The sequence below is a fragment of the Lemur catta genome, chromosome 3, assembly GCF_020740605.2.
Source record: "Lemur catta isolate mLemCat1 chromosome 3, mLemCat1.pri, whole genome shotgun sequence".
Lineage (NCBI taxonomy): Eukaryota > Metazoa > Chordata > Mammalia > Primates > Lemuridae > Lemur > Lemur catta.
The window spans coordinates 85,473,762-85,743,649 of NC_059130.1; the positions used below are offsets into that span (position 1 = coordinate 85,473,762).

The 269,888-nt window shown below is 51.0% G+C and overlaps 7 protein-coding genes and 2 non-coding genes across 14 annotated transcripts; 5 read left to right on the top strand and 4 right to left on the bottom strand.

Moving 5' to 3' along the window:
• The first annotated feature begins 1,876 nt into the window (after nucleotides 1-1,876).
• Nucleotides 1,877-21,165, top strand: TTC22 (tetratricopeptide repeat domain 22). The gene is made up of 7 exons (XM_045547936.1): nucleotides 1,877-2,578; nucleotides 15,535-15,590; nucleotides 15,793-15,908; nucleotides 16,642-16,760; nucleotides 17,563-17,724; nucleotides 18,662-18,814; nucleotides 19,378-21,165. The coding sequence occupies exons 1-7, from the start codon at nucleotides 2,012-2,014 to the stop codon at nucleotides 20,026-20,028; spliced, it is 1,824 nt and encodes a 607-aa protein (XP_045403892.1). The 5' UTR covers nucleotides 1,877-2,011; the 3' UTR covers nucleotides 20,029-21,165.
• A 12,815-nt stretch (nucleotides 21,166-33,980) lies between these two features.
• On the top strand, nucleotides 33,981-40,547 carry PARS2 (prolyl-tRNA synthetase 2, mitochondrial). The gene is made up of 2 exons (XM_045547939.1): nucleotides 33,981-34,044; nucleotides 38,330-40,547. The coding sequence occupies exon 2, from the start codon at nucleotides 38,359-38,361 to the stop codon at nucleotides 39,784-39,786; it is 1,428 nt and encodes a 475-aa protein (XP_045403895.1). The 5' UTR covers nucleotides 33,981-34,044; nucleotides 38,330-38,358; the 3' UTR covers nucleotides 39,787-40,547.
• On the top strand, nucleotides 34,012-61,531 carry LOC123635613 (40S ribosomal protein S4, X isoform-like). The gene is made up of 3 exons (XM_045547943.1): nucleotides 34,012-34,044; nucleotides 46,534-46,606; nucleotides 60,669-61,531. Exon 3 carries the CDS (start codon nucleotides 60,676-60,678, stop codon nucleotides 61,195-61,197), a length of 522 nt encoding a protein of 173 aa, XP_045403899.1. The 5' UTR covers nucleotides 34,012-34,044; nucleotides 46,534-46,606; nucleotides 60,669-60,675; the 3' UTR covers nucleotides 61,198-61,531.
• On the bottom strand, nucleotides 49,611-70,645 carry TTC4 (tetratricopeptide repeat domain 4). 3 transcript variants are annotated; one of them, XM_045547940.1, is made up of 10 exons: nucleotides 70,429-70,645; nucleotides 69,711-69,828; nucleotides 68,505-68,666; nucleotides 65,065-65,142; nucleotides 63,301-63,425; nucleotides 58,333-58,419; nucleotides 55,552-55,766; nucleotides 54,274-54,355; nucleotides 51,345-51,427; nucleotides 49,611-50,781 (listed from the first exon to the last, which is right to left on the bottom strand). In XM_045547940.1, exons 1-10 carry the CDS (start codon nucleotides 70,537-70,539, stop codon nucleotides 50,679-50,681), a joined length of 1,164 nt encoding a protein of 387 aa, XP_045403896.1. In that variant the 5' UTR covers nucleotides 70,540-70,645; the 3' UTR covers nucleotides 49,611-50,678. The 3 variants fall into 3 exon arrangements, with proteins under 3 accessions (XP_045403896.1, XP_045403897.1, XP_045403898.1); XM_045547941.1 differs by lacking the exon at nucleotides 68,505-68,666; XM_045547942.1 differs by lacking the exon at nucleotides 54,274-54,355 and having other exon boundaries at nucleotides 50,678-50,781.
• Nucleotides 70,646-75,182: 4,537 nt separating this feature from the next.
• MROH7 (maestro heat like repeat family member 7) lies at nucleotides 75,183-124,680 on the bottom strand. Its single transcript, XM_045547938.1, has 24 exons — nucleotides 124,516-124,680; nucleotides 116,836-116,874; nucleotides 114,703-115,987; nucleotides 106,039-106,112; nucleotides 103,315-103,398; nucleotides 101,998-102,077; nucleotides 101,571-101,700; nucleotides 99,663-99,758; nucleotides 99,067-99,171; nucleotides 98,721-98,856; nucleotides 95,482-95,594; nucleotides 94,942-95,118; nucleotides 94,360-94,514; nucleotides 91,942-92,080; nucleotides 88,945-89,129; nucleotides 87,753-87,890; nucleotides 85,387-85,501; nucleotides 83,129-83,269; nucleotides 81,590-81,769; nucleotides 81,147-81,302; nucleotides 80,726-80,848; nucleotides 78,573-78,675; nucleotides 76,018-76,080; nucleotides 75,183-75,498 (listed from the first exon to the last, which is right to left on the bottom strand). Exons 3-24 carry the CDS (start codon nucleotides 115,910-115,912, stop codon nucleotides 75,254-75,256), a joined length of 3,948 nt encoding a protein of 1,315 aa, XP_045403894.1. The 5' UTR covers nucleotides 115,913-115,987; nucleotides 116,836-116,874; nucleotides 124,516-124,680; the 3' UTR covers nucleotides 75,183-75,253.
• On the top strand, nucleotides 110,163-110,269 carry LOC123636165. Its single transcript, XR_006734373.1, has one exon. It is a non-coding gene; the product is annotated as a U6 spliceosomal RNA (small nuclear RNA).
• Nucleotides 124,681-124,911: 231 nt separating the features above from the next.
• Nucleotides 124,912-124,973, bottom strand: LOC123636227. The gene has a single exon (XR_006734423.1). It is a non-coding gene; the product is annotated as a U7 small nuclear RNA (small nuclear RNA).
• Nucleotides 124,974-131,474: 6,501 nt separating this feature from the next.
• Nucleotides 131,475-145,609, top strand: FAM151A (family with sequence similarity 151 member A). Its single transcript, XM_045547949.1, has 8 exons — nucleotides 131,475-131,645; nucleotides 133,079-133,222; nucleotides 139,611-139,763; nucleotides 140,446-140,605; nucleotides 142,417-142,641; nucleotides 143,421-143,560; nucleotides 144,239-144,382; nucleotides 144,845-145,609. The coding sequence occupies exons 1-8, from the start codon at nucleotides 131,528-131,530 to the stop codon at nucleotides 145,516-145,518; spliced, it is 1,758 nt and encodes a 585-aa protein (XP_045403905.1). The 5' UTR covers nucleotides 131,475-131,527; the 3' UTR covers nucleotides 145,519-145,609.
• Nucleotides 141,555-190,911, bottom strand: ACOT11 (acyl-CoA thioesterase 11). 4 transcript variants are annotated; one of them, XM_045547948.1, is made up of 17 exons: nucleotides 166,146-172,042; nucleotides 165,954-166,042; nucleotides 165,602-165,809; nucleotides 164,579-164,648; nucleotides 159,876-159,936; nucleotides 158,788-158,886; nucleotides 158,163-158,298; nucleotides 155,597-155,753; nucleotides 154,297-154,416; nucleotides 152,734-152,878; nucleotides 151,477-151,532; nucleotides 150,602-150,668; nucleotides 150,181-150,264; nucleotides 149,406-149,539; nucleotides 147,102-147,233; nucleotides 146,706-146,832; nucleotides 141,555-145,830 (listed from the first exon to the last, which is right to left on the bottom strand). In XM_045547948.1, the coding sequence occupies exons 3-17, from the start codon at nucleotides 165,738-165,740 to the stop codon at nucleotides 145,675-145,677; spliced, it is 1,683 nt and encodes a 560-aa protein (XP_045403904.1). In that variant the 5' UTR covers nucleotides 165,741-165,809; nucleotides 165,954-166,042; nucleotides 166,146-172,042; the 3' UTR covers nucleotides 141,555-145,674. The 4 variants fall into 4 exon arrangements, with proteins under 4 accessions (XP_045403904.1, XP_045403901.1, XP_045403902.1 ...); XM_045547945.1 differs by lacking the exons at nucleotides 165,954-166,042; nucleotides 166,146-172,042 and adding an exon at nucleotides 190,595-190,911; XM_045547946.1 differs by lacking the exon at nucleotides 165,954-166,042.
• Nucleotides 190,912-269,888: the final 78,977 nt, after the last annotated feature.

The following is a 269,888-nucleotide window of genomic DNA, read 5'->3' on the forward strand; positions in this document are numbered from 1 at the left end:
GTAGGTGTGTACACTATGGAGTCCTGTGCATGGGGGAGGCCCTTCGGCCAGCTCAGGTATTCTCAGGGCAGCCGGACCTGCCTGCAGTGGCATTCTTCGCTTCTGGCCTGAGCCGCTTGGCTCCAGGATTCTTGGAGGAGTGACCAGAGGAACTAAGCCAAGGCACTGGGCCGGGAGTCCTTGCTGCCAGGCAGGCCGGAACAGGCCAGGTGAGCCAGCTCTGCAGCCGGGCAGCCTGCCCTGGTCAACCCAAAGATTCCCCGGCACGGCAGCATCCTGCTCATAGCAACTCACTCGTTTCCTCTTGTAGGTGCCGCTGTAGCCCCCCTTCCACTCCCATGGTACATAAGACAAAAACTCAGGCTCAGACAGGGAAAATAACTTGCCCTGGTCACATCTAGTGAGGCATAGGGTCATACAGCAGATATGGGACTTGTAATGACACTTTGAGAGCTTGCTGGCTGTAAGAGTGTCTAACCCATCCAGACTCTGGAGCCATCTGTTATGTCAGTGGAGTCAAGTCAAGCTTCTCAGCCAGGATTCAGGCCTCTGTGATAGGGCCACGGCCGCTGCTTTTCAGCCTTCATCTGCCATCTCTGCCCTACGCTCTGTGAGCTCCAGCCGCATGGGGCTGCTCTGCCCCTAGGACACACCCTGCACTGGTGAACCTCTGGCCTTTTCATACCTTTCCTGCTGCTGATATACCCTCCACACCTACTTTCTCCACCCAACTGCTACTCATCTTCTCAGAGTCAGAGCAAAAGCCAAACCCACACGCTAGGATGGCTATTATCAAAATAAATAAATAACACGTATTGGTGAGGATGTGGAAAAATTAGAACCTTCGTGCATTGCTGGTGGGAAAGTAAAATGGTCCAGTTGCCATGGAAAACAATATGGCAGTTCCTCAAAGAATGTTGTTTTAATTTACCTTTTTATTGCTAAAGTCAAATATTTTCCCAAGTTTATTAATTGGCTCGATTTCTTCTTTTGAAAGTGCTGGTCTATTTTTCAAGAGGAAGCAACAGAGGAGCCCAGACGGAGGTGGACAAGGAGTGAGAGAGACTCCAAAATGCAGACCTGCTCCGCGGCCCAGGCATGGGAGGACCAGCAGCCCCCAAGGCAGGAGTGCAGTGGCCCAGCAGCCAGGCTGGGGGGCAGGGGCACTCCAGTCTGGGAGGAACAGCGGCCAGAGCAAGGACAGGGAGCACAGGCAGAGTGTGCAGGATGGGAACCAAGGGGGAGGAGTGGGACTGACATTTACCCAGAGCTGCCACCTGTCAGGTTTACCTGTGATACCTTCCTGTCCCTGGGAGAAGGATTGTCATCCTCATGTCACAGATGACAGATCATACATTACTAGGATTGGAGAAATGGGACAAGAGCCAGCGCATGGAGCCCATAGTCTTTCCACAGGGAGGTGGCAGGCTCCATTCAGAGGAAGAGCCCTGAAGAACTGCCGCAAGGACAGGACAGCAGTGAGGACGGGACAAGGGCAGGAGTGAGGGTGGCTTCTGCAGCTGGGAGGGTCAGTTCTGACTCAGAGAGCTCTGGCAGAGACGGCAGAGCACCGCCCATGGAGAAATGGCCTGGGCTTCAGCAAACTGGGGTTCCAGGCCTACTTGGGCACGCCCCCTTCTGTGACTCGGGCAAATCCTTTTCCTCCTCTGAGCCTCAGTTTCCTCGTCAACTGAGCAGAGAGTAAAATCCGCCTTTTGCCTGGCACCGGGGTTTGCGCGCCCTGAATTTGGCAATGCACCTGTTTTTCTGGCACACCTGGTTGTGCAATGTCAGCGTCTAAAAGCCGCTGAGCAGCGAAAGCGGAAACACCCACAGGGCGCTCCCCGGTCCACCCACCGGCGGGAGCCCGGCGGACTGGGAGGCGGCCGCGCCCTGGGCCTCTGCGCGCTGGCCCTCGCCTCCCGCGCCGGGCTCGCTCGGGGGGCGCCCCCGTCCACTCCCCTCCGCAGCCTCGGGGACAAGGGCGAGGCAAGCGAGCAGCGGGGCGGCCATGGCGGAGCTGGAGGCCGCGGCCGACGACCTGGACGCCCTCATTGACGCCCTGGACTACCTCCCGGGCCACTTCCACCTGGAGATGCAGCTGAACTTCGAGCCGCGCTCGCCCGCCCCGCTGCGCGCCCGGGACCTGAAGCTGCAGCGGGAGGGCCTTCTGCAGGAGCTCGAGCTGGCGGCTGCCCCTCAGCGCCCCGCCGTGCGTCACCTCCTGGGCGCCTTCGCCTTCTACCTGGAGGAGCTGGACGAAGCCCGCGAGCGCTTCCTCGAGGTGGCCCGCGAGGACCCTGGCAACCTCAACGCCTGGGCCAATCTGGCGCACGTCTACGGGCGGCTGGGCCAGGAGGAAGACGAGGAGGCGTGCGCCGCGCGGCTGGCCGACCTCATGGGTCTGGCCGCGGAGCCCGAGGCTGCCGGGGACCCCCAGCTCCGCGCCGCGCGCTGCCTGGCCGAGCAGGGCTACGCGCACGGCTTCGACGTGGGCTGCGCCAGCCCGGAGGAGCGCGCGCAGGTGCTGGCGGCTGGCATCGCGCTCTACGACAAGGCGCTGGGCTACGGGCAGCAGGTGGGTGACCCCCGCCCCTCTCCCTCACCGCTGGGAGGGCTGTGATCACGGTCCCTTCTATCTGCAGAGCCCCCTGCACCCCTGACTCTCCCTCGGTCTTGGTCCTCCGAGGTACCTTCACTGTGTACATCCCCCTCCCGTCCCAGACCGACCTGTAGCTTTTCTCTCCTGGGCTGGACCCTCTTCCTAGCCGGCTGCCTTCCTATTTCTCTCTTTTGCCACCACCGAAAACCCAAGCAGGCACATTTGCCCCTCTTACCTTGCTCCTGCCAGCAAGTGCCTATGCCTGTGCACACCCACCTAAGTAAAAGGCACAATCAGGCATCCCCCCAGAAGCTTGGGCAGCATTCCTACCTCCTCTCTCCCCCTCCCTCGTCCCCACCCATTCGCATCCCAAATCTTGTCCACTCCACTTCCTCCTCTCTCTCAGGTCCATCCACTCCTCTCCAGCCTTCTTCTGCCAGCCCAGCCTCCATAATTCCTACCTGCACCAGTGTGGCTGCCGCCATCCTCCCTGGGTCCCTGTCCCCCAGCTTGACCCAGCGGCTTCATCCTCCACTCTGTGGCCAGTGCGGTGGTGCTCCATCTTGCTGGCTGCCCCAGCTGCTCACAACCCCCCAGGGACTCCCCCTGCCCTGCAGATAAATTCTAGGCTCCTTGGTGGGCATACCTCTCAGCCCTTCCTCTGCCATGTTCCCCCTTCCAAGCCAGGCTTTTGCCACAATCTACTTCCCCTTATTCCCTGGCAGGCCAGGTCTCCTTCAGCTCACCTGTCCCTTTCTCAGCCTCTGCCTGGGGTGTCCTTCTGCTCCGCCTTTGCCTGGAAGGTTCCCGTCAGTCTCAGGTTTGTCTCAGACATCCCCTCCTCTAGGAAGCCTCCACTAACTCCCCTAGCCTGGGTGGGATGCCTCCTCTGGGGTCCCATAGCACCGCTCACACTGTCCGTTTACAGTTCTGTCTCTCCAGCTCAACTTAAGGTCTTTGAGAGTAGGGACAATGCCTATCTGGTTTACTACTGTAAGCCCAATACCTGGCACAGTGCCTAGAACACAGTGGCACTCAATAAGTGTATCTCAAATGGATATATGTGCAGCATAGGGCCTGGCACTAAATAGACAAATACTAGGCGTATTAGTTATCTATTGCTGCATAACAGATACCCCCAGAATTTGGCTGTTTAAAACAATAAGCACAGCTTTTGCGGGTCAGGAATCTGAGCGTGGTTTAGCTCAGTGCCTCTGGGCTGTGGTCTCATCTGAAGGCTTACCTGACTGGGGGAGGATCTGCTTCCAAGCTCACTCCCATGGCTGTTGCGGGATTCGGTTCCTCACTGGCTGCCGGCCAGAGGCCTCCCTCTTTTCCTTGCCACATGGACATTTCACCACTTTTGCTATATTCTGTTTGCTAGAAGCAAGTCACAAGGTCCAGCCCACACTCAAAGAAAGGGCATTACACAAGGACACGAATACCTGGAGTGGGGCACTCTGGGGCCATGTCAGAGGCTGCCTGCCACACTGGGCAGTGGATGACAGACAAATGAGGTGGAGGGCATTATCCTCTTTTACAGAAGAGGAGACCACAGTTCAGAGGGGTACCATGACTCTTCCATGAAGACACAGTACAGACAAGGTTGAGCTGATAATAATGATGATGTTTTATAACGGTTTAGATGTGTGGTATTTAAATAAAACAAGCCTTCACACATGGGTAACACAGCTCCATCCCCGAAACTTCTGCATACCCCTCAGTGCCTTTTCCACCAAAGCTCATGGCTTCGTAAGAGGAAGTGTGGGGGTCACGATCTCAGAAGTACAGGTTGAAAGGCATGGACTTGACTTGTGGACGGCACGCAGTAGAGCTTGAGAGAGTACACTCTGGGCCAGGTGGTCCAGGTCCAACTGCCACCCCCCATGCTCTCTCACCTCGATTCAGTGCTTGGCATATCTAAGCTTCCTTTACCTCTCTGTAAAATGGGGATAGGAATACCGTGTATGTCACAGCCTTCTTCATTGGCAGAATGGATAATCCCTCATTTGGTTGACATCATAATTAAGAGTTAATATTTGTTTCTTTGTTTTTTTTCGAGACAGAGTCTCACTCTGTTGCCCGGCCTAAAGTGCCATGGTATCAGCCTAGCTCACAGCAACCTCAAACTCCTGGGCTTAAGGGATCCTCCTGCCTGAGCCTCCCAAGTAGCTGGGACTACAGGCATGCGCCACCATGCCCGGCTAATTTTTTCTATATATATTTTTAGTTGGCCAGATAATTTCTTTCTATTTTTAGTAGAGACGGGGGTCTCACTCTTGCTCAGGCTGGTCTCGAACTCCTGACCTTGAGCAATCCTCCCGCCTCGGCCTCCCAGAGTGCTAGGATTGCAGGTGTGAGCCACCGTGCCCAGCAGGTGTTTTAAATCCTGAGCCTGTGTCCCTGAATGCCAGGTTGCACTCAGTGGAAGGTGCAGCCAGCATTGTATGTGTTGAGTGTGGTCACAGCAGCAGGTCACGACAGCAGAGTGGGGCCTGGAAAGCCTTGAGCTAGAATCCAGGAAGCCCAGGTTCTTGTCTCAGTAGCAACACTGCCCACAATGAGGCCTTCTCCTCCCTGGGCTGCAGTTTCCCCATCTGTGAAATGGGCATAGGAAGCAGGGACTGAATGGTCTCTGAGGTCCTTTCCTGCTCTCAAGGGGACATTCACTGGGGAAGGCTTCCTGGAGGAGGTGAGCAGTTGAGCAGGGAGGCACAGATTAGGGTAACTATCAGAGGCTGGCTCCTCCCTCCCTGCCACCAGTCAACACGGCTACAGCAGGGACTTCCCAGTGAGTGAACATCCAGATGAGAGAGTATTAAGCACGGTGCCCAGTGCCCCAGAGTGGGAGCCAACTGCTTCAGGGGGACATGGCTGCCAAGCTCTGGCTGTGTCCTGGGGCCTGGCCCAGCGGCTACGCCTCAGTTTGCACAGGGCAGCTGTGGTCAGCCCCACACACAAATGCCAGGAGAGAGTGGGGGATTTGCAGTCCCCACTTACCATCTAGATAAAACCATGCCTGTAAAGTACCTGGCACAGAGTAGGTGCTCAAGAAATAGTTGCAGTCAGGATGGCAACGATGATGATTTCATTGTAGTCAGGAGGGTAGGGTTTGAGCACCCAGCTCTGTTATTTTGCTGTGTGGCTTTGGGCAAGTCACTTGTCATCTCTGGCCAGAGTGTCTGCTTCATAAACATCCGTCAGTAGTGATCTCTGCCTCAGGCTTACTGTGATTATCCAACTGAATTATGGGTAAAAGTGCCCATAAACTGCTAAATTCTGGGCATGTCTGAGAGGCATTTACTGAGCATATTAACATTTATGGAGCACCTACTGTGTGCCGAGCCCTGTCTTTAAGAAGTCCTTGTCTTGAACAAGGGAAGAAGCAAACATTTGTTCCCTCACTAACTAGTCTTACCAGAGTCCTCCTCTGGGAGTGGGAAACAGAGGGACAAATCAGAGATGTGTCTACAACTGGCTGAGGTCGCAGGCATTCATCACAGGCCTGTGTCATGTAATAGTCATTTCTAAGTACTGTACACCCAGAGATCACACTTTCTGAACCAAAATCAGAGCCCCAGATGCTGACAAGGGAGTGTACTTTTGGGACTTGGGCACTAAATGTTGGTGTCAGCAGTGACCTGGAAAGTCCTGGTCCTATGATGGAGTGGCAGTGACTAAGTCAGAGAGGGACAGCTCCCCTTCAGCAGGAGAGACTGGGGGAGGCTCCGGAAGAGGCAGGAGTGCCCTGGCAGGAATGAGGTGAGGGCACGCCCAGTGGGTGTGGTGTGTGCAAAGGCCCTGTGGTGGAACCTGCAGAGTATGGGGCTTCAGTGACAGCTGAACTGGAGCAGGGGTAAGGCCTGGAAGGAGGGAAGCCCAAAGCTCGTGGGAAAGAGCACATGATGGCCCTAAAGAGCTGCTCATACGATCTCTGCAATCAGTTCCACCTTCCTCTTGCACCACATTTCCTCTTGTCTTGAGCCTCACACCCCAGCCACTCTAAACTACTCGCAGTTCTCCAGACATGCTGTGCTCATTCACGCCTCCCTAGGTAGGTGCTGTTCCCTCTGCCTAGAAAGCAAACCCCACCCACCAAAACCAGCTGCAACAGCACCTCCTCCTCGAGCCCTTCCATTCGTACAACTGCACACAGTAATGTCAAAGCCTGCCTGCCCTAGGCACCCTCCAGACTTCATCTTAGTCCTCACAAGACAAGAACCCTTCGATGCCAATTTACAGATGTGAGAACTGAGGCAGAGCAAGGCTAAGTAATTTGACCCAGGTCGCAAAGCTAGTAAGTGGCAGCTGGATCCACTCCACTTCGCCTGACTGCAAAGCCATTGCTCTTTCTGGACAGGTCAGAGAAGTAGCGGGTGGTAAGTGTCATGCAGATGGCTGGCGGGGTGGTGGGGAGAGACCCTTGCAGGCAGCCTCCTGGAAATCTAAGGTGCTGTCCAACGAAAGGGGATGGGTGGGCTGCCATGTGCCAGGAGACGGGGGAGGATGAAGGGAGAGGGCAAAGTCAGATCGGGCTGGGGAAGCAGGAGCTGGGACCCCCAGCTGAGAGGGTCGCCACCCATGGGAGCACAGCTGTGGGTGGGCAGCAGTGGTCTGAGCCAGCCTGCGCAGCAGCAAGAAATTTTCCATCCTGCTGGTGCAGGGACTGTCCCAGGTGGGGAAGAGCCCCTGGGGCTCGAAGGATAAAGAGCTGCTGAGGAACCACAAACAGCTGCTCGGCTAACCTAAATTGCAAAAGAAAACATCGTAAAAGTTAATAATTCAGCCCATGATCTAAAAATCGGCAGAGTGTGTGTGTGTGAGTATGCGAGTCTCTGTGACTTCCTTTCTGTGCACTTCATTCCCTCCCATTTCTCTTTCTCAAATTACAAAAAATATGAAGAGGCAGATTGCTCTTCTCATTCCTGCCCTCCTCCCCTCACCCCTACATATGTGTGTATGGGTTTGTGGTGGCAAATCTCAAGGTCTGGTGGGTACTAAGAGCATAAGCTTTGGATTTATTTTTATTTTTTTTATTTTTTTTATTTATATGCTCCTTCCTTCCCACCTAGGATAAGCTTTGGATTTAGACCAGGTTAAAATGCTGCCTCCATCACCAAGGGGCTGCAGGCAGGTCACTTGACTCCACTGAGCCTCAGTCTCCTCATCTGTAAAATGGGATCTAACATCAATCTCACAGGCGTGCTGTGAGGACTGAGAGAACATGAACAGTGCCAGGCTGGTGGCGTGTTAGGTCGTGCCCAGTCCTGCTCCCTGCCCACCCTGGTCCCGCTTATCTGCCAGCGATTTCTGTCTTGCCCCCTAGAGGGTGAGCCCTCTGTCCTGGGCCTCTCTCTGTCTCCTCCCACCACCCACCCCCAGGATCTGCCATAGGGCTGAACACCAAAGAGGAGTTTGAGATAGTTGTTCAAATTTAATGTAGTTGAATAATTAAATTTTAAGTCTTAAAATTCCTATTGTCTTTTAAAATGAGGCAACTTGAACTTGTATTGCTCTAAAAAAAAAAAAAACCCAGTCCCAAGCCAACTCAGTTATTTAATTTTCTTCTCCTTATCCCCAAATAATTGTCATCTTAACACACGCATGCACATGCACACACATGTACACTCACACACATGCACACATGCAGGTCTCTCACCCCTGCTCATGGCCCAGGCCAGACCCTGGGTGATGACCAGAGCCACCCCTGCAATGGTGTCTGGGGACGAGGCACACCTTCATTAGTGCATCTGGCTTTTATTCAAGCCTCACAGACATGCTGCCAGTTGGAATTAAAGTCCTCCTTGCACATGGGGCACAGCAGGCTCAGGGAGGAGAAGGGACTTGCCCAGGCTGACCCAGGGCACACGGGGCTGTCTGGATATCACTGGCCAGCTGGGGCGGGTGGGGAGGGAGGAGGTGCTGGCAGACCAGCCTCACAAACAAAGGTGGGGGCATTCCAGTCCGTCCCTGCACCCAGCTAGTGGGGACCTGGCGGGAAGAGCCAAGAGGGCGCTGTCGGTCAGCAACCCCAGGGTCCCTGGCATGCACACACACACACACACACACACACGACTCTCTAGTGCTCAGTGGTTTGATTTGGTTCAGCTAGAAGAGGAGGTGGGTGGAGCTGGATGGTGAGCCAGGCACTGTGCGTATATGTGCGTTTCACAAATTATTTCATTTGATCCTCACAGAAATGCTGTGAAATCCAAACTGTTATTAACCTCATTCTACAGATGAGCACACTGAGGTTCAGAGAAGTGTAGTGACTTGCCCAAGGGCACACAGCTGTGAGTGGCTGGCAGGAAGTGAACTCAGGTCTGTGGGACATCAAAGCCCAGGCTGGGGGACAGCTTTCCTGAGGCTCTGGCTCCAGCCTTCTGTGGCCTTGGGCCACGCACCTTTGCGTGTCAGTACCTTCTGAGTCTGCTGCTGGCTTCTCTCCCCACTTACCTGGCAAGTTTGAGAGCTGGGTCTCCCCCTCCTCATAGACACAGAACCCCAAAGCCAAAGCTGCTTTTAGCATTGTCTGGCCCAAGCACCTCTTCCAGGAGAAAAGACGATTACGTTAAGGGTGCAGCACAGCACAGACCCCAGGAGGAGCTGAGAAGGTTCAGGCATCACTGTTACTACTACAGAGGGCAAGAGACTTCTGCAGACCCACACAGCCGCCACCACTGCTAGACCAGACCAGAAAGGGGGTGGCCCTTTCACTTGGGACAATGAATAAAGAAGTGGCTCAATGCAGTCCAGCAAGTCTGGGAACCAGTGCAGAGCAAAACTGACCCACAGAGCCAGCGTTTGCACAACAGCCCCGGGACCAGAAAGGAGGTGGGAGGCAATAAGGGAGCTGCAGTTGATCTGCTCAAAGCTTAAAATTCAGGGAACCAAGACAGGGCCGAATATTTACTTCCATAGCATAGCGCCCAGCCCCCAAATTCCCTCTGCTTGGTCACATTTACCACCCTGGCCAACATGCTTGTGATGCAGACTGGACCAGTGGCCTCTCTGGACCCCTGGGGGAGTGAGGGGAACCCCAGTCCTAGCCCTCTGTTTACTCCCCATGCCCGCCAAGGCAGGAGCATGGAGCATCGCCCCCCCGCAGCTGGGTGTGGGGAGGAGAAACCCCCTCCCCTGCCTGTCTTGTGCCCCCACAGGTGGCAGGCCAGGGCCAGCCGGGGCAGGGCAGGGCTCGGGGGGCAGGAGCAGAGAGACTATTCTGTGCTGTCACAGAGGACTTTCCAGTTGTGCAGGAAGGACGTATTCCTGAGGCCTGCCACCTTGTGACTTTCCTTTCTGCAGTGTCAGCCTTCACAGGGCTGGCGTGATGAGGTGGGAAGAACAGAGTCATTGGAGGCAGGCAGATCTGAACTTGAATCCTGGCACTTCCGCCCTGGGCTGTGGGGCTGGGCCGGTGGCCTTTTTCTTAGTCTCTGTTTCCTTGTCTGTAAAAGGGAGAGGACGTGATATACCTTCCAAGGCTGCCGTGAGCAGCCCGTGCCTCGATGCACTGAGTGACACTAGAGAAAAGTTCACTCTCTTTCCTGTCATTCCTCCTCTCCTGAAAGAGAATTACTCAGCTCTCAGGAACTAACTGCAACACAGAGGACAGCTTGTCATCCCGGGCGAAGTCCAAACTGCAAGGCAAATATTTTCCTTATGAACCAGCAAGGTCTCTGTATAGCCTATTCAGTTGCACATAGATTTGTAAGCCATTGGTATAGTAAAAGATCTTCTGTTGAAATCCCTTAAAATAGCCAAGCTCCCCATCATTTCCTTCTTTCGGGTCTCCCTTTTGAAGTAAATGGACTGCTCAAGATCCATCGTCGTACCCACCCGAGTTAACACCTACCTGCTCCTGTGGTGGCTCATCCGAACTCTAGTTCCTGCAGGTTCTGCCAGGTCACCGACTTTGTTGGTGACCCACCCAGCTATATGACCTTGGATCTTCAAGCTGCCCTGAGGATCACAACTTCTGATCCTTTTACTCACTTAAAAAGAGATGCAGCTGCTAGCCGGTTTTTATTCCATTCTCCATAGTGTGGTACCGCGCTAGCCTAGTACAATGGCTCTCCAACTTCAGCATGCTTTAGAGGGCTGTCAAAACAGGTTGCTGGGCCCCCATGCCCAGAGTTTTAGATTTAGTGGGTCAAGAATTTTCATTTCTATCCAATTCCCAGGTGATGCAGACGCTGCTGGCCTGGGGGCCACACTTCGAGGACCACTGGTCTAGGGTTGTTGGATGCAGGGACTCTGGATCTAAGCTGCTGGTTCCCAGCCCTACTGTCTTCTATCTGTGCCACTCTGGGCATAGTATCTAACCACTCTGTGCCACAGTTGCCTCATCTGTAACCAGGAGAATAATAGTCCATACCTTGTAGGTAACCCTGGAGCGAGTTGAATGGGTTAACACATACAAATGAAGGGCCTGGTACCTAGTAAGTGCTCAATAAAAGTTGCTATTATTAAGTATAGCAAAAAGAGCACTGCCTCTGGGTTTCCGTCCAGGCTTTCACACTGTGACTTTGAGGACCTCTCTTGCCTCCGTTTTCCCAACTGTATGAAGGGGATAATGATGCCCCCTTCACGTCCACGCAGGATCTTTGGAGGATCAGATGGAATCTGTGTGCAGGCACTTTGTAAATGGTACACACTGTATAAACACTAGCCCCCTGCAGCCAGATGTTATGGGAAAACAAGAACCTGAAGTCAGAAAGACCTGGCCTGAAATATGAGCTTAAGGAGGTGAGTCTCTGCATCTTTCAGCCTCCGTTTCCCCATTTCTAAAATGAGGAAAATAGGAGCTGGGGCCTCAGAGAGCTGGGAAATGTTCTGAGAAGCCCTCTCCTGAGGTCTGTCCCTCTGTCTCCCCTTCAGCCAGGGCCAGGGCCTGTGGGTTTACCTTGGGGCCAGCCACGCCCAGTTCCCTCCCATGAACCTGCCACAGAACAGCAGCCTAACGTAAGCCCCTCCAGCTCAAAGCCTGGACTCACATGCCGGCCGGCCCCTCTCCTAGACCACAGAATTCCCAGCTCATGAGACTGTGCTGAGGATTAAACAAGAGAAAGAGGGGATGCCCTGCCCAGAGCCCACCCCAGGCAGGTCCTCGGTAAATACTCCTCTTCTGGCAGAAGTCCTTTGAACCTCCTCCCAGGCTGCCTCCAAACAACTGGCCTCTGGGAGTCATAAACTCCGTAACTGAATTCCTTGCAGCGTAAGAGGTTTCACAGCAACTTTATTCTCCAGGAGAGAGCTGGAACGGCCCCCCTTCTCCAGGAGGGGAGGGGACAGTCAGAGGCCTGTTTAATTTAATTTAACGCTCTGTGGCTTGCCAGGTTGCCCCTGGTAACAGCTCTGGCTGCTGCTTCAGTTACAACCAGAAGGATTTTTAAAGAGACAGCCCACTTTAAGGCCAGAATTGCACAGCAGAGTGAGCAGCCAACGCTGCTTCGTCACAGGGATGAAGGAAAGCCCAGCGCAATGAGGCCTCGGACTAGATCTGGGTCTCATTAGCTCCATTCCCTATCCACTGACCCTGTCTGCAACCCCACAGTCCCTCTTGCAAATGTCACTCTCAGGTGGGATCTGATGAGGGACTAGGTTTGGGATTTGTCACACAGATGTCACTCAGCTAGCTACTTTTTTGAAAATCAATTTTAGTCTTCAAAGTTGAGGAGAGTTAACCCTTAGGAGTTGCCCCTGCAATTCAGGCATACTGCCACCAGGTGGTGGCGTTGCTCGCTTAGTGAAAACCATAACCAGGCTCTTGAATTACTCAAGAATATTGAATGATGTGCAGAGTGGTGGTGAAACCACTGGGTTTTAAGCCCTGATGCTAACTAGCGTGGAACCCTAAGTCATTTCACCTCTCTGGACTCAGTGTCTTCAGGTCCATAATAAGAAGGTTGATCAAGATAACTGAGTGTCATGAACAAGGCTTGGGGCTAGGACCACGAAGGCATGACAGAGAGTACAGCTCTGCCGTGTACTAACTGTGTGGTTTGAACACATAATTTAATTTCTTGCAGCCTGAACTCCAAATAGGAGAGTCGCTATGAACCAGGGCAAGCCCTGAGGACAACACATTACTCTCTAACACTGGGGACCTGTGGAGGGAGGACAGGTCCCTGTGCCTAGGACCCCACAGGGGACCTGAGGTCCTGGGAGCATGGCAGGGAGTGGGGAGCAAGTGTGGCAGGATGCCTCTCGACAACAGGGCCACTGAAACAGGCCACAGGGGACAAAGCAGCCTCCTAGAGAACCCTACCCGCCCTCAGCTCTAACCCAATCCAGGAGAAAGGGAACGTTTACTCTAGGCTGGGCACTGCCCTCACAGCTCCTGGAAGGCCCAAATTATTACCCTCCTTTGCAGACACGGACATAGCCTCCAAGGAGTAACTCAGCCCCCAGGGCCACCCACGTCACACGGCCAGGCCTGCTGGACACCGGAGCCTCTGCTCCTTGCACTACAACCCCTGAGACCACGACCCCTGCTCTCGCTTGTGGCTACACCCCCATTCAGGAGCACGGAAGGGAGAGCAGGTTCTCTCTCCCCCACCATGACTCAGTGTAGCCAGCCACAAAGCAGGCATGGGGCCAGAGGCCATGGGGTCACCCGTCCAAGAGCCAGGGAGCCTGAGGCACCCCATGCTTTGGTCCTTCCCACGGTCAGGCTCTGACATTATGTCAAAGTCTCTAGCCAGCTTGGCCCACAGTGGGTTAATCCGAGTCCGCTTCGCCCTCCCCAGGTTCTGTATTAGTAAAGCAGATAAGGGTCTCCAGCCTCCTATCCCCACCTTTTTCTTTAGGAAAAGTGTTCCCCACTTCTCAGGGATGCCCTTTAACCCTGGGGGCCTTCCACTCTCCTCTCCAGACAATCTATTCCCAGCTAGAGCCCCAATATACACATTCCCACCTAAGTAACAGGATTACCCTTCAAGGTCATGTGAATATAAAAACACACATTGGACCTTGGCACTCCCCAGCTCTAACCCCTTCTGTGGCTCCCCACTGCCCAGCAGGTGAGCTCTAAATCCTGAGCCTGGCACTTGGGGTTGGGCAGGGGGAACTCCTGATGTGCCCCTTTCCACCGACCCCTTTCCACCGGGTTCCAGCCCTCAGGGCTGCATGCAGATTCCGACACCCCTGCTGGCTCATCTCTGAGCTTGTGCACGTGTCCTGCCCTCCCAGAATGCTTTTCTCACTGCATCCACCTGGGTGAGTCCTACTTGTCCTGGAGGACCCTGCTCCGGCTCCTCCTCTGGGAAGCCTGAGGGATACTCCCGGGTTGTGCAGGATGCCTCCTCTGGGCTCCCACAGCCCTGGCGTTCCTTCTACTCTAACTGTGTCTTTGGGGCTGGCTGCCAGAGGGGGAGCCCCTAAAGGTGGGACCTGCCTTTCCTCTCCTGTCCTCATTGCCCAGCCTGGGGCCACACAGAGAAGATGCTCGGGGAACGCTGACTGAGAAATGCAATTACTGGGGCCTCCTCTGGGTGATCTTGCTGGGGAGCCCCTGTCCCCATGGGCAGTCACACCACTCTGTGGGATCTGGCTCAGGAAGTCTGTCCCCTCCCCTCCTCCCTCCCAGTTCATCCCAGGCCGCCTCAGAGCAGCCGCAGCCTAACTTGCCAGTGTGCTCCCCCCACACACGTCGCCGCGTGCCCACCAGCTGCCCATTCCGGCACGCCTCTGGGATCCCCCCTCTGAACTGCCACCGCTGATTCAAAACCCTCCTTAAATCCACATCCTCCGGCTGCGAGTGGCCTGTCCATGTGCCGCACTTGGTCTGCGTCCCTCTCACGGCCTCCATCAGACTTGGCCTCGCACCGTAGCCACTGGCAGCCTGGCACGGCCAAGGGAGCACGGGCTCTGGAGCCTGACAAAAGGAGACCAATGGCAGCTCTGACACCCACAAGCCGTGTGACCCTGGGCAAGTCACTTTACCTCTCTGAGCTTCCATATGTTCCTCTGTACAACGAGGATAACACCTACCTCGCAGGTTTGTTGTGAGATGGAGAAGATGGGTGTCAGGGTCTCGGCAGCCAAGTCCCACTACTCATGCCTGGGTCTGTGTCCCCGGCCAGGCTGTGAGCCCCTTGGATCAGGGTGCAGGTCCCATTCAGTGCCACATCCCCAGGGCACCCAGCACAGGGCCGCACACCATAGGTGCTTAGAACTCATTCACCCCAGCTGCTGGGGGTGGGGTGGAGGGATGATGGGTCCCGGCCGAGGCGGCCACGGTGGGGGTGGGGGCTGCAAAAGGAGCCTCCCAGCAGCCCAGCAGGAGGCGAGTGCAGGAGGAGGGCTGCAGCCTGAGGCAGAGCTGCTGACACGCACTGGGGGTTTTATTGGTTTTCATTAAAATTCCTTCCCGAGGCTGGAGCAACTACTCCCATAAATAACAGCATAAATATTTTATCTGGTGCCCAAGTCAGTCCAAATGCACTGCAAGGGTGACAAGAATAATAATGGGATGACAGTTCAGGGGGTCCTGGGCTTCAGCTGGGCTGGACTCACCTAATGAACCCAAAGGGCTTCCTCGGGAAGGGGGAGGCCGAGGGAAGGCACCCAAGGGAGAAGGGGGTGGGCAGTGGAGGAGAGAGAAGGGGGCGGTGGAGTGTGGGGCCGGGGGCCCTAGGGAGGGCAGGGGAGGACAAGCGCTCCACACCTGCCCTGTGACAGGCACCTCACTGGGGGCATTCACACAGCTCATCTCCTCAAAGCCTCTGTGGTCAGAGAAGTGAAATCACTTGCCCAAGGCCACCCAGCCAGTGACTGGCAGAGCCGGGACTGTAATCAAGGGTGTTTAAGGACAAAGCCTTTCCCACCGTGCTTGCTGCCTCTTGGGGCTCAGGGAAAGTGTGGGAACTTATGAACAATGTCGCAAGTGCCTCAGTGACGGCAGCATGCGCCGTCCTCTGCTTCCCTAGATCCCGGTGGAGGAGAAGAGGGGCTGGTACTTCACCATGGCAACGCTCTTCATCAGGTCAGCCGAGGGGCTTGGGGGCGCGGGATTGGGGGGAGAGGTGTGGCCTGGCACCCAGGCAGGAGGGTGAGGGCAGAGGGGGTTGAGCCCATCTCATGGCCAGGCTTCCCAAGGCCCCCTCCCTGCCATGGGCCTGGGCAGGGCTCACAGCACACTGGGGACAGCTGGGAGGGGGTGCCAACCAGCCACTTCTCGGCCACAGGCTAGATGGCATCTTCCTGGAGTTGGGCAGCGAGGAGCAGAAGAGGCTGCCCGCCTTCAACCGCACACTGGCCCTGCTCCGGCAAGTGCTCAAGTCCTCGGACCCTCAGCACCGAGGTAGGGGCCAGAGGATGGGTGGGGCGGTGGCCTCTGCCCACTCTCCCTGCACCCCCCTAGCCCCACCTGCCTGTGGCATTGTCCCCACCTCTGGCACTGTCTCCCTCGCCCTGTCTCATACACTCATTTGTTCACCTCAAGAGGCCCACACTTGCAGTCATGATGACATAAAGAGAAAAAGAAAGTAAAAAAAGAAAAGACTAATAATGAAAAAGAAGCCCACACACCTTGCCCATGTGAACACACCATTTACGAATGACTACAGTGGTGAGTTTCCAGGTCTGCAACTCATGACCTGGGGGGTGGGAGATAGACAGTTTTCCCCTATTTCCACCTACCGCCCCCATTTTATGGTTAGGGGGATGAAGGGTCTGTTGGAGAGGAGTCCAATCACTTTCTCTCAGAGCCAGATGGCAAGGACAGGGACTAAGCCACCAGAGCTGGTGAAGAGTTGACATCAGGAGAGAGCTATGCGCCTGAAATGAGGCCTGAGGTGACATGTTAAACACGGGGAATAAGCACCAAAATGTGCTCACTCACCCCTCACACGTCCCCTCTCTCCATCTTTGTTTCCTTCTGTCTCTGGGTTGCCCTCAGTGATTGCATGCCACTGTCCCTTCCTCTGTCTTCGTGGGGCTGACACCTTGAGTGGGGCTGCCCCCTCCCTCCTGGTGGCTCCCCTTTCTCTCCCCCCTGCTGCTTGCTAGACACCCTCTCCACCTGTCACCCCCAGCGCTGGCCTGGTGCTATCTTGGGATGCTGCTGGAGAGGAAGGACACCTTCTCCACCACCCCGATGGGTGTCCATGACTGCGGGTACTCAGGGACCGACCCTCTGGACTGCTTTGGCAAGGTACGTGCCCCAGCCACACCCACTCTCCAAGCTGGGAAGGAGCCCAGTCCCCCAGCCTCTCCTCCCAGAACCCACCATCTCTGGGTACTGTCCCCCACCATATCCCCCCACCCACCCCAGGAATTACACTTACTCCAGACCTTTCTCTCCATCCTCTCTTCATTCAAAACAAAAGTGCTCCCTGGTCACCGTTCCCCTTTGCCAAAGGCTAAGACCTTCTCCACACCCAACCTGGCCCAAGCCCACTTCTCCAGCCTTGAAAGAGACCTTGAGACTTTTCCCCGTGAGGCCTTTGTTCACAGCATTCCTTCTGCAGGGAGTTCCCTCCCTCCCCATCCAATGGCACAGTGGAAAGAGGATGGCTTTCGCTGTGCCCGCAGGCCCTGTGACCCTAAAGCAAGTCACATAGAACTGGCTGCAGTCAGTAACAACAGAGGGCTTAAGAGCCGTGGCCCAGATAGAAACCCTGTACCTTGTAAGGATGAGGGAGGTGGAGGCTGACTCTGGCCCTTCCTCTCACCTGCCCCAGGAAGAGAGGGAGCACACACGGGGAAGGAGGGGTTTGCCGGGGCACTGCAAGTTTTGCCGGACATGACCGGGGACCATGGCTCTCAGGAGTTGAGTGCCAGTGGGTTGTGCCCCAAAGCATTGGGTTCCATGATATGACTGAACCCGCAGATGGATGTGGGTAGCTATGGGGAATAGAGCACTGTGGTGACATGGCCTTGTCCAAAGCCGGGCTTCCTGTGGGTCTGGCTAACAAACGGAGACCGGTTTGCTCTTACCCTCCTCCCTTACCTAGGCCATCGAGATTGCCAAGGACCAACTTCCCATCCTGAATCGCCTGGCCAAAATCTTCCACTTCCTAGGAAAGCAGGATATGGCCATTGGAACCTGTAACATGGCCCTGGATGTCCTACGAGATCCAGAGCTCAACTGGCAGGCCTACTGCACAAGGGCCAAGGTGGGTCTTGACGAATAATTGTTGAATGAATGAAGAATGAATGAACTAAGCACCTACCACGTGCTAGGTCCTGGCTAGAATCTCAGTCATCATGGTAATTCCCCAAAGAAAATATTAGTGTCCTAATTTTTCAAATGTAAAAAATGATGTTCACAGAGGTTGTGCAACCTCCTCCAGGTCACGTGGCTAATAGTGGGGAGGACTGGAATTCAAACCCTAGCCCAGCTGACTCCAAAACCAGAGATTCGTTCCCCCTGCCCCACCATGGTGCTGATAACTGGAGCCCTGCGCATGGCCATAAACACTAATACCTCCAACAACGAACCCCTCCCCCTTACTTCCTCCTGAACCTCTAGAATTTCTACATGCTCCAAGTGTGGGGAAAGCAAGGGCCTGGAATCATCTGTAATTTGATGCTTGTCAGTTGGGGCTACCTGCCATTCTTCCCAAACTGCTTGTTGACATAGATACTCACAAAATCGGTGCTGCCATCTGTCTAAAATAACCCTCCCCAATCACTTCTATCCTGTCGCCCTGTTTATTTTGTCACATGCCATGGTCCTGTTTACTTGTTGTTTGTGATTGCCTCCCCTACTAGAATGTAGGGCAGGGACCTCATCTATCTTGTCACCATGGCAGCTCCTGGGCACTCAATACATATTTGTTGAATGAATGAGTGAATGAATGAGGGGCTCTTACTTCATCCAACCCCCTCATTGCACAGACAGGGGAACTAAAGCCCAGAAAGGGGGAGTGGCTAGCCCAGGTTGGTACAGCACTAGGACCAAGGACCCAAGGGTCCCAGCTTTAGGGGCTTTCTGCTGCACCACAGCGCTTCCCTGGTTGGTGCTGAGAAAGACTGGCTTTATTTAGGGCAGAAAGGAGGACAGAGGTCCTTGCTTGGATCATCTTCCCAAAGCTGACTCTGTGTTGGCAGATCCACATCAGAGCCTACCTGCACGACCTGGAGCGGGCCAAGATGGGGCTCGGGGGCATGCCTGACAGGAACCACCTAGCCTGCGCCAAGGCTGACCTTGAGGAAGTGGTCAGGGTGTGCCCAGGCCTCAAGACCTACCTGGACATCGGCCAGGTAAGGCAGCCTCCTGGCTCGGTCAGTCAATGGCTTACCAAAAACCTCTTTACTCCCTGCCAGGCTGGGCCTGGGCCCTGGGGACACAGAGAGGACTAAGGCATCCCCCCTCCTTCCAATACTGGTAGCCACCTCCGCCGGTAGCCACCTCCGCCAGTCATGGTGAGGATTAAATGAGATGACGTGTGTACAGTGTTTAGAACAGGACCTGGCTCTTTCTAGGCACTCAGGACCTGTGAACCATCATTCTTTATCTAGAAGATACCTACTTTCTATCTGTGCTCAGGGAATGATTACCAAGAGGTGACAATATCATCATTTTACATGAGAAAACTGAGGCCCAGAGATTGATTCACTCAAGGTTATCTGGCTAAGTGTGGAAGGGCTGGAACTGGAATCCAAGCACTCTCTTTTTCTAAGGGGACAGGGATAAAATGTAATTAATAATTGTCGACGGAGGGAGGGTGGGAATGAATGGAATTTTTTAAAAAGCAAGCGTGGGGAGGGAATGACGGGGAGCAGCGGCCGCGGGGGAGGAGCTCACCCCGCCGCGCCCACCCCAGGTCTACTACTACATGGGCGTGGACGCGGTGCAGGAGCTGCTGGCGGTGGACGAGGCGGCGCTGAACCAGGCGCTGGTGTTCCTGGCCAAGGCGGGCGAGTCGGAGCTGGGCGCCACGCTGCCCGAGCTGCAGCTGCTGCGCGGCAAGTGCCTGCGCATCAAGGGCGAGGAGGCCAACGCGGCCGCCTGCTTCAAGCGCGCCGTGGAGCTGGACGACGCGGGCTCCAGCCACACCGAGGGCTTCGGCTGCCTGCTCGAGGCGCTGCTGGCGCAGTGGAGCCAGGCGCAGCTGAGCGACGGCGAGCTGGGCCGCGAGGTGGACGCCTGGCTGCGCCGCGCACAGGACAAGTACCCGGCGGCGCGCCTGCGCCAGGAGCTGCAGCGCGTGTGGCGCGGCCACACGGACGAGGTGCTCGGGTTGGCCCGGGCCTTGGTGGCCCAGGGACGGCCCGCACTGGTGCGGCTGCTCTTCGAGACCATGGAGGGCGTGGGCGAGGGCGCAGGCGCGCCCCGGGCCGCCGGGCGCTGTCCGTGTGAGGCGCGCGCGCCCAGGCCCGAGGCCTCCAGCGGCAGCGACCGCGCCGAGACCCCGCCCCGCCCACAGCTGATTGGACCAGGTCTGCACGCCTGCGACGGGCCCGCCCTGCCATAGGCTGGCGGGAGTGCGGGGCCAATCAGATCCTCTGTGGGGAATTGTGACTGCCGGAACGTTGAGACTCCGGGGCCGTTGGAAGCGCCCGCCGGGGCAGATGGGCCTGGTTCCGGAGAGCCGCGGGGACTGGGCGCAGAGGGGAGAGGTCCCTGGGAAACTGCCAATTAAAGGGCAGAATTTTGAAAACAGGCAGAAAATAAGACGTCTGCGAGTCTCCTGAGAGAAACAGAAGAGAGCAGCCTCCGTTGTGGCGGTGTTCTGGTCCCCTGCTCAGTCCCTCCCGTGAGCCACACTCTGTCCTTACAATAAAGCCCCCTTTTCCGAAGCCGACTGGAGTGGGTCTCGGGTCCTGCAGCCACAAAAGCCCTGGCTAGAGCAGAGGGCCAGGCCACACAGCGAGTGAGTTACTGGCAGGGCCCTAGCCTAAGCCTGGGAGCTCGGGGCTTCTCCTGCCTCTCCGCCTGTCGTCCAGCAGGCCTCCTCCTCGGTGCAAAAGGCCTCCTAAACTCCCCCAAAACAGAGCCCACCAACAGAACCTTTACTTGACTTCCCTGTTCTTAGGGGAACCTAGGGGCCCTACCTATTAGGAAGTCCCACCTGCCCCCAATCTTGAACAGTCTACAAGAGAATGAAGAAAATCTTGGAATTTTACACTCTAGGCATTGGTCAAAGACTTAGACTCTGATTGCCACCAGATCTTGAAATGGCAGGGCACACAAGAGCTAATTTAACCCAAAATTCCAGATTAAGTTCTTGCCAGACTGCAGGAATGCTGGTTGTACACAGTTGCAACAGTAAGCTTTCCATAATGGTTTGTAAGACCCTTTGCATATTTCCCTTTCTTTGAAGAGTTATACTCACTGTTTTGCTCGTACTCCTGGTGCTCAGACATTACGAGGGACAGGCCAGCACCCTTGCGTTGCATCTCACCTATCCACTGACGGTGGAGGACAGACTGAAATGCAGTGCCTTACAGATCACAGACTCCAGCCCCCTCGTTGTGCAGGTGGGAAAACTGAAAGCCATAGAAGGGAAGTGGCTTGCCAAAAGCCACGCTTGCTATCCTACCTACTCTGTACCTCAAACACTGTCACCATTTTTCATGTTTGGAAAAATACTAATAAACCGAACACCAGTAAAGTATGAAGTGTTTATGTGTTAAAGGTTGATGTGTCACTTGTTACATGGGGCACTCTGATTTCCACTGGGACAGTGCTTTAACACTAATGGTGGCATTCCAGGTACCTGTGAAATCTGGGTAGTGAGGCCACCCTAAGGCCCCTGAATCCCATCTCATGGCTCTTCCTGGCTCACCACTTTGGGAGGTGACATTCTCTCCCTTCCTCCTTCTCTCACCTCCATTGCAACAGAGGCCAGGAGGTGACTCAACGGCAGGCTGTACACACAGCCCTGTCCATTTCTCCCCACCTACCCCACCCATTCTCCACCCAAGACTGTGACCTGTGACCTTCCCTAGGATGGGAACCCCTCTCTTTCTTCTTCCCTAAAGAGACAAACTGAACATAAGGCAGTTTGCTGGCAAAACTTAGAAGCTGGGGAAGTTTGTCTTTTTCCTCAGGCTCCTCGGTTGGTTTGTTTCCTTCCTTGCCTTTCTTGTCCCCAAAGTCATGCATTTCGCCCTCCATTACCTCCCCCTCCTGTCATAACCTTTTCAATAAACTCCCTTTCCAATAATGTCATTCACACTAATCGTGTAAATGGTTAGCAGACACCCACTAGAGCTTTACTCAGGGGTATCTGCATATTAACAAAAAGCCAAAAAGAGATAGGAAAGCCCATTTCCCAGAATGCCTACTATGTGCTGGGCACTGCTCAGCAGTCCTGAAGCCTGGGTGCTATTAGTAGAATCCTCATTTCACAGATGAGGAAAATGAGACACAGAACGAGGTTGCAGATATGTGCAGAGTCAGGATTTGAACCAGGCTGGAGTGTTCTTGCTGCCTCCTGGAACACAGTCCTTAGGAATGGTGTCATCTTCTGTCTGGAGCTGGGCCTCCCTGGAGCCCTGTGAGCTCCAACTTTACCCCCATATCTGCTCCCCAACTGCCTTCCCTCTGTGCCTTTGGGCATCCTATTCCTCCCCGGGCCTTTTTCCTGTTATTTCTACTCAAGCGCTCAGCTCAAGGCTCCTCCTCCAGGAAGTCTTGCCAGATCCTCCTACCTCTCATTAATCACCTTCTTTTACTCACGGAGAGCTCGCAGGGCATTTTGTCTCACTGCATTACATTTAATTCCTTCCCTTGGATCACAGTTATGTCTGTATTCTGTTGCCCCCACTCCACTCTGGGTTCTTCATAGCAGGAACCACATCTGACTCAGCCCCCCATGGCCCTGCACTGAGTTTGGAACACAAGACAGGCTTAGTTTTGGTTATGAAACTGAGTAAACTCACAACAGTGATGTAGCACCTCAGCCCAAACAGGTGACGACTCCATACCAGGTCCCAAGGACCCTTGAGGTCTGGAGCTCAGCCAGAAAACATGGTCTTTCTTTCTACCTCCTATCCAGATTTATGCCAATTCCCCAATTCTGCAATTGGGAAACTGTAGCCCAAAGAGCAGGATTTCTCCAAGGTCAAGCTCATACTTCCAGACTCATGGTCCAGTGCTCTCTGCCCATTTAAGGATATCTGCTTATCAAGTTCACTTCTGTCAGATCCAGGAGCACCACAGGTCTTCCATTCATTCACTCAATAAATATTTACCAAGTACTGGCCAAGTGCCAAACATAGAGCTAAGCTCTGGGGCTACAGTGGGGAACAAACAGACCCTGTCCTTGTCCTCAGGGAGCTCATGGTCTAGACTATGCAGAACAGGTTATGCCAGGCCCTATGGGCCACAGTGGGGACTTCGGAAGACTTATAGGAAGGTACTGAAGGTTTTAGCTGGCAGAGCTGACTATCCCTGTCCCTCCACACCAACCATACTCATCCTGGGTTAGTGGCCTTTACACAACCCAGTGGAGAAGAGAGCATGGCTATCCCTGGTCCTTGGAACCTGGTCCTTGGCCGCCCCTCTTCAGCAAGCCACTGCTAAGGCTAAGCCTGGCAGTCCCCTGGGACTGTGGCTCCAGCTAGTAGGGGGAGACAAACGGAGGGGTGATCTTTAATTACAGCTTTGAGCCCTGTGGGACACCCCTGCCACTGGGCAGCTGGGAGAACAACTGCCATGCAGCAGAAGCAGCGGGAGATCCTCGGGGGAGCTCTGCAGAGTGAAAGCCGTAATGACCCCATAATCAGAGTAATGAAGATGAATCACACCTTGTGCTGCCTGCCCACCCCTTCTTCTGTGTCTCCCAGCCACCACCAGGCAGTCAGAAACTCCTGTTTAGATAGCATGAGCAAGGCAGGTTAAAGATCATGAAAATGGGTATAATTTCTCAGTTATAGGTTTCTAGAATCTCAGAGTTGGAAAGAACCTTAGTCATCACCTCTTCCAGCCTCCCCATCTAGAGCAGAACTCCTCTGGACAGTGAGTACTCTGAAAGGAAGGTCTAAACACTTGCATGCCTCTGGCAGACAGATAGCTCACTACCTCATGAAGGAATCAATCCGTTTTTCAACAGATCTAAGTCTTCTGAGTTTGTCCTATTGAGTTGAAATCTTCTGTTCCATAATTTCTTTCCTTGATTCAAGTTCACCTTCTGGGGCCATACAGAACAGACCCTTGTATGCAGAGTGACCTTGAACAAGTTACTTTCGTCTGGCCCTTGTTCTTTCTTTATGTTATGGCACCCATGACAGTGTTTGAGCTGATCAGAGGGTGGCTGGCTACTCTGCCAGCAGCCAGGCTGAGCTCTGACATGGCCACCCAGCCTGGAGCCCACACAGAGTGGGTGCTGGCAGCTGCAGGCAGAACAGAACAGGCCTTCTTCCCATGCCTAATCAGACCCCAAGGGAGCACCCTGTGTGGATGATGGTGGCTGGATGCCAAATGAAGTGAAATATCTCCTTTTCTCAGGCTGTTAACTTTTTTTCTTGTTTAAGGAAGGGGAGGATAATGCCATTTAGCACTTTACAACTCAGCAGTAAAATGAGCAGATGGAAACAGATCCCTGGCATTGTGGGCATGCTTCCAGCAAGAAACGCTCCCCTGCTTCCCCAGCTCCTGGGGCTGAAGTCACTGGCTGGGCTTGCTGATGGGGTTAGAAACACAGAGGCTCCCTTCTCCTCCCCCAGCTCCAGGCTGCACCCCGGCTGTACACCTGCCCTCACTCCCACCTCTTTGCCTCTGCTCACCCTCATCCACCTACCTGGAGCACCTTTCCTGCCTCCCAGGTCTGATTGGAATGCAACCTCCCTAGTTTTTAGATGAGGAGAAAAGGAAGGGGATGTTCTTGATAAGAGGGTGGCCCCAGAAGGACAATTTGACTGAACAGGGAAGCCTCCACAGGGAGGTCATACAAAAATCAATGTCATCATCATCACTATCAAAGTTCATTACTGAGAATTTCCATGGCCAATCGCTGTGTGTGTGTTTCACATGCCTTGCCCCATTTAATCCTCACAAGCCCATAAGTTTATGCATCAGCATCATTCCCACTTTACAGATGAGGAAACTGAGTCTCAAACAGATTAAGTAAATTTTCTGAGGTCCCTTCACACTGTATTGAATGGCAGGTAGGCCTTTAGTACTATTGAATAGCTAGTTAACTATTTGGGGTTTAGATTACTTTCTCTTCTATTGCATCTGCTGCTCTATAAACTGAACACATAAAATTTGGATGGATTTTTCATGTTTATGTTTCCAAACCAGTCAATAGCTCTGCAGTGAGACTCGTTCTATTTTGGCATGTAAATTGTTTCATTAAACTGCAGCTCCTCTGTGAATTTTATTTGTCACCCACAAAATAAAACAAACAAAAGAACTCCTACTGTGGGGGAGATCTATTGTTTCATCTGCCCAGTGCCCCTGCATGCTGGGAGTAGCAGTCCCTGCTTGGTGGGCTACTCATTGTTCCTCCCCTATGAGTGGTGGTGGAGGTTGCCAATCAAGATACCCCGCCTCTGACCTCAAGAGCACCCATGTGACCCAAGTTGGGCCAATCAGAGTCCTTCCCAGAGATTTTTCCAGCTAGGCACAAGGGAAAGAAAATTCTTGCTGCCTCTATGCTAGCACAGCTATTAGTCACTGTCCCAGTTGGGATTAGGCTTAGCTGTGAGCATCAAAGACCTGACAAACAATGTCTTAAACAGGATGGAGGTTTATCCTGCAAGCCCAGCCCATATCCCCTCTGCCCTCACCCACCAGATACGTGCCCTTCATCCTGCCACAAGCATCTGCCACTGTCAACCTGAGGGCTCCCTCTCAGCCCAAACACATGGCAGACTAGGTAGGCCATGGCCCTGGGAGCAGCCTTCAACCAACAGTCAGTGGATATTGGAGAATAAATGCCCCAGACTCCTAAGTCCTTGGAAGTAGGACAATTCTGAAGCAGTTATGCACTGTCTTCCAGAGGTTTCCAGAGGGCTTGAGACCCAGCTACCTACAGCAGAAACCTGTTCATTATCACACCCTGTGTTTGCTTCCCTCCCTTCCTTGTCTTACTTTCCCAGTCCTCTACCAGTGCTTCTGGATCACTGCTAAATACACTGCTCGCCCTTGAATCCTCCACTCAGGGTCTGCTTCTGGAGGAAGCAGCTTTACTGTACACTGCGATATTAATAGTTAATCTCATGTGTCAACATAGCTTGACCACTGCTATGGTTTGAATGTATGGGTCCCTCCAAAATTCACATGGTAGAACTTAAACCCAAGGGGTTGGTAATAAGAGGTGGGGCCTTTTGGGACATGATTAGGTCATGAAGGCTCTGCCTTGAGGAATGGATTAGTGCCCTGATAAAAGAGGCTTCAGAGAGCTGCCTGGCCTTTTTGCCCTTCCATCTCTTCTGCCATGTGAGGACACAGTGTTCACCCCTTTTTGTCTCCTTCCACCATGGGAGGATGCAGCAAGAAGCTTCCATCTTGGAAGCAGAGAGCAGCCCTCGCCAGACACCAAATGCTGGTGACTTGATCTTGGACTTCCCAGCCTCCAGAACTGTAAGAAATAAATTTCAGTTTTTTATAAATTACCCAGTCTTGGGTATTTTGTTATAGCAGCACAGACTAAGACAGCCACAGTGCCCAGATATTTGGTCAAACATTATTCTGGATGTTTCTGTCACTTCAAGTAAAACAGATTGCCTTCCCTAATGTGGGTGCGTGGGCCTCATCTACCCAGTTGAAGGCCTGGATAGAACAAAGACTGACCTCCCCTTGGCAAGAGGGAATTTGAACTTGAACTGCAACATTGGCTCTTCCCTGGGTCTCCAGACTGCTGGCCCCCGCTGTGAATTTTGGACTTGCCAGCCTCCATAATCAAATGAGCCAATTGCTTAAAATAAATCTTTCTCTCTATTTATATGTATGCACACATCCTATTGGTTCTGTTTCTCTAGGGAACTCTAATACAGACATACTTGAAGTCCTCCCTCATTCCAAGAGGAGGAATCCACCACTTCAAAACTCCCACAGCACTTTCCTTATACCTCTAATACAATACGTCATAGCCCATCTTGTCATATTTATTAAGTGTATAATAGGAAGGAATATGTATTTATTGAGCACAGCTGTGTACTAGGCACTGTACCAGGTGTCTTGTGCTCATTCATTTGTTTATTCACAATTAATTCATTCAATAAATATTTGTTGAATGTTTACAATGCGCCCGGCAATGATCTAGGCCAGGGGTTGGCAAACTATGGCCCACAGGCCACATTCCAGCCACTGCCTGGTTTTCTTCAATAAAGTTCTATTGGAACACAGCCATGCTTATCTGTTACATATTTCTATGGCTGCTTTCATGCTGCAACAGAGACTATATGGCCTGCAAAGCCTAAAATATTTACTGTCTGGGCCTTTATAGAAAAAGTTTGGTGACCCCAGTCTAGACACTAGGATGCTATAGTTAATGAAACAAACAAAAATCTCTACCCTCATGGAGCTTACATTCTACTGAGGCTGGGGGTGGGGTAGAGAATGGAATGGAACAAAGCAAAAAGGAGGAGAGACATCTATTATGTTAAATGGTGATAAATGCTGCGTAGAAAAATAAAGCAAGAGGGAGTATCAGGAGTGCTGGGGGTAGGGGTGGGTTACAGTGAAAAATAGGGCATTAGGTCAAGTGCAGTGGCTCATGCCTATAATCTCAGCACTTTGGGAAGCTGAGGAGGGAAGATCACTTGAGCCCAGGAGTTCAAGACCAGCCTGGGCAACATAGAGAGACTCTCATCTCTAAAAAGATAAAATTAGCCAGTGTGGTGGCATGTGCCCATAGTCCTAGCTACTTGGGAGGCTGAGGTGGGAGAATTGCTTGAGCCCAGGAGTTCCAGGCTGCAGTGAGCTATGATTGGGCCACTGCACTCCAGCCCGGGGGACAGAGTGAGACCCTGTCCAAAACAAAAAGACATCAGGAAGTGTTCTGGCTTCAAAGGTGACATTCCAGTAAAGACCTGAAGAAGGTGAAGGAGTGAGCCGTGTGTGGGCCCGGGGCGGGGGGGGGGCGGTGATATGCTGCCAGGTAAAGGAACAACAGATGCAAGGGCCACACTGGAGTATTAACAATGGTTCCTACTATATTGACCACTATGTTCCAGGTGCCCTTCAAGTGCATGCTTTACATACACAGTTGCACTTAATTACTTAAAAGTTGTTATCTCATTACACAATCTTACAAAAGAAACATCTAAATATATTTCTATCACTAATATTTATACAATACTCTCGGTTTACAAGGTTTTGTAATCTTGTTTGCGTGATCGTCACAGCATTTCTACTGACCCCATTGTAGAGTAGCCAAAGGCCAGAAAGGTCTAGTCACTTGCATAGATGCTGAAGCCGGAAAGCGAGCGCAGGTGTGTCTGGAACTGGACGAGTGCTCCTCTCCAAGCCACTAGCTTTCGAGGCATGGACTCCACCTCGTTTAACTTTTTTTCGTCACCCTCACTCACACCTAACCCCAACCCTGCCCCAAAGAGGAAAGGTGAAGTTTTGTTGGAAGGAACTCCCGTCATCCTTCCAGCTGAGAGAGACCAGGCAAACTGCTGGAATCACCCCAGAACACAGACGTTCGATTTTCGCCTTTGTCCTGGAGCAGCCACACTGTGCCCAGACTTCTGGCTGTGCCCCCTGCTGTGCAGAGCTAACCCAAAGAAGTGCTCAAAAAGATGTTGGTGGTTAACAGATTAACTATGGTTGTTTTTGCTTTGTTGCATTTTAAGCAGGGCATTCTTATGAATTAATGGAATTATTTAGAAATACATTAATTCAGCAAATATGTATTGATATTCACTGTGCCCAAAACACATCTAGCAGGGCCAGAGGTAAACACGACATGGGTTCTCCCCTCTGGGAGCTTGCAGTCTAGTGGGGATGAAGAGAACTTTTTGTTTGTGCTACATGACTCACGTGTGCCAGCCAGGGGCACTGTCATTAACATTAATAATAATAATGACAGGAAACATAGAACCCTATGCGCCAGGGGCTGTGCTAAGCCCGTGACCTAGTCTAACTCATTTCATCTTCGTCATAAGTCCATGACAAAGATGTCACTCCTGTTTTAGGGGCAAGGCACGTGAGGCCCAGGGAGGCTGAGTATCTCCCCCAAGAGCATGTGGCAAGTGGGTAATAAGGTACGAATTTGCACTCAGGTCTGTTTGCCTTGTCACATGTACACACACAACTGTGACACACTTCAGAGAGCGAGCAGGTCAGAGGAGAGACTCAGATGAAATTCTAAGGGGTGTCAGGAGAGGGAGAGTCCCTGCCAGTAGGGCTTCAGGGAAGGGCTCCTGAGGGGGTGCCACTGAGCTGAATAGCGGCCTCCGGGCAGAGGGGCGGAGCCAAGGGTGGCTGTTCACACAACCTGGGCTGTGGGTCAAGATGCGCTTGCTGCAGGCAAGTTGCTGTTGGAAGCTGCGAGTGCGGGCGTCAGGCTGTGCACCCGACAGACCCGGGTAGGACCCCTTTCTTCCCTTTTACTAGTGGCGTTGACCGCGGGCAAGCTAACCAACCTTTCTAAACCTTCGTTGCCTCATCTGTAAAATGAACATAACAGTGATATTTCTACCACTTGGAGTTTCTGTAAGGATTTAATCAGACAAGTGTAAAGTGTTTAATATTGCCCCTGGCACACAGCAAGGGTTCTACAGATGTTAACGATGATCATGACAACAATGATGATGCTGATATTGGTGGCCACATTCTTTAATTCTGAGGAATTATGATAAAAACAGGGTCACACCCTCCCAGCCCCCTTCTGGTCTCCAATCGTCTAGACTCAGGCACTGCACAAATGGACAAGTTTTGTTCTTTGGGTCCAAGGAGCAAGGCCCTGAAGACTAGCGGGGATTCACATCCTACATGGTGGTGAGCGTGGGGAGCCCCTCAGAACCAGAGGCAGCAGCAGTCGCGCGATGGTTCTCTCCTTATGATGGGCGAGGGGAGCCGTGGGGTCCCCAGAATCAGCCTGGGGGAGAAAGAAAGTGAACACGGGTTGGAGGATGGGTGGATGCCTTCAAGAACATCTCTCATTGACCTCCATAACACCCCCGCATGGTGCTGTTAGGGTTGCTGGCTCACTGATGACGAGACAGTAAGGAACTTGCCAAGGCCACACAGCTGGGCAGAGTCCAAGTCAAGCCCTCCCCGGCCACAAAGCCAGCCTCTCCGCTCTAGTGCAGTCTGTGCTGGCCACGCTGGGCTAAGGGTACAGGGGTGGGCTCAGGAGTACATGAGGTGGACTGGCTCCGGACAAGTGTCTCTGGAATCTGTCCCTTCTTCTCCCACCCACCACCCCAGTCTGGGCTGTGATAGGAGACTCCCTTCTGGCCTTCTCCCCGTCCTCCTCCTCTGCTCTGAGCTCACATCTCAGGTGGAGAAACACAGTTGACAACGACCTCTCCTGGTGTGAAACCTTCCCATTGCCCATAGGCCTGCTTCTCACACCGGGCAGTGTCCCCGCAGGGTGGCGGTCCCCAACCTTTTTGGCACCAGGGATCATTTTCATGGAAGACAATTATTCTAGGGACCAGCAAGAGAAGGGATGGTTTCGGGATGATCCAAGCGCATTACATTTATTATCACTTTATTTCTATTATTATTACATTGTCATATATAATGAAATAATTATACAAGTCACTCTAGGTTGGGGACCCCTAGCCTAGGGGACTTCATCTTCCTGGAGTGCTGATGATGCTCAATTCCAGAGTATGACAAATGCATGCTGTGGAGCGGAATGCAAAGTGCCCAGGGGAGGAGTTTGTGTGTGTTGTAGGGGGCAGACGGGAGTATCATTTTTCATAGGAAAAGTTTCAGTGGCCTGGAAGATGAAGACAAACTTACAACCTGGTCCAGAAGGCCCTGCCATATCTGGCTCCCCATGCCTCTCCAGTTGTGTGTCCATGACACCTGGGTGTGCTCTGTGCTCCAGCCAGGACGATCTTTTAGCTTTCTTTCTTACAATCAGTAGCAATTCGTTGACCCCCTGACAAGAATGTCTTTCCACCCCTGCTTCCCCTTGGGAAGATCCTTCTTATTCTTTAAGGCCCAATTCCAAGTCCCCTTCTCCAAGAAGCCCTCCCTGAACCCATCTCATGGCTGGATTCCGTCCCCTCCCCTTTGTAATGCTGTTCCCTCAGCACCTTGCTCTTCCCTTTCCACAGCTTCTTGCCACAGGGCTCTGTGCTCACCGCTTTGAGAGGCAGCCTCTCCAGGAAGCTATGAGCTCATGAGGTCAAGGAGTTCATCATTAACTCTGCCTTCATTTGTTCATTCAACACACACTCAAGTTCCTCTTGGTGCCAAGCAATTGGCTCTGGATGCAGGGATGACTCAACGTATCCTCAGAGGAGCTTACGCTCTGTGGGGGAGACAAGCCGTCCATTCATTGATTGATTGGCATATGAAAACAACAAACAGAGGCTGAGGTGGGAGGATAGCTTGATTCCAAGGGTTTGGAGACCAGCATCGGCAACATAGCAAAACTTCATCTCTACAGAAACAAAAATAGAAAAATTAGCCAGGCGTCATGGTGCCCATGTATAGTTCTAGCCATTTGGGAGGCTGAGGTGGGAGGATTACTTGAGTCCCAGAGTTCGAGGCTGCAGTGAGCTATGATCATGCCACTCCAGCCTGGGTGACAGAGTAAGACCCTGTCTCTAAAAAATTAAATTAAATAAAATAATTAAATTAAATTTAAAAACAACAAACAAAAAAGCAAAACCCTTTGCTGAGCCCCAGCACTGGGCCAGGCCCTCTGTTTAGAGCTAACGATACACAAAAGAGCAAGACCTGTGCCTGCCCTCAAGGGGATCTTGGCCTGGCCAGCAGCCAGTGGCAACTACTGAGTGCATGGCGTGTCCCCAGGGCTGTGGGGCACCAAGGCAAATGTGAAGTCCTTTTCTTCCTTTTTTTTTCTTTTTGATAACAAACTAATAAATAAGTGAATCAATGAATTTTTTCTTTGTGGGGTCTTTTTTGAGGGGTCGTGGGGTTTTAACCATGAATGAGCTCTGTACATCAAGTCACCCAACAAATCACTGATCAATTGATTGATTGAAATGTCACGAAGGAAGTTGCTAGCAGTGACAGGCCTAGATTCTGGGTCTCCCCTACCCTGGAGTCTCACCACCCCGGGCTTCCTCAGTGTGGAGCAAATCTACTCTGCCTGTGGCCATCTTGACCAAGCTTTGCAGCAGCTCCCGGCTGCAGAGCCTCCTGCAGACTCACAGTAAAATGCAGCATTCTTGGCCGGCCTCCCAAGGGGATCGTGAGCATTAATTAGTTACCATTGGTAAAGTGCTCTGAAGATGGGGGGGTGTATAAACACAGCAAGTCATTAGGCCTCTCCACACCACTATGCCTTACAGCCTGGGGACTACTAATTGAGAAATAATTAACACCTCAGGGTGCAGAGGACAGCTGCCTGGCTTTCCCAGGATTGGATGAGATGTAATAGCGTGCACAGGGAACAGGGAGAAATAAAAGACTACTTTGGATATGCAGATCCTGAGAAATTCTGAAGATTATGTTCTTCTTGCCCCCAAAGAGGGAGAGTGGGGAATATGACCCCAGTAAAACCTCTGGGACTGCACTCCTTGGGGAAGTATCCTACCACAGTGCTGGACTGTAGAGGCCAAATGAGGCTCTTGAGACAAAAGAGCTCAGGTCCACCCCAGCTCTTCCTGGCCTCCCAGCTTGGGGTGGGAGGGGGAGATTCAGTTGTGTGCTCCAGCTGAGCCCCGTTTTCCTCAACTGTAAGACCCAGACAATAACATGTATCTAACCTTCCCGCACCCCTGGAGGAGAGTCTAGTGCCTTTCCTCCAGGCCAGCAGATCCGACCCAGGCTGCCCATCAGGATCTTCTGGGGAACTATAAAATACTGGTGCCTGGGCCCACCCCAGATTGGCAACCAGCATCTGGGGGCAGGGAATGGGGGTGGTGCATACTGTTTCCACTGCAGTCCAGGTTTAGAAGCACTGCTGTGGCCTGTGTGTCAAGCACTGTTAGGAGCTGTGAGAAATAAAGATGTAAACCTTATCACGCCCCATGCTTCCCTCACACTGGCTCATCCTTTCCTGATCTGTGCCTTTGAGTGTCCTGGTCCCTCTGCCTAGACGTTCCACTCCACTCCCACTGCCATTCTTGTCCTGGCAAACCTCACTCATCTTTCAGGCTCGGCTCAAAGGTCAGCTTCTTGGTGAAGCCCTCCTGCATGCTGCCACAGGGCTTTGCTCAGCCCCCATCACACCACTGATCCCACAGTGCTGTTCCTGGAAGATCCTGGTGGGCTGAGAGCTTCTTGGGGCCAGTATCAGAATCACTAGTGTCTTGCATTGGGTCTAGCACATTTTAGGCACTCAATGGATTGTAGTTGTTATTAGGTAGAGTTATATGACACAGAGTTCCTACCTCAGGACACTGGCACTTGTTGTTCTGTGTGTGTGGAACATTCTTCCCCCAGATATCTGCCAGGCTCTTTCTCTTGCCTCCTCAGATATTTGCTAAAATGTCACCTTCTCAGTGAAGCTTTCCCTGATCATCCTATTTTAAATTGCAAACACTTGACCCCCCTTCTTCTCCTTCCCTAGTTAATTTTTTCTCTGTAGCATTTAACATCATCTGATTGATGGATCCTGTCTTTATTTAAAATTTTGATGTTTTGTTCAACATGGATTTTTGCATTAATTTTGGTTTTCTCAATTAATTGCATTAAAATATCATTTATCTTGATAACTGAGTTCTTTCTCCCCATCACCCCACTTAAGTTTCACTGTATTGGTTTATTGACTGTTCCCTCTTTTTAGAATGTAAGCTACACTGAATGCAGGGAATGTTGTCTGTTTTGTTCACTTCGCTATCCCCAGTGTCTACCACAGTGACTCACGCGCAGTAGCTGCTCAAAAATTTTGTAAATGAAAGTTTGAATTCGTGTCTTTACGACTACCTTGGGCATTGGAATAAAGGTGACTTTCTCCAACTATTTCACAAATTTTAAAGTTATTGACATTGAAAGCCTGTAAAATCATAGAGTGGAGTAGAAACTACATTGCCCCGTGTGTTGTCATGGTTACACGGTCGCCAGCTGTCCTCCTATTCCGGAGAGTGCGCAGGGCCGGGCAGTGGGCGGGAACACTAGGCTCAAATCCTAGGAGGTCGGGTTTTTTTGGCCATAGAGTTACACCTCCCCAATTCCTAGAGAGCACTTCCGGAATGGTGATTTACTCACTTCTGCCCAGGCCAATCTATGATCTTGAGGGAAGCCGGGTTCTCGCTCTTGGGCTAAACTTCCGGAAAACCTCTAGGGCTCGCCTAGAGATGGGTGGGGCCAGAGCGCCCGCCCCGCCCCCGGGAGCGCGGCTTTGCGATTGGCGAGGAAGACAGGAGGCGGGGCTTGGCGCAGGCGCGCTGCCCACAGCACGGCGGTCTTGGGGTGGCGTTGGCTGGGACAGCAGTTGGTGAGCGTGGGTGACAGCGAGGGCTGAGGGACGGGCGGGGGTGACGCAGTGAAGCGACGACCCGGTTCTGGGCGCGGAGACCTAGGACCCTGGTATCCGTTTTCCCACGTGCGTCCTGTCCGTGAACTGGGGCGGGCTCACGGTCACAAACTATTGGATAGTGCCCGTCTCCTAGTCTCAGTTTGTGAAACTTCCTAGTCTACTTCGGGTCGGCGTGAGGCACGTGTTCCTAGAAGGGCCAGCCCTGGAAAGGCCCTCGGGATGACCTGGTGGCCGAGCCAGCCTTCCCTTTAAGTACAGGAAAACGGAGGCCCCGAGAGCGGAGTGATTGGACCAGGGTCACCCAGCGAGTGAAGGCCGAGCCAGTTCTCAGAACTAGGTCTGGGGCTCCATTGCTGTTTTATACAGCACGGCCCGTCGTGGAAACTAAGTGGGATTTGGAGGCGGGGACCCTGCCTTCCAGGTGTGACCCTGCGCTCATTTGCTGGGTTACTTGATACAAGTGACTTCACATCCTCCCTCATCTATGAGTTGGGCATAATGATGATGACACACACTTAATGGCACTTACTATGTACCAGATACTGTTGTAAACGCTTTGTGTACGGTTTTCCTGATTGGATTTGAGGGCAATTATGAGTCAAATAATCAAAAAGGCCTGGGCTGGAAGGGCTGACAGCGTCCCCACAGAGTGGGTGCTCAAAACGTCTGCTGAGTGAGTGAATGACTCAGAAGCTGTTTGCCAGAGTCTGAAATGCTGCACATGTTAGTTACTGTATTGCTTTCAAGGTATTGTCTGTGGATAACTTTGAAAATTTGAAATAATTTTAAATTCTTTTGTAAGCTGAGGGGTCCGAGGATAGAGGCACACGTTGGTGGGGAGGGCTTAAAGCTCTTATTTAAATTATCCAGGTAATTATATCATTGCATCCATTTTCTTTGCTCTTTATTAATGTATTTTGTCAACAAACAGTAATAGTCTAAATATTAGGCATTGTGCTAGACCTTGAAATCTAAAAATGTCGAAAACCTCACAAACTCAGTTTATTGGAGGAATAGGACATGAAACATCAATTCACTCCCAGTGTCTGGGACACAACACTTTATCAAAAACATTTTTGGGCCGGGCACGGTGGCTCACGCCTATAATCCTAGCACTCTGGGAGGCCAAGGTTGGCGGATTGTTTGAGCTCAGGAGTTCGAGACCAGCCTGAGCAAGAGCGAGACCCTGTCTCTACTAAAAACAGAAAGAAATTATGTGGACAGCTAAAAATATATATAGAAAAGTTAGCCGGGCATGGTGGTGCATGCCTGTAGTCCCAGCTACTCGGGAGGCTGAGGCAGGAGGATCGCTTGAGCCCAGGAGTTTGAGGTTGCTGTGAGCTAGGCTGATGCCATGGCACTCTAGCCCAGGCAACAGAGCAAGACTCTGTCTCAAAAAAAAAAAAAAAAAAAAAAGTTTTTGGTAGAAGGAGGTGACTTTCTTTCTTAGAAAGGGTTGGAGAAACCTTTTAGGAATAAGTGAACCTTGAATGATGAGTTAGAGTTGCTGGGGGTTGGGAGAGGTTAGCCTGTTCCAGGAATGATGAGCAGTTTGGACCATATTAGGGGTGTGGTAGGATAAGAAGCTGCAAAAGGTTTGTTGGGGTCAAAATATGAAGAGCTTTGGTGCCATTCTGGGAAAATTGATGGGGAGCCAGCTGTTAATGGATTGTAAGCAGGGGAGTGATTGGGTCAGCTATCATTTTAGCTGTAATATGGAGACTGGACTGCCAAGAGTTAAGAATCATTCAGTTCATTCATTGATAGAACATATATTGAGTGTCCACTGTGTCAGGCGCTGTCCTGATGCTGCAGATACAACTTGGAACAAAACAGACATAGCTATTGCCGTCACAGTGTTTAGGAGCTAAGTGAGCGCAGGTGCATAGCTAGGCTCTGGCTTCTGGGGTTTTCCCAGTGTGATCCCTGGACCAGCAGCATCACCGGCACCTGGGAACTTGTTAGAAAGACAAGTTCTCTGCCCACACCCCAGGCTTACTGATTCAGAAACTCTGGGGCTGGGGCCCTGCAATCAGAGTTTTAACAAGGGCTCCAGTGATTCTGATGCTCTATTAAATTTCAGAACCACTGGGCTACTGTAATGTAGCAAGTGGTATTGGAGGGCTAACCCAAAATTGAGGTAGTAAGGGCCAGAAAGTTGTGAGTGGAGTTGAGAGAAATCTTGGAGACAGACTCATTTCTTTCAGGAGGAGTCAAGGATGAAGGGGTTTCTGGCTTGCGCTGCCAGCCTAAGGTCAAACCACAAGTAAGTGACGCAGCCAGGGTGAATCCACATGTGCCTTGCCTCCATGAAGCCACACTAGGGTTCTGTGGCAGTGCCTCCCAACCCTTCAGTGTTTGTACAGTGCACAGGGGACATGGATGAGGCTGCTTGAGGCTGGAGGGGACCCACTGGAGGACCTGAGGCTGGAGGTAACCTGCTAGGGGATCCCAGCTCCCCGGAACTGAGAGGAATCAGTAACCCACTCTCAGCATACTGTCAGGGAGCTCCGCTCTATAGACTGCTGAAAAGTAGAGGTGCTCTCTGACATTGGCAATATTAGTCAGGAACCTTAAAAGAGTTTATATCCTTTGACTCAATAATTCCATTTCTGAGAATCACTCCCAAATATGTACCAAAAAAAAAAGGATTCTGTTAATCATAGTTTATGTATAAGAGAAAAAACTGACAATGCTGGTGGTAGGAGAATCATTTTTTTATGTAGTCAAACAATGGGATGTTGTACTGCCATTAGAAATGTGTGAATATTTTGTAAAGTCATAGACAAACGTGCTTGCCTATGAGCAGTGTCTAGTGAGCCCCTGCCATGTGTGAGGATACGGTGGTGAGCAAGCTAAGAGCTGAGTGTATGGGGGAAGACAGGTGCCAAACGAGCAGCAACCCCACAGGGACTGGTGTTTGACAGGGGATGAGTGGGCTGTGCAGGAGAAGCCAGTCTTTTGGGGTTTGGGGAGTGGGACAAGGAAGTCTTCCTAGAGAATAGGATGGTAACCCTGAGGCTCAAAGGATGGGCAGATGTTTGTACACAAAGGGGAGAGAGGTGTTTTATGCAGAGGGGACAGTGTGTTTAAGACCCAGCATGGCACAGGTGGATCCAGGAGAGGTGGTGAGACAAGCCTGAGGGGGCCAGCTGTGCACGCCCTGAAGGTCAAAAACTTAGACCTTACTCTAAGGGTGGCAGGAGGCTGTTGAAAGCCAGAAAAGTTCTTACCGTCTGTGCATTGGAAGGCTCCCCTGTGGCTGCAGCATGGAGAATGGACTGATGGAGGACAGGAATGGAAATGGGAGACCAGTGAGGAGGCTGTTGCAATAGCCCAGATGAGAGAGGATGGTGGCCTGGACCTGGGCGGAGGCTGTGGAGAGAAGAGGGAAAGATTGGACAGCAAGTGAAGAGGTGGGAATGACAGGGCCAAGAAGGCTGGTGACTGTGGGGCATAGAGAGGCCGAAGTAGATGATCCCAGGTTTCTGGTTTGGGCAGAGGGCAGCTTGTGGGCCATTCAGAGCGGCAGGCAGTGCTGGGGGGGAGTGGGTTTAGGGGAGGATGCTGAGTTCAGTCTGGAGGGTGGAGTAGAAGTACCTGTATGGTGTGCTCTCCAGGAGGCTAATGAGTGTGTAGGTGTGACGCTCAGGAGATGAGACACATATGGAGTAGCAGTGCTGACTTAGGGTCCTCAGCACTGGTGTGCAAAGGACAGGGCTTGCAAAAGAGACAGGGGATGGGAGCATAATGGCAGCAGCATTTGGGCCGAGTGATTATAGTTGATTTTCTTTTTGAGCTCATAGTATGTGCCAGCTGCTGTTCTAAGAACTTTTCATTACTCTTCTAAATTCCCAAATAAACCTGCATGGTAGGTCCTGTTTTACCATCGTATGATGAAGAAACTGAGCACTGAGGGGTTAAAGCCCATGTGCCTGGCTACACAGGGTGCAGCCAGTCGGAAGCCGCTGGAATCCAGGCTGCCTGAGTCCAGAGCCTGTGCGATCCCTACACGGTGGTGTGATGCTGTTATGTTTTTATAATCAGGAAAATATTGATTTCTTTAAAACAGAAGTAAGAGGTAGAAGAAGTAGTGCTTTGATCTGCTAGGATATTACAAATGGAAAGATTTGTATCTGCAGAATCAGTGACTGCCTTAGAAGTTTGTTGGAGATTGTGCTGGCCACTTTATAGTGTCAGCACACAGTTCACGCTCATTGCCACACAACGCTTCTTTCTCCAGGTGCACGTGCTTCCCTGTGCCAGGGTATCATGGAAGGGCTGCTGACCAGATGCAGAGCATTGCCCACCCTGGCCACTTGCAGCTGCCAACTCTCTGGGTATGTCCCTCGCAGGCTTCACCACTGTGCCCCAGGGAGAAGGCAGCACTTGGTGCTGTCCCGTGTATTCCAGCCACAGAACCTTCGGGAAGACCAGGTGCTCTCCCTGGAGGGCAAAGCTAGCGATCTGACCTGCAAGAGCCAGCGGCTGATGCTGCAGGTGGGCCTGATCCACCCCGCGAGCCCTGGCTGTTACCACCTCCTGCCTTATACCGTCCGTGCCATGGAGAAGCTTGTGCGGGTGATAGACCAGGAGATGCAGGCCATTGGGGGGCAGAAAGTCAACATGCCCAGCCTCAGCCCGGCAGAGCTCTGGCGAGCCACCAGCCGCTGGGACTTGATGGGCAAAGAGCTGCTAAGACTTACAGACAGACATGGCAAGGAATACTGCTTAGGACCAACTCACGAGGAAGTTATTACAGCCCTGGTCGCCTCCCAGAAGACACTCTCGTACAAGCAGCTTCCGTTCCTGCTGTACCAAGTGACGAGGAAGTTTCGAGATGAGCCCAGGCCCCGCTTCGGTCTTCTCCGTGGCCGAGAGTTTTACATGAAGGACATGTACACCTTCGACTCCTCCCCAGAGGCCGCCCGGCAGACCTACAGCCTGGTGTGCGACGCCTACTGCAACCTGTTTGACAGGCTGGGGCTGCGATTTATCAAGGTCCAGGCAGACGTGGGCAGCATCGGGGGCACGATGTCTCACGAGTTCCAGCTCCCAGTGGATGTTGGAGAGGACCGGCTTGCCATCTGTCCCAACTGCAGCTTCTCGGCCAACATAGAGACACTAGACTTGTCACAGAGAAACTGCCCTGCTTGCCAGGGCCCACTGACTGAAACCAAAGGCATTGAGGTGGGGCACACATTTTACCTGGGTACCAAGTACTCTTCCATTTTCAACGCCCAGTTCACCAACATCCAGGGCAAACCATCCCTGGCTGAAATGGGGTGCTATGGCCTGGGTGTGACACGGATCTTGGCTGCTGCCATTGAAGTCCTCTCTACAGAAGACTGCATCCGCTGGCCCCGCCTCTTGGCCCCTTACCAAGTCTGCCTCATTCCCCCTAAGAAGGGCAGTAAGGAGGAGGCGGCTGCCGAGCTCACAGGGCACCTGTACGACCACATCACAGAGGCGGTGCCTCAGCTTTGTGGGGAGGTGCTGCTGGACGACAGGACCCATCTGACCATTGGAAACAGGCTGAAAGACGCCAACAAGTTTGGCTACCCCTTCGTGATCATCGCTGGCAAGAGGGCCCTGGAGGACCCTGCACATTTTGAGGTTTGGTGTCAGAACACTGGTGAGGTGGTCTTCCTCACAAAAGAAGGAGTTGTGGAGTTACTGACCCAAGTGCAGACTGTCTAAATACCCACCAGGCCACTCGCACCCCATCTCACAGCCTTGCTGTCATTCTAACACTCACTTGCCTTCACTGCTTTCCCGGGCGGCTCTCTCCAGAAACAGGGCAGCTCATGGGAAGTGCGACCATGTTGGAGAAACCAACTCTTACCCAGTCATTTGTTCAAATGATTTATATTTAAAGTTATTAACTTGATCCCTTTCCCTGGATGATCATGCCACCATATACCATTCCTTCTGTATTCCCTTGTAGAAGCTTCTATTAGGAGACGGAGAGACAAGAAAGAGTGCCAAGTTCTAGTCTTGGCCCTTGGGTGATTGCTTCCCTTCTCTCAGCTGAGTCTCCCATGTGCAGGCTGACCATGGGCCTCTTGCTGCATTTGGTCCAGAGAACAAGCCCACCAGCCCTGCTCCACTGAGCAGTTGGGCCAAGAGTGTGGGGAAAAGAATCTGGAGCTTTGACTGCCACCAACTCACTGGTGACTTGGACACTTCCCTTCCCCTGCTGGGACCTCAGTTTCCCCGTCTGTGATATGAGACAATGGAACTAGGTCTGTAAAGTCCATGTAGGTGTTCCTGCATGGTTCCGCGAGAGGTTCGTGACAGGCAGATCTGGTTCCTCTGACCCTCCAGAGTCTAAGTTTCCTGGAAAATCAGTGTAATTAGCTGATGGCCCAAAACTACCTCCAGAGACCTGGCCCTATTGAGGTGGCTTGAGCACTGAGATCATGTTCTACTGATTGAATAAAGTTTAACTTTTGGAATGAGCCTCGCATGTTCATGTGAAACAATGATAACATCTGCCATTTTAACAGTACAATGGCTTCTTATACCTCTTCTTTCTTTTTCTACTGATTCCACATTCAAAAAAAAAAAAAAAATGGGTGGTTGGGAAAATATGGTTTCTTCCCACAGTATCAGGAGCAGCAGCCTTCAACCACCATGGTGACCTTGTCCTAGGTGCAGAGTTGGATCCTGGAGCCACAACAGGGGGTGACTTTAAGAGCTGGTCTCTGCCTGAATTCTGTGGAAAACAGGAGGCTGACTTGAGCTACCACAGCATTGCCACCTACTTGCATTGCTCCTGCACTTTAGATTAGGAACATAACCAGGTCTTCCATCCTTGGCCCCCTACGGTCTCTACGTGTCCAAGTCTGACAAAAATCTGTCAAGGCCAAGCTCAAAGCTACTACCTCCTGAAAACCTACCTGACAGCTCCTAGACATGATTTTTCTTCTGCCTCCCACGGCACCGATCGCGTCCTTATTCTCTGTGTACCCAGCTCATTCTGCGGTGGTCCAGCCTCTTGTGCCGGGGGCCTGAGTTGATTTCTAGTGCACTGCAGTTCTTGTCTTGGCCAGCGGTTCTGCCTGCTAAGCAGCCTCCTGGCAGCTAGTTACTGCGGCTGCTGTTAGGCCAGAGTAACCCCAGCCCCAAGCGCACGTCTCTGGTTTCCTAACGAAGGCATATGCTGAGCTCTAATGTCCGCCCCACCGTTGCAGCTCTGGGCTCAGGATTCCTCTGGAATACTTTAGATTTCCAGGCCAGGAGATGAGGATTCTGAGAGCAAACCTAGAACGGCTAGATTACAAGGCAGGGGGTCTTACCTTTCCTGCACACTGGAATCACCTGGGCCCCACCCAGGGGGTCTGGTGACAGTGTGGGCTGTGGCCTGGGCAGTGGGAAGTTTAAAAACTCCCCAGCTGGTTCTGATGTGCAGTCAGACTCGACTGAGAGCCCATGGTGTAAGGGCCACCTCCTCGGGGCCCACTTTGTAGTGCATTTCTTTGAGTTATTTCAGTTGTGCATTTCAGACTGATGCAGACTCTGCTTTTAAGGGTCTGGTCATTTATTTGTTGAGGGCCTGCCTTGTGCCACTGTGCTGTGAGGTACTTTTATATACTGTTTCCAGGCCTTACAATTGTGCAGGGTAGGTGTTGTTATTCTCATTTTACAGATGAGGAAAGCTGAGGCTCTGTTTAAGCGACTCACTGTGGGATGCATGGCTATTAATGATCACAGCTAGAATCCGGGCACTAGCCAAAAACTATGCCCTTCCCACTATACTGCTTGGCCTCTGCCTACGCAAAAGTGATTTCAATAAATAAAACTATTATTGTTTATATCTATCTAATCAAATTGGCCTAAAGTATGTTAGAAATTAGAATTCATGCAAATGGAAGCTTTACATAATTTTTAAACTTTAAATTTGTGCTCCATGAGCTTGCTGATTTGTGGAAGCCTAGCCTAAAAGAAACACTTTTAAAAACCAGATTCCAGAGGTGGCCAATGAATTTTAAACTCTTCCTACATGTGTGAGTCCTAGAATGATTTGAGGATGATGTGGAATCCTGGAACTTTAGAATGGAGGAGAACTTGGAGCAAGCCTTTCCAGCCCTTGGTTCACAGATGAGAAGCAGATCTGGAGCAGGAATGAACCTGCCACATGTCATCTGACTAGCAAAATGCCTGAGGACAGGCCAGATGCCACATCCCCTCTGGTTGATCCCGTCGAAGAGCAGACTGGCTAGGTCCACCTATGAGCCACAAAGCCTCCTAGGTTTGCTGAAACAGGGACCCATCCTCTGTATTTTACAATAGGAAGATAAGCACGGGAAACACAGAGTTGTCCAAGGCCAGGCTGAAGGAAACCTAGTGTCCTGATCGCTGTGCCAGTGTTTCTTCCAGTAGCCAGGGGCGATGTGATTTGGTGGAAAGATCAGAGCCTTGAAGAGACATAATCGTAGATTCCCTTCGTAGCGGGGATGTGACCTCAGACAAACTACTTGCCCTTTGTAAAAGGTCTCAGATCTTCATTGGTAAGACACTCATTTGGCCAGTGGCATCCACCTTGTCGAGTGGTTTGGGGGTTGACAGAGCTCACTTGTGTGAAATGCTTAACCCTTAGACTGCACTTGAGAAACATTTCCCTAACACCAAGCGACTTAGGAAATCCCCCGACTGGGAGCTCAGGTTCTGCTGTTAACTTTGTTATCTAAAGACCTGGATCTTGTTTTCTTGATATGATGCTTTACAACTTTCCTGGGAAATGCTGTGAGCGAGAATTAGGTAACACCTGCAGAATGGTTTCATCTCCTTAGAGGAAAGACAAGTACTCAAACTGCGTACCTTACTCTCTCATTTCTGAACTGCCAGTTTTACCTCTTGCCATAAATTGATGAAATGGGGATGCTGGCAAAATAGCAGGTACAGGCTGTATTATCATTGCTCATTCCTTGGGGAGATCTAGAAGCAACTGGCTGGAAAATATTTAACAGAATTAATACTTGGGGACAAAGGCTGGTGCATAACAAAACCATCGTGCAAATCAAGCTTAGAATGTAAATCAAGGGCTCCATTAATATTCTGTGTTTTAATGGAAGAAACACCTGCTGGGCTATCAATAAAGGAGCTTCACAGAAAGCTGTTGAAATTGTCATTTCCTTAACTACTTGAGTGCCAGGGCTCTTCAGAGTTCCCACAATGCATTTCTTTACCAAGATGCCAGAATGCTTTTTAGAATGGATTGTTCTGCATCCAAGGACATGTGAGGCTTTGTTCTAGAATTAGGAAAAGGGCGGAGCATGGTGGCTCCCACCTGTAATCCTAGCACTTTGGAAGGCCCAGGCAGGAGGATTGCTTGGGCTCAGGAGTTCAAGACCAGCCTGAGCAACAGCAGACCCAATCTCTACAAAAAATAGAAAAATTAGCCAGGTGTGGCAGGCTGAGGCAGTAGGATTGCCTGAGCCCAGAAGTTTGATGTTGCAGTGAGTTATGATGATGCTACTGTACTCTAGCCTGGGCAACAGAGTGAGACTGTCTCAAAATATATATAGAGAGAGTGTTAGGAAAAGGGTTTTTAAGTTTTCTTATAATGTGAAAAATGGGAAAATATTTTAATGATGTTATTGCAAACATAAGTAGTGTTTGAAAAAATCAAGGTATTTCACTTAGTTTAAAATAATGACTTATAGTGACTCAGACTAGAGACTCTGGAGTCAGACTGCCTGGGACACTTACTAGCTCCGTGACCCTGTGCAAGACGCTTCTTCAGACTCTCTGCACTTCAGCTTCCTTATCTGTAAAATGGGGACAACAGTGCCTGGCTTATAGCAGGTGCTTGATAAGTGGCAGCTGCCCTTACATTAAGTGATACTTTGCACAAGGTAGGAGGGTGGGTGGTGCACTACGGGCCAGCAGAATGGGGTGGTACCCGTAGGCTTCCCAGGTTCGTTTCAGGCACCATGCTGGTGTAGGGATGGTGTCCATTCCTGTTAAGCCAACAACTCTCAAGGCTGCTAATGAGCTCCCATGGTTAAAGCTTAATTGCACTTAGCTAATTGAAACTGTGCAGGGCCAGGAGAGTGAGAAGCCACTTGCCAGTTCATGGTAACTGGGGACGCTTGTTTGCCAGGGCAGAACTTGCTGCCGAGGCTCCCCGAGAAAGCATGTATGTTGACAGGAGCCACACTGGCCAGGTGTTGAGTGCTGTGGGGATTTGGCTGTGGGCTCTGGCAGGAGTTTCTGCAGACAGTGGATTCCTGTGCCCAGGCGGACAGGTTGGGAACATTGCATGACACAGTGAGTGCTAAGACTTTACTATTAGCTTGGTGTGAGCGAGGCAAGGGCAGCTGGGTCTATTGCAAACCCCCTGAAGGCAGGGCCCAGTCTTGTTAATATTGGCATCTTCCGAAGGGCTCAGAAGAGTCCTGAATTCAAGTTCTGGCTCTGCTCTTCACTAACTAGCTGATGTTGAGCAAGGTACTTAACCTCTCTGTGCCACTTTTCCTATAAGGAAAGTGATGCTATAAAACACCTGCCTCCTAGAGGTGTCGGGAGGAGTGAGCCCAGCCACATAAAGCACCTGGAATGCTGCCTGGCATAGCCTAAGTGCTCAGGAGGGGGTGGCTGTTGTGACTGAGCCAGGCTCGCATTCCATGCGCACTACCCCTAGAATGTGCCCTTTCAAGGCTCCTTGCCTTTGCTTGAAGGCTCTTCCACCCTACCCCACCCTCAAATTCCTTCTTCAACTTCATAGCTCAAGTACATCACATGTGGTGGCTTCCACCCTGATCTGTTCAGAATTAATCACTCCTCTCTCTATGCCATCAGCCAGTAGTCATTTGCTGTGCACCTACTATGTGCTGAGCAGGGACAGTTCGAGCCCCTGGCAGTACAAAAATGCAGGGTTCCTGGGCCCTGACTCAGTTTACAGAGAAGTAGGAGAACCATCAAGTAAACAATTACAATGCAGTGTGGTGAGAGCAGTGATGGCACTGGGGCCATGTGGGCCATGCAGGAGAAGAAGCCAGGGAGGGCTTCCTGGAGGAGGCAGCAGGACTTGATTGAAGGCTAGGTGTTACTACTGAAGGGAGGAACAGTGGGAGGGGAGGGGAGGAACAAGTGGAAGGAAGAGTAGCACAGGCAGAGGGGATACATGTGCAAAGGCCCAAAGCTACGAGAGCATGGCAAGGTTGGGGGATGGAAAATAACAGTATCATAGGCTGAACACTTACTAGGAGACAAGCTCTATTCCAAGTGCGTCACATAGATCAACTTATTTAATTCTCACAGCACCTGCATGAGGTAGGTGCTGTTACCCTGCTTGTGTTGCAGATGAGGAAACTGAGGCACAGAGAGCCTACGCAAAGTGCCCAGCGCCTCCAGCTAGTGAGCTGTGGGGCCGGGATTGAAGCGCAGGCAGCCTGGCTCTAGAGCCGATACTCTCAGCGCCTGCACGCTCCTGCTGAACCGTTCCAGTGTGGTCAGGCTAAGGAGCTCCAAGAGCACTGATGAGGGGAGGGGGAGCCACTGAGGGCTCCAGGCAGGGACAAGGCTAGACTTGCTTGTGTGGCTGTATTTCTCTTCACTGGAGCAGTTCCCAGCCCAGGGTCAGACTTACCACATACACTCCATGTGACCTTGAAGGCAGAGGCTGCCTGATGCACTTCAGCCTTGATGCCCTGCCTGTGGTAGGCGCCCCATAAATGTTTGTAAAGCACATGGAGTAGGGAACAGAGGAGGAAGGTGGGCTCTGGAGCGAGGTGCGTGGCTTCGCATCCCGGCTCCGACACTCGCTCGTGGTGTGACTGTGTGCCTCCATCGCCTCTTTATAAAATTGGGATCACAGACCTGAGCGCACTTTCTCAGCGCAGGAACCCGACTGTCACGTGCAGTTGCAGCACCTCGACTGCCCTGGGCCACTCTCCGGCCAGTGGGGCTCGCAAGCCCGTGCCCACTCCACTATCCTGGCCACCAAAAAGGATGGACATTAGAGGCCAGAGAAGGCAGAGCCCATGGGCTGGGGAGGCTAAGAACCTTCCTGGAGGAGACGTGAGGTGGAACTGTTGGGCTCCAGGTTGGGAATGCTGCTGCCGATGCTTACGTGCAGCAGTGGGGGCCTGGGAACAGGACGCTGGTTCACTTTGTTCTTCCATTCGCTAGTCCCTTTGTTCGTTCATCTATTGGTCTTCTCAGTGCACTCATCAGCACTTACAGTCACGGAGCTCACGTGTGAGGCGCTGGGCACTCAGGTGAATTCCTAACTGGCCCCTCACCTGCTGGAAGGGGAGGCAGACACCTGCACGCCCAGGTGCCACACACTCAGTATCACAGGGGCTAGGACAGATGTCTGGAGGGTGAGGATGGGGGGGTGTGCACACATATCAGGGAGGGGCCAGCCCTACTAGCAGGCCAGGAAAACTCCAGCGAAGGCCCTTTGAACTTCTCCTAAAATAGGTAGTTTTTTGGCAGGTGGACCAGGCAGGGGAAGGACATTCCAAGTAGCGGGAACTGGAACAAAGGCATGGAAATATGAAGCAATCCGGTATGTCGGGGTAACTCTAACCAGATTGGTGTGGGCAGTGGGAAAGAGGAAGCCAGGAGAGGCCAGCCAAGGGTTGGGCAGAGCCAGGGTGTGTGGGTGGGCTGCATCAGGGCAGAGGCAGCCCCTTACCCCATTGGTTGAGGATTCAGCTCTGGGCCTTGCTCGGGCCCTTAATGCAGCAGGAGTTGGCTTGGATGCGCAGAGAGATTGCTGATGGCAGGTACCATGCCCATGGACAGGGAGCCTACAGACCTCATCAAGACCCTGCATCTGGCCTTCCTCGCCACCTTCTGGGGCATGCAGATCTGGGTGACATTTATTTGAGGTGTGTCTCATGGAAGGGACTTGTCCAGCCCACGACTTTGGCTGGGTTCCTAGGATTGAGCACCTACTTACTGTGTGCCAGGTATCAGGCTAAGGCACTGAACATACTGCAACTCAGGGAAGCATCACAGCACTCCCCAATTTCCCACATCTGGTAATATTTTTGCCCAAATTTATAGATGATCAAATTGGGGCTCAGAGTGGTTAAGTGACTTGCACACAGCCTTTATGTAGCAGAGCCAGAATTCAAACTAGTATCTGTTGGATATCAAGAACCATGCTGTCTGTAGGCTAGAGCACTACCTCTCTGGTAGGGCTTATGCTATATGCTGTTTTAAAAGAATGATAAGCTCTTATAAGGATGCAGTACTTTCTAGTATATTATTCCCATTTTTTTAGATGGAAAAACTGACTCAGGGAGGGCAGGGACTAGCTAGGATCAGGTAGCTCCTGGGTAGTGGCCTTAATGGCAGGTCCTGGACCTCCTGCTTTCTATCCAGGACTCTCTCTAAAACAGGCAGGGCCCTTCTCAGTCTGGCTATACCTCTGGGACCCAGGATTTTGGGAAATGATTCCTGAGGGTTGAGTCCACTCATGGAGAGGCCCACCATGCATGGGGTCATAGAGCCATGGCAGCTCCTCATCTGGGGACAAGTTGAGGGAGAATCATCCTAGGCAAAGAGTTGTCCCATAGAATGCCCATAACATTTACTGAGCACCTACTATGTGCCAGGCACTAATTTAATCTTCAAAACAGTCCTCTAAGTAGATATTATTATTCAACCTCCTTATAGGTAAGGAAGCTGGGGCAAAGGTGGTTAAGAAACTTGCTCAGAGTCACACAGCTATAAAATGGCAGAACTGGGCTTTGAACCCTGGCACACTCGAGAATTCATGCCCTTATAACCATTACATTCCCACTGCCTTGGAGTGTCAGTATCCATAGACCTTGGATGTAGATGGGCCTTGGGCCCCCAGTCACTGCTAGCTGTTGACGCTGCACCCAACCAGTCCTACGGGCTGTGATGGGCAGCAGCTTCATCCAGAGCAGCCTCTTCTACTTCCACACTGGCGCTGCTTTTGGTCATGTGACACCGATGGAGCTCCTTAAGGAGGAAGAGACCACCCAGGTATGCAAGCCATTTGCCCTCCCAGCCCCACCCCGACTGGCTACCAGGCATAGCTTAGGAAAACCTCTCTGGGCATCCCACTCCCTGATCAAAACACATCCATGGCTGCGTGGTGGGGTGGGGGTGCAGTGGTGCACAGAAGGAAGTCCAAACACCTGGGCCCAATGACCAAGGGAGGCTGTTCACCTCCTGCCACTGTCCCATCTCTTCACCACTCACTAGTCATCACACATGGCAGTGAGGCACCTACCATTCTCTGTGCACATGCTCTGTGCCTGCCTCCAAGGGGAAGTGGGTGTACAGGCATCAGAGGCCTGGCCCTCAGGGAGCTCACAGTCTGGTGGGGCAAAGGGGGCAAAAGTCCTGCAAGTGGGTGATGTGTGGGGCAAACACGAGGATGTGGGGAACCACACCTGGGGAGGGCAGAGGGTCAGGAAAGTCCCCCCGCCCCCCACTCCATCAGGATCAGGCACTCCCACCTCTGCTCAGCCAGATCATGTGGCTTGAGTCTCCTTTGCCCCCTCATTCCATCCTGGTCGGTTTCCACGTCACTCCCCCTGACGGCCTGGGAGCTGAAGGGCAGGGCCCCAGGTAGGACCTGACCCAGGGCCAGCCTCAGTGAAGCTCGTGGCTGCATGACACAAGCAAACAGGTCTCCTAGCCTGCCTGCTGTGGCCAGAAATGTCCAAATAACCTCCAAAATAGCGGGTGGGGATACACTTCTAGCTCGAGAATTAGAGTGCCCTCAGCATCCTATGGACAGGAGGTAGGTGTCCTGGGTTACGGGTGTCATAAACAGGGCAAGGAAGCCATCTTACGGGATTGTGCCCTGTAGACATCTGGCAACGCTTTCACATGCAGTCTTGGGTTGGTGCTCTCAGCTGCCTCCTGATGGAGGAAAGAAAGCAGCGTGTCAGCATCGTTTACTGAGTGCAGCTACCTTATTAACCTCATTTTGTAGAAGATTCGGAGGCTCGGAGGGGTTAAGGAACTTGCCCAAGGCACCACAAGGTGGGAAAATAGATGCTGGCTGAGGACCAGCCTGCCAGGACTCTTGGCCTGCGGGGTGCTGAGGATGGTCATGAATGACTGTTCTCAGGTGCATGTACTTTTCAGCGTACAAGTGCTCACACCCAGCACCTCATCTCAGTCTCAGTGTCTGGAAAGGGAGCTGGGTGACCTTCGTTAATCACAGCTGAGTACGAAGGCACACTGGGGCCTGCTTTGCCCTATGACAGTGAGGTGGCTGGCAGTGGCTGCTACAGGGAACTCCGGAGGGCCTGCTGGGGTTGTTGCTAACCATATGTTAGGCCCCTTACGCAATGTTCTGAGTTCTTACAAAGACAAATGGGCAGTCTCTAGCTGGACAGTGAGAGAGAATGGCCTAAGTGCAGCCAAAACCAAACTTAGGAAGGAGGCTGAACTTCAGCTTCCTGGCCACAAGCCACAGGCAGGGACCTGCGCCTGGAAGGAAGGCTGTAAATACTCCACAGCCAATTTCCCTTCAAAACCAATGAAGCACACGACACAAAACCCCAAATTAGTCCATCTTAAGGACAGCAGCTGGTTTTAGTTTAATAATGTATTAGGCAGCTCTGCTATGGTAACAAACAACTCCCAAATCTCAGGGCTCACAACAGCAAACATTTCTTTCTCGTTCATGTGACACTCAATGGCTGCAGGCCAGCTGCTTTGGCTCTTGCCATTTTGGCACCCAGGCTAAGGAACAGCTCCCATGTGGGATATGTGTTCTCAAGGCAGCGGGCACAGCATGACCCTACCACACAATGGCTCTGCAAGCGTCTGCCTGGACATGGTGTGGGTCATGTCTGTTCACATCCCTTTGCATGGGGAGAAGGGAAGTACACTCGGGGTGGGCACTGCAAGAAGTCACACAACTATGGGTAAGGATATATAAAATCCTCTGGAGGCGGGGGGACAAATAACTGTAGACAAAAATACAATGACCCAACATACAAAAAGATTTTCCAGTTTAAAAGACACAAAATCCTAAAATGTGAAAACTGCAGAGGAATTCACAGGCCACGGTCCAATTGTCCATACTGCAAAGATCAGGAAAATTGGCAACCTTTTTTTTTTTTAGAAAGAGATGCAGTCTTGCTATGTCCCCCAGGCTGGCCTTGAACTCCAGGGCTCAAGCGATCCTTCCCCCTCAGCCTCCTGAGTAGCTAGGACTACAGGTGTGCATCACCCTGCCTAGCAAAATTGGCAAACTTTGTAGGGATACCAAGGATCTCAGTCTGTACAGTCTTTATAAATGCAGAACAAAATCTCTAACTCTACAACGTTCAGAACCGTGTCACTGGATTCTGAGTCAGTCTCCACAAGCAGCGAGTCTCACAGGTCAGCTGCTGTGGTTAACTGCAGCAGACAGTCCCTTCAGAGATGGAGTCCAAGGACGTCATGACCAAGGCGACTGAAGCGAGTGAAGACCAGTTGGAGCACAGTACTTGGGCCAGAAAGGCTGCAGGAAGGACTATCCCCAGGTGACAGAAATAAAGTGCTGGACTTGAGGAATGTGTCCAGCTGATTCAGGCATGCTCATTCCCAGGAGAGGGAGCAGACCTAGGGGGCCTGGCACCCACAGCCTGGCTCAGTCACTTTATCTGGTGCACCTTTCTCTCCCGGAGATAATTCTTCCAAAAGGGAGAGGATCCTACACAGACCAAAAACGTTGGTGTCAAGGCTTTGATAAAGTACCTGCCGTGAACACAACAATAAAAAGGTGGTTAATTAAATTATAACCTTAATCGTCCATGGACCTTCCTAACATTCAAGGTGAGCCTTTTTGGATGTGAGTCAACGCTAAAATGTAAGTTTAACACAGTTATTTGGTTGTTTATAAATCTGACAAATTGGCATGACATTCTCACCCTTACAATCTAGCCACAACCTTTAGGCCAGTCCTCCAGCATCGTGCAATGTCTGTGGCAAACATGAAATAAAACTACAAAACATGCTTTCATTCACTCAGTCAACATTCAGTGAGTGCCTATAGGAAGCCCCACTCACGTCCCCCAGTCTAGGGGTGTTGTGGCTGCAATGTAATGGGTGTCATCAGACTGCAACTTTTCTGGCCAATGGCTCAGTTTAATGGGCCAGGCCAGTCTCCATGGTTGCTGTCTCACATAGCTCTGTGCACAAGGTAGAAGGGAGGGGAGTGTAAGGCAATTGAATAGCGGTGGAATGAGAACCTGGCTGTACTCCTGGAACCGTGCCTAAGCATCTTGCCCAGTCTACTTGGCCCCATGAAGGTGACTCACCTAGGGTGCTGCAGTACTTGCAGCAGGGTGCTCTTGGGAGGCACCCGGTATAGTTCTGCCCTGTCCTCATCCTCAAAGTAGACCTGCAAGGTGAACAGAGGGGCAAGAGTCAGAGACAAAGGCAGCACTAGGCATATTGAGGCCAAGCCCAGAGAAAAGTTAAAGAGATGGCAACTGTTACTGGCTGAATGCTTCCTTTATACAATTGTAGGGCTGGTGCTTTGCAGTCAGTCCTCCCCATGACACCATGGGAAAGATTATCATCCGTTCCAGTTTCCAAAGACAGAACCAAGGCTCAGAGAAGGGAAACAACTTGCCAACATTCCCCAGTGAGTAAACAGAGGAGGCAAGACTCAAGCGCAGGCCTATGTATCCTTCCCTTCCCTACCAATTCAGTCCTAGAGCCATCAGGTGTCGGGGGAGAAAGCCATGGCGGCCCAGAGCAGGGCAAGAGCCTGAGCAGGGTGAGAACAAAGACTGTGCAAGGTGTCAAAGCCCAAGCAGGGCGAGGACAACTTCTGCACAGGAGGCTGCCAGGGGTGTCAGAGCTGGGCCAGTAGAGAAAGGCACCCCTGCTGGGGCCAGCCAACCTGAGCAGGCGGAGAAGGGCTTCCTTGTGAGATGCCATCCAGGGTGGGGTATCAGAGCCCTACCAGGGTGAGGAGGGTGTCTCTGCATGGGAATAGCCAATAAGGGTGTCACAGCCCAGCTAGGGTGAGGAAGGCAACTACTCATGGCAGGGGGTGGCCTGTTGTGGGGAGTCAGAATCCAAGCGGGATGAGCAGGATGACTGATGTTCATGTAGAGTGACTGAGCAGCGCAGGATGTCAGAGTCTGTGTAGGATGAGCAAGGCACACACGCTGGGGCAGCAGCCTAATGTAGGAAGTTAACAGTCCAAGTAGGGTGAGGAAGGTTCCACATGGGAGAGAGGCCCGTAGTGATGGCAGGAAGGGAAAGATCAAACAAGTACATATATTAATAACAAAGTCATTATTATAAATATAGGCAGTAAATAAACCTGTGATATTGGATTAGAATTGGAGATACCAGTGAGCCCTCATGTTTTTATACACACACACACTCTCTCCCTAGCTATGAGGCACTAAGAAGGCATTGAAGCAATAAGCCTGCCCCCCAGCTCCTCTAGTATTAATCAACATACCCACGGCACAGAGATCTTGGCTTCTAAATATCATTCTTCACTAAAAAGAACCAGGGGACAGGTCTCACAGTGGCTCATGCCTGTAATCCCAGCACTTTGCGAGGCTGAGGCGGGAGGATCGTTTAAGGCCAGGAGTTTGAGACTAGCCTGGGCAACATAGTGAGACCCTGTTTCTACAAAAAAATTTTTTAAGAATTAGCCAGGCATGGTGGCATGTGCCTGTATCATTAGCTACTCAGGAGGCTGAGGCAGGAGGACAGCTTGAGCCGGGAGTTAGAGGCTGCAGTGAGCTATGATTGTACCACTGCACTTTAGCCTGAGCAACAGAGTAAGACCTTGTCTTAAAAAGAGAAACAAAACAAAACAAAACAAAAAACAAAACAGGGCTCCTTGGAAAAAATAGCTGATTCCAGAGCTGGGGCAAGGAAAGCACAATTTGAACCTATAACACATTTGTGCCAGAAAACAAGTGCTTAAAAAAATAGAGAAAGTCAAAAGGACACAGAAACAAATTTGAAAGGATTCTTACTGGCCAAATCTGGGACAATCTGAGCATAAAATAATCATAGTAATAGATTATAACTCATTGAATAAAACAGGAAGCCATAAATCAACTGATATAAACAAATATGTGGAAGCTTTGATGAGCAATGGGATATTTACATCATTCAAAGTACTTCCCTATAAAATACTTATTAATCATAAAAGGGAAAGAGTGACTGTACAGTAGAGAAGGCTAGAAGACCACACCTCAATCAGGTGATCAGAATGGACATTATCAGTAATGGGACAAGTGGAAATCATGTATCGCCTGATACAATGCAAGGAGAATACAGTATCACTTCTGTGATATTCCAGCCAAATACACATAATCCAAATCTAGTCATGAGGAAACATGAGACAAACCCACACTGACAGACATTCCACAAAATAAGTGGTCTGTCATCTTCAAAGGTGTTAAGATCAGGAAAGTTGAGCAAAGGTTGAGGAACTCTTCCATGCTGAAGGAGACTAAAGGGACATGATCACTAAATACGTGAGATTCTGAACAGGATCCTTTTGCTATAAAGAATTTGGGAAACCTGAATGGAGTTTGAGGATTAGATGGTAGTACATCAATGTCAATTTCCTGACTTTGATGGCTGTATTGGGATTATAAAGAAAAACATCCTTGTGTAGGACACAATGTAGTGTGTAAGAGAAGTATTCAGGGGCAATGGGGGACATCAGTTGGCATTTTACTCTCAAATGATTAGAAGATAAATTCTTTACACTGTAAATTGTTGATTTTTTTTAAAAAAAAAAATCCCAGTAGAACATTATTCAGCTTCAGAAAGGAAGGAAGTTCTGAAACATGCTACAATATTATGAATCTTGAAGACACTCTGCTAAGTGAAATAAGCTACACACAAAAGCACACATACTGTGGGATTCCACTTGTATGAGGTACTTAGTCACATTCAGAGATAAAAAGTAGAATGGTGAGTTGGAGTAGGGAGAGGGGAGGAAGGGGAGGTATTGTTTAATGAGCACAGAGTTTCAGTTTGGGATGATGACAAAGCTTTGGAGATGGCTGGTGGTGATGGTCACATAACAATGTGAATGTACTTGATGCCACTGAATTGTACACTTAAAAATAGTTAAAATGGTAAATTTTATGTAATATATATTTTACCAAAATTTTCTTTAAAAAATAAAGCAGTCAATCCCCCCAACCTGCCCTCCAAAAAATATCCCATAGAGGAACAAAACAGAACTTCTCTTACCTCCAAATCATTAGGGCAGTATTTTTGCTCTAAGTCCCAAGAGGGTGTTTCACCAAACATCACCATTAGATGATCAATAAACCTAAGGATGTAACATGTACTTGCTGGGTATCAATAACTCATGATCTGTTTTCCTACATCAGTCCCCAGAGATAACAAGAATGCAAAACACATGAAATGCAAGCTTAACCCACATTGACAGCAATGCACAAAATGTGTATGTGTATCACTTGTCCTATTATGACATAATTTTAATAGACATCCTCTACTAATTTATTTATCTTTGTTAGGCATTATCTAGTTACCAGAATTTAGCTAGCTATGCACAATTTGGTTTTTTAAAAGTGAATTTATTTTGGTATTTGATACTGAGTCACCTACAGTTAAGCAGCTGTCACCTTCCTATCCAAATATACCAGGATAATTCCTTCTGTTATTGGGAAATGGTCTGTAATTTACACAGATGAGACATTATTTTCTTTAAATGGACTCAGGCTTAAAAACACTTCTTACATTTAGCCACATTCTAAGCATTAGCCCTATGAAATCAAAAGTTAAATTTGTTAGTTGTATTTTTCTAATATGTACTTAAATTATTATGTATGTACTACCTAAAATGATTTCATATTTCACTGGTGATATGTGCTACTTTTTGGCAAACAATAACTATGTGGTGTTACACTTACTAACTCAGTCAGTATGAAGGTGAGACTTGTGTCTGTCGTTGCAAACCTCGTCAGTAAAGGTTCAGTCAACTACAACAGCGGTCCCCAACCTTTTTGGCACCAGGAACCAGTTTCATGGAAGATAATTTTTTCCACAGACAGGTGGGAAGAACAGGCAGGAGCGGGGGAAGCAGAGCTCAGGCAGCGATGCATGGCCCTGTTTTCCTAACAGACCACAGACTGGTACCAGGCCACAGCCCAGGGGTTGGGGACTGCAGAGCTACAGGATAGAGAGGTTGTATCAAACCAGATTGTATGAAACCCTCTAAACCAGGGGTCCCCAACCTATGGTGAGTTGTATAATTATTTCACAATGTAATAATAATAGAAATAAAGTGCACGATAAATGTAACGCACTTGAATCATCCTGAAACCACCCCCCATTTCTCTAGTCTGTGGAAAAATTCTCTTCCATTAAAACGGTCCCTGGTGCCAAAAAGGCTGGGGACCGCTGCTCTAAACTATCTCTTCCCTCCTCAACCAAAAATCCACTTGTCCCTGCTGTTGTGGCAGCACGCAAGCAGCAGTAGAGGGGTCTTGGGCAAGTAAGTACCTGGAGTCCTCATGAAAAGCAGAGATGAAGTCTGACTGGGCATACTCCGGGTACAGGAAGAGCACAGGCCAGCTCAGCCTGCCCTGGTCATCTAGACTCAGCCTGGCTCCGTAGGGGTTTTCAGAGCTGAGTCCATCCAAGAAAAGCTCAGCTAGACCTTCTGAGGCTGAATCTTCATCCTCACAGGCAGCTTGAGAGAGCCTGATGTTCCTAGCCTGGGTTAAAGACAGGAACACACAAACACAAAAACCTTACTGTGTGGAGGATGCAAACCCATTTCACTGAAAAATAAGGAAACCATAACCATGTGAGCTCCCTGAAGGCCAGCTCCACACAGGGTTCATCTTCATTATCCCTGAGGCCTGGCACACAGTAGGCACCACTTGTTTAACTCATCTTCACCTGGCATCTACCATGTGCTGATCCCTATGTCACAGATATGAGCTAGACATGGTTCCCTGAGCTCGAGCTTCTGCTCATGGTCCAGTGGGGAGACAGCTATGAAAATAATTATAACATAAGAAGTGGAGCTGTGGAAATGCAGAAATGGAATAATTAATTCAGTCTGGAGGCTAGAGGTGACTAAGTAATGCTAGGAGGCCTTGAACAATACTTTGAATGGCACAGAAGTTGGGGTTGGGGCAGTTAGGAGGGTGGAACAACATTCTACCTCGAGGAATAGCATGTGTAAAAGCACAGAAAAGATCAAGAGTGTGACCTGCTGCACAAAAATGTCAAATGTTTCAGTTTAGCTGGGACATGGAATACTAGAAATAATGCTTATTGACTTAATCTTTACTGTCTCATAGAAATGAAGATAAATCAAGGGTCTGAACAGTAAGTAGGGTCACCTCTTACATGTATGCAGGGGTTCCTAAGGCTAGCACATGAGGGGAAATTACATGCAACCAAAACTACCTTTGATGATACCCTCTAAATCAGGGTTGGCAAACTTTTTCTTTTTTCTTTTTCACGACAGAGTCTCGCTCTGTCTCCCAGGCTGGAGTGCAGTGGTCCGATCACAAAAAATTTAAAAAAAATTAGCTATGCATGGTGGCACGTACCTGTAGTCTCAGCTACTCAAGAGTCTGAGGCAAAAGGACTGTTTGAGCCCAGGAGTTCAAGGCTACAGTGAGGTATGATCATGCCATAGCCTGGGTAACAGAGCGAGACTCTGTCTCAGAAAAAAAAAAAAAAAAAAATGCAGGAAAGACAGGAAAGGGGAGGTAAGATGTTGTTATAGTTAGAAAAGCAACATCCTAAAAACTCAGACTTTCTCAAGATGCAGTGTAACACAGCGGTTACGAGCAAGGACCTGGATCTGACACACATTAGCTGTGTAAGGTTTCCTCACCTTTCTGAGACTATTTTATTATCTAGTAAAATAGTAGCAAGAAGACCTACATCAGGCCGGGCACAGTGGCTCACGCCTGTAATCCTAGCACCCTGGGAGGCCGAGGCGGACAGATCCTTTGAGCTCAGGAGTTCGAGACCAGCCTGAGCAAGAGCGAGACTCCATCTCTACTAAAAAACAGAAAGAAATTAGCTGGGCAACTAAAAATATATAGAAAAAATTACCCAGGCATGGTGGCACATGCCTGTAGTCCCAGCTACTTGGGAGTCTGAGGTAGGAGGATCGCTTGAGCCCAGGAGTTTGAGGTTGATGTGAGCTAGGCTGACACCACGGCACCCTAGCCCGAACAACAGAGTGAAACTCTGTCTCAAAAAAACAAAAACAAAAAAAAGACCTACATCAGAAGGCTACTGTGAAGATTAAATGAGATAATGCTTAACCCAGAGCAAGTATTTAGTACAGTAATCCCTCCTTAGCCATGGTTTAGCTTTCCACAGTTTCAGTTACCAGTGGTCAACCGTGGTCTGAAAATATCAAATGGAAAATTCCAGAAATAAACAGTAAGTCTTAAATTGTGCACCGTTCCGAGTAGCATGATGATATCTCGTGCTGTCTGCTCCATCCCACCCAGGATATGAGTCAGCTGTTCTCCAGCACATCCACACTGTAGATACTACTGCTAAGTGACCGCCCATTAGTCACTTAATGGCCATCTCAGTTATCAGATCAACTATTGCTGTATCACAGTGCTTATGTCAAGTAACCCTTATTTTGCTTAATAATGGCCCAAAGCACAATAGTAGTGATGTTGGCAATTTGGATGTGCCAGACAGAAACCTCAAAGTGCTTGCTCTAAGTGAAAAGATCTAAGTTATCGACTTAATAAGAAAAGAAAAAAATCACATGCTGAGGTTGCTAAGATCTACGGTAAGAATGAATCTTCCATCCATGAAACTGTGAAGAAGGAAAAAGAAACTCATGCTACTTTGCTGTTGCAACTCAAACTGCAAAAGTTTCACTGCACAAGTTATGGACACAGCACATGATAAGTGCTTAGGTAAGATGGAAAAGGCATTAAACTTGTGGATGGAAGACAGGAAGAGAAACATGTTGTGTTTGATGGCAATCAGGTTTGGTACTATCCGAGGTTTCAGGTATCCACTGGGGGTCTTGGAAAGTATGTCCCTTGGATAAGGGGGATTACTGTATATGTTACAGAGACCAATACAAGCACACAGTGGGAGAGCTAACGGAACTCAGGGGGCTCTGACTCCAGAGCCTGGGCTCCTTTATCACACTGCTTTACCGAAGTAGAAAGAAAATGAACAAATTCAGTTAGGGAAAGCATCCCAGGAGAGGTTCCTAACAGACTCCACAGGATTAGTGGATTTAGCAGGACACTAAGAACCTAAGGTTTGAAAACTCACCTTAACAGCCTGGAGTAAAGCCTCATTTTGATTCTGCTCCTTCTTCTCTTTCAACTTTGCTTTCCTCACATCCCTTTGTTCAGTTCGCTAAAAATGAAATTCAGATATATCAGCTCTAGAGAACTGGCTTCCTCTTCTATTACCCCACCCTGCTCTGAATTACTCTCTCTGGTCTCTATCTACCCCATGCTTCTATGTCAAGGGATAGTAGTGGCCAGATTCAGTTCAATAAACATTTACAAAGCACATGTGGAGGTGTCAGGTTCAGCGGCAGCAGAAATTTAAAATCTAGTTCTTATACTCAAGGAGTCCGGTCTACTGAGGGGCTGAGGGATATAGACAAATGAAGAGCCAAGTACAATAGGTGTGTTATATCATGTTACTCTGGTGGTATGAACTGAGTGCTATGAAACACAGCAGATGGAGTGATTGACACTGGCCCACTGAGGAGGTGGACTTAGATAGACACGGAAGATTCCAGCAGATAAATGAGAAAAGGCATTCTCTGTAGAAGTACTGACAACTGGGCAGATAAGTACCCTACGGAAAATTTCAACTTGCCTGGTGTGGCTGGAGTATAGGATAACACACTGGAAAAGCCCAGGGCAAGAATTTATCAGAGGCTCTGCCTTTTGCACAATTATAATCCATGAGAGCAAAGTACCAATAGCGTACTCAATCTGGTAGAAATATAATTTAGATTTCTTTTTCTTGCTAATCTACCTCAAACCACTTGATCCTGCTTTTACCCTCAGGATTGAGGATTAACAGGAGTCAGCAAACATTTTCTGTAAAGGGCCAGAAAGTAAATATTTTAGGCTTTGCAGACCATGTGTGGTCTCTGTTGCATATTATCTGGTTTTGTTTATAACCCTTTAAAAAATGCGATAAACAAGGCCAGGCATGGTGGCTCACACCTGTAATCCCAGAACTTTATGACACTGAAAGAGGAGGAACACTTGAGATCAGAAGCTTGGGACCAGCCTGGGCAACACAGCAAGACCCTGTCATGGTGGCATGTACCTATAGTCCCAGCTACTCAGGAGGCTAAGGTGGGAGGATCGCTTGAGTCCAGGAATTCAAGGTTACGGTGAGCTATGATACTGCCACTCTACTCCAACCTGGGCAACAGAGCAAGACCTGTCTCTTTAAAAAAAAAATGTGAAAAATGTTCCTTAACTCACTATAAAAGCAGGCTACAGACTAGATTTGGCCTGTGGGTCAGTTTGCTGACTCCTGCTCTAAAATACAGCACCAACCATCCCCCAGCTTCTCTACAAGGGCTAACACAGATCCAGTCTACCAAAGGACAGCTGCGAAAATCCTTTCTGCCATCAAGAAGTTAGATCCTACTTTCAAGTGTGTCTCTTGAAATGATACCACAAAGATTATGGTCAACTCTGCCTTCACTGTTGAGCTAGACCAGACCACAGTGTCTGGTCCACATTAGAAAATGATTAAGATGGATGATTAAGAAGAATGACTTGAATACTGTCCCAGGTTGTTTTTACTCTGATTCACAGAATGCAGCTTCATGCTGTCTTACCTGAAATTTGGGATCTCAGCAGACCACATAATGTGGGATGTCTGCCAATTCAGAGGAACCCTGAACTGTTGGGTTTCCTTTTTTTAAATCAACTTTACTGAAGTATAATTTACAGATTTTAAGTGTACAGTTTGACAAGTTTTGACAAATGTATACACCTAGGTGCCCAACACTCTAATCAAGGTAGAGAATCTTTCCACCCTTAGAAACTTCCTTCATCAGCCAGGCACGGTGGTTCACGCCTGTAATCCTAGCACTCTGGGAGGCTGACGCGGGAAGATCACTCAAGGTCAGGAGTTCGAGACCAGCCTGAGCAAGAGCGAGACCCCGTCTCCACTAAAAATAGAAAGAAATTATCCAGACAACTAAAAATATATGTAGAAAAAATTAGCCGGGCATGGTGGTGCATGCCTGTAGTCCCAGCTACTTGGGAGGCTGAGGCAGAAGGATTGCTTAAGCCCAGGAGTTTGAGGTTGCTGTGAGCTAGGCTGATGCCATGGCACTCTAGTCAGGGCAACAGAGCAAGACTCCGTCTCAAAAAAAAAAAAAAAAAAGAACCTTCCTTCATGCCTCTTTACAGTCAATCTCATACAAAAACATAAAAAATTAGCCAGGTGCCATGGTGTGTGCCTACAGTCCCAGCTATTCAGGAGGCTGAGGTGGGAGGATCACTTGAGCCTAAGAGTTGGAGGCTGCAGTGAACTATAATCAAGCCACTGTACTCCAGTCTGGATGACAGAGCAAGATCCTATTGCCATTAAAAAAATGTCTATACTCTTTCCGTTCCTAGCGCAGCTATGGCCCGCAGTCCCAAGAAACATCTGAAGCATGTGGCAGCTCCAAAGCATGGGATGCTGGATGAATTGACCGGTATGTTTGCTTCTCATCCATCCACTGGTCCCCACAAGCTGAGAGAGTGTCTCCCACTCATCATTTTCCTAAGAAACAGGCTTCAGTATGCCCTGACAGGAGATGAAGTGAAGAAGATCTGCATGCAGCGGTTCATTAAGATTGATGGCAAGGTCCGAACTGATATAACCTATCCTGCTGGGTTTATGGATGTCATCAGCACTGACAAGACTGGAGAGAATTTCCATCTGATTTATGACACCAAGGGTCGCTTTGCTGTTCATCGTATCACACCTGAAGAGGCCAAGTACAAGCTGTGCAAAGTGAGGAAAATCTTCGTGGGCACAAAAGGAATCCCTCATCTGGTGACCCATGATGCTCGCACCATCCGCTATCCTGATCCACTCATCAAAGTGAATACCATTCAGATTGATTTGGAGACTGGCAAGATTACTGATTTCATCAAGTAAGTTGACACTAGTAACATGTGTATGGTGACTGGAGGTGCTAACCTGGGAAGAATTGGTGTAATCACCAACAGAAAAAGACATCCTGGGTCTTTTGATGTGGTTCACGTGAAAGATGCCAATGGCAACAGCTTTGCCACTAGGCTCTCCAACATTTTTGTTATTGGCAAAGGCAACAAACCATGGATTTCTCTTCCCCGAGGGAAAGGTATCCGCCTCACCATTGCTGAAGAGAGGGATAAGAGACTGGCAGCCAAACAGAGCAGTGGCTGAAATGGTCTCTAGGTGACATGTTAAAAGGGTGTTTGTACTTAATAAAAGATTAAGTGATAAAAAAGTCTATAATATATAATTGATTTTCTTATACTGATATTGTATCCTACAAGCTTGCTGAGCTTGTTTATTACTTCCAATAGTTGTTTAGAGGATCCCTCAAGATTTTCTATATGCAAGGTCACATCATCTATAAATAGTTTTACTTCTCTTTCATGTTTTGAAGGATAGGTTTGCTGGGTACAGAATTCTTGGATGACAAGTCTTTTTCTTTCAGAATTTTAAATATGTCACTTCATTACCTTTTGGCTTTCATGGTTTCCAATGAGAAATCAGCTGTTAGTTTTATTGAGGATCTTTTATATATGAAGAATCATTTTCCTCTTACTGCTTTTAAGATTTTCTTTTTTCTTTTTGTCTTTGAACAGTTAATGATATGTCTAGGTGTAGACTGCTTTAAGTTTATTCTACTTGCAGTCTGTCAAACTTCTTGCATGTATAGATTACTGTTTTTCATCAAACTTTGGGAGTTTTTGGTCATTATTTCTTCAAATATTCTTTTGCCCCTTTCTCTCCTCCTTCATTATGCCTTACTTTGTATGCATGATAGCATCCTATAAGCCTCTCTTCATTCATCTTTCTTTATTCTTTTTTCATTCTGTTTCTCAGACTGGATTATCTCAACTGATCTATCTTCAAGTTTATTCATTCTTTTTTCTGTCTGCTCAGATCTGCTGTTGAGCCCCGCTAGTGAATTGTTCATTTCAGCTATTGTATTTTTCAACTAGAGAACTTCTATTAGGTTCTTTTTAACAATTTCTCTTTATTGATATTCTCTATGTGGTGAGACTTTGTCCTTATACTTTCTTTTAGAGTTCTTTAGATACTCTTTCCTTTCATTCTTAGAACATATTTAAATTAGCTCGTTTAAAGCTTCACCTAGTAAGTCATCCCATGTCTGGGCTTTCTCAAGGGCAGTTTCTATTGCCCCACCTGCTTTTGTATGGGCCATATTTTCTTGTTCTTTTGCATGTCTTGTGGTTTTTTTTGTTGAAAACTAGATACTATAAAGAATGTGGCAACTCTAGAAATCAGATTCTCTTCCTTCTCCAGGGTTTGTTGGAGTTTTTTGTTGTTTTTTGGTTTTTTTTTTGAGACAGAGTCTCACTCCATTGCCCTGAGTAGAGTGCTGTGGTGTCATCCTAGCTCACTGCAACCTCAAACTCCTGGGCTCAAGTGATTCTCCTGCCTAAGCCTCCCGAGTAGCTGGGAGTACAGGCAAACATCACAATGCCTGGCTAATTTTTGTATTTTTAACAGAGATGGGGTCTTGCTCTTGCTCAGGCTGGTTTTGAACTCCTGAGCTGAAGTGATCCTCCTGCCTCAGCCTCCCAGAGTGCTAGGATTACAGGCATGAGCCACCATGCCCAGCCAAGAAACAAAGTTTTTTTTTTTTTGAGACAGAGTTTCACTCTGTCACTTAGGCTAGAGTGCTGTGGCGTCAGCCTAGCTCACAGCAACCTCAAACTCCTAGGCTCAAGCAATCCTGCCTCAGCCTCCCGAGTAGCTGGGACTACAGGCATGCGCCACCATGCCTGGCTAATTTTTTCTATATATTTTTAGTTGTCCAGCTAATTTCTTTCTATTTTTAGTAGAGATGGGGTCTTGCTCTTGCTCAGGCCAGTCTCGAACTCAAACGATCCACCCATCTCGGCCTCCCAGAAAAGAAACAAATTTTAAAGAAAAAATTTAGGATGACCTGAGAGACATAATCTGGAAAATGATAATTAATGCTAATTAGCAAATGCCAATTAGCTGCTGACTTTCACAAACCTTCAGCTTGTCTGCTTTAGCCCTCACTTCCAGAAGCTTCTTCTCTTTGGCATCTATTTGCAGCCCCTCATCGCACCAGTTCACAGCCTCAGCAAAGTGTTTCAGTTCCAGATGGCATAAGGCACCTGCAGAACTCAGAACCCTTAAGATCCAAGAAAAACATGCATGGAAAGAACTTATCTTGAGCAGGACCTCCCACACCCACCAGCTGCCAGCCAGCACCCTGACGAGAACACGGAAGATAATGCCCCTTACACTACGGTCCCCAGACAAGGAAGAATATTTTTTGTATGCTAGATCAGAAAGACCCCTAGGTCCCATTCAGCTCAAAAATCCTATGCCTCCCTGGCATTAAGGACTCTTAAAGTAGGGACGGCTACAGCCTAGTGGCAAAGAGGACAAGCTTTGGAATCAGATCTGGCATGGAAATCTGTCTATGTCATTTACCAGCCAGACCTTAGACAAAGGACCAAGTGTCTCTGAGCTTCAGGTTCCTCATCTGTAAATAGGAAGAATAAAGCCCATCTCAGATGATTTTTAAAATAGAGACAGAAAGAATATGCCTCAGCCACTTACCAACGTAGTGGCAAGACCAAAGACATTAGGTCTCTCCTAATTTTGTTCTTTATGGCTACCAGTTTAAGCTGCCTCTCCTTCCTAGTAAGAATTTTTTTAGGCCAGGTATGGTAGCTCATGCGTGTAGTCCCAGCTTCTTAGGAGGCTAAGGCAAGAAGACTGCCTAATAAGCCCAGGAGTTCAATGCTGCAGTGAGCTATGATCATGCCACTGCAATCCAGCCTGGGCAACAGCATGAGACCTTGTCCTTAAATTTAAAATTAATTAATTAATTAATTTTAAAAATGTACTCAGGTTCATTTTTCTCCAGTTACCCTCTTTAGGCTTTCCACAGAATTGTAAAATATCAGAATAGTAAGGGCTTAGATATCAACAGAACCTAACCCCATCTTCCAGAGATGAGTAAAATGATACTCAGAGTGGGTGTCTTACCAAGATTACATTGTAAAGCAAAACTAACAATTGGATCAACGATTATACAATTCCAACCTGAGGCTAATTCCACAGGACTACACTCAATTTATCTGCCAATCTTTGTTCAATAACTTCTTTCCCTACAGCTGAGGGATGTGGGTCTACTTACTACCCCTAACCGTGAACATCTAAAGAGGCATAACGTCAATAAAGCATTTTAAGCAGGTCCATGGGGATGTAGGGAAGATTAATATGTGATGAATAAATTAAAGTTTGCAAAGCACCTACGAGATTCTCAAAGAAAAGGTGAAGTATAAAAGTAATAAAAGCACTATTATTACATGGAAAGGTCAGACTACAAGAGAAAAAATCTGTGAACATCTCAGCATCAGAGTTACCAGCAAAGGTCCCACAACTTATCTTTTAATTAACATTAGCATGACATTTAAAGATTTCACCTTTCAATCAGCTAATTTGGAAAAAAAAATTAGAATGTGGCTTTTGGAACTGCTTTGTTTTAATTAATTTAAAATGAGGAGTTTCAATTTCTCTATGAATTCTTAAAATATAAACAGATCATTCTTTGGGTTATTCTTTTAAAAGTGGCATGTTGCTGTTGATAAGGAATAAGAACTTAATATCAAGATTTCAAAAATAAGGTGACTTCATTAGTATCCCAGCACCTTAATATCAAAGCTTTAAATGTCAATTTTTGGTGCAGTGAGTAATCGCTTTCCCATAATGACAATCATAGTGTAGTTCTACAAGACTTACCTCTTACTATTGCTTTGAGGTGGCAGGGTTTTAGCTTTCTGGCAGCTGTCACATCGTTGAGAGCAGAACGAAAATTGCCTAACAAAACACCATTTAGTAAAAGAGAGAACAAGTTTTGAGATCAAAATGTTTGCAAAATTTTGTGTGTAGTGAAAAAAACACCCTTGAATAATCCTGGAGAAATATAAATCAGAGCAACTGTTTTTAGAAAAATATATTAATAGTTGTGTTCATCAGGAGCCTTAGAAATGTTTATTAAGGCAAACCATACAGGAACTATAAAGGCTAGTAAGCACATGAAAAGATGTTCAATACCACTCATGATTAGGAAATTAAAATTAACATGAAATTGCTAAAAATTAAAGACAGATAATATCCAGTATTGGTGAAGATATGGAAAAAGAGCACATGGGGTAAATCAGAGAGCAACTTAGCATGCACTTTTTTTTTTTTTTGAAACAGTCTCATTCTGTTGCCAGGGTTAGAGTGCAGTGGTGTCATAATAGCTCACTGCAACCTTAAACTCCTGGGCTCAAGCAATGCTCCTGCCTCAGCCTATAGGTGTAAGCCACCACACCCAGCTAATTTTTCTATTTTTTGTAGAGATGAAGTCTCACTCAGGCTGGTCTTGAACTCCTGACCTCAAGTGATCCTCCTGCCTTGGCCTCCCAAAGTGCTAGGATTACTGGCATTAGCCACCACACCCGGCCTGTACATACACTTTGACCCAATAGGAAATTATCCTTAAATATCTGTATAAATGTGCAAGGATAAATGCAAAAGCATGTTAACTGTAGCATTACTTTTAATTGTGAAAAGCTGGAAATAATCCAAATATCCTCAATTTAGTAATGATTAAATACATTAAGATAAATCCATACTATTGAATACTATGCAGTCATTAAAAAGAATGAGATAGATCTGCCTGTAAGAAATATGGTAGGATGTCTGTGCTATATTGTTTTAGTTATTCCATGTGTATACTATGAGCCTATTTTTGTAAAACAAAAAAACCAAATATACAGAAACACACATACACAGATATATATTTGTAAATGCATTTAAAAAAAGGTATGCAATCACACACACACACCAGTTATCTAAACTAGGAGGACATGAGGGAGACATTTGCTTTCTGGTTTATACTGTAAGTATTACTTAATGGTTTAGTATTTACCTTCTATAATTCTAGCCTAGGGGTTGGCAAAATTTTTCCCTAAAGGGCCAGACAAATATTTTAGGTTTTGCAGGCCATGTGTATTCTACCACACATTCTTGTTTTATTACTTTACAATGGTTTAAAAATGTAAGATAAGAAACATTTTTAGTTCATGCCAAGCTGTGGGGTGGGGGGGCAGGAGATGCAGATATGGCCTGTGAGGCACTTTGCCAATACTGCTTTGGCCTAAATAATCATCAAAGTTATTGGAAAATTTTTATAACTTTGTTCATTTTTGCATTATTTTAAAAATCTAAAAGCAGACTATATATATTCCATAATAGAATAATAAAGCAAATAGTGTAAACAGTGTTATGTCCATATGATGTAACTTTATGTAGCTACTAAAATAGTAACCAGAAATAATTTTTAATTAAAGGTAAAATTGTTTGTTATAAAATTAATTGAGGCTGGTGTGGTGGCTCATGCCTATAATCCCAGCACTTTGGGAGGCCAAGGTGGGAACACTGCTTGAGGCCAGGAATTTGAGACCAGCCTGGGCCTCAAATGAGACCCCCCATCTCTACAAAAAATAAAAAAGAAATTAGCCGGACATGGTGGCGTACATCTGTAGTTCTAGGTGCTACTCAGGAGGCTGAGGCTGGAGGATCGCTTGAGCCCAGGAGTTTGAGGCTCCAATGAGCTGTGATTGCACCACTGCACTCCAGCCTTGGTGACAGAGCAAGACCCTATCTCTATTAAATAAAAATTAAAGTAAAACGAAGTGAAAAAACTGAATACAAAACTGGAAGAACTGCAGCATCTCAACTATAAGGAAAATAAATGTATATAAAAGAGATCCAACTTCTGGTTAAAGGAGATAGACTGAACACATACATTTAACTCAAATCCCGCCCCCACCCCACCAAAAGACATAAACCCAAAGAGACAAAGAGAATGAGAAGAACACAGAATACATTTTAAAAACTAGAAGGAAAACAAAGGGACAAGAACTAACTGACATATCAGGCCTGAGAAAATACAATTCTAAGCCAGCAGAGGGAAAGCCCAAAAGCTACTAAGGTATCCTACAGTAACTATGAAGGACTTAAGACTCAGGACTCAGAATTGGATGGCAACAGGTACCTCTGGAAGTAGGGGCGGGAGCGAGTGCGGGTTAAGGTGATTTGACATTCTACTTAAGAAGCAATCAGATTCCCACATTCCCTACCCCTCTGCTGTGGCAGAGACCCGTTTCTTTCCCATAGACTGGAGGTTTATTCTATGCAGACAATAAAACAATACATCTCTGGATGGAGATCTCCATGCATATTGGTAATTCAGCAAAGGAAATACTAAATATTGAGCCCTTAGCCCTTTCCCCTACTTCGTTCCCAAAGCACCAGCAGCCAGAATTTCCAAAAAGAGAAAACAGAGTAAGAAGAAAGAAGAAAAATATTAATTCAAGAAAATTTCCTGGAAACATTAGTTCCCAGACTGAAAAGGTCCATTGAATATTCAACACACAGGACCATACCAAGGCATGATGTTATGAAATTTCAGCACACCTGCCCTTCAAAAATGCCAAAGTCACTCCCAGGTCCTCTCTAAACTGTGTGATAAGAAACACAGGTCTAACATGTCACCAGCAATAATACCACTCAAATAATCAGCACTTCCCAAAGTCACATCTGTGGAACAGCCCTGCATGATGTTAGTGTTAACTGAAGAGGAAGCTGAAAAAACTTGAGAAACCCAGGGTAAGATTCTTTGTTGTAGGTTACCTCTGCAAATCTCCAACAAAGAAGCAGCATTTTCTAAACTTCCTTATCCAAGAAATATTTTTTACTTCAAGAGTCCGGCAGAATACTCTCCAAGAAATTCTCCCTTAGATTAACACAGTTTTTCTCACCCAAATATCTCTATGGCCTTAATCCTTCTAGCATTATTGAAAAGAGGATAATAGGCTAGAAAAAACATTTTCTGATAGAGAAGCATTTGGGCTCAAAAATCTCAGATTCTACTGACTCATACATCAAATACCTTACTAGAGTGACTAAGTCACATTTTTGGTTCAGAAGGTAATAATTACACAACCTTTCATGTTTCCCTTTTTACCAAGTCTACCTGAAAGATCAGAGTTCAATTAGAGTAAACTATCCTTAGTCTAGGATTCTGGGATAAACAGCCCTCTGATACTGTCAAATCCTCCACCAGCCATCACACTGGCTTTTATCAAAAGTTAATTCTTTAGAAAGCACTTAATAATGAAGTACATTACCCAGATAGTACTGTGCTGCTGCCCGGTTGGTATAAAGGACAGCATTCAAATCAGGATCTGCACATTTCTTCTTTAATCCTTCAGTGTAAGAAATCACAGCTTTTTTATAGTCTTTTTCTTTAAAGTAATCATTGCCCTCATCTTTATAGGTCTTGGCTTGTTCTGCAAAGAAGAGAAATAATCACTATTTCCTACTTTTTAAAAGGCTCATTAAAAATAGATTCTGAGGCCAGGCGTGGTGGCTCATCCCTGTAATCCGAGCATTCTGGGAGGCCTAGGTGGTGGGAGGATTGCTTGAGCTCGGGAGTTCAAGATCAGCCTAAGCAAGAGCGAGACCCCATCTCTACTAAAAATAGAAAAAATTAGCCAGGCAGGTGGCAAGTGCCTGTAGTCCCAGCTACTCAGTAGGCTGAGGCAGGAGGATCTCTTGAGCTCAGGAGTTTGAGGTTGATGTGAGCTAGGCTGACACCAGGGCACTCTAGCCTGGGCAACAGAGCAAGACTCTGTCTCAAAAAGATTCTAAATCATGCAATGTTATATATGATAAACCAAAGAAAGAAACCAATAGGGAAAGAAAACTAAAAATTAATGCTATGATAAAAATAGGTATCAACATGGAGAAACAAAGTCATGCTAATTCCAAATACCTTATGAGGGAGATTACTAAGTGCTTACAAAAATAAGAAGTGTAAAGGAAAAAAGTATACCTATCCTAGCTCTTGAAGAAAGGACTTTTTTTGTTTTAATTACTGAAGAACAGGGAGGAGAATTACACTTCTGCTTTTGCTTATGTTGTTTCATTCTCTGGAGTGCAAATTTCCCTCATCACTCTAGTAAGAGCCTCCAAAGTTGTTAAGATTCAGCTCAAATGTCGAAATCTGTTATGAGCTCACTCCTGCCCCTTAAGAATTCCAACAGCACACACTACAGCTATAGTATACAGCTACATGTTGGCACTTATCACACGTCGTCTTTATTCTTTGGGGCAATTTGGCTTTTCACTGGAGCCTGACCTTTGAAGGCAGGAAATGTCCTATTCACCCCTGTATCCCCAATGCCTAGCATTTAGTAGGTATTCAAAGAAGTATGTATGGAATAAATAGTGACAAGTTAGCTCAGGCTAACTACTTCTTGTATCAATCAGAACCTTTCAGACTCATGCTTTATCTCAACTCAACTGTGATACAAAAATGTTAGGGAAGATACCTTCTGGAGATCGCTCCTCATCAAAAATAATTGACTGGAGGCACGCCAAGTCAGGATTCTCCTTGGGATCAATTTCTGATGGTGCTTTCTTCATAAACAGGGGAACCTTTTCGAATTCCTGGAGATTATTAAGAGAATGAACTACATGAATAAGATTTTCTATTGAGCAGATCCAATGCCACGGCTCATTATCAAAGTTTTCTTACTCATCATGACTTGCAAATTATCATGATTGGCTGTACCCATCCTGGCCTCAGTTGCTCTTCTGTAAAATGAGAGTGTAGGATAACGCTCTCTAATGATTCCTTCAGTTCTCACATGCTACAAGAGCGGTGGTAATTACCATTAATCAAGCACCCTTACATTCCTGGCATTTTACCCACCATCTTATTTCATGTTTGCCACTCGTTTGCCTACAAGATTGATTCTACAGTTAGGGTAATTTTACAGACGAGGAAACGGGCTCAGAGAAGTGACCCGTATCAGAGCCAGTAAGTGGTGGAGCCTCAGGTACAGCTCTAAAACCTAGACTCTTAAACGTTCCCATAGCTTAAAAAGCCCCTCAAAACCTAAAGGCCAATTTTTAATAGTCAACTAGCAACCACTCATCCGCTGGCAGCGCCAGGGATCTGAGGGTGAGAGAGGCGCCTCAAGCCGGGGAACCTCCGAAGTCCGGACGACGCCCCCACACACGTGCTGAGCCCCCGGGACCGCCCACCTCCTCCCACTGATTCTCGTGGAAGCCGCCGCTGTAAGGCTGGCTCCGGAACTTTTCCAGGAACGAGTCCATGGCGTCGTCCGAAGCAACGTCCGGCTCAGACCGCTCCATAGCTGCCGCCGGCCCTCCTGTCCGGGTCCCGGCGCAGTGAACAGAGCGGCTCTTTCCGGCGGCGCGAGCGTCCTTCCCTCGGTCTTCCGTGCTGCTCCCGCCCGCGCGCCTCGGGTTCCGCCGGCCTGGGGGCGTGGCCGGCAGACCCCACCCTTCCCCGGACAAGCACCGCCCCCCGCCCCGCCCCGCCCTAGACGGCACTTGGCGGAGCCTCAGCCCCGCCCGCCCCGAATGCTTTTGGAGTAGTGGATAAACCCAAACCCCACAAAACGCACGCTTCGTTCCCTCATTTGTTAGCTCGTCAACACATACTAAGCTCCTCTGTGTTCCTGGCCTGGCCTAGTCTCCGTGTACACGATGGTGGACAAAGCAGATAAAATCCAGGCCCTTTAGGAGTTGCTAAGGTGGTGGGAGAGAGACACTGAACAGATGAGATACAAGAGTTTGTAAGGTCGTAGCAAGAGCTGTCGGGGACAGTTTTAAACAGGGTGGGCAGGCTTCCAAGCACAAAGGCAAGAGGCCTGGGAGGGAATGCTCTTCCCCAGACGGGGACCAGGCAGGACGAGCCCCGAGGCGGGAGCAGGGCCATGCTGTGGGGCAGTGAGGGCGCCAGTGTGGCTGGCCAGGTGAGAGGAAGGGGGCGAATAGATGACAAGGTGGGAGGGATAAAGGGGCTGTGGTTGTGAGGACTTGGCTTTTCCTCAGAGTGGGATGGGCCTTTTGGAGAGTTTTGAGGAAAGAAATGACTGATGTGACCCCTATTTCTGAACATAGCCACCTCAGTAACCCCCGTGGCTGCGCTGGAAACAGGGTCTCCAGTCCAGGTGCAGCAGGCTCGGTCACCCAGCCACTGTGGCTTCCTGCAGCCACCCTACTCCCCAGCAAAAGGCTGCAGGACCCCGCACCAGTGCTACAGCCTTGGGGAGCTCCTAGCCTGGTCTAGAACAAACAGCAGACAGGAAGCAGACTGATCTAAACCTGAGTTGGGTCACAGGTCTGCTCAGTGGAGGCACAGAGGGGCGGGATTCAGAAAGATTCCACATAGAAGGTGATGCAGAGCTGAGAGCAGAGCTGAGGAGGGTCTCTGCAGATGGAAGCTGGGCATTTTAGGCAGGGGGGCCCATGTGCAGAGGCATGGAGGTGTGCACCAACCTGTTGTGCTGGGTACTGTAAGAGTTAAGAGGTGTGGCCAGCAAGATGTGGGGGAGCCAGAAGGCCTGCCTGCCCCATTGGCCTTTATCTTGCTGAGGACAGGAGCCACTGAAATGACCTAAGGGGAGGGAAGCTAGGAGCACCTTTGTCTTCGGAAGGCCTGCCTGGGCTGCCAGGTGAAGGATTGATGGGGGTCAGGGGGGCTGCTGGTGAGAGACCAAAGAAGAAGAGAGCTGGAGCCCAGCACTGGAGCTGGCAGCTTGGTCATTTTTTGATATGGGGATGAGGGAGACTGCAGGGCTAAGAATGATGCGTGAGGGACCTTGAGCCTTCGAGTGCCAGGACTCTGTCTTCTCCCTTCTGATTCTCCCACTCCCAGCAGAACTCCTGGTCCAGGTGCTCCCTTCCCTCCAAATTCAAACCTCCATTTCCACACTTCGTCTTCCAGCCCTGCTTCCCTTCCTTATTCTCCTGTTCATTATCTTTCCCTTTCTTCAGTGCAGAGCCTACAGAGTCCTTCTGCTTCCATTTTTTTCCATTTGAATCCTTTAAGAACATTGTGAGGTACAAACCCATTTTGGGGGTAACAACAAAGAACTGACTAGCTCAGTGCTCTGTGAACCTTGCAACTCAAGATTACTTAGGGACCTTGGCCAATAACTGAGCCAATCAGCCTCTGCTGTGCTCCAAGGCACCCAGACCTGGAATACAGCAGTTGTCATTTGCCAGGGCCACCCCAGACCTGGGCTCCGGCCAATGAAAGCAGCAGTGTCTCTGGCTGGAAAGGGCTTGGGCATGGGCATCAGGAGACCTTTGGGACCCGCATTTCCCTGGGATCCCTTGTGTGCCCTTGGGCAAGGCCATCCCTCTTTAAGCTCTGTCCTTATCTGTAGAATGTGGGCAAGAAAACCAGTCTGCCTTCCCCATAATCCACAGGGCTTCGGTGAGACTCAAAGGAGGCAATATTTGTGAGCATTCTTGGTAATGGGAAGGGTTGTGCAAATGGAACACCCCTATTTCTTGATCTCAGTCAGGCCCAGAATCCCCGAGGCCTTGGTTTACCACTTTTTGGATTGTATGGTCAATTTCATGGGTTCTTCATCCCCAGCAGGATCTTAAAGTAGGTGCTTCTGAGGCTTGTGTCTCTTCCCACCCTACACACTCTCCCAGGGGAGTCCCACCCCACCCACTGTATGCAGATGAATACCAAATCCGTCTCCCTCTCAGACCGCTCTCCTGAGTCCCGTCCCAGTGCAGGCTGCAGCTCTCAACACCACAGACTTCGTGGTTCATAAACAACACACATTTATTTCTCACAGAAATGTGGAGGCTGGGACATCCAGGATCAGGGCCTGGCAGATTCAGTGTCTGGTAAGCCTGCTTCCTGGTCATAGATGCCGTCTTTTCACTGTGTCCTCACATGGTGGAAGGGGTGAGGGAGCTCTCTAGAGTCTCTCTTATAAGAGCACTAAACCTATTCCCTAATCCCTAATCTCTCTCAAAGGCCCCACCTCCCACACCATCACCCTGGGGGTTAGGATTTCAACAAATGAATTTTGGGGGATGCAAACATTCAGACCATCGCAGCAGCCAACCACATGTCTGTCTCCACTACCTTGTCGCACAGTCCCTCAAGCTCACCATGTCCAGACTGAACTCCTCCCCTGCACCCCAGACCTGCTCCTGGTCCTGGGCTCACCACTCAATGTGGGGCGCATTAGCTCAGTCATCCATCCAGCAACCTGGGTGCCATCCTCAACACTTCCCTCTCCCTCCTCCAACCTGTCGACCGCGAGGTTCTGAAATTCCCCTTCCTCACTCTCCCGCAGGTCTCTATTCTACACTGCACAGCCTGGCCACCATTCCCTCGGCACTGTCTGGCCAGGTCTCCCCGTTTGTGCTCCTGTGCACCCACCACCCAGCCCTTTCGCCCCACTGCAGAGTGAGCTATCTGCTGCTTCCCTTTCCATTTCTTCCATTCTGTACCCCAGAGCCCTCCTTGCCCCCCACCCTACTCAGCCATTCTAGTGTGTTTTAATGTGTCTTTTCAGTTTGTAAGTGTTCTTGCAAAATGTGGATGCTTTTGTGCATACTATATACTTTTTTCACTCAGCACTGGGTTTTGGGTCCCACGTGTGGTGCTGCATGTACCCCCTTCTCTAACCGCTGCACAGGACTCCACAGCAACATTCTCTCCCCGGGGATGGACGCCCAGGCTGCCTCCTCTTCCCAACCCTGCAAAGAGCAGCAATAGACTTCCTCATCCATCTCTCTGTATGGATCCATGGAAGATTCCCCCGAGATGTGAGCCCATGAGTGGAACTGCTGGCTCATGGGTATGCATAAACTTAATATGACAGAGTAGTGACAGATTCCTGTCCAGAATAGCTGCACCAATCTACTGTCCCAACAGCAGTGCCTGGGGGTTCCTGTATCCCCATGAGGAGGGAGCTTTCTAAAGCAGACATCTGCCTACATCTCTCCCCTGCTTAGCACCCTTCCCGCCTCTAGACTCCATTGCACGACGACATATCTGCAGTTGGTCCTTGGTCACCTGTGCCCTGTTCCCTTCCATACACTCTCACCATGTGGTCATCTTTCCAAATCCCCTGGGGGGGGTCTCTTCTCTAGGAAGCCTCCTCTGACACCCCAAACCCCAGCTGGCCATGTACTTCCTCTGGACTCCGCAGCCCACATGCTGGCCTGCTGTGCTGTTGATGTCTTTATATGCTTCTGATACTTCCTTTCGGCCGAAGTTCCTCAACCTTGGCACTTTTGACAATTTAGGATGGATAATTCTTTGTTGTGGGGGCTGTCGTCTGTATTGTAGGGTGTTGAGCAGTACCACTGGCCTCTACCTGTTAGATGATAATAACACACCCTCCCCCAAGTTGCAACAACCAGAAAGGCCTCCAGACATTTTTTAAATATTCCCTGGGGGTCAAAATCACCCCTGGTTGAGAACCACTGCATCCAGCTATGAACTGCTCAGAGTCTGGGGCTGGGTCTCATTCATGTGTGTATCCCCGGCACCCAGAGCAGGCCTGGTCTAAATTAGGTGCTCAGTAACTATTGCTAGAATCAGTGGTGGCCAATGACTGGGCAAAGTCCCAAGGGTGGGACTCAGAGATCAGTGTTCAGCATATGCATGACGTTGTGGGCAGGGGCGTGGGGAGGGTGTCTCTTCTTTCCCTCTCCTTTCCTTCCCCCGAGGGCCCCCCAGATCATCATTTCCTTTTGTTCTTGTAATGTGGGGAGGGGAAACTGAAACGTCCAGCAGACTTACTGTGTGGCCTTGGGCAAGCCATTTCACCTCTCTGAGCCTGTTACCCCATTTATGCAATGTGGACAAAACAGCCTGTGTGCATCAGTAAATGTTGACTGAGTCAACAAATGAAGGCCATGCTCCTCTCACAGCTTGTTGCGCAGAGTGACGGCTGCTCCAGAGCCCAGGGCACCTCCCATGAGGAAAAGCTCAGGGTGGAGAGCTGAGCCACATGGCATTTATAGTGAGCATAGCTGGGGCTTAGCCACCCTGAGGATGGCTGGGGGCTCGGGGACATCACTGCTTCAAGGACATCTTCCAGGAGCCCAGTGCCTGCATGATCCAGGAACGCCGCTGGTGGGAGGTGGGCAGGTGCTCACAGCTGGGGCTCCAGCAGTGTGTGGCAGCCGGGTCGCACACCCACGGGTCCCCGTGTGGCAGCGGCCAGGAGTTCCGCCAGCAGCTGGCCAGGATGTGGTCCTGGGCCTGGGCTGCATAGATGCACACTGATGCTTCTGGGTCGTGTCTCAAGTTTTCCAGAGCTGGGTCATAGGGCAGGGAGAGGCCACGTGTTAAGACCAGGTCCCCATGTGGGTCTCAAATCTCATCCTTCCTTCCCACCTCCATGCCTTGCTTTAGGCACCCTCTGCTCAGAATCCCCTCACCTCCCTTCCTCCCAGCCCTTCCAGTTGTTCACATCTTTCAAAGCCTGAATCAAAACTGCCTCCTCCAAGAAGCTTTCTTGAACTCCTCCAGCCTCCTTCAATGCTTCCTTCAGCTCCCCAGTTACAAAATGAATCTTCCCCCTGACTTAAGAGTCTGAACTACTTGCCCTGAACTAGATTTTGGTCTCATTTTCTTAATGAGCTTGTAAGTTCTCCCAGGGTGGGGCTGTGAGTTCTGGGTTCCTAATACTGTTCACCCTGGATAAAGACGAGCACAACTGAACCGAGTTGAAAATCCCTGCCTTGGACACACCCCTTCCCTGTCCCTGTCACCCACTGTGATCCTACTCATTCTTCATAACCCCTGAAATCTCACTAGCCCAGCGCATGACTTACCAGCTTTCACTTCGTCCAGACGATCCTCTGTCATTATGCTCTCCATGCAGGGGACCAGGGACCCTTGAGCATAATCCAAGAGTTGAGTGCATCCTTCTCCTGAATCTGACCCCACTACATCCCACTCTGGGACCAGACCTCCTCAGAGAAGCTGTCCCCACCGTCCTCCAGCCCCATAAATGAGGACACAAAGGGAGAACTTCATTTGGACTCTGGGGCAGATTCCCCAAGAGGGGCCCTGGGAGAGATGGCTGGTCCAGTGGGCGGAGATGTCCCCAAGATGGGGGCAGGATCTGGGTTACAGCTGACTCTGCCAGTACAGCCCTAGGCTAGCCTCTTATGCAGGCTTGGCCTTAGTTTCCTCATCTGTGACACGGGGAAGTGCTCCCTCTGCTGCCCACCTCTGCAGGGAGTTTGAGCAGCAATAACATGCAGGACCCGGAGCACCTTGCACCTGTCAGGCACGGCTGTAGTGGGGCCCCTGGAGAGGCCGAGACTCAGCTGTGCTGGGTCAAGATTCTGTTCCCAGTGACTCCTCGGCAACATTACTCGGTCCTCCCCTGCTCCCCACCCGTGCCAGGCTCACGTGGTACCTGCAGGTCCTTGAATAGGCTAGACCTCTCAGAAGGCCTTTCCCTCGCTTCTTTACCTGGCTAATTCCTTTCTGTCCTTGAATAGTCAATTTAACAAGGGCTCCCTCAGGAAGTCCTTCCTGCCCCTGCCCCCAAGCTAGGTTAGGTGCTTCTCTGGGTTCCCAGAGCATCTGAGAGCTTTTCTCTGTATATACTGTGTTGTATTTTACTTGTGACTTATGAGTCTTCATCTCCTGCCAGACCAGAAGTTTCTTCACCTTAGATCCACTGGGGGATGAGAGGGGGAGGGACAGCCTCTGAGGACCCTAAAGTCACATGCAAAATTGTATGCATTTCTGAACCCTAGGGAAAGTGTTCACAACCATCTTCAGAATTCTCCCAGAAGGCTCATAACCCAAAAGGGGTTAGGAGTCACTGCACTGTGCTGGGAGCCGTCTACAGGCAGATCCCGGCTCCACTCAGCTTCATTTCCCCAGCACAGACCCCAGCACAGAGAAGATTCCTGGGTGCTAAACACTAATGATTTTAGAGGTGATCAATTTGTAGCAAGATTTAAAGAAATCAACATGTAGGGAATAGATGTCACTCCATGTGAGAAGCTGCTCCCCACATTCTGAGGGGTGCCCCCCATCCTGGGAGGTGCTCTTCTGTCCCCACATGGGCCATGCCAACAGCCACAGCCTCCACCCCACCCCCACCTGTACCCCCTCCTGAAGGGTTCTTTGTTTTTCCAGCCGAAGCATCATGCCTGACACCGAGTAGGGGATCAAACCACTGGATAGGCAGATGGGTTACTGAATGGATGAAAAACAGCAGATGCATCGGGGAAAGGTACTAAAAGAGGGCGAGGCACGGTGGCTCACGCCTGTAATCCTAGTACTCTGGGAGGCTGAGGCGGGTGGATCACTCGAGGTCAGGAGTTCAAGACCAGCCTGAGCAAGAGTGAGACCCCATCTCTACTAAAAATAGAAAGAAATGATATGGCCAACTAAAAATATATATATATAGAAAAAAAATTAGCCGGGCATGGTGGCACATCCCTGTAGTCCCAGCTACTCAGGAGGCTGAGGCAGTAGGATCGCTTGAAGCCCAGGAGTTTGAGGTTGCTGTGAGCTAGGCTGACGCCATGGCACTCACTCTAGCCCAGGCAACAGAGTGAGACTCTGTCTCAAAAAAAAAAAAAAAGAAAGGTACTAAAAGAACCGTCACCTTACAAATGGTATCATCTCCAAGCCTCTTTACAAGGTTTCCTGGTCTTTGGTGAAGGATATGTGGTCATTTGGGGAGAGGTGAGTGGCTGGGAGGAGACGGGCCCAGCATGCTGTCAGAAGGCTCTTGTGGGGGGATTCTGGGCAGTGGGGAATCTGCTACGTGTTCTTTTCCAGAAAGGCAGAGGTTGGAATTGTGGGGAATAGAATGCAGGTGACTAACGTTGAGCGCCTTCACGTGCCAGGCCTCACCTTTCAAAAAACATTCTCATCCAGTCTGTGAAATAGAAGTTGGTTCCCATCTTACAGATGAGGAGACTGAGGCTCAGTGGGAATAAATGACCCAGTTGGGATCGCACACAGATAAGATCATGGAGCTGAGATTCTGCGTGACTCTTTCTACTGTGCTGCATGGCCCCTCCTGCCACGGTCGGCAGGGGATTTGCCCAGGCTCCTGCTGGGCTTGGGCTCAGGCTGTACTCGAGTGGGGAGCAGCAGTTCTGCTGCGCACGGTTGCCAAGGTCATGCCCTGCAAAGACTTCAGGCTGAATCCAGCCTGTGGCCCACTTCCTAAGCCATGATCTTAGAGTGGGGAAGAACATTCCAATTTGCACCATGGCTGTCTGCTGGCCACGTCTTGCACCCAAGGGGAGGCATCCACCCAGGTGCTGGAAGGGCTGGCAGCCTGGGAGGCAGCAAAATGGAGAGCAAGCAGAGCCCTGGCAGCAGGACTAGTTGTGCTAGGGCAGGTTACCTATGAACATGACCGAGGACTTCCGGAGGGAGGCCCGTGGGTTCTTGGCGTACTCCAGGCTCTGGCTGAGGAATGTGAAGGCATGGTCTCGGTAGGTGTTCACCTGGGACAGAGAGAAAACCCCAAAGTGCCAGGCCCTCAAAGGGACTAATTACCCATCCATCCCTCTCGAAGCTAGGAATGGTGACCCTGGCCCCTGCCTCCTAAACATCTCTGCTAACCTCTACAGCTCCCCTAGGAGAAGGGGCAGCTTTACTCAGAGTCCCCAGCACCCTGAACAGGGCCTGGCTTGGAGCAGGTGCCCAAAAAGTGTTAGATGAATGAGTGAACAAATGAATGAATAGGTCACTAACTCCTTCTTAAAGCTAAGGTCAACCTTCATATGAGCAGAGCTTTTGACATCATAGAGAGCAAAGAAGAAACCGAGAAACCAGAGGGGTCTAATACAGAGATCACAGGCTGATGGCCACAAGTCTCAGTAACCTGCAGATCAGTGACCAGCACAGTGTTTTAAAGAAGCTAAATTGATTGCTAATCAGTCTTATAAAAATGTAGGATTCTAGCTTTTCTTGGGAAAGCAGAGGACCTGCCACAAGGGGCCTGCATGTTGAGCTGGAGTTCTCCACTCCAGCCTTCAGCGGGGCCTGGGCTCTTGCAATTGCTTGGGCCCCGGTGTTTCCATGTCACTCATGATTATCTGCCCAGTCACTGGCCACTGTAGGCATCTGAGTCAGCCACTGCCCAAACACTGACTCCTGACCTCTGTTCCCCTCTGTAAAGTGATGATAACAATATCAGACCCTGGATTGCAGAGGCTTTGAGCATTACTGCTAACAGTGTCAATCCTGTAACAATCTGCTGCTCTGTGTATTTATGTTAGATTGGTGTGCGGGGTGCTGGACACCCCACCCACATCTCCCTTCATATGGAAGGATTTATTCCCCCAGCTCTGGCCCAAGGTGGAGTCCCTTCCTGGGGTGGCAGGCAACCAGTGACAGATGGACACAGGGGTGTAAAGACCTGACCCCAGCCCCATTTGGCAGAGACCTCTGCTGAAGGTACGCTGTGGCTTGACTTCCGTCTGCCACTCCTCTCCCACCCTCCCTTCCACAGGAGTCGAGGACAAGGGTGCTCCCCTGTAGGTCTCCTGAGAGATGATCCCACCCTGCCATGGCACTGGGGAAGGTATTATATTGATAGATTGGGACTAGATGGTAAAGCTTCCCAAATGCCATGTGCAGGGCTGGGCTGCACCCTGCAGTGGGGTGATTCACAGTGTGTGTGGCTCAGTCCTGCCTCACCGTGTTCACAGGTATCACCTAGAAAGGGGGTTCTGTGGCCAAATAAGTTTGGGAAACCATGAAGCAAACAACCATGAACACGTTTCCTCAGCACAGAACATCTCAGAGCCTTTAACGTGCTGATGTCACTGCAAATCTCCAAGAGGAAAATGACAATGCAGTATTTCCCAAACTTACTTGTTTTGGAACTTTCTCCCCCATGGGGCACATCTCGTGAGACTGATGTCACAGGGAGTTCACCCTGGGGATTGACATTATAGAAAAGGGAGCCAATGGAGCCCTTTAGGCAGGAACATAATATAGACAGACTCGTGTTTTAACAAGACCACTCTGGTGGCCTGGCTGGGGAATGGGTTGGAAGGGATGAGGTTAAAGGCTGGAGACCACTTGGGTGGCTGGACCGATGGCTCAACTGAGGGAAGTCCATGCACTGAATTAAGGGCAATGACAGTGGGGATGTGGCGGGAAAAAACAGACTCAGATATTTGGGATATTCAATAGTGCTCAGATATGGAGAGTGAGGGAGATGAGGAGTGCTGGAAGATTCTAGGTTTCTTCTTTGGGGATCTAGAGGGACAGAGAACTAAAAAGGAAGGCCGTAAGTTCAAAAGAGACATACTGAGCCCAAAGAGCCTGTGGCTCGTCAGGGCAAGTGTCCAGTAAGCCACAGGGAACAGGAGAGGTGGGCAGAGAAGTCAGAGATGGAGATGAACATCCGGAGCCAACAGCTTGCAGGCGGTCATGGAAACTGTCAGGCAGGATGCTGGTGTAAAAGGAAGGGAGAGAGAAGGACGGAACTCCCCACCTCCCACGCACGTGTAGGGAACCACTGTGGTCTCCAGGAGCACTCACAAGGAACTTGCAAATTTTGGCCACTGTCTGCTGCTGGCTGTCCCAGGGCTTCCGGCTGTAAGCTCTTTTCGGCAACTCCCAAGCCATGAAGCAAGAACATTGGAACAGGGTCTTCACACATATCTGGGGACCAACAGGAAGACAGTTATCAGAGCTGTGGAATTCCAGGACAGCCAGAACATATTCCAGAAAAAAAAATTGTGTGAAAACTGGATTTTGAAAAATTGGTGTATATTGAAAGCATACAAGTGATGTTGGCTGTTTTAAGGAGGAGTCGGGACCTGGTGCCTTTGGAAAACAGCGGTGGCCAGACACGGGTAACTGCCCCTGAGGGCCGATTGCCAATCTGGCGTGCTTCCTGTAAAGGCAGGTGCAGCTGCAGCGCCCGAGGGGAGGGCAGAGGGTCCAGTGCCACACGTACCTGGCCCACCTTGGCGTTGCCCTCCTGCATGGTCAGCAGCAGTGGCACCAGGGTGCTGACCAGCTGCTCCTCCATGGCCTTGGTGCGTGGGGACCGAAGCTTCTGGACCACCTTCCCGTACAGGCTGATGGAGGAGGAGCGCACGTCCTCTCGTGACTGGGGAAAACCAGAGGCTCAGGGGGGCTCCCTGCTCCGGAAGCCCACCCAGTGGGGCAGATGTGGGGCCAGCGCTCCCCTCACTCCAGCCTAGGTCTGGAGCTTTCTCCACCCTTCCCAGCCAGGGGCCCTCTAACCTAAAAGTAGCCTTAGTGGCAAGTAGAAAAATCCCTCCTCTGCTGGGACAAGTAAAAAAAATATGCCCTCTCTTTGTGGACCAGTTGCAATAAGATAACCCTCTGTGGGGAGGTGGGATCCCTTCCCCCGACACTCTGTGGATTCCTCACGTCACTGAAGTGCGGCAGCAGGACCTGCAGAATCTCCAGGTAGACCGAGCTGTCCACCAACTTCCGGTCCTGCCCCTTGAAGATGGTCTTGAGGTTGTGGAGCGCTTCCACCACCAGCATCCCGTCCAGGCCCTGCAGACCCTTCACCATGGACGGCAGGAGGGTCTGCACCTTGGCCATCTGCGGGGCAGGAGCATTTGGGATGGGGGCTCCACCCCGGGTTAGCAAGTTGGAAGCCCCGCCTCTGATTCACTGAAATGAACCTGGTGCCAATCCCCACTCCCAGGCCTCTGCTTATCCATCCCCCTGCCTAAATGCCCTCCGCTGAGCTCTCGCTGCTCTCTGAAGCCCTCTTTGGCTTCATTGGCTCCTTCCTGCCCTAGAGCCCTGAGGCCCTTTGCTGTCCACCCCCTTCCTTGGCATGACAACCCCGCGTTGTTAGTTAGCTTTCTGAGTCTACATCCTGCCCTCTATCCCAGCTATATCATGAGCTGCAACAGTGCCTGGGAGAGAAAAGAAAGCCTTTTTTGAAACGCTAATGAAGGACCAGGCACGGGTGGCTCATGCCTGTAATCCTAGCACTCTGGGAGGCCAAGGCAGGAGCATCACTTGAGGTCAGGAGTTCAAGACCAGCCTAAGCAAGAGTCTCTATTAAAAATAGAAAAAATTGGGGCTGGGCGCGGTGGCTCACACCTGTAATCCTAGCCCTCTGGGAGGCCGAGGCGGGTGGATCGCTCGAGGTCAGGAGTTCGAGACCAGCCTGAGCAAGACCCCGTCTCTACTAAAAACAGAAACAAATTATCTGGCCAACTAAAATATACATATAGAAAAAAATTAGCCGGGCATGGTGGCACATGCCTGTAGTCCCAGCTACTGGGGAGGCTGAGGCAGTAGGATCGCTTAAGCCCAGGAGTCTGAGGTTGCTGTGAGCTAGGCTGACGCCATGGCACTCACTCTAGCCTGGGCAACAAAGTGAGACTGTGTCTCAAAAAAAAAAAAAAAAATAGAAAAAATTAGCAAAGCAACTAAAAATAGAAACAAAAATTAGCCAGGCATGCTGGCAAGCACCTGTAGTCCCAGCTACTCAGGAGGCTGAGGCAGGAGGATCCCATGTGCCCAGAAGTCTGAAGTTGCTGTGAGCTAGGCTGACCCCATGGCACTCTAGCCTGGGGAAGAGTGCGAGACTCTGTATCAAAAACAAAATAAAAATTTAAAAAATAAAATGCTAATGATGCATCAACAATCTGGGCCTCAGTTTCCTAATCTATAAAATCGGAATAATCACTGCCACTCTCTGCCCCTCCTATGCACACCGCCTTTAAGGTCATCATGAAAAACGTGGATTAGGAACTATTCACAAAGAATAAGACATAGAGAGAATATTAAGGGATACCCATTTTACAGATAGGGCAACTGAGGCTGGGACAGAACTGGTTGCTGATTCCAGCTGCCAGCACCTGAGAGCCTGTGATGGCCAAGCTGCGTCCTTCCTCCAGCCCAGGGCCGGCTGGGCCAGGCTTTCCTCTGCCCTCCACTCACCTTCTCAGTCCTGCGGGCCAGGATGCCCAAGCCTCGGATGGACAGCACCTTCATGATGGGGTCGCGGTGGTCCAGGCCTTCCACCATCCGCCCCAGAGAGTACTCCTCGGGGATCCGGCGCACCTGCTCCATCTGGAGGAGCTGAGGGAACAAACGGTAATCACGGCCCGGGCGAGGGGGCAGGCAGCCCTGCTGTCCCACGCACTGGGAGTGCGCGTTGAGTAACCAGGCTCAGCCTCTGCCCAGAGTTCAGACTTGGAAAACCAACAGTGTGACGTCCATCGGCACCTCCTGGCAAAGCTGAGCAGGTCACGCGCCAGCTCCGAGCCCCTGTAGCTCCCCGTGGCCCTTCCCATCTGGCCCCTGCTCGCTTCTAGGGCCTCACTCCCAGCCGAGGGCCCACCCTCCAGCCACAATCTTACCACTAGCCGGCCAGCTTCTAGCCAAGCTGCCCAGCGTCCCCTGAACTACCCCCGCTCCCTCGTCCCCTCTGTGCTAGCAGGACGGCCTTCTGCTGAGACACCCACCTCCACTCGGACCCCATCACCTGGCAGCCCCTTGAAGCTATGCTTGACATTGCCCCGGCCTAGCCTAGGCTGACTGCCTCCTTCTCTGAGCCCCAGCGTGTCCTGCCACCCCCGTCCAACTGGGGGCTTCCTTGAGGACAAAATCTGAGCTATTTCTCCTTGTGTCCCTGTCACCCAAGGAACGTGAACTCTGGTGTGGAGTGTGTGCTTAGGGCACACTTGATTGAGTTCAGGTCCAACATGAAATTCGTCTCCTTTCCTCCTTAAGAGTGCCTGTCCCACTGTGTTCCCCATCGCAGGGCTCGTACCACCAGCCCCCCATTGTCCAGGCCAAGACTGGGCATCACCCTCACCTCCTCTCCCTCCTGCCCTCCTGGCCTTCAGCAGCCAGGAGGTCTTCAGTTCCTGCTGCATCATCCTCCTAAACATGTGTCCCCTCCACACCCTTGCCTAACTGCCACCACTGAGCCCATGTGTCTTTCCGACAGGAGGAAAGAGCTGGGGAGAGGCAGAGCTGGAGGAGGGGGCAGGGAAGGAGGGGCTCCCCCCATCCGCACCACCCAGACTCAGGCCAGCTCTGCACCAGGCCCTGGGCTAGGCACTCAGGACACAGAAGGGAGTAATGAGAGTCACACCAGCAGTACAACTGGCTCCAGAGAGCACAGCCTGTGTGCCAGGCACTGTTCTGAGGGCTTTGTGGGAATTCATTCCATCCTCATTGAAACTCTGAGGTGGGCAATTCATTCTTCCCATATTACAGGTGAAGACACTGAGGCACAAGCAGGTTAAGTGACTTGCCCAAGGTCACACAGCTCCCTTGAGGAGTCTCTTGCCATTGGCAGAAGCAAAGACACACACAATCACCACATAGAGGGCTGCAGGGAGCCAGGGAGGGACATCTGAGCTACATCAAAATGTCACAGCCAACGTAGTGGGGCTGACTCTGGCCAGGATGGGCACCTCTTCTGGGGAGGTAGAAGAAGACTGAACTTGGGTGAAGACTCTTGTTTCAGAGAGGGAGGGCCATTGCTCAGGGCCCTAGGGGAGCTCTGAGGACAAGTTAAACCTAGAGACCCTGTCCTAGGATTAGTGGGAGGATGAAGTTAATCAATATGTGTAAAGCTCTTAGAACATGCCTGGAAGACAGTAGGTGCTCAGTAAATACCAGCTGGCATTACTGCTGAGCCGCCCCCTTCTGGTCTGTCTCCAGCAACCTCTCCTGACTCGATGCTCCCCAGCACCTGCTCCCTCACACTCAGCTTAGATGTCTCTCCCTCCAGGAAGCCCTCCCTGGTGCCTCGCTCCTCAAATCTCCTGTACTCTCGCCACAGCCTGGACTTCCCACCATAGCACAAGTCTCTCTATGGTACCCCCTGTGTTATAATTTGTCTCCCCTGCTACACCAAGAAATCCTTGAGGGCAGGGTGGAGTCAAATGCGTATTAATGCATATTTGTATCTCTGGAGGCTGACCCACGGAGGGGCTCATCAAGAGCTGGTGGCTGCCCAGGACACTCGGGGCACTCGCAGAGCCCAGGAAAAGTGGAGCGTGGTGGGGGGTGGAGAGAGGCGGAGAAAAGGGAAGGAGGCCTATGAAGCTTTGTAGTCAAGAGAAATCACGCTCAGGGAAAGGCCTTGTAAATCATAAGGGACTGTTTGCACAGAAGAAATGACCAGGATGTGAACAGAGGCATGAGGAGCCCCCACCCCGTGCCCGGGTGCCCGCTGGTACCTCCACGAAGAAGGCGGTGGCGGTGATCTTGTGCTTCTCGTCGCCGCGCTCCAGCAGCGGGATGAGCAGGTAGAGGACGCGGCACAGCTCCTGGCAGGAGTAGTGCACCATGGCCCTGCGGGAGGGGAGGCGGATCCCCTCAGCCACCTGCAGGCTGGAGGCTTTGCCTGACCCTGGAAACCCTGGGCAAGCCAGGGTCACCTGGGTCATCCTGCATTCCCAGGATTTCCCACCTGAGGGGGATCTTAGAAGCCATTTTAACTGTTTGGTTTTACAGATGGGGAAACTGAGTCCCAGAATGGGAAAGCAACATGCCTGAGGGCACAGAGCAAGTCAGTATGGGAGACAACCTGAGGACCCCTGACTGCACAGGACCATGTCACGAGGAAGAGACAGGAAGGAGAGGATGTGAGGGCCACTCACAGTGTGCCAGGCAGCAGCCGGACACTTTCACATGTCACCTCATTCAATCTCACCGTTACCTTCAAGGCAGGTTACTGTTATGATCCCCATTTCACAGATGAGGAAACAGAGGCTCCAAGGGTGCCCTGCCCAAGGTCAGAGAGCTGGACAATGGCAGAGATGGAGCCTCAACCAAGGGCTCCCCATTCCAGCTGCCTTGCTCATTCCGCCAAGCCAGCAGTTCTCAAAGTGTCTGTCTCCACCCCCCCAGCCATGCCAGCATCCCCTGGGAACCTGTCAGAAGTGCACCATCCCAGACCCGCTGAAGCAGGAACTCGGGGCAGGGGAAGGGGGGGGGGTGCAGGCCCTGTAGGTGATTCTGATGCACATCTGAGGACCACTGCACTATGCCGCATGAATCAGTGAATCCAGCAAAGCGTGGCAGGGATGCAGGAGTCTGGAATGAGACAGCCTGGGTTCAAATCCTGGCCCCAGCACTAGCTGTGTGACTTGTGGCAAGTCACTTAACTTCTCTGGGCCTCAGTTTCCTTGTATATAACACTGGGCTAACAGTAGTGCTGTTTCATTGGTCATAGTGAGGATTAAATGGGATCATCCTTATAATATCTCTTGGCATAGTGCCTAGAGCATAGTAAGTGCTCAATAAATGTGGTTGGGGGCCAGGCGCAGGGGCTCACGCCTGTCATCCCATCATTTTGAGAGGCTGAGGTGGGAGGATTGCTTGAGGCCAGGAGTTTGAGACCAGCCTAGGCAACACAGGGAGACCCTGTCTCTCCAAAAAATAAAAATTAGTGGGGCATGGTCGTGCATCCCTGTAGTCCCAGCTACTTGGGAGGCTGAGAGGAGAGGATAGCTTGAGCCCAGGAGTTCAAGGTTACAGTGAGCTATGATGGGATCACTGCACTTCAGCACGGGCAACAGAGTGACACCCTGTCTCTAAATATATATATTTATGTATTTATATTTAATAATATATAAATATATTTATATATAATGTATAATTAAATTAAATATATGTTATATAATTAAATTAAAAATAGAGAGAAAGAGAAAGAAAGAAAGAAGGAAAGAAAGGAAGGGAGGAAGGGAGGAAGAAAGGAAGGAAAGAAAGAAAGAAATGCAGTTGTATCCTAAGAACCCTGGGGAGGGTGCGTCCTGGCACTCAGGGTCTAGGGCTAAGAAGCAGGCTCTCCTGCAAAAGTCACATCAGTGATCTCTAGGTGCCCCCCCCCACCGCAGCGGAGGCTGTGTGTGGTCAAGGGAAGAGCTCTGGGCTGGGTCAGCAGGTCATTTCCCAGCTCTGCCACTTCCTGCCTGTATGACCTCGGGTTCCTCTCTGGACTTCAGCATGCTCCTATGCAAAATATGTATTAATATTAATAATCCCTGCCCCCCCCCCAGTGACTGTAATGACAGTCACAGCTCTGTGTTGAGCTCTTACCATGTGCCAAGGGCGGCTCCAAGCACTTTATTGAATCCTTACCCCAGCCCTCAGCGCTGGGTCTTACTATTGTTCCCATGCCACTGAGGGAGGAAGGACCCAGAGGGAAGTAACTTGTCCCGGGTCACTCTGCCGGGAAGTAGCAAGCTGGGGTTCAGATGCAGGCGCACAATCCCCAACGCCACACTCCCAAGAGCTCGGTTACACTGCCGCTTCTGTGTTAGCGTGGAACTGCATTCATAGTGCCATAAGGGAAGGTGCTTTGTAAATAACCTAAGTGCCACACAATTGCCAAGAACCGTCACAACCAAAGTTACCCTGAAGAGTGAGCACCAGCTTTCACATCTGTGTTGGCGACCTGCCGAGGAAGACAACACCTCCCAGTGTAGGGAAGAGGTCACAGGCTGAGCAACGGGGCTTGCCCAGAGGCAGGTGCAAACCCAAGTCTGTCTGAAGATCCTGAGGTCCCTACCCCCCAACCCCCGGCGTCCCAGGGCCTCACCTTGCCAGGAGGGACACTCCTCGGTGGTGGTTCTCCGCCTGTCCCATGAGCTCCCAGCCATCCTGGTCCTCCACAAAGGTGGCCTCGTAAGAGCAGCCCATCTTCAGCAGCAGGGTTTTCACCACCTTCACCACCCAGCTGCAGAGACAAGGCAGCTGAAACCCCACGGCCACCCGGGCAGGCCTCTCCCACCGCCAGCAAACTAAAACTACAACAAAATTCCATTTTTCAACTCGCAGGCTGGCAAAGATAAAAATGTTTTATAATACATTGTGTTGGCAAGGATGTGGGGAAATAGATGCTCTCACACACTACTGGTGGCAGTGCCCTCTGCAGGAGGCAGTTTGGCAAATTGGACGCTGTAGGAGCCACTCCCTTTTACCTTTCATCACTCAATGGTCAAGCACTTTCCCACCACATAGTCCTGTGCCACCTTAACATTTAAATGCAGAAGCCCTTTTGCTATGCTCATCCTACTTGCAGGAATTCATCCTCTATATAAATCACATGTGTGCGTAAAGACATATAAACAAACTCACTGCAGCATTGTTTGTAATTGCAAAGGGCTGGGATGAACCTAAATCAGGAAGAGCATGGTTAAATAAATTATGGAACACCGGAATTCTATACACAGGGATACTATGCGGTTGTTAAAAATAATGAGACAGCTGTCTACGTAATGATCTCCAAGATAGAGTATGTGATAAAAGCAAAAAAGAGAGTGTGTGAGGCATGCTACCATTGGAGTGAAAATAGAGAATATGAGCAAATGTGCTTGTCCTTGCATGTTTGTGGCTACCTCTGGAAGGGCGTGGCAGAGTCTGGCTGTCTTTGGGGAAGGTAACAGGGCAGGGTAGGAAAGCAGATTGCATGTTAATAATTAACAATTTTTAAAAATGGTTGGGCCTTGGATACACACCTAATACAAATAATATCTCTAGGGAGGGAAGGAGAAAAATTAAATAGCGAGATCCTGGGGGAGGGCTGATTCTCTCCCGCGATCCAGCGCTACACAGTCTGACGCACAGAGCAGAGGCTCCAAAATAGCTGCTGAGCAAACTGTTGGCTCTGATAACAGTGTGCCTTTCTCCTCTAGTCCCAGAACTAATTGCTCTGATTGATAGGGCCCCTTGCTGGATCACCCCCACCCCTCACTGCCAGGGACAGCATGGCCAAGAGGGATAGAACATACCGCACAGGTATGAAGGGCTCTTCGTCCTTCTTGGCGTCCTTGCAAGGAGCCACGCGGCCAGGCAGGCTGAGGCCGATGTGGTAATGGACCTGAATGAGCAGGGCCAGGAGCAGCTGCGGGTAGATGCGCCTCACGCGGCCCACGCAGCTGTTGACGGACAGGAGCTCGCACAGGCCGCTGGCTGCCTGGGGGGCAGAGGGCAGACGGTGAGATGTCCCGCCCGTCTCCCCAGCACTCCCAACGGGGGCCCCAGACTGCTCCTTTGCTCTTCTCTAGCCCAGATCCTCACTTCCCACCCCAGGCCCCTGGCTCCCTGGGGAGGCCCTGCTCCAGAACAATGACAACTGTCTGCCCTGTGGGTTTGGCCCAGCACACTGAGCTTTATGCAATCCGGGAAGAATCAAGCCGAAGGATCCCTTCCCACCATTTTGCAAGTGAGGAGACAGACTGAGAGCGGGGAAGCCACTTGCCCAAGGTCACCCTGCCCCTTGGGGGCAATGCTGGACCTTGAACCCAGGCTTTCAGATGCCAACCATCACGTCTTCTGCCTCTTCCTCATTCACAGTGTAGGCACACGGAATGGGAGGGGGCACCAGGCTGGCGTCTTCACCCTGGGCCATTAAACTACTCCCCTCCCCATGTGGCCAGCCTTAAGCAGGAGCCTGGCTCAAGTCCCAGCTCTGCCCCAAGGGGCTGGGTGTCCTGGGGCAACTTCTCCACCTGCCCATCCAGCTCTGGCGCTGGCATGGGCCCACCCTCACGCTTGGCCCACCAAGTCCTCTCTAAGCAGCAAGTGGGTGATGGGGGGTGAGGGGGCTCACAGGACCCGGTGACTCGTCTGGCTCCACCACTCCCTGGTCTCTCTTTGGGCCTCCAATTCCTCTTCTGAAAAGTGGGGTTACGATCCTGGCCCAGCCAGCCCCACAGGAGTGCAGAGATTGAATGAGAGCGTGGAGGGAGAATGCTTTATGAATAAACGGCCACAGCTGTGCCACTAAGGCCGCACGCAGCTGGCCAGGAGGAAAGCCTTTAACTGCGAAGTGAAAGAAACCCTGGCACCTTCCCCTGGAGGGAAGTGACCTAACGTGGGCTGGATGAGAACAAACAGCAGTTAACTCTCGTACTTTACAGCTCAGGAAGCCCTTCCACATACACTATCTCCCTCTTCTCAGCAGGCAGGATAAACAAAGCGGGAGTTATTACTACCCATTTTACAGATCTAAATACCAAGGGAGAGAGGGGAAGTGATTGACCATTGTTACATAGTGAGGCAGTGGCAGAGCTAAGACGAGCCTCTTGGACTCAAAGCCCTCGTACTTTCCCGTAGCCCAAACCTAGTGATTGCATTCAAAGAACACAGTCTGTGGTGTGGAGAAAAACCTCTGGTGATGTGCTATCAGCTCTGCTCTCGGCTCTGACCTGCTGATCATCAGCACATAGGATAAAAATGAGTCCAGGCTGTGTCCGTGCTAAACTACGCATGCTGAACAAGGAGCACAGCTGAGCGACTGAAGAACACACTCACACGCAGGATTGAAGAGGTGGATGAATGCCCACGTCGGGGAAGGCATGAGTGCTAAGGGCTTATGCACAGAACTGAGTGCTGGAGGACAGAGACAGAGAGGCACAGTAGGGAAGCACAGGATTGGGAGGCGGAAGATCCAGGTTTGAGTCCTGGCGCCGCCACTCGCTAGCTGTGTGACCTGGGGTAAGACGGGGAATGTCTCTAAGCAGCATCCTCTGTACATGGGATAACATTACACGACTCATTCCTCCAGCCACTATATCTCTGTTTATTTACTTCCCTCCACCAGAATGTCTTGTTGCCGAATCCCCAGAACGTATGAGTATGCCTCGCACATAGTAGGTGCTCAATAAATATTTGCTGAATAAATAAATCAGTCTAACAAAATTTTTTGAGTGCCTATTGTATGCCAGGTGTGTGCTAGATGTTGGAGATATGGTGAACAGAGCAGGACAGTCTCCGTGCATCTCACTGATGAGCCCAATGATCCCCCACACTACTGGCAAACCATCACTGGGGTAAACTCTTCCAAGACAAAGTATGCGAAGCAAAGTATACTATGCCCAGATTTGACCTGGTGAGGGAAATCAGGGAGGGCTTCTCTGAGGAAGTGATGCTTGAGTTGAAAGCTGAGGGATGGATAGAAGTTAGCTTAGTGGAAAGCATTTTAGGTAGAAGGAACAGCATGTGCAAAGGCCCTGTGACAAGATAGCACAGATGTGTGAAGTTCTGACAAAGACCGGAAAGGCTGGAACACGGCAGGCAAGTGGACGATGGCATGTGGTGAGGCTGGCAAGGGGAGCAGGGCCCTGCAGCACAGGCAGGAGCACTGTGTCACCCCTGTGGGCAATGGGAGGCCATTGAGGAGGCCGAGAAGAGGAGCTGTGCATGTCCCAGAGATTTTTTTGGCTGCAGTACAGATCGGAGGGGCAAGAGGACACAGGGCGGCGAGCAGGAGTGTTACCCAGCTGGCGTGGACCAGGCTGGGGGTGACAGAGGCAGAGAGAAATCCAGGTCTCCCGCACAGCCAGCTCCCTGAGTCAAAGCTGCCTTTTCCTTCCCAGGGCCAAGCTCTGAGCCTGGCAGCAAGAAGTGCTTAAACATTTTGTGTCACTTGAATGAATGAATATTGTCATCTCATTTATCTGTCACAGCTGCCACATGAGGCAGGTATTATTATTTCCATTTACACATGTAGAGACTGAGCCCCACATAGGTGAAGGGACTTGCCCAGGTCACAAAATAGTAACGCAGCAAAACCATTAATCTAGGATTTACACTAAGTTCCGTGAGTCCGAGTTGCTCTGTTTCCACTGTCCCAGGCTGTGCACTCGCCACAGGTAGCCCTGCTGTCACTGTGCAGTGCAGCACAGAGCCGGAGACTCGCCCGAGGCCACACAGCTAGTGGGCAGCCCACGCATGGGAGGAAGCGAGGACGGATGGCAGTGGGGGCGGGCGCGCTGGGTCCTCACCGCTAGGGGCACAGTGGAGGCCCGGCCTTTCCTGGTGACAGGCTTCTCCTTCAGGCTGGTCAGGAGCAGGTCCAGGAGGTCTCGGACATCACAGCTGGGCTTGCGCAGTATCAGCTGCCTCCACATCTCTGCTCCGTTGCTGGAGGTTAGGGGTGGGGAGGATTGGTGGTGGCCAGGGCAATGGGGCCCACCCCAGATGCTTGCCGGAGGGGGAAGGTAAGACGCCAGTGCAGTGGCATCCATGGGCACACCAGCAAGGAATAGTCCAAAAACACTCCCCAAGAGGCCGGGCTAACAGGGATTAAAACCCTCTTCCTCAGGTATCCTGCCAGGTGCTTTACATACAATACATTACTTCTGCAAATATCAACTGGGCATCTGCTGTACACCTGGACTAGGTAAATCTCTGGGGTACAGATGTGAACAATTCAACACATTTAAGATCACTGAATTCTCACAATGACCCTCAAGGTGGGCGCTGTTGTCCCCTTTTTACAGATGCAGAACTGAGGCCCAGAGAAATGAAATCAACAGTCCAAGATGACACAGCTAATGAGCTGCACGTGGCCAGGTCTGATGTCTCCAGAGCCTGTTCTCGTTCCTCTAGCCAAGAAGCAAGAATTGAGACAGTTGAGCCCTTGGGGGCTAGGATCTCGCACTTGGCACATACTGTCAGAGGGCACCGCTCCTGTCCCTTAGAAAACAGTGCACCAGGCAGGGAAAAGCATCCGTGCCAGGCCAAACGCCAGCTCGCAGCCACTTCTACCGTGGGACGTTGAGAGCACTGACAGCATGTTAAAGGGTTAACAGAACCTTTCCCCCTTCTTTGGGAGCTTTTGGACCTTCCATTCACTTTCTAGCTCTGTTCCCGTGGAAACCTGATAAAGATAGTACGTTAACTATGTTTCTAGGCAACATTACTTATGGTAAAAATGACCTGATGGGTAAATTGCATCTGGACTGGGAAGAACTATAAATTAACTATGAGAACTGATAGGGACGCTGTAGCATTCAGCTTCCCAGGCTGTAGTGACCCTTGTAACTGGGCTTGTCCCTGTGGGAACCCTGGAAGTGAAGCTGATAGAGTGATTGCAAGCAATGCTGATCCCTGCGCCATTTAAGTCAGGGCAGCACCTGCCCCCACCCTGTGGGTCTCCTCTCCTCTCACCTGAGCTTTTACCCGGGAGGCCCAAGAGACCAGCTCCTAGACTCGGGGCCAAGATCAGGGTATGGAAAGTGAAGCACCCAGGGCGCAGGGTTTAAGGAGGCCCTCACTCTCGGGCTATGTGAGTGCAGACTCGACACCTGAGGGCATCTCCTTAAATGTCGTGCCTGTCTGGCCTGCCGCAGGGGCTGCTGCAAGGACTCCTGCAAAGAGGAGCTCCGGACACCCCCCTGTCCTGGATCCTGAGTGACTCTGATGGCAAGTGTGGCCCCTTGCAGTCCTGTGAGTCTGACTGCTTAGTAGACCCAAGAAGAAACCCCCCTGGTGGGCAGTGCAGACAGAAAGGGCTTAATTCTTGCAGCTGGGAAGATGGGATGTTGTCAGCTGGGCCCTCACCATCCCGTCTGATGTTGGTTTCTATGGATGACACCAGCTGTCCTTATTAGAGCACACCCCCTCTGCACAGCTCTGCACAATTCTCTCACATGTTCACTCAGACAACCCTCCTAAGGTGTGCACCACCCACTGCCTGTTTCATTCATTCAAAGCAGGCGGGGGAGCATTTTCTGGGCTGGGAGGCTGAGGCCAGCCAGACTGACCTCTCTTGCCCACGAGCTCACCATCTGGCCACAGTCCCCTCTGCCCATCCGACCATGAGCCCCTGAAGGCAGTGAGCGGGGAGCATCCTCCTACACGGGGCAGGCCCGAGCAGGCACTCAGCACGGCTGGCTGCGTTACTGTGTCACCACCACTTATCTGGGGGGGCATTGCACGGCTCATTTCCTCCTTCTGCCTATGAGGGAAAACCAAAGCCCAGAGAGGGCAAGGGGGCTACCCAAGACCACACAGCAGCCGGAGGCAGAGACAGGACCGATACTCAGGCCCCCTTTATATGGCATCACTAAAGAGCTCTGGGCTTGGAGTCAGACAGACCGGAGTTTCGGTCCTTGTTCTGTTGCTCACTCAGTCAGTACCTCAGGCAAGAAACTTTCCCTGAGTCTCAGTTTCCTCATCTGCAGAATGGACTTTTGTGAGAACGAGAGAATACATTATTGCTCAGCACTGACACCCAGCAGTGGTGGAAGTGCTTAGTGGTCATCATAAGTGACACAGATCACACAGATCACGGAAGAGGGGCCTTCTGGGAGGGCAACAGCTTCTCTGGGCAGAAGTGGGGGTGGGGTCCCAGCTCGGGATGGGGGCTGCTTCAACTCTCTGAGGTGTAGTGGCTGGGAACCCCCCTCACTCGGTACCTGTCCAGCGGGAGGGGGCACATAAGCAGGGCCACCACGACCTCGGTCATGAAGGAGCTGGCCAGGAGGGAGATGGGCAGCAGGGCCACCTCTCGGGCCCGTGGCTCCTGGATGTGGCTCAGCTGCATGTAGATGCCCTGCAAGATCTCGGGGATCTGGGACACAGCCGGGGCAGCCATGAGCAGGCGATGGCCCAGTGGAGAAGCCAAGGGAGGCGTGGGGGAGCGGGAAGATGGGAGGAGGAAGGGAGTGGGACAGGCTGGAGGACAGGGGAGAGGAAGGGAGGGAGTGCAGGGGAGCAAGGCGAGAGAGGGAGAGGCCAGCAGAGTGCCTGCTCCTCCCCGGGAGGGAGTCAGCTTCTCTTTGCCACTGCCCACCCCCACCCCCCACCAGGTCAGGTGGGCTCTCAGGGGTGGCAAGAGAGGAAGCCCGCAAGGTGGGCGCACCTAGAACTCAGCCACCACCACCACCTCTGCCTTGCCTCAGGGTTGGGGGGTCCCGGCAAGCTGTGCCCAGTGACCAACAGCCCTGGGGGGCCCCGGGCCCCAGTGACAGCCCAGCCCTGCCCCCAAGAGGCCTTACCACCTCCAGTGCCCTGTGGCGGTACCACTCTAGCACCGAGCTGAGAGTGACCTCCGAGGCCAGCTGCATGATCTCCCTGGAATCCTTTCCTGGAGCCTCTGAGCCGCCTTTCAGCCCTTCCAGGGCTGCCAGCAGCAGGTCCTTTACCTGCTGGGGCCCCAGGAAGTCTCCAAATTCCTGAAACAAAGGGGCAGAGACCATGACACTGAGCCAGTAGGAGCCTCACACAGAGGCACACACACTGCCTGACTCCCACATGCAGAGGCTGGCAGGGGGGCCACGTTGGGGCAACATGGTCCCTACACCCAGAACTGGGTGACATGCATCAGGGAGAAGGAAGTCATGGCCAGTGCTTTGGCACAAACCAGAGGAGGAGGAGCACTCAGGATAGGCTGGTGTGACCACGGAACCTTCCTGCAAAGGGGCCTTGAGCCAGCTTGGAAAGCTAGAAGGGAGGAGAAGGCTTTTGGGGGTAGATGGCACTGCCCCTTGTCCCCTCCCCGGCCCCTGGAAGGCCCTGGGCTGAGGGGCAGCGGTCACCGCAATCACACGCAGGATGTTCTGGCAGGGGCTGACGGGGTTGTAGGGCCCCAGGAAACGCTTGTTGCTCTCATACAGCTCCTTCTTGTTGGTCTCTTCCTGATCTCTGGCTCCTGCAAGAAGAGAACGTTCCCAGGGAGGCCTGACCACCCTATTTTTTAAAAACTTTTTGTTAAACATAGATGTAGGAAGTAGCCAAATCATAAGTAACCAGCTTGATACATGTTCACATAGTGAACATACCCACGTAGCCAGCACCAGATCAAGAAGCGGAACCTGATCGGCACCAGGAACCCCTCCATGTGCCCCTTTCAGGCACCACCCTCCCCAACCCCCGGTAGCCACTATTCTGATTTCTAACCCCCCGGATAGATTTCCTTGCTTTTGAGCTTTACATAAATGGACACACACACACTGTGTTATCCTTTGTATCTGGTGCCTTTCAGGTAACATGACGTGGATGAGGGTCACCCACACAGTTGCATATAGCATTAGTTCTCTCATTCATTCTCAGTGCTGTGTAATTTTCCATGGTATGAATATACTACAATTATTTGTTTACTTTTGATGGACATTTGGGTTGTTGCCAGCTACTAAGCATTGTGCCGGCCGGGCGCAGTGGCTCATGCCTGTAATCCTAGCACTTTAGGAGGCTGAGGCAGGAGGATTGCTTGAGCTCAGGAGTTCGAGACCAGCCTGAGCAAAAGCAAGACCTCGTCTCTACTAAAAATAGAAAAATTAGCCGGGCGTCGTGGTGTGCGCCTGTAGTCCCAGCTACTCGGGAGGCTGAGGCAGGAGGATTGCTTGAGCCCAGGAGTTTGAGGTTGCCGTGAACTAGGCTGACGCCACGGCACTCTACTTAGGGTAAGGGAGTGAGACTCTGTCTCAAAAAGCATCATGCGGCTATGAACATTTGGTGATTATAACCACACATTTGCTAGGTTTATACTGAGAAGGGGAATTGCCGGGTCACAGGGTAAGGGGAGGTTCAGCTTCAGGAGATACCGCCAAGCGGATTCCACAATGGAGAGCCAGTTATGCCACCAGCCGTGCGTGAGCACTCCCGCTGCTCCACACCAGCTCGTGCCAGCACCTGGCATTGTCTGTCTGTTTCACTTTGGCCATTCTGGTGAGTGTGTGGCAATACCTCTTTTAAATTGCAATCCTCCTACTCTGGCAGTCCCAACCCTCTCCTACTTATTTTCCTAAGTACTTATCATCATCTGACTTGCTATATGTATCACTTGTTTGTTTTTGTTCATTGTCTACCTCCTGACAAGAAGAAAGGAATCTCACCAAGGGAGGATTATTTACCTAATCTCTTTTCTCCACTGCTAGGTCCCCCTAGCCTAGAATGGGGCCTAGCACATAGTGGCTCTGTGCTTTCTGTTGAAGGAAACGCATTTCAGGCACACCTCCTGAGCCCTTCCTGGGGCCTGGCCTCAGTCCTACCTGGATCTCCTCAAGATACGCAAGACATGGGCTCAAGAGGGTGTCAGTGAGGCAGAGTGATCCCACGGACCGAGTGTGTATGCTGTTGTGAAAGGAAGGAGCTTGAGACCTGCAGTCAGGCAGGCCCGGGTTTGCACCCTAGCTGTGCTGTTTCCCAGAGTTGCAGAGCCCGGACAAGCCACTTGGCTCCTTGAGACCAGAATCTGAGACTGTGGGTTCAGCCTCGGGTCACCAGGCAAAATGCGGGATACCCGATTAAATTCAAATTTTATTTTATTTATCTTATTATTATTATTATTATTATTTTGAGATGAAGTCTTTGTCATCTGGGCTAGAGTGCCGTGGTGTCAGCCCAGCTCACGGCAACCTCAAACTCCTGGGCTCAAGTAACTCACCTGCCTTAGCTTCCTGAGTAGCTGGGACTGACTACAGGCGTGTGCCACCAAGTTCAGCTAATTTTTCTATTTTTAGTAGAGACAGGGTCTCGCTCTTGCTCAGGTGGGTCTCAAACTGCTGACCTCAAGCGATCCTCCCATCTAGGCCTCCCAGAGTGCTAGAATTACAGGTGTGAGCCACTGTGCCCAGCCAAATTTTAGATAAATAATTTTTAGTGAAAGTATATATCTCAATTATACTAAAAAGTATTCATTGTTTGTCTGAAATTTGAACTTAACTGGGTGCCCTATATTTTTTATTGGCTAAATCTGGCCACCCTAATCTGTTCTATACTGTTCCTACCCTAACGCTGATCATTAACATGGCTTATACCACCTTCTCCCATCACTCAGGGGCGTGAGTGGCCATGAGCAGCGGGGGAAATCTCCCGCTGAGAGACCAAATCTTAGTCCCAAATGCCAGAGATCAAGAAGAATGTGGATACCACAGATCCCAAAAGCCTGGAGGGACAGGGAAAAGGAAGCTCTATTTGACAAGTGCCTATAATGTGTGGCACTGAGCTGGTCTCTTTACATATACTCTTATAAAATGTCTCATTTAATCTTTCAGAAAGCTTGTGAATTGCATCTAAGTGGACCCTTTTTATAGATGAGGAAATCCAGGCCTACACAAGCAAAGCACTCGCCTGAGGTCACACTGCTAAGAAGGTCTCACACCCAGATCGCTCTGCCTCCAGAGCCAGGGGGGTTTAAAGCACAGCCCAAGCTCCCCTGGTTTGGGGCAGAGTTGGGGCTATGGAGAAGGGAAGGAGGGAAGTGCCAGCTGATACTGCGCCCCTCTAGGTACAGTGCCAGCTGGATACTGTGTCAGCCCACACCACATCACTAGCCCGCTGAAGCTGAATCTAGGAATGTTCTCCCACCTACAGGCTTCAGCTGGTCCAGATTCTAAGGTAGGACCTGCTCTTTGTTCATTAATTCAATAGCTATTCCCTGAGCACCCACCCTGTGCCAGCCCCAGGACTAGACCCTGGGAATGAATGCAGCAGTGACCACTCACAGACCTGCTGCTCTTGTGGGATTATAGTCTAGTGGGGAACAAGACATCAGGGCTATCATGACGAGGTTTATGGGAATGTGAAAATGACAGTCACAAATTAAGCTTGGAAGGATGAGGAGAATCTCCAGTAGAAGAAGGATTGCTTAAATCAGAATAGGTTTGTTTGTACCCTCTGTGGGGACTTAGGCTTCACACCTGTTTCCACAGTCCCCATCCGACCCCGTGATGTTTCCCCCACCTGGCACCAGTGCCTTGTTGCCAAGGCTCCCCCTGATTCCTAGGCCGAGCAGCTGCTCAGAAGCCTGGCTTCAGAGGCACGCCCGCGGGCTTACGTTTCTGCAGCTCCAGGATAGTGTAGAGGATGATGATGCCGTCCAGAGCCTCCCGGCCGATCTCCTCATCGGGATCCCCGACGCGGAGGATGAGCCTCCCCAGCAGGAGCCCCAGGGCCGGGAACCCCGAGGATATCTGTTTGTGTCATAATCTTAGGGACTGAGTCTTACAGGGTTAATAACGCTATACAGTAAATGGTGGACAGAGCTGGGCGGTCTGGCCCTGATATCAGAGCCCTCTGAGGATGGCAAGGGCCACCTCGGAATCCCTCAACAGAAGCACAGGCTCCTTCAGAGCTGGGCAGAGTCTCCCTAAGAGTGTCCACCCCTCCCAGGGGCCACTCACAAGGAAAGGCACAGTCAGAAGCGTGTGGTTCAACACAGAAACATTGCTGTTCACAGCCCGTGCTCGCTCGTGGGCCTTCCCAGAGTTCATCCAGGGCCCCAGGGGCTGCAGGGACAAGGGCAAGACTCAGCACTCCAGAGTGCTGCCAGGAGGGCAAGCGAGCCTTCACCAACCAGCAGGAAGCTTCCAGAGAGGGCATAAAGGCCATGAACCACGGCCCTCCTCCTCTTCTTGGGGCTTAGGGAGAGATGGGGTCCAGGAGCTGAGACTAGGACTGACAGACTAGAGGGAAGAAGGAAGTCAATAAAGAGAGAGATGAAAGGTTAGAGAGACACAGTGACAAGAATGCAGAGAGCAAAGATACAGGGAAAGCTACAGCCACGTGGGGCAGCTATGTCTAGAGCAGGGCATAACAAGAGAGGGAAGAGGCAGGAGCCTGGGACAGGGCCTGCAAGAGGGACAGGGAGACAGAACCCTGGCACATGATGACATCCTGAAGTCAAATCACTCCTGGGTCCAGCTGCCACTGCTCCTGAGCCAATGTCTCTTCCCCTCCACCCTTCCCCTCTCTCCCGCCCCACCCGCCACCTCCACACCTCCAAGATGCTCTTCAGCCCAGCAGGAGTGGGGTCCTCAAGAAAGAGGGCCTTGAGCAGTGTCTTCAGGGCATCCAGGGTCTGACGGTAAAGCGTCTGTGGACAGAGGGGGAGCAAGTCACCAGGGGACCTCTGGAGCAGACAGCAGCCCCCGTGAACCCCTGGTGTGGGTCAGGTCGGGGAAGAGCTGCTTTCTGGTCCCACCTCTGAGACTAACTTGGTGGTACTTCCCCTCCATCGGCTACAGTTTTCTTATGGACAAATTGGAAATTCTTATCCCTACACTTCCTGCCTTAAAGGGGAAGGAGGCAGAGAGCCAGCGTTTACTCAGAACCTACCATGCGCCAGATGAGTACCTGGTGACTTGCACAACCTTATCGCTTTGCCCTCAAATTGTTTTTTCTCGTTTTACAAAAAAGGGAACACTTGTCCAAGGTCACACAACACTGAAGTTTCAAGCCATGAGGGGCAAATGAGGGGGTGGATGGAAAAATGCTCTAGAACTATAAGAGCTAGATAAACAAGAGGGTCACTCTTTTATCATTTCTGGGGAAGTACTCTGATTCTTTTTTGCATTGCTACTCCTGTCCCTTCAGTCCTAGAATTGTCTTCCGGGTGCAGGCATTACACTTACTCAAGGCTGAGCAGGGGCTCTGAGCTACTCTGGGAAGACCCTCTCTCCCTTGCCTCCCCTCCTCCTGCCAGCTCCCCAAGTCTTCCTCCCAGGTTTTCGTTGTCCAGGCTTCCTGAATCTGCACACACCCGGGAGCCAGTGGTCCTTGGGGTTACACCACAACCACCACGCAAGCCTCACTCACCAACTGCCTCCTCCTTCCTGCCAGCTGCTGATTACTGTGCAGCACTGCCCTCTGCCGGCCAGGCCTGGTAGTACATGAGGGCTGCCTGCTCTTCCCATCAATCAGGGATGCCCACCTTTCCTCTGGCTCTTCTCTCGGGGCACCACCTCTGGACCCAAAGCACTCATGCCGCCCACGTGGCATGGTCTGACCCCCTCCCACCCTCCAGCCTCACTTCCCAGGACTCTTGCCTTGCCACCTGGCTGCAGCCACATGCCTCCTTGTCATCCTTGCAGTCACCATGCTGTCTCTGTCCATAGGCCTGCCTGGAATGCTTTTCCTTCTGCCACCCCCTTCAGCTAATTAGCTCTCTTTTAACCTCTCAGCTCCAGAATCACGACCTGACCCCCACCTAGGCCATGTCCCCCCATTCCAGGCTCTTTATAGCACAAGTACTTCTTGCTTGCAGCATTTACCACTTGTGTGATTTTGCATTTAATTGTATGATTCTTCGATAGCATCCATCTCCCCCACCCGCGCCCCTGCTGTAAGGCTCCTGTACTGAGATCGGCATGGAGTAGGTACTCGGTAAATGTTTGCTGAGTGAAAGGATAAATGAATGTGCCTCACCCTGAGCTGAAACCCCTCCGCCGTTTATAAACCTTCTGCACTGACCCTGGCTCTCCCCTCATCCTGCACTAAGGGTCACCTCCACCCCTCCTGGGAACACCTGCAGAGGTGTGATGATGTTCGCATGAGGCCCTTGAGGCTCTGCTTCTCCCGGCCTGGGCCCCAGTTCCCTCCAGTCTGTCTTCGTTGTGCCTCAGGCCACTGCCGGGCCCCTCCCAATCCCGGCCGCGGCCTCTGCGTGCCAACATCGGCCCACATCCCTCTCAGAGAGCAGGGCCCACAGGTGGGCAGGACCCTCCAGACAGGGGGGCCTTTATTCCAAAGATTCATTCATTCACCAAATATTTACTGAGTGCCTACTCAGGCCAGGAGAGGTGAGTTACATTGCCCAAGGCCGTGCAACTAATGAGTAGAAAGGTGAAGATTCATATCTGCCCCCAGAACATCTGTCCTGAGGACCCCAGCGGGGCCCCCACCTCACCTGGACGAGCTCAGCCTTGGCCTCGTCTTTCTCCCGCATGGCCTGAAGAGAGGGCAGGGAGAACACGCTCCGCACGCATGTGCTCACCAGCTCTGACCTCTCCCGCACGCCCAGCGTGGGCTGCATGTGACTGCTGGAGGGGCGGGAGGCAGAGGCATGAGTGGGGGCGGCGCGTGGCTGAGGACGCAGGGCTGGGATGGGGCGCCTGGCTCAGGCTCATGGGCCTGACACTCAGATCCTCAGAAGGACGAGATGAGGTGGGGGCCGGGAAGGGGTGTGGGGGTCAGCTGTCCCCAGTTGGGACTGCGCAGGGTGGGGAGAAGGCATGGGAGCAGGGTGGGGGTACAGCCGAGAGGCCCCAGGAGAGAGAGGTGGTGGCAGAGAGACGGGCTGCAGGGTTGGGGAGCAGAGAGAGGGCCGTAGACACCTCAGCTGGGTCAGGGTCTCCATGGCCCGCCGGCGGACAGAGCTTGAGAGGGAATCCAGCGGCTCCTCCTGGATCTGCCTCTGGACAGAGGACCACAGAGGGGCCAGTGAGGGGCAGGGCCACGACAGACCAGCAGGGCCGATGCCACCCTCCTCGCAGGGAGCAGGCCTCAGCCTAGGCAGAGCTCCCTCATCAGCGCCACGTCCCACCTGGCCTCCAGGGGCCGGAGAGCCCGCTCACTGCTCAAATCCCATCCTGAGCCCTAGGTTCAAGGCCACCAAAAACACCCCACACCCTAAACAGCTGCAGCCCCCACGCAGGGCTCTGCAAGAATTGTTTCCACAGCAACCTCATGGCAGGAGGCATATCTGAACCATGCAGCTGGCCCAAAACAAAAAACACCTGTGTGGCCCTTGAAAGCTGCCTGGTTAAATTCTTTAAAATGTTCTTCTAATTACTTCTCACTTTTTTTTTTTTTGAGACAGTTTCGCTCTGTCACCTCAGCTAGAGTGCAGTGGCATCGTCATAGTTCACTGTAACCCCAAATGCCTGGGCTGAAGCAATCTTCCTATCTCAGCCTCCCAAGTAGCTGGAACTACAGGTGCATGCTACCATACCTGGCTAAATGTTTGTACTTTTAGTAAAAAGGGGGTCTCATTCTTGCTCAGGGCTTAGGCTGGTCTCGAACTCCTGAGCTCAAGTGATCCTCCTACCTTGGCCTCCCAGAGTGCTAGGATTACAGGCGTGAGCCACCATGCCCGGCCTACTTCTCACTTTTGATCTAGTACAATGCCCAGTGGATGAAGGATTTTTTTGTTGTTTGTTTCTTTAAAGGATGCAAAGCCAAATATAATTTTAGAAACCTCAGTGGTTACCCCTACCCAATCCATTCTGGTGGTGGATAACTGAGAGGTAATGGTATTTAGCAAAATCATAAGGAAACCCTCTGATATTGGCCACCAGGAGGAATTTCTGGGAAAGAATGCATTGAGTAATAAACAACTGCTGCTAGGTGCACACAGCCTTACTTAGACTAACCATTGGGTTGGGTCCTCCCAACAAACCAAAGCACAGGTATTATCATACCCATTTGTGAGATAAGAAGAGTGAGGCTAGAAGGGAAATAAGTTGCCCGAACTCCCTCAGGGTAGGTGGAGGGCAGTCAGAGGTGGAGCTCAGACTCAAGTCCAGGCACACTGCCTCGTCATCCTGCCCTCTTCCCACCTCAACTCCCCACCCCCATCTCATCGGTGGGTGGACTCAGGAATTCTGCCCCCTCCCACCCCACTGCCACAGACCCACGTGTGGATCCCGCACCATCATCTTCTTCATCATGGTCTTCTTCTCCCCTTCCACTTCCAGCAGGTCCTGGCTCCTCTGGAGGGTGATGACGTTCCCGACCTTAGGGCAGTACTGGAGGACAAAAGCTCAGGGTGAGAACCCTGCTGAACCTGGCCCTCGGGGGTCGCCCACACCTGCAGGCCACCCGACACCTGCAGGCCACGTGACACCTGCAGGCAAGCCAGCATCCACTCAAGAGAAATGAGAAGTTCCTACCAGGGGAACCTGGGATAGGGGAAAGATTGGGGAAAATTGTGTGTGTGGGGCGGACAATCCTGAAGGCCAGCGTTTGGAGGAGGACCCCATATGAAGGACTGTACATCCAGTCAGCTAAAGGGGACAGAAAGGGCCTCAACCCCTCAACCTGAGATTCCACTACTAGCAACACTGAAGGGCCTGCTAGTATACACAAGTCGGATGGAAGCATTCTGCTGCCTGAGAGAAGGAACACAGTTACCAATGTCCCGTTAATCTCTCGGTTCCCATTACCTTAGGCAGAAGAAGCAAAAAAAAAAAAAAAAAAAAGATAAACTACAAAATGGGTAAATTAACTTCATATAATAAAGAAGGAAAAACAAGTTGACCTGATGGAGAATGTGGTGGGATGGAGATGGCCACAGGTTTCTACTCTTCCTATCAAAAGGACAGATTCTCCTTGGATCTTGGCTCATCTGACAACTTGCTTTGACAAACAGAATGCTGTGGAAGGGATGCTATGCCCGTTCCTGCTTAGCCCTTAAGGGAACTGGCAGCTCCAGTTTCCCCCCTGGAACCCAACCACTGTGCTAGCTATGGAATGATGAGAGACCACATGGAGAGAGGTCTTGGAAGATAAAGGGTCATCTTGAATGTTCCAGTCCCCCCGCCCCCAAGAATCTCTGTCTATACCATGTGGAGCAGAAGAGCCACCCAGCTAAGCCCAGTCAAACTCAGAGTCATGAGAAATCAGCCCTTCTGATCCTTACTCCCCCAGTAGCCAGAGTGAACTTTTAAACCACTAAGTTCAGGCTGTTTTGTTAAACGGCAATTGGTAGCTTCAAGTGCAAGAGTGCCGGTGGAGGGATAGCTAATTTAGACCAAATGGTCAGAGAAGGCCTCTCAGAGGAGTTAACATTTGGGCTGAGCCTTAAATGACGAGAGCTAGCCATGTGAACAGCTGTCTGTCTGTCTCCTCAAACTAGAATGTCAGGTCACTAAGTATCCCCAGTGCCTGAAACAGTGCCTAGCACACAGTAGGGGCTCAATAACATTTGCTGAATGACAGTGTTGGGGCTCAGAAACCAACACCCCAAAATATGGTGTCTTAGCGTGCTGAATGGAAGAAGCCTCAAGGTCTCTCAGACCCCACCATCACCACTGTCTCTCCCAAAGCACAGGATGAGGTCGAAGTTACTTTATCTGTCTAAGATCCAGGCCTACCAAGGAGAACAATTGTTTTTTCTTCTCCTCCCTGTAAGACCAAGAAAGTAACCACACCTGGACAGACCCTTTCAGTGTCAAAGAAAACTATTTACAAAATAATATCTGTTCCAAGATCCATGCATTCTCCCTAGCAATCCTTTGTTGCCCCTAAACAGAATTCTTCTTCTCCCCCCTCCCTCAACCTGCTTTGCCAGGATCCAAGCCCCACCCTGTCTGTGACCTCAAGATGGTATTCAAGCTTCTGAGCCCCGCTGAGGGGTGGGTAGCCACTCTGTGTTTCTCTCTGTGTACCTATTAATAAGTTTGTGTGTCTTTTCTTTAATTAATCTGCCTTTTGTGAGTGGATTTTTTAGCAGGCGAAGGGGAAGGTTTTGCTTGGCCTCTGCAACAGCAATAAAAACCTTCTTTGTGCAGGCGCCATGCTCAGTGCTGTGCATCTATTACCTAACACAGGCCTCACTTCAACTTCATCGTGCCCAAGAAGAACCTTCCTGGCAGAGGAAGCAAGTGCCAAAGGCTGAGGCAGGAATGAGTTTTTTATGTGTGAGAGACAGAAAACGGCCAGTGTGCCAAGAGCACAGTGGACAACTAGAAGAAAGCCATGGGATGAGGACAAATGTCCCAAAGTGCTGGGCCTCTTCGTAGTCCTGTCACCCTCTCCCCATACCCCACCCTGCACTGCCCAGGGCCTGGGGCTCATCTCTGACACAGCTGGGTGCAGGGTGTCCTGGCCGAGGTGGATCCCCTGCCCCCAGACTCTGCCCCCCAACCAGGCTTGCCCACGATCTGTGTGTCACACTCATGTTCACTGCCTTGTCCGGGCTGCCCCTCCTGGCCCTCACTGAATCCTGCAGATGCCGTCCTCCACCTGCTGCACTGGCCTTCTCTGAACTCCCAAGCCTGCCGCATGGCCCTGGGTCAGGCCTAACTGTGTCCTGAAAAAGGCCATTTCTAGCCTTTCTGCCTCTTTCAGAGCCCCTCCTACAATTCATTCAGTTGTATAAAAAGCTTTTATTGAGCATCTACTACTGGCCAGGCACTGCCAGATGCTGAGGATAGAGCTGTGAATAACAAACCAAAATCCCCAGTTAATGGAGGATGTGTTCTCAGGGGGGCGGGGGGACAAACAAGAAACCAGATGAGTAAGTGCATAGATGGTGACAAGTGCTGAGAAAGGAAGAGCCAGGCAGGGACAAGGACTGCCGAGACGCTGGGCTGCAGGGTGGGTGGAACGGGGGTGTCCAGGAGAGTCAGCGGAGGGTTGGGCAGGAGACATACCAGAGCCATTTTGTTGCCATCCTCTCTCTTCTCTGGCACCTTCACCAGGTGTGAGGTCACGTCATTAGAGGCTCCTGCATGTCACAGTTTCAATGAGGAGAGAAGTGGGTGAAGATATGGTGTACCTGGGGTGCCATAGTCCCATCTCCCGTCCCCCTCTGGGCCCTCCAATCCTTACCCGCCACCCCCAGCAGCCACATTGAGCTTTTAAAAGTGTAAATCAGCGCATGTCACCTCCCCTCCCTAAAACCCTTCAGTGGTGCCCCATTTCCTTGAGCACGAAGCTGGCATGCTTGCTGGGGCCCAGGACCTTCAAGGCTCAGCCTTACGTCCCATTGCTGTCCCCTCGCTCGTGACACTCTGGCCATGCTGGCCTCCTTCCAACCTTGAGCAAGCTTCCCCTCGGGGCCTGCGCACAGGCGGTTTCCTCTACCTGGCACTGCCTGCCATACCTCCTTGCCCCGCTGGGCTCCCCCGCTCCGGCCTCTGCTCCCCTGCCCTGCTCACAGGGGCCTTCCTCCCCACCCCCATGGTGCTCTTGTGCGCCATCCTGTTCTCTTCTTTTGGCAGTTATCACAATTTATAACTAAACACCTATTCGTTACAGTGGTTATCTGCTGTTTCGTCACCCCCAAATCTCTGCATCTTTCTTTCGGTGAAAGAGCCCCATCTTTCCTGTAGGCTACCCTTCCCATGCAGCTCGGTGCAGCTGAATTCTGCAGTACCCACCCACCACCCCCTCTTCAAATAGCGGTGGGCCTGGAACCCAAGCTTAGCTAAGGAGTGTCCCACGCCCCACCACAGTGATTGGTCCGGGGATGGAAAACTGGCTGAGCAGGGCCATTGAAGCCCTTTATTTAAGGGGGTGGAGGGGAACACCAAAGGAGAGAGGGTCTTTCCCCTTCTGAGGCCAAGGCCACTGTGGCTTATGAGAGCCTGCAACTTCAGGGGCATCTTGGCCACCAGTAGCTGCTGGAGGATGGAGCCAACAGGGAGAAGCAGAGACACTCCAGCAGTTGTGCACACAGCCGGTGCCAAGATCATAGCTTCTAAATACCACTCTCCACTGACAGCAACAAAGCTCCTTGGAGAAATGTCTGATTCCAGGACTCGAGCAGGGACAGTCCCAGATGAACCTGTGATATCTTGCACCAGAAAACAAGGAAGAGCTCAAAGAATGATGGGGACATGTCAAAGGGACACAAAAGCTTGCTTAAAGGGGATTCCACTGGTCAAATGGAGAAACTTGGAGTGCCACAATAATGATAGCAACAGCTTACAGCCCATTGAGTAAACTAAGAAACTATGAGCCCACACTAATACAAACAAATAGATGAATAAATGGGAAGTTTGATGAGGAATGGCATAATTACTTAGTTCCAAGGTACTCTGCCACAAGATACTATGACACAGGGGTAAATGGTGGCTTCAGAGTGGGGAAGCTTGGCAGCACCATCCTGCTCAAGTGGTGGAAGTGGACGTCACCAGTGTGGAGCAAACCAGAGTCAGCAGCCTCCAGATAGGACGCAGTGACCTGAATCTCATCACGAGGAAACAGCGACCCAAACTCAGTCACATCCTACAAAAACGGCTGGCCCATTATGTTCTTTATTTTATTTTATTTGTTAAATCATTTTTTGTTTTGTTTTGTTTTTTTTAGAGACAGAGTCTTGCTCTTGCTCAGGCTAGTCTTGAAGTCCTGACCTCAAGCACTCCCCACCCCTCCTCGGCCTCCCAGAGTGCTAGGATTATAGCCGTGAGCCACCGCGCCTGGCCATGGCCCATAATGTTTAAATGCATCAAGGACACGGAAGCCAAGGAAAGGCGGAAGCCTGCAGGAGACAGAAAAGACTACACAGAAGACTGTAATGAGTGATTTTGACCTAGACCCTTTTGCTACAGTGAACTAGGAAAATTGGTGACCTTTGAATGGGGCCTGAGGATTAGATGTCAGCTGTGTGCCAGTATTAATTTCATGATTATCATGGTTATATTTTGTCCTTTTTTGTAAGAAAATCCACTCTGAAATTCAGGGGTTATGGGGTGTCATTTGGCAACTTATTCTCAAATGATTGAGGGAAACAAATTAATACTATATATTCAACTTCTCTGTAAGTTATTTTAATCATTTAAAAAATATTTATGAAGTACCTACTATATGACCAGCACTGTTCTAGGTGCAGTTAATAAAAAATGAACAAAATTCTTACTTTTATGGAACTCACATTCTAACAGAATTGGAAAGACAGATAATAATAACTAAAAAATATGCAATGCGCCAGGTGAGGAGAAATACAACGAAGACTATGGTAAGATCTAGATTATAATGCACATTACTGTAAGTTTTTATTTATTTATTTTACATATGGGGTCTTGCTTTGTTGCTCAGGCTGGAGTGCAGTGGCATAGTCATAGTTCACTGCAGCCTTGAACTCCTGGGCTGAAGTGATCTTCCCACCCCAGCTGCAACTGCAGGCACACACCACCACACTTGCCTAAATTTTTTTTTTTTAGAGACAGGGTCTCCCTATGTTACCTAGGCTGATCTCAAACTCCTGGCTCAAATAATCCTCCTGCTTCAGCCTCCCAAAGTGCTGGGATTACAGGCATGAGCCACTTCACCCAGCCTTATTGTTTTAAAATTTAAAAAAGAATGCAGGAGAAATAGGGGCATTTTCAGACAAAAATTGAAAGAGTTTGCCATCAGCAGAATTCACTAAAGGATGTGCTTCAGGCAAAAGGAAGTTAATCCTAATTGGAAGGTTTGAAATGCAATAAACAATGGAGTGAAGGAAAGAGGTCAATATTTGGGTAAATATATGACCATTGACTATATAAAATGTTTGAGGCTGGAAAAAAAGACAGAATTAAAATACATTACCACAATAGCATATAAACTGGGGGAAGGAGGTCAAATAGGATTAAAGTGTCCCTAAGTTTTAAACTGTCTGGGAAGAGGCTATTTTCATTGATTAATTTGGACTTTGATTAGTTAAATATGCACATCATAGCTTCTGGAGAACCACTAAAAGACTTAATATGGTATATAACTTCCACACAAGTAGAGAAAAAAGGAAGGGAAGGGAGAGAAAAAAAAACCGAAAACCAAAAAGAGGGAAAAAAAGAAACCAAACAAGCAGAACAGGAAACACAAACATAAGATAGTACATAGATACCCAAATCATCCATAATCACAAGTGTAAGTGGACAATGGCTTGGAAAACACAGTATTTTAAAGACAAAAAGCTCACCCAGGTTTTTTTTGGTTTTTTTTTGAGACAGAGTCTTGCTCTGTCACACAGGTTAGAGTGCCGTGGAGTCAACCTAGCTCACAGCAACCTCAGACTCCTAGGCTCAAGCAATCCTCCTGGCTCAGCCTCCTGAGTAGCTGGGACTACAGGAGTGTGCCACCACACCCAGCTAATTTTTCTATTTTTAGTAGAGACAGGGTCTCACTCTCACTCAGGCTGATCTCAAACTCCTGACCTCAAGAGATCCTCCTGCCTCAGCCTCCCAGAGTGCTAGGATTACAGGTGTGAGCCACCGCACCTGGCCTGCTTACCCAAATTGATCTGTAGATTCAATAATATCCCAATGGAAATCTCAGCAGGTTTTCATTTAATTTTAGTTTGTGGAAACTGACAAGCTGTTTCTAGAATCTATGTGGAAAAGGAAAGCACCTAGAAAAGACAATCTTGAGGACAAAATTGGAGGACTTACGCTACTAAATATCAAGAGTTAATATAGTTGGGCACAGTGGCTCATGCCTGTAACCTCAGCACTTGGAGAGGTGGAGGCCAGAGGATTGCTTGAGCCCAGGAGTTTAAGACCAGCCTGGGTAACATAGCAAGACCGCCTCCCTTTAAAAAAAAAAAAACAAAGAGGATTACTCCAAAACCCAGTAATTAAGGCATCTGTAGACAAATAACTAAAGGAACAGAAAGAATCCAGACATAAACCTACACATATATAGTCACTTGATTTACATCAAAGTTGACACTGCAGTTCAGTGGGTCAGCATGGTCTTTTCTATAAATGATCTGGACCAATTAGACATCTATATAGGCAGAAAATATGAATCTTAAGCCCCTCTCTCACACTGTTTTCCAAAGTTAATACAAGATGTGCTCACTTCGACAGCACATATATTAAAATTGGAACAATACAGGTAAGATTAGCATGGGCCCTGAGCAAGGATGACATGCAAATTTGTGAAGTGCTCCATACTTTAAAAAAATACAAGATGCATCATAAACTTCATATGAAAGACAAAACAATAAAGCTTTTAGAAGAAAGTACAAGGAACTATTTTTCAAAATCACTGGGTATGCAAAGATTTCTTAAGCAGTAGAAAAAAAAGCAATAGCCAAAAAAAAAAAAAAAGACAAATGGAGTTCCTTTAAAATTAACAACTTCTGTTTATCAAAAGCCTCCATCAAGCCACAGACTTGGAAAGAACAAAGTACATACATTTGATGTCGAGAGCAAAGGCTCTTGCCCCACTAACATTTGCTGAAAAACCACTGACATGAGGCAGATTTGTTAACAGGAGGAGAAAGTTACAGGTTTATTTTAATGTGTACACGCAGGACCCCTCAGAATGAAGACTCAACTCCCCAGCGGGGTTCAGAAGCTTGCATGCCTTTCTGGTGAAATGGGTTCTAGGAGAGGAGAAAGGAGGACTTCTGCTGGGGCAACCATGGGTTACTAGCGAGGTTGAATGGACGCAGAATGAAGATTAACTGGTACGTAGTCCTCTTTGGAATTTAAATGGCTCTGAGAGAGGGGACATTATCTTCTTAAAGAGTCTGTTCAGGTGTGGTCACATTCCTGGTCTTACAGGGAAGTCAGAAAAGAACACTTGTTCTCCTAGGTGATTCTGGATCTCAGAGAGATTAAAAAAAACTTCACCAGGTAGTGGCTCCCACCTGTAATCCTAGCACTTTGGGAGGCCAGGGTGGGAGGATTCCTTGAGTTCAGGAGTTTGAGACCAGCCTGAGCAAAAGCGAGACCCTGTCTCTACAAAAAATAGAAAAATTAGCTGGGCTTGGTGGTGTGAACCTATAGTTCCTGCTACTTGGGAGGCTGAGGCAGGAGGAGTGTTTGAGCCCAGGAGTTTGAGGTTGCTGTGAGCTATGATGATACCACTGCACTCTGGCCCGGACCTCGGAACAAGCAAGACCCTGTCTCAAAAAAAAAAAAAAAGAAAGAAAGAAAGAAATTTCAACAGTTTGTGGGGGGCGGGTCAGAAAGACCTGATGCTTCTTTAGTCAATCCAGTATGTCAAAATGCCGTATTTTGGGGTAAAATATTTCCAATTTCCTTCACGAACAAAGAAATCATATCTGGATGACATAAAGAACTCCCACAAGCCAAAAGAAAAAGAGACCACCCCAATTTTTAAAAATTAACAAGAACAGGTACTATAAAAAAGATATACAAATTGCTAATAATCATATAAAAAGATGCTTAACATCAGTAGTCATCAAGACATGCAAATTAAAACCACAAAAAGCTATCACTAGACATCTTCCAGAATAACTAATTTTTATTTTTTAATTTTTTATTTTTTATTGGAGATGGTGTAACAGAGGTATGAAAAAGGGCAACAAAATGTTTTATGAGTTGTCTTTTTGAAACCTCTCACCCTTTTCGGGAATTAAAACTTGCATTCCATCTGAGGCCAGTGATCACAGGGGAAGACAAATGTTCTTTGCTGTTTTTCTCTATTATTTTAAAAAAGGATTGTCCTCACAAGGTCATAGTCACTGGAGATAAGGTCATAATGGTCTAAGACTGAAAACACTGATTACAGTTCAGCAACAATAGCCTGAAGTTGCAACATGGGACTCTGGTCAAGCAGGCCTGAGCCCTACTGCAGAAAACCCCCTTTTAAAAATCCCTGTATTTCTGCTTGAAGACAGGATGGTCTTTGAGACGCTAATTCACCATCCTCCTCATTTGCCGGCAAATTAATAAACCCTTATCTTTTCCTCAAACCACTCGTCCTCATTCTTTGTTCTCACTGATTCAGCTTCAGGGACAAGTACTGAACTTTCAGTAACAATAGGGTCTTACTATGTTGCCCAGGCTGGTCTCAAACTCTTGGGCTCAAGTGATCCTACTACCTCAGCCTCCCAAGTAGCTGGGACCACAAGCAGGTGCCACTGTGCTGGGCTTAAGCTTTTTAAAACTACAGTACCAAATATTGATGAGAATGTAGAACCACTGAAATTCTCACACTGTTTGTGAAAGGGTAAATTAATTCAATCACCAATGTGGTTTGAATATTTGTGTCCCCTCCAAAATTCATGTTGAAATTTACTTGCCAATGCAATAGTATCAAGAGGTGGGACCTTTAGGACTGCAGTCCCCAAGCTGCTGGTGGAAGTGAACAATGGCGCAGTGGGGGCAAACAGTCTGGCAGTTCCTCAAACAATTGAACATATAATTACCATATGACTCAGCAATTCCACTCCTAGGTTCATACCACAGAGAAATGAAAACATAACTACACCAAAAGTTGTACGTGAACATTCATAGTAGCATTATTTAAAATAGCCAAAAGACAGAAATAACCCAAGCAGCAATCAACTGACATAAACAAAATGTGGTATGTCCATAGAGTGAAATATTATTCAGCCATAAAAAGGGATGAAGGATTGATACATGCTACAACGTGAATGAACCTTGAACACATTCTGCTAAGAGAAAGAAGCCAATCACAAAAGATCACATATTACATGATTCCATTTATAAAAAATGTCCAAAATAGGCAAACTATATAGAGAGAAAGTATTATAGATTAGTGATTGCCTAGGGCTGGGAAGCGTGGGTTGGGGTGATGTCTAAGGGGTACAGGGTTTATTTTTGGGATTATAAAAATGTTCTAAAATTGATTGTGGCAATGGTTGCACAACTCTGTGTATATAATAAAGCTATTAAATTGTATACTTCAGAAGGTGAATTGTATTTATACAGTGAATTATATCTCCACAAAGTTGTTTAAAAAAGAGATAAACTTGGAAAAACAAAGTTCTTCTACATCATCAGCAACATCAATACCAAACAGGAATTGTATTCAAAAATAAGATATGACTCACAATAGCAATAAAATCTATAAAGTATCTAGGACCAACCCATCAAAGAATGCAACAGACCCCTATGAAGAATTTTTTAAATTCTAGCAAAGCATATATCCTATATAAAGGAAAACATGCATAGGTGGGTAAATTAATAACATTCTAATAAAAATGCCACCAAGATTTTTTCAGGACCTAGAAAAATGTATTCTAAAATGTGTAAGGGAGAATGAAGATCTACTCACAGCTAAGCCAATTTTAAGGAGAATTTTAAAGAGGGATTCTCAACCTAGTCAATATGAATACATATTCACAAAGCCATGGCAATTTTTTTTTTTTTGGCAATACATACAGTCCTGGGCCAGGCGTGGTGGCTCACGCTTGTAATCCTAGCACTCTGGGAGGCCGAGGTGGGAGGATCACTTGAGGTCAGGAGTTTGAGACCAGCCTGAGCCAGAGCAAGATCCCATCTCTACTAAACATAGAAAAAATTAGCTAGGCATGGTGGTACATGCCTATAGTCCTAGCTGCTTGGGAGGCTGAGGCAGGAGGATCACTTGAGCCTATGAGTTTGAGGTTGCTGTGAGCTAGGTTGACTCCATGGCACTCTAGCCTAGGCAACAGAGCAAAACTCTGTCTCAAAAAAAAAAAAGAAAAGAAAAAATACATCCAGTCCTGGAATGCATGGTAATTTTTAAAATATTAATATGGCATTGCGGCTGGGCGCAGTGCCTCATACTTGTAGTCCTAGCACTCTGGGAGGCCAAGGTAGGAGGATTGCTTGAGGTCAGGAGTTCAACATCAGCCTGAACAAGAGCAAGACTTCATCTCTACCAAAAATAGAAAAAATTAGCCAGGTGTGATGGCACACACCTATAGTCCCAGCTACTCAGGAGGCTGAGGCAGGAAGATCACTTGAGCCCAGGAGTTTGAGGTTGCAGTGAGCTGTGATGAGACCACTGCACTCTACCCAGGGTGAGAGAGTGAGACTCTCTCTCAAAAAAAAAAAATATATGTCGTACTGGAACACGAACAAATAAAAATTGATTGGGAGAAGATATTGACAGTATCAGAAACTGCCAGGGGATTAATTTGCAGAACTCCTGCACATCAGGCCTGAGGCACAGGCTCCATCCAGACAAGACGCCAAGGCTTCATCCAGGTGGGGACCACAAAGACTTAACAGAGGTGAGCTGAGCCTAGAGCCTGCCTGCTCCACTGGTCATACTTTGGCTTGAGAAGCCAGGTCTGAAATTTATCAACGGAGAAAGAGGCGTACATTTTGAATGGAAGGTATAGTTAGTTAATAGACTTATAATTTGGGCAGGGTAGAAGTATTACTATATAGTGATATTACAGTTAAGGAAACTGAAGCTCACGGAGATTAAGCAGCTTGTCCCAAGTCACACAGCCAGCAAAGACCAAGAACCAGATGTCTTGTAGAATGAATAGACTGTATGTCATCTGTTTCATGCTGTCCCTTGCCTCTCTCCTCCACACTCCCTCCCTGCCCTGTGAGTCAGAATACAGAGTTCTTCCAGGTCAATACCCTCTCCAGGGCGGTGGCCCTTGCCTTACTCACCCACAGGGATGCACTGGAAGGCCATGTCCTTGTTGGCAGTGTTGCAGGTGGGGAGCCCCAGCGGGAACTGGCCCACCTCAAGGCTGGCCATCTCATCCCAACTCTCCAGGGTCCCTTCCAGGGGCACGGTGCGGATGCTGTTGTCCTCAGAATACTCCTGCTGGCTGCTCAGTGTCAAAGTGGAGGTGTCGCTGAACATGAGGCTGGAGCCCAGGCTCAGAGTCTCATTGGAGCCCAGGAGCAGGGTCACGCACGAGGGTGGAGAGATGGTGGAGTTGGGCCCAGGGGTGTTGGCGTGCAAGCTGATACCCTCACTGGAGCCGGGAATCAGGGTCACGCACGAGGCCTGAGTGACAGTCATGTTCAAATCAGATCTGGGATATCTGTTTGAAGCCACATTTACGGATTCCTTGGAACTTGTGCTCCAGATTGCACCAAAGGCTCCTTTTGAAACTGACCCAGAGATGTTATGTGAAGCTGAAGTGAGGGTCTTGTTTGTGTCTGGGATTAGAGTCCCATAAGAATCAGGAGCTACATTCAGGTTTGGGTTGGAGATGTTTCTTGAGCCTGCACCGAGCAGCTGATTGGAGTCAAGATCCAGAGAAGAGTTTGAGGATGGAATAAGCAGTGCTTTTGAGCCTGGCCTGGAGATACAGCTGCCCAGAAGCAGGGATTCTCTAGAATGGGGCCTTATAAATGGGTTTAATTCAGGCCTGGAAGGATTGGAGTTACTCTGACCCAAATCAAAAGTCTTGCTTGGCAGGCACTTGAAGGCCTGTTCAGAATTAGACCCACGGTGGTTCTCTGAGCTCTGACTGGCGGGCTCAGTAGAGCCAGAGCTCAGAATGGGGTTTGAGGCTGGACAGAGAGTCTCCTGTGTGTCAGGCCTCAAGATGTGCTTCAAATCCTGGTCCAAGGCTTCACCAGAGCAAGAACTGGTGACCTGGAGGGAGGCAGGAGCCATGGCCCTGCTGTCATCAGGCCTGGGGGTGTTACTGGTCCCTGACACAGGACTCAGAGTTGGATGAAGATCTGGAATGAGAGCCAAGCCAGGACTTAGGGGTGGGTTCAACATAGGAACAAGAGTCATATCTGGGTTGGGCTCAGGAATGGTACCAAGGCCTGAAACTGGAGCCCCAGAGGCATTGAGACTTGGCATTATCTCTGGGTCTTCAGGAAGGACAAGGTTAGGCCCTGGACTCAGGGCCATGTCCAGTCTGAAGGTCTCTCAACACCACTTCCCCCTTCTCTTCAACAGCCAGCTGTCGCGTTCCCCGCAGTACTCCTGGGAGAGAGAAAAGACACATGCGGCCATGCCATACCCATTAAAGCCTTTCTAGGGTTCCCACTATCTTTAGCCCCTTGCTGTGGCTTACAAGGACCTTGGTGGCCATGCCCAGCCCCCCTTTCCAGCCCATCACTTGTTGCTCTCTTGCTCTCTTGGTTCCAGCCACAGCCCATGAGTTTCCCTTCTTTGGCCACAACCTGCTCCCTCTCAGCCCAAGGTCCTGAACAAAGGCAATTGCCTTGGCTTGGAACCTCCTCTCATCATCCTTGGCCAATCCCACTCTTTCTAGAAAAATGCTCATCACACTTTGTTCCAATGACCCATTTAGTGGCCTAGCCCTTGCTACAGACAAGTTCTGTGATGGCAAGGACCATGTATATCTTTGTCCCCAGGGTGTCCCCAGCTCCTAGCACAGTGCTAGGTACACAGCTGGAAGTCTACAGACAAATAGCAAACTTCTTCCACTTTAAGGTAGAAAAAGGGAAGAAAGTGTCTTATGGGTTACCCTACTTACAGCTGGCAACATGTGACTTGGTGACCTAAGTTCAGCAGCAAGCACCCCTGAGCCTTGGGAGATTGGGTTGCTCCAAGCCAGAGGCAAACCCCTAAGTTGCTAGAACTACTGTGCAAGTGGCCACGGCACTAGATTCTCAGAGCAACACTGGCAGAGCTGCCTACAGCCCTTAACAGTTTGCATGTTCCGGGTGAGGCAGTCTACGTGGAGGAGAGCAGAGGGCAGTTATCCAAAGCAGGGCCCGCCACAACCCAGAACTGCTGGATGAACCCACCAATCCTCTCCTACCCCCACCCCGGGCCACCCTCCCTGCAGGAATCGTAGGGACCACTCACCGGCATGCATGGTGTTCTTAAGCAGGAGTGGGTCCCTGGGAGGAGATGCAGAAGGAAACCAAGTCAGGGGAAGAGTGCCTTTTCAACACCTACTGCGCAGCCTACTCCTGGAAGTTAAATGTTATTGCCCCATTGTATACGCGAAGAAATGAAGGTCAAGGAGAAGAAGGTCACTCACCCCACTGGCCCTCCAGGCAGCCAAGATTGTCTCTACACCAGCCCCCTGCCTAACCCCCTCCATGGCTTCCTGCCTTCTTTAGGACAGAGTCCCCAGTTGTTAGCAAACCTAAAAGGCCCTTCTGTATCTGGTCCCAGTCCCCTTTTCACCCTCTTGCCCCTCCATACGTCCCCTTCCCATCTCCATTCCACCCTTGCTCGACTCCGTTGACTTACTGCAGAGAACCAGGCTCCCAGTTGGGGGTGGGCCTTCCACAAGCTGGGCACCCCTTCCCCACTGCCCTTCCCTAGCTCGTGCCTACAGCTCCAACCTTTCAGGGATCAGCTCAAATGTTAAGAGCCTTCAGGGTCCCCTAGACAGGCGAGAGCCACCTATAAGTTCTCAGGGCACCTTGTTCACTTCCCCTTTCTTGGCACACAGTATCTGGCTCCCCCACTAGCCAGCAAGCCCCGAAAGAGCAGAGACTGCGTCTGCCATGCTCTCTGCCGATTTCTAATGTCCAGCATAGCACCTGGCACACAGTGACTGTTCAGTACCTGTTTGAGTTTGTTATTTCGTTATTGACTTTTCTGTCTTCTTCATTTGATCCTTTCACTAGCTCATTTCCTCACTTGTTCATTTATTATTCATTCATGTGCTAACTCATTCACTAAATCATTTACTCCACAAATTTGGCCGTGTACCTTTATATTAATAGCTGAGCTTTGAAGAGACCACAGATTTGGAGATACATAGTCCTGAGTTCAATTCCCAGCTCATCCTCTTGCTAGTCTGAGTAAACCTGGGCAAGAGACTTTTCCCCTCATAAAGCCCAGGGGCGGGGGTCACTACAGTGCCTGGCACAGAGCACGTGGCCCACCGAGGGCCTTCCCTAAATGGTATTTATGGCCACTTGTTTTACCACTGCCTGCCAGGCACTGCGGGCAGAGGGCTGTGGCGCTCAGCACCCACAGGGGGCCAACTTCATCCCCAGCCAGCGGTCCCACATAGCTTGGCGCTGGCCTCAGCAGCAGGGAGTCCCCTTACCGTCAGCACCAGAGGCGACTTTACCCTGAAGCTAATGAATTTAAAATGTGGCGGCTCCTTGACCTCACAGTCCCTTTCTAAAGCCCTGTACTTAACTTTATGTTCATAATTTTGCCTTTTTTCCCTTAAGGAGGTCCCTGGATCCCCCCTTCATCATCCCTCCCACCTGTGCACGGACGTCCGTGCACGAGCGCACGCACGCAGGGGCCACAGCGACCAAAGGGAAGCGTTTTCAACCTGGAAAAATAAGGGTTGGTGCAGCCTATGAGGCAGTGAGTAGGATTTTCAAAGACCTAACTTGTTTGGGCCGAGGAAGAAAGTAATAATCTCTGTCCCCCAGCCTAACAGATGCGCAATACCAGGTCACGGGGCAGAAGGCCACGGATCTCAACCCAGGCTGACCCTCCCTCTTCCGTGGGGAAAGATCCGATCACCCCATGTTCTCCTGCCGCCTCGGTCCTCTTGCTCCATCCTACAACAGCCAGTCAAGGTTTCAGAAGTGACTGGCAGTACCGGGCAGCCTGTGGCTTGCCCTCCACCAAATGGACATTGTGCCGTGGGAGGAGCAGTGGCTGTTGAGGGGCTTGGGTGGGACCCGAGGAAGCTAAAGAGCTCACTGCTTACAACGGATAGCCACCGACTGCCTAGTGGCCTTTGCCCGCAAGTCCTGGAGCCCCAAACAGAGGGCGGAGCATGGCCATAAAACACCTAGTCTAGTCCAAGGCAGAGAGAATCATTGACCGATTGCCATCCTCTCTCCCTCACCTCAATGAACCCTTCCAGGCCCTGGACAAGGGTTGCTAAAGCCTTCAGAGGGTGGAACTGACAATAGATCGTCCAGTTCCTCATTGAGAATACATATATCCGATGTATGGGCCAAGAATGTGTTAGGCACTTGTGTAAGTGTGCACACACACAACATCTGACATTGGGGCACCTTGGACCCAGAGAATCCAAAACAGAACTCTCCATTTTCCCCCCAAATGAGACCCTTCTATTCTCTTCCATTGCAAGGAACTGGCACCACCGTCCAAGCCAGAAACAGCATTTATCCTTGACTATTCTCCTTCTCACTTGCTGCACCCAATTTGGGCCAAGTACTTCTAATTCTGGCCTCCGAACAGCTCTCAAATCTCTCCCCATCGCTCCATCACCACCACCGGAGCCTAGTCCACTTCCCGTTGCCTCAGGGTTGGATCTTGGAATTGCGTGCTCAACATGGGTCCTTGTATCTAGACCAGCTCCCCAAAAAAGATTTTTCGAAGTAAGCCATAAAGATCTTCCTTTAAAATTGCATGAGGCTGGGTGTGGTGGCTCACACCTGTAATCCTAGCACTTTGGGAGGCCAAGGCAGGAGGATCACTTGAGGTCAGGAGTTCAAGACCAGCCTGACAACATAGCGAAACTCGGTCTCTACAAAAAAATAGAAAAATTAGCCAGGCATGGTAGCCCACGCCTGTAGTCCCAGCTACTTGGGAGGCTGAGCCAGGAGGATCACTTGAGCCCAGGAGTTTGAGGTTGCAGTGAGCTGTGATGACACCATTGCACTCTAGCCAGGGCAACAAAATGATACCTTGTCTCAAAAAAAAAAAATTGCATGAAACAGTGTGATACTGGCATAAAGACAGACATATAATATAGGCTAATGGAATAGAATTGAGAGTCCAGAAATAAACCCACACATATATGGTCAGTTGATTATTGACAAGGATGAGAACTCTATTCAATAGTCTCTTCAACAAATGGTAGTGGGACAGCTGGATATTGACATGCAAAAGAATGAAATTTACACACAAACATTAAGTCAAAATGGATTAAAGATTGTTTAATGGATGTGTAAGAGCTGAAACTATAAAACTCTTGGAAGAAAACACAGGAGTAAATCTTCATGACCTTGGATTTGGCAATGGTTTCTTAGATATGATACCAAAAACATAAGCAAAAAAGAAAAAATAGACAAATTGGACATCATCAAAATTTAAAAGTTTTGTGCATCAAAAGACACTATCAAAAAATGAAAAGATAGCCTACAGAATGAGAAAAAATATTTGCAAATCATATATCTGATAAGCCTCTAGTATCCAGAATATATGAAGAATTCCAATGCAACAACAAAAGGGCAACTCAATTAAAAATTGGGCAAACAACTCAAATAGACACTTCTCCAAAGAATATATACAAGTGGCTGATAAACACATGAAAATATGCTCAAGGTCATTAGTCATTAAAGAAATGCAAATCAAAACCACAATGAAATATCACTTCACACCCACTAGGTTATAATTTTTTTTAATGGAAAATAACAAGTGTTGGTAAAGATGTGTGGAAATTGGAACCTTCAGACATTGCTGTTGGGAATGTAAAATGGTTCTCTCAGCCTCTGGAAAAAAAACATGGTGGTTCCTCAAAAGTTAAACATAGAATTAACATATGACATAATACCTCCACTCCGAGGTATACACTCAAAAGAATTGAAAATTGAAAAAAAAAAAAAGAAAAGAAAAGAAAATTGGTGTTCCAACAAAAATTGTACATAAATGTCCATTGCAGCAGTATTCACAAGAGCCAAAGGTGGAAATAACCCAAATATCCATCAACAAATGAATGGATAAGCAAAATATGGTATATCCATACAATGGATTATTCAGCCTTAAAAAGGAATGAAGTACTATTAATAATACATGCTAAATGTGGACAAACTTTGAAAATATTATGCTAAGTAAAAGAAGCCAGTCACAAAAGACCACATATTATATGACTCCATTTATATGAAATATCCAGAATAGTAAAATCTATGGAAACAGCATATTAAAGCAAATACAAAAAGGTTTCCAAGGGCAGGGGGAAGGTGGAAATAGGAAGTGACGGCTTAATGGGTACAGGATTTCCTTTTGGAGTAGCAAAAATGTTCTGAACTACATAGTAACAATGGTTTCACAACTTTATGAACATGCTAAATGTCCCTAATAGTAAATATTATGCTATGTGTCTTGTACTATAATTTTTAATGCATACAATAGAAAAGAGGGTGTGCATTCACTTTTCTCTCCTCCTCCCTTCTAAAAAAAAACTAAATATTCTGGAAATAACAGAGACAATCATAAAAGGACTCTAAATCTGGAAAGACAGCAGAAGACTGACCAGGCATCTTAGGACCTGAGGGATGACACTATGGTGAGTTCCCTGGGGTTTTCTTTTTATCTCCCAAATATTCAAAACTGGGCACCAGGGAGGCCTGCAACACAGATGTTCATGAACATAAACATACATTGAAAAACAGAAAGACAAAAAGCTCGCTCTCTCCAGCCAAAGGACCAGAAAAGGGGAAGGCCAACAGAGAGGGGCCCCCAAAGGTAAACCCAATCCCTACTTCATACCTGGAGCAGTGGCAGGCCAACCCACCCACAGTGGCAATGTCAGCAGAGCCCTGCATCTCTGGGCCCTCCACCCAGTATCAGCGATCTTACCAGACCCCACAGCTCTTGCCCCCACCCCCTTCTGCTCCAGTAGGCAGTATTAGCAGGAACAGGAGTCCCAGTAATGCCAGAAAAATGAAGCAGACAAGGGCTCTGAAAATTTCCATTGAAACTACAGTCCACAAAAGTAGACCAGAAAGTTTACACTAAACCTTAACAGGCTGACTACCTGCTAAAATAGAAGATTTAAGTAAGATCAAGAATATCTTAAAATAATATCTAAAATGTCAAAAATGCAATAAAAAATTGCTCATCATATCAGAAACTAGGACTCTTACCTTGAGAAAAGACAAGCAACTACTATCAACACTGAGATGAATCAGATGTTGGAATTTGTGACAAGGATTTTACAGTAGTCATCATAAAAATGCTTCAACAAGCAATTACAAATCCACTTGAAACAAATGAAAAAATAGAAAATCTTAACAAAGATATTTTAAAAGGTAATAACTGAAATTAAAATATAAGTCATTTAAAGTATAACTGAAATTTTTAGCTTTATTGAGGTATAATTGATATATAAAAAATTTCACATTTAATGTATATTTTGATGAGTTTGTATGTATGTATACACCTATGATACCATCACCACAACCAAGGTACTAAACATATCACTTCTAAAAACTTCCTTATGTTCTTTTGTGGGATGTGTGTATGTGTATGTGTGTGTATGTGTGCGTTAAGAACACAACATGAGATCTATCCTCTTAATGTATTTTAAAGTGCACAATACCATATGTTAACTATAGGCACTATATTGTACAGAGCTCCAGAACTTAATCATCTTGCATAACTGGAACTTTATACCCACTGAGCAACTACTCCTCATTTCCCCCTCCTCCCAGTAACTGAATTTTTAAAAACTTGCTAGATGGGCTGAATAGTAGAGTGAAGATGACAAAGATGAACACAAGGACAGATCAATAAAATTTACTTAATCTAAAGAGAAAGTAGACATAAAAAAATGAACAGAACCCCAGGGATCTGTGGGAGAATAACAAAATATTTAACATTCATGTCATCAGAATTCCAGAAGGAATAGGGAAAGAATGCTAAAAAAGCATTTGAAGAAGCCATGGCTGAAAACTTCCCAAATTTAATGAAAGACATAAACATACAAATTCAGGAAACTGATCAAACTCCAAATGGGATAAACCTAAAGAAATCCATGCCAAAACATATCATGACTAAACTTCTGAAAAATAAAGACAATGAAAAAAAATTTACTTTTTTTTTTAGCCTGTCAAATTTAGCAGTGGAAGGTTGTATACCAACTTTAGTGACACTAATGTTAATAAGTTCCGCTAACTCACTACTATCGGACTAGCCAGAAAAAAAAAATTAAAAGCAACTAGAGAGCATGAGCTACAGGGGAACACCAATTTAAATGACAGCAGATTTCTCATTTGAAACCATGGAAGCCAAAAGGAAGTGGCACATATTTTTCAAGTGCTGAAAGAAAAGAACTGCCAATTGCACATTCTTTATTTGGCAAAACTATCCATCAGGAATGAAGGAGAAACAAAGACATTCTCAGATGAAGGGAAAATGCATGCAAATCCAACCAAGATATTCCCCTCTTTCAAATGAAAGAATGTTAAATATTTTGTTATTCTCCCACAGATCCCCGGGGTTCCGTTGATTTTTTTCTGTCTACTTTCTCTGTGACTTCTCATGGGTTTTCAGACTGTGCTGTGTAGGTGGAGCTTATATTTTTAAAAAGATATTGTTTCCTTATGTCTGAGGAAAATAAAAAAGATTAAAATTATTTTTAAATAAGTAATCTTTTATAAATAAAAATTAATTAATTAATTAACTAATTAAAACATTTCACCAGCTACATCCATCCCCTTCCCTGGCCTTGCACCCCATACCTGTACCACTCTCAACTTCTCCCAGGGGCTCAAATGTGTTGACCTCCTCTTTCTGTGGGGCCTTTGCAGACGCTCTTTCCTCTTCCTGTAATCTGCCCCAGGACTACTCACCTAAACTTCAGTTGCTTCCTCTGGCTAACATCTAGTCACATTTCAGACATCAGCTTTGATGTCCCTTCCTCTAGGAAGTCTTCCTGGGATCCTCAAATGTGGTTGAGGCACTCTCCTCATGTGATCACTCTCTATCAGAGGACACTCTATTTACTTGCATGTTTCAATTCAAGAAAATGAGCTTGGTGAATGTCTGGCTGTCTTGTTACTGCTATTTCTCTACCACATAGCACAGTGCCTGGCATACAGGAGAGGTTCAGAACACATTCATGGAATAAGGGATGAATGAATGACAACACTTCAAGATAGATACCATTATCCTCATTTGCTGGCATATTAGTTCAGACCGTTCAGGAGTCTAATTCAGGAGTCTCAAGTGATTTTTGCAAAGTCCCAGGCAAGTGGTAGAGGCAGGATTCAAACTCAGGTTCTCCCAACTCACAATTTTCCTCACAATAACATAGAGGTTCCCAAGGCACAAATCACTCAGTGGAACCACATCTTTCTGTTTCTCATTCCTCATTCCCTCCATCACTGATAGTCCCCTACCCTAAATAAAAAGCCCAGTGAAAACAAGGCAACCCTCATGATGTCCAGCTATAATGGCAAAACCCAAGGCTTTGGAGTCAGACAGATTTTAATTCCAAACCTGCTCTGTCTCTACCAGCTGTGAGAACCTGGACAGGTGACCTCACTACTCTAAACGTCCCTATCCAGATAGGATCATGCACAGAAAGCGATGACCACAGTGCCTGGCCCACAGCAGGCCCTCAGTTAATGTTCATCCCCCGGCCCTTCCTCCTCCTGGGTGCCGGCAGGCCGGAGGGACCTGAGAAAAAGACAAAGCCTGGTTTCCAGGTTCTTGGCCTTCTCTTCCCCAGGGCGATGGTATTTCCTCACCCCCCCTTCCCTCCCCTCCCCCCAACTCCTGCCCACCACTCTCTCAGGACCTGAGAGCTTAAATTCTTTCTCTGTGAGCCTGAGCTGCTGACGTAAAGTTCAATGTGTTACCTCCACCTGGGGCATCCACATGGTAACAGAAAATTCAGCCTTAAGCCAAAGGTGTGAAGTCTAGCTGTGGAATTACAGCCAGAGGGGGCAGAATTTTATGGGGGGGGGGTCAAGGTGGTAATTGCCTTGTGGAGGCTGCCCCCACCCCTGGCACTTTCCCAGAGCCAGCCCTCAGCTTACCTGGGCACCCCCAAGCCCAGGGCAGGGTTATAGCCTTTGTGAGGTCACCATGACCCGGAAGTCCCCCAGCCAATAGGGCCCCAGCTCCTGCCCACACAGGGGTGGTGTCCCCTCAAGGAAGGATCTATCTTCAGACCCTCCACAACCACCTGGAAAGGACCTCACTGCAAATGAAGACTGAGTTCCTTTTTGTTTTGTTTTTTTTAGATTATTTCGGGGGGTCTTCCGGTGAGGACTGGAAAACCTGCTAGACAAATTCTAAAAGAGCGGTAACAGTAAAGACTGAGTTCCTTGCCTGGCACTCAAGTCTCCCCATAAAAGCCCTCACCGTGTGACCTCATACCTCTGTCTCAGGGTAACAAGGGCTTTGAAATCAGGTGGTCTGTGATGAGGAAACTGACACCCAGAGAGGGCAAATATTGGCCCAGGCCCACGAGCGAGGACACCTGTGTCCTTGGTCTTTTCCCTGCCCCCCCCCCAGCTGCTATTGGAGGGCAGATAGGAGTGCTGAGCTGGGCAGGGCCGGGTGACACACAACAGTGAGACTTGGATTCTACAATAAAGAAATGCTGCTATCTTTCTAAAGAAGATTTTAACCATGAGCAATAGCTAAACTAATTAAGATTATCAGTGACTAGATAGAGAAACTTCACTGGGCACCACTACAAAATGATAGTGGAACCGCCCATGAAGCTGTATTTCCCTTCCCCCAGGCCATTTGTCCCGAGATATGCTGCCCAGAAATCAGCCTCATCAGACCCAAACCCAGCGCTTCACAGTGACCTCACCTTAGCAGCTCCCAAGCTCACAAATTCCCTCCTGTCCACCTTGGATAGCCTTTCTTCCCCACCCCACCTCCTCTTCCTTCTCCTCCCCTGCCCACACTCTTCTCTATCTGACTTCCTTGGTTCAATATTATGTTTGTGAGATTTTACATTTTTGTAACAGGTAGCTGATCCTTCTTCTAACTGTTGGTGCCCCTTGAATTTCTTCCTGTTTTTGGTCTCTTTCCAAAGCCTTCAGGTGTCTGGGGTGGGGGGGGTTGTTTGTTTTGTTTTGTTTGTAATTTGCTTTTTTAAGACAGAGTCTCACTCTGTTGCCCCTGGCTGGAGTGCAGTAGCATCATCATAGCTCACTGCAACCTCAAACTCCTGGGCTCCAGTGATCCTCCTGCCTCAGTCAGCCTCCTAAGTAGCTGGGACTACAGGTGTGCACTATTTTTGGTAGAGACAGGGTCTCACTCTTGCTCCAACTTGTCTTGAACTCCTGAGCTCAAGCGATCCTCCTGCCTGGACCTCCCAGAGTGCTAGGATTACAGGCATGAGCCACTGTGCCTGGCCTCAGTAAATCTATTCTTTCTGGCTGCTTCTAAGATCTTTTACTTTGATGTTATGCAATTTTACTATGCCACATATAGGTATGAATTTTTTTTCTACTTGGGATTCATTGTGATTCCTAAATCTTGCGATTGGTGTTAATCAGCAATTTTGAAAAATTTTCCAGAAACATTGGAAAATATTGCCTTTTTCTCATTCTTTCTCTGCTGTTCTCCTACAACTCTGATTAGACGCCTGTTAGCCCTTCTCTCTGTCCTCGTTGTCTTTTAACCTCTCTTTCATGTTTTCCATCTCTTTATTTCCCTATACTGAGGGAATCTTATCTTTTTATTTTTCCTTTTTTGAGACAGGGTCTCACTCTGTTGCCAGGGCTAGAGTGCAGTGGCATCATCATAGCTCACAGTAACCTCAAAACTCCTGGGCTCAAGCATCCTTCCACCTCAGCCTCCCCAGTAGCTGGGACTATAGGCACATGCCACCATGTCCATCAAGCTTTTCTATTTTTAGTAGAGACAGGGTCTCACCCTTGCTGGTTTTGAACTCCTGAGCTAAAGTGATCCTCCAGCCTTGGCCTCGGCCTCCCAGAATGCTAGGATTACAGGCATGAGCCAACTCGTCCAGCCCCTTCTAATCTTATCTAATTCTCTAATCGGCTATGTCTAGCCTAATGTTAAATCCTTCCATTGAGTTTTTTTATTTTAATTACATTTTTCATTTCTAGAAGTTCTATTCAGCTTCTTCTCAAATGTGCTTGGTTATTCTATGTGGTCTACTGTTCCTTGTTCATATCTTAAAGCTATTTTTTATTTCTTCAAACATATTCCTGGTATGATAATTTTGAATTCTAAAGACTGGGTGTGTCTGATCCTGCTGTTTATTCTTTCTTTTGGTGTTCCCCATGCTACGTTATTTTCTTATAAATTTTGGGATTGTTGCCTGGGATTGATGAGCTGCTTATTTCCCTGGAACTTTGCCCTAGAATTCCTTAAGGTCTGGGTGGAAGCTGTGTTCCTCTTGAGAAAACTTGTTTTTCTTTTGCTGGTTACCTTGGGGCACTACCTACATGAACTACTTTAAAATAAACTCTGCTATTTAGAATTTTTAGACCACCCAAGCAGTATGAATTTGGACCAAATACCTGTATGGGGGCCAGCTTGTGGTTATTAATTTTTAGAAGTTTGTTTTTATATCCCACCAAGTGCCAATGTCAAAATAGGCAGGTGGGTTTTTCTCTTTAGCTTTTACTGCGTATGTAGCCATTGGAGAACCATCATTATGAAGGTGTATTCTATTAGAATCACCACAGTGGTATTTTTTTTTTCTTTTTCACCTTACTACTTCTTCCAGAATTTTTTAAATTTTATTTTATTTTTTTAAAAAAAACAGAGTCTTGCTCTGTCACCCAGGCTGGAGTTGGTGGCATCATCATAACCCACTACAGCCTCTAACTCCTGGGCTCAAGTGATCCTCCTGCCTCAGCCTCCCAAGTAGCTGGGACTACAGGTGCGTGCCACCACACCCAGCTAATTTTTTTATTTTTTATAGAGACAGGGTCTCACTATATTGCCCAAGCTAGTCTTGAACTCCTGGCCTATGTGTCCCTCTGGCCTCAGCCACCCAAAGTGCTGGGATGACAGGTGTGCGCCACTGCGCCCAGCCAGAATCCCCACTTTGAAGGGGGTCCCAGGCTTTATGTCTTGCCAGCACAACCTGTATAGCCATCAAAGTGGACATTCGGGGTCTCCAGGGTTTGGCAATAGTCCTCAGGACAAAAGTCAGCCTTGACAGTGGCTCGATGGGCCCCAGCACCTGTGTGTTGAATGTTCATGAGCTGGATTCAGGAACAATCATTTTCCTAACTTCAGTAATTCAAGGCTGCATTTCCCCATGTTGTGACGGGCCTCTCTGGGGGAGGAGGGGACGACAGGAGGAAGGGACACTGCTTCATACAAGTTGGTGGGGCCTCTCAGGGCCCAGGAGACAGAACCTCCTGTAGCACCAGTTCTAACAATGGCTGTTCCACATCCGAAATGTTGGGGCCTCCTGACCACCTCTATTTTCTCCTCCCCTATACTATGCCATGGGGCATGTGGGGGGGTATCAGGTATCGAAGTAACCCAGGTAACAAAACCTGAGGCTCAAATTTCCATGGTCTATTTGCTGTTCTGAGCAGTATGGTGTGGGGAGTCCTGTGGCTTTGTGGGGGCGCGGGGTGGTCAGGGCTAAAATAGGACAGCCTGGGTGCTCCAGGCAGCTGACCTGCACCGGCCATTTCTCAAGACCAGCTTCCAGAGTGCAAAGCTGAGTGCGTCAGTCTCTGGCCTCCCCCATAGGTGAAGCCACCCCCTCTGCTCCAGTTAGAAGCCAAGCTCTTTAGCAGGGTACCTAGCCCTGCCCACCGCCCCTCCCCGGTTCCCACCTGGTGCTCCAGTCACACTGCGCTGCTCACAGAAGACACACTCTTCTCCCACACACCAGGGCCCACTCCCGCACGCTGGCTCCCTTTGACTGCCACAGCCTCCCTGGCCCCTGCCCCCCATGCCCCCTGGCCCACCCAGGAGCCTGGGGCTCCTCCTCTGTGCTCCTAACCTGTGTCTCCTCCACCTGCGTGCCCCCACCCGGGCCCACGCCACTCTCCAGGCCCGACATCCTTACAGGCTGCGTGGTTTGGATGTGCCCCAGCTCTGAAACAGCTGTTCCACATCTGAAATGCAGGCGGCCCCACCAGCCCCTGGTTTCTTCTCTCCTGCAATATAGTGTGGGGCGGACCCTCAGAGCCCAGCACAGAGCCTGGCACACGGTGCATGCTCAGTCACTTAACGAGTTGTGTCGCACGAGAAACGTCACAGACACTTCTCAGGGGTGTTCTCAGAATGGTCTAAAACAGGGCTGTTCCTCTTGGTAAAAGCCAGAGCTGGCGGAAATCTCCTTCCCCCCAGAAGCAGGTGCAGAGCCCTCCGAGCCAGGAGAGGCAGAGCTGGCCGCCTGCTAGGCCTGCTGAGTCGAGGAGACGAGGCCCTCACGCCCCTGCTCTGCTGCTAACTGGCTCCGGTTCCCTTATACTAAAGGGGGCATAATGATGCCTCCCTCATAAGAGTGTCACGTACACCAAATAAGCAACGTTCCAAAATGAGGGCGGTTTGTACACGGAGGGCCCTTGTGGACTGTAAGAACTAAGTTCTGAATTTTGCTTTTGAAAAGAGATTTGTCCAGCATTGCCATTAAGTATTGTAGCCCAGCAAAGTGACACTCCGTTGTACATGGGCGTGGACAAGAAAACAGCAGATGCCACAACACCAGGCAGCGGGGCCTGGGGTCAGCCTGACCTGAGTTTGAACCTGACACTGAGGTGACTTGGGACAAGTCTCGACCTCTCTGGGCCTCGATTTCTTTGCCTGCAACATGGGGACACAAGAACCATTTGTCAGTGTTTCGTGCCCTTAATTCTCAGAAGGGTGGATGCAGGGAGGGATGTGTTTTGCAGGTCTGGTGGTTTGCTGTTCCTTTATAACTGTAAAGTAAACCACATGCGGTTCTTACTCTGAGATGTGGCTACGGTCATTCTCAGTTAACTTTTGTGACTGTTATAATACCCAGTTAACACACCTTCCATGCCTTATTACACCCCCCTAAGTAACGGGGCACACCAAACATGCCTGCTTACCTGCGACCCCTTACTGTCTCCCCAGAGGCTGAGGACCCCGGCAGCCTGCAGCCCTGACGCCCACCCAGGGCAGCTGCTGGGAGAGGGTTTGTTGCATTGATTTGGAGGACGTGCCTGAGGCCCAGACAGAAGAGAGCTCCCCTTCGTCGGAGGCCCAGGGACCTGAGAGCCTGAGGCTCCAGGGCTGGCTCTGCCTTGGCCGGGGGCAGGAGGGCCATCACAGCCTCACGTGTCCGGGCTGTGCAATGGGGAGAGGGCGTGTGGGATGGGGTCCTGTCAGCCCATAGCACAGGTCTCCTTGGACCCCTGCAAGCCTGCCACATGCCCTGGCCAGCCGACAGAACCTCCCTGTCCTCAAACCTCCCACACGTGTGTCTTCCCCACATCATCTACCCCCAGCACCCCCAAACTCCCCAATCACCGTGCCCACCCTGCCCCATATCCTGCAGGACTGCACCCCCTGTGCCCTGGGTCTTCCCCACTGCCATCTTCACCTGCCCCAGTGCCTCTCCCTCCTGCCCACCCCCTTCAAACAGTCTCTGCTCGGACCCCCTTCCATGCCCACCCTCCCCACCCTTCTGCAGACACCCTCCCCACCAACGTCACCATCACTCTCCTCTTGCAAACCCTGCAAATCCCAGGGCCCTTGCTGTCCTCATCAGGCTCCATCTCCAGGCACGGCTGACCACTCCTTTCTTCCTGAAGTGGCCTTTCCATTGCCACCCCTACCACTCTGGGTTCTGTCCTCTCTCCTCTACTGGCTCCTCTTCCTCCACCTGACCCTCTTATGAGTGGTCCCCAGAAGTTTGCCTCCATCCCTTGCCTCCTGCCTTGGCAGAAATGATGCTCACACACTTGTCTCCCGCCCGGATCTCCCCTGAGCCCAAGCCCTCTACATCCAGCTCCCTCTTGGGCGGCAGCTCAGGGGGGACCCACAACCTCCACGGCCTCCCTACCTGCTCCTCGACCCCTCGGTTCCCAACATTTGCCCACCTGGGCATCGTTCTCGACACTCTCACACATGCACCATCGAATCAGTGTCCAAGCGCCCGGCCAGATTTCCCTATGGACCCCTATAAGCTGCACATACAGATGATTCTTGGACTCAAACTCCAGGGTTCTCAGAACAGGGGCAGTTTCTAACTTGCTCCCCATACTGGAGCCCCCAGAACTCCTTCTGTGTGAGGTGGTGACTCAGCCCCTTCCCCATGGACTTGCTGTCCCAGGAGTGGCCTGCAGTACCCCAGGCCAGCCTGCCAGGACTGTCAGTTTCAATCCCAGCTAGATAATCTGTCAGCCACAATCTAGGATGGAATGAAAATTCTTGCCCCTGAGATAAATCTAATCTGTCCGTGTCACCAATCCCAGCCAGATATGTGAGATTCCCTGGGGGCAGGGCGGAAAGCCTAGGGTTAGAAGAGGAAGGGGCAATGAAGGTCACCCAATCTAGCTGCTTCCTTTTACACATGGGAAAATGAGGCCAAGGGAGGGGCAGACACTTGCTCCAGGTCTCCAGGAAAGGGAGAGGAGCTGGGCTTGATCTGTGGTCTCCAGACTCCCGGGCAGGGGCAGACAGGGAGGGGTGGGGGCTCAGCCCATCATCCTGTGCTGCCTCCCACTGTGCTCAAAGGTCATTTTGGTGGTGGCAGGATTTTCTGCTTGGCCTGTTAAGATCCTGGGAGGGTGAGAGGAAGAGGAGGAGAGTGGGGAGGGAGGAGGGGCTTCAGGGGTTATCTCCACACTGGGACATCACAGGGCTGCAGAGCTGGCCAGGTCTGGGGAGGATTAGGTGCTGCTGGAGGCTCCTACTGCAGCCCAGTGCAGGGCCACCATGGCCTACCAGCAGCGGTCCTTGGGCAGACAGGCCAAGTGGGCCGTTGCTGGCATTGCCACTGTGGCTCTGATGTTCATCCTCGGGTTGGTCCTGAGCCTCATCCTACAACGGCCAGGTACGCACCGCCCCTCCGGCCTTCCTAGCTGGCTTCCCTGTCACTCATCCCTTCTCCCCACTGAGGCTCTGTCCCCATCCACAGCTCTCTGCCTCTTCTGTCCCCCAACCTACCATGCCTCCAGCCCTCCCCAGCGGAAGGTCCCATTAACTTTCTTTCCCTTCACCAGTTGCCTGAAGACTATCAAATCTCAGCCTCAGCCCAGACCTCCCTCCCATGCCCTCGATGAACGTTGCTTCTTGGGAGTCACACGGGCACCTCAAACTTAGCAGACTGAGCTGAGTGCATCCTTCCCCCCACACCTGCTGATCCCTACACCCCCTCTCTGAGGGGCCCCCCCCAATCACATGGGGACCTGGGAGTAGCCCACACCTACCTCTGCCTCCTGCCTGTGCTCCTCAGTCCTGAGCCTCGAGTGTCCTTCCTTCCCACCCCCTGCGCCCCATCTCTGCCCTACCCTCTGAGGCGTCGGGGTCTCCTGGACCCTCCACACAGTCCTCTGCCACCAGCCTGCTCTCAGCACCCCACACTCAAACTGCAGCCAGGGACATCTTCCCAAACACAGCCCTCGCTCGCCGCCCTCGGCACACGGCCAGCTCCTTCGCTAGGTTCAAGGCCATTGAAGACCTGATCCCAGCCCTCTTTTCCAATCTTTTTTTTTTTAATTGTAGAATGTCTTTCTTTTCTTTTCTTTTTTTTTTTTTTTTTTTGTTTTGAGATAGAGTCTCACTCTGTTGCCCTAGGTGGAGTGCAGTGGCGTCAGCCTAGCTCACTGCAACCTACAATTCTAGGCTCAAGCAATCTTTCTGCCTCAGCCTCCCAAGTAGCTGGGACTACAGGCATGTGCCACCATGCCCAGCTAATTTTTCTATTTTTAGTAGAGATGGGGTCTCACTCTTGCTCAGGCTGGTCTTGAATTCCTGACCTCAAGCAATCCTCCTGCCTCGGTCTCCCAGAGTGCTAGGATTACAGGCATGAGCCACCATGCCCAGCCCCTCTTTTCTAATCTTGCACTATCATTCCATTTCTCTACACTCCGTCTGTACCAGGCCACTGGCCATTCCTTTAGGCAGCTACACTCTCCCACAGCCAAGCCTGTGGCTATGCTGTTCTGTCTACAAGAACCTAGTCCTTCCTTTCTATCAAATTTATGCCCAACCTTCCAGATCTCCCTTACATGTACCCTTCTCTCTGGATGTTCCCTTCCCATACCCCCCTTTCCTGACTGACCCGGGCTGGTACCAGGGCCCATCTGGGCGCCAGGAGCCCATGCATTTCACGCTCTTGCAGCACCGAGGAGTCCAGGTCTCACTGTCTCTCTGCTAGATCGCGTGCTAGACACAGGGGGAGCCCAGCGAGGGCCGTGGGATGAGCGGACAGGGGTTGGGCTGGGGCAGGGGGTGATATTAACCGCCCCCATGGTCTTCATCCAGGCTGTGGGCAGGATGTCTGCCGCCCCGATGCGGACATGCTGGACTATCTGCTGAGCCTGGGCCAGATCAGCCACCGAGATGGCCTGCAGGTCACCTGGTACCACGCAGCCAACAGCCAGGAAGAGATGCGGACTGCCCTGAACAGTAAGTCCAGCTGGCACGACTGGGGCATGCCAGGGTGGGGGCTGGAGGAGAGGGAGGAGAGCAGAGGTGAGGATTAGGCACTGTGGTCACCATGGCATTGCGAAGGCTGATGTCTTGACATCCTCCACAGAGCAAATGGGGCTCAGAGGGGTTAAGTGCAGCTGATAAGCACTGGGATTTGAACCAGATGTCGGACCCCAAAGTCATGGCTGTACTGCCCTCTCTCGACCTGTCAGGGGCCAACTGCCCCTGCTAAGGAGTCCTTTGCCCTCAAAGCCTAAAGAAGCTAGAAGATCTGAATTTGAGGCCTAGCAGCACTAAAACCAAACTGTGAACAACTGAGCAGATTGTGTCACTGCTCCGAACCTCAGATGCAAATGCTCATGGCAACCGGTCAGCCAGGGCTCACTGCATGGGGCGCACACGTTACCCACGGGTTCTCCTGGGGCAGCCACGCAACCTGCTTCGTGGGTGCCATTTTACAGAAGAAAAACAGGGTCAGAAAAGTTAGGTGACTTACCCAAAGTTACCTTGTCTGAAAGTGGTTAAGCCAACATAGGCGCGCACAGCAGTGAGCCCCCTGAGCCCATGCTCTGAGCCATTGTGCTTGACCTGGGTCAGCAGAGCAACCCCTTCTCCTGCAGGACTATGGGGAAGCGTGATAGGTAATGCTCGTGAACATGCTGGTGAGCTCCAAAGCAGCAGCTATAAAAGATGAAGGGAACGGTCCGCAAACTTGAGCACTTTTCAGAAGACACGGGGTGCTGGCCTCACCTGCAGAGTGTCTGATCCAGCTGTTCTGGGGCAGGGCCCAAGAATTTGCATTTCTAGTAAGTTCCCTTGATGACCACGATGCTGCTGGCCCCAGGACCACACTTCGAGAGCCATTGCTCACGCAAACTCTCTATTTCAGATGAGGAAACTGAGGTCCAGAGTGGCAGAGGGCCTTGTCCAAGGTCACACAGTAGGTGTGGAGTAGAGCAAGGCCTGGGTGCCAGAGGCACGTTCATGTTCCTGCAGGGTCCGAGGGCGTGCCTGGGAAGGATTAGCTGAATGAATGAAGGGGTGGTTAGGGAGGGCTTCCCCGAGGAGGCGGGCGGGGTGGGAAGCAGAGGAGAGGCCATCACAGGCTGGGTGGGGCCAGCTTGCTGCAGTTTCAGGGATCTTCCCTGATTGGGAGGCAGATTGCTGGGCCTTGGTGATAAGGAGGACAGAGAGTCCTCTCCCCTGATGAGGGAACTGGGCCAGGGAGGGCAGACTCTTATCTGGGGAGATAAGCCCAAGAGAAGACAAAGAGGCCCTGCCACCCCCAAGTTCATCCCCTGTCTGCCTTGGGGCAGCAGAGGAGCCATTGAGGACGTGCCTAGCCAGGACCTTGGGCAAGAGGAGACCCCGCCTGGGCAGTGCCCAACAGCAGGGACATGGAGGCACCCCTAGCTTAGCTCCAGGGTCCCAGGGAGGCCCACAGGCCCGGGTTCCTCCCTGAGCGTTCTGCCAGGTCCCGGGGCTAGGCCGCTGAAAGGAAGGTGGTGCCACAGCTGAGGTGGGGACCCTGAAGGGAGCCAGTGGTAGAGTGACAGGACATCCACATGGAGAGCAGGGGCCCGAGCGCAGGCCTGGGAGGCAGACAGAACTGGGTTCAAATTCTATCCTGGCTGGTTACCAGCTGCGTGATTGGGACAAGTGACTTCACCTGTCCACAGTTTAGTTTTCCCCTCTGCAAAATAAGGGCTGGTAGAGTGACCACATTATCCAAACTGGGGCACTTTCGATTGTGAAAGAGGTCATTATTAATAATTATGCTGAGACAACAGAAATATACCAGATGGTTCTTTACTCTAGTTAAATGAGCTACTGCATGTTAATAATAATTAACACTTAGGAATGCCTAACTAGGGATATTTTACTTAATTCTTATACGTGAGGAAACAGAGACAGGTCAAATAACCTCCCCAAGGTCGCACAGCTTGGAAGGATTATGGCTGGGACGGGGTGGGTGCCTGCAGCGTGGCTTCAGGTTTGCACACGCAGCCACAGTGCTCTCCTGCAAGTGTAGACAGCTCCCACACGGGGCCTGGGGGGAGGACGGGGGGAGGGCTCAGTAACCGCGTGTCCCCTTCCCTGCTGTCTGTGGCTCCCTGAGGACCATGGTCCTTTCCTCATCTCTGGTTCCTTCACTCCTCCGCAGCAAGCAAGTCAGCCCCCAGATTCAGCCACTGGAAGGCAAGTAACAACTTTTAATGTCAAGGGAGAAGACTCCCAGCAAGGGGCTGGGTCCCCGCAGCAATCGCAGGGAGGCAGGTGAGGTCCAGAAGGCAGTTCCCACCAGTCTTTAATCCATTCACTGAGCAAAATGCAGGAGGAGGGGCTTTTTTGTTTTGTTTTGTTTTTGAGACAGAGTCTCACTCTTATCACCTGGGCTGGAATGTCATAGCCTCAGCCTAGCTCACAGCAACCTCAGACTCCCGGGCTCAAGCGATCTACCTGGCTCAGCCTCTGGAGTAGCTGGGACTACAGGCATGCGCCAACACACCCCACCCAAGAGGAGGGTCTAGAAATGAGTGAATCAGGCAGGCATGGTGGGGCATGCTTGTAATCCTGGCTACCCGTGAGAGGAAGGCAGAGGTGGGAGGATTACTTTAGGCTGGGAGTTCGAGAACAGCCTGGGTTATACAGCAAGGCCTGGTATCAAGAAAAATAACACGAGTAAGGCATGACTCTGTTGAAAGAGCTCACAGTAGCTTAAGGGCACCTAGAGCAAATCAAGCAAGACAGCAGCACTGGAGGGGCCTCGGGACTCAGCCTGGATTGCCCCTGGCCCCTCCTTATGTGCCCCACCTTCCCCAGAGCACAGCTGGCCCCACTGAGGTGTGGAAGGAGGCGTCGGCAAACATTCTCTCGAACAACTCTCTCATCTGCCCGAGTGCCCCCTTGTGGGCCTGGATTCTCTGGGCCTCACCAAGCCCCAAACACTTTGGACACCTCTCACTACATTCCCAAGCAACTAAGTTCAGATAAGAAAGGACTTTGAGGCCAGGTGCAGTGGCTCACACCTGTAATCCTAGCACTCTGGGAGGCCGAGGCGGGAGGATCTCTTGAGCCCAGGAGTTTGAGGTTTCAGTGAGCTACGATGACACCACTGCACTCTACACTCTACCCAGAGTGACAGAGTGAGACTCTGTCTAAAAAAAAAAAAAAAAAAAAGCAACTGAACCCCCATCTTCACTCTCCTCTTCATATAAAATAAAAAATAGAAAAAGGAAGGACTTTGTGTTCAAGTGATAAAAATGCAGGTTACATCTGTAAAGCCCTCCACAATGTCCTTTTACATCCATGTCATGCATTCTTGGGCCAGGAAGACAGCGAGCCTCAACCTCCCAAAGCATGACACATAAAGTGAGGGTGACAATGGGATGACAGAAGAGCTCAGTGCCGGGAACAGCCTGTCCTTCCCTCCGCCTCCTGGAAATGCAGACACCTGGATTTTCGAGCAACCTGTGTTAGGCATGCCCTTTAACTTTTTGGGCCTGGGCTGGTTGACTTTGACTTTTCTATCATAAAGTCACTCAGTCCTTCACCATTCAATAACCATTTTTGAAGCACCTCTTATAGGACTGGTGCTATCTAGGCACCAGGAATTCAAGTGACATTCGGTTCAGACCTGGACTCTGCTCTCACGGAGCTTGCACTGAGGAAGGCTGGCACGGGGCTGGGCCCACAAGGGAAAAGAGTAGGTTTCACTGATGCAAAGAGGCAGAGTGACCTACCCCAGACTGGAGTGGGTGCCGCCTTGAGGAAGTGATATATTCTTTTTCTTTTTTTTTCACTTTTTAATATTTTTAGGAACAGGGTTTTGCTCTGTTGCCCAGGCTGGAGTGCGGTGGCCTGATCATAGCTCACTGTAACCTGGAACTCCTGGACTCCAGCGATCCTATTGCCTCAGCCTCCTGAGTAGGTGGGATTACAGGCGCGTGCCACCACACCCAGCTAATTTGTTTTTTAATTTATAGAGACAGGGTCTCGAAATGTGGCCCAAGCTGATCTCAAACTCCTGGGCTCAAGCAATTCTCCCACCTTGGCCTCCCACAGCGCTGGGATTACAAGCATGAGCCACCACACCTGGCCAGAAGTAAGTTTTTTTTTTTTTTTTGAGACAGAGTCTGCAGCTGTTGCCCGGGCTAGAGTGAGTGCCGTGGCATCAGCCTAGCTCACAGCAACCTCAAACTCCTGGGCTCAAGGGATCCTCCTGCCTCAGCCTCCCGAGTAGCTGTGACTACAGGCGCATGCCACCATGTCCGGCTAGTTTTTCTATTTTTAGTAGAGACGGGGGTCTCACTTTTGTTCAGGCTGGTCTCAAACTCCTGACCTCAAGCGATCGTTCCACCTCAGCCTCCCAGAGCACTAGGATTACAGGTATGAGTCACCGCGCCCAGCCCAGAAGTGATATTTTAAGCCAACACTAAGGGATAAGCAGGAGATGCTCTAGTAAAGCTGTTGAGTGTTGGGAAGAGTGTTGCCAGGCAACAGCCACATTTATGAGCCTAGAGATGGGAAGACAAGACAAATTAAAGCCTTGCTGCTCAAAGTGTGGTTCACGGACCAGCAGCACAGGCATCCCTGGGGACCAGGTTGAACATGCAGAGTCTCAGGCCCCAGCCCAGATCAGAATTTGCATTTTAACAGCTCCTGGGGGATCTGTGTGCTCAATAAATTTGGAGAAGCTGGGTGGCTGGATCCCGGAGAAAGGGAGAGAGGACGTGAGACACGATTAGAAAATTTGGCAGGACCTGATTGTGCAGACCTCGAAGACTATGGCAAGGAATTTGAGTTTGATTTTCAGGGAAATTGTGGGGTTTTGTTTTTAACACCTTGACTGCCATGTGAGTTGTATTTAACTCACGCTAGTTTTGAGCCTGGGGCCTCATGAAGCAAAATCCTGCAGTTGGTTTGTGAAAATTTTACTTATTGATGTTCTTATTGTTACAATTAACAGAGACAATTTAATTCTAAAAATGTGGATTCTGTTGCATATAACTCACGCACAGAAAACAACAAAAAATAACAAATTAGAAAGGATCATTTTGTTTTCATAAAACACTGTGGCACCAAGGAAAAAAAATTTTCTAGTGTAGCAATGTGTTCAATGGGAAGTGACATGATCAGGTACATGTTTAGAACACGTGCTCTGGTGCCTATGTGGAGCACAGACTCAGAGGGAGCAGTGCTGGAGGACAGAACATCAGGAGGCTGGGGAAACCAGGAGAAAAGCCTCCTGCTGACGCCAACTGTCTGTGATGATGCATGAGCTGACAGTGAACCCTCCCTCCCGCCACCACACTCCCCAAACTCCAGTGTCCCGTGCATGGTCTTCCAGAGTCTGCTTCCCATTAGAAAAGTCTAAGGTCCCTCTGAGACTGAACTCTTGAAGGCAGGAATCAAGACGACCTCCACCTGATTGGGTTAACTACAGGAAGTTAAAAGATAAAAACATCAATGCTCAGTGCTGGTAAGGATGCAGCGAGATGGGCAATCTTGTGTACTTTGGGTGGGAACATGAATCAGAGCAACTTTTCTGGAAAGTAACTTGATAGCATGGGCTTTAAAAATCCCCCTGTGTTGTGTTGTCCTGACTCAAATTCCATAAGCCACAAGGAGGGATCAGAAATAACCAGAAAATCAGAATAAAATATGCACCTTTTTTATTTGAGACAGGGTTTCACTCTGTCCGCCAGAGTGCAGTGGTGTCATCACAGCTCACTGCAGCCTCAAGCTCCTGGGCTCAAGCACTCCTGCCTCAGCATTCAGTGTAGCTGAGACCACAGGTGTGCACCACGACACCTGGCTAATTTTTTAAAGAGACCTGGCTAATTTTTTAATTTTTGTAGAGACAAGATCTTGCTATGTTGCTCATGCCTCAAGCAATCCTCCTGCCTCGGCCTCCCAAAGTGCTAAGATTACAAGCATGAGCCACCATGCCCGGCCCACCATTATTTATTAATAGCAAAAAATTAGAAACTACCAAAATGTCTCAGGAACGGGGGAAGGTCAGCTACATGACAGGGAACACCCTCAGCCAGGGTTTTTGGAGCCTTGGGGGGAGGAGGGTTAATGAGATAATATGAAAGATTATGAAAATGTGTCATAATGTTGAAAAACATAAATAATTATAAATTATAAATGGAGTCCCAACTGTGTAAAACCTGTGCATAGACAAAAATGGAAGAAAATACATCAAAATGTGAACTATGATGGAAATGTGGATGAATATTTTCCTCTTTTCCTGCTTTTCTGTATTTCCCAAATGTTCTATAACAAATGTATGATCCTTTTATGATGAGGGAAAAAAAGTTTTTTAGAAGTATCTAATTAAGTTCTGCCTCTTATGCAGGCAAAGTCATGGTCTTGGAGGCTGATGTCACTGTAGAAGGGCTCAACACAGACAACGAGACAGGCGTCCCCATCATGGCACACCCCCCGGCCATCTACAGCAACAACACGCTGCAGCAGTGGCTGGACACCGTGCTGTCCTCTTCCCAGAAAGGTAAGGGCCCCTCTAGGACCCCTCCCCAGCCCTCTGTCCCTCAGGCAGCATGTGCAGGGATCCCTCCCTGGGAAGCAAGTCCCACACGAGGTGCTCATGGCCTTGGGTTTTCCGTCACAGTCTTACAGACGCCCAGGCTCAGGGAGGATGAAGTGAGATGGGGGGCGGGTCAGCGCCCATCCAGGTGTTCCCACCTGGACACACGGGTGAGATGGGAGATATGGAAGTGCACATCCAGGGTGTGCCCACCTGGACACACAGGTGAGATGGGGGCTGTGTAAGTACATGCCCGGTGTTCTCCCCTGGACACACAGGTGAGATGGGGGCTGTGTAAGCACATGCCCGCGTGTGCTCCCCTGGACACACAGGTGAGATGAGGGATGTGTAAATACAAGCCCAGGTGTTCTCCCCTGGATCTACGGGGGAGACAGCAGACATGAAAGTGCAGAGTAAACTGCAAAGGACCAAACATGCTCAGGTGTCCCTCTTGGATTCACAAAACTGGATACAACATGTTCAAAGTTAAACTCCAACCCTCTGGGTTCGCTCTGCCTGTTTGAAAGCCCGTCCTCACATCCACGCTGTCTTCCCACCTTCCCCTGACCCCACCTCCCCACCCCCACTACCTGCTCTGTCTGCCCAGGGAGTCATGTCTTCCCGGGTCCCTTCCCCTTCCCCACAGGAATCAAACTGGACTTCAAGAGCCTCAAGGCCGTGGGCCCCTCCCTGGACCTCCTGCGGCAGCTGACGGAGGCCGGCAGAGTCCGGAGGCCCGTGTGGATCAATGCTGACATTCTGAGGGGCCCCAACATGCCTATTTCAATTGAGGTCAATGCCACGCAGTGAGTGTTCGCCTCTCTGCCCCAGCTGTGTCCAGCCCTCTTTCATCAACATCTAGCAAGGAAGGGCACTTAGGGACCTTTGAGTTGCCTCTAGTCACATCATACAGGCTCACCTCTGAGCCTTTGCACATACTGTTCCCTCTGCCTCAAATGCCTTTTCTCCCTCTTCTGACAAACCTCTCCCCAGTCTCTACCTCCAGCATTTCTCCGACATCCCAGGCTGCTGAGGGACTGCCCCGGGCCCCTCGCCCCCAGCTTCCTTCTACCACAGTCCTGATTTCTTTGGGCCTCACTATCCGTTTGCAGGTTTGTCATCCTGCTACACTGCAGACCCCTGGAGGGCAGACAGGGTCAAGTCCTCTCTGTATCCCCAGGACCTGGCCTGCTAGAAAAGTCTAAAACATTGACTCCCTCCTCAGCCCTCCTGAAATTCCAGCACTGCCACGAACAGCCCTCGCCATGCACTAGTTGCACAGTTCTCTACAGTTTACAAAGTCCACATACAAGGAGAGAATGTTTCTGATCTGATCCTTACATAGCACTGCCAGGTTAGGATTTTATTTTATATTTACTTATTTTTTTGAGGCAAAGTTTCACTCTGTCACTCAGGCTAGAGTGCTGTGGCGTCATCATAGCTCACCACAACCTCAAACTCCTGGGCTCAAGCGATCCTCTTGCCTCAGCGCCCCGAGTAGCTGGGACGTAGTCCACAGGCGTGTGTCACCAAGCCTGGTTAATTTTTCTATTTTTTGTAGAGACGGGGTCTCACTCTGGCTGGCCTCAAACCCCTGACCTCGAGCAATCCTCCCACCTCGGCCTCCCAGAGTGCTAGGATTACAGGTGTGAGCCACCGTGCCCAGCCTTCTTTTTTAATTTTAAAAATGCAACTGTGCTTAGAGGGTTTAGGATTTTCTTCTCCCCATTTTGCAGATGATAAATCTGACAGCAATTGAAGCTCCATTTGTTGAATGTTTATTATGTGTCCCAGGTACTGCTTTAAGCACATTACTTGCAGAACAGCATTTAACTCTTACAATGAGAATGAGGTAGGTACTATTATTTTCATTTTATTAATACAGGAACTACCTTGTAGAAGTTACACGACCTACCTGACTCTAGTAAGTGGCAAAACAAAGATTCAAACCCAGGCTGTCTGAGTCTACGTGCCAGGCTCTTTCCTCTCTCTTTCCCCCTCCATCCATCTGCTAGTACAGCCAGCCAACAACCCGTCCGCCCAAAATGTACTGTGCTTCTCAAGCTGGAGTGCATTTGCAAAGCAGCAGTTTGGAAAACGTAGTCAATGGCCCAGGGTAAATATGGCTTGTCTTCTTGGAGTGCTGATCGTACTCAATACTTCTTTTTTAGGCGAGGGGAACATAATTTGCCTGTTAAAATTTGTATCAGGACAAAACTCAAATAAAATTTAAAAAGAAAATCTGAAATTTCAGAGACTCTCATAGCTGGCAGAGGCTGATTTCCACCCCCACCCTCACCCCACCCCAGGCCAGGGCTCTGATTCAGTCCCTTTGTCCGTATGGAAGTGTAAGGCCTGCCCCGCTGGAAGGGGTGCTGTCTTTGCGAATCAAAGAGGTCTGCCCAAGGTCAGAGTCAGGGGCTGAACCTGGACCTCCCTGACTCCAAAGTCCATGCCCTATTTGTGGGATCTTGAACAAGCCACTCTGTCTTTAGGACTCTGCTCTGACCTCCTTGTCACAGATTCAACAGGCCCTGCCACTTCCTAGCTCTGCGATGAGAACCGGGAGAAGGGGTCCTTGCAGCTCTGTGAGACCAGCCTCTCTGATTCCCCACAGGTTCCTGGCCCTGGTCCAGGAGAAGTATCCTGAGGCCACCCTGTCTCCAGGCTGGACCACCCTCTACGTGCCCCTGTTCTCAAACAGGACGTACACCCGAGACATGGTGGAGAAGATGCAGGAGCTGGTGGGGACACTGCCGCAGAGGGTCACCTTCCCCGTACGGGCTGTCATGGCGCGGGCTGCCTGGCCCCACTTCAGCTGGCTGCTGGGCCAGTCTGAGAGGTAAAGACCCCCAGGCTCCTGCCACAGGCCCTGCTTGCTCCAAACCCACTGCCACCCTGGAGTAGCACTGTTGCCCCCAAATGCTCATGGCTGGAAGGGTCTTAAAGATCACCTGGTCCAACCCCCACTGGTGCTCCCACCCTCTACAATGTCTCTGCTTTCTGCTTGTATACCTCTGATGACAGGGTGCTCACTACCTCCTCAGAGAGCCCTGCTATTGGTGGGTAACCCTCTGCCTCTTGGAAAGTATACTGAGACAATTTGTCTCCCCACAGCTTCCTCCCACGGGAGCCAGCTGTGCCCCGGGGCTGCACAGATTGTGCCTGCAACCCCTGCCCCAGGATAGCCCTACAGGGATCGAGAGACCCCCCTGCTCTGCAGTCAGCTCCCAGCTGCCCAGCCCTGCCTTCCTCAGCTGCTCCTCACGGGAGTCCCAAGGCACTCCCTTCCCCACTTCATGCCTGATCCCCTCATGCCCTCCCCCTTCTACCCTTGTCCCTTTCCTAAGACAGGACCCAGAAATAAACCCTCCGAGTGAGGAGGCAGGCCGGGCCACCCCTCCCTCCTCCCAGGCCTCTGTGTTAGTCATCCTTCCTGGATTCCCTCTGGCTTCCTCTGTCCCCGGGCAGGGGTAGTGCTCAGGGTGGGGCAGCTGGACGGAGGCTGGAGGAAAGATGCTCTGCCCCTGGGCCCAAGTGGTGTCCCACTGTGAGCACAGGAGTGGGGCAGAGGGTCTTGCCGGGCCCAGACGGGCACTGAGCCTGCTCTCTGGGCCCCAGATACAGCCTGACACTGTGGCAGGGCGCCCCGGACCCCATGTCAGTGGACGATCTGCTCTACGTCCGAGACAACAGCGCCGCCCACCAAGTCTACTATGACCTCTTCGAGCCTGTGCTGTCGCGGTTCAAGCAGCTGGCCTGTAGGGAGGGAAGCTGGGGAGGGTGGCATGGGCTGGAGTCTGCACAGGGCAGCACTGGGTGGGCACTAGGACAGGGCTGGGGGGAAGGGACATCGAAGGGGAAAATCCAGGGTGGCATGGGAGCAAGGAAGCATTCTGAGTCCTTACTGTGTGCCAGGCCCCGGTATGCTATGCTCTCTAAGCTTCACATGCCCATGAGGCAGCGAGTCCATTTTACACACAGGGAAACTGAGGCTCACAGCGTTAAGGAATTTATATATTCAGCTTGTACGTGGTACAGCTCACAATGGAACCAGCGAACTCCCAGCCCCATATACTTCCCTGTGGGCCACTGGAACGTTTCAGAGCAGCCCCTCCATGGACCGGCCAGTCAGTGGTCCAGAGGCTACTGTCCAACCCCTCATCCCCTTGACCCTGAACCTAGGACAGCCTGCAGTTAAGCTGCCTCAAAGAGGCTCCATCAGACTCCACATGACTGGGCGAGGCGGAGGGACACCGGCTCTGCAGCCAGACACGTGGCCTCCCAGGCAACTCTGCTCACCGGTTGTAGGACCCCGGACAAGTCACTTATCTACAAAAGGGTGTGGCGAGGCTTAGAGAGAACCTGTAGAGCTGTGGCCTGCAGCGGGAGCTCCACGGATGGCAGCCACCTCATCTTGGCAATTTGGGTCCCCACAGCGAATACTACACGGAAGCGCACGTACTACACGGGGGGCAGCCTGATCCCTCTTCTCCAGCTGCCTGGGGGTGACGGTCTGGACGTGGAGTGGCTGGTTCCTGAGGTCCAGGGCAGCGGAAGAACAGCAGCAGTGACCCTCCCAGGTAAGGCCTGCTTCAGCCCTGTGCTCCCAGCCGCACTGCAGGGGTGTCCTTTGCTTGGGGTAGATACCTGGGTCTCTGCTACCATGGCAACGTGGGTCTATTCGCACCACCCTGGATACAAGGTGGGCCCAGGAGAGGGAGGGAACGGTGGTGTCCAGAGGGCTCTTGGCCTTCAGGCCTGTACCTGTCGGTCCTCAGCCACGTCTTGCTGCAGACAAGGAGGGCACAGGCCCCAGGGCAGAGGCACAGGTGAAGGCCAAGATTCGGACTAGAAGTTTCTCATGCACCAGGCACATTTATAAAGCCACCTTCCACCTGGAGCCTAGAACCAGGGGGACAGATTCCAGAGAGGCGAGGCACCAGCCCCCTGTCCTTGGCTGTCCCCAGAGCCCCCCACTGCCCCTTTAACAAAGGACTTTGACACCCAAACCCTGGACACTGTTGCCTCCGTGCCTCTTCCAGACAGGGAAGGCATGATCCTGCTAAACACTGGCCTCCAGGGAACGGCAGCCAAGGACCCCGTGCCCATCGTCCATGCCCCAGGTGGCCCTGTCCTGACACTGGAGTCATGCCTGCTGCAGCTGGCCACGCACCCCGGACGCTGGGGCGTCCACCTGCAGGTAGCAGAGCCTGCAGCCCTCCGGCCGTCGCTGGCCTTGCTGGCACGCCTCTCTGCCCTTGGCTTCCTGCCTCGGCCCATGTGGGTCGGGGCCACCATCTCCCATGGGAGTTTTGTGGTCCCTGGCCACGTGGCCGGCAGAGAGTTGCTTACAGCTGTGGCGGAGATCTTCCCCCATGTGACCGTGGCACCAGGCTGGCCTGCAGAGGCGCTGGGCAGTGGCTACAGGGAACAGCTGCTTACAGATATGCTGGAGCTGTGCCGGGGGCTCTGGCAACCTGTGTCCTTCCAGCTGCAGGCCAGGTGGCTGGGCCAGAGCACAGCTGGAGCAGTGGCCAGGCTGCTGGCAGCCTCACCCCGGGCCACGGTCACAGTGGAGCACAGCCCTGCCCAGGGCAACTACGCCTCTGTGAAGGCAGCACTGCTGGCAGCCAGGGCCGTGGACAGGACCCGCGTCTACTACAGGCTGCCCCAGGGCTACCGCGAGGACTTGCTGGCAGATGCCGGCGGGAACTGAGCACCCAGTGCTGGGGGGCCCGTGGGCCTCTGGGTGAAGGCTTCCCACGGGGCAGGCAGGGAAGAATAAATGCCCCTGCCTTCCTCCACAAGCTGCATGTGAGTCCCTGGGGACAGCGTGGAGTGGGGGGGGCGGTGCTGTGGCCGCTGAGGGCACCTAGAGGGTCTGGAGGCTGGGGGCCAGATCGTTCCGGTTGTCCAGGAGGAACTGCTCGCACGCCTTGAAGGTGGTGCAGAACTCGGAGGAGAGGCCAGCCACGTTGGTGGTCACGTAGTTGAGAAAGCCTGAGGTGGCCTGGTTGTAGTAGGACACCTGCGGGGCAGGAGGCCAGGCTCAGCGAGGGTGCGCTGGGCAAGGGCTTGGGGGCAGAGCTGGTGGGCACAGGGCAGGTATGGTTCCGCCTCGCTCGCCTTCTGGGAGGGCAGCCAACAGCCAGCTCCCCAGGGTCTTGGGAGACTGCACGATCGCAGGCAAAACCCCCTCCAGCCGATGTTCCCCCGGCTTCCCTGTCACCACACACCGGCTTCCCTGTCACCACACACCGCATGCCCCACTAGCTGGGAGGCCCGAGGGCAGGGACTGGGTGTCCAGAGCCCAGCACCAAACCCCGTTTAAAGTGAAGGTGCTCTGGGGCCACAGAGACATAAGCCCAGGGCTGGCTCTGAGGCTGGGTGGCTTAGGAGTACGAATTCAGCAAACACGGGCCGCGGCCCCAGCTGGGTGAGCCTCCGGGCCAGGCGTGGGGCAGCAGGGCCCTAGCACGGGCTGCGAGCGAGGCCAGGAGCAGTGGTATCCCCACCCTCTGTCGGCCTCCTACCCACGTTTTCAATTAACACTCACCACCCTTCGGAGTTTTACGGGCCCTCAGAGCCATATAAAGCCTTCCTAGACAAGGGGAGTATGCGAGTAAATAAATGGTGAGAAGGAATTTTAGATCAGAACCCAGGCCTTCTGCTCTCAGCATCCAGAGCTTTTTCCAAGACCACACGGCAGCCTCTGACTGTCTCTGTACAGATCTTAAGATCTTACAGATCTTAACAAAGGCTCATTTTCAGTCCCTGACACTCTTAGGCTCCCCCAAACTGGAAGGGGGAGCCTGCTGGGAGGGGTCTCTGGACAGCGCTGAGCTCAATACACGCATGGCATCGGGGTGGAGCAGGCTAGGGGTGAGTGGGGACAGGCCTCACCTTGGTCAGCTGGTCTCCCTCGCGCCAGAGGCAGAAGCCCGAGCAGAGCGTCTCCCCACGTCTGTACTCTGGTGTCTCTCGGTGTGTGGGCAGCGTGACCGACCTCAGAGCAATGACATAAGGGTCCCTGCAGAGGAGGAAAGGTAGGAAGGGGCGGGATCACCACAGGAGGAGGTGAGGGCTGTTCTGGGCAGGGATGGCCCAGCTTTAGGGTATGCGTGGCCAGAGGGGCAGTGTGTACTCTCGTCTCCCACCCACGGTGAATCCACAGCAGCCCAGGAAAGTCTAGTGCTGTCCGGGGTCCCACAGCCCTAGGGAAGCAGAGCGCCACCTCCAAGCGATGCCCCTCCCTGGGGCACTCCACCTTATTGTGTCCCCTGGCAGGCAGGCACCCACCCGTTGTCACAAGGTTTCCGCCGTGAGGCCAGGATCACGAAGTCCTGGGGCTTGGTTTCGCCACCAAGGGGGGGGCTGATGACATGGTAGATGGCGTCGTCCTCGTCCACCTGCTGCAACAGCTCCGCGCTCCTGTGGGGAGGTGGCAGCTCCCATGTGAGCAGCAGGTCTGCCCAGGCCCTGCCGTGCTCAGCCCCCAGCAGCGTCCGTGGTGGGCACGTCTTCCGTACTGCTCAGCAGCAACCAGCAAGGGGCACGAAGGCCCAGCCGAGATGAACGCACACGTGTGTGCACACACGTGCACATGCAAGCAAATGAGCATACACAGACGCAGGAACAAAGACATGCACAGATACATGCACACATGTTGGCACACATGCACAGACACGTGGATGGACTCTAGTCCATAACACAGAACCATATGTGTCTACATGTCTGCAGGTGCATACACCCCACACAGATGTATAGACATGTGGTGACTCAGTAGTTGTACTTAATACTTCGTGAGCACCCACCGTGTGCCTGGTGCTGTTCTAAGTACGTTATATGTGTTACCGCATTTAATCTCCATAACAGCCCCATGCGGGGGGTGCTCTTAGTGTCTCCATCTTACAGCTGGGGAGCTGGGACTTGGGGACATAACCTGCCCACAGAGCTAATAAGGAAGCAGGGCTGGGATGTGTTCAAGCTACCAGGCAGCAGGATGTGCCCCCAGGCCTGGGCCATTGGCACACTCGTGCCCAGGTACACCCATAGGTACACAACACACACACACCTACAGGGATACCTACCCAGGTACACACAACAGTGTCCAGACCCACCACCTCTTCCTTAATCTCCCAACCATACTCAGAGCCTGCCCACCTGTGTGCTGTGGGCAGAGGAGGGGGAAGGAGCTGGGGGCTCTCTTTCCTATAGGCCACTTCCCCCAGATCCTACCAAGTATCAAGATTTGATCTGGCCATCGAGGCCCACACCAGCCCCCCTCCTCCAGGAAGCCTTCCTACCACATGCACAACTGCACTCCCCTGCACCAGACATCCATCACCAAATCACCTCTCTGGCTTCTAGAAGGGCACTGCCTGCAGGGCTGGGGCCACCTAGATTAGGGCTTTTGAAAGCAACACAGCTCTTTTTGCAAAGAAACCTTAAGCAGGAAGCCCGTGTATAGAGCGATAAGTGGGCCTGCCCCGGCGAAGACAGTTGGGGTAGGAAGGAGCAGGCCAGTTTGTCGAAAATCAACTCGCCAAGGGACCAGCGCACTGAATTTCTAAATACCCAAATCCTCCTTGTGGGAATACTCGGGAATACAGGCTCCTCACACGTCACCATTGGAGATGACCAAAGACCTCCAAAGTGGGGTGTTGGCAGAATAGAAAGTGACTTTAAAGGGACCTAAAAATATACCAGTTTAAACTTCCCATTAACACTGAAATGTTGGCTAGTTTCCTAAGAATGTGTTTATCTTCCTTGACTAAATTCAAGAAGATACTCATATGAACAATTAGTAAATCTGGGGAATAAATGTATTCAAAGGAATAATATATTAATATTCATAGGCACTCACTGTATTGAAAAATAATATATTCATCGGGTTGCCAGTGTAGGCTTCTAAGAAAAAAATAACATGTACATATTCATAAAATAGAAGCAGCAAACTTGGTAAATTCAGCAAATTGGCTATTGGATTAGTTGGCCTGAAACCGGGAGGGGATCCCACCCACCCTCAGCCTTCCATCCCCTCCCAAACAGTTCCTGAACCCCCTTTGGGAACATGACTCCAGAGCACACGGTTTGAAAATCACCATCCCTGCGTATAAATCTATGTCCCAGCCCCCTCCAAGTACTCATTTTGTTTGTCTTTTAAGGGACGAGGGTCAGTCTCGCTATGTTGCCCAGGCCGGAGTGCAGGGGCTATTCACAGGCACAACCACAATGCACTACAGCCTCGAACTTCTGGCCTCAAGCCATCCTTCCGCCTCAGCCTCCTGAGCAGCCACCGTACCTGGCCAAGTACCCATTTTAGGAGGGGGGAAACTGAGGCCCAGAAAGGAAGTGACTTGCCCACTTTCACACAGCTATTTGAGACAAAAACAGGACTTAAGCTGAGGCCTTCAACTCCAATTCCAGGCTCAGTGCCTTCCAACATACCCATGACCCTGACCCCCTCCTGACTACAGCTCACCCCCACTCCCACCCCAGCCCCAGCCCCCTAAAGGCCAGCAGGGGCAGAGCAGAAGGAGGAGATACCTCCCTGCCCAGGCCTGAGAGGGGACCCTGCCCCGCCCACACCCTGCCCCTCACCGGTAGTGCTTGTCCCACCCCGGCCTCCGAGACAGGTCAGAGAGCAGCTGGAAGGCCTGGGCCGCATCCACATGCACCACCATCTCCATGTGGAAGGAGAGGAACTTGTCATCCTCCAGCGTGTACAGGCGGACCTGAATTGGGCAGAGGGCAGCCTCAGTCCCGTGCCCCCTCCCCAGACCATGCTGGGTATTGGGGTGGGCTGATAGGGATGCCGGAGGCTGGGGCTGGAAGCTCAGGGCTGCCACTGACATGCTGTGTGACTGTGAACAAGGCGCAAAACCTCTCTGAGCCTCAGTCGCATCCCCATGAAGATGGGCTGTTGAGAGAATGCAGCACAAACGGACAGGAGGGTGCCTTAAGAAGCAGCAACTGAGGCAACATGCAGTGGATGGTCTGAGGCAGGTGCCCACCCCATCCCCCAAGTCACAGGTGAGAGGCAGCTTGTCCAAGGGCACAGGCAGGTGGTGGAGGTCAGACCCCCCAGCCCATGCTTGCCCACCGCCCCACTCTGCAGCGACTGGATGCAGAAGAGCAGAGAGGGAGGGAGGAAGCGGCTGCGCAGAGAATAGCAGACACGAGAGGTCGCAGTAAGAAGCGGGGCAGGCAGAAGGGAAGGATTTGGGGGTCCTCTGCAGGCCCTGCAGGGGCGGCTGTCTCCACAACCTTTGAGGAAATCCCCTTCTGACGTAAGCGGTGAGGGTTCCTGTCGCCTGCCACCGCCACTTCCAGTTGCTCAGAGTAGAAAGGAAAGACTGGGAGCGGGGCCAGCTACCTGATTGGTCTCTGAGGACAGCACCCAGTTGTCCTTGGCCACGAGCATCTTCAGGGAGGAGACGTTGTTGTAGCTCAGGTACACCTGGAAGGGCACACGGACGCTACTGCTACCCTGCCCCCTCCGAGGGGGACGAACTGGGGCGGGCACTGTGGAAAGAGCCCTGGGCTCTGGGAAAGGAGGTCCTGGCTTGGCTCATCCCGATGTGTGACCCTAGACACGTCACTCTGTCTCTCGGGGTCTCAGCTCCCTCCTGTCAAACAAGGGACACAGGCAAGCCCTCTGCCAGCTGAACCAGGCGCCAGGCATGGCAGTCGTACCCTGTTCCCTGCAGGCCTTCCTCCAAACCCCTGGGACCAGCAGGGGAGGGTGGGGGCCCTAGTGGGCCTGAGGGTCGTCCCCTGGGAGCAGAGGGCCTTACCTGGTTGCTAGGGTCCCAGGGGACAGAGAGGGGCACCTCCGTCTGCTTACAGGACACGATGTATTTCCTAAAAGGGAGGGAAGATGACAACTATTGAAAGTCCATCGCTTTCCACAGACTTCACTGCTGGCCGACTGTGTGGGGGCCTGGGCTGAGCTCAGCGGCCTGGGAAATCCTGTGTCACAGCAAGCCTGGGGGAGAGCACACGGCCACAGCCCGCCACACCAGGCAGCGCGGAGGCAGGGAACCAACGGCAAGGAAGGGTACAGGGTTTAAGGCTCAGTCTCTCACACACCTGCTGACAACTCCGCCCTCATGCCTCAGTGTCCTATCTGTAAAATGGACTCAGTGGTCATACTTGCCTCATAGGGTCGTCACAAGGAAAACAGTGCTTGGCATACAGTAAGAGCTGCATAAACGCCTACTTTCTTACTAACAACAGTTTGTGAACCCTGGTGTGTTTACAGCCTCTAAAGTTTGTGAATGGCTTTCACAGCAGCGTCAGACACACCTGGGTCTGCGTCCTGAGCAACCGCGTCTCCCTCGGAGCCTTTCCTGCTTCATCTGCCACTGGGGCGTCAGAGCCGGTGGGAGTAGCTCAGCATTTCAAACTGGCCCGCCAGGCTCGGATTCTGACGCTGCTGCTGATGGCTGTCTGTGTGCCTGGGGCAAGCCACCTAACCCTCTCTCCTCAGCACCCACACCTGCACAACGGGCCATCAGAGCCCTGTGTAATGAGGCCAACGAGAGGCTGCACGGGCATACCATAAAGGCCCAACCTGGACAGCCCTGGAGAAACGAGAGTGCCCTGGGTTCAGCGGGGCAGGGGACAGCCCTGAACCCGAGCTCCCACCCACCGTCCAGTCCCCACTCGCCTGTCCAGGCGGATCTTCTTCCTGGCACTGGCCTCTCGGTACCGCCGCTCACCGTCCTGGGGAGGAAGTAGGGACAGGCTGTGGTGTGGGAGGGACACCCAGCTCGTCCCCTGCCCCATCCTTGCCCTCTCTCTACCCCCCAGGGCTTAGGCCCTGCAGCCCTAAAGTGCTCTTCAGGCCTCACTGGGGAAGCTGGACCAAAACCTCCTGGCCAGAAAAGTGCCAGGGACCCTCAGACCCTCTGAGTGACCTTGGGAACACACTTCCCCTCGCTGGCCTCGGTTTCCTCCTCTGTAAAATGGATCCTTAGAGGGCACTCACCATGGTAACAAGAGCCCACATGTATTGAGCACTTGCTATGTGCCAGCCCCAAGTGCTTTCCGCGCACAATTCCATGGAATCCTTACAACAGCCCGCTGAAGCTTCTGCGAGCCCGCTCTCCAGTCCACGGAGGAGGAAACTGAGACAGAAAGGTTGAGTGGCTCTCCCTAGTCATAGGGGTAAGAGGCGGGGCCAGGATCAGAACCCCATGGCCCGACTTGAGCCCAGCCCCGATACCACCACCTCTGATGTCCCCTACGTGCCCACACAAAATGACAAATGCGTGGGGAGCAGCCGTGGCCACAGCTCCCAATCCACCCACTCCAGACTGCCGCACTGCACAGCCCATGTAGGCGGACAGTGGGACAGGGACCTTCCCGGAGGGAGGGAGGCCTCTCCATGGCTACAGCCTGGCCTACAGGAGACACAGGGAGCATATTTTAAGAGCCTTTGAAGCCAAGCCCCTGACTCGTCCCTGGGCCCCTTGCTCTGGTGTCACCATCGTGCTGTACTGAACTTCCAGGGCTTAGCCAGGCACAGAGTCCGTAGCCCATATACCACCCCACACCCTGGTGAGGCAGGGACTGCAGGTATGCCCATTTCACAGATGGGGACTGAAAGCTGGCAGAGGCCACCCACTGGAACGCAGCAGAGGTCAGGTTCCAAGCCACATCCGACTCCAAAGCCAGTGCTCTTCCAGCTCTGCAGGCTCGTGATGGCCCATTAACACCCAGCTGTGAGCCAGACCTACATGCATGTTCCAAGTTCTGTTAGGCAAGGTTCCCGCCTTGCACAGGGGCTCCGGGGGCTCACAACCAGGACACTCAGAGCTGGCCATGCCCCTAGGCCTGTCAGGGGGCTGGTAGGCCCCACCACTCCCGGGCAGAGAGAAGGGGAGGGGAGCTGCTGGGGGGGCAGGGCGCTGCCGCCACTCACCCCAGGCTGGGGCCGAATCCAGGGTAGCAGCTGGGGCTGGTCATCTGCGTCCAGGACCACGAAGGTCATGAAGGCGCTGTTGATGTGCCGCCGGTGGGTGTCGGCCTCCTGGCGATAGGCATCCACACACACGCCCACCTCCATGCTGGGGGAGGGAGAGCTGCTTCCATGCTGGACAGACCTTCCCGAGGCCACAGCCCTCCCCAGCACACACGCACACATGCATGCACACCTGTGTGCACAAACACGCCTGCAGTTCTTCCAGCAACCTGGCTCATTGCCACTGGCAGGACACCCAGAACTGCTCCCCCATCAGTGTTACAGAGCACCTACTGTGTGTCCAGCCCCGTGGGACACGGAAATGAATACAGCTGTCCAGTCCGTGCCTTATGGGCTAACAGCTGGGGGAGGTGGAAGCGAACAAGAAGGCAAAGATATAATATGCAGTCAAAAACGGCAAAGGGCTACGAAGGGACATAGCCCAGGAGGTAGAGGTGAACAGCCTAATTAGAAAAAACGCTCATTATGCACATATTAAAAGCACTGCAACGGCTGTGCTCCTAACAGCCCAGCTGCTGCTATTCAGAGTTTTTATCATCTTTATTAATTATAAAAGCAGCCACCACCATGCCCCCTTGCTTAGGAATTTCTCTGATCACAGAATGTGGACATTACACAGATGGGGAAACAAAGACCTGGCACGGGGCAATCATTTTCCCACAGTCACATAACCAGTCAGGGAGAAAACCTGGACTAGAAACCAGGTCTTGCAGTTCCTGGGAAAGGGCTTTTCCCTGCACAGCAGCAGCACGTGTGCTGGTCAGACTGCTAATGGCAACTGTAATAATAATAATAATAATAATAAAATCATCATCATCATAGCAGCAAAGGCCAACCTTTACGGGACGTTTTCTCTGGCACTCTGCCAGTAATACTCCATTGAATGCTCACACCTGTGAGGTAGTGGTGGTGAGCCCCATTTTACAAGTGAAAGGACTGAGGCTCCAGAGGGGTTAAGTAACCTGCCCAAGGTCATGCAGCTAGTAAGAGGTGGAGCCAAACTTGAACTCAGGCGGCCTAGCTCAGCTCCCTCACTTTTAACGATTACATCATGATCTCTGAAATCACCAAAAAATATACTTATTTACAGTAAGCTTTCATGGGCGTAGGCGTCAGAATTCATTCCAAAGTAAGGACTCTGGGGACTAATTGTTTTAGGAGGTGGGTGAGAAAGGTTTGATAAGCAAACGAACACTGCCAAGAAGTGGCCCCCAGATCCATGTCCACAGTGGGCCAGGCGGGAGGGGCGAGAGGCAGACACACTGAGCACACGGTGTGATCCAGAGCATGGGGGGCTCAGGGCTGGGGGAGCAAGAGGAGGGGCCCCAACCCAGCCTGGGTGGGCAGGACTGGGAGCCAGGGAAGGTTCCAGAGCAGGGAACATCACAGTGAATTTGGGTGACGGTGAGGGGACCCAGCAGACAGGCAGGGCTTTAGACCTCGTCTGTGGGAAAAGCGTCCTTCCTAGCACCAGGAAGAGCCACGCCCACCCCAGCCCCTCACCTATGCTTGAAGGCGTTGTTCACAATAGCCTTGAGCACCAGACGGTCCCCGACCTGGGATGGGCCTCGGAAGTGGAACATCTCGATGGCCTTCAGCGTGGGGTGGGCACGGCAGAGCCGGCTGAGGAGGCAGGGGGTGGGGAGACAGGAGAAATGCCCCCAGCACCTCAGCCACTGGCTTGGGCCAGGTTTCTCCCCACCCCATCCCCAGACAGAGCCTGGAACCCCCACCGCCCTCTGACCTACCCACTGCCATCCAACCCCGTGACAGTTCTGCTCAGAGGCACAGAACCAAAGTCCCATTTCACAGCTTAGAATCCCGAGGTCTCTGTGCTTGGCTGGAAAGGAGCTGACTTTGAGGTGGCAGCAAAAAGCCTCAGGCAGGGATAAACCCCTTCCCCATTTTTTTTCCAACTTTTACACCTTAGTGCCTGCTGTTCCCACTACCTGGAGCCTTCCCCTTACCAAAGCTACTCATCACCCAAGGCCCAGCTGAAGCGTTCCTCCTCCAGGCAGCCTTCCCTGACCAGCAGGCGCTCACCCTCCTCAGATCTCATCAAGCTCCCAACAGGGCTGCCTGAACTGGCCCCGCTTACGCACTGGCTCCCGCAGGAGGAGGAGCCCTTTGAGCCCGGCTCCAAAGGATGAGGAAGAATCTACCTGGCTGGGGAGGACATGCGCTGGGGAGGGCACCCCCGGCAGCGGGAACAGCAAGTACAAAGTCATGGAGCTGTGAAAGTATCAATTAGTGAATGTCAATTATCACAACTATTAAAAATTCCATGATATTCAGGGTAGAACAAGCCCCAGGCACAGTGGTAACAGGAGAAAGAAAGAATTATTTTCACTTCTAAGAAGAAGGGAACAGCCAGAGACGGCCTTGTGGAGGAGGTAGGCAGGATTTTAGCAGCAAAACAAGAGTGGGGGTGTAGGCAAGAAGTTACAGCAGGAGCAAAGGCAGGGCTGGGAAAGTGGGGGATGGGCACAGGAGCATGGAGACCAGGAGGAATGCAGGCAGGGCCAGATCAAGGGGAGGCTCTAGTGCCAGGTCATGGGGCCTGGTGGTCCCCACATAGGTGATGGGGGATGTGGAGGGCTTTTTGGATGGAGGAAGGAATGGTCATTTGACAAAAAATCACTCCTCTCTGGGTCTGAAAGCCTGAGTTACTCTAACAGAACAGTCAAGCTTCTGAACCCTTGAATGCCAATACCAAGCAAGGGTTTTCTCCTCTCCCGGGATCTGGCCAAGGGAAGGAGGAAGAAAAAGGTGGAAAGGCAGAGGCAGGATGCTCTCCCCTTACCTGGCTGCAATGGTGGCCACGTTCTCCATCCAGGCCATGATCTGGCCCCCAAACGTGTTGCCCTGGTGATTAGCGTGGGGGGGCAGGACCAGCTCAACGCTCTCCACACGGGTCTTCTCTGCGGGCACCATGTTGCTGCAGTCTCTGCTCTCCAGATCTGACCAGGGAGTGGGCAAACGGAGGGGGGCGGGAAGGTAAGAAGGTTCCCAAGGGCAGCCCCTCCCTGTGGGCAGCCCCGGGACCCCCACCTGCACTACTCCACCCGCTCAGGTTCTTTTAGTCACTCAGCACCATTGTGCTTGAGGCACAGGCTGGCTCTGGGCGAGGAACCGAGGACACAGGACAAAAGGGATGAGCCTGTCACAGGGCAGTGGACAGAACAGCAGCTTTCAGACAAGACACACCTGGTCTGAGCCTCAGCTCCACCCACTACTGCCTGCATGACCTGGAGCAAATCAAGTGACCTCTGAACCTCAACTGCCCCTTCTGTAAAGGGCAGGTGTCAAATCTGGCCCAACAGGACTGCTTGAAGATGAAATACGATCACAGTTATAAGGTGCACTCTCCAAAAGGATAGTTCTGCCCCATCCTCGGCGCTGACAAGTCCCTTGACCCTGGGCAGCAGTGGCATTAGGATACCCTCCGTAGGAGAGGCCAGGGAGTGAAGGGGCCCTGGGCACCAGGGGAGCAGATGCTGATATGCCCCACACAACCCAAGGGGACTCGTCACCCATCTCCAGAGAGAGACCTCTTCAGGGAGGGCCCAGCAGAGAGGGGGCATTTCACTTGGCTTGCAGGCTGCTGCACAGGCAGGGCAGGGGCAGAGAGGAGGGGAAGCTGAGGATGGGCCGGGCACGGTCTGGAGACAGGACGGGCAGGATATTCGCAGGGCACAAAGGGGCCTTGGCTTGGCTGCAGCTGGAGCGAGTGAAGGGAGGCGCCCGGGGAGGCTGAGCAGTAGCCAGAGGCCCGTGTGCCAGGCAAAGGCTGCCCCTTGGGTGGACAGCCGTCAGTACAGGGGGGATTCAGGAGGGCTGCAGTGGGATGGACGGATCAAGGGCGCCTTGAAGATTGTGGGAAGAACTGGGCCCCTCCAGCCCCGGCCTCTGAGCCCCGAGTAAATAGAGCACATGGAATTCGGAGCGCAGCTCTCGGCCTTCACCGGGCTCAGTGAGCTCCACCTGCTCTCTCCCCACTCTGGGCAGCTGCATGGCCTTTTGTTTTGTTTCTTGTTTTTGTTGTTGTTGCTGCTGTTGTTCTGTAGAGATGGCATCTCCTATGTTGCCCAGGCTGGTCTCGAACTTCTGTCCTGAAGCAATCGTCCCACTTCATCCTACCAAAGTGCTGGGATTACAGGCATGAGGCACCATGCCAAGCCCCTGAATGGCCTTTTATTTCTCCTAAAATTGCTTTCTTTAGGTTTCAAGGAAGACCCATATTTGAACATTCTGAAGATTGGTAAACAAATCCGAGGTCCCCCCTTCTGGGCCTTTGCCCAGACTGTCCCCTGTCAGAGCACCTTTCCTCATCAGTCCACCTGTCACCATCCTACCCAGTCCCAGGTAGATCTTTGTGTACTGGTATAGAACGACCTCCAAGATATATTTGCAAGGTGCAAAACGCAAGATACAGAATGGTATGTACTGTTTGCTCCCTTTTGGGTAAAAGCAAGAGGCTAAATAATACATACTATGCTTAAGTGTGCACAGAATACTTCTGGAAAGATAGCCAACGATGGGAAACAGTGATTGCTTCTGGGGAGGGAGACCTGGCTCTGGGATAGGAGGGAGTCTTGCTTTTTCTTTTTTCTCTATTTATTTAGTAATGAAGCTGAAAGAGAGTTTTGCTTTTCATTCCATATCTTGGGGAGGGGGAATATATACATATGCGCTTTTTAAAAAAATCCTATAGGCCGGGCACGGTGGCTCACGCCTGTAATCCTAGCACTCTGGGAGGCCAAGGCGGGTGGATCGCTCGAGGTCAGGAGTTCGAGACCAGCCTGAGCAAAAGCAAGACCCCGTCTCTACTAAAAATAGAAAGAAATGATATGGACAGCTAAAAATATATATAGAAAAAATTAGCCGGGCATGGTGGCGCATGCCTGTAGTCCCAGCCATTCGGGAGGCTGAGGCAGAAGGATTGCTTGAACCCAGGAGTTTGAGGTTGCTGTGAGCTAGGCTGACACCACGGCACTCTAGCCCGGGCAACAGAGTGAGACTCTGTCTCAAAAAAAAAAAAAAAAAATCCTATAGAGTCTTCAAGGCCTAGCCTGATACTACCTTCCTAAACCCCTCGGCTCCTAGAGACCTAAATGCATTTTGTGCACAGCAAAGGGACTGCGTATGGCCTAGCCCCAGCTTCGCAGCTCCCAGGAGCTGGGTGAGAGGCCCAGACATTCCCTTTCCCTGGAGGAGACGCTGGGGCCAAGAGGGCTGGACGGGTCTGGAGTCACCAGGGGGTGCAAATCCCTGGGAGCCTCTCTTCCTCCCTCTGCCCGGTGGGGCCCAGGACAGAGGGGCCCGCGGGATGCCAGCTGCCCTCCCCACGCACGGCGGCGGCTGCTCACCGTCCTGAATGGCACAGTTGGCCAGCAGGTCCTTGATGGTGTCCTCATAGACCAGGCGCATGCGCCGGCGCTCAGCTGCCACACTGTGCTCGGTCTTCTCCTCCTCTGTCCGCGGTGTGATCTGCTTCAGCTTCACCTGCGGGCAGGGGGACAGAGAAGGGATGCTCGGGACCAGCTTCCTAAAACAGCACAGGGGCCTGTCCCTGTCCCCATCTCGTGCCCAAGGTGGGCATACAGCAGGCCTGGGCTGTGGGTGGGTTGCCAGGCTTCCTCTCTCTGCCCGTCTTCCTGCCTCCATGTTGCCCTCATGTAGCACATCCATCCTCCACATGTCCCCCAGGTCCCCTCCTTGGGCAAAGGCTCAGAGGATGGGGCTTGTCACGCGGACGTGAGGAACGGTGAGACCCGAAGAATCCTTGCATGAGATGGGCAGGGAGAGGTGAGAGGAAGGAGAGAGGGAGGCGCCTGGGGTTGGATGGCGGTTGGGGGTGGGCCTGCTTCGGGGGGCTGCGGATTCCCTGCTGTGCCCCCTCCCCTGCCCCCAACCTCACGCCCTGACCCAGGCCCACCATGACAAGTGCCCGGGTCGCTGGGCAGCAGTGAGCAGCCAGGTGTAGGCACCCACCTTGGAGATGTCCCGGTGGGCCACAAAGGTGGCCAAGGCCTTGCACACACTCCACTGCTTCTCAGAGCACAGGTCCTCGGAGGCCACCTGGATGCCCACCTGGACAGCAAGAGCAAGGTGGGGGGAGTGAGGAAGGAAGACACAGAGCTCACCAGAGAGGCCCCGCAGATGGAGACAGGAAGTCCCCCCAGGCCAGGCCTCTGATATTTCTGTATCACCTAGCGGGTCTTGCGGGCCAGAGACCTAGGGTCATTCTGACTCTGTCCCTGGCTCCCCGGGAAACCTTGGGAAAGTCACTTCCCTTCTCTGGCTTGGTTTCCTCCTCTGTAAAATGGGAGTGATCACACCTGCCCTCATAGGGTTATTGAGAGGCCAAAAATGAGACTGTGTCCACAAAAGGGCTTCAAGCAGGTAAAACGTTGGGTAAATTTAAAGGATGGACACCTGAGGGTACCTGGGGGGTACCTGGGCATTTACGTGGTGCCCAGAAGCAAAGTCAGGACTCTGCGGTCCCTCAGGAACCACCGGCTCAGCTGGGTGAAGTTGCCTGGGCCTGAAGTCCACAGGTGGGAAATAGAGTCATCCCCCGCAGCTCACAGGGCCCTGCATGTCACCAGGCAGGGCCCCCACTGACCCTTCAGCAGCCCAGCAACACAGGCGCGATCACCTTCCCCCTGGACAGAGGAGGAGACCGTGAGAGCCAGCTAACGGCCGCGTCTAGTCCTCTCCTGCCCCAGCCCCTCCGCCTCTGGACCAGGCGCCGCGGCTGTCTTCCCTCCACTCCCGCAACTGCCTGCCCACCGAGGCTAGATGAGAACAGCCAAGTCCCATGTTGGAATCTATGTAGCTCAGTGAGCTGGGGCAAGTCTCTTCTCTTCCCTGGGCCTTGATTTGCCCTTCTGTGTAATGGGCTGTTGCACTGGAAGATCCTTAGGATCCTCCTACCTGTGCCAGCCATTTCAGAGCTCCGCTCCCCAGCCAGGGCTCTGTGAATGGAGTGTGCCTGGGCTGGGGGCCGGGAGGAACGGGGAGAGGGGACAGAGGACCCTCCCACACACCCACTCCCCGGCAGTGCCCACCCCACACACCTCCATGCTGGAGTTGAAGGCCCGGTTCACCTTGGCCTTGATATTCACCACTTGTCCAACACTGGGGAGAGGAAAGCAGGAGGTGAGCCTTCCAATGGGGCCTAGGGAGGGAATGGGGCCTCTGATACTTGCAGGCCTCTGCTGGGGGGATCTTCATGGCCTACAGAGCATATTCACATCTGTGATGTCACCAAGTCCTCAAAGCAAGCCACCAAGCTAGTGTCAGCTCCCCATTTCCCAGGTGGGGAAGCTGAGGTCGAGAGAAGTGGCATGATCTCATTCATCTCCCCCCTTCCCTTGCTCACCAGTGTCCCATCAATGCTTGAGCTTCTTTTTGCTCTGGGTGCCATGGTTCCCTCCTCAGGGAGCCCCCGTCCTCCAATTGCCCTGTGGGGCTCGCCCGCCAACACTTCTCTAGCAGACTGACCTCTGTCCCCCACAACCTGCAGGCCCCACGGGGACAAGAACCACAGGTTTTGTTCCCTTCTGACTCTCCAAGGCTGAGCACATGGCACAGGGTGAGTCTCCCATAAACGGTGGCCAACTGAATTAATAAATTCCACATTATAATAAATTCTAAGTACAAGAAGCTATAAACAACAGGTGGAAGGAGAAATGGAAACATTTAAAGAATGCCTGCTGTGTGCCAGGCACTGGACACTGCCTCATTTGAGTCTCAAAACAAGCTTGGCAGGTAGGTTTAGGGGGGATTGAGCATCAGAGAGGTTAAGCCATTTGCCCTGGGTCACCCAAGCTAAAAAGTGGCAGAGCCAGGATTCTAGGCTGATTCTGTTGACTGTACCAGCCCCGCCCTTCCCAGCTGCAGCCCAGGCTGTCCATCAGGAAGGATTCCCGCATCCAGATGAATCCCAGAAGGCATCTAGCCTGCCCTGTGCCTAACCGAAGGGAGAGAGCGTGCCCAGCTGATGGGCTGTGGGGAGGAGGGGGCAGGAGGCTGGAATGCTGGCCCCATCCAATTGCTGTGTGACCTTGAGCATGTCCTTTTACCTCTCTGCACCTTGGCTCATGAATATGGACAGCACAGTGCTGATTTCTTCCTCAAATGACACAGCTTCCTATCCAAGCCGAGGAAAGGTCCATGCAAGGGGCAGGTCAAGGGGCCACAAGGTGTGGGTTCCAGTCAAGTTCTGCCTTGACTGTCACACTACCAAGCTGTGTGACCTTGGGTGAGTCACTGTACCTCTCTGTTGTGTATTCTCCTCTTGGGAATGCAAGACCACTGCCTGCGGTTCTCAGGGTTGGGAGGAAATGGAACTGGGCCCAGTGCCAGGCCTGGCCCACAGCAGGCACTCATCAAGTGACATGAGCTCAAGCTTGCCAGACATCTGATTTCTGTTCAATTTTTTTAGCAATACTAATGGTCATGTAGGGGAGGATCACTTTTAGGAGATACATGCTGATGTGTCGAGGGATGAAGTGTCATGATTTCTATGATTTCTACAACTTACTTTCAAATGGTCCAGCAGAAAGAGAGAGAGAGAGAGAGGTATTTATTTACCTATATATAGATAAAGAATATTAGCAAAATGTTAATTATTGGGTTTCAGTAGTGGTGATCATTGCACTATTCAACTTTTCTATATGTTTGAAAGTTTTCATGGTCAAAAATTAGGGGGAAAAAACTTTCCATGGTCCCCAAAATAAAGATAAAAGTCTATTTCCCACGGTGCTAAAAGAAGAGAAACTTGTGACTCTTCCTCCTCCCCTCCTCCTCCTCCCTAACTTCCCCGAAAGCCAAGTGAACTGCTTTGGACCCCATGTGGACTTCTGAGCTTCTCTTCCCCTGACTGTCCTCCACCCCACAGCTCAGGCCAAAGCAGCTCCCTCCCCAGGGTCACAGCCCACCTCCTCAGCGGCCCCAACACCCCTCCAGGTGTTCCTCACAACACAGAGAACAGCTCCCCTCGAACAAATCTGACCCCTGTCGAGTCCTCCCTTGACCAATTTACTCTCAGGGGACAGAGGAACGTGTTAAATTGCACCACAGCGATACCAACAGCAAACCTAGATGGTGGAGAACTCTAAGAGGGTAAATGACTAGCTTTCCTCAACAAATACATTTCAAAAAAAAAAACAGATTGAGAGAGAGATGGCTGGTGGTGGGGGCAGGCGGGGGAGTATCGATAGATTTTTTTTTAAAAGACTCAGAGGCCAGGAACGGTGGTTCATGCCTGTAGTCCCAGCACTTTGGGAGGCTGAAGCAGGAGGATCGTTTGAGCCTAGAAGTTAGAGGCTGCAGTGAGCTATGATGATGCACTCTAGCCAGGGCAACAGAGCAAGATCCTATCTCAAAATAAATAAATAAAAATTAAAAGTAAAAGAAACAAAATAAAAAAACTTAGACATAGCCATCAATCAAAATTATTTACATCCTGGCTTGAATAAGAAAAATAACTATAAAGCAAAACAGCAAAACAAAGTGAAAACAAGTGCATGAGACAGTGTGGGCATTCAAACACTGACTAGATATTGACATTGGTGAGAAATTATCCTTAAGTTTTTTAACTGTGGTAAGGATGTTGAACTTATGTTTAAAAAGAGTTCTTAGCCTTTAGAGATACATTTGGAATTATTTTTAAATGGCAAAAGCAGGAACAAACAAAAAACTTTCCCCATCTTTTCTCAGGCACAGCCAGGCCTTTCCTGGCCACCAGCCCTGCCCCAGGTCCCCCCAGCTGATCATCCCGGGCTTTCCCTTCCCTCACAGCCTCCTCTGCCCAGGCCCATCTTCACTCTGCTGGGCCCTGCAGCAAGTCCACCCCTCGGGCATGCACCCCTAGCCCCCTCTGTCCCTGGCTCCTCTGAGTAAAAGAACCTGTGCCGGCTGCAGGGACCCAGGGCTGGCCCAGACACGGCTCCACTGGCCTTCAGAGCATCACTGGGTACAGTGCTGATGGGAGTCAGCTCAAACACCTCCTCCAGGAAGACCCCGTGACTACTCTCTATGCCACCCCCCCCACCCCAGACATACAGGAAATGTAGACCACTGGTTAAGAGCAAGGGCTCTGGGGCCAGACTGCCTGCCTGGTAGTATACACTGGGTCCTTCACTAGCTGTATGACCTTAAACGAGCTACCTCACTTTCTGTGCCTCAGTTTCCTTGTCTGTAAAGTGAGGATACTAACAGCCATGACATTAGTGTGTTGTTTTGAGGAATAAATCAATTAATGTAATTTTTTTTGGTTTTTTTCTTTGTGACAAGGTCTTGCTGTCACCTAGGCTGGGGTGTGCAGTGGTGCGATCATAGCTCACTGCAGCCTTGAAGTCCTTGGCTCAAGCGATCTTCCTGCCTCAGCCTCACGTGTAGCTAGGATTACAGCTGTGCACCACCATACCTGGCAGATATTTAAAGTTTTTCTTGAGACAAGTTCTCGCTGTGTTGCCCGGCTGGTTTCAAACTTCTGGCCTCAAGTAATTCTCCAGCCTCCAGCCTCCCAAAGTGCTAGGCATGAGCCACTATACCTGGCCTAAATAAGTTAATCTCCCAAAAAGGCATTAAAAATAATGTATCAACATTGGTTCATTAATTGTGACCAAGGTACCCTACAAATGTAAAATGTTAACAATAGGGCAACCAGGTGTGGGGTGTATGGGAACCCTGTACTGTCTTTAGAGATGCAATTTTTGTGTATATCTAAAACTATTCTAAAATAAAAAGTATTTAGAGGACTATTACAGAGCACCCACATGTCGAGCTCATTATTAGCATGGAATGTCTGACTCTGGATTGAAATGATGCTCCTACATCTGCCTCCCCCACAGACAGAGACTGTGCTCCCGTGGACTCTGTACGCAAACCCAGCTCGGGCCCTGGTCTAGAAGAGGCACTAATCTAGTACAAGGACACAGTGAGCGAATGACTGAATAAGTGAGTACAGGGACTGGCCAAGCTTTTCCTTCACCGTGACACACTGGGCACCCAGGAAGTCCTGAACAAGCCCTTGGACTAGATGTCCTAGGCACTGATGGTGAGTTTAAGTGCAGCCCTTGCAGCCTGCCCTAAGCCGAGGGCTTGGCCTCCTCCTTAGTCCCAGAAGCAGGACCTACGGGCAAAGCTACGGAGAGAGAAGCTCAGCACCACACACTGAAATGAAGGACTTTCTAACCAGCCATCAAAAAAAAAAAGCCCACCTCGGCAATGAGCTCCTCGTCCCTAGGGGTATGTGAGCAGAGGCTGAACGGCCCAAGATTCTGGCTCAGACTTTGCCAAGACACCTTGTCTAGGGGCCTCCCTACAGTCCAGTGACCAGTGACCCACAGAAAATGACCAGGCTCAAAAAACCGTTCACTGATTAAGTCTAATTCCTTCCATTTTGCAGATAAGAAAACGGAGGCCCAGAAAGAGAGAATGACTTCCCCAAAGCCACACAGTGCCCCACGACGCTGTCTCGGCAACACCCAGTTCCAAAGCCGAAGCAACTTCTGTGGCCCCACCCTGGCCAAGGGACCCCACCCCAGAGCACCTAGCGGCAGGCCAGCTCCTGGCCACCACTGCCCCAGAGACCCTGCAGGTGGGTCCTTGCTTCCCCAGAGGTTGTCCCCACTCCGTTTTCAAAGGCCCTGGGCCAGTCCAGTACAGCTCTGGGCAGCACACAGGCCGACCAGGCAGGGAGCCAGGGGAGGGGGCCCCGGGGTCGTGGAAGGGAAACCGGAAGGACCCTGAGGCAGGAGGGGCCACTCACCTAATGGTGTGCTCAAAATAGATGTCGTCCATGGAGGCGGTGACGCAGGGGCAGCCAGCGTGCCTCTCCGCTGACATCGGGATAAGAAAGCCGGGCGTTAGCAGCCTCCCCACATCACACAGGCCTCTGCTCAGGTGCCACCTCCTCAAGAGGCTGCTCCAGCCGCCCGAGCTCAGGTGTGACGCCCCCTGCACTCTCCCCACCCTTCCCCACGCTCCTTTACTGCCGTCACCAGCCCTGACCCCGCTCCGCACAGCTGGGTTTGTCTGTCTAGCGTCTCTCCCACTGCCCCAAGCCCCCGCTAGACTGTAAGTTACCTGAGAATGTGGATTTTTGTCTACCTCGTTCATTGCTGTACCCCAGTCCCAGAACAGTGCCTGGCACATGGTAGGCGATCCCCAAGTAGCTGTCAGGTAAGTGAACGCTCACACCACGCTGCTCTGCCTTCCGGCCTTCTCGGGCACCTGTGCCTGCTTATTCTGAACCCCAGAACCGCGCTCGGGCGCCTGAGCCCCTCCGGAATACCTCCGCTGCCCCCAGGGCTGGGTCAGGGCCTCTCAAACAGTACTGGGGGCCAGTTGGGTCCCGTGTATGTCCCCCACGCCCGCCCCACCAGGCTGTGAGCTCCTTGTGAGTTGGAGAATACAGGTACAACACAAGGAATGACATGAGCTCAGTCCGGCTCAGCTCACTCAACTCAGTGTAGGGAGCACAGTGAGGCAGTCACTGCTCACGGCGTTTCTAGCCAGCCTGAAGCAGCCACGTTCCAGGCTGCTCTGGGCTGAAGCAGGGACCTAAGGGCCCGGCCCACCACTCAGGCTGTGGGGTCTGAGGAAAGGATGGGCCGTGCCAAGCACTGGGAGACTGGGACGGGCATTTCAGGCAGGTGGACCAGCACGAGCAAAGGCCGGGATGAGGAAGAAGTGTGGCACGCAGAGGGGACAGTGACCATCTCTGAAATGAGGCCCCTGCTCTGGGTCTGCGGGGCCGGGCGTGGGAGAACCGTGCAAGGTGCAGCCTCACCGGACAGGCAGGCCGTGGTGTCGATCCACTTCAGCAGCTGCCCGACGCTCAGCTCGCCCCGCTGGTTGGTGTGGCAGGGCAGCACCAGCTGGCTCATCTGCACTTCCGTGGGGTTCCGGTACCCCTCACCGTCCGCCATGGCGCCGTCGTGCCCTGCACGGGAGGCTGACTTCCGGGACACGCGGCTCGAGAACACAGAGGCAAAGCCCTGGGGAACAGGCAGGGACAATGAGGTCAGCTCACTGCAGGGACTCCCAGGCCTGCCCCGTCCTGAGACCTTAGGGACCCAGGGAGAGGAGAGAGCACCCCAGGGCCACCTCCCACCAGAACTCGACTCAAGAGTGGCCAGTACCTCCAGCCCCCAGTCTGAGACCCCAGGGGCTCTTTGGATGCCACTTCTGCCCCGTTTCCTTTTGGCTGACGACCGCGTATTAACACGACCTTGGACCCGAGGCAGGGGCAGGGGAGAGAGGAACACGCAGAGAAGTCAGTCCTCCTCGCTTCAGCTCGTGGCCCACTTTTTAAAGTGCTGCCTTAGATTTACCTTCATTCTGGAAAGATCCCCCGTCTATGCAGGGGGCCCAGAGAGCCCCACAGCAGCCAAGCCCAGGAAATTGTCCCTAAGAAAGCATTTCAAGAAGCAGCTCCGATGTCATCCTCAAGGACCTCTTTGTTGGGCTCCTTCATGTTTCAGGTGACATCAGGAGAGCCATCGTTGGGTGCTAGTGTCTCTAGCACTTGGGTCTATTGACCTGGAGGGCTCCGGGCAGCCACTGACCAGCCGTCTGATCCAGCGCAGGGTGCGGCAGCTTCCAGCTGGAGGACCAGGAATTCAAGCTGGGGCTCCTGCCAGGAGCCCAGCCTGTCTTGCTCTCCAGGCAGAGGAGGTGGGGTGTGCGTGTCAGTCCCTTGGAAGCAGGGCTGAGGGAAGCGGGAGGCAAGCTGCCGTCCCGGCTCTCGGGCTGCCTTCCCTATCAGACTGTGAACTTTAGAGATGGGCACACATGTGAGTGTGAGAAAAAGGAGGGCCAGGCACGTGGGTTCCAACTCTGAAGGCCAATGCCAGTTGTGTGGTGGTGACAACTGTCTCCACTAACGTTTATATAGCACTTAAGTGTCACATACCTTCTAGACACTTTATATGTACTGATTCGATTTTATCCTCACAACCAGCCTATGAGACAGGTCCATTACTATCCCCATCTTACAGATGAGGACACTGAGGCCTGAGTAAGTGGCAGAGCCCAGCTGTGACCCCAGAGGCCTGGCTGCAGCGTCTGAGCTCCTGCCCCCGCACCCCACCGCCTGCAGGGCCTCCTGGGCTGAGATGAGGGGTGCAGGGCCCCAGGCCCGGGTGCCGCGGCAAGCCCGCCAGAGCAGCAGGATGGGGACGGTGACAGCTCTTGTGCTGGGGTCTATGCTCCTCAGATAATTCCCCCCACGAGGCTCCCATAGCTAATTCAATAAATTCTAAACACACCGAGGTGACTTGTTCAAGGTCACTGGCCCCCTGCGTGGTAGAACCGGGATTTGAACCAGGCCTGTCTGAGCCAGAACAGCTTGTGGGTTCCCAGAGATGCCGTTCATTCCCGAGAGCCCCTGCGTGCCAGGCACAGAGCTGGGCACCAAGGAGGGAGAGGAGGGCAGCCGCCCCAGGAGCTCTCAGCCCGGGTGCAGGCCGCGGGTGCCAGGCTGCCCAGCTCGCAGGCAGGTTCTCACAGGCAGCGTGAAGGCCACCGCGGTCCAAGCAGCAAGCCCCGTCGCCATGGTAACCAGCGCCGAGGCACTCCCCGCACTGCCCGCCTGGTGCGCCGAGGGCCTGCACGGATGTGGATGCGGGCGGCTGGCTTTCTGCGTGTGGGAGCAGGTAGAGGGAAGAGGCGGGCACATTCCACTCACCCACACTCTTCCCACCCCCTCCCACAGCCAGGGATACTGGGAAGAACATTCCAGAAAGAAGCCCTGGGGAGTGCTGAGGAAACAGGGGAGGCAAGATGCAGAGGACAAGCGGGCGGAACAAAGGGAGCAGACTGTCTGTGGTTTCTGGGTGGTCTGGGCATGCACACGGGGAAGCCCCCCACACGGTGCCTCTGCCCCACCGGCCTGCTCACGGCCACTGCTGGGTCCTCACCAGGAAGGCAGAGGGCGAGGACTGTCAGCCCATCTTACAGATGAGGAAACTGAGGATGGACAAAGCCCTGGACCAGTGGTCACGATGCCTGAGATCCAGCTGGCCAACCCCTCCTCCTACGAGCCTCCTATTTCCCGTCTGTGAAACGAGTCTCTATCTCCCCATTAGAATCCACATCAGGACAGGACATTTTGTCCATTTGTTGGTTCATTTGTTCATTTATGCATTCACCAAACACCTTCTGTGTACTGGGCCCTGGGCCAAACACTGAGCAAAGACAAATTGGGCCCAGAAGGGCCTGGCACACAGTAGGACCTCATCAACAGATTGTGCAGGGACAACCAGAGACAGACTTGAGTTCAAATCCTAGCCCTGTCCTTCAGGTGCAAGGCCCCTCTCTTCCTGAGCCACATCCGTCACTCACCACGTGGGAGAGAGGCTCGCCAGGCCTGAGCCTTCCCTGGGGACTGGCATGCCCGGCGGAAACTTCCAGTGAGGAAGCTCGAGAGCCCTGTCACCCTGTCACCCTGTCAGACAGCAAACACTGTGCCCCTCTGAGCAGGGCTGAGCTCTTTCCTCAAAGCAAGCTGAGGGACAAGCCTCACTGTAGCTGTCCCCTCATTCCCCTCAGAGAGAGAGGTGCAGAGACTCTGGGCTAAAGCCCAGGCAGCCTCAGCCCCGGTCTCTCAGACTCCACCGCCTTCCTCGGATTTCAAGGCAGTCTGCCCACCGTAGGGGCAGGCCAGGCCGGGCCTCCTCATCCCAGGTGGGCAGGCAGCCACCGTGGGAGGCAGGGGTGTGTGCGGCCCAGGCAAGGTTTGGCCAATGGGGCCCCAGAGCTGGACCACTCCTCCCAGGGCCGGTCACAGGGAGGACAGAGGACCTGGATGGAGTCAGGGCCCGGGGCAGCCAGGCAGGCAGAGCCAAAACAGGAAGGGCTGAGTCACTTCAAGGGTGGGAGGGCACCCAGAGGTCGGAGACGTGCCCTCTCAGATGACTACTGTGCCAGGCACTGGCCCCAGGCCATGGCAGACCTGGCCAGACTTGATAATCCTAGCCTAGGCCCCAGCTAGCTACACCATGGGCTCTACGTCCCTCCTCCTGGGCCAGAGTCATGTCCCAGACCTGCTGGGTCAGAGCAAGAGAGACCCCCTCACCCAATCCCTTCATAGCTGGGGGAACTGAGGCATGGAAGGAAAGGCTGGGCCAGGGTCACCAGCCAGGGGACCCTAGGTAAGCCCTCGTGGGCCAGGGTTCCTTCTAGGCAACTTGACAAAGGGCCCACATTAACAGACTTAACCTTGATTTCCTCCCTCCCCCATGTTTCCAAGTCCCAATGATCCAATCTCCTTAAACTCTTAGTCCCCCACTGCCCTGACTTGCTCAGGCCCTGGCACTGCTGGCTCTGGGCTATTTCACAGGCTTCCAGTCTCCCTACCTCCGTCCAGCCTCCACACAGCACCAGACAGATCTTTCCAATAAGCAAATCTACCAACTCAGCAACCACCTCTTACTATGTCTTGCCTTTCAGGGAGACCTGATCAAGCCTTACCAGGGACCTCCCCTGCTCAAGACTCCTCGATGGCTCCCCACTGTTCTCAGGATCAAGGCCCAGCCACTAGCCCCAGAGGCTGCTCTCTCAGCTCCAGACCATGCGCATTTCCTGGGAGCACCACTCTCATTCCCACTCTGTTCCTCCACCATGCAGGTGCTGCTCCTGCTAGAATCCCTTCATCTGCCCCTGTGGGCTAGGTTAGCCCTTCCTCCTCCTCCTTCACTCTTCCCCAGGGACAGTTACAACCCCCCCCCCGGGCCCCAGCAGCCTCGCCATCTCCATCTCAGCACTGACCAAGCTGTGCAGTCACTGTCCTCGTAGCCCACTCCCATCAGATAGACACTCCCACAGGACAGGGACTCACACCCGGCACGTACTGAGTACCAAATAAATGCCCAGAGAGAAAAGAAAAGATTAATGACAGCGGCGGCCTTAAAGCTGAGGCTTGAAAGACAAAGAAGGTCTGAGGTGCAGAGGCTGTAAGGAACAGCAGAAAGGAGAAGCAGGGGACAGCCGTGGTTTGGGGGATGTGAATGCCGGGCCAAAGGGCAGCAGGTGGGAACTTGCTGGGTGTACCTGCATAGGTGGACACAGAAGGAGAGAGGCCAGGGTTGGGGATTGGAGGCCAGGCCAAGGAGTCCCCAGAAACCGTGGAAGACTCCTGGCGAGGGGTGTGGCCTACAGCCATTAGCCTGCTGAGACCACAGTGCCTGCAGGCCCCATCGGGAACAACAGGTCTAGCGCAAAGGAGACCTGCATGCCCTTCCAGGGGAGGAGCAGGCTTCGGTGACCTCTGGAGCAACCCACATGACACAGGCTGTGCACAGGTGTTGGGGGTCGGCCTGGCGTGGGTTCGAGTCCAGTTCCCAACTAACTTGCGTAACCTTGGGCAAGCTGCTCGACCTCTATGGGCCTCGGTTTCCTCATCTGTAAAAATGGGATTGTAATACCTCCTTCCAAGGATCACTATGGGGAGGACATTAAATGAGACCAAGTATATAAAGGTCCTAACACACACCTACCCTATGGCTAACATTTATTGAGCGCTTACTGTTAGCATTATACTGCCGAGCTTGGCTTCCTACAGAAATATAGCTGGGAGAGACGCAAATATCGTTCAAACTGGACTGTTTACATAGTACTTTCTACTCATGAGCTCACAGAACCTCACAGCAACCCTCTGAGGGGCAAGATTATTTGCTCGTTGGAGAGGTTCTGTGAGAATTCAACAAGCCAGCAATGTGGAGCAGGGCTTAAAATCCAGAGTGCGAGACTGCAAAGTCCCTGCTGCTCCCCTCCTCCCTGCCCTGCCTCTCCCAGGAGGGGTGTGGGGTGCTGGAAGGCAGGCCCTGGGAGGGGGCAGGGAGAAGAGGCCTTTGGCCCCACCTCAGAGCTGCCGGCCAGGCCCCGTGAAAGGCCTCATTGTCTGAGCCAGGGCACTCTGACAGAGCGACGAGGGAGCTGCCCATGCTGGATGCCCTGTCCCCGCAAAGGTGGCCCCAGCCTCTCAGAGAAGCCAGGGCAATCGAGGGCAGCCTCCTGGTGGCTTCCCCACTAGCAAGGCAGGAACATCTGTCAACATTCCAAAGCTTTTCCGTTTGGGCCTATTCCCTCCCTTCTTCCCAAAAAAGGCTCTGAGGGAGCACAGGCAGGATGCACGTGCACCAAAACGCAAACAGAGTTACAGAACCAAATAAGGGAGGAGAGGATCACGGTAGGAATCCAGATGCTGCCATAGAGAACTGCGTTTGGCCTTGAGGTTCCCAGCAGACACAGCAACAAAGGTAAACTCACAGGTAAAAGGGGAATCACTCATCCATGAAGCCAGCCTGAGGGCTGGGAGGGAGGACATGGGTGGGCTTCTGAGGGTCATATAATATCATATCATGTCTTCTTTCCAGAAGATAAGTAATGATCCCCAGTGCCCTAGCAAACACGCTAATTTTACTTCTAGCTACAGAGAGCGTTTGCACTTGACCCTTTTCAAGATTTGGGATTGGAAGGGTAGAGAATTGAACCAATATTTTTTATCAGGCACTTCCTAAATGTCGTTCATTTGGTGAACATTCACTGAATACTTAGTGAGCATCAGGCCCTATGCTAGCAGCTTTCGTATGTATTATCCTAGCAATTCTTGTACCTACCCTGCCAGGCATTTGTTATTCTACCCATTTTACTCATGAACAAATCAAGGCTGAGAGAGGGGAACACTGCTTCTGAGCAAGCTGGAAAGGAGTAGAGTTTAAGTCAATCCCAGACCTACCAGCTAAGCCCATGTTCCTTCATTCTACAGCACTTCCTTAGGCCCTGGAGGTAGGGAGGGTGGAAGAAATTCTTCCCCCGAGACTCAGAGAAGAGAAGCAAACTACCCCCAGTCACACAGCCAGTCAGTAACCAAGGAGGGAACAGAGCCCAGGGCCTGCGTCCCAGGCCAGTGGCCGCAGCCTGGTGCGGGCTGATCAAGGGCTGCCACAAAGCCAGCTCTGTGCTCTCCTGGCACCGGGAGGGCCTCAGCCTAGGAATCCTGCCCCGAGCCCCAAGTCTGGTGAGGACGGGAGGTGGTGGAGGAAACTGTAAGCTAAGGACGAGACTCCCACAGTGGAGCCCGATCTCTCCTTTGCGAGTAGAGCTTCACCGGTGTGTTGTCAGTTCAGCTGCGTCCGCAAAGGTGAAGGAGACCTCGGGCAAGTTATTTTACTTCTCTACGCCTCAGTTTCCTCACCTGTCAAATAGGGATAATAAAAGAAACTAGGGTTATAGTGAGGATTATTATAAAAGACAGTGAACTCACTAAAAGGACTATAATCAAAATCACAGAAAATAACATGCGTTGGCAAGAACTCGGAGAAAACGGAACCCTTGTACCTTGCAGGTGGGGATGTAAAATGGTTGAGCCGCTTATGAAAAACAGTCTGGCAGTTCCTCAAACAGTTCAACATAGAACTGCCATGCGACCCAGCAACTTCACTCCTAGGTATATACCCAGAATAATGGAAAACTGGAACGCAAACAAATACTTGTTCCCAGCAGCACTAGTCACCGTAGCCAAAAGGTGAGAACAGCTAACGAATGCATGAACAAAGCGCGATTTGTTCATTACACATAGAATGAACAGTATTCAGACATGAAAAGAAATGAAGTGCTGATACGTGCTAAAACAGATAAACCGAAAAAAGTCATACTAAGTGAAAGACACCAGACATAAAAGGTCACATATCATATAACTCCATTGATATGAAATACCCGGAACAGATAGATCCATAGAGACAAAAAGCAGATTGGCTGTTGCCAGGGGCTGAGTGGGGAGGGGAATGGGGAAAACCGTTCAATGAGTGAGGGTTATAGTGCTTTGGAGTGACGGAGGTTTGGGAACTATTAACAGATAGAGGTGGTGGTTGCACATCGTGAATGTGCTATTTCCACTGAATTGGTCACTTTAAAATGGTTAATTTTACGATACGTGAACTTCACCTCAACAAATTAATTTTTTTAATTCTTGAGAGAAAATGTTTTAGACAAATAGCAAGTCAATCTGATAATTTAAGTTAAATAAAATTGTAAATGCCAGCTATATTTTAAGGGAAAAAAAGATAGTGAAAGCAGAAAACGGTGTTTAGCCTGGTACCTGACACATGGAAAGCACGGTTTAAAAGGTGGGTTTTATTATTAGCTCTCTGGGCTTTCGTTTTCTTATTTGTTAAATGCGCATTTCGCTGGATAGTCTTCAAGACTCTTTCCAACTATGACAGGTTCGGCAAGTGGGAAGAACTTGTCAACAAGGTCTCCAAGCCATCCCCGCCCTGCCCCCAGGCCGTCCTGCCCACACCTGCAGGTTTGCTCACTCCACATGCCCCCAGCCAACCTGGCTTTCTTCTATTTTTAGTTTTTATGAGCCTCTGTCTGTTGGCCAGGCTCTGGAATGCAGTGGTGTCATCATAGTTCACTGTAACCTTGAACTCTGGGGCTCAAGCAATTCTCCCACCTCGGTCTCCCCAGTAGCTGGGACTACAAACACACACCGCTACGCCTGGCTAAATTCTCTTGTCTTTTGTAGAGATGAGGTCTTGCTATGTTGCTCAACTGGTCTTGATCTCCTGGCCTCAAGTGATCCTCTAGCCTCAGCTGCCCAAAGTGCTGGGCTTACAGGCATGAGCCACGCACATGGCCCACACTGGCTTTCTTTGGGTTCCTCGTGTGCATCATGCCACTTCCCACCTCCCGGCCTTTGTCCCTGCCATTCCGTCTGTCTGGAGCTCTCCTCCTGTTCCTCCGTCCCTGCCATTCCGTCTGTCTGGAGCTCTCCTCCTGTTCCTCCAGCCGTCATCCCTGTTCATCTCTCAGCTCCATTAGCTCTTCCCCCACCCTCAGCGCTCCTGGCACCAAGTACCCCACCTCTGCAGTGCTCTCCATTGTCACACGTTCCTTTGATAGTGGAAGAATTTGATTGACACCAGACCAGGAGATCCACAAAGCAGGAACCCTCTCTCCTCCTGGTATCCACAGGGCCCAGAGCCCAGGGGGCTCACTGCAGACCAAATGCATGAGTTTATTCAGCGGGTCCCCAATTCCCACCAGTGTCACTCCACACAGGCAGGGAGAATGCGGACCACGAGGTCAAGCAAGGGTCACCACTGGAGGCTCTACTCCCACCCCTGCCCCTTCACCCCATTCTAGAACAGAGAGCCCGAACATCACCTGCCTCTCCACCCACAAGGGTAAAAATAACCCTGTCTGAAATCTGACACGTGCCCTCCACAGGGTCATCTTGAGAAAGGCCCTGTCCCAAAGGGGCCCACTGGGGCCTGGGCAAGCGGCAAGGGCCCTTCCTGAATGCTTTCCCACTCGTAGCTCCTCTGTCCCACGGGCAAGTATTTGAAGTCCTGTCACTGGTGAGGTACATAGGGGACCCGAGCCTGGAGAAGCCCCCAGTCCTGCCCGAGGTCCCCGGCCCTGGGCCATAGAGCCAGGCCTTGGGTGCAGGCCTCCTGCCCCTGTCTACCTCTGTCTACCCTGCAGCCCCTCCCTGGGCACCGTGAGAGGAGAAGGGCTTTGAAGATTGATTACCCCTGCTGGGTTGTGTGGATGCACAAACCGAGGCCCAGGGGCGCTCTGCCCCGGGTCTTAAATGAAAGGGCTTAGAGTCGGGCAGACATTGGGTAAGTTATTAAGAAATTGTTTCCTCCTTAAGGACAAGCATCCTGACCCCATCTCCATCCAGGACGAGCATAACAATGAAAGAAGATCCCTAAAATTAAAGGCGTCTGGCTAACTGTGAAGTGCTGTGCACAGGGGAGGAAGCATCATGTTGAGGAGGCTGGAGAGGATGGAGCAGTTGGGCTGGACGGGGACGTGTCTTTCCTAAACCACCACAGACCCCAGCAGCCTTGGTTTCTCACTTGGGGAGACAGAAACGTGGCGGAGGGCGGCTGCAGGGACAGTGGGTTCCGGAGTCGGGTGGACCGAATTTGAATCCTAGCCCGACCCTGCGGCCTTGGTTCCCCTCTCTCCATTCAGCTGTTCATCCATTCCACTTGCGAGTGTCCCCCAGGGACCAGCTCCCTCACCAGTGAAAGGAGGATCCTAAGCACTTTGCAGGGTTGTCCCCAGGTGCAGAGGGAACATGTGGACAGGGAGGGCTTTCTAAGTAGCGGTGGTCGGTGGTCCGGCCCTCCTTTTATTCCAGCACTTCCTGAGCGCCTGACTAGGCCCAGCCCCCAGAGCCGAGGGCTAGATGGGGAGATGGCTACGGAACAAGGGGCTCCCTAGGAGATGCTGCTACGCCACGGGGCGGCAGGGGCTGTAGGGTGTGTGCAGACCCTGACCCTGTGTGGGGCTGGGAGCCAGAACCCGCAGGACAGGGGCCAGGTGGGCCAGGTGGTTCGGGTTAACCTCAGCCAACATCCTCACTCCCACGTCTCTGTATTGTTTGGGTGTGGTCCCTGCAGTGTGGCCAGCGCTAATAACCCATGGGACATGAGCCAGTGTCTTAACCTCTCTGGGCTCAGCTCCCTCGGTTTACAAAATTGACAGGGGTAGGTGTGTAGGTGAGATAGAGAACAACTGCTCTCCCTTGTGTAAGTATTTAACATGTGCCAGGCACTGTGCTAAGCATTTTATATGCATTATCTCTTTTCATCTTCACACAGCCCTAATAGCTGAATGTTGTTATTTTATTCCCCTTTTACAGATGGGAAAACAGAGGCTCAAGAAGGGTGAGCCACTTCTACATATACACACACAAAATCACACAGCCAGTAAAGGGCAGAGTTGGGACTTGAATGCAAGTCTGTTTAACTCAAAGGCTGAGGCTGCTTGGTCACTTTGCTAAAACTGTCTCTCTCCTCTGACAGCCAGCATAGTTGCTGCCACATCCCAGTACCTGTGACAGCCACCAGCCCTTCCTTACCCAGGCATGTCAGGCCAGGACCCACACCCAGAGCCAGGACATACCACACGCTCCCTCCCCATCTGCCCTCACGTCCTCTGCAGGAGACAGTCGTGGTATCAGTACCCCTTCCCAGCACGGTGAGGGGCAAGGCACCTTCCAGAACACTGTCTCACTGGGCCATCACCAGTGAGGAACCTGCAAGCCCTCTGTACTTCGTAAATCCTCGTGAAAACTGTATTTTGTAAATTCTCAGCTCTCGGGAGTGGGAGGAAACCCCACATTCAGCTAGATAGGCTCCTCTCAGGCACAGGAATCTCAGCTACCACACTCCTGCCAGTGAGCTTGCTTGCTCCCAGAGACAGAGGGCTCACTCCTTTCTGACGTAGACCCCTCCAATGAAGAGCAGGTCTACCTCAGTTCTTCCATCCTGCCCACCTACCCAGCTTCCTTCGGGGCTGTTTGTCACCTCCCACCCCCCTACTTCCAGCAGACCCCAGAAAGTGGCCAGAAGGGCCATTAGGACACTGGCAGTCTGACCCCAAGTGTGACTGACCCCCACTATGTGGCCCCTCCGTGGAGCTGCTCTGACAGCACCCAGCCCAGAGCCCACGTTCCCGGGCAATCACTCCATGCCGGAGGCCCTGGCAGTGGGGTGGACCCTCCCGGGGCTGTGAAGGCCAGACTGGGCCTCTCCCCTCAACAGAGCCCTCCTGCCCTCCCTGCCAGAAAGCCAAGGCCGCTGTCTGCCGCTGCCTCCAGGTCGCCATGGCAACAGGCAGCCAGGCCATGGGCCCAGGCCCCGTCATCCTGGAGTTGGGCACAGCAGCTAAGGCGTCACAGTTCCCCTGGGGGGCGGGCAAGGGAGAGAGGACCTAGGACAGGGAGAAGGAGGAGAAGAGAGAGCAGTTAAGAGGGGTGAGGGGGTGAGGGGAGAAACAGTCGGAGAGAGAAGAGGCAAAGAGAAGAGAAAGAACAGAAAAATGATGAGGTCAGAGAGAGAAAATAGAGGCTGGTAGGGAAGAGAGCAAGGAGGAGAGAGGGGAGGGAGCAGTGAGGAAGAATGGGGCCCCTCCCAGCCTCCCCCACACGCACATTCCCGGGGCTGAGCTGCACAGCCTGGAGGGATTCTGGCCTCAGCGGGACTTCCTGCCCCGGGAAGCCAGCAGCCCTGTGGTCCCCTTCAGGGCCCCAGCTGCTTCTCCAGGGCCCTGCAGGCCCCTCCTGCTAAGGGGTGGTGTCCTTGCCCTGCTCAGAAAGGGGGGTCCCTTCTCCCACCCCACAGGCAGCACCCGTCACTCAGCAGCCCCTCACTCCCCAGGGCCCCAGACGTGCCCAGAGCCCTCCTGCCTGCCGCGGCCTGCCCTCCGCTCCTTCTGGTCCTTCCCACCTAACCCAGCTTCGCTGCTGCACAACACAACAGCTCTTCCTCTTTCCCCAAAGTGTTCAAGAAACCACCCCCAGGCAGAGCAGAGTGGCGGGAGCAGGAGCTGTGACTGTGTCCCCCGCACACACACACTCCCTGACACCGCACGAGGAGTGGAGCAGGCCTCAGAACAAGGCTGCGCAGGACACCAACCTGCGGCTGCTTCTCAGGCCCTGCGCTGCCGCTGCCACGTCTGAGCTGGGAGACGCAGAGCTGGGCCCCGCCTGGTCTCTGGAGGAGGCTGCCGAGCTCAGCAGGTCCACGGGGCAACTGTCCCAGGCCCACCCCACCCTCACATTTTCCCACACTGTCTCAGAGGAATCTGAGCCCAAGAAGGGTTTGTTGAAGAAATAATGAGAAGGGTGAAGACAGAGAGAGAAGAAAGAAAAACAGGAAGACACAGGGGCCTGGCAAGAGGGTGGCTGAGGGGCCTGGCAGACTCAGATTGCGCCGGATCCTCGCCTTGCCTCTGTCTGGCTGGATAAGCCTAAGCCATTAGCTTAAGCCTCTCTGAACCTCACTTTCCACATCTATAAAATGGGAACATCATAGTAAAAGCCAGGTGTGGTGGTTTAGGCCGGTAGTTCCAGCTACTCGGGAGGCTGAGGCAGGAGGATCACTGGAGCCCAGGAGTTCGAGGCTACAGTGAGCTATGTATGATCACACCACTGCACTCCAGCCTGGGAGACAGAGTGAGATCCTATCTCTAAAAAAAATCGTAGTGAGGATTCAGTGAGATTATACATGTAAAGTGCTTGGAGCAGGATCCGGCCCATAGGAAATGCCCCCAACGGGCAGCTCGTCGTGTTGTTAAAAAGCCAAGGCCTTGTATTATAGAAAGGCACGGGAAGCAGCAAGGAAGGGCCTGCACAGGTCCCAAGGGTAAGACACATCCTCTGTGACAGGCCAGGTGGCCTCTGCAGAGCAGTGGGAGTCAGACAGGGCCCGTTAGCCCGAGGTTGTGACAATGACATTCACCTTCCCTCCCAGCACTGCCAGTCGAACATGCACTCTATCTCCTACCAGGGCTTCATTTCAGCCAAGAACCAAGATGTCGAACAGGATGGAGTCTGAGGCACTCCCGCAGAAGTCCACGCACAGTCCAACCGGACTCGACGACTGCTGGGAAACCTTCACCTTCCCAGGCCCCTGAGAGGCTCAAGGCGCCTCACGAAGGAAATGGATTCTTAGAATTGAAGGCAGCGATCACCAGAAACCAGCTCCGGTTCACTAAGAACAAGGTACACCAGCACACGGGAGGAGAGCCCTGGGACAGGAGCAGACACATTTTGCGTATCTTGCATTGCATACACCCAGAACATTGTGGGTGCACAGTGAAAATGTGTTAACGTGAACTTGGGAGTTGGCCTCCAGGAGTACATACACATTTGCCTGCTCCGTTCAGCATCTGCTCAAATGGCTGCGTGAAAACACACCTGGTCCTAGGCGGCCATCTGAACAGTTGTAACATATGAACATAAAACCAAGCAGATGAAAATACAAAAGACTCACTCCACCAGCCTGCGTGGAGGCTTTCTGTTGCTGTCACCTTAAGTTGTATGCATGCCGGGGTGGCTATAGCTTAATAGAGTTTATGTGAAAACAGCCTCATCATTTCATCTGTCCTCAAACTCAACAGTGACAACTCTGCTGTGACCAAATGGGCACCCTGTGGCTGCTGTAGGCTTCACCTGTGCTGGGGGTGGGGACGGGGCTGTGTTTAGGGAAGGAATGACTCCCTGGCAGGGAGGACACAGACCTAGGCTGGGATTCTGCAGGCAGCATGAGGCCCCGTCCTGTGACGGGGGGACAGACGGAGCAGGGGGCAACCAGGGACAAACAACCAGGCAGCAGCAGGGACGGGGAGGGGCCGGACTGTGTGTGGCCTCTGTGTTGCGCCTCTGGCTGCAAACGGGAGGGCTGGCTGGGTCACAGGACAAGAGGAGGCTTAGTGAGGAGCAAAACCAAGACCCCACAGGGTGGACAGGGCCAGAAAGGGGCCGATTCTGGCTGGGGGGTAATCATCAGTCTTTCTTAAAACTCCCATTCATTCCTTCCAGGTGCTGGGAACACAGCATGCAACAGGACAGTCTCTGCTGTCATGGACAGACAATAAACGAAAAGGAATAAGATTATTTTAGAGAGTGAAGGATGTTATCAGAAACAGAGGATGCAAGACCCCAGGAAGGGGCAGGGACCAGCTTGGCTGTCAGAAGAAGAGCAGGGCTGTGTCGGGAGAGCAGACAGGGCCCTCTGTAGGTCCCAGTGTGGCTTGGATTGTACTCCAGGTGTGAGGGGAAGAGCCGGAGGCGTGAAGGGGGCAGGAGGTGATCTGACCTACATCATCAAATCACTCTGCTTTTGTGTGGAGGTGGACTTCGGGATGAGAGAGTAACATAGGCAGACTCCTCAGAGAGCCACTGGCCACAGGGGTGTCCTCAGCCCAGGCACTGAGAGAAACAAGCAACAGGCTTTCAATGCATGACCGGTGCAGGTGGTGGTACTGGTTAAGAAGCTGGGGAAGACCAGTGGAGAAATAACCAGGGGGCAGAATCAAGAATTTGTGAGATCTGTTAAACATTTAGAAATATCGAGGAGCTCAAGTTTGGAGCTCGCTGGAGAAGACGCTACACCTGGAGACAGCAGCATATATAGGTATTTAAGAGCCACAGGATTTTATGACCTTGTGGTAGGTTAAAGAATACTGCCAATTTTTGGCTACTCCTTCCCTGGAGAGGTAGAGTCTAACCTCCTCTCCTTGAATCTGAGTCACCTTTAGTGACATTTCAATGAGTGACTCTGGGACTAGATCACGGGAAGCCTTGAAGTTTCCACCCAGGCCTCTTGGAACTCTTGCTCTGGTGGAGCAGTCACGTAGGAAATTTGACTACCCTGAGACCATCATACTGAAGAGGCCATATACGGTGCTCTGAATGACAGTCCCAGCTAAGCCCCACCTTCCAGCCATCCCCACCAAGGTGCCAGTGAAGCCATCTCGGATCCCCAGGGTCAGCTCCTCTGTCTGCTAAATACCACCAAGTAACCTCAATCAATGCCACATGGAGCAGAAGAATCACCCAGCCAAGCCCTGCCCTGACCCACAAAATCACAAGATATAATAAAACGGTTGTTGCTTTATGCCACTAAGTTTGGGGGTATTTGTTATGCCGCCATGGTAACTAGAACAGACCTCATCCAAGGAAAGAGTGTGGACAGAGATACGACACTGTTGCATTTAGAGGCCATGTGCAGAGGAGGAGCCTGCAAAGGAGTCCGAGAGGGAGCAGTCAGTGAAACGGGAGGACCCAGGACAGTGTGGCTCTCCAGAGGGAATGGGCCCTGCTGGTGCCAGCACACTGATCAGGGCCACAGGGAGGGACGCTATCCCCGGATTTTACTTCAGGAAGGGGAAGGGAGGGAGGGGAAAGAGAGGGGTCCGGTCAGAGTGAATTAGGGAAAGGGTGAGAGGTAAGGATGTGGAAATAGAGACCACAGAAATCTCCACAATTCTTATGGGAAAGGGGAGCAAAGAAACAAGGTAGTAGTTGGAAGGGGACATGCAGACAGGGAGGGGTTTGTTTGCCTAGAGGGTAGGAGATATTAGAGCTAGTGGGACAGTGCCAGTAGGAGGGGTCCCACCAAGCCAGAGAACTGCCTACGGGACAGGGGCTGTCCCAGTTTGCTTTCCCAGAAGCTCAAAAATCCCTTTTAAGAAATCTATGGCTGTGGCCAGGCATGGTGGCTCACGCCTGTAATCCTAGCACTCTGGGAGGCCAAGGCCAGAGGCTCACTCGAGGTCAGGAGTTCGAGACCAGCCTGAGCAAGAGCAAGACCCCTGTCTATACAAAAAAAATAGAAAAATTAGCCAGGTGTGGTGGCATGAGCCTGTAGTCCCAGCTACTTGGGAGGCTGAGGCAGGAGGATCACGTGAGCCCAGGAATTTGAAATTGCAGTGAGCTATGATGATGCCACTGAACTCTAGCCTGGGCAACAGAGCGAGACTCTGTCTCCAAAAGAAAAAAAGAAAAAGAAATCTATGGTTACCATTTATCACACACCTACTGTGTGCCAGGCCTAGTCCTTGGGGGTCCCTTAATTCTCAGCTCCACTCTGAAGCAAGAAGCCTCACTCCTCATTTTGCAGATGAGGAAAAGGAAACTCAGACCAGCAACAAGGAAGGGTCCACCCAAGGACCCCTGGCTAGCAAAAGGCAAAGTGGAGATTGGACTTGGGTCCTTCTGACTCCAGAGCCTGGCAGGGGAGCCGCAGCAGGGCCACCAGCTGGAGGTAGATCAGATCCCCTAGCCCACGGGGCCTCTGAGAAAGAGCCTGCCACCTCGGGCACCTGTGTCAGTTGCCTCCCTGCAATCCTGCCTTAGGCAATATGGAAAAGAGCTCCCTTGGGAGCTGGTCTCTGACCTGTGGATCCCAGCGGGGCTGTGCGGCCTCCCAGGTGAAGGCCCCCGCTGGCTCATCACAGCCACCACTCCCCAGCCAGAGGAGGGCCTAGCCGAGAACCAGTTTGCAGGTGAGACAGACGCGCCTTCTCTTGGCCGTGCCACCTGGAAGCTCTACTTTTATCTTCAAAAGCAAGGGCAAGGTGGGGACCAGGAAGACTCAGAGCCCCAGGGGGCCTTTGGGGTGGGGTGGAGGGGTGCTGGGAGCCGTGCTGTGCTCTTTGCCCTCTGGCTCCCTGCAGGGAGGGGGAAAAGCCATTTAATCCTTGGGCCCCTTCCTCTTCTGCCCGTCCCCTCCCTGCGCCCCTGCCCTCAAGGCCTGTAGGCACACCGCTTGCTCTGTTAAAACTTGCCTTCTCTGTGTAAATGCCGGTATGGTGGTAACTGCCTGGCACAAAGCAGGCTTGAGTGACAGGACCGGGGAAGAGGGCTCGTCAAGAACCAGCCAGTCTTCTGGCTCCCGACCTCCCGACCTCCCACTTGTACCCTCACTGCTCAGGGGCTGCATCCCCGAGAAGAAAGAGAAGAGGAGCTGGGTCTCTCCACACCCGCCCTAAGGGAGCAAAAGGAAGCTTAGACCCACCTGGTCCGGCTCAGCTCGGCCCGGGAGTCCCGCTGGAAACCAGAGGCTGCTTTAGGGAGGCTCCGGGGCCACTCCCTTCCCAACCTCTGACCGAGCCCAGGACCACACCTGGGCAGGGCCACACCCCCAGAGCAGATCACAGCCCGTTCTAGAGGTCACAAATAGGGCAATGCCAAGGAGTGGAGAGACCTGAGATCCAGCACCGCGCCACCCTGCGAGCATCCTGAACGATGGTCGCCCCCGGGCCACGGCGCAGGTGCTGCTCGCCAGCCTGTGACTCGCTGGGCTTCTGGACAACCACACAAGGTCGGGCACTTACTGCACTTCCTAGACTGTAAAGTGGGTGCACACAGGAGGAGATAAGCAACTCCTTGAGGACAGGGGCCAGGTCACATTCTCTCTGGAGTCCCAGTGCCTCACCATAGGTCTGTGAGTGCCTACTATGTTTCAGGCCTTTTAAATATGCATTATATAACGGCTTTGCATGCATAGTATCATTTAATCCCCACAAAACCCAGTGAGGGACAATGGTCCCTCTTGCACAGAAAAGGGAACCGAGGCTGGGGCTATCTAAAGGATGTGCCCGGGGACACTCCACCAGGGAATGACGGAGCAGAGCTTCTGCTTTTCTCTCCACCAAAGCTACTTGCACTCACTGCGCTGCCTCTCCAAAACTAAGCGTAATAACTCATGTCTATTGACATTAATTAGTTAATGTACGATTTCTGAAGCAGCGCCAGGCAGGATGTACATATTGCATTGACGAAGGGGCCAGGGAGAATGTCCTCAGAGGTCACTGCCAAATTCCCTCATCATTTCCTTGTGGAGCTGGTTCTTTCCCACCTCTCACATACAGGTGCGTCTGCCTGGGCCATGCTTCCTAACCCAGAAAAGCTTTCAAGGCCGAGCTAACTCATCACCTCCTCCAGGGAGCCTGCCCTGACCTACAGGCTGGTTAGCAGCTACCTCAAGGTTTCCCTCTGTCACAGCCTGGCCACGCTGTGCTGCCATGGCTAGTTTGTAACTCTGTCTCTCCATCAGCCTGGGAGTACCTGAGGACAGTGCTAGTCTGGCTCATCCCTGTGTCCCCAAAGTGGCAGATGCTGGTCCTTTACATCACTGGCCGGATGCCACCTCCTACCTGCATGGAGGTTGCTCCCGGGAATGGCAGGAGCACACAGGCCCTCAGCCAGGGAGATGGCAGAGGACCCAGCCAGCAGCTCCATCTGTCCCTGGAGCCCCAGGACAGAGCAGGCACAAGACAGAGGTGTCAGTTCCTCTTCTTAGCCAGGTCGGCCCAGGACAAGGAGAGAAGCCACAGCATCCAGGGCCCTTGCCCAGCTGGAGCTTGGGGTCAGACAAGCCTTTGAATTCTCTAACTAGATCAAAGTGACTTCATGCCAGAGCCTTGGTTTTCTCATCTGTAAAGCCAGATGAATTCCAGCAGCCTTGCAAAGCTGTTGGGAAGGTTAAATACGCCTGACACTTAGTAGGTCAGGGTAGGTACTCAACAGAAAAGTTTGCTTTTACCATCTTATCTGACCAACTGAGCCTGCCACTGAGCCACTGAGAAAACTGAAGCCCACATGAGATGAAAACAAAGGAAGGAATATTTACCACGGCCAATTATGTGCCAAGTTCTACATTTCTTCAGTGTCTGTAATCCTGCCAGTGATTCAGCAGGAACAGACCTGGTTCACATGAGGAAACGGGCCTGCAGAGGCAAAGTGAATTAGCGTCTCTAAGGCCAGTCTCTGGATCTTTCCACTGTCTGGCAGAGTGGTGAGCAGCCCTCTAAAGGCTCCAGGGATGCCAGCTTGGCCCTGCCGCCACCCCAGGCATGGTGAGGGCAGTGGTGCGGCCTGCCCTAGACCCTGGATGTGTGTGTGGTAGGGCCACCTGGCATCTGCACTGTCTGTGTGAGGGTAGGCACGGAAGGCTGGGATGGGGTGGGTCCTCATGCAGCAGTGCACCTGTCTGGGTGCACGGAGGTTCCAGATGCCTCCCTGGCCAAGACAAGGGATGGAAAAGGGGTCCCAGCCCAGCAAGTGGGGGCTCCGAGTCTCTTGCCAGCTGTATGAAGCCAGGCCTTCATCTCACTTCTCAGTGCCTCATCTGCACCATCGGTAGGAAGGCAGCTGGGACCGTCAAGGTGCTGGCCATTCAGAGATGAGGAGCCACAATGATGGTTCCCTGGATTGCTGAGCTCAGTGTGCAGGGACTGCACATCTTGGCACTAAGCCTGGGGCCAGACAGCCCTCACGGAGCGCATAGCCTAGTGGGCAGGACCACACAACCCACAGCACTCCAAACCCCAAACTCAGCTTGCGAGGCCTGGCCCCCCAGCCTGTGCACCTCGCAGCCTTGTCTCAGCCTCTTGCAGCTGTTCTGCTCCTTGTTCACTCCGTTCCAAGTCACATGGGCCCCTGTGCAGCAGCTCAGAAGCACCAAGCCCTCCTACCCGGTAGCCTGCAAACAAATGCTGTTCCCTCCACCTAAAATGCTCTTCCCCCAGATCCTCCCAGGGCTGCCTTCTTCTCAGTGGCTAGAGCTTAGCTGTCTCCTGCTCAGAGGTCTCCCTCGACCTCCCTCACCATCCTCTCACAGTTCCCTGTTCTCCAGACAGCCTGAGTTTAGTCTCAGCAAAGCCACTTACTAGCTGTGCAGCCTCAGGCAAGTTACTTAAGCGCTCTGTCTCCGTTTCATTTTTTAAAATTTTTTTTAATTTTTTTAGAGACAGAGTCTCACTCTGTCACCCAGGCTGGAGTGCAGTGGTGCGATCATAGCTCACTGCAGCCCCAAACTCCTGGGCTCAGGTGATCCTCATACCTCAGCATGCCGAGTAGCTGGGACCACAGGTGCACGCCCAACTAATTTTTTTGTGTTTTGTAGAGCTAGGGTCTTGCCATGTTGTCCAGGCTGGTCTTGAACTCCTGACCTCAAGCAATCTTCCCTCCTTGGCCTCCCAAAGTGCTGAGACTACAGGCATGAGCCACTGCACCTGGCCAGTATTGTTAAAATGTCCATACTACCTAAAGCAATTTAGAGATTTAATGTAATCCCTATCAAAATTCCAATGACATTCTTCAAAGAAATGGAAAAAAACAATCCTAAATTTGTATGAAACAACAAAAGACCCCAAAGAGCCAAGCCAATCTTAAGCAAAAACAATAAAGCTAGAGGCACCACACTATCTGATTTCAAAATATTCTACAAAGTTGTTGTAAACAAAATAGCATGGTACTGGCATAAAAGTAGACATGCAGACCACTGGAACAGAACAGAGAGCCCAGAAATAAACCCACACATTTACAGCCAACTGATTTTCAACCAAGGTGCCAAAACACATATTGGTGAAAGAACAGTCTCTTCAATAAATGGTGTTGGAAAAACCAGATATCCACATGCAGAAGAAAGAAATTCGACTTTTATCTCTCACCAGATACAAAAATCAACTCAAAGTGGATTAGAGACTTAAATATAAGACCCAAAACTATGAAACTACTAGAAGAAAATATAAGGACAATGCTTCATGACATAGGTCTGGACAATGACTTTTGGAATATGACCCCAAAAGCAGGCAACAAAGGCAAAAATAGACAAATGGGATTATGTCAAACTAAAAAAGCTGCTGCACAGCAAGGGAAACAATCAACAGAGTGAAGAGTCAACCTGCAGAATGGGAGAAAATATTTGCAAACTATACATCTGACAAGGAGTTAACATTCAAAATATACAAGGAACTCAACAACTCAATTGCAAAAAAAAAAAAAACAACCCCAAAATGCTATTAAAAGATAGGCAAAAGACCTAAATAGGCATTTCTCAAAAGAAGACATACAGATGGCCAACAGGTATATGAAAAAAATGCTCTGCATCACTAATCATCAGGGAAATGCCAAAACCACAATGAGATATCACCTCACTCCAGTTAGGATGCCTATTATCAAAAACCAAAAGATAGCACGTGTTGGTGAGCATGTGGAGAAAGGGAACGCTTTTACACTGTTGGTGGGAATATAAATTAGTACAACCATTATGGAAAACAATATAGAAAATAAATTAAAAACAGAACTAACATACGATCCAGCAACCCCACTACTAGGTATATATATCCAAAGGAAATGAAATCAGTATGTCAAAGCAATATCTGCACTCCCATGTTTACGCCAGCATTATTCACAATAGCCAACCTAAGTGTCCCTCGACAGATGAACGAAATAAAGAAAACATGGTACATACACACAAGGAATATCCAGCTATAAAATAGAATGAAATCCTGCCATTCGCACCAACATGGATGAACCTGGAAGACATTTTTAGGTGACATAAGCCAGGCACAGATAAATACCACATGACTTCACCCATACACGGAATGTTAACAAGTCGATCTCCTAGAAGTGGAGAGTATAACGGTGGGTACCAGAGGCTGGGGCTGCTGAGGGAGGGGGGAGATCTTGGTGGAGGGTGCATAATTATGGCTGGGAGGAGGAATACATTTCAAGAGATCGATGGTACAGCAAGGTGACTGCAGTTAATGATGACATATTATATTCTTGAAAAGTGTAGAGAGTGGCTGTTATGTGCTACCACCACAAAAGTGAAAACTATGTAAGGTAATGCATTTGTTAATTAGCTAGAATTAACCATTCCACAATGTATACATACTTTAAAACATCATGTTGTACATGATATGAACATAATGGTATCTATCAATTTAAAAAATAAAATAAAAAATATTTTTAATTAAAAAAAAAGATCCAGAAGAGTACTCCAGATACCCTCCAGACTAAGGGTGTCTGCCCATGGCTGAGATGGGTTCACATGTGGCTCCTGAACAGGCTGCCGCTAAGTGTTCAAGCAGCTCACCTCTTCTTCCAGGAAGCCTTCCAGGACCACCTCAGTCCCCTTCTGAGCACCCATCATGACTCATTCATTCAGCAGTTTTTTTTGCTCCTACTATAGATAGGCACATCGTTTTCTATCTATGTCTCCCCCCAAATATACAGTGGGGCCTTCCAGGGAGATGGGCCCCTGCCTTTCACCAGCAGCACCAACCTCAAGGTGGTGTACAAACCTCCACAAACATCCAGACCCCAGGGTGTCCAGGCCGGCTGGGACCCCAGCGATCACCCAGCACACTGAGGCCCAGAGTGGGGAACACCTGGTCCAAGGTCACACCATGGCTAATGGAGTGAACATAAGATTCTGATCCCATTGTTGTACTCCAAACCTCCCCACACTCTGGGCCGGACCCCAATGAGGCTGGGGAGGTTGGGGGTGGGGAGGAGCACCCCCAGCTGTCCTCAGGCTCAGTGTGGAGCAGCGTGTGGGGCTGTGGGCGTGTGAGCACGTGCACAGACACCCAGCTGTCTCTGCTCTTCCACCACCCTGCCGGTGGCACTACCCGGGCACAGGGCTTCTCAGGGGAGCTGGGACAAACAGCCCCATCACCATTTCTAGAGTAGAAAAAAAAGTTACTGAGCCCCACTGGGAGTGGACCTGGGCCGGGCTAGAACTGAGGCTGAGCAGGGGTTCTCAGGTTCCCCAGGAGCCCCACCTGCCTCCCACTAGGGCACCAGCGGGTCCCTGCCAGCTCAGGAGGGCAGGACTCAGTACCCAGTACAGATTAACATCTCGGACAGGGAAAGCAGAAGACATCTCCATTGGGAGAGGCAAGGACTGAGACAGGACGGGGACACCTTTCCAGCACCACCAGACAGACAGGCAGCACCCCTCCCACCCCCCAGCTTGGCAGCAGACTCGCCGCGTCATTCATTCACTGGCTCACTCGCATATGCCCAGTGCTTGCTGGGTACCTGGTGGCGAGTAGGAGCCAGAACTGTCAGACTCCAATGCTCACTCTGTCTGCAGTGTCACAGGACACTGAAAAAGGCCCCCAAACCATGCAAAGCAGAGCTTGTGGATTACCTGAGACCCCCGCTCCCCGCACCTTCTGTTTCCTGGCTTTCTTCAGTCCTCAATGAAGACAGTTTGGTGCGGATTGTTGGTTTGCTTGCTTTTCATCAAAAACAGCTTTGGGGCTAGGTGCTCATACTTGTAATCCCAGCACTTTGAGAGGCCAAGGCTGGAGGATTGCTTGAGCCCAGGAGTTCAAGACCAGCCTGGGCAACATAGCAAGACCACATCTCTATAAAAAATAGAAAAATTAGCTAGGTGTGGTGGCACATGCCTGCAGTCCCAGGAGGCTGAGGCAAGAGGATCATTTCAGTCCAGGATTTTGAGGTTGCAGTGAGCTATGATGATGCCACCGCACTCTAGCCCAGGTGATGGAACAAGACCTTACCTCAAAAAAAACAACAGCTTTGGTATCAAACCAGAAAATGTTCTCACACCTTCCCATATTCCAGAGGGACTAAGGGAATCCAAGAGAAAGCAAGGGCAATCCAAGGACATCTGCCATCCAGGCAATGGTCCAAAGGTGGCAATCAAGGCCAGAGCGTTCTTAGCTAATGAGGTCCCTTGTGTCCCCATGAGCCCCACCTCCACTCCAGATTCCATGGACGCAGTGCAGAGAAGCTGAATGCCAGCTGGGCTTGGGGTCAGGACACATGGGCTGGACTCCCACTTCTGGGCCTTCATCTTGCTGAGTCTCAGGTTCCTTAAGAGCTCAAACTCTGCAGCTGGACAGCTGAGTTCGAATCCCAGCTCCGCCACTTCCTACCAGTGTCCTCTTGGGCAAGTCACTCACCCTGAGTCTTAGATTCCTTATCTGGAATATGGGGATGATGACTCACCTGCCTCATAGGGAACTGAATGAGTTAACACATGCAAAGAATCTGGCATGGTGTCTGGCACGGTGAGAGCTACAGGAGGATTTGTTACTACTGTTCTCTGTTAAGTTGTGATGAGGATAGTCCCTCCCCTGCTGCCTTGCCCCCAGTTACTGATGAAGATTACTGGGGTAAGAGTCAGGAAGGGTTAAACACTATGGGGCACAAGACAAGACACAGGCAGCTCCACTCACCTGGAAGACACTCTCTGCCCTGTGCTCAGGTGACAAGAGCAAGTGGCCCTGCTACCTAGGTCCCACCCCCAGCCTGTTTCCACTCATTCATTAGGCATGCCCTGGGCCCTGGCCACGCCATGCCTGTGCTGAGTACACCAAACCCAGCCTTGTGGGGCTCACTGGCTGGTGGGAGAGAGGGACGTGCAAGTCAAGCACACAAGCTGGCGAGAAGCACGAGAAGGGACTGACACGGGGGCTCATGGCACCATGGGACATCTGGGAAGGCTTTCCAGAGTAGGCAGCATCTGAGCTGAGATCAGAGGGCTCAGAGGGAACTTGCCAGGAGACAGGTGAGGGGAGGCACGGGAGGCAGGGGTAACTCTGGCAGAAGGTGCAGGTACAACAGCACGGAGCGGAGAGCAAAGGCGGTGCACTGAGGCAACAGAAAGCAGTCTGGCCTGGCTGCGCAGAGATCGCAGAGGGGTGGGGATGCTGGGGTGAGGAGGGAGGGGCCAGATCGCCAAGGTCCCTTTGCATCACGTGAGGACTGTGAAGGTCATACTGAAGGCAGCTGTCTGAGCAGGTGCAGAAACCACATTTACATTTTAGAAGCAGCCGTCCATTGTGGGGGGCAGACTGAAGCGGGTGGGCAGGGGCCGGGGGAGCCAGGGAGGACAAGGTGCACGGGGCCGGGGAGGGTGCTGAGTCGAGTGGAGGCTGTGCAGACGGAGGCGGTATGGATAAGACACTTCCTTATTTGCCCAGCCTCCTTTAAAAAGATTTTTCCTGAAAATGTCCTTAGAGGGCAGCCACTCTGCACCCAGCACAACCCCTGCCAGTCTGTCCTGAGTTCGTCCCCATTCACCAGATCAAAGGCCCCCTGCCAGGCACCGCTCAGCTCTTGGGTCTGTCATGTGCCTCAGCACCTAATCTCAGCTCCAAAGTCCCGGTTAGGAGGTCCCAGGGAAAAGTTCTGTTCAAGGTCGCTGTGCATGACACCTACAGCCCTCACGTGGTCCTGCACTTGCCCTCCCAAAGAGGCACCGGGCCCCAAGAACCCCGCCTCACCCTGTTACACACACTCACTCGCACGCACACCTCACCCCTCACCCCGCAACTCCCGCCAGCTGCGTGGCCCTCAGCCTGAGCTGGGAGGGTGAATACCACTGAGCCTCCGGCCCAGACGCCCCCCAGAAACGCGCCCGGAAGCCTATGGGGAGAAACACACCCCCCCGAATAGAATTCCAGAAGCCACGGACTTGCTGAAGGTGACTCCACTTGGCTCAGCCCGCCCCTGGGGGAATCTAAGCCCCTGGGGCTGGCTGGGGATGGCTGCGATTGCTCCTTCCAAAGAGAGCTAGAAAATGGCCCGTGGAGAGGGAGAGAGATGCAGGCTTCTGGCTTAAAATGCAAACATCAATCTCTTCTGCGTCCCCAGCCTCGGGGGCCCTCCCCTGGCCTCAGACCGCCCGGCCCACCTCCGTACCCTCCGCAGGTGATTTCCCACATTCTGGATCATCGTGGCCGCGGTGGGTCGGCTAGCTGTGTCAGGACGGCTGTGGGAAGCGTCGCCCTCCCAGAGACGGCGCTGGTCACCTGAGCAACAGCCAGGCCTGGCTCCAGATGAACTGCCGGGCTCTCCTCCTGCTCCTCCTCCTCCCTGAGTTCCCGCCCTCAGGGCCAGCTGTTTTCACCCCGTGTCCACCTGTCCTCACACTGCCCTCTGCCCCCCTTCTCCTAGGAGCCCCGCACCAAAGACTTCTGTGCCCGCCGTGCGGACAGGAAGGACAGAGGCTCCCAGCTGGGCCACAGCCACGTCAGGGGGCCCAGTGCCCGCCCACTGGGCACCCGGCCCGCCGGGACACTCACTTTGCCTCTAGCCCCAGCCAAACTCCAGCCGCCCCCCTCCCAGCCACCATCATCCCCTCCACAGGGTCTCTTGGCTCTAGGATCACTTCCAGGCGCCGGAGCGGGTGGGTCCAGCTCCCCAGCCCCAGCTCCAGCCAGCAGACTGGCTAACTGCGCATAGGCTGCCATCTGTCCACAAGGGGTCAGACGGGAAGGTGGCAGGAGGCCAGGGAACTGCCAGTGGCCGCTCAGAACACACCAGACCCACCTGCTGGGACCCTTCACCCCTGGGAGTGTGGCCTGCCTGCTCTACCGCTCCAGGCTGCCAGCGTCTAGCAGTTGCTGGCTGTGGACGGGGCACACCCCCACTTCCTTTAAACAGCCAGCGTGACTTTTCTAAATTCCACCCTGATGGCCATCCAGGCTTCCACCCCAACCCCTCCGTAACCACCACTGACTGAGAGACCACCAGGATCTTCCGTTCTCCCACGTGCTCCTGCAAGAGGCTTGACAAGGAGGTCCTGACACTCCTGCTGGACTTAGGACAGTGAAGTGCCTGGTGGTCAAGGGAAGAAGGGTTGGGGAAGGGGTGCAGGCAGGGAGCTGGGATGGACAGGGGGTGGGGAGTAATAACATCACCCCATGATAAACAAGCACCTGCTGTGTGCCGGGCCCCATGCTGGCCCTCATCCCAGCCCCACTGGGAAGGTCCTTGGGGAGGGTAGGCGATGTGCCCAGGTGGCACAGCAAGTGAGCGCAGAGCCGTGCTGGAATACATCAGCTGATTCTGAGCCTCTGCCCTTTCCTCACTGCCTCTAGTTCACTCACCACAATTCTAATAATGTCTCCTCCGGGCATGTCCTGCCTGCAAGGCCCAGGTTCTGGGCAGGGTTCTTTCACTAATGTGCTGTGTGACTCTGGGCAAGTTCCCTCCTCACTCTGGGCCTCTCTGCTCTAGGAGTCAAGGACTCTAATGTCCATCCCTGTGAGCTCAGGTCTTGCCCTCAAAAAGCCTGTCATCTGTCAACAGCTCTATGTCTAAAAATGAGAAATTAAAGTCATACCTTAAAGACTACAAAATGGTCCACAGATGGCACTGAGGGTTGGGGCAATCCGGGAGGCTTCCTGGAGGAGGGAGTGCTAGCACTGGCCTGAAGAGTGAATGGGCTCGGATAGGCTGAGAAGAAGGTAAGGTGGAAGGCCTAACAGGAACAGAAGCGGATGCAGTCACAGGCAGTGAGGAACCTCACTTTGCAGGAAAGCTGGGAACCTGCCATGGGACGCCTCGAATGCCAGGCAATAGAGTTCAAGCATCAAGGAGCCTCTGAGGATAATGAGCACACTCAACGTGACAAAAGCCACGTGAGGTGAACAGGCGTCATGACATGTCCCTGGACTGGTAAGGAAACCGGACCAAAGAAGAGACGGCTCACCTTACTCGCTCCCCAGGATACCCTGCTCGGCAGCCAGGCAGCCGCAGGCTCCTCACCGCGCAGACGAAGGGGTGAAAACCCAGAGAGCTCCTGGCTCCCAGCCCTCCCCTCCCTCCAGAGGACAGTAATGTCTCAGACTCACTGAATTCAGTGCAGCCCCCCAGCTTACAGATGGCTAAACTGAGGCTGCGGGAGGAAAGTGAGCCACCCAAAGGCACACAGTGAGGAAGCCGTCCAGAATCACCACTCCTGACCTCACGTCCAGAGCCCCGTCCACCCACCCCACAACAGGGCAGAAAGCAAGAGATGCTTCAGCTAGACTTCGGAGAGGACTTCCAGCCACACCGAATCAATCTTACTGTCAGGAACAAGCAACAGAGTACTAGATCTTTCTGCAGAGGTCCCTCCAGCCCAGAGAGGTCTCTCCCCTCTGTGCTATTGCAGAATTGACTCCTGTGTCACCTCAGCATCTCTGTACAGTCTGTTACTCCAGGGAAGGTTCCCATGGGCATCTGCCTCCCCTTTCCAACTCCCCTGGGAGGCCCCAGAGGGCTGGACTACATCACTCCCCACCAGGCCCCAGACCAGCTAAATTCAGAAGGCATGAAACACACAGGGATTGTCCTGGAACAGCAGATCGAGCTGCTCAGTGACAGCCAAGTCTGTGCTGCTCCAACTTCAGCCTGCATCAGAATTCCCTAGAAGGCTTGTAAAACACCGATTGCTGGGCTGTGGGCCCAATCTCCGGAGATGTTTTTGTTTTGTTTTGATTTTTTTCTTTTAATTTTTTACTTTTAGAGACAGGGTCGGTCTCTCTCTCTTTCTCTCTCTCTCTCTCTGTCATGTAGCCTAGAGTACAGTGGTGAGATCACAGCTCACTGTAACCTCCAACTCCTGGGCTCAAGCAATCCTTCTGCCCCAGCCTCCTGAGTAGCTGGGACTATAGGCATACACCACTACAGCTGGCTAATTTTTGTATTTTTGGTAAAGACAGGGTCTCGATATTGCCCAGGCTGGTCTCGAACTCCTGGCCTCAAGCGATCCTCCCACCTCAGCCTCCCAAAGTGCTGGGATTACAGGCATGAGCCTATATTGTTTTTAGAGATGGGGTCTCGCTCTGTCTCCCAGGCTGGAGTGCAGTGGTGTGATCACAGCTCACTGCAGCCTCAAACTCCTGGGCTCCAGTGATCCTCCCACCTCAGCCTCTCAGTACTGGGATTACAGGCGTGAGCCACCGCACCCAGCCCCGGAGTTTTTAATTCAGTACAGCTGAAGCAGAGCCAAGAAGGTACATTTCTAACGAGATCCCAAGTGATGCTGATACTGAGGCTGCTGGTCCACGGACAACACTTGGAGAACCAGGGCGCTAGGTCAGCCCTTCCAGTTTATAGCTGGGGAGAATGAGGCCCAGAGATTTTAAAGGCAGCACTGGACAGTATATCACTATCATCATCACGATCACTGTCACTGTCATATAACCCTGTCATTATAGCCCTCACATGTTCAGCACTGTGCAAGCATTTCATGTACATTACAGCCTTTGGGCCTCGCCCTAAAAGGAAGATACTCTGATTATTATTCTTCTGCAGAGGAAAAACTGGAGGCAAAGAGTATTAAGTCATTTGTCCAAAGTTACTCAGAAGGGAAGGGTTAGCACCAGGATTTGAACCATGATCTAAGTCCAAAGCCACAAGTTTAACCCCAGCTCTCCACGACCTTCTTACAGCTTACATTAACTGGCCAAAAAATTCTCCTGAGGCTCCCAAATCCAGCAGGCTCACGTCTAATGTGAGAGCCCTCACATTAGAGCAAGGCTCCCTCAGTGCAAAGGCCCAGTCCCTGAGTGGGCCCCTGGGGAGTCCTGCGTCTGCAGAGAGCCTGCCTCTTACGTCCTGTGAATCGGAGCATTTTCTCCTTTTCTCACACTACAGCCTTCTTCATGCGGCCCCACTGACCAGGCCTTCCTTGCTGGAGGCCGAACATCTGCATTAATTCTTTTGTTTTGTTTTTGGTTTTGTTTTTTTGAGACAGAGTCTTGCTCTGTCACCCAGGCTAGAGTAGAGTGCCATGGTGTCACCCTAGCTCACTGCAACCTCAAACTCCTGGGCTGAAGCGATCCTCCTGCCTCAGCCTCCTGAGTAGCTGGGACTACATGTAGGAGTGTGCCACCACGCCTGGCTAATCTTTTCTATTTTTAGTAGAGACGGGGTCTCAATCTTGCTCAGGCTGGTCTGGAATTCCTGACCTCAAGCGATCCTCTTGCCTCGACCTCCCAGAGTGCTAGGACTATAGGCGTGAGCCACCGCACCCGGCCAGCTGCATTAATTCTTCAGGTCCATGTTTCAGCTCTACCTCCCCATTCAGTGAATAAACACAAGAAAATAATTTCCATTTATATTCCACAGTAATATGGGGTTGTCGCTGCCAGGCATGGGTCTGTCTCCCCCATCAGACTGGGAGCTCACAAGAGCAGGAACCTCATCTGAGTCCTCTGGGTCCCCAGCACAGGACCTGCCCAGAGTAAGGGTTTAGGAACTAAGTGAGGAATGAATGAATGAATGAGTGGGTGTAAGAGCAAATGAGAAAATGAATGAGTGAATAAATAACCAAACTCCCAGGAACTCCCTCTGCTGGGCCGTCAGCCTTCCCAGAAAGGACCACAGACTCTCTAGGCAGAAGGGACCTCTGACATCACTCAACCCAACTTCCACTTTTAGCTGAAACCCCACAATGAGGGGGTGGGGCGGGGGCACAGAATCTACAGCTCCACACACACAAACACCTAATGACCAGAAGGGTCTTGATGTCAGCCCGGGACCATGGCTCTGTGTTACCCAGAACATGGCTGCTCTCCTGGCCCCATGACAGCTGGCAGAGACGTGGGAACACGCGTCCTGGCCTCCCTGACCAGACTTCTTTCCTCTAACCCCCCATGCCACAAACAGAACTGCACACTGCTCCCTCATGCACCCGGGGTGTCCTTTGTTCCTGCTATTCCCTCCACTCTGATTCCCTTTTAATAACTCTCCATTCAAACCCTGCCTGCCATTGAGGTCCAAGGCAAATGCCACCACCTCCAGGAAGCCTTCTTAGCCCCCCCTAAGTGAAAACTACATTCTCCTCCTATGTACTCCCAACACACTAACACACACACACACTTCACAGGCCTTTGTCTCTTTCAGTGGTTTTTCTCTGAAATCGGGCTGGTTTATGCTAATTTCCCCTTTTTGGTCTTGAGCTAGCTGGCAGCAGGGATGGGATTGATTCATCAGAATATCCAGCCCACCTCCCATTGAACACTCAGAGCCTTGAACATAATAGATGCTCAGTTAAGTGTCCACAGAATGAATCATTAAATGCAAACAAATGAGGGAACGTGTGAGTTAGTGAATGGAAGCAAATGCATGATCCAATGAATGAATGCATGCAAGCATGTTCTCGTCCCTTCCTGTCCTCCAAGCTAAAGACTCCCAGTTCCTTCTGGGGGCCCACTGGGCATGGCCCAGCAGAATAAAGGAAGTTGTGGAGTAAACGGGGGGAGGGGCAGCAGACTGAGGGACAAAGGAAGGAGGTAGTGATACCAGCACTAGAGGAAGTGGAGGTGACCGGGCTTCAAAGCCAGGCCCCCCTCACAACCACAGCCCTTTATGGAGAAGAGGCCGGGCCGATGAGAACAGTGAGAAGACAGGGAAAAGAAGGAAAGTGGCAGAGAAACGGTGACACAGTGTGGTGGGGATGGAGAGAGGAAATGCCAACAAGTCACGGAGGCCCGATTCAGGATGCCTGAGCAGAGTCCTGCACCTGTGCAGCTCCGCCCTGAACCCATCCTGCCTAGAGGGCTCAAAAACGGCCTTCCTCCCTGTCTCAGTAACCCCCTCTGGTGGGGCTGGAACCCCTGCCTTGGCCCAGCAGGGGGTCTGGGCCCAGCCTGACTTCCTAAACTCGGCCCTTGCCCAGGAACTGCTCACAAGCGGGGCCAGCGCTCCTCCCACCCCACCGCAGCCCAAGTGAGTCAGCACTGGCTGCACCTTCTGGGCTCAGTCTTGCACCTCCAGGTCCTCCCCAGGGCCAGGCTCTGCAGCTTGCACGGTGACCCCAGCCCACCCTGATCCTAGCGAGAAACGGCCCATCTCGGCTTAAATCCCAGGATTCATGCCCCAGCCTGCAAGCAAGAGTGCCAGGCACCGCCTGGCTGTCTGGGGACGAGGCCCAGCTGGGGTCTGCCCTGCCTGGGGCGGTCCCGAGCAGAGGAGGAGCCAGCAGGGAGGATCCCGGGAAACGCGGCCCTTCCCAGGTTGCGGGGGTGGGGTGCTGGCGGGCGGCGGGGGTCTTACCCAAAGGATGGGAGACCCCAGCCCCAGGGCCGAGGCCGGGGGGAGCCTGCTGGGGGGTCGGAGGAGCAAGTCCGCGGGGAGGGGGTCAGAATCAGGCCTCAGAGTCCCAGAGCCGAGCCTGAACGGGCAGGCTGCGGGGAGGCTGCGGGCAGGCGCGAGTTCCCGGCGGGTCGGCCCCCTGTCCTCCCCTCCCCTCCCCTCCCGGCGCCGCCCGGCTGCGGAGCCCGCAGAACCCAGAGGGCCGGGCCCCCGCGGTGGACCCGGCGCCGGGCAGAGGCGGAAACGCGGCGGCCGCACCTGGGAGGTCCGGGAGCCGGGCGGTCCGCGGAGCGCTGCCGGAGCCGCCTCCGGCGCCGCTGAGCCCCGAGCCCGCCCCTGGGAGCTTCCGTCCACGCCTTCCTGAGCACCTACTGTGGGCCAGCCCCTGCGCTGAGTGCTGGGATGAGGCTCTGGGCAGGGCCTTGCCCTTATGGGTACTGATTTTTAAAAAGATAAAAATGGATAGTTTGGGCCGGGCACGGTGGCTCATGCCTGTAATCCCAGCACTTTGCAAGACGGAGGCGGGAGGATCCCCTGAGCCCAGGAGTTTGAGACCAGCCTGGGCAATACAGCAAGATCCAGTCTCTAAAAAAAAAAAAAAAAAAAAGCTAGGCGTAGTGGTGCGTACCTATAGCCCCAGCTACTCCGGAGGCTGAGGCAGGAAGTCCCCTGAGCTCAAAGAGTTCGAGTCCAGCCTGCGCAACTTAGTGAAACCTCGTCTTTAGTATTAATATTGTTTTAAAAAACGGATGGTTCAGAACAGCACAAAGAAAATGAACACCACTATGATCCCTTCACTGAGAGAGAAGCTAGAGTAGAACTGAAAGATACAGAAATGGTTGGCAGGAGATGGAGGCACCCTTCCCCCCCACGCTGTGTATGTCAGTATGTTATATACGATATGATATGAAAGATACGAAATGATCATAGGATTAGAGAAGCCACCTAGAAAAGGGGGCATCAGTGTTCATGTTTGGGTTACAGGCTCAGCTGGCAAACTTAGAAGGGACCAGACAAAACACAATGGTGGTCCCTGGATAAAAAAGAATCCTCGGAGGAGGAGCCTGGCAGGGGGAGTGCATTCCACCCCAAGACCAGGGAGCCGAGGGGCAGGCACCCCAGGCACTCATCGGGTCGGGCGGGTGGACCCATCCTGGCCCAGCCACTCTGGGGAGAAAAGGGCAGTTTGCAAACAAAGCGAGCCTCTGTGCTGAGCTTGGCCACACCTGGAGCCCAAGCGTCCTCCTGTTGGGACCTCTGGTGGTGTAACAAAGACGGGGTCCTGCCCCTTACCACTGGCTTTCACCATGTTCTTAGAGCACTATAAGGGTGAGAGCACCGGGCATGAGGAGCACCCCAGGCATGGGGCTTTGGCAGCAGCCGGATGGCAACACAGGCCATCCGTGGCTCAGCAGGCAGCATTCATGTTGGAGCCTCAGCTCAGCAGAGGCCCCAGGTGTCAGCAACAGAAATGACATCCAAGATCACTTTCCAAGTGCAGGTGAGACACATTTGGGGACACCCAGAAACATATGGGACAGGTGGACTTTGCAGGGAAGGGGATTCCCATGCTGGCAGGATGGCTCTGGGCTGGCATAAATCATGGCTTCATTTTAATATGACACTATAATCAAATGGTGAACCCTGAAGATATTCAGATTATCTTTAAAAAGTGACTATATTGGATATATTTCTTTTGTAATCTGCTTTTTCTCTCAACAATTATCACAAATATTTTTCCATGGTTTTCATTGCTACATAGTATTTCTCCTTATGGATCTACTCAAATTTATTTAGCCAATCTCTTTCTTTTTTGTTTTGTTTTATAGCTTTATTGAGATATAATTTACATATAATATCTAAAGTGTATAATTTAAAGTGTTTTTACATATACATACTTAATATGTACCTATACATACACACGTATAATATATTCATACATGTATATATGTATATGCTACACTGCCCCTCCCCCACACCCCAGGCAAACAATAATCTGCCTTCTATCACTCTAGATAAGTTTGCATTTTCTAGAATTCTATATAATTGAAATCATACAGTATGTATTCTTTTTTTGTCTGGCTTCATTCACTCAGCATAATTTTGCAATTTATATGTATTGTTGCATACATCAGTAGAATACCACTGTATGGGTATACCACAATTTGGTTATCCATTCACCTCTTTATGAATTTTAGGTTGTTTCTAGTTACTGGCTCTCATATAAATAAAGCTGGTATGAACATTCATGTTCAAACCTCTGTGTAGACATATACTGTCATTTCTCTTAGGTAAATACCTAGCAGTGGAATGGCCATGTCATATGGTCAATGTATGTTTAGCTTTTTTTAAACTGCCAACATTTTTCCAAGACGTGGTCTCATTTTACATCCCCACCAACAGTGTAAGAGAATTACAGTTTCTTCACATCCTTACCAATACTGGTGTTGGTCAGTCAGCTTAATCTTAGCCACATTAGTGGATTCATAGTGGTATATCATTGCGGATTTGATTTCAACCCACTATTCACAAATGATACTAAGCATCTTTTCATGTACTTACTTGCCATGATCTGTATTTCTTCCTTGGCAAAATATCTATTCAAATTTTTCCCCATTTCTTTATTGGGCTGTTTGTCTTCTTTTTATTTTATTTTATCTTTTGAGACAAAGTCTTACTCTGTCGCCCAGGGTAGAGTGCAGTGGCATCATCATAGCTCACTGCATCCTCAAACTCCTGAGCTCAAGCAATCCTCCTGCCTCAGCCTCCCAGGTAGATGGGACTATAGACACACACCTCTATGCCCAGCTAATTTTTCTATTTTTGGTAGAGATGGGGCATCTCGCTTTGTCGCCCAGGCTGGTCTTGAACTCCTGGCCTCAAGCAATTCTGCCACCTCAGTGGGAGATTACAGAAATGAGCCATAGGGGAATTATAGGAATGACCCACGGACTCAGCCTGCTTGCAAGTTTTTATCATGAATGGATATTGGATATTGCCAAATGCTTTTCCTGTATCTATTGAGATGATCACATGATTTATCCTTTTTAGTCTGTTAATATGGTGCATTACATTGATTAATTTTCAAGTGTTAAACTAACTTTCATTACTGAGATAATATATTGTATACTGATGTATTTTACTTTTTTATATTGATGGTTTACTTTTTTTAAATTTTGTTAAGAATATTTGCATCTGTTTCATTATGCAAATTGTCTTGCAGATTGCTTTCTTTGCAATATTTTTATCTGGTTTCAATATCAGGGTAATGCTAGGTTCATGTAATGAGTTGGAAAGTGTTCCCTTCTCTTCAATTTCCCAAAAAGAGTCTGTGAATTGCTATTATTTATTCCTTAAATATTTGGTAAAATTTACCAGCAAAGTCATTATTATGTGAAGTAGCCTTTGTGGAAAACTTTTACACTAGACATTCAATTTCTTTAATAGATAGAGAGCTATTTAAGTATCTATTTCCTCTTGAATGAGCTTTGGTACTTTGTATGTTTCTCCAATTCATAAGAAATTTCAAATTTATTGGCATAAAGTTATTTACAATATTCCCTTATTATCTAGTTAATATCTGTCAGATCTGTAGTAATCTCCTATCATTTCTGAGATTGGTAATTTATGTCTTCTTTCTTTTTCCTGATTAGGTTGGTTAGAGGTTGATTGATTTCATTAATCTTCTCAAAGTACCAGATTTTTATTTCATTGATTTTTTTCCTATTGCTTTTCTGTTTTATATTTATTAATTTCTACACTTACCTTTATTATAGTCTGCTTACTTCAGTTCAGTTTGCTTTATACTTTCTGGTTTCATAAAGGTAGAAGCTTAAGTAATTTATGAGAAAACTTTTCTTTTTTCTAATGTAAGTGTTTAATGCTATATCTTTCCCTCAAGCACTGCTTTAGCTGCAGCCCCAAAGAGTTAACACTGTGTTTTTATTTTCATTCAGGTTGAAATCATTTCTAATCTATATTTTCACTTCTTCTTGACCCATGTGTTATTTAGAAGTGTCTTATTGGCTAGCCATGGTGGCTCACACCTGTAATCCTAGCACTTTGGGAGGCCCAGGTGAAAGAAATACTTGAGGCCAGGAGTTCGAGACCAGCTTGAGCAATAGCGAGACTCTGTCTCTACTAAAAATAGAAAAAATTAGCTGGGGGGTGGTGGTGCACGCCTATAGTCCCAGCTACTTGGGAGGCTGAGGCAGGAGGATCGCCTGAGCCCAGGAACTAAGCTGTGATGACACCACTGCACCTGGCCTGGGCAGACGACAGAGCAAGACCCTGTTTCAAAAAAAAAAAAAAAAAAACAAGAAGTGTACTATTCTATTTTAGGAATAAATTTAATTAATAAGGTAAAAGATCTGTACACTGAAAACTATAAAACATTGATGAAAGAAATTGAAGAAAACACAAATGGAAAGATATCATGTGTTTATGAACTGGAAAAATTAATATTATTAAACTGTCTGTACTACCCAAAGCAATCTACAGATTCAATGCAATCCCTACCAAAATTCCAATGCTTCCTGTTATTTCACAGGAATAGAAAAAACAATCCTAAAAATTGTATGGAACCAAAAAACTCCACATAACCAAAGCAATCTTGAGCAAAAAGAACAAAGCTGGAGGCATCATACTACTTGATTTCAAAATATTCTACAAAGCTATAGTAAAAACAGCATGGTACTATCATAAAAATAGACACACAGACCAATGGAACAGAATAGAGAGCCCAGAAATAAACCCACACATTTACAGACAACTGATTTTCAATGAAGGTACCAAGAACATGCATTGGGGAAAGGACCGTCTCTTCAATAGATGGTGCTGTAAAAACTGGATAGCCACACACAGAAGAATGAAATTAGGCCCTTATCAACTCAAAAATCAACTCAAAATGGATTAAAGACTTAAAGTTAAGACCTGAAACTGTAAAACTACTAGTAGAAAACACAGGAGAAACACTCCATGACATTGATCTGGACAATGACTTTTTGGATATGACCGCAAAAGCACAGCCAACAAAGGCAAAAATAGACAAATGGGATTATGTCAAACTAAAAAGCTTCTGCCAAGGAAAAGCACCCATCATCAAAGTGGAGAGACAACCTCTGGAACAGGAGAAAATATTTGCAGACCATACATCTGATAATGGGTTAATATGCAAGATATATAAGACACTCAAACAGCTCAGTAGGAAGAAAACGATCCTGTTTTAAAGGCAAAGGACCTGAATAGACATTTCTCAAAAGAAAACATACAAATGGCCAACAGGTATATGAAAAAAATGCTCAACATCACTAATCATCAGGGAAATGCAAATGAAACCGCAATGAGATATCACCTCACACCTTTTAGAATGGCTATTACCAAAAACACGAAAGATAAGTGTTGGTAAGGATGTGGAGAAAAGAGACCATTGTACATTGACAGTGGGAATGTAAATTAGTACAGGTACTATGGGAAACAGTATGGAGGTTCCTCAAAAAATCAAAAATAGAGCTACCATGTGATCTAGCAATCACGCCCCCAGGTATATAGCCAAAGGAAATGAAATCAGTATATCAAATAGATAATCTGCACCCCCACGTTTACTGTAGTATTATTCACAGTAGCCAAGATATGGAACCAACCTAAGTGGCCATCAGTGGATGAACGGATAAAGAAAATGTAGTATATATACACAATGAAATACTATTCAGCCTTTTAAAAAGAAGGAAATCTTGTCATTTGTGACAACATGAATAAACCTGGAGTACATTATGTTAAATGAAAGAAGCTGGACAGAGAAAGACAAAAACTGCATGAGCTCACTTACATGTGGAATGTAAAACAGGCAAATTCACAGAAGCACCAAGTGGAATGGTGGTTACCAGGGGCTGGGGGTCGGAGGAGATTGGGGAGATGTTGGACAAAGGGTACAAAGTTTAATTAGGGCTGGAGTGCAGTGGCTCATGTTTGTATTCCTAGCACTCTGGGAGGCCGAGGCGGGAGGACTGATTGAGCTCAGGAGTTCGAGATCAGCCTGAGCAACAGCAAGACCCTAAAAATAGAAAACATTAGGCAGGTGTGGGGTCACCGCCTGTAGTCCTAACTACTTGGGAGGCTGAGGCAGGAGGATCGCTTGAGCCCAGGAGTTTGAGGTTGCAGTGAGCTATAATGATGCCACTGCACTCTACCCAGGGGGACAGAGCAAAACTCTGTCTCAAAAAAAAAAAAAAAGTTTTAAAAAAATAAATTAACTAAAAAAACGAAAGTTTCAATTAGATAAAGAGATCTAGAGTACAATGTGGTATGTAAATAGCAATGTATTGTATACTTGAAAATTGCTATGAGAGTAGATTTTAAGTGTTGTCACCACAAATACGAATGTAAGCCATTCCACAATTTATATATAATTCAAATATCATGTAACACACCATAAATATATACAATTTTATTTGTCAATTTAAAAAAATAAAGAAGTATATTGTTTTATCTCAAATATGTGGGAATGTTCCAGATATCTTTGTTATTGATTTCTAATTTAATTCCATATGATTAGAATCCTTTAAAATGTGATACTAGTTTTATTGCACAGAATATGGTCTGTTTTGGTAATGTTTCATGGCTAGTTGGAGGGAATACATATTCTGCTGTCGTTGAGTGGAGTATTCTATAAATATCAGGCCAACTTGGTTAACAGTGTAGTTCAAATCTTCTGTATTCTTACTCTTTTTTTGTCTAGGTGTTCTGCCAAATGTTGAGAGGAGAGTGTTGAAATCTTTGACTATAATCGTGTATTTTTCAGTTTCTCTTTGCAGTTCTATTAGGTTTTGCTTCATGTATTTTGATGCTTTGTCATTAAGTGAATAACTATTTAGAATTGTTATGGTTGATTGATGAACTGACCCCTTTGTCATTATATAATAACCTTCCTTATCCATGACAGTATTCTTTGCTCCTAAATCTACTTTCTTTTTATTATTGTTAGCATAGTTTATCTTTTTCTATCCTTTTATTTTTAACATATTTGTGTTTTTATATTTAAAGTATATTTCTTATAAACAATATACAGAGTCTTGCTTTTTTGTCCAGTCTCTACCCTTGGTATGGTTAGGTTAAATCTATCATCTTGCTGTGTTTTTTTAATTTGTCTCATCAGCTCTTTGTTCTCTTTTTCCTCTTTTTCTGCCTTCTTTTGAATTAATTGAGCATTTATTATTATTCCATTCCTGTACTAGGACAGCTAGCAATAACCTAAGTATAGAGTGAGAACAACACAGATATGTACCACTAAATTCACACAATGTATGTTCTCAGAACAACTTTCCTTTAGCCACATCACAAAAGCCCACAGCCATTCCAGCACTATCCAATACAAGTGGAAGTGTTATGAAGGGGAAATGAAAGTGGAAAGAGACAGTAGTCTCAACTGATTGTGGTTAAAAGAGCTTATTTTTTTTAATCTTTGTAAATAAAAACATCATACACCACCCTGCATCATAAGGATTTGTTGAAGTGTCTGCCCCCCCTGCTCTAAACTGTGTGCAACCTATGAACAATGTACAAACTTATTCATCCTGGCCCTAGCACCTGGCATCACATCCAGCTCAAAGTATGTGCTCAGTAATTGTTATTGAATAGCTTGTATGAGCAAGTGAGACAAGCCCCGAACTGAAAGTCAAAGGACCTGTGTTTAAATCCAGCTCTGCCACCAACTAGCTCCACGACCTTGAGCAAATCACTGAATTTCCTTGATCTTCAGTTTCTTCATGTGTTTGTAAAAGCCCTTTCTAAAACATAATTGTATTTTAAATGATTTTTATCTAAGAAATATATGCACATGGTTAGAAAATTAAATAGTAATGAAAGATTCACAATGAAAAGCAATTATACTCTACCTCTCTCCTCCTCAACACAAGTCCTGCTCCCAAGAGGCAACCACTTTAGCTCCTTCTTCTAGTCGCTATCTCCATTTTTCAAAATAATGTGCTTATATAGCAATTCTTTGCTTTATCAATTTTAAACATTATCTGTAGATGTTCTTCCATGATAGATAATGAATTAACACATACCACCGTAACTCTTCTCTCCCTCCACCTCGACAGCATTCCGTCAATGTTTTTAACTCCTCTATGGTTACCTTTGCACAGCTAAGTAATACAAATACGCTTTTTCCCATTGTTCCATAGCCTATGGGCAGTAGCTCTTGGCTTCTTATTTTGTAAAATGAAGGTAGTGGGGCCCTTTCTTTCCCCTGTAGCTCTCTTCTCCCCTTTCTGCCTCTCTTACTTTGTTTTAACTTCCAAATTTTCAAGATTAACATTAAATTCTATCTGTAACCATAATCTTTGTATTAAATCCTCAAAGCTTTTGTTTACAGCATTATCAGCTATGAGAATATTAGTTATTTCAGAGCCAAGTTGTGTGCTATCATTTCATTTCCTTTCTTATAAAGCTGTTTGTTTTTCCTGGAGTTCCTAATTACTTTTCTTTTTTCTTGCACTGCTTTCCTTATTTATTCTCACTCATTCGATCTGGACAGGTGCACCTCTTTGTGCTCTTAACACAATTGGCGGTTTTCTCTATCACTGCTCTACCATATCAGATGCTCTATCAGATCTCCCACCGAGACATATGGTAGAATTGCACTGTCCTGCTGCCTTTGAACTTAGACTTCATATGACTTGTTTTGATCAAGTGACATGTTTCACTTCTAGTTAAGCTTCAAGAGTCAGTACATGATTTACCTCCTCTCTCTCTCTCTCTCTCTTTTTTTTTCTAAGACAGGGTCTTGCTCTGTCACCCAGGCTAGAATGCAGAGGCATCATCATAGCTCACTGCAACCTCAAAGTCCTGGGCTCAAGCGATCCTCCCACCTCAGCCTCCCAAGTAGCTGGGACTACAAGTGTGCCACCATGCTTGGGTAATTTTTCTATTTTTTGTAGAGATGGGGTCCTGCTCTTGCTCAGGCTGGTCTCGAACACCTGGCCTCAAGCAGTCCTCCCACCTCGGCCTCCCAAAGTGCTAGGATTACAGGCATGAGCCACCACAGATGGCCAACCTCTTCTATTTATCTCCACCATGGTGATGGTCAATGTTTACTAAGGTAGCTGTGCCAACAGGCTTGATCCTGGAAGGAGAATATGGACAGAGGCCCTGGCTGACCTGTGTTAGAGTGAGAAATAAACTTTTGTTGTGATAAACCACTGAGATTATGGGAATGTTTGTTACCTCTTCATAACTAGCCTCTCCCAACTGACATCAGACTGGTACTAGAAGTGGAATGCTGCTTTAACAAAACCAAAAATTGTGGTATTGGTTTGGTGGTCAGGCAGGGAGGAGCAAAGAAATTGTTACTGGGAGTAGTGGTGAAACATTTGGTAACACTATGTTCTGCAGTAAGTGGGAAAGCAGATCATGGACCTAATACACTTAGCTCAATGAAAGAGCTAGAAATAGCACATTAGTAGTGTGTACTGGTTGCCGTTGGCTGTATTTGGCAAGGTACTAGAAGAAAGATAACAATCTCAGGTGGTGCTTGTGGGTGGGAATCAACCACACCCTGTATGCGAAATGCAAATCAAAACCACAATGAGAGATTACTTAACTCCAGTGAGAATGGCTTATATCAAAAGTCCTAAAACAACAAATGTTGGTGTGGATACAGAGAGAGGAACACTAATACACTGCTGGTGGGACTGCAAACTACTATCACCTCTATGGAAAGTAGTATGGAGATACCTCAAAGAACTATAAGTAGAACTATGATTTGATCCAGCAATCCCACTACTGGGCATTTATCCAAAGGAAAAAAAGGCATTCTATAAAAAAGACTTCTGCACTTGAATATTTACAGCAGCACAATTCACAATTGCAAAGATGTGGAAACAACCCAAGTGTCCATCAATACATGAGTAGATTAATAAAATGTGGTACATGCATACCATGGAGTACTACTCAGCCATTAAAAAAAATGGTGAACTACCTCTTAAATTAACCTCGATGGAGCTGGAGACCATTCTCCTAAGTGAAGTATCACAAGAATGGAAAAACAAACACCAAATTTACTTACCATTAAATTGGAACTAATTTTTTTTTTTTTTTTGAGACAGAGTCTCGCTCTGCTGCCCAGGCTAGAGAGAGTGCCGTGGCGTCAGCCTGGCTCACAGCAACCTCATACTCCTGGGCTCAAGTGATCCTACTGCCTCAGCCTCCCGAGTAGCTGGGACTACAGGCATGCACCACCATGCCCAGCTAATTTTTTTCTATATATATTTTTAGTTGGCCAGATAATTTCTTTCTATTTTTAGTAGAGACGGCGGGCGGGGAGTCTCGCTCTTGCACAGACTAGTATCGAACTCCTGACCTCCAGCGATCCGCCCACCTCGGCCTCCCAGAGTGCTAGGATTACAGGCGTGAGCCACACCCGGCCTAAATTGGAACTAATTGACCGACACCTATGGGCACATATGAAAGTAACATTCATCAGAAATTAAGCAGGTGGAACGGGGAAGAGGGGATGGGTAAAATCATATACCTATTGGGCACAATGCACAGTATCTTGGGGATGGGCATGGTACAAAAGCAATTTATGTAAGGACAAATTGCTTCTGAGATAAATTTTTTAAAAAAGATATCATCTCAGAAAAGAATTGGCCAGTTTACCAGCAAAAACGGAATGAGACAGAAAGAATCCAAACGTTCGGGACTTACAGGATTGTTTCTTAATCCCAAACTATAAAAGAGGAAACTAAGAAGATCTTTGAGTTAAAAAGCCTAAGTGAAAGCAAAAGTCTTGCTATTACCCCCTTGTTAAAACCTCTAAGCCAGGCGTGGTGGCCCCCTCTTGTAGTCTCCGCTACTCAGGAGGCTGAGGCAGGAGGATCACTTGAGCCCAGGAGTTCGAGGCTGCAGTGAGCTATGATCCCACCACTGCACTCTGGCCTGGGCGACAGAGTGAGACCCTGTCTCTAAAAGAAAAGAAAAGAAAACTTCTAAATGCACTACAGTGTCTCACAGTAAAGGTCCCGTTAAGGGTGTGGCACCCAGTAAATCTTTCAGTTGGACAAAATAATTCAGGAAAAGGGAGCTAAAGATGTGGCTCTTCCACTGTGTCAGGTTCAGTTAGGAAACAGAAACCGAGCTAGGAACCTCAGACAGAGGGGATTTAATTCAGGGAACTGATAGTATGCAGATGCTGGAAGTCTGAAAGAACAAAAAGGGGATTATGAAATAACCCAGATATGAGTAACTGCAAGAAGCAGCTACCATTCCTGGGGCTGAAATAATCAGATACTACTAATGCTCAAAGCAGGAGAACAAAGGGGAAGAGGTGTGGCTACCAGAACCCACCTGCTTGGAGGGGAGGCTCCGCATGGCTACCGTGCAGACCCCCGAGGGATTACCACGTGGCTGGTGTGTGGACATCGGGGGGACTGGTCTTCATACCACTAAGAGGCCTGGCCAGATGGTACCGAACCGTCTGAGCAGACCTGATGTGACTGGTGCTGACAGTGCCAAAAGAAGCCATAGCTGTCCTTTGCTGCTGGAAGGAAGTCCCACTCCCCTATTGCCACCCTCTCATCTGTCAATTCCTCTCGCTGGAAAAACCTAACAGGAAGCCAACTGGCAAGGACACCTGGGAAATGGTGGTTTGCAGACTGAAATACACAAGGGTGAGCTTGGAGTTGACAGAACTAGGAAAACAGGCAGGGGGTGAGGGCTCACACCTGTAGTCTCAGCTACTCTGGAGGCTGAGCCCAGGGGTTTGAGTCTAGCCTGGGCAACATAGCAAGCTCCTGTTTCTAAAAATAAAAAATAAGAATTTAAAAAATTTAGAAATTAAAATAAAAACATTTTTTTTTTAAACATATAGGAAAACAACCAGCACACCCAACAAAGCCTGCTGGCCCAAGATACCCACATTTATATCTAGGGAGTATGGGGGTGAGAAAACAGAGAAATATAGCAAATCTAAGAATGTCTAGAAAAGAACTGTAGGGGCCGGATACAGTGGCTCACGCCTGTATTCCTAGCACTTTAGGAGGCCAAGGTGGAAAGATTACTTCAGGCCAGGAGTTTGAGGCCAGCCTGGGCAACATAGTAAGACCCCATCTCTAAAAAAAATTTTTTTTTTAAATTAGCCAGGCATGGTGGCACACACCTGTAGTTCCAGCTACTCAAGAGGTTGAGATGGGAGAATTGCTTGAGCCCAGGAGGTCAAGGCTGAAGTAAACTGTTTTTTTTTTTTAGACAGAGTCTCACTCTGTTGCCTGGGTTAGAGTGAGTGCCGTGGCGTCAGCCTAGCTCACAGCAATCTCAAACTCCTGGGCTCAAGCAATCCTCCTGCCTCAGCCTCCCGAGTAGCTAGAACTACAGGCATGCGCCACCATGCCTGGCTATTTTTTTCTATATATTTTTAGTTGTCCAGATAATTTCTTTCTATTTTTTTAGTAGAGACAGGGTCTCGCTCTTGCTCAGGTTGGTATCGAACTCCTGAGCTCAAACGATCCACCCACCTCGGCCTCCCAGAGTGCTAGGATTACAGGCATGAGCCACTGCGCCCAGCCTGCAGTAAACTATTAATAACACTTTAACCAATAAAATGTGAGTAGAAGTGATATGTGCTTCTGTCAGCTGGGTCTCTGAGAGACTGACTACGTTCTGCTGACTTTAAACAGGCATGTGGAATGAGAAAGCTGCATGCCTTGTTCTTTTAAACTAAGATTTGGGGGTTGCCCATTACTGCAGCATAACTGAGCCCATCCTGACTGATACAGCCATTATCCCAGGACTTCACTTCTCAACTGAAGCCCTAGTTCCCTAGTTTAACAGTATTTCTCTCTTGATTTACTTCCTTTTTTTTCTGGAACACATCCTCAAAAACTTCATACGAAAGCTGTGTAGGAGGTAAAATCTCTAAGTTCTTACCTATCTGACAATGTCTATTTTACTCTCACACTTGATGGTAGGTTGGCTAGCTACAGAATTATAAATTGCATTTTATTTTCCCTCAGAGTATTGAATAATACGTTAACAAAAAATACATTCTGAAGCTTTTCCTTTGTAGATGTGACAGAGACTTCTGATCATCCCCTAATAACTATTTTTGTCCTTCCTCAGTATTAGAACTCCTGAATTTCAACTGAACACATGGCCACTCAAAATAAAGACTGCATATACCTGCCTTCCCTGCATATACCTGCCTTCCCTGCAGCCACATAAACTAAGATCTGACCAGCAGGATGGAAGTGAAAGTGGTGTCTCCAACTTCCAGGAAGCATTCTTAAACAGGGGAGAGCATGCCCCCCTCTCCTGCTGCCTCCTTCCTGCGTTCTGGAATGTCAACATGTTGGCAGCAGCTCAAGCAGCCATCTTGCACCATAGGGTGAAAGCAGCATTTTGGGCAAGGGGACAAGAAAGCAGCAGCCCAAGTCCGTGGTGGTCATGGAGATGTCACGCCAGCCTGAACTGACTGTGTTTACTGCACGTGAGAGAACACATTTTTACCTTATCTGCCTTATCATTACCTATACATTTACCTTATTTGAGCCACTGAAGTTTGAGGAAGTCTGTCCCTTGCAACTGAAACTAATCCTAACACACTAAGTAATCTGTATTACTTTTTCTCCCTAGAAGCTTTTAGGGTTTTCTCTTTATCCTAGGTTTTCTGAGATCCCAATGCTGTTTCTAGGTATGGATCTCATTTTATTCATTTTCTAGGCACTTGGCAGGCCCTTTTAATCTACAGACTTGTGCCCAGGAAATTCCTTTATATTATTTCTCTGATAATTTCCTGTGTTCCATCACTGAAATACCCACTGGTTAGAAATTGGAACCTCTTATATTAACCTTGTGTCTCTTCTCTTTGCACTGCTAATTCTCATGTTTTGCCTCATTTTAATTTCTGAAATGTTTCATTTTAATTAATCAATAATTTTATTTGTCTATTTTGGCAGTCATGTTTTCATTTTTCAAAGACACTTTCTGTCATAGTTGTTATTTACTTTGCTCCTTTTCCGAAGCATCCTACTCATGTTTTATGAGTCTAAGATGGCTTTGGATCTCTCTGAAGACACTAAGTATTTTCGCATTCTCTTCTGTCCCCTGAATGAGTTCTGTTTCCCCTAGGATTGTTCCTGACCTGTGCCACCAGCAGACTTTTCTCACATGTCTGCTGACGAGCTGTCAGTTCACATTTCAGAATGAGACAAAATAGGTCAGGAGCTCTGTGTGAACATGGTAAGGCTGAATGGTAAGCAGACTTCAGGGTTCGGAGTAAGGAACAGGTGGTGGTGCTGGGACACCCTAGGTGCCTATTTGCAAAGGTCTTTTTTCTGGGGCCATCCAGTTGCTTTGGAGAAGAGCCTTCCAGTGGTCTGTCTGGGTGACAGACACCTAGCTTCTGGGTATTCTGATGCAACAGGACTTTCAGTTCATCCCTCACTGTCTACCCAAGTCTTATCCACACCTTCAGTCATACCTGACACTCCCGAGTCCTGTGACCCTGTTGAATTCTGCAAGACATACCAGCTTCCTCCTTGGCTACGCCCACCTGCATGGTGCACTTCTTCCTCCATCTCTTTCTTGTCTTTTGTGTTGATCACTGCTAAAACTTGTTGAAATTTCATGTTTGCTGATGTCCCTCCCAGCCTCTTCTTTATTGTGGGTTTGTACCTTTTTATTTCCTTTGCTGTCATTTTAGTGCAGTCTTGTTAAAGAAGAAATTTTAAAAATAAATAAATATTGTGAGAACACCATCTTAAACCCAGTTAGTAATGACATTACTAAAACAGCCTAAGACTATGTTTTTGTTGTCTTTAAAAACAACAAGAGAGCACTGCATTGTTCTTGCCTTTTGAGCTTGCAGCCAACGAAAACTTCTAGAACTATGCCTATATGAATCCATATTAATCTCTGCATTCTGTTTACACAATTGATATCTGGGTACAAAACATAGGTCCTTACTTTTATTTCATAAGGTTGGATTTGTCTGGGTTCTATTCTAGGAACTTATTTGTCTTTGATTCACTTGTTTGTTTTTAATAACTCTCAGATGCACAGAACTGGATTAATCATAATCCTTGGCTCAAGACACCTCTGGCTGTCTTTTATATTTATTTATTCTTCATTTATTCGTTTCTTTAATGAATAGACTATTTTTAGCAATTTTAAGTATAGAGAAAAATTGAGCAAAAAGTACAGAGAGCTCCTATGTGTTCCCTAGCTCCCCTCCCCCCAATTTTCCCTATTATTAACACCTTGCATTAGAAGGGCACATTTGTCTCAATTGATAAGCTAATACTGATACATTATTATTAACTAAAGACCACAGTTTACATTAGGATTCATTCTTGTACTATCTGTGGGTTTTGACAAGCATCCATTTATCTTCAATTATACAATAAAGGCCTGTGAAACCACCACCCAAATTTTAGAGCATCAGTGAAAACTTTAATCTACCTATATCCTCTTCCCCATTATCCTGAATTTTGTATTTCTCACTCTCTTGCTTTGAGGGAGTTGGGAGGTTTGTTGCTGTTGTTTTGCCATGTAAATTGCTGTAAGGAATACTCTTAGGCATGACTTCTGGTGTGACACAAGTGTTCTCCTGGGTACATGCCTAGAGTAGAATTCCTGGGGTTATAGGGTATGAAAATATCTAATGTTACAAAATGATAATAAATTGGTTTTCAAAGTGGTTGTGCTAATTTATACTCCCACCAGCAATGGATAAACAGTCTCATTGATCCACAGCCTCTCCAATTGTCAGATTTTTCAATTTTGGTCAATCAAATGTTATAAAATGATATTGTCACTTTGATTTTTTTTTTTTTGAGGCAGAGTCTCACTCTGTTGCCCAAGTTACAGTGCCATGGCGTCAGCCTAGCTCACAGCAACCTCAAACTCCTGGGCTCAAGCAATCCTCCTGCCTCAGCCTCCCGAGTAGCTGAGATTACAGGCATGCGCCACCATGCCCAGCTAATTTTTTCTACATATATTTTTAGCTGTCCATATAATTTCTTTCTATTTTTAGTTGAGATGGGGTCTCGCTCTTGCTCAGGCTGGCCTCGAACTCCTGAGCTCAAACAATCCGCCCTCCTCGGCCTCCCAGAGTGCTAGGATTACAGGCGTAAGCCACCGTGTCTGGCCACATTTGATCTTTGTTTCTCTGATTACTAGTAAGTTGAGCATCTCTTCAGAATTTTATTGGCCATACATGTTTCCTCTTCCAAGAAATGTTTGTCCCCTTAATATTTTGAAATTTAAAAAATAAAATTTTCCCCATTTTCTGATTGGGCTAGTTGATCTTTCTTACTAATTTTATATATCGTTGATACCTTTCTTTTATCAGTTATATACATTGTAAATATCTTCTTTGTGTTTGTAGTGTTTTTACTTTCTTTCACATTTCTTTTCAGAAAAAGAAGTTCTCGATTCTAATGTAGTCAAACATATCAATCTTTTATGGTTACCACTTTTGAGGCCTCTTTTAAAGTTACTCTAAGGTCAGAAAGATCGTCACTTATACTTTTAGGGGGATAGCTGGGAGACAGGGTCTTGCTCTGTCACCCAGGCTAGAGTGCAGTGGTGTCATCATAGCTCACTGCAACCTTGAATTCCTGAGCACAAGTGATCCTCCTGCCTCAGCCTTCCAAGTATCTGGGACTACAGGTATGCGCCACCATGCCTGGCTACTTTTTTTATTTTTGTAGAAATGGGGTCTCCGTATGTTGCTCAGGCTGGTCTCAAACTCCTGGCCTTAAGTGATCCTCCCACCTCGGCCTCCCAAAGTGCTACTCAAAGTTTCAAAGTGTTGCTTTTGATATTTGTGTACTTAACCCGTTTGAAATAGACTTTTTGGTTAAAAGTGGGTACAGATCCAATTTCATTTTTCTAGGTCTCAGTTTTCCACTTCCATTTATTGAATAGTTCCTCTTTCCTCACCAGGAAAGCTGAGGCCAAAGAAATTCAGCAAATTGTTCAAGATTGCACAGCTAGTAAGTGTCCAAGGTAGGCAGTCTGGCTCCAAAATCTGCCATAGTTTTAGCCTGTCTGCAATACTGTCTTTTGCTTCTGTCATCTAAATTAAATGCAGAGATCTGTGTCTATCTCTCAATTCTATTCCACTGGTCAATATGTCCGTTCGTGCACCAACTCCACACTGTTTTAACTTTTAGGGCCTTATCATAAATAAATCCTGATACCTAGTAGGGCAAGTCTAACCACCTTATTCTTCTTCAGAAATGTCTTGGTTAATTTTTGGATCTCTATTGTTATATCTGCATTCAGAATCAGTCTGTCAGTTTCCACAGAAATCCCTGTTGGAATATCAGATTGGAGCTTCATTAAATATATTTATAGACTAATATATTAACTTAGGGAGAATGGATACCTTTATCAATGTTGAGTCTTTCTCTCCATTTATTTGTCTTTTTTAATGTCCCACAATTAAGTATTAAAGTTTTTTTCCATGTTGGTTTTGCACATCTTTGTCTCCTGAGACATTTTATTCCTTAGATATTTCTTCTACTGCTATTATAAATAGGGTTTTTATTATTACATTTTCTTAACCTGGGGTCCCTGCTGCCCAAGGCATCCTGACTGCGCTCCAGAGGTTCATGAACCTTCTGAAACTGTGTGTGCCCTTTGCGTAGGAGCTCTGTATTTCTGCCAGACTCCCGAATAACAACTGCCAGCAGTACCAAACGCTTCTCCTACACCAGGTGTTCCCCTGAGCACTTTACAAGCCCCACAACCACCCTGGGAAATAAATAGTTATTCTCCCCATTGTATGGATGAGGACACTAGTGCTCAGAGAGATTAAGCACTTTACCTAAAGTCACACAGCTAAGAAATTAACAGCTAGCATTTGAACCAGGCTGTTGGACCACAGCACTGCACATTTACCCTCTGTACTCTGTAGCCTCCAAAGAGGCTGTGGGGCCCTGCTCTAGGCCTAGGCACTTGGCCTCTCTGGGCCCCCGTGTATTCATCTGTAAAATGGGAAAATGAAGATTACTGCCACCTCCTTCTCAAGGCTCCTTGGAGAGTCCCTGAGGCCGCAGATGGAAGAGAGGCTCTGTAAATACAAAGTGCAGTGCACGAGCAGATGAGTAACAGAGGAGGCAGGGTCCTGGGCGTCTCTCCCACCTCCACTGCCAGCTCCCCGGGTAGGACATGGAGGACACCCAGGTTCTGTGCTGAGCGACGTGGAGACAGACTCAGACATGGCCACGTGGTGGAAGGCCCACATCTAGTGGGTCTGACCTTCACAGGTGATGGCAGCAAGGGGTGAAAATGCCATGGCAGTTAGGCTTGGGGGTGGCAGAAGCACAAAGAGGAGCCTGGTCTAGGCCAGGGGAGCCAAGGACAGCTTCCCAGCGGAGGTGACTTGTGAGCATCTGTCACACCCTGGCCAGGCCCCCTCCCCTACATGACCACCTCCCAGCTTCCCTTAGGGCCTCCCCCAACCCCCCTCCATGGAGCGGCCAGGTCAGCTTCTGAAGATGCGCCCCTGCCTAGAATCCCTCAGGGACTGCTGTTGCTCTTACACAAAATCCATAGTCCTCCCGGGGTCTCCTCGTCCAGCCCCTGCCCCTCATCCCCTGGCCTCGCCCCATACTCACCACACTCCCACCCACTGATTTCCTTCAGACTCCCCCAGCTCCTTCCTGCCTCCACGCCCAGCACCTGTGACCCTCTGCCTGGAGCGCCCTCCCCTTCGCCCTCCCCAGAGGGCTCCTTCTCTCCCGTGGTTCTCAGCTTAAACTGCACCTCCTCAGAGATACCTTTCCCAGCCACCCCGTCTAAAGAAGGCCTCCCCAGCCTTCCTATTCTCTGTCTTAGCCCCTTGTTGATTTCTTCCCTAGCTTTTACTCTAGCTTCTGATCATTTTTTCTATTTCTTCTTCTCTCTCCTGTCCCCCACCCATTATAAATGCTCTATGAAGACAGGGGCTATGCCCGCTTGTTCTCAACAGCCTCCCCAGTGCCTGGCCACAGCAGACACTCAAAAAATATTTGTTGGGCCAGGTGCAGTGGCTCACACCTGTAATCCTAGCACTCTAGGAGGCCAAGGCAGGAGGATCGCTTAAGCTCAGGAGTTCGAGACCAGCCTGAGCTAGAGCGAGACCCTGTCTCTACCAAAACTAGAAAAAATTAGCCAGGTGTGGTGGTGCATGCCTATAGTCCCAGCTACTTGGGAGGCTGAGGCAGGAGGATCACTTGAGCCCAGGAGTTTGAGGTTGCAGTGAGCTATGATCATACCATTGCACTCTACCCCTGGGGTGACAGAGAGAGACTCTGTCTCAAAGAAAAAAAGTTTCTTGGATGAATGAATGAATTAGTGAAAGAATGAATGAACTGAATCTTTTTGTTTTCTTTTCCTTTTCATCATCCTCTTGTTGCTGTAAGAGTGAACTGAATCTTAAAGGATCTCAAGCTACCCAATACAATAGCCACTGGACACATATGGCTATTTAAATTTAAATGAATTAAAAGTAAACAGGCCAGGCGTGGTGACTCACGCCTATAATCCTAGCACTCTGGGAGGCCGAGGTGGGAGGATCGCTTGAGCTCAGGAGTTCGAGACCAGCCTGAGCAAGAGTGAGACCCCAAATCTACTAATAATAGAAAGAAATTAGCTGGACAACTAAAAATATATAGAAAAAATTAGCCAGGCATGGTGGCGCATGCCTGTAGTTCTAGCTACTCGGGAGGCTGAGGCAGTAGGATTGCTTGGGCCCAGGAGTTTGAGGTTGCTGTGAGCTAGGCTGACACCACGGCACTCATTCTAGCCCAGGGAACACAGTGAGACTCTGTCTCAAAAAAAAAAAAGGTAAACAAATTTAACCTGGGTGCAATGGCATGCATGTGTAGTTCAAGCTACTTGGGAGAATGAGGCAGGAAGATCCCTTGAGCCCAGGAGTTTGAGGCTGCAGTGAGCTATGATTGCACCAGTGAATAGCCAACCTCTGCAACATAGCAAGACCCCATCTCTAAAAAAAAAAAAGTAAATAAATTTAAAATTCAGCTCCTCGGTTGCACTAGTCACATTTCAAGTGCTCAGTAGCTACATGTGGCTTGTGGCTACTATATGCGACAGCAGAGATACAGAACATTTCCATCATATCAGAACGTTCTACTGGACAGCACTGTTCTAGATAACGTTAAAGGCAGAGAAGGTGGCCAAGGGTATTTGGAGCAGAGGGCACAGCATATACCAAAATCTTCAAGTGTGAGAGCGTGGTGATGATGTGCCCTGGAATAAAGAAGGCGGCACATCACCCCGTCTTTACACAGCCCTGTTTGTTGCTAGAAAGTTTGGCTTAAAGCAGGGAAGAATATCAGAGCTGGGAGAGTGAATAGTGAGTCCTCAAAGACCAGCTGAGGTCTCATCCATTCCTGTTAGAAGCAGAGACAGTAGCCCAGAGAGGGGCAGGGACTTACCCAAGGCCACAGAGACAGTCCCATGAATGGGGCCAGAATCTGAGGCTCCTGACTCCCAGTGCAGGGAGTCAGTTTCCCCTACCAGGCTCACAGGTGCCTCCTCCCCCCTGCCTGGTCCCCTTCCACCCACAGCCAGGCCATCAAGCTCACCGAGCCCCTCACCCAACCCCGGCTGGTCCTCAGCACTCGCACCGGCCTCTCTTATGTACTCTCTAAAGCACCCCCACTCCCAGCATCTGACCCTTAGAAATTTTAGACATCCCAAGGAGAATAGCTGTTTATAACCATTTGCTAATTACACGTATGGATGTCAATTAATTCATTTAGCTAATTAGCCACTCGATGAGCACCACGCACCAAAGAACTGTAAAAGACAGGCATATGGTAGGGGGTGGGTGGCCGGGTGCTCATGCAGCATGCAGGGATGAGGAGGGCAGGCGGTGGCTCCAGCTCCTCCCCACCCCCGGATGAGTGGAGGGAGACAGCTTAATGGCTGGGGGAACAGAGCTGCTGCCGCCACTGCTGTTTCCATAAAACATAATTACAGCTTTCCACTAATAGTGCTGGGAAAACACACATGCGCGCACGCACGCGCCATCATGCACGCAGACATATACACGCATTTCTGTTTGCACATATCCATGCTCAGGTGCACACAAACAAAGCATGCACACATCCAGAAACACAGTGTGCCTGCACGTGCACACATGCGGACACACACATATATGGACATGTGGGGTCACGTGAGATCAACCCACAGAAGTGTTCTTAATCCAGTGCCCTTGGTGGACGCTGGGGGAAGAGAATTCTCTTTTATTGCAACCAACTTGGTGCCAAGCACCGTGCTCAGCCCTTCCACATACAGTATTTCATTCAATTTTCACATAACCCCACAAAGAATGAATTATCTTCACTTTACAGATGAGGAAACTGAGGCTCAGAGAAGCTAAGACATTTGTCCAAGGCCACACAGCTGGAAAGTGGCAGAGGTGGGACTAAATCCCTCGCCTCCATGACCGCACGCTGCAGGAGGCAAGGAAAGGTTTTCATCTGCTTGTGCTCGGTGGGCTTAGGAGAAAATAATATTTGGAGGGGAGGAACTGCTTCCGGAATGAAAATGGGCTGTTCATAGGCTTCATTCCACAGGGATGAGAAGAAAAATTGAACACTGACGAGAAAGAGGATTGATAGCAGGAGAGAGAGACATGCAGTTCGGACTGACATAAATGTCATTTTCCCTGGGCAAGGACTCTCCCAGTCAGCACTGGCTTAACTCTGTGCATCGGTCCTGACACCACCTCTGTGCTGGGCTCGGTGCTTGGGACACAGGGTGAATTAGATCCCAGCCCAGGCTTTGCTGGCTGTCTGCAGTCAGGAGTCTGGGCCTCCTGGCGGCACGGGAAAGGCCTCCAAGGCTGGAGGCCGCAGGGGACAGCCAGCTTGCCCTCCAAAGCATTAGGACCCACCTCGCCCTCACCCCAGTCCAAGCTGAAAGCCTGCCACTCCACTCCCCTGGGGCTTTCTCTCCGCCGCAGGTGTGGTGCAGGGCAGGCCAGAAGGGATCAGATCTCAGCCAATGGCCAACGGGAGCTGGAGGATGAACACCCAGCTTCCTCACCTGTGGGTGGGACTACAACTGGGCTGCTTTGCCTGATGCCCACGGTGGTGACCAGCCAGATAACACACCCTCATCGCTGCCCTCCCTCCCCTGCCTCCCTCGCCCTCTCTTCTTGGTGCTTCCTGGGATCACCTCCCAAGCAAGCTTGCGTTCCAGTCCTTATCTTGGGATCTGCTAATGGGAAGAACACAACTTAAGACACCCCTTCCCCATTCTCCTACAAAATGAGGGTAGGGGAAGGGGGAAGCCTGAAGGGGTTCATTTAATGGATGATTTTCAAATATTTTTCTAGTGGAACTCTTTTGTCTAATGCTTTTGCCTTTGCTCCTCCCCTTCCTGAAATCCAAGCCTCTTACCTTCCTCTCCCTTGCCCTCATCCAGTCCCCAAGGTCCCAGATCACTTTTTGTTTGTTTGTTTGTTTGTTTGTTTTGAGACAGAGTCTTGCTCTGTTGCCCAGGCTAGAATGCCGTGGTGTCAGCCTAGCTCACAGCAGCCTCAAACTCCTGGGCTCAAGCGATCCTCCTGCCTCAGCCTCCCGAGTAGCTGGGACTACAGGTGTGAGCCACTGCACCGGGTCTCACATCCTCACTTCCATTTTACTCTAGTGGCCACACAGGGCCAGCTCTGATTCAGCATTGGAGGGAACTGCACAAGGAGGCACTGGTCACTGGGGCCATCCTGGAGGCCGGCTACGCAGGAAGCTTATTCCGAGCCTTCTCCACCCCAGTCTACACTGCCTGCTTCCTCGGTGCTGGTCCCACCCTGACACACTCCTCTTCCTCCACCACCAGCCCCAAGCCCCCACTACCACAGGATTGCTGTGTGCAGTAGTATACACCAAGAATTCAGGACAGCAAAGGTGCGTGGGCCCAGAGCAGGAAATGTCTCCAAAGTCCTGCCAGACATCACTGTCGTGAACACTAATCGGCCGTCCCCCTCGGTGTGCCTCTCTCAGGCCATGCTCCTCCCACAAGCTCACTGGACTCCCCCTAACTTCTCGCCCCCTCTCATGGCAAGCAGGGAGCCCATCACTCACCTGCTGCCCACAGGCCTCGGAAGCCCTGGGAAGGTCGGAGGGAAGATCAGTGTTAGAACTGGTCAGGCCAGATTGAGGAATGGGGGGCCTTCTACCTACCTCCAACTGTTGACACAGGCGCTGCTGGAGGACAGTCCCCAACCTTAACAACAGCAGTCCAAAAAAGGAGAGAACCTGCCCCCGGAGGCTACCTGCACCCCACTGAGGGCCTGCAGGGCAGAGAGAGAGACTGGGAGCAAGAACTGCCCAGCCAGCAGTCCCAGCGAACCGGTGGGCAGATACTCCACTGCTCTCTGCCACTTTTTGGGCTCATTTGATACACAGCAGGAAATAACCAGATACCCCTATCTCCACATACATCGCATTTTAAAGTGGTGATTCTGCCTGGGGCTCACCTGCCTCCCTGTGATTTTATCAATTCAACGTGGAATACACAAGTGGCCTGGGGAGAGAGGCCCCAGTGCTCGTTCCAACACACCTTCAACTGCGGGCCAAGGAGGGGACATAGAGGCTGGAGGAGACACTTCTGCAGCCCACACAGTCCTGTGCCGTCCTCCTCCTCCCCTCTGCCCAGCTGCCCGGGCACAACTCCCCAGTTCCTGCTGCTTCCTCACGCAGTTTACGTCTTCCTCCTTCCTTCCCACCCCGTAGGCCTCAAGCCAGCATCTGTAAATGCACAGGGACCCGGCCAAACACCCAGCCTTCTCGCCCAGCCTCCACTGTTGGCACACAAAGAGCCAACAGAAGCTGGGACACTACAGCTTGTTCCCGAGCTTATCTGGAAGGCAAACGGCAGGCTCCAACCTCCAGAGGAGCCTCAGGCGGGTTGGCTAGGGGTGGGTAGGTGGGGGGCATAGGTTGGGAATCTCTTATTCCTTGAGTTTGACCGCATCTGGAGGGAAAAGCTTCAGTCTGTTTTTAAGCAAAAAGGGAGATTTCTTGGGAGTTACTGGGCTAGCTCACAGAATGACAGGGATCGTGGCAGGAGTCTGGATGGTAGTTCTGGGGATGCTGGGAACTGGAACATTAACCAAACTTTTAACACCGGTTATGGCAGGGAGTGGAGCCGTGGAGGACATGCGTCTTCCATTATTGTTTGGACTCCTTTCTCAATAGTCATGTATAATCGACAATAGTGGCACCTCCATTTAGAGAGAGAAAAAAGTTCTGAAGTAAAAGGGGGGCACCTGGAGCCCCACAACCTCTGCCCTCCCTCAGCCTCCACCGCAGGGCCCAGGGCACCCCCACTGGGTGCTTTCCCGAGACCTTCCAGCTCAGACTGACGGTGAGACACTACGGAGTCTGGCCCTGTGCCGCCGCGCCCCCCCTGCCTCAGGACGGCAGCCGGCATCTCAGGGGCCACCAGCGCCCCCACGTACAGAGACCTGGGCCCCCACTGCGGGTCTTCTGCCTGCTGACAAATGATGCTGACTTCCCCCCCGCCCCCGAGCCGTGACTCCGGGCCCATCCATCAGCCGCCCAGCCGGTGCAATCGCAGTTTAATGATGTCATGACAGGAGTGATTACAATTGTTAATTACCTTCCAGCCATCAGCAGCTTCTGCGGGCCCTCAGCCATGTGGCGGCTGTCACAGCCACCCCATGACCGCACACGCTACTCCTGCCCTCATCGACCACCTTCATCCCAAATGCCCTGGGACACTGGGATGTGCATTTCTGTGGGGGTTTCAAGGCACGAGGGCCTCCCCCAGACCCTGGCACCCTGAAGGCCTGAGTGTTTTCCTCCCTGGTTTAATTTCTAGAACCCATGCTGTCCGAGTCCTGAAGGGAAACACTGACCATGTCACTTTCTGCTCACAAACAGTCCGTAACTCCCCACTGCCACAGCATAAAGTGGAAACACCTTAGCTTCGCCTTCAAAATGTTCCACAGGCTGGGCCAGGCACAGTGGCTCATGCCTGTAATTCTAGCACTCTGGGAGGCCGAGGTGGGAGGATTGCTTGAGGCCAGGAGATAGAGGCTGCAGTAAGCTATGATCATTCCTGTGAATAGCCAGCCTGGGCAACATAGCAAGACCCCATCTCTAAAAAACAAAACAAAATGTTCCATGAGGAACATCCACAGAGGACAGTCCCTGCCCTCCTCTAGTTTTATCCCCATTGCTCAACTGCACACACCCACTAAGAGAACCGCCTGTGTCTCCAGCCATGCCTTGTACTTTCCCAAGTCCATGACTTTGCCCATGCTGTCCCCTCCCCCTGGAAACCCCGCACCCCTAGCTTCATGCCTTCAGCCCCTGGCTGTTCTTGCAGGCCTGCATCAAAACTGCAGAATGTGGCCCAGACCCCTGCTCTCGCCCCATGACGCCCCACACCCAAGTAGTTCTGGCCCCCTTGGGTCTCCCGGGGCACCTCAGACCCTCCTTTCTCACACAGCAACTTCTCTGGTGTGATTGGGGTCTGTGTCCCTGTCCTGTCTCTACCACAGTGGGGAGCCCCTGAGGCAGGGCCTCAGCCCCCACACAGGGCCTGGTGTGGAGCAAACGCTCAGGGTACGTGAACGGAGAGTCTTAGAGATGGCCCAGAGTAGAGGGCAGGGTGGCCACTGTTTCCCCTCAGGGCATTCTGTGCCCCCGTCCAGGCTCTCACTGCCTTACACGGGAGTAACAGCTCCCTCGCTGGTCTCCTGTGTCCACTCTGGCCCCCAGCCCAGGGCGAGCCATCGAAACTGCAAGTCGGATCCTGCTACTCCTTGGCTTAAACCCCCCGTCACCTCAAGGGTAAGGTCCTCCGTTTGGTGTCCAGGCTCCTATGACCAGGGCAAGCACTGTTAGTGCTGTTTGCTCAGCTCACCGCCACCCTCCCCTCTGAAGGCGACACCCCCGCAGGCCACAACAGCCTGTTTGGACCTCAAACACCCTCCCCCGCCACAGGGAACTGGCTGCGGATGGACTCACCTGGTCCCAGCCCTGCCAATTGGATTGTGTCTGTCACCTTGGGAATGGGGCTTCCCAGAGGTGGAACGTGTGAAAGTGCCCCATGGGGCGGTTATCACCCACTTGGAGCCCATAAACACCAAGAAAATTGGGCCACAGAGATGACCAATGAAAGGGATGAGCACAAAGAAGGAAAAGAAGAGGGGCGCTGAGCGACAAAATGAGACCAGGTGGTTTGCCAGCCAGTCCCCACCGTCCCCAGACCCAGCTCCCCCGGGGTCCCAGGAGAGGCCCTTGGGACCCAGGAGAGGCTCCCGTCCCCTCTAAGCATGGTCCTTTCTTTCTTAAGCTGGTTTCTGTCACATGCATAGCAAAATGGCTAGTTTGAAACAAACACAATATGCACCTGGAAGAAATACTTCACAAAGGCATTTGCAGTGTGGTGGGGACGTGGGGAACAAGGGCTTGTCCACGTCCCATAAGGGGGCAGGGAGGCAGACAGGCACCATGCTGCTCCTGTAATAGAAGTGGTCTGGGGTAGGGGTTCCTGAGAACCAACCGTCTTGGTTTTCAAGCCCACCGCTGCCACTTATTGGCTGTGTACGGCTGGGCCGGTTATTTCTGGCTTCAGTTTCCTCATCTGTAAAATGGGGATGATGATAACAGTACCTACCTCAAGGGGTTGGTGTAAGGATTAAGCGAATTAATATTAATATATGGAAAGCACTTAGTGCCTGTTAACTAGCAAACACCCCACGTGATAGCAAAAAGCGGAAAAGTGGATGCTTTTGTCATAAAATCCCTATTAGCTGGAGTCCTGAGGGAAATTTAGGTGTGCGAGTTGGAAACCATGAGCTGAGGCATGGGTGAATTTGAGAAGAAAGGAATTTAAAGTGGAATATTCCCCACTGTGTTCCAGGGCTCCTTCTGGGTACAAGGCAGCAGAGCTTCAATGCCAGAGGGAGACAGGCCATAAACAAAGAAACGCTTAGGTGGCAATGTGCTGGGGGCTGGCTCCAGAGCTTTCTGCATCAGGTGATCGGGGAAGGCCTCCCTGAGGAGGTGGCTGAAAGAAAACTGAATGCTCAAAGGCACCAGCCATCAGAGGGAAGCCACAGGAGGGAGCGAGGGCTGGCGAGGGAGGGGGAAAGAGAGAGCCAACCAAAGCAAGGAGGAGAGTGTGACAAGGGGGACCCCTGGGCAGGCAGCCGGGCAGGGGCACGGGAGAACAAAACACCTACCCATGAGGGATTTCTTTAGGTTCTTTGCTGTAGGGCACAAACAGAAATGGCCTCGTCCATCTCTGCTTTAATCTTCAGTTCATCCACTTGCTCATAAATGCTGTTGGGTGGCTCAGATCTCTGGGGCAGGGGTGGGAGTGGGGGAATTCAGTGAGGAACTAAAACCAAGACAACAACTGCAGGTACCCCGTGGGGTCCCAGGCAGGCCCCTCCACGCCTCTCCTACTCCGAACTTAGCCCTTCCTGAAAAGGTTCCCCAAAATTCCATATTCACTCAGAGTCGGAGACTGGTTAACCCCCTGCAAGCAAGAAGTGGAGAGAATTCCCCTTGGTCCTGGGGGCGGGCTGAACACCCAGGAGGCTCCCTCAGCAGCTTCCAGGGAGGAGTGGGAGCTTTGCTCTGACACTCAGGGCCCAGGTGCCTGGGCAAGCCACTCAACCACCCTGCCCCAGACACAGGGAAGCCATGCCACCATGGCACCATGTAATGGTTAGGCACCCCATGGGGGAAGGCGGTCGGTGGGAAGAGTAGTGACAGCTACTGCTTGATGATACCTTCCAGGTGCCAGGCGTGTGCTAAAGAAAAAATAGCAATAAAGACCAAATCACCAAAGAATGAGCGTCGAGTGGAACAGTTTTAATGCCGAGCAGCTCACTCAGTCCAGCAGAGTCCAAGCTCCGGAGAATGCGAGTTTGGTGAGGAAAAATGAAGTTGGTCTTTTAAAGCCAAGATACCAAGCACTGTCTGCCTGGTGTGAGGAAAGCGAAGCCTCTGAACCGGGCTTGTCAGCAGGAAAGGGCTGCAGGCGCGTGCAGGGTGCCAGTCGCAGGATCACCGTGTCCAGGCGTCTAGGTGTCCAGGCGCCTGTGCCGTGCACCTGGCAAACTGGGCCGGGGTTTTGCCACCCAGTAGGTCTGCCCCGACATCAACAGGGGTTATCCTCACGGCCCCCAAAACACAGCTCCTAATCCTCATTTTAAAATAGCAAACTGAGGCCCAAGGAGGTCAGGAATTCCCTAGAGGTCACGGTTAGAAGGTGGCTGGGCTGGATGGTGTGGCAGCAGAGGACATAACTGTCACATCAAGCCACAGAAATGCCAGCTCTGGGAAGATAAGCAAGGCAGGCAGGCGGAGCCCAGCGTCCTCAGAAGGTCGAGGAGTGGGGGCGGGCGGACCCGGGCTGCAGGGCCGGGGCTCCGCTCAGGCCCCCTGGCTGGTGGGCAGCTGGCCAGGATGTCACAGGGGAAATGCGGCTTTCCCTCCCAAGCTGCACCGGCAAGACTGGCCTCCGCCTCCCCTCCCATGCCCCCCACCAGGGGTGGTTTTCTAGACTTCGCAACCTCACCCCTCCCGGGACGGCCAGACGCCCCCAGCCTCCCGCAGACCCGCCCGCGGGCCCTGCCTCCCTCCCCAAGCGGCCGGAAGCCGCAGTCGCTCTGCAGACACCCCCTGGTGGAGACAGCTCATTACGGGATGAAGAAAATGTGCTAGAACATTAGCTTAATAAATCAAGCGCTCCCGGAGCAGGCAGTCGCCGCCTGCTCGGCGAGGCGGGGCCGCGGCGCCCACCCCCGCTGGGCCGGGGGCTTGGGGGCGGCCCAGAGCGCCGCCTCCCTCCTGCCCGGCGGAGCCAGCCTCTGCACCCCAGCCCGCAGCCGCCTCCCCGCCAGCTGAGAAGCCGTGCACAGGCCGCCCGGGCTTTGAGTCCTGTCGCCGCTGTTTGCTAGCCTGCGGAATAGAACCGGGGTCTCCTCAGAGCCTCAGTATCTTCATCCCGACGATGAGGCAGTAATAGACACTATGGGTTGAGGGCCAACTAAGAGAGAGTACCCTCCCTAACTCACTGCAGCCCTGTGAGATCCATGCTGCCATCTCCATTTTTCAGACCGGTCAGACTTCCACCCTGTGGCGGGTTATATTTCTGGTCCTGCCTCCCCTCTGCCCAAGGTCAGCACGGAGCGGGCGGCCCCCACCTCCGCCCCTAGAGGGTGCTCGGTAGCCAGGTCCTGCAGGGAGGCTGGCTCTGCAGAGCCACAGGCTGGGCACCCTACCAACTCCACCCCTCCCAGCCAAGGAAACCCCAACCAACTGCTGTGGTACAGGGGCTGCCTCCTGCCAGGGACTCAGGAGCCCCGGTTTTCTGCAACTGGCCAGACCCTGCGTCCCTGCTAGGCACTGAACCCTTCCCAGTCCCTGCTCCCCGCCTTCCTGGGGCAGTGCAAGAGCTGGCCTGGGTGGCCTTTCCCTTCTAGTCCTGGCTCAGATTCGAACCCCGTAAGCGCCTGCCACAAGTCAAGAGGCCCCTCCCTGGGCCTCAGTTTTCTCCTCTCTGTACAGGCTCAGCCGCTCTTCTCTCCGCCCCCGCACGTTAGGCAGGGGAGGGGTGCAACCGCCAGAGTTCCTAAGCACGGAAAACCACTGTCTAGAGAGCTAATTCCTCCTGCTCTCTGGGGGGTGGAGAGAGGGCTAGGGGGAAAAAAATTCAATTACTGGATGTCTATTTGTCAACTCCTCCCTCCCCATTGACTTAATTTTCTCCAGTCAGACCCACAGTCAGAGGAGGCAGGAAGAGTGAGCTGCAGGCCCAGAGAGGGAGGGAGGAAAGAGAGCAGGGGCAGAGGGAGGGAAGGGGGACCCCCCTCAAATGGACATGAGGATGGACCTATGGGACACACACCATGCCAGGAAGTCTCAACTGGGCCCAGAACGAACAAGCAGGACCCAGAGAAGGGAAGAGATATTCCTGTGTGCCCAGCCCTACCCAGGGACTCAGAGCAGCATCACCGCACCTGGATCTTTCAGGTGGGTTAGGAGCCTCCTCTGTGCCCACAGGCCCTGTGGTTCCCCCCAACACCATGCCGATATGGTCTGTTAACTTTCATTCATTTGGACGTGTTTGTGGAGCACCTAGTAAGCCCCGACTAAGTGCAGGAAATAGAGTTGAAAACAATAACTGTGGTCTACCAGGGAAGACTGATCAAACAACATAAGTATAAACTGATTTGGATTATCTACTGCTGTGTAACAAATATCGCAAAACCTCGTGGCTTAAAATAACAACAACCATTTTCTTATCTCTCATGGTTTCTGTGGCTAAGGAACTGGGAAAGGCCACAGCTGGGCAGTTCTAACTCAGGGTCTCCTGTGCACTGCAATCAGACAGCAGCTGGAGATGGCACAGCAGAGGACAGGGGCCACCAGGGCATGGCTGGACACTTCTCTCTTCAGTTAGTCTCTGGGCTTCTCCATGTGGTCTCTCTGAACTCCTTTGGGCTTCCCCACAGCATGGCGGTGCCAGGGCAGTCAGACGGCTTCCATAGCAGCTGGCTTCCACCACGGTGAATTTCCCAAGAGAACAAAGCAGAAGTACATCGCATTTTTATGACCTAGCCTTAGTCATAAAAATAGTGTCACTTCTGCCACACTCTGTTGGTCAAGGCAATCTTAAAGTTCCACCCAAGGTTCAAAGAGAGGTGATATAGAGCCTGCCTCTTGATTTGATGGCAGTGTCAAAGTCACATTGAAAGAGGAGCATATGAGGTGAGAGATGTTATTGTGACCATTTTTAGAAAATACATTTTGCTACAAAACCCACTTAGCTCTAAATGAGACTACCTCGAAGCCTCCCTTCACCCTTGGAAGTTAACTCCTCCACATTTCTGCAGATTCCCTGGGGGATGACTTCACTGCCATGGTCACTTCTGATTCCAAATTCCTGCTTCTGCTGTTTTTGATCAATTGTGGGGCTATCTCACCATCCTGTGGGTGCTGATCTGTCACAAGCTGTGAGACCTCCACAGAAACTCAATCGCTTCCTTAATTTCCACCAAATGCTCACCTAAGGCAAATGAGGGCCTGGTGGGCTTTGCCAAGGATCTAAGAAGACAGGAGCAACTAAAGTGACATGGCATTGAATATCAGACATCCCTGTCCATGGCTGGGGTTCATGCTGGGCCTCTTCACTCTACACACCTCACCCTATCTCTCCTCCTCACTTCTTCATCCCAACTCCACCCCAATCCAAATTTTTGTCAGCTAAGCTAAGCAGTTCTCCAGGACTCCTGCCCCAAATTCAGCCCCAGGGACCCTTCAGGACGCTCAGCATAAACAAATGGCCTTCGAAGTTTGGAGGTGCCTGCTTAGAAGGTTGCTGTGGATTTGTTGGTACAGCGATGGACGTTTCCCTCCATCACCCAAGCCAGGGTCATCAGGTAGGACAGGGTCACAAGCAGAGAAGTGCTCTCTGTGCATCGCCTCACGTAATCTTTGGAATAACTCTTTTCCATTTAGTCTGTCCCCCTCACTGCACTGCGTGTTCTTAGAAGCAGGAGTAGCCGAGTCATTTGGGTCCTGGGGGCCTACACAGGATAAGTAAGCAGTCAGGAAAGATTTAGGAAATGACACAATTCAAATGATGATACCAAGGGAAGCACTGGCCATACGTCAGGCCCCTGGAGCCAACCTGACCACCCCATAGCAAAGGCCAGACCTGCTCTGAGGCAGCTCCATAACTGTGTTCAGTGGCGATGTTTGCAGAGCACCCAGCAGGAAGACAGAGGAAGAAACACAACAGAAAACAGGGGAAAACATAACAAGCAATGCACAGAATGACAAGCAATTTCTTGGTTGATTAGTGAGTGTAAGCTCTCCGTGCACTTGCTAGCCATCCAGGCAACCAGTGTGTGAAGAGCTGCTCACACTCACTAATAATCCAAGAAGTGCAAATCCATGTGTCAGCACTTTATACCCATCCTAGTGGCAAAAACTAGAATGCTGGATAATACCAAGTGCTGGCAGGCATGTGGGGACGTGGAGAAAAATGGTTCAGTCATTATAGGAAGCAACCTAACAATATTTAGTAAAATTAAGTAGGTGTGTGACCCACACACAGCAATTGCACCCCTGGATGCCACCCCATGGCAATTCTCACACAGGTCCGCAGGGGACATGTACAAGGGTGCCCTACCAAGGACTCATTTGTGACAAGAGGAAATTGGAGACAATGGAGATGTCCATTGCCAAGAGGACTGGTGAGTCAAGTGTGGGGGACATGCCAGCAGGAAACTATACAGCCACTGGAAGCAACACAGAGATCCTCAAACACGCACAGAGTTGAGTAGGGGGAGGAAGTTATAGAATGAGACCTACAGCACCCAGAACAACACATATTTTACAAAGACCCATGCATATTTAAGGTCATAAATGGAATTCACTGGAGTGGGTGCTAACGGAAAGAAGACACCAAGCAAGGGATGGAAGGAGGTGAGAAGGAGGAAAAATCCCACTATGTGTTATGGATTTACTGTGGCCAGGCACAGTGCTCAGCACTTCCTATCAGCTCATTTCATTTTTGGAATAATTCTACGACGTAGGTACTATTAATATCTCCACTTTTTCAGATGAGAAACCTGAGGCTTATATTATCCAAGGTCACACAGCTATGGGAGTGAGCAGAAGGGCCAGGTGCTGACCCCAGGCCTTGGCCACCCCGCTGGTCTCCTCCCTGCCTGAGTTCGCCCCAATCCCAGCTCTGCTGAGGGCTAAATTTGGCCCCACGAGCCTGCCTTGCTACCCCATCTGGTACTGTGGCCTCGGGCACCCCCTGGGCCTGCTGGCACTCATGCTCCAGCCCCTGCCGTGGGCTCCACCTTTCCTCTGTATCTCCATGCCCTGTGCTCCAAGCCCCCCACCCCCAGCTTGGCCCCTCCCAATCCAGAGCAACGAACACTGGCCAGCAAGCCCCAAAGCACCGATTCCTCCAAAAGTAGCTCCGGTCAGTGTTCTCTGGGAGCCAATGGCTCCCACCTACCTGGGTACTAATTCCAACTCTATCTTGGCATTGAAAGCCCTCTGCAGTTGGCTCCAGGTGATCTGCGGAGCCTCACCTCCATCATTCCCCTCCACGCTTCTAACACTGGCACCACAACACACCAAGCTCCTGGCTTTGATGCACCGTGGACTTTCACCCCTGCCTTGAATGCCTCCTCTCAGCAGGAGGGGACCCCCACATCCTATAAGGACCACTGTCTCCTGGGAAGCCATCTTGGGGCCCTCTGGATGACACAAGGGACTAGACTGAGGTCTGACCAACAAGGGCTTTAGAGGCAGCCCCATGGATTAAGTCCTGGCCCTGCTGCTCACCAGTTGTACCTTCTCTTTTTCCCTTTTGTAATAAAAAAAAAACTTTATTTCTCAGTGTTTTACCAGACATAAGGAATATTATATGCTTTAGCTGTTTTCTTGCCTTTTTTTGCTTTTTAAAAATTGAAGTATAATTTACATGCACAGATCTTAACTTCAGGGAATTCAATGAGTTTTGACAAATACCTTTGTCATTTTGACAGTCATTTCCCCTGAGTCACAGTTTCCCCATCTACAAAATGGGATAGTGTCAACCTTTTAGGGTTGCTGTAAGAGAGGAAAATAATGTGACAAGTCGCTAGCACAGTGCCTGGCACACAGCAAGCCATCCATAAATGTCTGTTGCTATTATTATTCACAAACAGCTGATGCACAGTCTTCAACAACAAAAACTTAACTGGGCATCCACTCTGCCCAGCTGTGTAGGACCCACAGGAGCCCCAGGGGTGAATCAGAGATGAAGGTTGCCAGTCTCCTATGGGGTTTGTGTGTTTTTTTGTTTGGTTGTTTTGTTGTTGTTGTTGTTTTGTTTTGTTTTGTTTTTTGAGACAGAGTCTCACTCTGTCACCTAGGTAGAGTGCAGTGGCATCATCATAGCTCACTGCAGCCTCAAACTCCTGGGTTCAAGGGATCCTTCTGCCTCAGCCTCCTAAGTAGCTGGAACTACAGGCGTGTGCCATGACACCTGGCTAATTTTTCTATTTTTGGTAGAGACTCGGTCTCACTCTTGCTCAGGCTGATCTCGAACTCCTGAGCTCAAGTAATCCTTCCGCCTTGGCCTCCCAGAGAACTAGGATTACAGGTGTGAGCCACTGCACCTGGCCAGATTATTAATCTGTGTTGGGATAGGTGCTGTGATCAAAGGAAGCACAAAGATAATGAGAGTTCAAAGGAGGAACCAAACCCAACTTTGGGCATCAAGGAGGGCTTCCTGGAAGGAATGACACATGGGCCACAAAACTGATGGGTGGAGGGAACATGCTATATTTAGGGAATTGCAAATAATTGGCTGGAGTAAAGGGAGTGAGGAGTATGGCTGAGGGAAGTTGGAGCCACCAACAGAGCCTTGAATGCCACACAAGGTGGGGGCTTGCCCCCAAGGGCCCTGGGAGCCAAGCCGAGGAAGAGGTTTAAAGCAGGGATGAGCAGGGCCACCAAATATGCATTTTAGAAAGTTCTGTCTGTGCTTTCTTCATTCTGCCTTGACCCAGTTTATTCTTCACCTACCCCAGTCTGTGAGCTCCTTGAAGGCAAGGATCAGATCTGAGTCTTCTCTAGTGCCCTTTCAGATCTTTTCTGGAATGAAACAGGAAATAGGAAGGTAGATGGGGTAGATAAAAATAGTCATTTCTGCACTCCCAGGGCCTGGCATTCTCAACATGTGTTCCAGCACAGAGCTCCCATGGCCTGCACGTGGAAGTCCCAGCTCTTGAGGCCAGCACACGACCACCTGCATCTGCCCCTCTCTCCAGCGCTGTCTCCCCTTACACCCCAGCTGCCCTGTCTCACCACTTCCCTAAGAGTCTCTCCCAACTCGTGCCTGCCCGTGATGTTCCTTCTCCCTGGACTGCCTCCCCCTTTACCTCTGTGTACGGACCGGTTCCTTCTCCTGCGGGGAGCCTTCCCTGATGTCCCCTCAGGCTGGGTAAGGGTCCTCTTAAGACCCCATTCTGCCAACAATCATTCTGTGACCATGCTGGTGGTCTCCCCCCAAGGGTTGGTAGGCTGTCTGCAGGAAAGGGGGAAGGGCTGGCGTTGTCCACCTCAGTGTCCCAAAGCCCTGCCAGGACCGCAGTGAGCCCCTGTGGGAGCCCAGGGAGCATGGCAGACACTGGAAGGCACATGCAATGTCTCTAGGACACAAAGTAGGTGTCAGAGAGGGACCCAAAATGAGGCTGGAGAGGTGGGCAGGCCCAGGCCCTGGGTCCCAGAGGGCTGGTCACAAGGGTGACGGAAGGTAGGGCAGGGTTTGCAGCAGGAGAGATTCCAGGACAGTGTGGAGGCTCAGAGGGCCCAGTTTAGAGCCCCTGGGAGACCAGCAGGCCTGCGGATTTCGGCTGCTGTGGGAATGGGAAAAAGGCAAGGGCTGGAGATATTTAAGGGGAGAAAGGCCCAGACTTGGTGCCTGATTGTCCGTGGGGTGGGCGGGTAGAGGAGAGGGAGGAGTCAAGATGACTCCCAGAGCAGTGTCCCTCATCTCTAGGGAGAGAGGGGGAGGCTGGCTGTCAGCTCGGACACCAGTTACCTTGGACACAAATAACCCCCAGGGAGGCTGCCCCGCCAGCTCAGAGCTGCAGCCTCTGACAGCAGCCTCAGCAGCAGCCAGCAGCCCCCCACCCTGTCTTCCCCAGGGGTTGACTTGACGCTCTGCTGGCTCCTTGCCCACGGCTGCCTCCCGCAGTCAGCTCTGCGCCTGCCAGGAGGGGAGGGGCAGGACCGCAGGGGCCCTGCAGGGAGGGAGGAAGGGAAGGCCCCAACCAAGGAGTGAGGGAGAGCCAGAAGAGAGGGTGTGGCAGACAAAAGAGGAGGACCCAACTGTGTCACCAACCACTGGAGATGCAAGATGCCTTCCCGATCCTCTTGCCATCCCCCATTTTAGAGATAGGGAAACTGAGATTCAGAGATGACAGCCGGTCAGAGACCTAGAACCCAGGTTTCAGCAAACTCATTCCCTTCTGGTGGGCCCCACACCCTCGTCTGCCAGGGAGGAATGTAGAACACCATTGGGGGCCCAGAGCAGGAGGCTCCTCTGCTAATTGAGCCTAAGGTTCAAGTCCCCCAAAGTCCCTATGGTATAGACAGCCGGACTACAAGATGTGGCTGTCTGAGCAAGTCAAGACCTCTCTGATTGGTAAAAGGAGACTGATAATGCCTTTCTCACAAGGAGCCATCAATGTTAGGGATGAAAGAGAATTCTGTGACCCCAAAAAGACACAGGACCCCAGATGAAAACCGGGAGGACTGAGTTCAAACTGCATATCCCCAAGCAAGTCACTCCCCTCTCTGGACCTACTTCCCCAGCTGCACAATGAGAGGACCAGAGCCGATGATCTTAAAGGTCAAATCCATCACTGAGAGCCTGTAAGATGCACTCAACTGTCTACCAAAGTTTTAAATTTTAGAGCACAAATACAAATCCCACCACCCTATCTCCCCAATCCCCCTAACTGGCACCTGGAGGCCCTCCTCTGGGCTGTCATCAGTCTGTCGGGGCATCACTGCAGCCCTGCCCAAAACACTGCAGGCAGAGACCCCTGCCCCAGGACTAGACCCAAACCTCAAGACCCCTCGCCGCCCCGGCTGCAAACCTCCGACGGCGACCCCTAGGGGGCAGTGTTGCCCCGAACTTGGGCCGCCGCCGCCACTGCCCCCGCCCCAACGAGCGCCGGGAGAATACTTGAGTTCTGGGAATGCTGGACGCCCCCGGCGCACACACCGCCCCCCGCTGCCGGCCCCAGCCCGGGGGCTCCCGCGCTGCACGCAGCCTGCTCGGTGCGGACTTACCGCTGGCTCCCCACCTCTCCCAGCAGAATGCACTTCTTGGGGACAGGGTTTTTGTTTGGGTTTTTTTTTTTTTTTTTTTTGCTGGGGTAGGGGGCCGGCAGTGGGCTCAGACTGCTCGCGCGGACTAGGGTGTCTGTGCTCAGAGATCCGTAGGAGAAATTCGAGGGGCCAAGGGGCTTGTTATTCCAAGAACCTGTCATCTGATTCCCCTGTCACCCCTTTATCCCTTTACCACTCATCCATCCCGCACCACCTTCCCCAGATCCATCTCGGGGGATCCCCCAGCCCCGCCAGAAAGCGCCCCGGGGCTGGGGGTAGTGACTGCAGGGTCTGATGTCCCCAACCCCACCGCCAGCCTCGGCTTCCCCAGCCCACACCCAGGCCCAGGGGCCGGGATATAGCCACAATCCGAGGGGTTGCGTTTGGGGGGCGACTCCTGCCGCGAATCCCCCCACCCCAGCTGTGAGCCATAAAGTCAGGGGCTGTAAGTGAAGACGGTAAAGGGTAAACGGAGAGAAAAAGCCCATTCAAGTTTAGTCCAACGGTTTAACGGACGGGGGGCGCGAGTAAGAAGAATTTAAAAGCCCCGAACCCACAAAGCAGACTTTTTAAAAAATTATAATTGAAAACATCTCGAAGTAAGGGCCGCCAGAAGCGGGCCGGCTCCCCGCCCCCCGCCCCAACCCCCTCGCCAGCTCCCCGGAGTCCGATGAAGTCATGATAAGTAGGCTGCAAAAAGAGAAAACTAGTGGGGGGGGGGGTGGGCCGGGGGCACAGGGGTCCCAGGCTGGGGCCCCGCGCGGACACAGTTTGGATACTATGGTTACGCGATCCGACCCAAACAGCCAAGGCGGACAACAATAGCGGCCGCCAGAGGAGGAAATTCCTTCCGGGGTGGACGGCGCGGGGGGAGGGGCGCCTGGCTGGAACGCCGAGGCGGCGGCTCGGCCAATCAGCGCGCGGCCGCCGGCGGTTTCCAGGTTCCCCGCGCCGCGCGCCCCCACCCCCCCGCGCGCTGCGCTCGGGCGCTGGAATTGCTGAGACGTTTCCCTGCACGCGCCCGGGTAACCCTGCGGGGGCTGCTGCCCATGCCGACGCCCGCCCCCCGACGCTCCCCCGCGCCCCCGCCCGCAGCCCGCCACCCGGGGAAGGCCGAGCGTCGCGCTGCACGACTTGCGCGCGCCCGAGGGAGGTGGGGGGCAAAAATCCCTGCAAACCCACCCCCTTTTTATGGGTTTGGTTCCTGCACAAGCCTGTTTTCTATTTTAAAGCATGTCTCAAGAAAAAATGAGAGAGGGAGAGAGAGAGAGGAGAGAGAAGCCTGGGAGGACCTGACCCCTGCCTCCCTGGTCTCAGAGGCTGTTATATAAGAAGTTGGATTATGGATATTGGCGGTCTTGCCTGGGCATCCAGGATGCAGAGGGCCAAGGGCAAAGCTGCCACTTGGAAGCCCACCACCACGACCACCACCAAGTTAATGTGACCTGCCTTGTAATGGGCCAGAGAAATCAGGGGCTCCCCTTAGCCGGCATCTGGTTTATTTACGCGGTTCCCAGTGGGGTGACTGTGCCTGCTTCTCCAACACCTGCCAGGGATTCTATGCCCTAATCTCTCAAGCCTCTTTCCCCGCGGCCAAACCCTCAACGGTGCCTCCTCGCTCTCCTGCCAGCTACCCCAAGCCGGCATGCTGGGCACTGCGCACCGAATCGGTCCCGTTCCTTTTTAAAGCTCCTGAACCGGGTTTCTGCTTTCTGAGCCTCCGGGCACAGAGCACCACTTCGATGGGAAGTACATGCCTTTTTATTCATTGCATATTAAGAGACACTTCTCTGGAAGGATCTAATGTTCAAAAACTATTTCGCCTCTTCCACTCTTTCTCCCCCCCTCTCTTCATATATAATGGGGATAGCCCTAATTCTCCAGTTCCTCGTGTGTCTCTTTATAAATAAATAATGAGATTTTATTAATTATGCACGTACAGTATCTGCAAGCAGATTGCTATGTCTCTTGATGCTTAATAAAAAGGGGGGGGCTCTCCACACTAAAGCTGGGGGGGTTTCCCCCTGCCAGCAAACAAAAACTTCAAGGGGCCATATGTCCTCCAAGGGGAGACAGGAAGGTAGAAGTTGGGGAGAGCGTGGGGTAGGAGGAATTAAAGGGGGTTCCTCTGTAGGTTTTCAAGGCAGCTGAAGTCGGATTTCAAGTCGCCTGCTTCACGTTTGTGATTGAGCTGCTGGTCTGAAAACATACCAAGGTTCGCTTGGGTATTTGTGCACTAGGAGGGATGGGCAGCTGTTAATAGTAAACAGGAAACCAGTGAGGAGAGAGCTGGCGGCAGCCCAGTCCCTCTCTCAGTTCGATGCCCCTCCTCAGAGCCCCTGAACCCCCAAGCTCTCAAAACACACTTGCTTTCTGGGCATTTGTGCATCAGCTATTTCCTGAATGCCCAACACAATTCCTGGCACATAGTGAGGGCTCAAGAAATATTTGCATATAGAATGAATGGAACATGGAAAACATAAAGGGGTGGAGGGAACAGGCTAGGTCTTGGGGCACCAGGGCTAGGAAGTAAAGAAGTTGGAGCTTTATCCCTCTGACAATGGGGGGGGGTCCCTGAAGTTTTCTGGCCAAGGAAGTGACAAAGCAAAGCTGAGCATTAAAAAGCTAAGGGAGACCAGAGGACAGAAAAAGGTGCAGTAATACAAGTGACACGAGGTAGAGTGAGTATGGCTAGAGAGACAAGAACACAGCTGAGAGATCAGATCGGGGTGGGGTAAGGGTGGGGGGCACCTCAGTCCCCTTAGCACATGGAGATGAGGGAGTGGGAGGGGTCAGAGGCGGGCTTTGATTCAAAACATTCTGGTTCCAGTGCTGAATTGCAAGTCTGTATGGAATTAGGGACTTGAGGGGTGCAGAGATGAGATGCAGGGACTCCTATAGAACAAGGACCTGAGGCTAAAATTTTAAAAGCAGAAGAAAATAGAGACCTCAGAAGAGGCGCATAAATTGCCCACAGAGCCGTTTGTCCAATGAGAACCCAGGGGTCCTGCAGAAGGGTGGTGGCTCAGCTGGCGCACATTTTTTGCACTATTCCCTCCTCACAGGGGACAGTTTTCTCACTCAGCCTGGGGCAGACCAAGCTTCCTGACAAAAGGGTTAATTAAACTGGGTGTGTGTTGTGTAAGTTCAAAAATAATTTTTTTTTTAAAGGGAGAAGTTCTGGATGCCATTTCTCCTGCCTGTGAGAGGTCTATATATCACTGAGGAGTTAAAACATAAAAATAAAATTGTGCTGGCTGTGGTTACCACAAAGCTATCAAGCTGGGTCTTGTTGCCGGAGCCCTGGCATCTGCTGTGTAATTTGGGGAGCACTTAGTCTTCCAACTGTGGGTGGGGGCAGCTGTCTGACTTCTCTCTTTGTATCCTCCTCCTAATTAAAAAGAACCAGGATCCCTTTCCATGTGTGTTAAAGAATATCTCTCGTGCCAAGGAAGGGCAAGGAGCTGCAAACACTAGAGGCATTTGGGATTTGGGGAGATGGTGCCGGGCTCTAACATGAGCCCACCTCTGGGAAAAGTCATGCCTTGCTCTGTGACCTTGAACAAGGCCCTCGGTTTGCCCTTCAATCAAATAGGCATTGGAGCAGGCCAGTTGAAGATCAAGGTTCTTTCTTGTTCTGTGGTTCTAAGATATGTGTCCAACAGAAACTCGGGGCTATTTTCCCTTGTGGTCTGTCGGGAGGGAGCCTCTGCCTCCACGCAGCCATCAAGCCTGCATCCTCCCGCAGTTCCGGTATGGGCCAAGATCCAAAAAAGCAAACCACCTCTAGACCACAAAGGTCCCCAAATTATAGACATGTTCAAGCGCCAATAGACAGTGTCCCACAGAAACATGTAACAAAACCCTAGGGTCAGAAACTGTCCAGGCTGAGAGATGACAAGGCCCAGCTCACCTGAGATGTACATAGGCCCCTACAACATCCCAGGCTAGTGTTTGTCTAGTCCCTGCTTGAATGCCACAAGTGACAGGGAGCTCACTGCCACCTATGAACTCTAGTACAAAATATCCTAACCACTACTGCTCACGTCCCCCAAGACATCCTGCTAATATCTCAAAGTCAGCATGTACCAAGATTGAACTCTTGATGTCCTCAACAGACTTGCTCCTCCTCCCCTTCCTCCTATGTGTCCTGGCCCAGAAAACTGGCACCACAAGGTAGAAAGTTGGGAGTTATTCTTGACTTCCCACTCCACCTCCAGGCAGCCAGTCTCCAGGACCTGAGGTTCTGCCTTCCTACTGTCCCCCCAGGCACTGCCTCATGATCATTCCCCAAGTATGCTGTTGCATCAGCTTGGTAGCCGGCCTCCACGCTGCCTACCAGAAGCTCTTTCTGAAGGCTTAACCTGAATACAACATTTCTCTGCGTATAAATAAATGATAACTTGAGTCGCCCACATAACCGAAGTCCAGATTCCTTAGCACATTATTCAAGGCCTTCCTCGACCAGGCCCAGACACACCCCCACTGCTCACTCCTCTCACTGATTTACCTTATGCTCCGGCCACACCACGTGGCTTGCTGTTCCCTGAACATTCTTCGTTCTTTCTCACCCTTGTGTCTTTGCTGCGCATGCTGTGCCCTCTCCCTAGGACACCCTCCTGGCCACTGAACAAAGACTGGGTTTCTTTAGGTCCCTGCCCTCGGAGAGCCCACATTCTAGAGCTGCACCCTATCCGATATGGTAACCACTCACCCCATGTGGCTAATGAGTCCATCGTTCGTGGCCAGTCCAAACTGAGGTGTGCTGGAAACGTAAGCTACACGCCAGGTTTCAGAGAGTCAGTGCCCCCAGAAATGTAAATTAGCTTGCTAAGAATTTCCTTATATTGATTACATGCTTCTAACACTTTGGATATATGGGGTTTAATTGATATATATTACTAAAAGTAATTTCACCTGCTTCTTTTTTCTTTCTAAAATGTGTCTTGTAGAGAATTTAAAAGGAGAGATGTGATTCACACCTGCGACTGGCACCGTGTGTCTGCGGGACAGTGGTGCGAGGAGCACAGGCACGCACACGAGTCGGCATCAGGAGGACGCGGGGGGCGATGCAAGGAACACAGTACTGGTGGCACAGGGGAGGGCAGCCCTTTCCAAAGCTGGGCAGTGTGGGCTTCCCAGCATGGCTGCATGCCTCGCCTCGGCAGTACCTGGGTCTAGGTGGCATGTAATGACAAGCGCTGGTCGAAGTAAGTGCATCGAGGAAAGTCAGGCTCAGCTGTCACCCAGGTCGCTTTCTCTGGAAAGCCATCCCTGACCATCCTCTCCCTGCCCAGCCTGGCTTAGGCCCTCCTGGGAAGCCCCCAGCCCCCTCTGTCACAGCACAATCAGTCTGCCTTGTTGTCATCCTTAATGGGTGTCCCTGTCTGTCCACCCTCCCCCAAACTCTCTGGGCCCCCAGGGGAGCACCTTGCTCCTCACAGCTGTGTCCCAGGGCTTGGTGCAGGGGAGACGCTCAGTAAATGTTTGTTAAAAGTTGAGTGAATTCCTTGTTCAACAAACATTTATTGACCCCGAGCGACCTTTCCAACTACATCCTTCCACAGCCCCACCTGTTCTCAAGCACACTGGGAACAGCGGCAGTGCCGGGGTTTCCTAGGCCTGAGAAAGAGCTAGTCCAGGTTTTCCTGGGGCTCTCCCAGCTGACCAGACCACCCTTTTCTCTCTCCCTCGCTTGCCCTCCTTCTATACCTCTCTAACCTTCTTCGAGAGGGCACTGGGACCCCAGCAGCAGGGAAGGTGCCTTACCCCACATTCCGTGCAGGGGAAGTGCCCCTTCGTGCTGCCTAGGGCTGAGCTGGGGAAGGGAGGAGGGAGGGAAAGAGAAACCCACCAGGGCCTCTGGGGCACAGCCCTGGAGGAGCCCCGGTGTTTGGTTTCAATTAGGAGGACAAATTCCAGGAAGCCAGGCCAGTGCTGGGGGATGGGGTGTGCAGAGCAGGGTTCAGAATGAGGAGGCTCCTGGAATCCGGCCTGGGGAAGAGGCTTCCATAGGGTTGAGGGGCCGCTGGGGCAGAAGCATGGCCTGCAGGGCTGGGCTGGAGTCCCAGTGCACAGTTACCAATGCACAGTGTCCTAGCAGGGTGGTGGAGAACGTGGGTCAGGTGCCTGGCACACAGTGGGCTCTCGTGGGCTCAGCAAGTGGTGGCCAGCACTGCTTCTGCTGGTGCTCACCCTGACCAAAAACCCCAGCTCTGCAGGTTGAGCAGGCTACCCGGCGATTGACAGTGCAACCCTCTGCCTGTCAAGCAGAGCGCTGGGCACTGGGGCACGAAGATGACTGGCACCAGGAGCTTGCGCACAGTCTAGGAGCTCTAGGCACAAACAACTGCTGCACAGTGTGGCCAGTGTGAGAGTGGCAACAAGAGATGGGCACTGGGAAACTAGAGGAGAAGGGAAGATTGAAGAGGGAAGGACCCTTGTCCTGGTCACTCTTGTCTCCTCAGCACCTAGCATCATGCCTGTCCCATGGCAAGCATGCAATAGATATCTGTTGAATAGATATTAATGGGTGGTTACCTCTTCTGGGAAATTTCAGAGAAAGCTTCTTAGAAGAGCGGTGTATCTAAGCAGGGTTTTAAGAAAGGAACAAAAGCTTGGAGACCAAGGAAGGAAGAAAGAGCATTCCAAGCAAAGGGCACAGCTGATGCGGAGACGAGGCAGTGTGGAGCACGTGGCGAAGTATTCATTGATTCATTCATTCCACAAATATTGATGGCGTGCCTGTGATGTCCCAGGCACCACGTTCAGCAGATTGCTGTGCTGGTGGTTTGGGGGGTGGGATAGGGATGGGCTTGCGTGTCTTGCAAGGAAGGCAGGACTCTGTCCTGCAAGCCGTGAGGAGGTCTGAGTGGTTCCTAGTTCCTGGGGAGTAATCATGGTACTAGAGCACCAGAACTCAGGGTGAAGAGGTTCCTCAAAGACAACTCATCCTACCATACAGATGAGGAACGTGCGGCTCTGACATCTGGGTGGGGAAGCAGAGCGGGGCCTCTGTGACTCCCTGTCCTTTGCCAGGCCCCTCAGCTGTCCGCCCAGCCCAGCTCCTCTCCAGCAGGCCCACCCTCAGTCAGAAATCCCGGGTTCCTGGGTTGGCTGTTCCCTTGCAGAATGACCCTGGGTATGTCTCCTCCTTTCTCTGCACCAAAGGGCTGGGACTGGGGTAGTGTCTCCCAAAATGGGGGACAGGTACGTCCAGGGGATGGGGGATGAAGTCAGGAGTCCACAGACCTGGCCACACAAAAATGGAACCTCAATCTCATCTTAATGAAAGCTATTCTAGCCAGGCCCAGTGGCAGGTGCATTTAGTCCCAGCTACTCAGGAGGCTGAGATGGAAGGATTGCTTTTGCCCAAGAGTTGGAGGCCAGCCTGGGCAACAGGACAAAATCCCATCTCTAAAAATAAATAAATAGAAACTTAAAAAAAAAGAGAGAGAGAAAGTCATTCCTTTTCAGTTCTTTCTTCTGATTGAGTCTGGAAGAAGGAGAAAGGCTCAGTTTGGTCTGGTAGGTCTTTAACCCCTTTCTAACATTTGTGAATCTTCCTTTATAGAAAAGAGAGAAGCTGGGCAGTGGCTCACACCTGCAATCCTAGCACTCTGGGAAGCTGAGGCAGGAGGATTGTTTGAGGCCAGGAGTTTAAGACCAGCAAGGGAGACCCTATTTCTATAAAAAATAGAAAAATTAGCCAGGCATGGTGGTGTGTGTCTGTAGTCCCAGCTACTCAGGAGGATGAGGCAGGAGGATCACTTGAGCCCAGGAGCTTGAGGTTGCTGTGAGCTATGATCACACCATGGCACTCTAGCCCAGGAGACAGAGCAAGACCCTGTCTCAAAAAAAAAAAAAAGAAAGAAAAGAAAAGAAAAAAAGAAAAAAGAGAGAGAGAGAGAGACCTCCTAGCAAGCAAGAGTACCTAAGCTAGAATTATTTTGTTTTATCTTTACCTACTGTTTTCATAAAGCTATACTGGTTTTCCAATTTGAATACTAATACGGTTTCTTATTAAAGTTGTATAAAAGTGAGTTAATTTAAAGAAAACCACTACGTAGATGAGGTAAGCAGATATGGCAGAAATCATGGAGCAGGTACAGGAGGTACAAATGACCAGACTTTGGGGAAGTCCTGGGTGGGGCACCTATAACTCTTCAGTTTTAACATCAGCTGTTTTTCTAGGAAACTGTCTTAGAGGCTAGATGCTGTTTTTTATCTTTTTTAAAAAAGGGAAGAAGGTAAGGTGTCTCCCAGGGCATTTAATGATGGGATCCACTCTACTTACCAAGGAATTTTCCTTAGCAACTTCAATGCCAGCTGTAAAAACCTTGGCCACACCCTCAGTGAAATGGAGATAGGAAGGAACCCTGAGCTGGGTGGCTGGTCTTGGGCCATTATCAGCCTCATGCTTCTGTTTCTGGGAGGCTCAAAGGAGGGAACTCCAGGACTGCCACACGCCCAGAGTAGACAGCAGCTGTCGGCAGCCCTCTGAGCAGAACCTCTTCCCTTGCAGCCATTTTGGGAATAGGGCTGGTGAAGCCAAAGACCTGTGAGGACCCTTTGCCCCTGGGATAAAGGTGAAGCTCCTTGGGTAGTACTCAAGGTTCTCCAGCGTCTCCCCCAAACTGTCTCTCATATGCCCAGTCTACCTGGCCGACTCCTAATCACCCTTCAAGCTTCCTTGACATCACTTCTGGGAAGCCCTTTCTCCATTCCCCAGCAGCCCTCCCCATCCAGGTCAGGGCTTCCTGTGGGACCCTCGCTTCCTTAGCATCCCAGCCCTGGCACCCTAAGTCATTATTGCCTGTCTGTGCCTGTCGTCCCTACAGATGGGGAGACAGTGTCATTTCATCCCTACATCCCAGCACCCAGCACAGATCTGGCACCAGGAAGTGCTCGAGAAAGCTTTGCTGAGTTGAAGAGGGTACATGTTAGTGTGCATTGCGGTAACATCAGTCCTGATCCCTCTGGGCCTTTCATTGGACCTCCTCTTCCTCCATTGGGTCTCCCGTAGGTTAAGGTGCCTGTGAAGAGTTTGGAGAGACAAGAGCAAGACTGAAATCGAACGCCAGGTAGATGTGGGTTTCAATCCTATTTAGCTATTCAATCAAAGTGGTTGCTTAGCCAGTGTTCCTGTGTGTGAAATGGTGATCCTAATCCCCACCAAAGAGGTGGATAGGGTGTGATGAATAAATGAAATAATGTGAGAAGAGCAACATCCACAGGCCAGGTACACACTTGCTTATTAAATTATGCACGTGTTTGAACTATAGAAAGTGCAGAAAGTACAGATTCTTCAGGAAATCGGAACTCATTCTGCCCAAGGGATCGAGGCAGGGAAAGCTCTCTACTTGAGGGCACTTTCAAGTTGGTTTTTGAAGAATAAACAGGAGTTCCCCACTAGATAGGCTATGAGGCTTAGGAAATAAAGCCTGGTCAGGGGCATTGAAATGAGGTGGCTGAGAGTCGCACAGAGAGCGCACGCCCAGCCTGTACGCGCAGAACTGCAGCAAGAATTCTAGCCAAGAAGACGGAAGGAGCATGGTGGCACACACCTGCAGTCCCGACACTCCAGGCTGAGCAGGAGGATCGCTCGAACCTAGGAGCTTAAGGCCAGCCTGAGCAACAGAGCAAGACCCCTTCTCTAAAAAATAAAAACAAAAAAGAAGAAGAAGAAGGAGGAAGGACTTACCCCAGAGCTCTGGGAAGAATTCTAGTCTTGGATTAGGGGTTTAAGATGACCTAAGCACGGTCAAGGGCCCCTTCATCATAAGTCATATCAAAGGTCAACTGGTCCATCTCTTTGTGGCTAAGTGACCAGATTACTTCTGCCCCTAAGCCTGCCTACTTTGCGCTAGAAGTGAGCTCCACATCGCATGAGTAGGGAAGAAGGGGGAGGCTCCTCTCAGACTCCTGGATTTGTGTCCAACAGGCTGGGCCCGGAGCAGCCCCCTCCTCCAAGCCCCAGGAGCTTGACCCCCACCTTCTGCTCAGGGCTCCATTTCTCCCTGCAGCCTTGACCCAGGGCAGTGATACCAAATTGGAAAATAAGCCCCCTTTCCTGGGCCTGGGAGGGACAGGGGGAGGAAGGGCCCATTTTCTAGGTCAGATTCCTTGGCCCTGCCCCTCCTCCCCTGCCCATGTTTTTCAAAACTAGACCTTGGGGAGTGAGGGAGAGGGAGAGCGTGTGGCTGCTTCTGTGTGTGTGGCTGAGTATGTATATCCTGTGTGGAGAGGGGCGGAGAGAGGGAGAGAACAGAGCCTGGGAGTGTGTGTGTGTTGTGTGTGTGGAGAGCGAGGGTGACAGAGAGGGAGGGAGAGGGAGAGAACAGAGCTTGGGAGTGTGTGTGTGTGGCTGTGTGCAAGAGAGAGGCTGTGGGGTGTGTGTGTGTGTGTGTGTGTGTGGCGCTCCAGCAGCAAGCTGCACCTTAAAGGCACAGACCGTGTCTCTGCCTGCTCCCCTCCACCTCCTCCTCTAGCCAGGACCACCTCCCCACTGCATCAGCAGAAGCAGAGCAGGGCCCGTCCCCAGCGACTCCAGCCTGAGGGAAGGGAAGCAAGCCCAGCCCCGCCACAGCTGAGGCTTGAGAGCTCAGAAATGGGTCCTGCAGGAGGAAGGAGAAAGGGGCTTTATTCCCAAGGAAAGCCAGGCCTTCCCTGAGACTGGGGGCTGGGAGGGGAGGAGGCCCAGCTTCGGGGCAAGACTGCCCGAGTGGGACCCTAGCTCTCCACCTACTAGGGGTGGGGTTGGCGGAGGGAGTCTACAACCTCCACACCTCTTTCCAAGGCTGGTGGCAAGGGCACAGAGCTGTGTACCCATCACTGATGGAGGCCGTGGGGGTGTGCACAGGGGCAGGACAGCCATCAGGGTCTCTGCTGCAGACAGGAAACCGCTGTCTCAGGTCTGCGCTCTCAGCCTCTCAAGCTCCATCCTCAGGGCAGGAGCTTGAGAACAGACAACTAGGGTATTTGTTTTCTTCCCACAGCAACCTGTCTCCTCCCCTCACTGTCACACCCAGTTGGGGATCCAAGGCAGAAGGTGGTGGGTGGAGCACAGGGAGGCTAAGACCTGGTTTCTCATCCTGTCTCTGCCTCCCATTTGCTGTGTGACTGTGAACAGTTCCCTCACCCTCTCTGGGCTGCTGTTGCCCCCTCTGCACATGGCGATATTGGGTGCAGAGACTCTGCCCGCTCTTCTAGCTGACGTTCCCCTGCTCTGGATCCAATAGTGGGCATCATATGGTGAGAAAAATGCTTGCACCTAGGAAAAGGATAAGAAATTGTCTAGCTCTGAATCCTCCCTGCTCTATGCCAGAGCCACCAAAACTATTGTGCACTGGAAATGTCCATGGAAATCTCCTGGTCCAAGCGCTCCATTCCCAGTCGGGGAAACTGAGGCTGGGGGGAAGGGGCAGGTGGTGAGTTGTGCAAGATCTCAGGGAGTCAGCACGGCAGGCGCGCTGAGGAAGCAGCCTGAGTGGCGAGGCCGAGAAGGGGAGGAGGAGGAGCAGCCCGGGGCGCGCCCCGCAGGCCCGACCCCGCGGGCCCCTTCCGGCCCCTCCCCCAGCCTGCGCACCGTCCCGCCACCTGCTCCCCCGCCCACTGGGGCGGGGCGGCCGCCCCCGTCCCCATGGCAACGCGCAGCCCCGGCCGGCCGCCCCGCCGCCGCGCAGCCCATCTGGCCCCAAGCCTACCCCAGCTGGGCCGCCCGCGGCCGGTCCCGCCGGGGCCCTCACGGCCTCGCAGCGCCAGGCGCAGGGCGCCTCCCCTCGCCTTGGGGATGGCTGGCTGCTGGGCGCATGAGGTGGGTCCGAAGCCACCCTCTTTGGGGTCTCACATTCTAGTCATGGGGCAGAGAGACCCCCAAATGCCCACCCAGCGTGGCAGGAGGCAGCGTCTCAGAATTAGAGGCCAGATTTCTGGAGACAGCCGACCTGGGTTCCTGTCCCCAAACAGTGTGATCATAAGCAATTTACTTAACCTGTTACTCATCTGAAAAATGGAGCCGATCATAGAACCTGCCTCCGAATGGCTGTGAGGAGCAAATGCGTCAATAAAGAAAAATGGGTTGGTCCGATGGTAATGAGTTATCAGAACTTACTACCCTTAGTGTTGCTAAAGTTGGTATACAACCCCTACTGCTAAATTTGACTGGCTTAAAAAAATTTTTTTTAAATGCATGGAGTTAGCACTCAATAAATATCAGCCATTATTATTGCTGCAGGCGGCAAGTGTTGCAAGAGGGAGAAGTGGAAAGGTCCTAGCCGGCCTGGGGCGGGGGCGCAGGAGAGACTTTACTTAGAGGAGGTGATGCTGGTTGGAATCTTAGAAGTAGCAGTTAGTCAGGAAGCCAAGGACAAGAGCCTCTGCATCAGCAAAGGCGTGGAGGTGAAAAGTAGCAGCGTGTGTGGGTGGCAAGGTAGGGAGACTGACAAAGCTCTAAGGGTTGCTGGAGGGTGTACAAGAATCTGGATTTTAGTTGGAGGGGGCTAGGACAAGAGCCATTGATGGGTTTTGAACAGACGTGTGATGTAGCAGCTTGTTTTCCTAGAGATCACTCTGGCTGCACTATGTGGAATGGCTTAGAGGGACCAGTAGTCCTGAGGAATGATAAGGCCTGAACAAGGGTGGGTACAGTCATTGGAAGGTGGGGACAGAATCAGGAGCTACTAAGGAAGTAAATATGGCAGAACAGGCTGGGCTGTTGGCTCATGCCAGTAATCCTAGCACTTGGGAGGCCGAGGCGGGCGGATTGTTTGAGCTCAGGAGTTCGAGACCAGCCTGAGCAAGAGCGAGACCCCGTCTCTACTAAAAATAGAAAGAAATTATATGGACAGCTAAAAATATATAGAAAAAATCAGCCAGGCATGGTGGCACATGCCTGTAGTCCCAGCTACTTGGGAGGCTGAGGGAGGAGGATCGCTTGAGTGAAGGAGTTTGAGGTTGCTGTGAGCTAGGCTGACACCAGGGCACTCTAGCCCAGGCAACAGAGTGAGACTCTGTCTCAAAAAAAAAAAGAAAAGAAATCTTAAAAAAAAAAAATAGCAAGACGATGACCTAGGGATTGGATGTGACGATGGACATGGACACGCAAGTGCTTGGCTTGGGCACTGGGAGGGTGGCAGGGCTAGAAGAGGGGCAGGTCTGGGGGAGGAGGAAGATGAGTGTGTAGCCAGGGTGAGGGTCGGGGGCTGTCCACCTGAGAACACTTCAGAGTGGAGCCAAGAGGCCTGAGCTGAGAGACCAACATGGGAGACATCAGGGTCTGAATGGTGACAAATCCTGCCAGCGTCTGAGAGCTGCCCACAGTCATCAGGGTTGTGGGGTGAGGGTGAGGGGTGACTGCTCTCTGATTGAATTCTAAGCATCCTTTCCCTGGGGGCCACCTGGAAGCCGTTGGTAAGAAATTCAGGAATTCTGACACAAGCTCCTCCTGTGCCATTATCTCTTTCTGAGCCTTTTGGGGTTTTAGAGGGTTGTTTGGGGGGCGAGGGAGGGGCAGAATAATTCAAGGAGGTCGCATATTATGCTGACCTGTCCCAGCTCCATTGTTTACCTGCTGTGATCTCTTAGGCAAATCTCACCAGGTCTCAGTTTCTTCCATGGTGCCCACTTTGCAGGGCTACTGTAATAATGGAATGGGATGCTGGACACGAAGCTCCCAGCACGACCTCTGGCACGAGGAAGGTAGTCTTGTTAAACACGTAAGTTCCAGGATCCTTCCCAAGATCCAGGAATATGAATTTCCAGGGTTGGTCCTGGAAATCTGCAGGTAAAACTGGTCATGACTGGATCAAACCCTCTAACCACTGGGACTCCTCTGGCACTGGCTCCTCCACCAGGCGGCTCCCCTAACATGGCAGCCTGGGGCAAGAGTTCAAGTGGCAGCCCCCCTGCCAGGTTCCTCTCTCTCTGCCCACCTGCCCCATCCCTTACTGCAAGGGTCCTTGTGCACACATACTTGTGTCCACTGGGAGGACAGACCCAGGTCCGGGGAGTGGGTTCAGGTCCCTTTGGGGAAGGAATTCTAGATCCCAGGTACCTGGAGAGTGATCTAGAATGGTGAGCGTGAGCCCCAGGTGGGCATATGCCCTTGGCCCCACACACATCTCACCCTGTAGGGAGGCTTGGGGCTGGAGGAAGGCGCAGGAGACTCCTGTGTAACCGAGTTCCGGGCGGCGGGCTCCCCTGCCTCTGCTCCTCTCGGCCTTTCCCACCAAGGCCCTCTGGCCATCGCCCTGCTTCCCAGCAGCCACATCAGGGAGGCTGCAGCCATTTGTCCATCTGCCTGCTACCTGACTAGCTGACGTCACCGCAGACATTGCCTCCAGCCACAGCCGCCCTCTGCTGGCCCTGGGCAAGGTGGAATTCTGAGGCCTCCCACACCCCATAGGTGCCCAGTCCCTCACTTGTCATGGGAGGTAATATTATTCTCACTTAAAGATGAGGAAACAGAGGCTGAGAGAAGGCAAAGCAGGAGCTAGCATTATAGAGCACCTACTGAATGCTGGGCACGGAGGCAGGTGCTTTTAAAGACATGACCATGCAGCACCCCTGACGACCTGTCCGAACCATCCCCAGTTGACAGGTGAGGACAGTGTAGCTCAGGAAGGAAACTTGCCCAACGACAAGCCAGCTGGTGCGAAGCAGAGTCAGAGTTGAAAGTCAGGCTGGTGAGACCCTAGCCCGGACCCCAGGGACCACGGCAGGCTTCCAGGAAGTCTTGCCAAGAGGAGCCGAGGATAGCTGGAAACTGGGCCTGCCATCTCCAGTGAGGGCCACGGAATGTGAGGAATGTCCACCCCCAGGGCAAGGCCCTGGGCAAGGTGACCTTTGGGGAGATAAAGTCAAATTCCAGTGCTCAGAAGTGAGCCTGGAAGAGACTAGCAGAGGTGGACCTGGGTGGTACTGCCAGGGACCAGAGCAGCTGCAGCCCCTTGCCTGCCCCCCAAACTCCTCCCTGAGCTGGTGGTTAAAACTGGGGCACGTGACGGGAGGAGACAGTGCTACAGGCCTCAGCCCCTGCTGTTCTCTCCACTGGAATCTTCTTTCCCCTGCTCTCTGCCAATGCCACATGTCAGCTGCTAGCCTCTAGCCCTGTCCCCAACTGCTACCTGAACATTTCCACTTGGAGAGGCCCAGAGAACTGCAGCCATAGCCATCCAGAACTAAACTCAGCACACCCCTGCCACCTCCCAGCATCCTCCCTGGGAATGCCACCTGCATCCCTGCCTGTCCACTCGGAAGTCCAGCTGCTAGCCTTGCCCTTCTCCCTCTCACCCTGCGCATCCAAACTCAATCTCCTAATGCCTCTGGGATCTTCTGTCCCGCCTGCCACCGTACTCTGGTCCCTCCTCTCTTGCCTGGAGCCCAGCTAGCCCTCCTTGTTGCTGTTGGCAGAATCATCCCCAATTTACAGACCAGGGCACTGTAGCTTAGGAAGGAGAGGTAACTTGCCAAAGGACCACCCAGCTTGTAGGAGGCAGAATGAGAATTAAACTTAAAATTAAATTTAAATTAAACTTCAAATCAGTTAAGTTTGAATGTCAGATAAACCACCAATTTTTTAGTTTAAGTATATCCCAAATATTGCATGGTACATGCTTACACTAAAATTTATTAATTGTTATCTATCTGAAATTTAGATTTACTGGGTGTCTTGTATCTTAACTGGCAATGCTAAGCCAGTGTACTTTACCACTTAAAACTCTGTAGTGGTTTCCTGGGAAACAGAGGATGGACAAAGCTCCCATGCTTGGAGCACTCTTCCCCTACTGGTGCTTCTCTGCCCATCTCTTACTACCCTTCAATTCTCAAAATCACCTCCTCCAGGAAGCCTTACATAATAGCCATAGGCAGGGTTAGGGGCTACTCTGTGTCCTTAGAGGCCACTACACCTCCCTATCAGAGCCCTAGGTGTTCTGTACTGCTGGTCTCTCTCCCGGTAAGTAAGCGCTCCATGAGACCAGAATCTTGTCCTTTTGTTCACGGGTACCCTGGCCCTAGGACCCCGCATGGCACTTAGAATGACTTGCTGTGGAATCTCAGATAAGCTCATTGCCTTCTCTAGGCCTCAGTCTCTCCATCTACATGAGGAAGAGTTGTCCAAACTGGTCTGCGAGGCCTCTTCCAGTGTCATTCATGCCTGGCCATTTCAACCCCATCTGCACTTTCACCCCGAGAGCCTGGGTAGCATGGCCTGGGGGAGAACCCAGAACTCAGCATGGAAGACCTGAGGACAAGCCAGCTGTGCCTAGTAGGGCTGCACCTCGGGCCATTCCCCGCCCTCTCTCTAGCCTGACTTTTCTCCTCTGCCAGGTCCTGTAAAAATGGGGAGCCCACGTCCAGCCTGGTGGGGCTGTTAGGAGCTTGAAATCCCGAGGGCAGTGTGCAGCACAGGCCAGGCACGCAAGACGCCCTCAAAGGACACGAGATTCTCCCCACTCTTCCTCTCTGCAGAGAAGGCTTAAATGCCTGGGAGGGGCTCAGGCTCAGGCTGGGGCTGCAGGAGCTCCAACCAGAGGAGGGAAGGAGAGAGAAGCTGGGCTGGGAGTGCTCAGGCAAGACTTTAAATCTGGTCTTCAACTTATTTATTTATTTATTTTTAAAGGGCCTGAGCATCTTCTGCAGGAGACTCAGGCATGGGTCAGCTGGACAGAGAAGTGACCTGGCGTGAATCCTCTCTCACGTGTAGGGTTTGATATTTCAGCCTAAGTGGGGGGCTAGGAACATACGGGTGGAGGTTGAACCGACTCTTGGACAGGAGTCCTAGGAGATCCCGAGGTGGGGGGCCTTGTCCAGCCTTTGATCCACTAGACTCTCCAGGCACCCCAAGTGGACACAGCCTGAGTGACAGAGGGTGCTCCATGGCTCCAGAAGCTCCCCCACCACCCGTGCTGCGGGGACATCGCCTAGGGCAGCCCTGCTCTGTGGGGGCTCTACCAGTGCTGGGACCAGGCCTTCCCAGGCCCTGTTTTGGTCTCCTCTCCTGGACAGTTTGGGGCAAGGAGGGGGAACATTCCCCTCTAGGACAGACAGTCTGGGACTTTGGAGGGTGAGACCAGAGCGAGAAATACAAGCGCTATGAGCCAGGGAGATGAATCTGGGCCCTGAGCAGGAGCCTCAGGCCAAGGCTCTCCCCTGCCCTGTGCCTTCTGTTCTTCCCATCCCTCTCCCACTCCTCCTTCCTCCCCGTGCCTGTCCCCCTAGCCCTGCTGAACTAGCTTTCTGCTGACCCATTAATCAGGCCTGGACTGACCTCCCCTCCAAAGAGGTAAGAAGAGGAGGGAGGAGGAAGAGGAGGGAGGGAAGGAGGGATGTGCCCTCTCAGAGCCTGGTCAGCTGCTCACCTGTGCCTCCTTATCTCACACGTCCCCCAGCCACCCTGCAAGACAGAACCTATTTACAGAGAGGAAACTTAGTCCCCAAGGCGGTGGATGTTCTGCTGAGGTCACAACCTTGGCACCTCCCCTCCTCGCTCCAGGGCGCCAAGGCCAATCCAGGGGCTTAAACTGACCCTGGAGGAGGAAGAGAGTCGGGAGTCCTAGAGAAGGTCACTCCACCATTCAGACGCGGAAGCCAGTGCAGCAGGCAGGAGACCCTGTCCTAAACACTCAGGTGACCTGAGGCAAGTCACTTCACCTTTCTGAGGATCCCTCTGGCCAGTTAAAATCTGGCGTGAAGTGACCTTTGCCCTCCAGGGTAAGGTGATAAGTGCCTGCCTGGGCTTTGGAGCTGGAGCTAGACTCGATTTCCAACTCTGGTTCTACTGTTTCTAGCGGGAGTGGCTAGAGACAAGCCACTCCACTCTCTGAATGTCACTTCCCATCCTGTAACATGGGGGTGACGAGGCCATCCACCTGGGGCTTTTCTGAGGACTAGGGGAGGCCAGTGCAGTCAGTGGAGGCCACACACGGTGAGTGAGGGCTGGAGAGAACCCCAATGAGAAGGCACAGAGGTGTGAGCTGTGGGACCCAGGCCTGCAGAGTCCCCACTGCCTTGCTGGGGGACCAGGCAATTGACCTCCACCACTACCCTCCAGTGCCCCACAGGCAAAAGCCCCCTCAGGCGTGAGAGGGCAGACTCCACACTCACACCTCTGCCTGACCTTTCCTCCTTGGACCCACACCCCACCCCACCCTCTCCTGGCCCATGTCCCTGCCCGTGCAGATCCATCCTGCATCATTCCTCCCCATCCCCACCCCGTCCCCATTCTCCCACCCCCAGAACAAAAGGGACTTTTGACATTCTTTGTCTCCAGCACACCCATTCTCTGAGAGCAGGGCCCACCAGGCCCTGCAGCTGGGACTTGCCACCTTCCCCCCAGTCCTGGCCCAGCTCTCTGGGGAGGCTTTGCACAGGAGAGGGGGAGGCAGGCAGAGAAGGAGGGAGGGAGGGGCCTTAAAGGAGCAGAGCCTTCTTTCAGAAAGCATTCCTCACCCCAAGGTCAGAATTGGCAGGAAGGAAACCAGATAAGGGAGGGGGACAAGAGGGGGTCTAAGGGGACTGGGATGGGGCTGAAGTGAGGCTGAACCCACCCTCCTGGCTCCCAGCCAAGGGCTCTTTTCATTCACTGATTTCTCAGTGTGTTTTAAAGGAACTGGTCCCAATGCTGCCCTGATTCGCTGTGTGACCTAGAGTGAGTTCCTTTCCCTCTCTGGGCATTGGTCTTCCTTGTATAAAACAAAGGGGAAGAACTGGAGGATCTCTCACATGGGAGATTTCCTGAGCCAGACCCTGGCCAGGTGCCAGGATACAGAGGCAAGCCCCACTCCCAGAATCTTGGTCTAGGATTCCATCAGGAAAGAACACAAAGTGACTCAAGGGAAAAGTAACATGTTTTCATTAAAGTAGGACCCCCAAAATGGTGGAGGAGAACTGGCCTCCAATCGTACGGTCCTGTATAACCTACAAAGCTCTTGTACCCCCTTCCTCTATCAACAAACTTGTAAGACAAGCAAGACCAAATGTCGTCCTCTTTCCACAGCAAAGGAGGCTACGGGCTCATAGAGGACAGGCCCGGACCCACCCTGGGAGCAGGGTGTCTGGAGACAGATGTCTGAGCTGAATGGGGAAGGTGGGTCCCTTTCACCCAGCGTGACATAGGCGGTGGAGGTTCTGGCGGAGGGACCCACGTGGGCAAGGTCCGGCAGTGGGACAGCAGCCGGTGGCACCTTGCCTGGAGCCTGGGGTGTGCCTGAGCGGGGGAGAAGGAGAGGAGGCTGGAGGGTCTCGACTGCCTGGCTGAGGAGTTTGTCCTGTGGGTGCTGAGGAGCCTGGGGGACTTTGTGCCAGGCAGGGTTTATGAGCTACTGTTGTAGTAAAGGGAGTGAATGGTGGGGGCCCGGCGGAGGCCACAGAAGCCGGGACAGCTGTACACACAGGTACCTTCTGACAAAGGGGCCCTGCAGCCCCGCCATGCTGTGGGGGAGGGGGCCGCGGTGGGGCTGAGCAGTTCCTCCCAGGAAAGAGGGGAAGTGAGCAGGGAGATGGAGCAGGGAGAGGAAATGAAAGATTAAGTGCATAAAGGCCATAAAGCTCAGAAACGTCCACGCCGGATGGATTCCCGGTTTACAGATATACTTATGTTCAAGGATGCTCCGCCAGACCTGATAGCCCAGCAAGAGCAGCCACCCAGGGAGGCAGGGGGGACACTGCACAGGAAGGGACCCCTTGTGCCCTTGTGGTCCTCTCTTGCCACCTTCCTCACCTACCCCCAACTCCTCCCTGGCTGGCTGACAGCCCAGCTGGAAGCAATTGTGGGGGCCCCCAGCCTGGAGAGCTGTATCCCACACAGGGCCCTGGGAAATAGCAGCCCACACCCCAGACGGCCTGCAGCACCCCTCCTCCCCCACCCCACCCCTGCAGCCCCCTGCCCGGAAATTTAAAACAACTGCTCAACACAGTCTTAAATCCTCCAGGAAGGAGCTTGGGTTGGCAGGCCTGGGCCCTGCCTGGAGTTCCCTCCCCTCCCAGCCCCCACTCTGAGCTCCCCTGAAATATCCTCCCCCTCCCTAAAGTCTTGCCATGGGCTCCCAGACCCTGGGCTCTCTGAGCTGGCTGTCACTGCAGGGCATTGTGGCTGCAGCTTGTCCAGATTGCCAGGTAGACTATAAGCATCATGAGCACAGGGTGGCAGCAGTCTTGTCCCTGCTGTGTCCCCAGCACTGGGTCTACCATGGAACACATGCACAGTGTGTATATGAAGAATGAATAAATGGGCCTACCATGTGACCCTGGGCCATCACTCTGCTCTTTGGGCCTCAGTTTCCTCGTCTATCAAATGGTCCTGATAACTTTTACCGAGTTTCTTTCCCCGAGTTGTGAGAATTAAACAAGCACGTTTCTGCTAGTGTTTCAGTAACCACAGGGCTGATAGGTCACAAGGACTCTTGCATTCCTGGCCTCAGTTTGCTTGTCTGTAAAACGAGGGCCTAAGTTATGTGTCAGCCAGGATCCACTCCCAGCTTGGAGATTCTGAGTCTCCAGCCAGAGCTAAGGAGGCCCAGACTTTCCCCCTTAACTGCCAGCTGGGTTGCAAGGGGCGGGCAGAGGATGTGGTGTCAGGAAAAGAGCTGCTACTTTGTGTGGCACCCGACTCGCCATGCGATCTTCTCTGGGCCTCAGTTTCCCTCTCTGTAAAAGGGGAAGAAGTGGGCATAGGATGTCTGAAATGACCTCTGGCATTCAAGTTCTGCGACAGGACTCCATCTGGAGGGCGTGAGCAGGAGAGTGGTGCCATCGGAGTCCTGTTCCAGGGCACTCACTCGGGGGCGGCGCGGTTCACGGGGAGAGGGTGGGCCTTCTGCAGTCTGGAGACCTGGAGGGGACGTTGCCTTTGCCCAGGCGGCAGACACAGTGGCCTCCACATGCTGTGCCCCATGCCTAGTGGCCCTGCCTCTTCCCAATATCTCCTGCTTTGTCAAACTCGCCCATCTGTAAGACACGGTCCAGGGACCACCTCCTCCATAAAGTGTTCCTAGATTGTCTCTGACGCAGTTAATCTCCTCCTCCTCTGCCATCCCCTTTCCCAACCATGTACCTTTATCATGGGACATCAGTTCAAATTACTGGGTTGCGTGTCCGAGCGTCCCGAGGTCAGAGTGGTGCCCTGCCTGTGCCCATGCCGTCTCGAGCAGCCGCCACCTGGCCCGGCCCAGAGGAGGTGCAGGCCCTGCGTACTGTGAGTCCACCTGCAGGGTAGGAGATCGGGCTCCAGCCCCAGCTTAACTGCCAATAGCTGTGTGACCTTGGGCAAGTCACTTCTCTTTTCTGGACGAAGGTCTCTTTTGGCCACATAGGAGTTATCCTCATTATTTATGCCCAGGTTGGGACTCTGTGGGAGAGACCACCCTTGGGCTTCTTCCCTTTCCTGTGCCCCGTGATCATGACGAGCCATTACACTGTCATTCCAGCCAGAGCTCCTGCTCACTGAGAACCTGGTGCAGGGCTCTTCACAGAGGGCTGCCCCATAGGCCTGTATGAAAAGGGACTCCTCTCCTCCCTCTCCCCACCCCTTTCCAGGGGAGGGAGCACAGTAGGACCTCCATAAACAGCCCTGGCCTCTCTCCCCTGCACCCTACTGTGCAGCCGTCCTGCTGGGACTAGTCTGGCCTTCCTTGAGAGGTGCGGGGAAGGGGTGCTGTCAGCCCCTGAGCAGATGGGTCTTTAGCAGCACTGTTCTGCCCCAGGCAAGCCCTGCGTGAATCTCAGCCAGAAGCCCTCTCCACTCCCCCACCCCCATGGGCTGGGACAGACCTCAGCCAGCAGGCCTCCCAGCTTTGATCAATACAGGGCAAGCAGCCAAGGCGGCTGCAGGCTCCATCCTCCCAGGAGGCCCCAGCTCAGCCGGGGTCACATGGGGGAGGGGGCCAACGCCTGGCTTGGGGGCTCAGGGGAGTGGGGCGGGGCAGGGGAGAGCAGGAAAGGCAGGCATCACTCACACAGTCATTCACTCCTTCACCCACTCACTCCTCCACACACATTTGTTCAGTCCTCAAATATTTAGCGAGCGCCAGCTATGCACCAGGTGCTGTCATGAGCCCTGGGGACACAGCAGAGGACAAGATAGCGGCTCTCATGGAACTGGTGTTCCAGTGAGGGAGAGAAACAATAGATGAGCGAACAGACAAAAATAAGAGGTAGTTTCAAAAGGCGATAAAAATAAAACCAGCTAGGGGACAGAGTGACAGGGCAGCACTGCCAGTGGGCAGGGAGGATAACGACTGAGCTGAGAGGGCCGCCACGCGGCTCAGGCCAGGAGATCTGCGTGCCTGAAGCTTACTGGGGTGCACTCCTGGGCTGCACCCCTGCAGGGTGCTGAGGGCAGCAGGGCGGGGTGAAGGGAGAGGTTGGGCCGTGCTTTGGTCACAGCAAAGGCCTCAGCTGACCCCCACGGGGCTCTGGGGCAAGGATAGCCTTTCAGAGTTGTCCTAGCTCAAGGCAGCAGGACACACGGACCTGCCACTGGATGTGGCCACCCCCAGGAAGGGGCAGGACGCGGGGCAAGCCAGCGGTCTTAGGTGGAGAGTCATTCCCACGGAGAGATCCAAATGAGGCATTCTCAGCCCCAGGGAATAAGTACCTCCGCCCCAGGGCAGGTGTGGAAGGCACACCACAGCGTCCACCGCACTTACTCTTTGGGCCAAGATCTAGAGGAAGGACGTTCACACAGAGGGAACAGTGAGTGCAAAGCCCCTGAGGCAGAAGTGAGCTCAGCCTGATTGAGGCACGGAAAGGCCAACAGGTGAAGCCGGCTGAGTGAGGGGCGAGTTGTGGAACAGCAATCAGGGAGGTGGGCAAAGGCCAGTCCAGGAGGACCTGTGAACCGTGGGACTTGATGCTAAGTGTAATGGGCTTAAAGAAGAGCGTTACCCTGGCTTCTGGGTAGAGAATGAGGGGTGGGCCAGGTGTGGTGGCTTATGCCTGTAATCCCAGCACTTTGGGAGCTCGGGGCAGGAGGATCACTTGAGGCCAGGAGTTTGAGACCAGCCTGGGCAACATAGTGAGACCCCATCTCTACAAAAAAAAAAACAACAAAATTAGGTGGGTGTGGGAATGCATGCTGTAGTCCCAGCTACTCAGGAGGCTGAGGCAGGAGGATCACTTCAGCCCAGAAGTTTCAGTTGAGGCTGCAGTGAGCTATGATCACACCACTGCACTCTAGTCTGGGTAACAGAATGAGACTCTGTCTCTAAAAAAAAAAAAGAAAAGAAAAGAAAAGAAAATGGGGAATGGGAACAGGGAGAGCTGCTGGGGGCCTTGGGAGGGGTCTGCAGGTGGTTTCACCAGGGCGTGGAAAATCATAACGTAGGAGCTGAGTGTCGAGATGAGGGAGGCCCGGGATGATAGAGGGGCCCAGGGAGAGGGCTCCTGAGACACCCTGGGCTGCCGCGGGATGTCGCAGAGATGCTTCCAGCACCCCATGGGGTTACTGAACCAGATGAACATGATTTTTCCAACCTCAAGATTCTGGAATATTGTGGATTTGAGAAGGAGCCTCGGAAACTCCTAGTTCCTCTCCCCAACCTGGGCAGGAATCCCCTTTCCAAAACTGGAGACTGGCGAGGGCACAGCCCTGCTGCGCCCCACAGGGATGAGGAGCTCAGGCCCCCATCCATCACTGCTGGAAACTCTGAGAGCTGCCTCCTTGTAGCTGCTCCCGGGGGCACCTGCTCTGCTGTGCCCATGCTGACCACATCATTTCCCCCTGTCCCAACAGCCCCCAAAAGGCTAGGACTTGGTCTCTGTCTCCACTCCCACCCCACGTATTCTTACCTTGTGAGCCATCCTGGAGAGATCTCAGACTGTGTCCCCTCCCTGCCCCCCAGCCTGGTCCCTTGCCGGGCCACCAACATATTGCTGTGATTTGTGTGTCTGATTCCAGAAAGGTACGGAGAGAAGTCATTCTGCAGATCTGTAAGGGAAGTACAGTTTTCTCCAAGACCTGATGCAAATTGGAAGCATGGGGCTAGGAGTTAGGAGAGCTGGGTTTTAGCCTGTTTATGTGACCTTGGACGGGTCCCTTCCCCTTCATGTACTCTTCTGGAAATGAGGCTGGCCAACTGGATGGTATTTAAGAACTATCCAGGACCAAAATATCGTGAGTCTATGTGTAGATTCATTCTTCAAGCCCTGAGCCAAGGGACTCACTGTTTTCTTTTCTTCTGACTCCCCGAGTCAGAGAATTCCATGCTCTTAGGGCTGGAAAGGGCTCCAAAAGTCTAACTCCCCCATCTCCCCACCTCCAGAGCCGCTTGCTCTATTGACCTGGCAAATCAGTTGACTGTCTACCTCCAGAGCTTGTACTCCTCCAGACATGGGAATCTCATTACCTTTATTGGACAGCTTTATTAGAAAGTTCTTCAGCTAAACACAAAGATTCTATGATTCTATAAATAACATGGTGACACTTATCTTGCTCTGTGTCATTGCTCCCCCTTCATTCATTCAACAATATCTATTGAGTCTCCGTCAAATGAAGCAAAGGCACTCACGGCCAAGTGGTGGAGCAAAATCAAAATTGAAAAGACAGCTGGGTGCAGTGACTCACGCCTGCAGTCGCAGCTACGTGGGTGGCTGAGATGGGAGGATTGCTTGAGCCCAAGAGTTTGAGACTAGCCTGGGCAATATAGTGAGACCCTGTCTCTTAAAAAAAAAAAAAGTAATTCGTGTGTTTTGAGCATTTACTATGGCCTATCACTGTTCTAAGCGCTTTGTCTGCATGATCTCGTCTATCTTCACAGCCACTCTATGAGATATGTATCCATGTTATTGCCTCCCAATTAACAAACGAACAAAGCAAGGGTTCGAGAATGAGTCAGGGTTCCAGTAGGAAATGGATAGCAAATGAAAATGTTTCTCGAAGAGTTTATTAATAATAAAGGGATTATTTACAGAGGTGAGGGAAGGGTTTAGGAAACCTACCAAGGGTGGTGCATGCCCTGGGTTGACAACAGTGGGGAGCCCTCACCACCTACAGGTCTGAAGGGCAGGGGTGGGAAGGCTGTGACCAGGACCAGGTGAGAGCTGGGGCTGCGGAAGAGAAGCCACCGGAACTGTGACCACAGGAGAGTGGGAGTGAGGGGTGAGAAATCAATACTCCTTTCCCTCTTCCCTTCTGGGGCCTCCCATTGCCTGAGTCCGCAGGAAATGAAGGCAAGGTTTCCTAGGCAATATGGTCCACACAGGTCAGCCTTCTGGGGCACAGTGCCGGGAGGAGAGAGATAAAGAATAGCTCTTGGGGAGGGGTGGTGTAAACTGAGGATAACTGAGCCAGAGAGTTGGGTAATGTGCTAAGCTCTCGAAGTCAGTGAGTAGTGGAGCCGTAGAAATAAAGACAAAATGATACGTACGATGTTCAAGTTTTAAGAGCATGAAGGAGTGAGTTGTAGGAGGGTTTGGGAAAGGATTCACAAGAAAGAACCTGGAGGATAGGCAGGAGTTTGTCAGATAGAGAAAGAGGAAAGAACATTCCAGAACAGCACATGCAAAGGCTGGAGATGGGCAAGAACCCAGCCTGTTGGGCAGGGGTGAACTCTGCGGGGCTGGACAACAGTGGAGAGGTTCCTACAGAGGGGAGGCTGGAGAGGGAGCCCATGAGTGTTGCTGCAGGAACGAGGTAAAGCCACTGCTCATCCATTAATTTATTAAAAATACATATTGATTGAGCACCTGCTCTTCACCAGGGACTGCTCTAGGAGATGAGATTACAACAGTTAAAAGTGCAGTCATTGTCCTGACCTCATGGAACTTCCAGTCTCGTCAGGGAACTGTCACGGTCAGTGCTGTGGAGAAAAATCTGCATTTATTCCTGTAAGCAATGGGGTGACTTGACGGACATGGATAGTTTTGGCTTTTTAATGTCTATTTTTTTAAAACTGTGGCATAACTTACAAACATTAGATTTTCTAAATCTTAAGGAGACCACCTGATGAATTATAATCACCCCTAAAATCAAGATTCGGAAATTTCCAGTGCCTAGAAGGCTCTCTCATGTGCACCCCCCCCCCCACTGGCTATAGAGTAACCACTATTTTGATCTCTATTGCCTTTATTTGCTTTGCCTGTTTTTGAAATCCACATAAATGGAATCATATACGTAGTATGTACTTGTTTATGTCTGGCTTCTTTTGCCCAACATTATCCCCAAGAGATTCATCTGTGTTGCTGCATGTGGCAATTTTCTGTTCTCTCTTACAGTTGTGTAACATTCTACTGTACGAATGCACTATGCTTTGTTTATTCATTCTACTGTTGGTGGACATTTGAGTTGTCTCCAGTATTTGACTATTATTATAAATAAATGCTGCTGTGAACATTCTTGTACATCTCTTTTGGTGGACATGCACATGCTCGTTTCTGTTGAGCACATACCTAGAAGTAGAATTCCTGAAACACAGGGTGTGTGTGTATGTATATATATATATAGAGAGAGAGAGAGAGAGAGAGAGAGAGAGAGATGCATAGATATATAGATAGAGAGAGAGAGCATTGGTAGATAGTTCCAGTTTTCTAAAGTACTGTGCCAATTTATACTGCTATGAACAATGTATGAGACTACTAGTTGCTCCACATCCTTGCAAACACTTGAAAATGTCAATCCTTCCCATTTTAGCCATTCTGGTAGATATATAATGGTATCTCATTGTAGTTTTAATTTGCATTTCACTGATGACTAATGATGTAGAGCACCTTTTCATATGCTTACTGATGATTTGTTGAAGTGTGTGTTAAAGTCTTTTGCCTAATTTTTTTTAAAAAGTAGGTTGTCTGTTTTTGTTTTCTGGATGTATAGGATTTCTTTAAATACCCTGGGTATGAGTTCCTTTTTGGATATATGTATTGCAAATATCTTCTCCAGTCTCTGGATTACCTTTTCACTCTCTTATTGGTATCTTTTGATGAACAGAAGGTTTTTTTTTTTTTTTGAGACAGAGTCTCACTCTGTTGCCTGGGCTAGAGTGCCATGGCATCAGCCCAGCTCACAGCAACCACCAACTCCTGGGTTTGAGATCCTCCTGCCTCAGCCTCCCAAGTACCTGGGACTACAGGCACATGTCACCATGCCCGGCTAATTTTTTCTATTTTTAGTAGAGATGGGGCCTCGCTCTTGCTCAGGCTGGTCTTGAACTCCTGACCTCAAGTAATTCTCCCACCTTGGCCTCCCAGAGTGCTAGGATTACAGGCGTGAGCAACCGCGCCCAGCGGAACAGAAGTTCTTAATTATGGAGGAGATAAAAAAAAAAAAAAGTTCTTAATTATAATGAAGTCCATTTTCTGTATCAGTTCTACTTTTTTTTTTTTTTTTGAGACAGGGTCTTCCTCTGTCACCCAGGCTAGAGTGCAGTGGCATCATGATAGTTCACCGCAACCTCAAACTCCTGGGCTCCAGCAATCCTCCTGCCTCAGTCTCCTGAGTAGCTGGGACTACAGGTGCACACCATGACACCTGGCTAATTTTTCTATTTTTGGTAGAGACGAGGTCTCGCTCTTGCTCAGGCTGGTCTCGAACTCCTGACCTCAAGCAATCCTCCTGCCTCAGCCTCCCAGAGTGCTAGGATTACAGGCATGAGGCACCTTGCCTTGCTGAGTTATGATCTTAACCATTTGTCTATATTCTCCTTTCAAACTTTAAAAGCTTAAAAAGTCCCTCCATGGATCTGAAAGTAAGGATCCTATTCTTCCATTCTCATGATTTTTGAGGCTGTGTCCATGATCACTTGGCCTCCACAAAGTGATGCCCAGGCCTTGCCACTCCTCTGCTTTGGACCTTCTGTAGCTCCCCACTGCCTACACCCTCACCTCCTACCTGGCCCTGGTCCTCCGTGATCTGGCCCAGGCTACCTCCCTCACCTCATCACCCATGCAGCATCTCACCTCCCTCTGTGTATCAGTTAGGAAATTTGGTTGCCAGTGACAGAATCCACTCAAGTATGTCAGAGCAGAAATAGTGTCTGTTACAGGTTGTTAGGTATTTAGAGCACCATCAGGAGCGTGAGAAGAGCAGACTCAATAAGAAACATCACGTCTAGGAACAAGGCCCCCACCAACCCACAGAGGTGGCCATCCAAGGACTTGCTGTTGCTGCTACCATCATAACCAAAGCCCAAGGCTAAGGCCTCAACTCCAATAGCCTCTGCTACTGCCACAGGCACCAATGCCACATCTGTGTCAGAGACTCGACCCTGCCACCTGTGCCTCACCTTCTCCCACACCAAGCAGATGCAGGTGCCATGACTGCACAGCAACGTGCAAGCTCGTCAAGGGCCTCTTTCCTCATGTTGCTCCCTCTGGAATCAAAGTTTTGGGCAAGTGCATCTGATTGGCAGAGCCTAGGTCCCATGTCTGCCTCCTAGACGCAAGGGAAGCTGGGAATTGGAGTTCTGTCTTCTACCTTGGGAAGGTGGGACTCATTAGGGAGAATCATCCCAAATACAGAAAGACTATTCAAAAGATGGAAAGCTACGAGTATGATCAATATCCTCTCTACACATGTTATCCCTTCTGCCTGGAATGCCCTTTTCTGTACCTAGAGAACTACAACTCATTTTTTGAAGGCATCCTCAGTGTCACCTCTTCCAGGAAGCCTTCTCTGACCATCACTGCCCCCCGACCCCTGCCTAGGTTGGGTTAAGTGCCACCCTAGTGCCTCATAGACTTCACAGCACGGATCACAACATGCTAACACGTTATGACCGGCCTCCCCGTGAGCCCACCAGGTTATGAACTCCCGGGGGGGAAGGAGCTATATCACTGACCTCTTGCTATAGGCCCGACATCAATAGAAGCTTAGTGAGTGTTGAATGAATAAATAGATAAACGAATGAATGAAGAGGGTCCGTTCTCCTCTACCGGGACTTTGGCAGAAACAGTTGTTCTTCCCGGGGAAACTGAGGCACAGAAGAAGAGATATAGTTGCAGTGGTGGTAGGTGCCAAACAGAAGTGAGCAAGGGAGAGAAGAAGCTGCTAATATATCAGACTGGATATAACGAATAGGGCTGTTAACATTGTTTAAACAGTACAGTCTCCTGGTGGACTCTGTCTGCTATAAAAAGAAATATTTGGAGAGGGATGAAGAGGAAATATTTGTGGATAGAATCTTGGGGTTCCATTTGGAACCAGATAGCGTCATCTGTGAGTTCCTAAGCCAGTAAGATGGATCAGAAAGAGAAGTCAGATAGACCTGGTTTTGAATCTCTCTTCTGCTACTGGTTCCCTGAGTGGCTTGGCAAGTGTATGATCTTCCCTGAACCTCAGTCTTCTCATCTATAAAATGGGGGTGATGATGTCTCATACCTCCTGGGTGGGTGTGAGGAGGACATGAAGTAAATCTGTGGAAGTGTCTGGCACATGGTTGGCCCTCAGAAAACAGGTCCCCTCCTGTCCTAAGCCGGAAGCCAATCTTTTCTTCACTCTCCCACCAGTACTTCCCACAGCCCCCTTCCCCACCCAGTCCACACCTCTTTCCCTTTTGTGACACGCAGCAACTTTTGTGTGCTTTTTAAAATGCTTACTTAATTCATGGAAACCAAAAAAGTGACTTAAGACGCTACCTCACCAGTGTGAAGTGACGTCCGTGTAAGTAGCTGGGCAGAGGTTTGCCCTCAGTCAGCCTCCCAGGGCTGTTCACACCGTACACATGCAAAGCCACTGGCAGGAATGTGGGTGCCACCTCCCATCTCCAAAAACTAGAGTGTGAGTACAGCGGTACACGGAATATTCTAGAAGCACTAGGGCAGGGTGGTGGCCACCTGTAGTACTTTGTTCAGCATGTGTTCCCCCTTCTTTGGTGACAAAGCCTCCTTCTCCTTTCAGGCTCTGCCTTTCTGTTGGTTCCAGTGAGGCTCCCCTCAGGCTGGCCTGGCTTGTCACAGCAGCCCATCGTCTTCAGCACGGTGATTGGTCCTGAGTGGTCACGTGATCCGGGTCAGGGCAAAGAGAGGAAAACCTGGGATTCTTGGCAAGAGCTACCAGGAGAGAAAAGTTGCTTTTTCATGGGGATTACCAAGCTGGTAGAACACAAGCCTGGGACCATCAGAGGCCATCTTTGGGGTGGCTCTCTGGGAACAGCCAGTCTGAGAATGAAGCCAACGCCAGTGCAAGCAGAGTGAAGTGTTGGAAACACACGCATAATGGTGGTCCGTGAGTCCCTCGGCCCAGCCAAGCCCGCAGCTGATGCTACCCTGGGCTTTTCCAGCTACATGAGCCAAAAAATTCTGTTTTGTTTAAGCCAATTCGAGTTAGGTTTCTGTCAGATCCGGAATCTGTCAGATCACTAGATGTGGGAAATTTTTTCTATTTTGAAGATCACATTAGGAAAGAGCAACTTAGCAAGCTGGTTACAGGGGCGGCCTCCCCAAAGAGCCCAGGGGGGCTTGTGAGGCAGGGCTAGGGGGCAGACTCATTTTCTCCATATAAATGCAGTTTTATACCTTTTCAATTTTTTGGCCATGAGTATATATTTTCTGTTTAAAAAAATTCATAACACCAATTGGGTGTCGGACAGATGTGGGGGGGATGGGTGTCGGACAGATGTGGGGGGGATGGGTGTATACCTACATAATGATCCTCCTGCCCCGGCCTCCGAAAGTGCTAGGATTACAGGCGTGAGCCACCATGCCCGGCCAAAACATGATTGTTAATGGCTGTAAAATATTCTCTGACATGACTGATGTTTTATTACTTTATCTATTTGTAACCTATTGCTATTACAACCGTGTTCCTGTTCATTCCCAGAAGTTACTGAGTCAAAGAACATGAACCTTCCTGGCACAGGTTGCCACCCTGCCCTTCACAAGGACTGGTCCCAGGAATGGTCCCAACAGCTTCCACGAGCATGCCCAGGCCATGGAAGCCTCTCTGGCACTGGTCACTGCTGTGCTCCCCTTTCTATAACAAAGGGAACGTCCACGCTTGCACTCACCACTCTTGGGCGGAATGTGAAAGGTCTCAGATGTGGACAGGATGGCAGGCTTCGGAATTTCCTGTCACTTTTGTCTTTATTGCTTGCAGCTGGGTCATGGTCCTTCTTATAAGCTTCATCTATAAGTTGCGGATGGAAGAAAATCCAAACACGATTAAGCCAATGGAGGAAGCAAGTGAAAATATGGGGAGAATGAAGAGAGCGACTTGGTGGCAAAGCGAGTGCTCAGGGACGTTCGCATGTAAATTAAACTCCAGATAGAATCAAGATCTTAACATAAATGATGACATCATAAAAGTGTTGGAGGAAAACATGGATGAACTATGTCATAACCTGGGAATGGACATGGACTTTTGGGCGTGACGTTAACCTAGAGCATATAAAAGAAAATAATGATAAATGTGAGAACATAAAAAACTTTAAATTTCCATATGGCAAAAAAAAAAAAAAGCTATAAACGAAGGCAAAAGATAATTAACATATGCTGAAAAAACTAGTCTAATTCATTTTATAAACAAAAGCCTAATTTCATTAAAATAGAAATAATTTTCATAAATCAATAAGATGAACAGACAAACATAAAAGTGGATGAAGTATGTGAACAAGCTGATTGTATAAAAAGAAATACGAATGGCCATAAAACATAGAAAAAGATGGGCAACCTCATTTATAATTAAATTAATGCAAATTAAAACAATGAGATCCCGTTTTCACCTATCAGATTGTCAAGATTAAAAAGATTGCTAGAGTGTTGACAAGGGAGTAGGCTCACTGGAACATTCATACATTCTTAGTGCTGCATAATTTTAGACAGTAATTTGTTCACCTATACTGCGGGGTACTATGAAGCTGTTAAAAAGAATGAGACAGGCCAGGCGTGGTAACTTGTGCCTGTAGTCCCAGCACACTTTGGGAGGCTGAGGCAGGAGGATCGCTTGAGGCCAGGAGTTTCAGGTTGAGAGCAGTCTGGGCAACATAGCGAGACCTGGTCTCTAAAAAATAAAAAACAAAAAACAACCCCTCCCACCACAACCAGAATGAGACATATGAAAAGATGTCTAGGATCTGTCGTTAAGTGAAAAAAGCAAGCTACAGAATAGTGTATAAAACATGGATTCATTTGTTAGAAATAAAAACAATATATATTAATAGATATAAATGTGTCTGGAGATATATAAAAAATATTTGGAGGGACACACAAGAAACTGTTAACTATGAACTGTCAAGGTTACCTGTAGGACCAAATCCAAACTCCCTAGCTACCTGCCCCACCGTAACCTCTCGCCATGTCCCCTCATGCTCCGTGTGCTCCACACTGCTGTGATTTTACTCCACTGATTCCTCATCCACCATTCCCTTGTCCCCCAAGCTCTGCCTGGAAACTCCTCCTCATTCTTCAAGACACACCCAAGCACTTTCCCCTCTGGGCCAGTTCTCCAGATTTTCCATAAGAAAATACTCATTCTCTCCCTTGTGCCACATTGCATATCCCTCTCTCTTAGTTCTTATATTTTCCTATTAAACTTTATATTCGTGTCTGTCAGCTTTATTAGACTTGGAGCTCCTTGAGGGCTCGATATCTAATATCTCAGCATAGTTAATGCTCATGGAATGAAGAAATGAACACACCACTTGGCATGTCTCCATCCTACCAGTTTGTCTTTACTTGGCAAGCTCTCTGTCCTCCTTGCCTTTTCATCATCTCCTCCTTGCCTATAAGTAACACCTGATAAGTCACCATGGGCACTGTCCCCATGGAGGAAAGCTGGCTTGGTGTGCATGTATAGTACATGCACACGTGAGCACGCGCACACACACACACTCTTGTGTTTCACAGTGTGATTCCAGCCTGTGCCCATAAAGCCATGAAGCCCTCCCCAACGCCCAGGGCCAAGAGCAGACCTTGGTCTAAGCAGACCCCCTCTTAGGTGCTGTGCCAGCTGGGTCCACTTTCAGTCCAGTGGAGCACACCTGTTCAGCACTGTTGGTGAGAATACAGGTATGTCTTTGCCGCTGTCAGGCAGGAGGTGCACAGGTGATAAAGGTGAGAGCAGGTGGACACCCTCCCCTTAAGATTCCAAGCCCTCTCTTATATCCAGGGTGAACCAGGGAAGGATACACCCTCACCACACATGCCTCAACCCTCCAATTTTATAAAAGGACCTTTCAAGAAACACCCTAGGAAAATGTTTTATTTACTTCATGACAGTTTTTGAGTTCACTCTCTGTGATGTCATGTGCTGCATGCATTAGGGTTATTTAGTCTTAAGCAACAGAAATTGACTATGGCTAGTGTGAGCCCAAAAGGAATCCGTTCAAAGGCTAAGGTGCAGCTTGCAGGACTGAGGGGAAAGCGGATCCATTAGGACTTGGTGGACACTGTGGGACTGGTTCTGGAGGTCCACACAGCAGGAACCAGAAGTATCTTTTTTGAGGCCCACATCAGACACTCCTGTGCCTTGCTCACAGCCTCTCAGGCTCGCCTCTACCACCACTGTGGTCTTTTCTGCAGGCGTTTTGACCCAGTGTGCACTGACAGTTCATCTCAAGACGGGGTGACGCAGCCTCTCACCTCCCACCCCAAGCTTCTCTGGTGCAGCCACCTGAGGTGTCCGTGGGAGCTTGCTGGGCTCTCATACATGGGTGTCCCAGAGAAATGGGGGTGCAAATCCTTAGCCAGTGGGGACAGGAGCCAACGGACACACACCTCTGCCTTTCACCTCCCCCCAAAGATGGTTCTGAGATTCATGCTCTACTCCTCGGAAAATTCTAATGGGCTGGAACACCCAGCTTGATAACTCTTGTGTTAGAGTTCTCTTCCCTGTTTCCCTATCCTGGTTTCTCTCTCCTGCTCCCTGGATCACTTCCCAAGTGCACTTCCCGCCCGCAAGTCCTAGCTCAGGCTCTGTGTGCAGGGGAGCCCAGACTAAGACAAAACCCTGTCTTGGGGATGAATTGGTTACCTGGTGAGACAGGCCAAGGTTCAGATTCCAAGGGGAAGCATTTAAATGACCAGGCTCAGATGAGGGTCGACCTGTTGGCCAGCCTCCTGGCAGTGCCCCCATGATGCTATCCAGTGGCAGAAGGAGAGTTCCCCAAAGCAAATCAAGATGGCACCTCATACGCACCACATCTGAACTAGACTCTGTTCCCACACAAAGCTTGTCTGGCATTCCCTGCCTGGCACATGGCACACTGTCCTCCCAAAGCCCAAACTGATGAGCGAACCTTGTCTCCTCCCTGCGCCACCACAGCCAGCTGATCTCCAGCTTAGCAACGCGGCCACCTTACACTTTCTGGACTCTCTCCTGCCCTCCGTCTCTCCCCGCGCACATCCGCCTGCTAACCGTCTGCCTGCACTTGCTGGGTTCTGTCTCTCTCAGTTCTTCCTAGCCACCAGAGTGATTTGCCTAAGAGACAGATTTGGACAAATGCTTCACTGCTTAAAACTTTTGACCAAGTCCTACAGCCCTCAAGATAACGTCCCGGCACCGAAAATGGCATAATCTTGTCATGACCTGGCCCCACTGGCCTCTCCATTCTCAGCTCTGGGCTCTGCCCTCCCCGCCCCCAGGTTCCCCTGCAGCCCTGCTGAGTCGCAGGCCATTCTCTTTATCTATCCCTGGTGCCTAGAATGCTCTCCTGCAATAGTCAGTGTGCTTTCAGCTGCAAGTAACAGACTTGACTCGAACTGGTTTAAACAATCAGCAAATGCCATCTCCCCAGACGTGGCCCCCAGGCCCTCTGCAATCAGCTCCACAGTGTTGAGGAGGCAGCCCTTTCTGTCTCTTCTCTGCTGCCCCTGGGGTCAGATTCACTCTAAGGCTGAATCCTCTCTGGGTTGGAAGAAAATGGCAGCAAATTCAAACTTCGCACCCAGACATGACAACATTCGCAGGAAGAAAAATGGACCATGTCCGGTGTCTCTTTATTAGGCGCTCAGAAACTTTTCTCGGAAGCCCCTCGCAGACTTCCCCTCACCTCACGTTGGCCAGGATGGTCACACGCCTGTTCCTAAACCAACCACTGGCAATAGAAATGAGGTTATGACTGGTGGAAGGGATGCCGGGTGGTCAACATCCATGAATACAACACCTGCCTTCTTCATTTGGCTAATTGTTTTCAAAATCCAAGTGTGATCTTCTCTGGAAAGTCACCAAAGAGCAACATCCCTCCTCTCCTGTGTCCGTCTGCCCCACCAGACTGCAAGCTCTTTGCTGGCAACAAGCTGGCTCCGATTGCCTCTCTGTCCCCAGAACCTAGCTCAGGAGAAACTCAATTCAATTCTTGAATATTTCTGTAATTAAAAAGAAAACTTTATTCTTTAAATCAAAATGTATTAATATCTTACCATACATTCTGTCTGCAACCAGCTTTTTCCATTTAACAATACAGTATAAAATTCTTTCGATTATATCATTTTAATAGCTACATAGTATTTCATGGTATTGACACACTGTGCCACAAATTACTCAACGCCTATGGATTGTTGGTCGTTTAAATGTTTCCAGTTTTTTTTTGCATTATAAACAATGTTGCGGTAAACTTCATTTTACATAAATCTTAGACACTTGTATTGCTTCCTTATGATAAATCCCTAAGAGCGGCATGTGGTTTTAAAAAACCAGATGGCTGCAAATTCTTTAATATGCCTCCTATTAAGAGGTATGGCCTACGTCCCCTCCCCTGAAATCTGGGTGAAGCTGTGTTGCTCTGACCGCTAGAATACAGCAGAGGTGACAATATGTAACTTCTGAGACCAGGTCATAAAAGTCCATGCAACTTCCTACCTTGGTTTCTTGGAATACTCCCTCTCAGGACTCTCCTTTTTGAAACCCAGCTGCCATGCAGTGCCCAAGCCACATGGAGGGGCCACAATCCCAGGTGAGCCCAACTTTCAAGTCATGCCAGTCTAGGCACCAGGCATGTGAGAGAAGGAGCTTCCAGAAAGATTCTGGCTCTGAGCTCTTGGAGTCTTCCTAGCTGGGGCCCCAGACACCGTGGAGCAGAGAATAGCCATCCCTGCTGTGCCCTGTCCAAGGTCCACGGAATCCCTGAGCACAATCAAACAGCTGTTGTTTACATCACTAACTAAGTTAGGGTGGTTGGTTATGCAACAACAGTACCTGGAATAAAGGAAATTTCTCCTATAAAAAGTATACACATTTAAAACCTTTTGACTCTTTTTTTTTTCCTTCTTTTTTTTTTTTTTTTAAGGCTGGTCAAGTGAAGCAGTGGGAGTGGAGAAGGAACAAAGGAATCTGTAACTGG

What these genes read in the sequence shown, in the direction of transcription:
- TTC22 (XM_045547936.1), top strand. Translation starts at nt 2,012, where the DNA reads ATGGCGGAGCTGGAGGCCGCGGCCGACGACCTGGACGCCCTCATTGAC. An exon ending in ATGGCAACGCTCTTCATCAG is followed by an intron (nt 15,591 to 15,792) that starts GTCAGCCGAGGG and finishes TCTCGGCCACAG; the next exon opens with GCTAGATGGCATCTTCCTGG. An exon ending in CTCGGACCCTCAGCACCGAG is followed by an intron (nt 15,909 to 16,641) that starts GTAGGGGCCAGA and finishes TGTCACCCCCAG; the next exon opens with CGCTGGCCTGGTGCTATCTT.
- PARS2 (XM_045547939.1), top strand. Translation starts at nt 38,359, where the DNA reads ATGGAAGGGCTGCTGACCAGATGCAGAGCATTGCCCACCCTGGCCACT.
- LOC123635613 (XM_045547943.1), top strand. Translation starts at nt 60,676, where the DNA reads ATGGCCCGCAGTCCCAAGAAACATCTGAAGCATGTGGCAGCTCCAAAG.
- TTC4 (XM_045547940.1), bottom strand. Translation starts at nt 70,539, where the DNA reads ATGGAGCGGTCTGAGCCGGACGTTGCTTCGGACGACGCCATGGACTCG. An exon ending in CTTTACTCCAGGCTGTTAAG is followed by an intron (nt 55,767 to 58,332) that starts GTGAGTTTTCAA and finishes TCTTTAACCCAG; the next exon opens with GCTAGGAACATCAGGCTCTC. An exon ending in CAAGTACTGCAGCACCCTAG is followed by an intron (nt 50,782 to 51,344) that starts GTGAGTCACCTT and finishes TGTTCACGGCAG; the next exon opens with GTACTTTATCAAAGCCTTGA.
- MROH7 (XM_045547938.1), bottom strand. Translation starts at nt 115,912, where the DNA reads ATGGCCCTGAGTCCAGGGCCTAACCTTGTCCTTCCTGAAGACCCAGAG. An exon ending in TGCCCCCTCCCGCTGGACAG is followed by an intron (nt 92,081 to 94,359) that starts GTACCGAGTGAG and finishes CCTAACCTCCAG; the next exon opens with CAACGGAGCAGAGATGTGGA. An exon ending in GAGCCCTTCATACCTGTGCG is followed by an intron (nt 87,891 to 88,944) that starts GTATGTTCTATC and finishes TTGTCTCTGCAG; the next exon opens with CTGGGTGGTGAAGGTGGTGA.
- FAM151A (XM_045547949.1), top strand. Translation starts at nt 131,528, where the DNA reads ATGGCCTACCAGCAGCGGTCCTTGGGCAGACAGGCCAAGTGGGCCGTT. An exon ending in GCTGTCCTCTTCCCAGAAAG is followed by an intron (nt 139,764 to 140,445) that starts GTAAGGGCCCCT and finishes CCTTCCCCACAG; the next exon opens with GAATCAAACTGGACTTCAAG. An exon ending in AGCAGCAGTGACCCTCCCAG is followed by an intron (nt 144,383 to 144,844) that starts GTAAGGCCTGCT and finishes TGCCTCTTCCAG; the next exon opens with ACAGGGAAGGCATGATCCTG.
- ACOT11 (XM_045547945.1), bottom strand. Translation starts at nt 190,627, where the DNA reads ATGATCCAGAATGTGGGAAATCACCTGCGGAGG. An exon ending in TATTTTGAGCACACCATTAG is followed by an intron (nt 159,937 to 164,578) that starts GTGAGTGGCCCC and finishes TCCTCTCCCCAG; the next exon opens with TGTTGGACAAGTGGTGAATA. An exon ending in CCCACCGGGACATCTCCAAG is followed by an intron (nt 158,299 to 158,787) that starts GTGGGTGCCTAC and finishes CCCTGCCCGCAG; the next exon opens with GTGAAGCTGAAGCAGATCAC.